This window comes from Hermetia illucens, chromosome 2 (assembly GCF_905115235.1).
Source record: "Hermetia illucens chromosome 2, iHerIll2.2.curated.20191125, whole genome shotgun sequence".
NCBI lineage: Eukaryota > Metazoa > Arthropoda > Insecta > Diptera > Stratiomyidae > Hermetia > Hermetia illucens.
The window spans coordinates 107,471,762-107,760,119 of NC_051850.1; the positions used below are offsets into that span (position 1 = coordinate 107,471,762).

At 40.5% G+C, this 288,358-nt stretch overlaps 3 protein-coding genes across 7 annotated transcripts; 2 read left to right on the forward strand and 1 right to left on the reverse strand.

Annotated features, from left to right (window-relative positions):
- Window positions 1-18,381: 18,381 nt before the first annotated feature.
- Window positions 18,382-233,253, reverse strand: LOC119647505 (spectrin beta chain, non-erythrocytic 1). Of its 5 annotated transcripts, XM_038048460.1 has the most exons (26): window positions 84,579-84,716; window positions 84,413-84,461; window positions 69,791-69,963; window positions 58,828-58,995; window positions 50,975-51,091; window positions 50,653-50,909; window positions 48,241-48,370; window positions 47,990-48,177; window positions 47,663-47,888; window positions 47,052-47,605; window positions 46,403-46,994; window positions 46,101-46,301; window positions 45,544-46,038; window positions 45,104-45,486; window positions 44,900-45,046; window positions 44,328-44,706; window positions 44,128-44,267; window positions 43,965-44,064; window positions 36,708-36,987; window positions 35,383-36,613; window positions 29,168-35,021; window positions 28,585-28,815; window positions 28,216-28,366; window positions 27,979-28,116; window positions 19,850-20,143; window positions 18,382-19,243 (listed from the first exon to the last, which is right to left on the reverse strand). In XM_038048460.1, exons 2-26 carry the CDS (start codon window positions 84,453-84,455, stop codon window positions 19,020-19,022), a joined length of 12,696 nt encoding a protein of 4,231 aa, XP_037904388.1. In that variant the 5' UTR covers window positions 84,456-84,461; window positions 84,579-84,716; the 3' UTR covers window positions 18,382-19,019. The 5 variants fall into 5 exon arrangements, with proteins under 5 accessions (XP_037904388.1, XP_037904390.1, XP_037904389.1 ...); XM_038048462.1 differs by lacking the exons at window positions 84,413-84,461; window positions 84,579-84,716 and adding an exon at window positions 232,716-233,253; XM_038048461.1 differs by having other exon boundaries at window positions 28,216-28,363; window positions 84,413-84,716.
- On the forward strand, window positions 85,711-86,253 carry LOC119647506. Its single transcript, XM_038048466.1, has 2 exons — window positions 85,711-85,843; window positions 85,925-86,253. Exons 1-2 carry the CDS (start codon window positions 85,825-85,827, stop codon window positions 86,242-86,244), a joined length of 339 nt encoding a protein of 112 aa, XP_037904394.1. The 5' UTR covers window positions 85,711-85,824; the 3' UTR covers window positions 86,245-86,253.
- A 23,469-nt stretch (window positions 233,254-256,722) lies between the features above and the next one.
- LOC119649511 (PI-actitoxin-Aeq3a-like) lies at window positions 256,723-257,259 on the forward strand. The gene is made up of 2 exons (XM_038051683.1): window positions 256,723-256,964; window positions 257,027-257,259. The coding sequence occupies exons 1-2, from the start codon at window positions 256,892-256,894 to the stop codon at window positions 257,197-257,199; spliced, it is 246 nt and encodes an 81-aa protein (XP_037907611.1). The 5' UTR covers window positions 256,723-256,891; the 3' UTR covers window positions 257,200-257,259.
- The last annotated feature ends 31,099 nt before the right edge of the window (window positions 257,260-288,358 follow it).

Sequence of the window (288,358 nt, forward strand, 5' to 3'; positions counted from 1 at the left end):
TTGTCCGTATCCGCCGCTGGACGTTTTCCAGGTCGGTCTTCGTCCACGGCAATATTCCGAATGCATAAGCCAGTGAAGGGATGGCGAATACATTTTACGCGCTTATTTTATTCTTCCTCGAGAGATGCGATTTCAGCACCAGCTTTACACGTCGCAGGAATTCGGACAGCAGAGCTTCCTTCAGATCACCAACTCGAGCATGGGTTCCTTGCAGAATTCCTAGGTACTTGTAGAAGTCTGTCTCGGTCATAGCTTCGATGTGGAGGTCACCAATGCTATGTCCGGCATGCGGCTCGTGATGACCTTTGCGGATGGCTTGGATTCGACATTTGTCTAATCCAAACTCCATCCGAATATCACGGCTGAACATGTCTATTATTCGCAACAGACTTCTAAGATGGTTGTCAGTACCAGCATACAGCTTGATGTCATCTAGGTACATCAAGTGTGTCAGTTCGCACTTAGCCCGTAGGCCATATTTTATTGCAAAACCGTGCCCTCTAGCATCATTCAGTAGCCATGAAAGGGGGTTCAGTGCCATACAAAACCAAAGAGGACTCAATGAATCCCCCTGGAAGATGCCCCTCCGTATACGGATGGGCTCTGAGGTATTAGCACCCTCAGATGTACGGACTGATAAGGTGGTATGCCACCCTTCCATGACTGTCGCCAAAAACTTTATTAGTTTCGGATCAATGCGATACAGATGTAGGATGTCGATTAGCCAGGTATGCGGAACGCTATCAAAAGCCTTGGCATAATCGATATAGCAACTGAAGAAGTTTCTTTGGCCTCTAGTTGCTTGTCCTACAACTACCGAGTCGATAATGAGTTGCTCTTTGCAACCCCTTGACCCAACTCGGCAGCCCTTCTGCTCCTCGGACAGAATGTTGTTGGTCTCGAGGTGCGCATTGATCCTTCCACTAATAATGGACGTGATGAATTTGTAGAGGGTTGGTAAGCAAGTGATCGGTCTTGTGTCTGCGGGGTCCTGCACCGTGTCCTTCTTAGGGATAAGGTAGGTAATTCCCGCAGTGAGGAAAGGTGGAAATTCCTCCGGCCGACTCACGACCTCATTTATACTGCGTGCCAACCGACTGTGTACACTGGTAAATTTCTTATACCAGAAATTCTGCACCCGATCCAGACCTGGGCCCCTCCAGTTCTCGAGCTGTTTATGGCTCGTCGAACTTCCTCTTCGGTGACATCCGCAAAATTCATGCCAGGTGTATTGGCATGGCGGGTGCCTTCGGCGGTGATCCACTCAGCATGCTCAGCATGCTGGGCAGGTAACCCCCAAAGTCCACCCCAATACTCTTTCGCTTCCGTCACCGAGAACTGTATTGTCTGGGCGCTCTGTTGGGATTCGTTGAGAGATCTGAAAAAGCTCCGCTGGTTCCTCGCGTATGTTGCATTCTGGACACGTCTGGAATAACTTTCGCCATAACGTCGTAACCGACTGCATATGACAGAAAGTTTCTGTTTTAGTGTGTCCAGAATTTCAACAACGGGTGTCTCACAGGGGATGGCATAGTTCCGGTAAACCCTTTGCACTTTATTTCTCACCCGTCGGCTGGCACTGCCAGTGCTGATCTGAATCAGTCTGGCAATGTCCTGCCTTAGTGAGTCCCGCCGACGTTCCAGACGAATTTTCCATGGTGGATCTCTTTTGTCACTCAAACCAATAACGCGAAAGCGAATCTTCTGACCGTGCAATCTAATAGCCGCAACTGCACCACAATACACAAGTGATTGTAGTTGCAGCAGCGACATATCAGCACACAGTCGAGATGCAATCTCATCATTGATTTGAGGTAGAATTCCCGGAGTTGCTGGAGATGCATAGAGCCTGGGAATACCTGGTCTATGCAAAGGATCCATATCCGAGAATTCTATACACGCTCTTTGGAATTCGTCCCGAACCTCAGCGGAAACCTCAGCTGGACGGTGGAGAAGAGTGCTTCGGCGAGTACTGAACCTGTTGCCTGCAGTGCGGCGTGGTGTTGTTGATGCCGCCGCCTCTACCCCCATCGACTCTCGGTCACCAGTTTCCCCGATGACTTCAAGTCGAACACGCTCCCTGATGGTGGCCGGGATTGTGTCGCTGCGAGTAATAAAGCGGTACTGGTCTGCGACTCGCTGCACAGTCACGTGCGCGAATTGCGGGAAACGCTCGACGAATCTCTGGTGCAATAAGGGGCGGTAAGATGTTGTACCTGCCCCCGCCGTTATTTCGTAGTAGGAGCGGATGATGAAGAGGTTCATTTCTTCAGTCCATTTCATCCGCTTCCTACGCGAACCTGCTGAAGTGGTCGCCACAGATTGTGGCGAAACAGCTGCAGCAGGCGGAGCTGTGCTCCTGGTCGTCGTGGCGCCTAGACGTCGAACCGCCCCACGACTAGCGGTTTCGACGCCGTGCTGTCCATTACGAGAGCCCGACCCAGTCACCAAGTCAGACGACTCCCGCCGGTTATCCGTACCGGACCTCAAATTTCTCCTTCTTCTCATTGTTGGTGGTGCATTTTATCCCTAGATGCCAGGTGTTGAGATAGCTTCCTTAGTGAGTAATCTGCAAGACTGCAAAGTTCCTGCACTTTCCTCACCTACCCCCTGAGACGCTGCGGTGGCGTACAGCCATTCAGACTGAAGCTATCTATCCCTCCTCCTTTCACAACCGGGCTTGGGACCGGCTTCGGTGGAGTTTATTTATTTCCGAGTTATCACAATCTCGGCAGATGCCGGATTTTACCTAATACTAGCACTAAGTGCCAAGCATTTAGGCTCGGACGATCCTGCCTACTTAAAAACTAAAAGGGGCACTGGTGGTGGTGGCCGGTGGTAGGTCAGTGGGAGAATCCGTCGAGTACTCCCCGCAACATCGAGCACGTATGCAGAATGGCTCATAGTTCACCTTCTTCTCCACGTATTTCCGTTCAATGTTGCTATTATGGGGGATAGCAACATCAATAATATACGCGGAGCGACCCGTCTTGTCAACTAACAGTACGTCAGGCTTGTTGTGTGCTGTATGGCGATCAGTCAGAACTTGCCGGTCCCAATACATGCTGTAAGCAGAACTATCAAGTACTGCTTGCGGCTCATATCGGTAAACCGGACATGTCCCCGTGATCAGCCCATGCTTATATGCAAGGTTTTGATGGATAACCTTACATACAGCATTATGCCTGGTGATGTATTGCACCGGTGCCATAACAGTACAGCCAGAAATGAGATGGTCCAACGTCTCTAACGCCGAACCACACATTCTGCACTGGTCGTTCTCCACCCGTTCTTTCATGATGAGCTTTTTATAAGCTCGGGTGGCGACCACGCCATCCTGAATGGCACACATGAACCCCTCCGTCTCAGCAAAGAGCTCCCCAGCACACAGCCACCTGTTCGACAGATGCAAATCGACAAATGGCTGCCAAAGACAATTCACGTGTTTACCGTGCATTGCCTTCGACTTCCATTCCTCGATCCGCTCCTGGTCCGACTTCACCCCACTCAGAGGATTGAAAGATCGATCCTTCAAGTTAAGTGGAGTCAGTCCACAGTCTGCCTTACAGACAGCCGCATGCAAGGGGCTCGCGTGCTCTTTACTGTAAAAATAAGCGCGCAGCGAGTCGACTTGGCGATGATGTTGTGCCGCCACGTCAACCACGCCCCTACCTCCGATGTCACGAGGCAGGTTCATCCGCTCCACGGCAGACTTTGGGTGATGCATTCGGAATTTGGACATAGTTGTCCGTATCCGCCGCTGGACGTTTTCCAGGTCGGTCTTCGTCCACGGCAATATTCCGAATGCATAAGCCAGTGAAGGGATAGCGAATACATTCAACGCGCTTATTTTATTCTTCCTCGAGAGATGCGATTTCAGCACCAGCTTTACACGTCGCAGGAATTCGGACAGCAGAGCTTCCTTCAGATCACCAACTCGAGCGTGGGTTCCTTGCAGAATTCCTAGGTACTTGTAGAAGTCTGTCTCGGTCATAGCTTCGATGTGGAGGTCACCAATGCTATGTCCGGCATGCGGCTCGTGATGACCTTTGCGAATGGCTTGGATTCGACATTTGTCTAATCCAAACTCCATCCGAATATCACGGCTGAACATGTCTATTATTCGCAACAGACTTCTAAGATGGTTGTCAGTACCAGCATACAGCTTGATGTCATCAAGGTACATCAAGTGTGTCAGTTCGCACTTAGCACGTAGGCCATATTTTATTGCAAAACCATGCCCTCTAGCATCATTCAGTAGCCATGAAAGGGGGTTCAGTGCCATACAAAACCAAAGAGGACTCAATGAATCCCCCTGGAAGATGCCCCTCCGAATACGGATGGGCTCTGAGGTATTAGCACCCTCAGATGTACGGACTGACAAGGTGGTATGCCACCCTTCCATGACTGTCGCCAAAAACTTTATTAGTTTCGGATCAATGCGATACAGATGTAGGATGTCGATTAGCCAGGTATGCGGAACGCTATCAAAAGCCTTGGCATAATCGATATAGCAACTGAAGAGGTTTCTTTGGCCTCTAGTTGCTTGTCCTACAACTACCGAGTCGATAATGAGTTGCTCTTTGCAACCCCTTGACCCAACTCGGCAGCCCTTCTGCTCCTCGGACAGAATGTTGTTGGTCTCGAGGTGCGCATTGATCCTTCCACTAATAATGGACGTGATGAATTTGTAGAGGGTTGGTAAGCAAGTGATCGGTCTTGTGTCTGCGGGGTCCTGCACCGTGTCCTTCTTAGGGATAAGGTAGGTAATCCCCGCAGTGAGGAAAGGTGGAAATTCCTCCGGCCGACTCATGACCTCATTTATACTGCGTGCCAACCGACTGTGTACACTGGTAAATTTCTTATACCAGAAATTCTGCACCCGATCCAGACCTGGGCCCCTCCAGTTCTTGGAGCTGTTTATGGCTCGTCGAACTTCCTCTTCGGTAACATCCGCGAAATTCATGCCAGGTGTATTGGCATGGCGGGTGCCTTCGGCGGTGATCCACTCAGCATGCTCAGCATGCTGGGCAGGTAACCCCCAAAGTCCACCCCAATACTCTTTCGCTTCCGTCACCGAGAACTGTATTGTCTGGGCGCTCTGTTGGGATTCGTTGAGAGATCTGAAAAAGCTCCGCTGGTTCCTCGCGTATGTTGCATTCTGGACACGTCTGGAATAACTTTCGCCATACCGTCGTAACCGACTGCATATGACAGAAAGTTTCTGTTTTAGTGTGTCCAGAATTTCAACTACGGGTGTCTCACAGGGGATGGCATAGTTCCGGTAAACCCTCTGCACTTTATTTCTCACCCGTCGGCTGGCATTACCAGTGCTGATCTGAATCAGTCTAGCAATGTCCTGCCTTAGTGAGTCCCGCCGACGTTCCAGACGAATTTTCCATGGTGGATCTCTTTTGTCACTCAAACCAATAACGCGAAAGCGAATCTTCTGACCATGCAATCTAATAGCCGCAACTGCACCACAATACACAAGTGATTGTAGTTGCAGCAGCGTCATATCAGCACACAGTCGAGATGCAATCTCATCATTGATTTGAGATAGAATTCCCGGAGTTGCTGGAGATGCATAGAGCCTGGGAATACCTGGTCTATGCAAAGGATCCATATCCGAGAATTCTATACACGCTCTTTGGAATTCGTCCCGAACTTCAGCGGAAACCTCAGCTGGACGGTGGAGAAGAGTGCTTCGGCGAGTACTGAACCTGTTGCCTGCAGTGCGGCGTGGTGTTGTTGATGCCGCCGCCTCTGCCCCCATCGACTCTCGGTCACCAGTTTCCCCGATGACTTCAAGTCGAACACGTTCCCTGATGGTGGCCGGGATTGTGTCACTGCGAGTGATGAAGCGGTACTGGTCTGCGACTCGCTGCACAGTCACGTGCGCGAATTGCGGGAAACGCTCGACAAATCTCTGGTGCAACAAGGGGCGGTAAGATGTTATACCCGCCCCCGCCGTTATTTCGTAGTAGGAGCGGATGATGAAGAGGTTCATTTCTTCAGTCCATTTCATCCGCTTCCTACGCGAACCTGCTGAAGTGGTCGCCACAGATTGTGGCGAAACAGCTGCAGCAGGCGGAGCTGTGCTCCTGGTCGTCGTGGCGCCTAGACGTCGAACCGCCCCACGACTAGCGGTTTCGACGCCGTGCTGTCCATTACGAGAGCCCGACCCAGTCACCAAGTCAGACGACTCCCGCCGGTTATCCGTACCGGACCTTAAATTTCTCCTTCTTCTCATTGTTGGTGGTGCATTTTATCCCTAGCTGCCAGGTGTGTAGATAGCTTCCTTAGTGAGTAATCTGCAAGACTGCAAAGTTCCTGCACTTTCCTCACCTACCCCCTGAGACGCTGCGGTGGCGTACAGCCATTCAGACTGAAGCTACCCATCCCTCCTCCTTTCACAACCGGGCTTGGGACCGGCTTCGGCGGAGTTTTATTTTTTATTATTTTATTATAATGAATTATTATCTACTGTGAAAACGGTGATTCTAAGGTTTTGTGTAAAACAATGGAACGAATATGTATGCATATGAATGCTTCTGTGCACGGGGTAAAGTTAGATGTGCATATATATGTACGCATCAGTACACGGTAATGGGCAATGATTGTTTAGGATGAGCACAATATTTATGTCTTCGATACATAGTAGTGGAGTTTAGTAATATATGAAGGAATATTTTACATTCTTAGTTATTTACGAATGGCAAAACGTGCATAGGGAGTTCCTCGCATAAGATGAACACAAAACCTCTATACCCGAAGCGTCTAGCTTCCGGTATCCCAACTTGTTTTCATTTAGTTCCGTGTCTCCTAACCTCCTCAATTATTTTTCAAATAAGGAAGATAAGTGTGTATGTATTTAAATATTCACATTTTTTTAATGCAACATTGATTTGGATATCGTTTCGTAATGTTAGTTTTGTAAGGACCTAATTTGTTACTTTTTTCTTTCTAGTTTAAATGTAACTACTAAACACTACCACGGTCTAACATGTCGATTCACATATTAAAAAGGCAACCTCTAATATTCTCTAATGCGGATGTACGGTTCATTTCAGCCCTTTATGTGGACATATCCCGTAGACAACTTTCCGAAGTGTGGCATACATGTAATGTTGGGTCCACATATTTGTCATATTTGTCAGCCCTAAGAAAAAGTCGCAAGTGCAAATGTGTGGGTAGAGCGTCTGGCTTGGTTGCAAGCACTTCTAGGCCATCTTGCGCATTGGAACAAATCAAAGGGTATTTTTTTCGGTTAAGCTAGGATGTGAAATCTTCCAAAGACATCAGCAGAAAACGCTCACGTGCATGATTCATGGATGTAAAACCGCGCTTACGTATTAAACCACACCCACGCATTCTTTAGTCGCTCATCCCGCGGAACTGTCGCGGGGCTGGTCAGCAATTATGCTGTCGTCCCTGTAGGGTTGTCGCTCACTTTTCCCTTTCCGCTATACGAAGTTCCTTTCGCACATTAGTTAGCTTCACCAGAAGATGCGCGCATCACCAATACTGGTGACTGGTCCTTCGCGCCAGGGCAGGTTGGGCATGCTGGCGAGTGGTCATGCATAAACCCTTGCATATATTTGCGGTAGCGACCGTGTGCAGATAGAAACTGCGTAAGCTAGTAACTACAAGTTCCGTGGCGACGATTGACCCATATACGGATAATCGGAATCGGCCTTTCGTTGAGCTATCCCATCGAGTCCCATCTGACCATCGATCATGCCCTTTCCTCATTCTTGATCAATTGCCCAGCGTCTTGGGTTGTCGTTTTCCTGTAGATTCGTGACATCTGTTCGTGGGCGGTAGCTTTCACTGCTTTATTGGGAATACCATCAGATCCCACTGCTTTCTTGTCCTTTTTTTTGCATACCTGGAGCAATTTGATATGCGGTATGATCTCCAGCTACACCGATTGCTTCGATCATTGTGTTCGATCTTTGCGGGAACAGTTTCTTCAAGTTACCTGCTGTGATGTCTTCCCCTTTGTTTTAGTCATCACCATCATCGTCATCGTTGCAAAGGTTTTTAAAGCCTTTTTTTGCTTTGTTTGAACACTTTCTACTTCATCACTGTTTGAATGTGGAATGTGTCCCTGGAAGTCTAATCTTCTCCTCGAGAACATTGGACGATTCTTGCTAGCATTTTGCCCTCGGCGTCTTTATTTCATATCTCCACCAGCAGCATGATGAACTTCTTCTGCTGAGAACTCTTCTCCTCATTGCAACCTCGCAAGGGTTGACAACAGATTGAATTAGCTGTTTGATCAACTTTTCTGTTGATCTCTGGTTTATACTGGTGGAGTTTATCACCAAGGCAAATGCATCTTTATTGAAGAGGCTATCCTTACATTTTAGACCTGTCAGTTTGAAATTCTGCGCCATTCTGTGCTCTTTGATTTCAAACGCTACCGCCTGATAATCACTGTGAGTGAATTCTTCGCTAACTCACCATCAAACTGGCGAAAGGGATGTCAATGATCGAGCCCATACCCGCTTTACGATAGGTGTTTGCCTCACCGTTATTTACAACTTTTAATTCCAGAACGCAAACGCTAATAACTTGTGAACCTCTAGTGTTTGCGTCTTTCGCCACATTCTCTACCATTGTCTGGAATTCTTTTATTGTGAAACTAGGTCTTCTATAGCAATTGTAAAAATTGATACTGTTTATTTTAGCTCGAACGAAACCCTCTAATCGCCCTTCGATTTCTAGGAACGCTTATTCCCGGCATCTCCTTCTACGAGGACCCCTTTGAAATCAGCTGATTTTTCTCCTGTTTCACTAAGTGTAAGCAATACATCCCCGTTTTGGGTCTTCCTAATTTTGGATACCATTTCGCCCATTCCTGCCAATTTGGGGCCGGTTTTGACACTGCGCAGTTTATCCGCATATGACATCTCCCCGTTTTTCTAATGAAAATAGCAAACTTCTTCTCTATTGTCCACCCGTCTCTGATTTGTAACATTTGCATTCTCCATTCGCGACTTCGGTGTCATTTTTTGCTTGCATTTCGGGTTCGAAGAGTCTCCATTCGGGATATTCTTTCTCTTTACCACGGAGGCGTTTAATCCGGGACTTGTATGCGTGGAGTTATTTTTCCGAAACGCTTCTTTAGCCTTCTCGTCACGCCATTCAATCTGCATCAATTTATAGAGAGCTCTCAATTGCGTCCCTCATTGGTTGATGAATTGATGCTAATTTGCTCACCACGCTTATTGAAATTGCTTCCTTCCGTGACTAAATCCAATTCCATGTCCACGTTCAGTGGCGTTTGGGGTTCGCATTCGCTGACGCTCCGTTGTGAGCTTACGCATGGTAATTTTAAAACTCTTTTCGAAATGATTCGAGGGTAGGAGTCGAGTAGGAGTCTTTAAGTGATCCCATGGTTATCTATGCAAGCAGTGAGGCCATGCAACAGTTGGCGCAAGCCGGATCAGTGCCAATCAGGTATACTCCATCTGAACCTACACCCTCAACCTAATGATGACGAAACATCGAGCATTCTCTGAGGCCTGTCAGGGTTTTAAAGGGGCGGAGGCGTTCACAACATTAGCCCGAAAACCATTTCGGTACGATTTCGCTTTACGTACTCAGGTAACAGAATCCTGCAAACGCCAGCCCAAAGTCAACAATCTCAATCTTATTCCAATACCGTGTACGTTGCGCTCCTTAGATTTATTTTCAGGGTGACCTCACCTACACTTTTTATACCAACAGCTAGGTATCGCGTAAGACTTTGTCTTCCGGCGCAAGGAATCCGCCGGCCCCCTCTCTCGTTAGCTGCAGATGCATTGCCCAACGGGTACCACGCGGAGGTGAGAGTAGGATTTGGTAACAGAGCTATAGGTGGTAAATCAGAGTACATTTTCCTGTTTTTGATCGTTGTATACCGCATCATGCGGCCTACCATACTGGGGCACATACTGTCCTTCAGAAGGAATTTCGAAACTCACAGAGTTCACTAAGGTCAATTGTCATTAATCCTAAATTAATCTTTAAGGAAGCTCTGCCTTTGGCTGACAAGCAGCAAACGTGTTAAGCCGGCTTAATACTAACCGCAGACGTCCAACCAAGTTGTCAAACAAGTTGTTGGTTACAGGACCAGCACACGCGGAATCTAGCGCAACCACTTACTTGACAACTTGGTTGCACGTCTGTGGTTAGTGTAACATATTCATACACGATGACGATAGCGCAAAATCAACGTAAATATTTGTTGAAAGTGTGCTGATCAAATCAATTATTTGCTCTTATTTTGTTTCTCTCTATTTACATTCTAGAATGATCATTTTTTCCCTAACTCCTTAGGGGTTAGCATGGAAAGCTAACCTCCCTTTGTACTTTGTCACCCAGAATTAGATCTTCTCTCTCACTGTCATAATTTGAAGGTACCTGTGGATGTTTTCGTTTTTGGTGTACCAAGATGCACCATCCGTAGTATCCTGGACTGGGCTCTCTGTAGCAACTCAATGTTAGATGTGCACGCTGAAACCCACAGCTGAACACCGTAAGTCCATATTGGCATTATGACGGCTTTGTAGAGTAGGCGTTTGTTTTTTTAGAAGTCAACACATATTTTTTGTTCTCAGCTTCATTTCCATTGCCTTCGTCTCAATATGTTTTCTCCACGTTAGTCGTCTATTCAGGTGCAAACCGAGATACTATGCCTCATTCTGTTGAGGGATCATTACACCACTGACTAAGACCTAAAGCAGTTTTGCCGGTTCTGGGTGAAAGTAAAGTGACAGCACTTGGTTTCGTTTACCCGAATTTTCCATTTTCTAAACCACTTTCCAATTCATCTTAGCTGGATTTGTAAGTTTTTGGTGCCACCTGAGGATCGGTGTGGGTACTTAGAATGGCAGTATCATCAGTAATGTTGAAGTTATCAGATTAGGACCAGTTGGCAGATCTGAGGTGTAGATGAGTTAGAATGTCGGTCCAAGGACACTGCCTTAAGAGATTCCAGCTTAGATGTTGTATTCGCGAGACGGGAAACCAAAAATCCATGAAACTGTACTGGAAACACCTTCACATACCACCAAATCCCTGCTCCCGAAGAAATTCCAAAGACTGCAATTTGCACACCCTTCGGACTCTTCAAGTTCATACGGATGACTTTCACCTGTGCAAATTGTCTAGGGTTTCATCCATTCTGTGCTATGGAACTTATACTGCTGTTTCGTTTACTTGGATGATGTTTTCGTCCTCTCTTCTACCGAGCCTGAGCATGTGGTACATCTCGAGTATATTTTTTAACACTTTTTTGACCATGGCTTAGCTCTTAACATTGTAATCTAATGTAAATTCCGCCAACCGCAGGTGATGTTTCTAGGCTATTTCATCAGCCCTGACGGTGGACAACCCGACCCAGATAAGATAAAAGCGATCGCAAACTTATCGGTAAAAGACCTCAAAAGGTTCTTAAACATGGTCAACTACCACCTCCTTTCCTGTCCAAAAGTACCTACCACCAGTCTCTCCTTAACACCTCCTTGTCTGTGCCTAAAGCCAGGTATCGGGGGAGGTTGTGTTGACTCCAGAAACCTTCTAGGCGTTTGAGACCTGCTTGGTGGTCAACATCGCACTATAAAATGAACACCGCTGAACGTAACTTAGCTGCTTATCTGAGCAACACATACTTCCGTTTTTCCTTTGAAAGCAGGCTGTTCACCTTGTTCCGGGGCATAATCCTCTCATGACAGCGCGTCTTCCCGCGAACTTCGGCACTTACTGTTTATTAGTCAGTTTACTTCGGCCATTCAACATGTGTCAGGTGAAAACAACTTAGTAGTTGACGCGTTGTCCTAGATCTCAGAGATCAACATTTCAGCCGCAGTTAATTTTTCGGCAATCACTGCATCCCAGGAGGATGATGTAATTCTTTAAAACCATCGGATTCAAAATAAACATTCAAGGAGTATCTTCGACTCACCTTCCTCTATCTATGAATGCATAAAAGTTGACCTTATGCAAACCGGTACTCGGACAACGAGTCGACAAACAAATATTTCTGACCGTCCATGAACAAGAACATCATTTCTTCGGCTAGAGAGTTCATCACTCCCAGAAATGTAAAATCACTAGGCATGCTAAGAAGAAAGTAGCCAGGGAGTAAGTCAATAAAGCGCTTCCATATATCTCGACATTGTCTACAAGTATTGCCTCACAATTATTGATCGGTTTACGCAGGAGGACGTGTGCTGCGGCTCTCTGTCGAGAGTGCGGTTTGGCGTAATAATCAGGGAATACAGTTCAATTCTTCCCTGTTTTCGCAGCTCGAAAAGCTCCTGGGTTTCAAACGTTATCGGACAAATGCATACCATCCGTAGTACAATGGGATGCTAGAAACGTTGGCATTGAGATAAAAAAACAAGCTAGATTATTAACATAAAAAAAGAATGAACACCTCATCTCTCAAAGCAACAGGAATATTTTTTACGGTAATGTGTTCTTTAATTTAATAAAATAATTTAAATAAAAATATTAAAATAATAAACAAGTCGAGAAACAGGAAGCCAAACCCTTCAAGCATAAAAGAATATGTGTTTCCCTATGTAATGGATTTTTAGTGCGTGGCAGTTGCACTACTATTTACACAAATAATTTTCTCTACAAAGTGTTCTTTCGATTATTGTTAATTACATACGCTTCAAATTAGGAGTTAAAAAGAAGTCAACCTAAAACAAATACAAACAGGTCGGAATACCGGAAGCTCGTGCATCGGGTATCAAGGTTTTGTGTTCATCTTATGTGAGAAACTTTCTTCGTATATTCTTCCATTCGTACATATGACTAAAAATCCAAAATAGTCCTTCATATTTTTTCCAAACTACAAGATATACGTACATAATGCAGACGTACATATTATGCTCAACTTAAACAAGCAAACATTGCCTATTACCGAATACTATTTCTATATATGCATAGTCATCGGTCTATTTCCGATTTACTTCGTGCACAAAAGCATACATATGCAGTACGTATATTGAATACCGCTAGTTTAATATGCAGATATCTGCATTAGGCACTACCTTAAACTTCATTAATATGTATATAAAAACATACATATGTCTGTTTTGAGAAATTGATATTGACGAAATTAAAAGAAATATGCCCCTGCGACCCCCAATTCATATGAGGTCACTTTGTTGTGGTATTGACCAGTTGATGTTATGATGACGTCATACACGTTTTAGAGCGCATAAAATTCACATAAAATGTAAAAATTTCACCTTCTTTAACTATGTTAATAATAGTTGCATTTCCTTCAAACTTTCCAAAGTTATGCCCCGATGACTGTGCCATTTTGTAGTTTTAGCATGAATTTAAATTTATTTGTGCGGTTATCGGAACGGGAGGCCTAGATTTCGTTTAGATGCACCATTTTCAAATTTTTGTGTTGGATAGGTTCTGAAAACGACACCTGTTTCCGGTGGTCATATTTTGAGCTTTGAGCCTTTACTCCCCTAGTATTCACCACACATCAAATATGGGACCAGTTTCGAAAAGTAATAATTGACCCCTTTCATTTGATACCATACATCGCCACATTCCGTGGAATGGTATGTATGCAGACCCCCTGTTAAACTCAACATAAAATGGCGCCACTTACTATATGTAAAGGGATCAACAGACCACACGTTCTCTCGAGCTTTCGTGACAATCGGTCCAGCCTTTCCCGAATAAATCGGGTGTGACAAACAGACGGACACACAAAACCTTAAAAGGGCTCACCTAATAGAGGCAAAGTACAAAAAGGGTGAAGTAGCTGCTTCATATATGGGACTTTAATATTTCACTCGAATGTCAATTATTCTCGTTAATTATGATGTCAGCATGTTATTTGCATGGTTTAAGATGCAGTAAACTCGCACGAAATTTATAAATTTGAACTTCTATAACTTTGAAGCTAATAGCCGGATTTCCACAAAATTTGGCAGTAATGTGGCCATACTATCCTCTATGCAGTGCATTTGGTGGTAGGATGTACTTAAGGGAGGTCTTCCGGTCAACTTCATAAAGTTGGTAATATATTACTATTAAGTTTATTTGAGCAGATATTGGAATGGGATATATTTTCAGGCCTAGATTTCATTAGCGTATCATCCTGATTTTTTCCGGTTTTTGGGATGGATAGTTTCTGAAAATAAGCTCTGTCTCACCTTAAGTGTGTACATTTTGACTCCTTACTCGTGCATATTACAATTCACGTTGAAAATAATATCATATTCGGAGACCTTTCATTTGATACCCCACATGATTATATAAAAAAAAATGTGATTATCATGAAAAAACAATCCTACATCACTCCTTTGCACATTTGAGGAGCCCCCCTTTAAACTCCATGTGAATTTATGTTACTCACTGTATGCGTGGGATTTCATATTTAGATGTTTTTCAGGGTCATGCACTTGTATGAAATCTAGGCCTCAAATAAACTTACCAATAATTTATTATCAACTTTTAGAAATTTACTGAAAAACCCTCTTAAGTTCATCCTAGGAACACTAAAGCATAGAGCACAGTATCGCACATATGAATATCAAGTTTCATGTAAATGTAAAGTTATAGCAGTTCAAACTTATCAATTTTGCGCGAATTTACTGTATCTGAAGCTGTGAAGTGTAAATTGCTTTTTCATAGAATATAGTCATGTGGGGTATCAAATGAAAAGGCTTGATTAGTATTTTTCGAAACTGATCTTATCTCATTTTCCGATATTGCAAGAAATGGAGGGGAGTTACGACTTGAAATGTGTGCCCCGAAAAGCGTAACAGGTATCGTTTTCAGAACCTATCATACCCAGAAATCTGAAAAAAAAAATCATGCTGGTGCACGTAAACAAAATTTAGACTTCAAAATACATCCGAATCCGATACCTGCTCAAATAAAGTAAATAATAGCATATTCCAGAAATTTAAAAAAATAAGTTCATCCTAGAAGTACAAAATTTGGTACCTTTATAAATAATAATACAGTACACAATTTTGGAAAGTTTCAAGGACCAAAATCCAACCCTCTGTGACACTTATAAGAGGGAAATGGATGCCGCAATAACCGCAGTCAACAGAGGTCCTGGAGATGAAGCATCAACATATGATCTTCACAACCACCTGAAGAACGTTATCATTGATACGGCCACACGGCTCAGCCGCAAAAAAAGTCGGAACGGTTGGTTTGACGATGAATGTAAGCTAGCAACGTAACGGAAGAATACTGCATACCGAGTAATGTTGCATTCTCAAAGAACGCGGGCACGTGAGACGCATCACGAACTCCGTCGAGCAGAGAAGCGACTTCACAGACGGAAAAAGGAAGCCTGGGAGAACCAACAAGTCTATCAACTAGAAAAATACAGGGAGCAATCGCACAAGTCAGCAGGATGAAGCCTTATACACCTCGATGCTCATCCTGCCGAGACAAAGAAGGAAATCTGATTTCCGACAGAATAGACATATTGGAGCGATGGGTTGAGTACTTTGATGAGCTACTCAACAAACAGAACATCGGCGAGTTGGAGGTTCCGCCAACTGAAGACGACGGACAAATACTGCCACCAACAAGTATAGGAGAAACAGTCCGTGCAATTCATTAGCTTAAAAATCATAAGTCGCCAGAAGCCGATGGAATTACAACCGAATTAGTCAAATATGGAGGCGAGCAGTTACACCAAGTGGGTCATCAACTTGTGCTCAAGGCATTATATGTCTCATACATAAAAAGGGAGATATCATACAGTGCAGCAATTATAGAGGTATCACGTTGCTGAGTATCATCTATAAGATATTCTCCACTATCTTGCTAGGCCGGATAGCCCCATACGCCCAGAACATCATTGGCCCATACCAAAGAGGCTTCACTGCAGGCAATCAGCAACAGATCAGATTTTCTCTCTGCCGCAAGCGATGGAAAAACTGTTGGAATACCTATCTATTCATCGACTTGAAAGCCGTCTATGATAGCATAGCCAGGGTAAAACTGTACATGGCCATGAGAGAATTCGGTATCCCGACGAAATTGATAAGACTGACCCTGACCCTGACTAATGTGCGAGGCCAGATAAAAGCAGCGGGATCACTCTCAAGATCATTCGACATCAACAACGGTCTACGAAAATCATGCGTCCTCTTTATCCTGGTTCTCAAGAAAGTGATCCGTGATGCTGAGGTAAATGCAAAAGGTACGATCCTCTTTAAGTCCATCTAACTACTGGCCTATGCTGACGATATCGACATCATGGGAAGAACCACCCGAGATGTACAAACTGCCTTCATCCAGATTGAGCAGGCGTCGCGAGATCTTGCGCTGCACATCAATGAAGGCAAGACAAAGTATATGGTGGCAACGTCAGCACCAAAAACCAACCAACCAACAACATCAAATCGCACTGGTCAAACAGGAAGAATAAGGATAGGAGACTACAACTTTGAGACAGTTGATAATTTCTCCTATCTAGGGTCGAAAATCACAACCGATAACAGCTACGATGATGAAATCCGCGCACGGTTGTTGTAAGCCAACAGAGCCTATTTCAGCTTACAAAAATTTTTCCGCTCGAAACGTCTCACCATAGAGTCAAAGCTCTTACTGTACAAGACAATGATCTTGCCAGTCCACATGTATTCTTCGGAGACCTGGTTTTTTAGGAAAAATAATTGCAAAATCTTGGCCACGTTCGAGAGAAGAGTCCTCAGAAGAATTTTTGGCCCCCTACATGAGGATGGACGATTCCGTAGCCTACATAACAACGAAATCTATGAGCGATACCATGACCGTCAGGTTGTGGATAAAATCCGGCTCAATAGGTCACGGTGGGCGGGTCACTTAATCCGTATGGATGCGGATGATCTCACCCGGAAATTCTATAAGGGCAATATCTATGGTAGAAAAAGAAGACGAGGCAGACCCTGCCTAAGATGGAGCGATGGCGTAGGTCAGGACACCAGACAGCTTTTAGGGATATCGAATTGGTGGACCACGTCGCAAAACTGGGATGTCTGGAGTTCCTTATTAAGGCAGGCCTAGACCGGATACCGGTTGTTGCGCCGTTGATAATGATGGAAATCCAACCATTATTAACAAAGTTATAGTAAGTCCAAGTTTAGCATTTCACATAAATTGAATGCAGTTTAAGGCGCGTATGATGTCATGATCATATTAAGTGAACTGATATGAACGGCGGAGTTGAATATATCAGGGAATATTTTGAATTTTTAATTATGTATGAATGGAAAAACGTACGTAGGAAATTGTTCACCCAACATGAACGCTAAAACCTTTATACCTGAAACGTCCAGCTTCCGGTATTCCGAGTCGTTTTTACCTGTTGTAAGTTATCTTATTCACATTTGCTAATAATATTGAAATTCTACTGTTAAGCTACCGTGCTTTCCAGATCAAATCATTTGTATTACTTGGCTTTTTAAAAAGTAGAAAGCAATGGAATTTTTAACTATGCGCACACGGAATTGTCATGCATTCATCATTCATCACATAGGGAAACCGTTTTTATTTAAAGCCTATAACTTCCGGTTTGCCGACTTGTTTAGCCCTAACCAAAAGCTACACAAATAGAGCGCTTGATGTCTTTGTTCCAGGCCTGAATAGGAACCTCTATAAGATGCTAATGATTCAGAAACCTCAAACCTTGCCTGAAGCATACGCCTCATGCCTAGAGTCAAAACTGGAGCTTCACCTCGATCACATAAACAAGTTAGAGTTTTTTTCATTCACTCGTAGCCATCGTTATACTGCTTCTTTCCCATTACAGGTCTAAAATTTAAAGTGAACTGCCTTCCGTATTGCTATCCATTTCTTGGAGAGCCACTTCTCTAGGATCTTTGAAACTCCCAATCTCTGTGACACAAATTTTTAAGAAGAGAGGAATTAACACATCCCCAGCACTTACCTTGCATCTTCCTCCAATATCCCTAAGATATAAAACTATATTTGCCCTCGCCTTTAATCAGCGCATTGTGTCGTCCTTCAATATCTCTGGAGTATCTAAGAAAGTCCCATAGCTTGCATATATGTTAAGAACATGTATGTCTACTGTCGCTTCTATAGAGTTGAACCGCAGTGCAATCTAAGCAGCAACATTCATATTAAAGTAATATTTTTTTAATAACCAGAAATATCGAACAAGTTTGAATGGGTGGGAAGAGATGGGGGAGAAAAGAATGCAGAAAAAAAAGTAAAAAAAGTCGATATTGTAACGCCGATGGGCAAACCGAGAAAATGTGGCAGAATCCGGGTGAACACACATAGAAGAACTGACCAATGCTACTTAGTCGAAAGGATATTGCTATTTGAATAGTAAGGAAAAAATGTAGACATTATTCTGAATAAGACATGATGGGATAGATTTAAGATTTATTTCTGTATAACCGCTCGAAATACAATTGTTATTAAATAATATACACAGAAAACTAATTGAAAAGTGTAGAAATTAAAAAGTACGTCTTTCATATTTCAGTTCTCATCGATGAAGCTTCACGGATGCATTCCGTGCAAAAATAACAATATGAGAAGAGAAAGAACTATTTTTCAATTGACTTTTGTCCTTCAAGATAAGATTATAACAAATCACTTTATTTCATTTGATTTTCATATCATGTGTTATGGAAACTTACCTACAATATAATATTTAAGCAATAAATGTCGAAAGAGAAGTACAAAGAAATTATAATACGAAATAATTATTAAATAAAATAATAAGGGTAAAAATACAATAAAAACAAAGTAAAGTTCACATATAACAAAATAGAAAAAGCTGCTGGCATGACTTCGTATATTATTCATTGGTTTCTAGGCATTCAGGATGTGTTTTTTTATTTTTAAATTATGAAATAAACAAATGCAAGAGTTGTTGACTCTGGTGTTGTCGTTGCTAATTATCAATTTGGAGGGAGGTCGGTGTGATGTTCCGGAAAAGAATGCTGACATGTTCTGGACCACGAAGAATATACTAGTTTCATACCCACGTTACCATCTCACTATTGAGGATGTTGGCCAGACCTCTTTTTCTTTCCAAACAACCGAAACATGCCGCTTCGTCGATCCTTATCCTTACTGGTCGAGCCTTTGACATCCGATATTGACGATATGGATTGTGCCTCACTTTCGCTTGAACTTTCTGCCGACATTCTGCCGACCACAGACGAATCATTGGGGGGCATTGACAACGGTCGGCCGGCTTCGTGACGGGCGATGCCCCAACCTGAGCGTTTCGGAAGAAAAATAACACGTTTTAGAGAATCATTTTTGAAAGTGGCTTATTTCTATAAATAAAAAGCTGGTGACATTTTTTTGTCTGAAGACTGGTTCAGTTTGTTTTTCCTTTTTCAGCCGAAATCGATTTAATTTTTATTAGACAAAAAAATGCCGGATTGCAATACTACTCGTATGTTAGTATACTGAATTGAAAGGTTAGACATTGTAAAAGAATGGTCAGATGTTGGTGCTTGTGCCGGAATGGAACGATATTTCGGGCATGCAAAAACTATCAGTGTCATGCAGTCTATCGATGTTAGATACCAAACTAATATACGTCAGCAAATGCGGTGGGTTAAAACTAGATACAGCGTTGTTCTTGGTAAGATGCATTTTTTGGTCAAAGTAAGAGTTCTGGGAATGCAAAGGAAGCTATAGAATCTAAACGATTTCTTCGGATCACTAATCAGCAATATTCAATGTGCGTGCAATCAAGCTAAAACAATGAAATCTCCTTTTCCCATGCTGAAGCCGATCAACAGCATCGCAATTCTCGTGAATAGAAAATGCACTCTAAACGACATAATTGGTGAATGTGAATGTGCATTCTAACCAGCTGCAGGATCGTTGTTGTTGGTTCCATATCCAGGATTATTAGCGATATTATATTCGGCCGAGTAGTGCTGGTGCCAAATTGTTGTACGATTATTGGGCGAAGCTGGGATTTGCAAGGACTTCCGTACCGCCGGGCCACCTCCTGTAGTGGTGGTGGTCACTTGATAGGTAACTGTACTGTTTCCTTGATAGTCGTTTTGAAGGGCAGCGTTTGGTTGACCGAACGTGTTCATAGTAATTCGCTGTTGATTTCCCATCGGTGGCATTGTTGTTGGCAGAGGTGGTGGATGTTCTATGTTGTTGTACAATATGAATTTTACATTATAGATTAGTCATTCTGATGGTTTTATGGAAAATTAATTGGATCTATGATGTTATGTACAATATTCTGTGAACTAACTGGACATAATCATTTTGTTCTGCGTAATGAAGGGATGAATTTAATTTCTGTAAAATTCCAATGCAACAATTAGGAAAATGCTTACATTTCGATACAATTTTGACAAATTTAACATCCGCTTGCAATTTTCCTTTCTGAATGAAAAACATTTTTAATCCACGGTAACAATAATTAACAACTTTTCTTTCTTTTTCATAAAAATTTCCATGCAATTCATGCGTACAAAAGTGCTATAACTCTGATTAATATGACTTTATACAAAAAAGAAATATGTTTTCATATTCGTAAGCAACCGCCCATTTGATTCAGTAACAAAATATTCTAAATTAGTTTTCAATAATAGAATAGGTACCAACAGGGCCGTAGCGAAGAAATCCAGATTCGAGGGGGAAATTGTGAAACCACTTATATTCCTTTAGATAATTTCGTTGCGCCTCTATTCGGGAGCCACTGAGAATCTTCCCCTTTTCCCGTCCCTCAGCCGTATGCGATTATCTATATATCTTATTTGTTTTTTTTTTGCTGATTTCCAATCAAAAAAGGTCACTCAACATCCATCAAATGAGTCATTACTAAATACGAGACGTGGGTTTATGAGCACGACACGTAATGTAGACATCAGAATAGTGAATGACATGCTACGGAAGAGCCCGTTTTCATTGATTAGAACTGCGTTGTACATTATGAATAAGGTGTATTATGAGATGATTGCCCGAAGTGATTTATAAACAAGTTGGGAAACTGCAAGCTAGACGCTTCAGGTATGAAAGGTTTTGTGTACTCCTTTTATAAAGAGATTTGAGTATGCATGTGTCCCATTAGTATGTAGTACGTAATATATACATATATTATGCGAGAATATCCACTTTCAAGTGATATTGACATTCAAAGTCTTGAATTTGCACAGAAGCGACAGCTTTGACCTAATATAACTTTGGTAATAATAGTGCGATTTTCACCAAATTTGGTAGGATCATGCTCTATGATTTAGCGTACATTGCGCCATTTTGTGATTCTAGGAAGAACTTAAGGGGGGTTTTACTGCCAATTACTAAAAATTATAGTAATGTACTATTATTAATTTTATTTGAACAGGTGTCGGTATGGAGGGTATTTCGGAGCCTAGGCACCATACAGTGGCAGCCTCTTGACTTTTTTCAGATTTTTCGGTTAAGTAGGTTCTGAGATTGGGTCTGTTAAAGAAATGATCACTTTCGACCCCCCGCACTCCTCACCTTGCGTTTAAACAAAACCTTAAGAACGAAAGGGTTTATGGGCATGTGGAATTTAGACCACGGTGATGAACGCATCATGATTATCTGTCTAATAATGGGAAAATCAAGATAGCTCTAATGGACATAACAACCATTCTCTAGGAGTACCTTTAAATCGCCAACCGACGAAACAATGACATTGATTATCGCCATCCGATTTTGTAGATTTCGCATCTGCAATTGACCGGGAGATGCGTGTTATCGGACAATTATGAACGAATTGACCCCTTTGGACATATTTAAACGGATGAGCATTTATTAGCCAATATAGACTGTGACCATACCTAACTAAGGAGATTTAAAGGTTGAAAGATACCCGCCGAGCTGTCGAGAGCGAAAAAATTATTAGGCGATAATGGAATCTGTGGTGATTTTCCCATAGCCAATGAGGGTATACTGACAGCGAGATATTCTGCTCCATTCACGTAGTCGAATCACTATTTTTCCTCTTTTATTTTTACCGCTTGACATCATATTGTTTCGTAACATTGATTAGTAGTTAGATTCTAGAATCTGTTCTGGTAAAAACAACATGCATACATGATTTTTTCCAATTCCCTTGTATGCCTCCCGTTCACTCCCTTGTGAAGTATAGGACATCCCTACGTTTTTCGTATTGCAATTTTTCTCCTAAATGATTTTCAAAGAGGCTCTACTTCAGCACACAGATGAACACAAACATTCATGACCAAGCGGAATTCGAACCTGGGCAGATCAACAAGGGGACGGAAAAAACCAATGTCTCGACCGTCCTTCCCGAACTGGATAGAAAAGGGGCGACCGCGAGTGCAAAATATATATAAAGTAAATCCGCCATACTTCAGTACATATTTGCTAGGGCGCTGAAAGTCTCTTCCCAGAAGCTAGCGCTGAATATGCTACGGTGAATTCCTACGAACTTTTTTCTTGTGGATAAAGAAAGCATACTACACAATGGGCATTTCTGTTTTTGCCATTAGGTGGACTTGCAAAATTACAAACCAGCTATGCGTGAGTTTTTTCATTGGAAGAAATGTATTAAGGTAATAAATATTTTATAATACATTCATACCAACTTAAAGGAAACTAACCAATAATAAAAAAAAATGACGCCACAGAGAAAGGTTACGCTTATTCCCGAGCTAGAATTTTTGTCTAAGGATTGAGGGATCCTACTTCTACATCCAATGGACCAAATGGAGAGCAGGTTGCGCTCACCTTCATGGTTACACTCACATTGTGTTTGTTTTTTCGAATTATAAAAAGGAGCGTTTAACTCCTGCGAACCGCTTCGGCCACGCTGCTCCCAGGGCAGAGGTGCGCCAGTGTGTGATGAGTTGCCTCTGCTCTCGATGAAACCGTCCTCGTCTTTTACTATTTTCATTATTTGGGTGCAAAGCCCAAAATGGAAGGTCTATGGTTCGACCCGATATGACTCGAATTTCTCAATCCTTAGACAAATATTACTAGTCAATTCAAATGCTTTTAGTTTAGTTTAGTTACTTCTAAGCCAATATTTAGTTGATATGATGATGGAATCAAATCTGAAGACAAAAAAGGTGATCAGGCGAAAAAAACTACAATGGTAGAAGATGACATCAAAGCTCAAAGATAATGCGATCACCAGTGGTATATGGTGTATATTACCAAGAACAGTGTGGCAGATGACGCGAACAGTGGCGACCAATGATACAGTGGGGCCTAACAGCCCACATCAAATGCAAGAAGTAAGACATTATCCAAGGCACAAACAGTGTAGATGATGAGATTGTGGGTTGAAGAAGATGAGCTCGATAAATACGAGTCCCTTGTAAAATGAAGACTGCAACAATGAAGCAAAGGAACACCAGCCTCTAGTTCATTGGAATCGGCATTAGCCAGAAGGCGAGGAACAAAGAACACGAAAATGCATGTCTCTTAGAAAGAGGAATCGTTAGGAAACATCCTCCTAAAAAGAAGAAATAGAAAGCGGTGTAGAAGAGCGAATACAGTGTTTGTTCAACCAACTGAAAAATCGTAAGAGTAAAATTCAGCTAGGCGAGACTGTAAGAGCAAACAGTATGAGGAAAACAAAGAATGCAGCATAACTTCCAGATTTTGGGCTATACGAAAATACGGAACGAGCGAAAATGGCAAATACTACAAAGGTAGCCCTAAACTATCACCTAAGTGAAATCAGCACTGAAATTGCAGCTCTAAATGGTAGAGAACAGATGTAAGCGGTGGCGACACTTGTTAGTGACGGAACTAAAGTGCTTCTCAAGCAAAAAGCATAAAAGTCCTAGCTCACTATGACAGAGTTACAATGCGTTTCTGTCCGAAATGAAGAAATGCTATCAATGTCTTAATCTAGCTGATCTTGTAGTGGATTGCAAAGTACCAGATAGCTACCACTGCGACGAAGAAGAACCCAAGAATAATTAGTGTAGCAAAATACCAAAATGCTACTTATCTGAGGATGCTGGATGCAAGCCGGCTGACTGGAGTCTTATAAGGGCCTTGCTTATGATCGTGAACGTAATTAAGATTGCTGTCAAAAAGAAATAAATTTCGTAACAGTCAGCGAATAATAGGGCACCAAGGATAACGAAACTATCCCGGATATCATACTAGCGTCCAAATAGTTATATAGATTGCCCAACATTTGAAAAGTTTTATTAGGCTTTATCGACAATAATCACAAGTGCATCACTTACGCTATTGACTCAAAGAATCGAGGTACAAGAAAATGAAATGCTTCAAAGCTGGAATGCGAACCTTTACTAATGAAAATAGAGAGTTCGTTGCAAATAAATATCAACGCCATGACGCTTCATAGAGCAATCATACAACGAATCATCCATGTGCATAGACCTATCGCAGGGTCTATGCACATGGTTGAAACAAGGCGTAGAAAACCAGCTATTTATTGATGGACATCATCAATCAATCAACTAAAGAAAAGTTGCCTACAATCAAGAAGAAGACCAATCACGCTAGAAGGCTTAGCACGATGATTATAGGAGCAAAAACAGTAACCCAAGGAGAACTAGAAATTCACAATATTGAAAAAAGATGGGTAATTTGGAAAACTCCGCAACAATCTAAACAGAAATTATAACATATAATATATATATAAAAATAGAGAGGTGGTCGTAATGCAGAAGTTAAAAAGACAATCTGCCGACGCGCTGACGAAACTGCGACATACATAGTAAGCTCTGTTTCCTACGCATGAATCTAAAGAAAGAGAACGGCATCTCCCTCTGTTTGCAGTACATATAGAAGCCAAATGTTCACGAATGCTGCTAAAGATGTATAACAGTTGCTTATTTAAAGGACTTTTTTCCAGAGAAATGAAAAACAACAACTCTTCCTGTTCAATAAAGCTATCGATAGTTATTTCCATACGGACCCCTCTGTATTCTGGATATAGCTGGCAAGCGGTTTGGATAAAACTGACATCTGCAACATATTCGATAGGGTCAAGTAGGCTGATATCATAGAGGTGGCAAAGCACATTTTTGAAGCCCGATCCTATCCTAAACTTCTGAATTGAAGTGAAATATGCAGCAACTAATGTTCGGAAAAGTGCTAATGCTAAGCAAGTTGATGGCAAATATCAGAAATCCTGTGCACTACACGCGTAAATTTCTAAAAGCAAATACGAATTTGTTATTTCTCTACGGCAGCGAGGGAGGGAACATTCAACAACGGGAGAGGGACCATTCAACAATGTTAGTACGAAGCTTTAACCAGTATATAATTGGAGAGGTATCGTTGGCATTGGATAATATCCATGCTAAGAATTAGGATAAGGTGATGGACGAATTAGGAAGATGTGATAATAAGGTGATGGACGAATTAGGAAGATGTGATAATAAGGTGATGGACGAAATTATAGGCATATTGGACAGTAGCGGGGTAAACGTGGTGACATATACCGACGATTTGGTGATATTAGTGTCAGGGATGTTTCTTTCCGTTATGAGTGAATGGAGGGAGCGTTGGGAAAGGTGTGCCTGTCGGCTCCATAAATCCAACCAAAAGTATGTGATCCTATTTACCCCCAAAACAATTACAAGTACCCGAATTTCACCTCCCGCGGCTAAATGAACAAAGATTAGTTTTCTTCTCTAATACAAAGTGTCTGGATGTGATCCTGAACTTTAAGTTAAATTGGAGACTGAACAGAGAACTGGGGGTTATAAGAAGATCTGTGTAGGCTTCTACGCCAAGAAGACCGTTGTATACGAATGAAGTCTTCGGTCGAGAATGGTTCTCTGGATACACACAGCTGCTGAAACGAAGACCTACAGCCGTAGAACATCCTAGACGAAGTACCCGTGAACTCTGGGCGTTCTCAAATGGACTACATCGCACAGAATCCGGGTCTCGTAACTGTGTGGACTTTTCAACAAGGACAGATTGAAGGACCAGCGACGTGCTACAAGGTTATGACACAGTATTTTTCAACGACGAAACAAAGATGATCTGTGGAGTCGGTGCTGGAATTTTTTTATATATGCACAGGGTAGCGGAGTCACGTTCTTCCAGGATACGCCAGTGTATTCCAAGCGGAAGTAATAGCGATAATGGAAGCTTGTCAATGGCTGAGGTATCATCTAAGCTGCAATAGTGACATAACCATTCTGACTGACACTCAAACCGCCACTAAGGCTTTGCATTGAGTGGAAACATCCTCTAGGCGGATAGGGCAGTGCAGGATCGCTCTGAAAAGTCGGGGCGGTACGCTCAAAGTCGCTCTTCCCTGGGTGTCCGGTCATAGGAACATAGAGGGGAATGAGCAAGTTGTCGGATTGACCGGGCGGGATACGGTTCTTGGCAGTCCCTTAGTGAGCACAGTCTGTGTCCCGCTGCAACTGTTAAGCATGGAATCTATTCGCGCTTCTAGTACACTACTTTCTATATTGAAACGATCGTGCTTTCTTGCCAGTCAGATAATACTCTACCTACTTCTACCTCAATCATCCGATTGAAGAACTCATTCAAGCGCCAGAGTGTTGGGTCTCAGTTGTGGCTCCTTCCAGAGTATAAATGCGATATCGTGAGGCCCCATTCGTTTGAATACTGCCTTAAGCTTCAGTGGGGCTGAAAGGTGGAATTATTCCAAATGTCGCTTGTGGGAGCGGAAGATGAACAAATTCTTTAGTTGAAATCTGCTTCTCGCCATCTATCTGTCGCAACTCGTCGATCGGTAAGCAGAGTACCGTTCTTGTCATTAATGCAACATAAGTGTTCAATATCTTATGTGCATTGGTGCCGATTTTTGACAAGCTCTAACGCAGACTTCTCCTGCATAAGCGGAATCATTTCTTTACTTTTCGCAAGAAATCATCACTAGTTTATGCGCGGCGATGACTTTCAAGCTGTTTTATGTTAAATACATTTAACTTTTTAAAATCCTCTACTATTAATAGCTGAGGGTATATGTAATGCGACCAACAAAATGCATAGAATGGAAATGGAAATAATAAAAGAGATCAGTGATTCTGATGACAATCATTCCCTAACAGTAGACAACACATTTAAAGCAACTTCAACTTTGACTACAAATGGGATTCGGTCAATGCTAATTTGATTGTAGCTAGCTGAGAGGTAAGCATCGGGCATTTAGTTATCTCATATTGCAGTATTCAAACGCAACAAAATTCACTTAAAAAAGATATTCGGAAATTGAACATCGACACAAAAAAAAATTCAAAGCTGAAACTCTGCATGGATGCTTATTTCATCCTTTTTTGGGAAACACAGGGAATCATCAATTATGTATACTATGCACAACAAATCAGAAGATTTTGGGAAGCCATTAAGTGGAAAAGGCGACACAAAACGTGAGCTCGTCTCTCACCAAGGTAATATACTTTTTCTGAGAGCCAAAATTGCGGTCACTGTCGTTCACGAACAGCTTTCAACTGCTTCCTGCGACGTTTGCATGTTTTTTTCATGTCGAGAACAGAAATTTGGTGACAATGGTGTAACGTTTTTAGATATAGATATTTCGTTTTTGGTCGTCCAGGATTGATCTACAATCGCCCATGCTTTCTTTCATAATAATAATGTTCAAAATCATTAACCACTATATTGGTGTGGGATTCTCTGGTGGAATCTGATGAGCAAATTATTATGTCAAAAAATATAATCCGAAGTTAGTGCTGGAACAAAAGTATTCAGATGACGACGAGTTCGTCGGACACAGGTAATATAATATTACTATCCCAACAATCGATCATTATTTATGAGCCTTCTCTAACTTCCGCTGTTTTGTATTTCGTATTTTTAACAGTAAATTATGAAATGATCGTGTGCTCGGGTGCAAAAAGTTCTGAGAATAATGAGGTAAATATATCAAGGGCAGTCGAAAACTTCATTAAAGCACTGTTCAGTTTTCGGCTACCCAGTATTATTGCTTTCCATACTTTTAAAACTCAACTCCTTCCTCGATAATTCATTTCAATACTCAATTTCTCTTACCTGAAGTACGAACTTCGCTATGTCGTTTCCAATGGTCTTCACTGGATCCGTTTTGTACACCGGCAGGTAAAGTATTTGCGTGTAGCGAATAGGGCCTAGTTTGAACATTACTGTAGTTGCTATTTGCATCGGGGGAATCTGAAAGAAAAAAAAATTGAGTGAATATTAATTTTCTATAAAAAATGGCCAAACCAGAAATTATCGTTATATTTTCAGGAAAATAGTGAGGTTTCTTACCATCTCCACTATGTCTTCGACTGCGTAACACTACAGTAGATTCAACGGTCTGCCTTTGTGGTACTGGTGGTGGCATTCCTCGCGGGGGTATTGGAGGTTTCTCCGCGAAGCCATAATTACTATTTGGGGAGGAGGGTTGCTGTTGACTCTGCTGTAAGAGTGAAATGTTCCAATAATTTCAAGTGAAAAAAATTAGAGCACTAATTTTCGACTGTCGCGCATCTGCCTTTTATCAGTTAAACCAAGAACACAATTCTTTGAAAACGCAATCACTCATTAGTGGTCATGAAATACTAACTATTCATGTCTAAATGATACTATTCAACTGTTAAAAGGCGCAAATGGTTTGAAAAGTATTCAGTCTCATACATTTGACTGTTGATACTGTTGCTGATGTTGCTGTTCAGTCAATTCTCTTCGTCTCTGCAAGAAATTCATTTGTGGTGTATTCGAGCTTCCGCCTGACATGCTACTGCCAACGGAATCATGACGGGAACTACGTCTCTGTGAATCTGGCGACGATGTGCGTGAACTAACTGGTGAAGTCTCAACTTGATCGAGGCTAGCTTGGCTTTTTACTTCAGGAGAACTATTGGATTGCTACATGATGAAAATGGAGAATTCAAATGAGAAAAATGTTGAAATGACACGTAAATTACTTTTAGTGGAGATATCAAGCAAATGTGTAGATGATTTTGCAAATTGTTACAAAAGTGCTTAAACCGTCGAATTTTCGCCCAAAAATAAAGTTTAAAAGTTTATAGTTCAAGAACCGGCGAGAACTGTAAACTTTCTACTGTGCCAACTAAAGTGTGAATGTTCAATGAATAATTCTATTTTAACTTTCCATATTTTGTGACAGATCCTAGTAATTTCATAAACTAAACACGTGACCAATTTACTGCATGATATGGTCACTAAATTGATTCTTTTTCGATAAACGCAATCTTACCTTCACTGATTCGTCGTAACTTAGCAATTGTAGATTTGGTGGCAGGCCTGCATGGAATGAAATTTTGTTTATCCAATCATTCATTTTTTCCCACGAGGGCGCCTCGAACAGGTACATCGACGAATCGGGTAACGTAAGCCTGAAGACGTGTTTCTTTTTTGTGTAATCTTCAGCTCTCTCACACTTCGCATCCAAAATATTTACCGGTGGATTTTGGGTGCGCTGATTTACAAAATCATGTTCATCCTTGAAGAAACACAACAACTGCCCGCAAAGCACGGTGTGGAAAGTTTTCCAAGATCGCATCGGTGCTTTTTTGCCACCAGATTGCAACTCATGCTTCCTTTCTAGTATGCCTTGGATTTCCACAACAGGCAAGGTGTTTTCTTGATTTTTGCGGAAACTCTGAGCTCGCCGGCGAGTTGTGAAAGATGGCGTTCGTTTCGGTTGCTTTGGAGTGATCTTCATACTCTCCGCTCGTTTAACTGTATTATCAGATCCACGTCGAAGACGATCGCCGAATATCGGTCCCGAAGGCGATTTTTGTAGAAGAAGATTGTCATCGAATGGTGTGTATATGGGTGTAGCGGGTTGAGACAAGATTTGGGGCTGCACCATAGGCGAGGAATAGATTGGTGTCTTCTCTGGGGTATTTTCTGCCGCCTTTTCGGATTGCTTGAAGACATTCTCAGCACGTCGTCTTTCTTCCGTCAATCGTTGCATCTCCTTTTGCTTGATTGCCTCCACACGTTCTTTCTCCAACCGCTCTTTTTCCAGTTTCTTAGCAAGTTTTTCTTCTTCTAGTTGCTTCCTGAACATTTGTTCCAGAAGTGTGATTCGTTTGATCGCCTGGAATTTATCGTCTTGCGCAGCTACCGTCTTTTCGAAATCTTGATGGCGACGGATAAGATCCTCCACTTGAGCTATGGAGTCTCCCAGTTTGGGATCTTTAAGTTGAGGCTCTCGACTAGTAATCCAATTATCTAGAATTTCAGCGTCCTTGAGGAACAATCTGGTATCTAAATTCAATTCGTAGATTTCTTTGCGTTTCTCCAGTGTCTTTGATAGCAGTTCTCGCCTCTGGTTGAGGATTTGAATTTTATCTTCAATCTCATGCGCCATGAAGTGTTTCTCTCGTATCATTTTCTGACCATTCGCAGTGAACCTATCAAAGGCTTCATCCCGAGAACTGATTTCGGCTTTATGTTCTTTGACGCTGGCAAGCAAAGCTTCGGCTCCGGCAACAGTCGTTGCAAGATCTGGGGCTGTAATCTTGGCAAGCATTTCGTTGATCCAGGCGATAAGATCCCGATATTCATCAAAGTAAGATTGAAGCTGTTCAGCTTGTTGAAGTTTTTCTTTCCTCGTAGCTGCCTTATCATTCAAGTCCGACCAGGCGTCAATGGTTTCATCGCGTTTCACTTCGATATGTTCCTTAGCGTCAGGATATATGTCAGACAGCTTGCCGGCTTCTTCTAACACAGATTCAACTTGATGTTTCACAGCAGCCAATTCAGCGTCAAAGACTTCATGTTTCCTAATCAATGACTGTATGGTTTCGAGATCCTGTCCATAATCTTCAGACATAAGTAACGCCTCTTTCTCGTTAATCAGGGATATAGTTTCATCAGCAGTTCTGTCATACACATGAACTTGTTTCGCACCAATAAGGGCTTCCTGTCTTGCATTCACAAGCTCTTTCAGTTCAATCCAGTTGCGAGTAGTCTCATCACGTTTAGCTTTGATAGTCGATCTGTACGGGTTGTTTTCACTGATGAGTTTCTCACCTTTGGCCAAACAAGCTTGAACTCGCTTTTCATTTGCTGCCAAATTCGAAACAAATGAATCAAAAGCGAGAATTAGCTGCTCAACGTGCTCAACGTCTTCTCCATAATCTTCAGATGCAGTAACGGCAATCTGTTCTCCAATCCATTCATGGAGTTCCTCGGTTTCGCGGAGATAGTCGAATAGTTTTCGGCTTTCAGCTAACCGAGCTTCTCGCTCTTTACACAACTTCTGCAACTCCTCGTATTTTTGAGCAACAAGTTTATTTTTTTCGCTTATGTTTGCACTATCAAAGTGATTTCTATCGATCAAACCTTTTGCCAATTTATCAACTTTCTCAACAGACGCCCTGAACGAAACCAGCTCCCGGAACAACACCTCCAACTTCCTCTGCAAAGATTGTACAGAAGCTTCATCTTTTCCAAAATCTTGAGACGCTAAGAACGGCCTCTTCTCTGTCATCCAACTTTCCGCCTCATTGGCTTCTGCATAGAACATCTGACTTTCAACTGCATCTAAAAGACGTAGTCTTCGAATACTAGCCAAATCCCTAAGGGCGACAAGCTTGCTTTGCATCGTATCACAGTAAGTTTTCACTTGTTCTGTGGCAAAGTGTTGTTCCTGAATCATATGCTGACCGCGTTGGAGCAGTGCTAAAATCAACGGCTCCTGAGATAGAATCTCAGCCTCGAGAGCTTGATGTTTCTTCTGTAATGACTGAACTGCTATGAGACTAGATCCCAGGTCTTTTGAACGTGCTATCATCTCCTTTTCGGAGAGCCACTGAAGCTCATCCTCTGCATCACGAAGGAATTGTTGAAGTAGTAAAGAGTCTTCAAGATTCTCCCGGCGAATAGTCAGCGGTTCATGGAGAGAATGGTATCGTTTCACAGAGTTCATTGCTCGTTCATGAATTTCATCCTTGAGGAAGTGATCAGCCTGGAAAAATTCTTCATCTTTCTGCTTGATTTGATCGCAAACATCGCTGTGATTAGTAACGTCGATTTCAAGTCGTTCATGTTTCTTCACCAAATTGTTAACAGCGGTTAAGTCCTTGCCATAGTCTTCGGTTGAAAGATGGCCTTCCACTTCATCCATCCAGTGATTGAATTCGTCAATCATTCTGTTAAACACCAAAGCTTCATGGGCTTGCTCCAACTTTTCTTTCTTCTCCTTCGACGCTTCTTGAAGTTTTGCCCAGCTGTTTTCAAGTAACTCTATATTTTGCAGGATTTCTTCCTTTGCAAAATGACCTTCTTTTATAAGATTGTCTCCTTCTAAAATAACACTGTTAACACGTTCTGCGTTCCCTATCAATTCAGTATCAAAGGCCTTATGCTTTTGGATTTTATTTTGAAGATTGCTTGGCTCACGATAGTTTTCATCCAGAGCAATTTGTATTTTCTGATGGATCCACCTTTCAATTTCGTAAAGATTGCGGAGGAACTCCTGTAGTTGTCGAGACTGAAGTAATGTTTGCTTGCGGTCATTGGAAGTTTCAATTAGTTTTGCTTTTCTCCTGAGCACGTACTGGAGTTTTGCACGAATCGAATCTGCTTCTTGGGGATCACTTTCTAAAATCGAACTGGCGAATTTCTCTAGTTGTTCAACGTTGTCGGAATCAAGCAGTTTTTCGAAGGCTTCGTGCTTTTTAATCAGCCTTTCGACGGCGTTATAGGAGTCACCGACATCGTCATTATTAAGGAATGCTTCTTTGTTGGCAAGCCAAGTTTCTACTTGCTCAACTTGTGTCTTGAATAATTGTAGTTGATGAGCCTCCCGCAGATGGCGGGCTCTATCATTCCATGCTTCATGTAGAATGCGATGAAGATCTGTTAGCAGAGTTAAAGACTTGATGACTTCTTCAGATTGGTTTTCTGCTACTAAATTCTCTCCATGAGCCTTCAAATGATTGAATGCTTTGTCTCTGCCATCAATTTCTGCTTTGCGTTCTTGATGAAGTTCGAGTTGGGATTCACATTCTGAAGTGGTATTTGGAGTTGGTGACGACTTCATTTTCTTTAAAATGTCGTTAACCCACAGTTCAAGCTCCTTAACATCGGCCGCAAATTTGTGAATTTTATAAGCATTATCGAGGACATCACGACGTTTCACACTAAGGTCTTGCAGATTGTTCCAGCTCTTCTTCAGCTCATCCATCTTTTTGTCAATATCTTGCAAGCGGTCGGGATATTTCTTCTTCAATTGCATTGCGTGCTGCTCATGTTCTCCTATCTTCTGCTTCACAGCAATCATATCACGCTCCAAAGTGTCTTCTTTTCTGATAAGAGCTTCAACTGCAGTCAAGTCGCGACCTGTGTCGTCTGAGCTCATAGCCAAGGCTTTTTCAGCAATACGATCAGATGTGTCATCAACATCACGGTTGAACACGTGTATCTCGTAGGCACCACTCAAAAGTGCCCTGTAAGCATTCAATGCACCTTGCAAATTCTTCCACTTATTACTGAATACTTTTCTTCTTTCATCAACCCCCTTCATTTCAGCGGTAGCCTGGCGTTGATGGATCAGTTTATCTGCTAAATTGTTAATGTTTTTGATACGTTGGTCATCGACACGCATGTCAGAATCTACATCGTCTAATTTACGCATCAGAGCATTACAATGTTCTAAATCTCGGCCGGTATCACTAGCTTGAATCATCATTTCTTTGTCTCGAATCCAAGCTTCAATCTTGTCTAATTGATTATTGAACTCAAGAATATCTTGCGCTTCTTCTAGTCCTCGACCACGTTGATTGAGTTCATGTTCAAGTAGGTTCCAAGCGTTTACTACTTTCTCCATATTCTCCTTGATTTCAGGGGAAGATTCATGTTTCTTCGCGATAAGGACATAACCGAGGTCTTGAATTTCCTTGATCCTTCCACGATTAGCCGCAACTTCAGCTTGGAATGCTTGGTGTTTCTGGAGTTTCTTTATCTTTTCATCCAAATTGGATACTTCTGAATAGTTGGCAGCGTCTGCTTCCAATTTCTTCTGTTTTTCCACGATCCACAGTTGCGCCTCAGCACAATCTCTGGCGAATTGGGCATACAAAAGTGCATCTTCTAATTTGCGTCTTCGGATTGCACACATATCTTTAACTTTCTGCCGTTTAGCTAAAACTTCATGGAGACGACGTTGAATGTTTGGACTGTCATAATGATGTTGCTCTATCAGCTTTCTTGCGTGGTCCTGAAGAAGAGCAACTTTGTCTTCTTGTGTCTGTACCAATCGTTCAAATTCATCGTGTTTTTTTATGTAGTTCTGCACGTCTTCCACAGTTTGGCCGAAATCAGAATTAGCCAGCGTCGCTTGTTGAGAACTGGACAGAGTATCGATTTGTTTGGCATCTCGAAGGAAACAGAACAAATCGATTTTCTGCTCCAGCATTATCTTCTTTTTATTCCAGGCCATGTGCAGTTTTTGTCGTTCGTCCAACATGGCAGAGCACTTTTCCTCCACTTCGGCAGCTGCATAATGTCCAGTCTGCACCATTGAATCACTCAGTTCGTTCAATTCTCTGAATTTTTCATCCCTAGCTTCTATTTCTCCATAAAGCGCATCATGTAGAATTTTCAGAGCCGTTGCACCAGCTGCATCGCTAACGTGCTCTTCTGCTTGCAGTGTAGCTCTAACTCCTTGCGACCATGACATGATATCTCTCACTTCTGTGAGGAATGATTGCAAATCAATACTGGCTGTTAGTTGATCGCTTCGGAGTGTCGATCGTTCTTTAAGGTCGTTCCAAGCTGTGACAACTATCTCTTGTTGACTTGCTATGGCACTGGCATTGGTTGGGTATTTGGCCTGTAGGCGAACGGAATCATCGACTAGGACTTGGAGTTGTACTTCTAATGCCACAAGGTCGTTTTCGAAGCCCTCATGTTTCCGATATAACGCAAGGGCGGAGTTCAGATCCTTTCCTAATTCGGATGAAAGTTGGGCATTCTTATCTTGAATTCGGAACAATGCTTCAGCCGCATCGCGGTGGAATCGGAGGATTTCGCCGGCCGCGTGAAGTTTCTGTTCACGTTGATTTAGTAAAGTTATTAGATTTTCCCAAGAATCTCTGAAATTAAAGAATGGAAATGAACAGAAATTACAATTATTGGACTTCCTTATTTCTTATTATTTTTTATTAAAAAGAACCTGTGTGGAAAACCACACAGGTTCTTTTTCGTTTGTTATTTTTCCCTATTTAACTTTCGTCACACAAATTACTGTGCAAGTCATAAGTTTGCAGCATAGGAACAACAAAAGCGAATACAAACATGCATGATGAATAGGATTTCGAAACCAGGGCACGAGGTCGAGAGGCTGACGCTCAACCAACTTGCCCATCTCATCATTTTACACTCAGTAAGTATTGTCACAATTCTAATAACAAATGAAGACAAATATGTATAAAATTTACGTGCAGTACAACTCACCGTAATTGTTCCTGGCGCTTCTCAATCTCAGCAGTGTAAGGACTTTCTGTATTTATGATTTTCTTAGCCATAGCTTCACATTGGTTGAAACGGTCGCCTCCAACTTCCACGCGATGTTTCAAATCATCAAATTTGGTTTGGAGAAGTTGCAAATGCTCATAATCTTGACCGTAGTCTTCAGACGATGCTGCTTGCTCTTGTTCTCTGATCCACTGTTCCATCTCATCAGCTTCAAGCAAATATTCATGTCTATGCAGGCTCTCCATCAAAAGCAATTGACGTTGCGATGCTAATTTTTGCAAAGATTTTAACATTTTTTCAATTAAATTCTGTTTAGCCGAGATAATTTTACTGTCGGGATGTTTTGCAGAAACCATTGCTGCACAATTATGTCCCATTTCCGAAACAATTCCCGAGTAAGTGTCCAATTCGAGCTCGATGACTTTGTGTTTTGTGAGCAATTTGGTGGCCGAGTCACGGTCGCGACCGTAATTGGTTGAACGCAGAACGTTATTGCGTTCTCCAAGCCATGTCTCAATTTCTCCAGCTTCTGATAGGTATTGCTGTGCTCGCAGGGACATATCAAGCTTCTTACCTCTCTCGTCCACTTTATTTTCTAATTCTTGCCAGGCGTCTTCAAGTTTGTCACAGAGGGCCCGAACGCTCTTCTTTTCTGGATGGTTCATATCGATCAATGCTTGACCGGAATTTAACGCTTTTTTGATCATTGGTTGATGACCCACAATTTCAGCTTCCAACTTTTTGTGTTTCTTATGAAGGCTTTGAGCTTGATGAAGGTTTGTTCCGATTTCTTGAGAATTGGCGGCAGGCATATGTTCATTGATCCATTGAAACTCGGTGTCCAATTCAAAGACGAATTTGTGATAATTGAGACTTTCTTCCAAGTCTGCACGACGCTTTTTGATGGGATCGCGCAATTGTTTGAATCGATTTTGTATTTCTTTTGTCTCGTCCTTAATATTTTTAGCATTGAAGTGGCCTTCATGGGCCATTTCTTCGCCAGAAGAAACGAGTTCATCTATCTTTTGCTCCCACAGGGTAATTTCAGACTCAAGCAATTGATGTTTGTTTATTAGGTCCTTGCAGCTGCGTAAATCATTTCCTACGTCTTGGCTCTTGAGAGCAATGGCGAGTTCATTGACTTTCTTTTTGGCATCCTCGATTGCCCGGTTGTGTTCTCGTTGTAGTGTGGCTTGTTCTAATTTACGGCCTACATAAAGTGATATAAAGGTCAACTCATGTTATTAGAGAGTAGAAACCGAGAAACAACTAAAGAAAACCAAAATAAATACCACTGAACTTACCCTTATCTTCTGATAACATTAATAACTGCTTAAATTTATCATTCAAGTCGGTGACCATCTTCTGAACTTCTGGCACACGGTTCTTGGCCGCAATTAATGCTTCAGCATCTTTGTTGATATTTCGCAATTGGCCCTCATTTGCCCGCACTTCACGTTCGAATGCCTTATGCTTCTGCAATTTTCGTGGTAGATTTGATAGATCGCGATAGTTTTCATCGCCAGCTATTTTCATTTTGTCATCCAACCAAGTATTAAGATCGTTAGCTTCTGCTGCGAATTTCTACAAATGACATAAAATTAGTGTAGTGAGTCTTTGAGAATTGAATGATATTGAATGTTGGCACAGAGTAGTAATCCCAGTCAGTCAGATCGTAGTATTTTCTTAGTAACACAACAAGTAGAAGAATTGCGATAACACTTGGAAATATTTGAAATAATATCCACAGGTTAGAGTATAGGAAGAGGAAACGAACTCAAATCTTTCCCACGAAAGTATCGGAAATGCTACAGATAATATTTATGTGAGAACAAACAAAAATGAAAGACTTTAAACTTAGAAAATAGTATGTAAAATCGCTCTGAAAACAAAGCTAAAAAATCAATAGATATAAATTGGAGCTGCCGAAACCCGAAGCGACAACGTAGAATAACAAAAGATAAAAACATGAACGTCAACATAAAACGGAAGCTAGATCATGAGAATTTCATGGTGCTAAAAAAAATCGGTGGAAGTAAAATCAACAACTTCCACAGCAATATCAACAATAAGACGGGGTTGGGTCATTTGGAACAAAGGCCTTTCCATACCCATTGGAGCAGACCAAATTAAAACGGTTGTTCGTAGCTAGCCGTAGAGAAAGAGAAAGAATATTATTTGTTGGCAAAAGAGTGACGATGATCATCTTCAGATATTTGTAGGCAATGAAACATGAATTGAATACATCGAAAGTTGAAGAATGGAGTAAAACAATGCCCAAAGTTTAGGTGGATCAACAAGCGAAACCTGGCATATTTCTTAATTTTGAGGTGAAAAAAATGTTAAAATTTTCCATAAATGGCTAAACCTTCAGCGGAATTTGTTCGAAATATAAAATAAATAATAAAAAAGAGTCTTATGCATAGGCAGGTTGCGACAACATTGTATTACTCAAACGTTAGTAAATACCGCCGACAGTGTGAAGAGCTAACAGTGAAAAATTCGATAAACAAGAAAGTTGAGTGGTATTCATCAGTGCAAAAGGATTATGGGCAAAATGACGGCATTAGAATATGTTGCCATTGTAGATGAATGTTTGTTGTTTTTTTTCCGCAAAATAACAACCCCAAACATATTCCCGAAGCTTCTAGGGAATGGTTTGAAGATAAAATGGATGTTCTCGACTGGCCTCCGCAACTTCCAGATTTAAATCCGATAGAGCATCGATGGGGGCACTTCAGGCGATAACTGGCCTAAGTGCTTCCAATCCTCATAAATGTTGACCATAGGTGGCGAATTTGTCAGCATAAATGGGCTGAATTACATGCTTGACAGAATTGATCGATCGATTGATCGATTACATGAAGTTCCTTTCTTGCTGTAGTTAATGTTTTATCTTAATTTGAAAACGGAAAACTTTACCTGTTTTTTATTTTAGTTTATCAGTTGTATAATAAAACATTTTTGAAGAAAATGCATGATCAGTTTTTATACTATTGTGCTTCGAAGTAAATATCCAAAAATCGCGATCAATTGTTTGAGTAACTGTATACACATGAAATTAAGATCGTGTTCTGTTTTTGGACCATTGCAAATGAGGCAGGATAAATTGTTCAGTAAAAGATGTTGTTGTTGGACAAGTCGAAAGTTTTGTCAACTTAGACGCAACTCACAACGAAATAGACGAAATCAGTAAAAATAAAAGTGTGGCCAAGATAACAAAGTTTCCACTACAATAAAAGTTATGACTCAATATTTATTTCCGTATGTATTTTTGTTGCATTAAAATATCTATAGTCGTCGTCGTAATGCCAAGAATATCCTGTATAGTCCTTCGTTCTTTATCCTATTTGATGAGAGTGAAACTATAACAAACTGCGAGGTGAAACTTGGCAGACACCGTGTCTATTTGTTAAAAAAGTGTAATTTGCTGATATGTCAGTTAAGATGAATGGTGCCGCTCCGAGGGGTTGAGGATCCCACTTTAAAGCAAATTTTTGAATTCACTTTAGTTAAAATGTACTCCAAAGGATCAAAAGGAACTACGGGTCGATTCCCGTGTACTAAGAGAAACGGCATGAACTCTTAAGAAGGCTTTGTAGAAATTGTTAAGGTTTTTATTAAATTTCGTTGACACTCACTTTTCGCTGCTTCCATTTTAAATGTGGAACCAAGTATAAACGAAGGAGCTTCAGCTCTTCATCCCCAGGACGATATAGCGGACAAACTCTGATGACTTCACTTCCACCCAGCATTCTAAAGTAGTATTGAATTTGGCTCGGGATTTAAATTTGCATTTCCCAGCCTTCATCCTCATCATGGCTAGTTTAATACAATTTCTAATTTAAAAACGTGACGCGACTTAAAAAGTTATAAAATGTATAAATCTTAGCTTAGCCTAGGATGAAGTTTAAGTGACAACTGAAGATTATAGAAAATTGAAGAGTGGGTGAGATCCTGGTCGGAAATATTTTGGCTAGTTAGGAAAACATCTGCATCCCAGATTTGATTTTACGGTACTCCTAGTTTTGGTGTTTCATGAAAATTGGATTCAACCGTGTTCTGTTTGATATAAGAAAGTAATATTTTGACTAAGGTTATATTGAAATCGTGATGTTCGATTGGATTGAACTTACCAATAGAAATAAATTTGTAGTGATACCTTGTGAAAGAGGATCTGCAGTCTTAAGAATATTTGAAACTCTATTTCTGAGTTTGTGCTCAGAATGGTAACCATTGAAAGGAAGAGAAAGGGAGAGAGTTACTAGGTTGCCCAAAAGCATTAAGCATATCCACGTTGAAAACGAAAACTTACATGCACATGAATTGGCTATCACTTCAATACATTATTTACGTCACTAATGTTGAGATTCTTCGAATCTCTTCAACCAACCAGTCGAAGTCGCGTTGGAGGGTACTTCAGGGAGCGGTGACGTTACACCTGACACTCTCGTGGCTGGCAGCACCTAGTCAACAAGATAAATGCGGACCCACGGAGGACGACTATAAACTGAAAATTGGGAGTGGGTAGAAACCGAGTATATATAGTACCGGGCAAATGGACCGGTGTTATTCTCCAGAAGGGTTGATGGCAATAGCGGGGAATATGCTGATAACTTTTCACAATGAAGCAGCTCGAAGAGACAGTTCTTACTATGAAAAATAAAAAGGCGCGAGGTGCTGATAGTATCCCGCCTGAAGTACATAAACTGGTCGTCAGCCTTGCTGCTCGGCTCGTTAAACGCTGGGGGCAACTGTCCTTGTTGCTGAAAGGTAGTAAAGCTCGCGCCGGTCAGAAAAGGAGACCCTGAGCTGTATGCTTCACACGACTAGGGAAGTGCCCCAAAAGCTCATCAGGAGCAGATTAGCTGAAGCGATCCATGTTGCCGGGGACTTATCCGCAAGGCAGTTCGGGTTTAAAACAGCATGATCCAAGGTGAATGCTGTTATGAAAGTTGTGGATGCCGTTCATCGAGCTAAGACATACAGCCTACAAGCTCGACGAATAGAGATCCTCGTAAAACTGGATGTCAGAAATACCTTCATCAATTCCTTAAGATTGACTGGATGTGTTAGGCACATGAAAAGAATTATCCCACGTACATAGCTATGGCTTGCAGATATTAAGTCTCTGAGTTACTAAGCTCCCTAATCTATGAGACTCTAGAGAGCCAGAGCAAGATGGAAATCACGTCGAAGGTAGCGCAGCCTGGGGCCGAAGCTCTGGAACTCTTCTTATGATAGTCTGCTCAGACTCGACATGCCAGAAAAGTCTCACTTCGTCGGTTATGCAGATAACGTTACGGTACACGTCGCCTGACGCGCTGTTGAACAGGACCCTGATGGGACGCAGGTTAGTTTACTGTAGAGTCAAAATCAATGGTTAAACACCTTGCTTTAACGCTCGACTCGTAGATGTGCTTCTTCGGGCAAATCGAAGCTATAACGGTAAAGTTGAAGTTGGAGCCTTAGCCTTAAATCGGCTAATGGTGAATGTTGACGATAAGGAGAGATTTTATTATGGGAGCAACGCAATCTGTTCTATTCTACCTTGCGGAGGTATGGGCCGATTGTATGTCTATTTTGTTCGCCGTGAAATTTTCTACAATTCTATCTATTTCTTCTCTATTCTCTATATTATGAGAAAGCAAAATGAGTTCAAAAGCAAAAGGAGAATGTATAATTTACTTGCACAATGAAGGTTCTACGGCATCAAACATCTTGAAAATGTTGAAAATACCGCACGGCAGTGTATGTAACATCTTAAAACATTACGACGACGTAAGACGAGTGGAAAATCGAGTCCATAAAGAAAGTAATCACCAATTGACCAACTTCAAAAAACATTAACAGCGTTTTGATCGAAATTCAGAACAGTCAATGCGTGCGATGGTTAAATCAATTGGAATTAGCAAAATCTTTCTGCGAAATGTCGAAAATGGTTAAAGGTGATAAGTGCAGAGGCAGTGTTTTGTCCAGGCAAACATTTCTTTACAATGAAAATAGCAAGAAATTGGTAAAACGATTGTCAGTTGCTGAAAAATCGCAAAAATTGGCGTGCAAATGTTAATACTGAGACTAGAATTTGCAAACATTTAAATTTGCTTTATCTAAGATTGCTTTTCCAGATTGCTGTAGATGTATGGAGCATGGATAAAAAAACTTTTATCACGAAACTTGAAGGTAGAAGAGTATTGCAGAAACTTTCATGTCCTCAGATTCTGTTACAACCGATACTTCTATCAAAAAGTTTCTTTTGAGAAATTTCTGGGCAAAGTCTACACGTTTTAATTGTGGTAGTTTGCATGCTACGTCCGGAACCCGTTTAGCAGCGGTTGTATCTCAGGAAGACCTTTGCATATTCCTTTATGAAGAATGTTAAGAATGTCGAGGTTACGCATTTTCCTGAGGTCTTTGTAAATGCAAAGATTACATGTGCAGGAGTAACCCTCATCAGACTTTCGTGACTTCTGAGTTGGAATTGCTTTCGAAAGTGCCACTTACACGACTTTTCAGGCTCAGATAGAACATATTCCACAAGTATTAGGAAAGCAATGGCATTCAAATAGCTTAGTCTTTTCCCATTCCCAATGAGATTTAATTCGTTTTGCCTCGTAAAAATAAAGCCTACGATCTGCGATTGTTTTCATACTGTTTTCCTAAGGACACTATGAGAAATACGGCTAAGGCAACTTCCTTGTGGCAGCCTGGTATGCATTGATGTACTGCGTGGGATAATATCACTCTGGGGAGTGCACCCCTTCCTCTTGAGGCACCAAGCTTTTATAACTCTGATAAGCCTAGTGGTATTAGACGCATTTCCGGTGTTGAACTAATACTGACAGCCGCCATAACAGACGTTTATGGCGGCCGGTTTCGAATAGGTTCTTGATTACGAGATTTCGTGCAACGCAGTGTTACCTATCAACAGAGATTTTCCTGAGCAACTTCACCAAATTCGGAAGAGGCATCCTTAAGATGACAAGATGGTCACGGCGGGTATTCAAACAAGCGCACTGTTCAAGCAAAATGGCTACCACGATATGGAATATCTAATCAGATTGACCACATCGCTATCAGTAGTAGATTTAGGAGTTTTCTATTGAATTTGCATAACAGAAGTGATGCTGGCATCGGCTTTGAAGGAGAACGGTCATCTGGTATCTGCTTGCAGAGAAACAGTGTGAACGATCGAATCGCTATGAAGCGTCTTTCGGAACCGATTCCCGTCCAGCAATGCAGCACTTTTCTTACTTCGCAGACGGCAGGTGCTTTGAACAACCCGCCCCAGAATATTGATGACGTTGCCGGCCAAGTTCCAAAATACGGAAATGTAAAGACGGGTCGATGAAAGTTGATCGAAACACGAAAGAGCTTGCAATTGTCCGTATGCTTTTCGATAATTCTTTAAGAGACATAATCACTAGTCTCTTCGATGATGATGAATAGTTGAAGAGATGGAAAGAGCACTTCATCACGATTCTCATCCTCAAATCGTCCCATACGGATTGATTTGGGGACCACAATAAGACCCTCAAGCTCAGTTATACTAGTGTATGTGACGCCTTTACCATCAATAATCTACCTTCACATTGAGCCACAAGAATCTATGTGTGTAAACACAAAACGACTGGGCTTGGCGATTTATAAGTGGAACTGTCCAGCTGCAGTACCTTCAGTTTCTGCACATTACAACTACAACTTCCACTTACTTTCCTTCTCCCAATAATTGGAAGGAAGGAATGATCGTTAAGATTCTGAAGGGCACTCGGCGAATACGTGTATTGGAGGGTATTTTGCTAATTTTCTTTTGTCGTCAAGATGATAGAGTATTCTTGGTACATCTCAAAAAACACCTCGAAAGCTTAATCGACAGGAAACTGATCGATTCCCGCTCTGTAACTTCCTGCAAAAATAAACTACATTAATACCCCACGGTCATTGTGGAGTAGTGCGCGTGGTCCAGATCACGCCCCCCCCCCTGGCTATTCATCGATCTCGAGAAAGCTTTCGTAGCAAGAAGAGCATTTTGGAGAAACTAGAAGCTATCACCAGAGTGACATAGGTATAATAGCGCGAAATCTCACGTAATGCATCGAAATTTGAAATCCAAAGCCGAGAATCACATTCGAATAGAGCAGAAATACCAAGATAAAACTTATTAATTGGACAGCACATGGCAATTTTCCTACCAGGACTAGTGGTTTGAATTCCGAAGGCCTTCAAAAACTTGTATCACTCGATAGCGTTGTTTATGCATCGCCAACAAATTGTGAATGTTCCTTACTACTATATAGACACAGGATATAGAGAAACGCAAATATTGCTCGGATGCTTCAAACCTTCGTCAACACTTGTCTACCTTGTGTTATTGTGTTAATACTGGCCTGATACAATTTCTAATGGACAACTTCATCCACGTTCCGCCATGTATTTCAGTACGACGATTTTAAAGGAAGTGTTGATTCCAAATGAGTGGTTACAGGAACAAATTCGATAGATGGACATTCAAAATAAATATGATCTGTTCTATCTAAGAAAATGTTCACATTATTACATACCTGGAAATCTCTCGAAGCTTGTAGCGACTTCCTACGCTCAAGGGCGGCATCCTTTACTGCCTTGCGTTTAGCAATCACTTGATTTTTCCTATCACCAATGCTGGAAGGAGATAATATTTCCAATTAGTCTATTTAAATCGTTTTCAACCCTATATTCACTCACTATTTTGAATCGTAATGATCTTTTGCAATTAATTTATCCGCATTATCGGCAAAGTTTTTCACGATCTTGTCCTGGGCCATTAAGGTGTTTTCAAAGTCACCATGTCGTTTAATAATAGCTTCTACTTCATCCAGTGAATTCTAAAGATTGAAAATAAATACGTTTGAATTCCTTCTTACATTATACGTCAATTTCCTCACTCCAAGGTTCGAATATTCCAAGAATGCTTCGTGACCCTTTGTGGTTGCATCAATCTTATCGGCTTCCCGATTCAAAATCTGCAATTCAACACACTGTTGCAACCATTTATTCTTTTCAGCCCATCCACGACTGATGGCATCCTTTTCGGCCCCAAGGCGATCGATGATTTTCTGTACTTCAACTTGGTCAGAATTGCCTTCGGTCAGTTGCTTTCCTAATGCGATCACCTCATCGAATTCTTTTTCATGAGCTTTGATTTCATCGCCAAGTTCTCCATGTTTTTTATGAAGATTGTTCGCTGTTTCTACATCACGCGCTGTTTCGTCTGCATTGAGTTGATCTTTAACGGAATCAATCCAAGCCAACAGGGTTTTGGCACTAAAACACGAACGAAATGTGAACGATTGGTCTAATTTTTTTCATAAATTCAATAAAAACAATAAAATTATCTTAAGGTAAGTCTAAAAAGGGTACTGATCGAGAAAATTGAATATATGCAGAATATCCAAAATAACAGATATGAGAACGTTTACGATTTAATTTTAATTCTAGCACTTATTTAACATTGTACCTGTTATTGAAAACTTGCTGTCCTACTGCATTCTCAATTCTTTCTCTGAGCTCTTCAGCTTTACTTTGAATCTGTTTCCACATGTCATCAACTTCTTTCTGACGGGCATTTACATTGGCCCTTTCAGAAGGATAGGCGTTTTTAACACTGAGAAATATTTTCGATTAATTTCGTCTTTTTAGAAAATTGAAAACTGAAACTCACGAGTTTCCAAGATATTTCACACGATTAACTTTATCCTCGACTGGAGCTAATTCTCGTTCTAAATTTTGATGTCGTCGCTGCAGAGCCTGCACAGTTCGCAAATCAGGCGTTACAACTGCTGTGTCCAATTGCAACATCTTCTCGTTCATCCATACTTTAGCCTCATCGCAGGTGCGGTTGAACAATTCAACACTTGATGCACCTTCCAGGCTCTTTTCCTTTTGGGCTTTGGCATTGTTAAGCTTGTCCCACATTTGATGAATTTGTCTTTGTCTCGCTTTGATTTTATCTAATTGAGAGTGGCCCTGGCGAGTGAAGCTATCAACAGCGGAGTCGATAGCTTCAATACGCTTCGAAGCTGCTGATAAATCGGTCAGGAATTTCTAAGAATAATAAGAATAAAATACTCTAAAGCCTCAAATAATTAAATATATAATTACTTCAAACTTTCTCTTTGCACTGTCCACTGAATCAACCTCATCAGCTTTGATGAGCTTCTCTTTATCCTTCATCCACTTCTCAAAGTCGTCACATTCACGGTAGAATCCAAACAGGCAAATGGAATCCTCTAATAAGACGTGCCGTTTTTGCGCCATATCTTGGAGCTGATCGTATGTGATATTAATTCGTTTCTGACGCTTTTCAACACTATCTGCGTTGTCATTTATATCTGTTGTTGATGTTTTTCGTTTGACTAACGGGCGAACTTGGCTCGCCTTTGTTGGTTTTATTCGTTTCACTGGCACAACTTGACGGACAAGAATTGTTTTCTTGACTTTTTGCATGGTTTTTACTTTTTCAGTTTTTGGAACAAGACACGTAACAGGCCTTGGTTCGATCTCTCGGACATAGTTAGCTGGAACGAAGCCTTCCACTCCGCTTTCTTTACGGACACACCACCAATCGTCGTTTGTTTTGCCCTTCAATAGCATGATCTAAAAGTTCGAAGAATTGACCAACTTAATTTATCGAGTTCCATTTCCAACATCAAACTCACCTCTCCTTTTTCCATTTTCATGCCTTGGCCTTCGAATGGGTACATAGCCTTCACGTGAGGAAGGTACTTCGTTTCGGTCACCTTTCTGTGCTCTAATCTCTCTACGGGCTCTTCTTCCCAGACTTCTTTCGGAACCAAACGGGTCTCATTCACCCATTCTTCTTGTTCTGTTTCTGGCATCTGTTCTGGTTCGGCGGAAAGCTGAAAAGATCATTTAAGTTAGGTTATAATGTTCCACGTAACGAAAACGAAACGAAAATCTGCCCGAGAGATTGACGATAAATGAATAAATGAGCCCTCACCTCTAGAGTGCAAATGCCGGCCTTTATCAATTTTTCTGCCTGTTGATTCAAATTGAGAATATCACCAGAATACGCATTCAATTCTCCTTGTAAGTCACGGTGGCGCTGCAAAAGAGCTTGAGCAGATGGTTCATCCGCACCATAGTCATTTGATGCAACCAAAGCCATCTTTTCATTGAGCCACGATTCCGCTTCATTTGCATCTGTATAAAATTGATACGCTTCAGCAGCATCCTCAAGTTGTCGTTTTCGTAACTCGACCAAGTCCTCCAGTGCCTTCCAATGATCTTCAAGTGATTCAATGCGAGATTTCACCTCCAATGCACGTGGGTGCTTCTCAGCGATAAGACGACGTCCAGCTTCTGTCATTTGCGCACATTTAGGTTTTCTCACGTTAATTTCATCTTCCAATGCTTTGTGTTTTTGTTGAAGTGATAAGACAGCCCGAAGATCCTTTGCAGAAATGCCTGTTTTACATATTCTCTGCTTATCAATTAGCCAACTCTCTTCATTATCATAGTCTTCCATGAAGTGGTAGAAGTGTCGAGCTTCTTCAAGGCGCGCACGTCTCTTTGCGCAGAGTTCTTGCAGCCTGAAAGAGAGACAGATTAAGATGCTATCACAGATTTATATCTCCTAGAGAAATTACAGTCCATAAGCTTTATCTAGTTCGTCCAGTTTCTCCATAAGTATGGGAGAATCCTTTTGTTCGCTCGCCTTAAACGATTGACCTTGCCTAATGAATCGTTTTTGAGTTTCACCAATTGCATTCACTTGCAGTTCTTGCAGTGAATGCGCTTGAAGTAATTCTTCAACGCCAAGCAAATGTGGTCCGCAATCCTCTGAAGCAAATTGCATTTGTAAGTCTTTGATGGTTTCCAATGTTGTGTCGATTTCTCGTAGTAAGTTCATCATAGCGCTCATTAGGGATAAGTTATTCTTGTGATTCTCCAAAAGTTCAAGTAATTTTCGCCATTTTTCCAATACTTCTTCTTCGCGTCGTTTGACGCGTTCTTTCCCGTGGTAATTTTCCCTTTCTAATTCATTAGCCATAGCCGTTAAGTCGTTGAATCTTTCCACTCGAGCCAAAATATCGGCTGAAATGGCTTCGTGCTTCTTAACTGTTGCGTCCACTTGGCGCAAATATCGTGGATCTGACAGAACTTGGATCATTTCTTTTAAGTAACCTTCACGAAGTACGGACTATAACAAAGAAGGGTTATGCATTAGCAATTCTTCTTAACTATTTGGAAGACTTACTTTCTTTTCAAATTTGTAGTTGAGTTGTTCAAGCTTTTCTTGACGAAGCAACTCTTCACGGAGAGCTACTTCTCGGTTGTGTTCTGCGTTTTCTAAACCTTGCCAAGCCTTTTCGATATCGTTTACCAATTTACCTTCTTGTGGTGTGAATTGGGGCTGATTTAAGGATTTAAGTAACGTGTTGATTGTGAAATAAAGTGCTTCAATTTCGCTTCTTTCTTTATACCTATAGTTTGAAGAATAATCATCAGAACGAGTATACAAAATTGATAGGGTCTTCAGTGTTCTTGACAACATTCAAATAATGTACAAATCTATAAAACTTACTTTGGTGGTTTCTCGATTGTTCGATATTCTTTAAACGCAAGCAGTTCCTTTTGTATTCCTTCTAAAGAGTTAGGGAAATTCCTCTTTTCCAATTCAATTGTCTTTTCCCGGATCCAACTGAGAAGATCTGTGGTTAATCTTTCGTAATGAGCTTTTTTCTTGTCCGCATCCATAAGTTGGCCGACAATCTGGAATAGACATTTTCAAAATATGGCGAAGATATACAAATAATAATAAGAAAAATAACCCACATTTGCAATACGTTTCCCGCTTTTCTGTTCATTTTTCATCCGGGCGAATGTGTGGTAGTAAGACGCAACGTATGTAAGAATAGATTTTTCATCTGGCCGAGCTGTATCCACATCTTCAGCGTCCAATAGTCTGAAAGACAAAAAAAAAGATGTAGAGATGAGTATAGTATATCACTATGATGCTAGTTATTTGGAGATTGATGTTAAATGGATGATTGATGAAAAGTGTAAGCTAGGGGAAATGTTTATGATTTTCTTATACGTGAGTCCCATGGAGGTCTGGGGTCGCTTGCCAAATGCCCAAATCATATTCGAAGCTCCAAGAGGAGTAATATGTACAAAATGCTGCTGAATTGTAAAAATCTTGTTCACTTTCGTCATGAACCCTGGAGTAATCCTTGGAAATTTGTCCTCAGCTCATTTCTTGATATCACCTTCTAGTAAAGTTTTATTTTTAGATACTTCATTCCAAAGTATTAAAACAGCTCCAGATATCAAATTACGTCTGAAATATACCACTGTTATGAAATGGGTTCAATAGGTTACTACTTCCATTGGTAGATCAAACAGAAAGGAGAATCAAATTACTCCCATGGAGGATAGTGCCATATCATAATGGACACAAAAATACATAATGCGTTCCAACGAAGAAGAAGAAAGAAAGATAGAACACATAATTTATTGGGATACTTTGTCATTGGCTCAGTGATTTTCGCGGTTCCTGTTTTAAATTGATTGCGACTTGCGATAATTGTCTGAAAGCATTACCATTGCTTGTCCAACGTTAGTTTTAAGACAGGAACGCGTGCAAAGTGAATTTGGGAGTCGTCAAAGCAGCGAAACTAGCATTAGCTGCACTGTGAAAGAAGGAGTTATGCAAACAAGCAAAGCGATTTGAAGACAAGGACTTTATGCAACAGAAGGAGCAAGTTGGCGCAAGTTGGCGCAAGTTGGCGCAAGTTGGGCTTTAAAATTTACCAAGAAGGTTTAACAGGGCAATCACCACCTCGTATGAAAATTGCTGTAGACTGACAAGGAAACGCCAGCACACAAAGTGTACTTAGTGAAATCAAAACTTTGGCAGACCTAAGGCAAAAGGCACATGGACATAAATGGCAAGAGAAGTCTATAAATGAATTTTTATGCAATATAACAAAAAGGTCCGGAAAGCCAAAACGGAATTCCACAACGAATGGAATAGGGAACTCTACTAAAGATTCCGCTAATCCCGTTGGGAGACTGAACACACCCAATGAAGTATAAATAAAAACTGAAAAGGAACCCCTAGAAATGTTTCTAGATACAATAGGGTGATTAAAGGCGCCTGGAAATTTGCGAACTCAATCATGACATTGAATAAGGATAAATAAACGATAAACTCTTATATAAACGTTCACTAATCTAGATTGAATCTAACCATACTCTAGAAGTGGGAGTTTCCATTTCTGGTAGTAAATACTGGGACATCGAATCCATATAAAGGAAGATTATCCAGGACAGAAAGCCTAAAGAGTCAATTTCTATACTAGAAATAGAGAGCATTTCATACCCTGCCTCAGAAGGAGCAATGTGTGGGTCAGGATGTCAGGCAGCTGCTAGAGATATCGAAGTGGTTGACCTTGACGCAAAACCAAGATGTTTGGAGTTCCTTATCAAGGCAATTTAGATGGGACACCTATTATTGGAAGTGAGTGGATGATGAGCTGTTTAAGCTAGTGCCAGTGATTGGTCGTATTTCAGAGACATGATACGCGGTTTTCCTCATATTCATAAATGGATTACAACACATCGCTAAATCTTCTTTTTCTTCAGCCTTTGTCCCAAATGCCTGATCTGGATGCAATCTCGAGGCTTTTAAATCCCCAACCAGCGTATCAAGCCACCGTTATATCGGCCGCTTACCATCGACTTCGATGTTCAGACCAATCTTGGCTAGTGAATTCTCGTTAGCGCGAATTACGTGACTATACCACAATTCGTGCAACCACATAACGATGCCGGGTATCCTCATCTCGGATGTGATCAAAACTTTTCACGCCATTAGTTCAACGCAACATCTTCGTCTCCATTACTGCAAGACCCCGTTCGTTGTCTTTTATAGTCGACCAACACTCAGAACCATAGAGAGCGACAGGACGGACGACATTGCGGTAAATAGTAATCCTTTTGATGATCTATTATATTTCAATTATACTTCCTTTACGGTGCATAGCAATGAGAATAACGACATTGAATTCTGTAACCTCATGATTCAAAGAATTAATTTTCCTGCTCTATTTTGGATTTATCAATAGACGCGAAATTGAAAGACAATGACTGATTTGAAATTGGTACATATAAAAGTGAATTGCGACTATCTCATATTTTTTAAACTAAATAATTTATATATACTTTGTCTTTTTGTCAACTTACCTTGGTATACCAAGATCATTATTTGCCACATCGAATGCATGATTTAAATTATCAATATTCTTTCCATGCGGTAACGATGAATAGTCAAACAGATCGGGTCGATGTGAATGAATGAGCGCGTTGAATCCAAGACCAGATCGCCATGATGTTGTAAAATCTTGAATGTTAACTCCTTGGTACCCTTGTGTTTTCCTTTGACACCACAACAGTAAAGCATCTTTGGCAGAACGTTTTTCGGACGATTCGTTTTCTTCGTCCTATAAAAGTGACACCGAATATTAGTACAGATTAACGTCCATTTATAATTCGATTTACTACTTACCACGTCGATTTCGATTTCTTGAATTTGAAATCGAAGAATTATAGTCCAAATAAGACCTAATATTAGTCGAGGATTACCATCAACAATATCTTCAGCTCCTATAGATTCTAAACGAACCTGAAAGTAAAAAGAATAAAACAGGTGAATAAACTGAAGATGAACATATGATGTTATTATTTCTAAACTTCTTTTGTACTGTATTTCTATTAATAAGTTGGTTTCATTCTATTATTAACTAAACCAAGTAAAAAAGAAATGTTTACTCTATTTTCAGGAGAGCAAGCAGACAGGCAACACCTAGAAATAATATGCACCTGTTTACCCATTGTATCAAGCTTAGCATGTGATAGGATGACGAAATTCAGTGCAATAAAGAAATGTCAGTCGATGTTATCACAAATTGAAAATATTCTGAATGTAGGGAACATTTTTCTTATTATCCATTTTGATTAAGTGGTGACTGGTTATGTTTTTATTGCTCTTTATATAGGATGTATTTAATTGCTGTGTATTTATTTCGAAGCGTTCTATCAGAAGTAGATTAACGTATGTAGGAATAAAAAAAAAATTGTACAGGGCAAGTCGTCCCCTATTTCCCAGGTTTTTGTTTTTATCTACGAGTGTAGTGATATACATTTACATTTAGCGTTTTATATTCGCTTCTTACCACTCTCTTGGAGTAACAATTTTTTCCCATTAAGAAATATGATATGAACTCTATGATAATATTTGAAATAGTCTTTTTTTTACAAACCAATGCAAATTAGTAGACGAAGTTTCATTGAATCACCGCATATACAGTATTTCAGGAAGATCTCGCACTAAAGAAGGGCACAAATGATTCCCAAAATACAGTACATACTATAAAGCAATAAACACTTTTAGCCAAAGAGTAAACTTCTATCGTTTTACCTTTAAAGGATCGCTTCTAAACACACCCCATACCTAATAATCAAAACACATAATTCAGAAGTCTCTTTAAATAGAATCTTAGATTAGGTGTTGATTTTCTCGTGAAAACTCCTCACAAAGACCGTAGACAATCTTATCTACAAAGCACAATAGCTTAATTAACTTCTTCCTCAGAATATTTGAAATTCTACTCGACAAAACAAAGCAATAAATTCTGCATAGATTTTTACTTTGGTCAAGTTCCAATCAAATGTAAATTAGATATAAAACAACACGATAATAATTCAGCGAAAAATAGTAGCCTTTGGAAACGTACTTCATTGAATTTTTATCAAAGCTCGTTTTTACTTTATTTTGACCATCTTCTTTGTAACAAAAAAATCACCTAAAATTAGACTCATTCTTCCAGCAGTCTAATGACCATATTTCGGTATCGCGGCGTTCCCGTTCATTTTTCTATGGTTCGATGAATCTGTTCATATACTCGACAAGTACTAGAAAAAATGCACTAAAGATACAGTGAATAAAGATAAATTTTGGATGGTTGAGCTTTTTTTCGTGTGAGCGATATGCCCGTCTGTCTACTGTATACCTTTTTATGGCGATTTCAGTAAGATACTAAATAATAAATTCTGTGAACAAAAGATTCTTCGTGTATAAAATAAGTTCGAAATTCTCCCGAGGTGGGTTCTTGCGAACGGACCCTTTAAAATGACAGTATGTTATATTCTGGCTGCCATACGCGAAATAGGCACCCCGGTTTCTTCCGAATAACACATGACCCTTAATTCAATAGGCCCTACGACTCGATTTGTTGCGGAAAAATATTAGAATGTTTTTTTTTGTTAATATTCTGTTTGAGAGATTTTGGCCATTTGAAGTTTTCTCTCCGTCCAGTAGTTAAAACAAGCCGGAAGCTGGTGCTTCGGGTAAAGTTTTGTGTTCTTCTTATATGAGAAACTTTCTACCCACATTTTTCCATTCGTATATAGCTAGCTGAGTTATTAGATCACAAGGCTGTCGTACGGAAGGTCACGGTTCAAATCTCACTGGTGGTGGTGGAATTTGTATGGTGATTTAACGTCGGATACCAGTCGACTCAGGTGTGAATGAGTACCTGAGTCAAATCAGGGTAATAATCTCGGGCGAGCGCAATGCTGACCACATTGCCTCCTACAGAGTACTGTAATCCTGTAGTGTACCGTTACGGTTGTGGCGCAGCAGGATTGGCAACATTCGAAATTTATTTCGAATGTTTAGAATGAGAGCGGATAGATGAGAGCCAGCGGGGAGAAGGTGCCGATGGTCTCTACTGCTCCAGCCTTCGTAGCCGTTACACACATAATTGAGTGGTTAGTAAAAAAAGTACCGGTTTCCTTCCATCACACTTTTATTTTCTAACAAAAAGAGTAGTATAAGATAAATAAAATTTATTCTGTAAAGATTATGAAATATACCAGCTAGTAATAAAAGAGTTCATTGTTGTTTCCCATCAGTGACAGGCATTCGTCGGTGCTTGCGACTCTTGGATAAAGTGTGCAGAATTAGAGGATCATTAGTGACCCTGAAGGATCGAGGAGAAGTTTTGGCTTGTTCACTCTTCTTCACAACATTATTACGCTACCTGTGACTGAATCCTTCGGTAAAATGTGCATTCAGAGCTTTTAGGAATGTCATCGCCGTTCGTATGTGTCAACCCATCAAAGCAGGAACGAAGAGTGACGGAACAACATCGATGCAAATGCTACTTTAATTTGATTCTGGAAGTTGGCAAAACGTGTCGCTAGTACCAGATAAATTACTTTAAGTAAACTTTATTCGCACGGTGGCTGAATTGGATAGAAATCTATCATTACGTGCTTCAAAATACTAAACGGTCTCTAACACACTTCAAGGCCCTGATTCAAAATGGATTGTTGCGCCAACGATTATTATTATTATTATTTATATGGCTAAAAACCGAAAATATTACTTCATATTTTTTTGAAGAAATACATACATATTGCAGCCGTAGATATTATGCTCACGCTAAACAAATAAACACTGCCTATTCCTGAATACTATATTCTATTTGCATGTATACTTCGTGCATAAAAGTATACATATCTACATATAAAGTACAAACATATCCATCTAAATTAGGCACTGCCCCAAAGCTTCATTTACCTATGCAGATGAATACATACATATGTGTCTGGAATAATTGATATTGATATATAAATGATTAAGGGGACGTGTCGGGTTCAATTTTTGTAAAAAAACAAAAAAAATTTGTATTATTGATTTTAAATTGTTGTTGTTTAAGTGTTGTTAAATACGTTTGAAAATATGTGGTCAGAATATAAAAGTCATATTCGGTTTTAAAAATGAGTAGCCAGTGTTTATATGGGTATATTCCACATTCTCGTTTTGTTAGCATAGTGCATAAATAGAAGAAACACTTTACCGGTTTTACCGGTTATGATTTGGATTGTGTACTGAAAAGACCCGTTTTTTCTCAAAAGAACGTTTTTTGGGTTGGCGTGGGTGATTAAAAAAACACTTGACCATTCGCTTTGAAATTTTAATATGTTATTGTACACATTCAAAGCAATAGAATGAACCTCGGAGACGTAGATAGGTGCTAAATATTTTGATTTACATCAGGTTTTTTTGCGCCAAAAACCGAAAAACTTGAAAAATCGCCGCCATTATGTTATTTTTTGGAGGAATTTTTTGATTGTGCTTCATTCTGTAGGGAATTTCATGCCGATTAAAACCCCATTTTTTGTTTTTTTTTTGTTCGACGTCTCAGTGACCCGCAGTCACCCTCGCCGTAATTTTTTACCATTTTATTAAAAAATTGTAGTAAACAAAAACAGCCTCGAAAACTTCATGTTTTTTTAAACTTTAATGTTATGATAATATATAATATATGTAATTTTTCTCAAAAAATAAGGTTTGAACAAAATAAAAATTTGAACCCGTCACGTCCCCTTAAAAAACTAGAACGAAATGTTTCCCTGCGACCCCTATTCACGTGAGCTCACTTTGTTGTGGTATTGAATGCACGAAATTCACAGAAAAAATGCAAAAGTTCCACTTTCTATAATTTTGTTAATAATATTTCGATTTCCATCAAATGTTATGCCTTATCTTACCCCTTATGCAAGTGCCAAATTTTATAGTTCTAGCATGAGCTTAAGGAGGGTTTCCGGCTGAATTTCCAAAATATGCTGATATACTATTATTCACTTTAATTGTGCAGACATCGGAGCGAGATGTATTTTAATGACTGGATTTTGTTTAAATACATCACTGTGATTTTTTTCAGATTTTCCGGTTGGATAGGTTCTGAGAGCGAGACCTATTACATTTTTTGGGGGTATGAGCCCTCACTCCCTTACATTTCTCCCGATATCAAATATGGGACCAGTTTCGAAGAGTACTAATTGAGTCCCTTCATTTAATACCCACAGGTGCCGACAAAATGATTGGCGAGCACCAGGGAGGGTTTCAATCTGGACGATTTTTCACGGTTAAACGAGAGCTGGGAATTTAATACTGACGTCCACCAAATATCCGTGGTTTTTTAGGAAGCATATGATGGACTTCCAGCGAAACTTGTCCGACTCACCGGAATGACTATGAGTAACTCGAAACCGCAAATCAGTATTGAACCAGATAGTGGCCTATGTGGAAGACATTAACATCATCATTCACGTTTATGGAAGACATTTTTATAAACCTTGATAAGGCAGCAAACTGCCTGCGAATTCACGAAAACAAAATAAAAATAATGACACAAAACCGAAAAATTACGCATATCGAACAAAAGATCACAGTCGGCGAATATTAGATATTTAGATTATTTATTTATGTACACAACTAATGAGAAGTTTTAGCGAGTATGAGGAGATTACGAAATGAATTCAGCGCGCAAATAAAGAGTTGCATTCCATCCTGGCAATGAAGCCCAGTTGCATATGCAGAATTATGAAGCTCTGCATCCACAATTCAATTATAAGACCTGTGTTTTGGATGCGAGCCTGAACCCTGGGCCAAAGATGTTATCTCAGATGAGTCGTTTATTGGGCTATCCTGCAATGAAACATGTGTGGTACGAGGAAGTTGAGAAATTTCTTTCATACATTGTAAAATATCCATGTTTAGGAATGTCCATTTGACTTGACAGACCAACATCTTAAACGCCGAATTGGTGGTGCAACTAGTTTGAAAAGTCTACTGAAAAAATGTATGACAAAAATAGATTAACTTGGTTTTTCAAGAGGGCAATCATCTCAATTATTAAAGCTCATTCTTCATATAATGGAAAGAAGAAAATATGATCAGTAAAATAGACCTTGACAACGGATGGCAATCCAATATATCCTTAAAATTCGGATATATTGGGCTCTCAAAAGCTGTGAATATTTCAAAAACGTAGCTTGTCATTATTTATTATTTATACGGTTGAAAAGGATATGGCGAGTAAGTAGCCGCAGAAAATGTGGAAAAATGCAATGTAAACAAGGAATTAACTTGGATTGCATAATGGCACATTGCATTTTGAAAAACTTAGTACTATCAGAAAAAAATACTTTGAAAACGAATACTTTATTTAAGCCTGTGTATTTTTAAGGTTTTGTGTGAAACAAAACCTTATTAGAATCGACTCTGTGTCTGTCTGTTTGTCTGTCATACCCAACTTGCTTGGAAGCGGCTGAACCGATTGTCACGAAAATTGGTGAGAGCATGTGATCTGATGTTCCTTTTAAATACAGCAAGTGGCGCCACTTTGTGCTACGTTTAAAGGGGGCTCCCCCCATGTGGCCATGTGGGGTATCAAAAGAACGAATGAAAATTTTTTTCATAGAATGTGGCCTTGTGGGGTATCAAACGAAAGGGCTCAATTAGTACTGGTTCTATATTTGATATCGGGTGAAACATAGGGGAGCGAGGGCTCAAAGTATGACCATCAAAAAGTGTAACAGGTCTCGTTCTCAGAACCTATCCAACCGAAAAATCTAAAAAAAATTACAGTGGTCCATCTCTACGAAATCTAGGCCTCAAAATATATCCGGTTCCGATATCTGCAGAAATAAAGTTAATAATAGTATATTTCCACATTTTAGAAATTTACCCGGCACCCTCCTTATGTTCATCTCAGAAGTACAAAATTGCATGGATGTAAGGAAGAACGTAATGCACAATTTGGTCAAGTTTGAAGAAAATCCAACTATTGTTAACAAAGTTATAGGGGATGAAACTTTACCATTTTTTGTGAATTTCGTCGTCGTCGTCATTTTCGTCATCACATATCAATTCATCAATTCCACAGAGAAATGAGTTCTTATGAATGGGGTCCCAGAATTATTTTGTTTCAGTTTTTTAGTCATTTGGATATGAATATCAATTACCCCAACCAGACATGTGTGTATGTAGGTATATAGTGTAAGCGTGCTAATGAACTTTGCGAATAGTGCCTAATTCAGATAGATATATTTGTACATTAAACCAGTGATATTCAATATACGTTCTTCATATGTACATATGTATGCTTTTGCGCACGAAGTAAAGCGACAATATGGGTACGATCAATTTATATACGTGCATATATGTGTGCAGTATTCGGAAATAGGCCGTTCGTTTGTTTAGGGTGAGGATAATATCTACGACTGTAATATGTATGTATGTCTCGTAGTTTGGAAAAATATGAAGGAATATGTTGGATTTGTAGCTATATACGGATAGAAAAATGTGTGTTGAAGTTTCTTACATAAGATGAACACAAAACCTTTATACCCGAAGCATGAGCTGCCAGTATTCCGACTTGTTTTAAATTTAGTTGGAATATGATTTTGATTTTAAGACTACCCTACCGACTCCTCCCGTTCCCGTTAAGCCACCCAATAAAGGAGCACTCAACATCTGCGAGGCGCTACGATCACGCTGCTCCCAGGGCAGAGGCGAGGCAGCCTCTGACGATTTGCCTTTGCCCTGGTAAGAAACCGTAAAGCCGTCATCGCTTGACATTTTTGTAAAGTTTGCGTGCAGACCCTAAGCGAGGGGTTCGTGGACCAGGAAAGAGGGAGTAAGTTCTCGTCATTTGGTCCGGTCCAGCATTAAGTTGATGCGGACTCAGGACCCCATCATTCTCAAAAAAAAATACATCCAAAAGAACTAAAAATCTGTCCTCCATGAGGATATGAACAAAAGGATCTCAACAGAGCTCAATTTAACATCTATAGTATTTAGGACGATTTTACACCTTGTTCTGGCTCAATTTTTTCTATCCCACTGTGCTCATGAGCGATATTATTTACTAAATCTGACCAGTCACTAGTTACTATTTTAGCTTTTATATTTCTGAAAACCTCTGCATTCCCCGTTAGCTGCTTTTCTGCTCGTCACAAACAATATCATTGCTTTCAGAAATTATGAAAAAGTGAAAAAAATCTGCTTTTTTGGTACATAGCGCAATAGTCATTGACATCCTCTTACACCGGATAGTCGCTACAGCATGGGTTTCTCGCCAGTAGAAAAACCAGAAATAACTCACTCTGGATTCGAATTCATGAAATTATAAGATCGAAATGTCGATGCGATGAGAATTCGTGTACGTAACAATAATAATTCGAAATCTCCACGATCACACTGCGTGAAGTGGAGGCTCATGAATTCATTGGCGTGCAGGTGCAAACATTATCCGATCGAGACGGTCTAGAATTAGATACTTTATTACATCCATCCATAGAAAGTGTTAGGTATGCGCGCAGTTCGTGTCAAGGTAGCTTCAGACTGGAAACTGAAGTCACTGATACTGAATTATGGATGGATGAACACGTTCCATTTATATTAGGTCAGTGTTCCGTCAACTTTCATGATGTGACTTGATGCTGCCTAGATAATACTTGCAACCTCTAAAACTCCTCATTTTCACACTAGATATGTCAGCTTACCTTAGTATGCAAGAATGCTAAACTTTTGTTAACATTTTCTATTTTATGCACTCGCATGAGCCCTTTATTTGGTTTTCCAAGCTTCTCGCCCGATATAATTTCCAGGAGTTTTAATAACTTTTTGCCGTCTGCCAAATCCACGAAGAGGTCATCGACTTCCATTTTAGCCTGAAATATAAAAAAGATAGATAAATATGTGAAATCATTTGTAGGAATGCATTTTGGCAAACATGGGGCTTGAGGTTGTGTGGGACGGACAAAGGTAAAGTGCTAAACTGATGTGAATGAATGCAAAGTGAATGAGTTTTGTCATTAGAATCAATTCAAATGGAGTGAGTGGTCGTCAATGGGATAGATAAACATTTTGCTGTTCGTGCGGACGTAATTCATATGCCAGTTTTTTATCTTAATAGACAAGTGGATGGAATAGCTGTCGGAATGTAGCTATCAGTAAAGTATAGTCTGGAGCATAGCTTTAATCTGCATATGCACACTATTACCTTTTTACCATGAGAATGAAAAGCTGTTTACTGCATATGGAATATGCTGATGACATACTGATAAAGGAATATTCACTTTTGTGGAAAAATCTGTTTTAATTATATATCGTCGTGTTTTAGATTCCTAACACTACTAATAAAGGAGAACTAATGAGACAATTAAAGGTCTAAAAAAGGTAATCATCGAATATTAGTACCTAAATGTGAAACCTAAAAATCGAAAGAATGGTATATAATTGTTGTCCAAATTTAGCCCGCTCGACTCACGAATTCCCGACAAATTCGGTATATAGCGATGGTTCTCCAAAAAATGAAAAATTCTTTCGTGACAACGTTAAACGTCGACGGACTAACAACACGCCATTTTTACCTAGTTGGAATAGATTTTGGTGGTAAGAGAACCGAAAGGAAGATCCTCTAGGGAATCAGAAGTGACACCTGAAGCGAAACTGTAATCAAAGCGCCAAGCCGAAGTGTGACTACCGTGATGAGGCCCACCGAGATCGACTTACTTTCCCCGGAAAAACTAAGGCGCTGGCAGCCAAATATGAAAAATTTCAAAACATAAAAACTAAAACAGAACAGACACCGAAACTAAATTTCGATCGTGACAATCCAACCCTAAGTGAATGAACAACCTTGAGATTATTGATGAAGAAACTGAGTATATACTCATATATTGGGTTGGGGAAAAAGAAACATCGTATTTTGTCAATAGATGGCGACACTTAAACATATCTTGTGTTGTACTTATCGCATCGGGTCATACTATACGGCGATTAGAAGACGACAACCTGTGCTACAAGTGCCTCTTTGACAGTGTTGGGATCGTACGTATCAGTCTCAAGTTATAGGGCGTCAAATATAGAGTCCACCAAGCAAGAAATTCGTCATATTTTACGTTTACGTTTACGAAGGCGACCGAAAAAATTTGGGATATTGTAACGATTCGCACAACACGGCGTTGGTTCGATCGATTTCGTTCTGGTGTAGTGGATGTCGGAGATACACCCCGTACTGGTAGGCCAATCGTCGTAGAAATGATCCAAGTACACCGGCATGTGAGCACTTGTTCGATTGGCCAGGAACTGGGTATCGATCATAAAACCGTTTGCAACCATTTGCAGAAGATTGGATTCCAAAAAAAGCTGGATGTTTTGGTGCCACATGAGTTGGCGCAAAAAAATCTCTTGGACCGAATCAACGCCTGCTATGCACTGCTGAAACGGAACGAATTCGATCCATTTTTAAAGTGGGTGGTGACTGATGATGAAAAGTGGATCACATACGAAAACCTCAAGCGAAAAAGATCGTGGTTGAACAACGGCGAGCCGGCTCGAATACATGGCCAGGAAGGTTTTGATGAGTGTTTGGCGGAATTGGAAGAGAATCATCCCCTATGAGCTGCTCAACTATGGCCAGACCCCATTCGGTTCTCTACTGTAAGCAACTCAATCGTTTGAAACAGGCGATTGACCAGAAGCGGCCAGAATTGGTCAATAGGAATGGTGTTGTGCTCCATCAGGACAACTCTCGGCCTCACATATCTCTACGGGAGCTCGGATGGGATATCCTATCACACCCACCGTATAGTCCAGACCTAGCACCAAGTGATTACCATCTCTTCCGGTCCATGCTAAACGCTATTGGTGCTACGAAGTTGGCCTCAAAAGAGGCTTGCGAAAACTCGCTGATTGAGTTTTTTGAAAATAAGGAGGGGATAATGAAGTTGCCTTCTAAATGGCAACAAGTTTGCGAAGAAAACGGTGGCTATTTGGCTTAAATCGGATAGTTCTAAGTATGTTAAATAAAGCGTCAAATTTCGATCATAAATACAACATTTCTTTTTCCCCAACCCAATAATACCTCTTATTTAAGTGGGGACCAATTGAAATGGACTGGGGAGAGGAAAAAGGAGCGTCCAGGGCATCGGCGTCTAAGGATTAACCGGTCCTTTGTCGATCCTAATTCTTCGGGTCAAAGGGGAGCAAATAAGACTCGGCCAACAACCGCTGGGATGGGTCTTGTAGCATTAGGGATAGTTTACAAATAAACTCCTTCTAAATTAAGGAACTGCATACTCGCAAAGCATTAAGCTTCGATTTAAGTCAGTAGATGCATACCGTACAATGTAACGGCTTAACTTTGCCGACGATAGCACTAACGAGTGGCCCAGGCAGAACAACCATGATAAGTAGGAGGGTGAACGACTAACCCTGAAGAGGATTTCTAAGCTCTATCGATCAGAAAGTGCTTCTTTTGGCTTCCAAAAGAGGAGCGTTATTGTGCTGAGGTGAAAATTTTCCTTACTGAAAATTTTGATTACGATAAACCGAAAACTTTCCTTACTATCGGTGTTTTTGGACTAGGTGCGGGAACAAACGGCCTGCCGGCTCTAGTACTTACTAGGAACCATCACGTTACAAAAGTCGACTCCTAAAGCCTTTGAAGGAGACGCGCAGTTCGCGGCATCTTTATTTAAAGCGTAGATGCGGTACCATATTTTTCAAATAAAGAGCTATCCAAAATATTAAAAGTAAATGCACCGGGATAATAGCAGAATATAATGCGAAGTATAAAACACTAAAAAAGATCTCGGATTTTGCAAACAGGGGAAAACGACAGCGGTGTTCCCTCAACCGAGCTCTAAAGTCTAATTCTGCCGCTGGCTAGAATCGATACAAAGAGATTCAAAAAGCTCTAAAGAAGAGTGTGAAGACGACTAAACGATTATCATATAGACACAGGTTGCACGAAGAGTGCAACCTCAAAGCTGAAATGGATTCCTATCAAAGAACGCAGCCATCAGCCCGGATTATCTATGTTTACAGAGCGGGAGGTACACAGAAAGCGATAAAAAAAGGCAAACCATTTGCTTGAATTGAAAGGACCGACAGATGCATGCAGCTTTCAACTGAGAGAACGCCTTAGGCTCGATCATATACATCGAAGGTACCTTCAATTATGCCTCACTTTGTGACAACATGGAATCGATCCGCTTTTAGATCCTGCAGATTGCTCTGGTCCAGTAAGACTGCGACAGGAAAGAAGAAGGGGACTTTCACCAGAATGGATTTATTGAACGTATACATCGTGTCCGGATAGCTGAATGCTTAGAGCGCAAGGCTGTCGTACGGAAGATCGCGGTTCAAATCTCACTGGTGGCAGTGGAATTTGTATCGTGATTTGACGTCGGATACCAGTCGACTCAGCTGTGAATGAGATCCTGAGTGAAATCAGGGTAATAATCTCGGGCGAGCGCAATGCTGACCACATTGCCATCTATTATCTACTGTAGTGTACCGTTACGGTCTCGAATGAAGTGCTCTAACACACTTCAAGGCCCTGATCCAACATGGATTGTTGCGCCAACGATTATTATTATACATAGATAATAAACCCCCTTTTTATGTTTCCATGCATCGTCTGGTGGCCGAGACTAAACTTTGCTAATTTGCTGGCGCAGATGTAAAGGTTCGATTATCTAAGTATTACTGGAGCAGTGAGTACTACGGCCGTCGCGGCACTTGAAGCTATCTTAAATCTACCTCCATTCATTTAGAGGTGAAAAGGGAAAGTAGCTAAGGATGCATATAAGCTTGATATCATTAGTGCGTGGAAAGGCGGCAATCATACCATCATGCGTCCATATAGAAATTTTTTAGAAAATATTAGGTGGCTCTGATGCCGGCCGATCGTCTTTGAGGAAGATATACTCCATCGTAATTAACAAAAGAGAAGAATGAAGAAGCTTCTTGGGAATACACACCTAATAATCTTCGCCGACGGATCAGATGTAGGGATGTTCTCCCGAGAAATCCGAATGATGACGACCATATTCCAGGCAGAGATAATTCAATTTCATTGACAGCAGATGAATGTTTGCGGCAATAATGGCGGGGTCGCACCATTCGAATCTTTTCCGACAGTCAGGCAGCGTTATCAGCACTAAGCAACAACGACATATCGACTGAGCGAAACATTCTTGATGTTGTTGCTAGCCAAGGGTCTGTATCCACAATGGTGGGAGTTGGAGGCCCCGCCAACTGAAGACGACGGACAAATACTGCCACCACCAAGTATAGAAGAAACATTCCGTGCAATTCATCGGCTTCAGAATCATAAGTCGCCAAGAGCCGACGAAATTACAGCCGAATTGGTTAAATATTGAGGTGACCAATTACAGAAAGTGGTTCATCAACTTGTGCTTGAGGTGTGGGACAGCGAATTAATGCCTGACGATTGACAACGAGGCATTATCTGTCTCATACGTAAAAAGGGAAATATCACACAGTACAGCAATTATAGAGGTATCACGTTGCTGAGTACCATCTATAAGATATTCCCCGCTATCTTGCTATGCCGGATAGACCCATACGCCCAGAAAATCATGGGCCATTTAGAGGTCAAAGTGGCTTCACTCCAGGCAAATCAGCAATAGATCAGATTTTCTTTCTGCGGCAAGTGAAAAACATCAGTTGCACCATCTTTTCATCGACTATAAAGCCGCCTATGATAGCATAACCAGGGTAAAAACTGTACACGGCCATGAGAGAATTCCGTATCTCGACGAAATTGATAAGACTGACTAGGCTGACCCTGACCAATGTACGAGGCCAAATAAAAGCTGCAGGATCACTCTCAAGACCATTCGACATCCACAACGGTCTAAGACAAGGGGATGCCCAAAAACCAACAAACCAACAACATCAAATCGCACTGATCAAACGGGAAGAATAAAGATAGGAGACTACAACTTTGAGACAGTTGAAATCACAACTGATAACAGCTATGATGATGAAATCCGCGCACGGTTGTTGGCAGCCAACAGAGCCTATTTCAGCTTACAAAAAACCAAAACCATAGGGTCAAAGCTCTTACAGTACAAGACAGTGATCTTGCCAGTCCTCATGTATTCCTCGTAGACTTGGGTTCTTAGCAAGAAATATTGCGAACTCTTGGGCGCGTTCGAGAGAAGAATCCTCAGTAGAACTTTTGGCCCCTTACATGAGGATGGACGATTCCGCAGCCTATATAACGACGAAATCTATGAGCGATACCATGACCGTCAGGTTTTGGATAAAATCCGGCTCAATAGGTTGCGATGGGCGGGTCACTTAATCCGTATGGATGAGGACGATCCAGCCCGGAAAGTCTATAAGGGCAATATCTATGGTAGAAAAAAAAGACGAGGCAGACCCTGCCTGAGATGGAGCGATGGCGTAGGTCAGGACGCCAGACAGCTTTTAGGGATATCGAAGGCAGGCCTAGACCGGATACCAGTTGTTACGCCGTTGATGATGATGATGCTTTATCAAACATTTTTTTTATCTGGCTCTAGAAACAGTAATCCGCGATGCTGAGGTGAGTTTCTGAGGCACTATTATATCTAACAATATCGACATACTGCGAAGAATATTTGGATATGTACAAACTGTCTTTATTCAGATCGAATAGAAAGCACAAGATCCTCGGCTGTATATTTATGAAGGTAAGACGAAGATTAATACACAATGGCCACCCCAGAATCAAAAACAAGAACAAAAGTAACAATATCCCATAGAATTGGTTAATTGAAACTAATAAAGATAGGAGACTACCATTTTGATCGAAAATCACAACCGATAACAGTTGCGATGACTACATCCGCGCACAATTTGTGGCAGTCAAAAGAGCCTATTACAGTTTACATAAACTATTCTATTCGAACCATAGGGTGAAGGCTCTTCTATACAAGCAAACAATCATGCTGGTCCTCACGTATTTGAGACTTGAGTTCCTAGCAACGAACATTGCTAGCTCTTAGCCCCCTTCGAAAGGGTAATCGTCCGGAGAATTTTTTGTCCCCTGCAAGAGCGTAGACGTTTCCCTAGATTAGACAAACAGAAGTCTCTGAGTATTATACCGTTTAGTTGTGAAGAAAATCTGGCTGAATAGGCTGCTGCGGTAAAATTGATGCACCCCGGAAAGTATACAGGGGCAATATTTATGATAGAAAAGAAAACGTAACAAACGTTACTTTAAATGGAAAAATGAGTTAGGGCAGGACACCGAGGATATTGAATTGGTGGAGCTTTGGATAAAGTCGGGAATTTCGGAGTTCCTTAGCAAGGAAAATTAGACCGGACAGCCACTGTTGCGTGTCTGATGATATATGATACTCAGAATGTCTACAATCGGAGCATTATATTCGAACTTAGTGACGAACAGAGTTTGAAGGAAGAATAACACCCTAAGATTTGGAAGGCATTAGTTGTGACTAATATTCCACCTGATAAACACTGGTTAGATAACGCAACCGAAACTGAAGCAAACTTTAACCCGGAATCGATAAGATATGATCGTTATATACAAACTACAAACAAAATGATTCAACAAAACCGTGGATTGCTAATAAAATATTAAGAAAAAAAAAAAATATTGACGGGGAATTTAACAAAATTGAAAACGTTGCGAGCAACGACACAAGACAAGCTTACAAAGTAATGAAGAGTCAACCTTTATAAAACGAAAAACCGAACAGCCATTGGTGTCGAAACACGTGGGAAATGGACGCCTTATTTGAAAGAACTCCTCAACCGTCCGTTTACAACTCAATCACAAGAACCTACAAAAAATATGGTGCAGCATAATAGAAACGTTGAACCGCGAACACTGAAAGAAATAGAATCAATCAGCACATGTCAAAAACCGAACAACCGACACCGCGCATAGATGACATACCCGCTGAACTCATCATATCATACGATCCATGGACCATGATAGCCAAAAACAAATTCCGCAAGAGTGGGCAAAAAGCGTTATATGCCCCATTGGTTTTCGGACTGGTAGATCGACCATCGACCAGCTACTTACGATCAAACAAATGCTAGAAATAATCTGGGAATTCAAAATCGACGCCCATGAAATATTCGTTGCCGTCAAGAAGGCATATGGCAGCATCGATGAAAACTGCTAAGCCTCACCGGAATGACAACATCCCACTGAACTGCTCAGCTCAGAATCAGCCTGATAGATTCGTATGAGACAAACGTCGGGTTAAAGGAAGGAGTAGGTTATATGAAAGTGGCCTGTGTACACAAAAGGCTCTTTCTCCTTTCCTGTATATTAGCAAAGGAGACTTTTATAAACCGCTATAAAGGAAAAACCCAAAATATAACAATTGACGATTACAACTTAGAAAATGTAGACAACTTTATATACTTAGGTGTACAACTGACGAAAGAGGGAAATGAAGTTGACGAAATAAAATATCAAATGCAGCTTGCAAAAAGAATTTTCTACTTTCTACTCAGCCCTGTGGATTTTAAAAGCGAGCTGCATAGATACGAAATCAAAGCTCCATGCATACAAAACGATACAATACATACAATACAAGTCCAGGGCTACGCGGACGACATTGTTTTAATCTGTAGGGACCAATATGAAGATGCCTTATGTGATAGAATCCAAACTGGATTAAGGGTTACTAGTGCCTGGTGCAGGAAGGTGGGACTGCGGATCAACCCAACCAAAACCGCCATAGTACCATTCACTAGGAGGCGTAAGCTGGATCACCTGAAAGCCATAACATTACATGATATGGAGGTGAAACGAGAAACAGAGGTCAAATATTTGGGAATCACGCTAGACCAAAAATTACTCTGGAAGACACATGTCGGAAACACTTGTCGAAAGCCACGAGGGCTCTGGTGACTTGCAAATCCATAGCAGGGGTTGCAGCCCGAAGATACTACTTTGGATATATACTGCAATAGTAAGGCCAATGATTACCTATGGAGCGGTAATCTCTAATCTGAGGACATGCCCAACGACATCCCTGGAGGTCCTTCTGGGATTAACCCCTCTCCATCTGCACATACAGATGCAGACAAGGAGATCAATATCCAGGATGGCCGATAGTATGAGTGAGGCGACGTGCTGCGTAAATCGAAGGAAGATTGATGTCCTTTCTAGGCGGTATCCCGAATTACTGATACCGAGGGACAACATGACAACGAGGTTTCACTTCGATAAGAAGTTTGAAACACGTTGGAGTAACAAGGCAAACTGGGAGAGCGTGGCTGCGACTTACGGCTTAAACCAGCAACTGATTACTTGGTACACTGACGGATCCCTCACAGCAGAGGGAGCGGGTGCCGGTGTCATTGGTCCAAGGAAAATGTACTTTGAGCTAATGGGCAGGTACACTACATATTCCAGGCGGAAATATACGCCATAGACAAATGTGCCTCCTTTAATCTGCAAAGGAACTACAGGGGGCAGAACATAGCTATTCTCACCGATAGCCAAGCAGCGATCAAGGCACTTAGGTCCAACCAGGTGAACTCTAAACTGGCATGGGAATGCCTTGAGAGACTGAATACACTCAGCTCGTCCAACAAGGTCTGGATACTTTGAGTTCCAGGCCATGCTGGGTTGGAAGGCAACGAGGCAGCGGATGAGCTAGCCCAGAAGGGAGCAGGGATGCCTTTACACGGGCCAGAACACTTCTGTGGAATCGGAAACAGTTTCATGGCTATGAATCTAAGAAATGAAGAGAAACGGTTGAGGGAACTATATTGGGCGGGCCTACCAGGGATGGAGCAGTCCAGAGTGCTTATTGGGGGATACGAACACATGCGTACAAAGGATTGCTTAAACCTGACGAAAAAGAACCTCCGAATCATAGTGGGAATTCTCACTGGTCATTGTCGACTGAACTATCACCTAGGGAAGCTAGGGATATCTACGGACACTGCCTGCAGGTTTTGTGAGGAGGCGGACGAAACCTGTATACACGTCCTGGGACAGTGTCCGGCACTTGTGCAAAGTAGGTCGAGACATCTGGGAGAACACTTAATACCAGATGCAAAACTGAAAGATCTGGAAGTGGGGAATATACTAAAGTTCCTGACGGTTATAGGCCTGCTTGAGATACTATGATCAATAGGTACACTATAACCAGTAAAAGGGGCACAATAGTTCTTCAAGGACGCGGTGCGACTTTCCCTTAACAGAATAATAATAAAAATACAAAACGATAATAGGATCTGCGCAATGCTAAGGATATGAAATAATCCTAATACAAACTTGCGAAAAATAGGTCAGTACCTTGTGGAAATGGGTTTTAAGGAGAATAACGGAAGCTAAACGAGGGGACGTCCAATCATGAATTAGATACAAACATCAAATATTTAACAACTTTGAAGTCTCTAAAATAATGAAATTTCAGAAGTTGCAGTAGACTGGTGACGTTCAACGTATAGACGACACTCAGACATCTAAAGCTAAAAGGATATTCGAATGAACAGAAGGACAAAGACAGATGGAAAAACCTCAAAGTGCTGGGCCGATTCTGTTGACGAAGGCAGCCGCATTTCGAAATTGGAGGTCGCGATCGATGGATCGAGATGGTTGTAGGAAGGACATCTTGAAGGTCATAGAGTCTCGACGAAGAGAAGAAAGGGCACTTCGAGACAGGTGTACTTATGTAAAAACTGTATTGCGCCTGCGAGTGAAATTTTGTGGCAAATGGGGCAGAACTACCAAAAATACCACTCTCCTAAGATGGGCGCCCCAAAAAGCACCTGGCGCAAAACAATAGAAGAGAAGGTCAGGGTTTCGGGAAGTCCTGCAAGGAGTTAAATTGCATTTCAGCAAACCGCCAACGATAGCTTATAGGTGTGGCTGGCGTGCTATACTCAACTAAGGGCTGATTTCCAGAATATCCGTTGCAATTTTAGTGACTCCTTAGATATCATAATTAGACAAGCAAGCGGCCATATTCTTGAGGTTATGAATGAAGGTTAATGTCGATTAGACCTTTACATAGCTTATTTATGCTCGAATATTCATGGAATGAGAAATACAGTGTTTTTATAACAAATCAATATAAAAACAACCTCGACTTATTGCAAATCTATCAAAAATGATACGAATTACACCAAAAATCAATGCCGTAGTGCATATTATATCTTTCATGCTTGCAAAAGTTCGTACTTCTACAATGAACTTAGAGGAAGTTTCCGAGTAATGCTCTCCGAACAGCAACATCTATTTTCAGCGTTCGATTTCAACAGTAAATGAAAATTAGTGAAAATTGCATATTTTGCATTTGTTTATCGCCTCGCCCGATTTGGAGGGCAAATTATTTGACTCAGGATTCAGTAATAATTTGAACCACATCATCGACGTTTGAGAAGTGCTGTATAACAGTTTTCGATGAATTAACTAATTGAGGAGGCCCAAAAATGATCACGAATTTTTACTCTAAAGATTTCAAAGGGTTCAATACGAACAAGTGATTTGTTGACTCAAAAATCCAAAATGGGCCCAATTTAGTGATTCATCGATCATATGTAAGCGGCGGATAAACTATGATTATAGCTGACTATATCATATTTTAAGTAGAAAGAAACCTAAGGATTAATGAAATGACGAACATAAATATAAAAAAATAATAATTGGATAATGAGACTTACCTTCACTAGGAATGAATTCATCCATTTTGTGAAGGTCTTCTTTTGTATATGAAGTCGTTCCTCCTGTAGTGTTTTAATTCGTTCATTTTCGAACTTTATTATACCATCACGTTGGGTCATGTTGGAGCGATGTTGTATCTGACTAGAATAACCACCAGGTTCATACTGTGATCCTGAAAAAAAAAGAAATAAATATTGATCATATATTGCTTTTTTCATAATTGAACATCAATGAAAAATGACATATTAAACCTTGGCAAAAGATGAAAATAGAACTATTAATTCTCAGGCACTAATATCAAATATTATTACCCAGGACTTTTATAAACCAACAACCCTCTTTGGCTGAGTCAAAATTGAAACAATAACCAAATGAACTGCTTGAAATACAAACAATATTCTTTCAAAAGTCAAGAGACCAATGGCTCAATCGCCGGATATATAAAGCAATTGAGCAGACTCAGCTAACCGGAAAATGCAAAGCATAAACATAAATAAAAACAATTAAAAAATATTATTCAATATCAGCTTCATTTCCAAATCTTACTTTGCTCTGCATTTCAAAATATTTACGGCCACAGTTTGTGTTCACATAAACAAAAAGGCTCTCACGGGGCAAATTTTAAGATAATTTCATAACTCCGGAGAATCTTCACTTGAACGGGACGATATCTATCTTTTGATAGACATTAGCAATTGTATCGAATCATTTAATGATTTCTCTTGGCTTCCTTCGTTTTTCTGCTGGTCGCTATCAACATCTCCGAGGTCTTCGAGAAAAACAATGAAAAGCCATAATATAGATACAGTGTAGCTACATTGCGCGATAAGATTGATGTGTTCCATTCAAGCGGCTTTCACTCTTCAGGCACAGGTAGGTGCACCGGCTGCAAAAGCTTTTTGTGAAGGTAAGAAAATAAATAAATTAGGTCATCACTGCTTCAGACAGACAGATAGACAGATAGCGGTAACATCTTGCTTGAATGACGGCGCTCCGTACTTCAAAGCGATGTAGTACGTAATGTGGACAAGATGCCATCGTGCCACGCCAGCCGCGGTGTAAAGTTCATTGCCTCCTTTCCCCAACTCTGTGTTGTATCGGTTTCGAAATCACTGTCACCTACCTCACGGAATCATTCCGGCTAAATGTTATTGGAAACATGTAAATTTGCGTGAGAGAAAATGCATATTTGTGAATGAAAATTATGGAAAAAATGACTTGAAAAAGACGGTGATGATTAACATAGTCAGTGAGTGGGAAAGAATGTTGCAAAAAAACGCATTTCTTGATGAAAGGAAAGTGCAGTCGGGTTGGATCCTATGGAATCTATACTTTCAGTGAAAATGTAGGGCTGTGAATTGATAAATGTTTTCTATAAAACGGTAGAAAAAAATTTCTTTCAAATAATTATGCAACTACTAAAGAAACATGTAATTGGAGTATAAGCACTGGGAAGCCATCATAACAAGCAGAAGAACTTATTTAGGTGCCGATGATTAATTAGTTCGATACTAAACGAAAAGTACGATAAGGTAAAGATGTTTGTATTTCAAGAGCAATTGAATGACGTATATGACGTATGGATTGAATTGTAATTAAGGCTATGCTAGCATTAGCATTTCGAGGAAATATAGCACTCAATTTCATCCTAATTTTTAGTTTTTGGTTGGTTAGTTCTCTCTGCCTCTCTGTGGAAGTTACACTTTTGGGATTTTCGTGGGAAAATCGAATTCCCCGTTTTTAACAGACTTATATTTTTTCTGCAGTAAGATGGTGAAAGGATATGTTGGACTGTCAACTCACAGGCATCAAGATATAGTAAATAAATACGTGGGAAGTCGATTTGACTGGAACTGCTAACTTTATTATTAGAACACTTTCTTTGCGAAATCCAAGACTCACCTTTATCCTGAGGGCAGCGTAACCGTAGCGGCTCGCAGGTGTTATAATTCGTAAAACACAACAAAGATGCGAATTATATCCAACGTAAATCCGACCACCGTTCAGACCAAAGCTTGGCTGATGCTAGACAATTTGTTGGACAGGTTGTTGCACATAAAACGGCCGATTTAGCAATCAAGTGAAGTTAGTTGCGATTTTGCTGTACCAAACCACCACCAGTTGGCGCTACTGGTGTCAGATAATGAAGTATAAATACTCCTACATTTAATCAAGGAGTCATTTCAGTTTTGACCATCGTTGTGATAAAAGTGAATAGAAAGGAAACAAGTCGGGAAACCGGAAGCTGGACGCTTCAGGTACGAAAGGTTTTGTGCATTTCTTAGTACGTAGCGCGTAATATATCCATATACAATATTATGTGAGAATATCCACTTTCGGATGATATTGAATTTATAGCCTTTAATTTGCAAAGAAGCGACAACTTTGACGTATTATAACTTTGTTAACAATAGTGCGATTTCCACCAAACTTGGTAACATCATGATCTATGTTACACCCTATATTGTTGCGAAATTTGGTGGTCCTAGCATGAACTTGAGGGGGGTTTTGCAGCGAATTACTAAAAATTATAGTATATACTATTATTAACTTTATTTGTGCAGGTATCAGTGTGGAAGGTATTTCGGAGCCCAGGCACCATATAATGGCAGCCTCTTGATTTTTTTCAGATTTTTCGGTTGGGTAGTTTCTGAGAATGGCCCCCGTAAAGGAATGGTCACTTTCAACCTCCCGCACTCCCCACATTTCCAACAAATGTCAAAACTAAGACCGTTTTTGAAAAGTACTGACCGAGACCTTTAATTTGATACCCCACATGACTATATTTGATGAAAAAAAAAATTACACCCCCCTTTTGCATGTATGGGGACCCCCCCTTAAATTCGACGTAGAGGATGTAACTCACTGTATGCGTGAGCGTTCACAGTTCCCACCTTTCTACCAAATTTGGTGTTAATCGCTATAACCGTTTCCGAGAAAAATGCGTGTGACGGACAGACAGACGGACAGACAGATAGACAGACAGACAGACGGTAAACCGATTTTAATAAGGTTTTGTGTTTACACAAAATAAAAAGGATGGAAAAGAGCCAAGAATGTATACTTTTTCTGTATGACTTTAAATTCGGTCATAAAGCATCGGAGACGACCAGGAACATTAACAGCGCATTCGGAGCTGATACGGTAAGCGAACGAACTACACGGCGATGGTTCGAAAAATGCCGGTCAGGCGACGTAAACCTTCAAAGTGGACCACGTGGATATCCAGGACCATCGTTTGACGACGACGTCCTGCGTCTGCTAGTCGAATCCGACACACGTCAGTCTGTGGGAGACATTGCAGAAAAATTGGGCGTACACTATTCGACAGTTTCCCGGCACTTGCAACAACTTGGAAAGGTGAAAAAGCACAACAAATGGGTTCTGCATGCCCTTACAGAGCAAAACATGGCGCTTCGAATGGAAAGTTGCAGTTCTTTACCCATTCGCAACAAAAGCGATCCCTTTTTGCACTGAATAGTGACATGTGATGAAAGTCCTGGCGGTTTAACGTACCTGCCGTGTAGGCATAATTCCACGGTCCTCTTCGGACACGGATTGATTTTGTGACCACAATCAGAGCCCCGCCATGACTAGCATTGCGGTACTGGTTTATACTGAGTGCAGGCTCAGTATTCATACCAGTGGATGCGAGGCCTGTCTAACACCTCTGCCGCAACTAAGGGGTGCAGCGACCGAGTTGTACAGCGCAACTCCACGCTTGAGCTCCGAGGAGCTCTGCCCGTGTTGTAGGCATAACCACTACCACCATGAAACTCCCACTAGGGGGTCAACCGCAAATAACCGGGCCGAAAACACATCCTCCAGGAATTATCCTGGAGCATATGTTCTCAGAGGGCCATCCCGGTTCCCATGGTACCAGATAACCTCCGGTAGAGCCACTTCAGATGAGTCCCTTGCAGACTCGGGTCTGATCGCCCTCCTCGAGTACGTGGAGACGAGTGACATGTGATGAAAAGTGGATATTATACGTCGTCGATCAGGACAATGCTGATGAGCCACCGAAGCGTATGCCGAAACCGAGTCTCCATCCGAAGAACAGCTGGAGTTATCCACTATTGTTTTTTGGCGCCTGAAGAAGCGATAAATGCACAGAAGTACTATGCCCAACTCGAGGAAATCCACCAAAAGTTGAGTATTCAATGGCCGAGATTGATCAACACAGATGGTGTGATATTCCTTCACGACAATGCACGACCTCATGTATCCAGAACCACGGTTCAAAACTTGAACGAATTGCAGTATGACACTCTGCCTCATCTACCATAGTCACCGAACCTTTCGCCAACCGACTAACACTTTTTTAAGTATTTGGATAATTTTTTGGCGGAAAAACAATTTACTGGCTTACATGCTCTTGAATCTCGAGGGGAGAAGTGTTTTGAATCGACTGGCACCTATTTTGATTAAATAAATAAATTGTTGTAACCTTTACAGTCGTTTCAAATTTTAGTACCAAAACGGCCATTTCATTTGTAACAACCTAGTACTTTCACGGTTGTGATCCACGGACCTTTCATTATATGACTTGCGGTTTCTTCCAAGGCACAGTCCACTCATCAGACGCTGCCTCACCCCTACTCTGGGAGCAGCATGTCCAAAGTGGCTACAAGTTGGTATTTGCTTCCTTATATGTATCCAAAAACACGACATGTATATGAATTATAATGAGGACAAAAACCAACTAGCAAAATTCAGGCGTAAGCCAACAAGCTGAACTGGATGTTTCTTTAAGGAATTAACGAAATCGCTGCTGCCAGGGCACTGGTGCACCCAACCAGGGAAAAACCAACCATCGAGGAACTTCAAAAACTATTCAATAGAAAGCCTAGTATTTATCGGATAAACAACTTTATCTTAATGAAATAAACAGCCATTAACTCGTTATAGCATTTTGTCCTTTTTTTAGTTTTGGTTACTAGTAAGTGAACATTGAGCATATAAATTAAAGAAACATAATTTATTGGTAAAATAAAATGATACTTGTATTCAAAATATAACAATAAGCACAAAAAATGTGTTCTTTTTTTATCTTTCTCAAACCATCAGCAGTGTAAGTTCTCTAAATATTATGCAAAGTGCAATGAAAAGTAGAAGTTCCCAAATCACTCCATCCTAACCTTGAAAACTATTAACAAATACGAAGTTTGCAGCTCAGCTATTGTTTTTCATTCTTCAGTGAACTAGGTTTATAAAAGAGAGAAGTACTTCTCTAGCAAAAGAAATAGAATCAATTAAATCAAGAATATAAATTTGCTAAAATGATTTGCACGCGGCTCAATTAGAAAATGGAAAAACCGAATTATCATTACCAAAGCTGGAAAATTTTTGAGCAAATACAATTTCACTTCAAATATACACAACTTCGTCATCTTACAAAAATTTCCTTTGCAACAGCTCAATTATATCAAATTATGATGTTAAATTATTAATCTCTTAAGATCGCGAAAAAGATGCCGCAAATGGGATTGATATCAGCTTCTTATGTCGCACCACAAACACTTGCAGACGACCATGAGTCTTCTAATCCGATTTAGTTTAGATCAGGCCATTATTAGGCCCATTGTACTATCCCCGTAAGTTGCCTATTCAATGGCTTCCCGCCTACGGTGTTCGCAGGCTTTAACGAATCTTAGAACATTCTCCAGAGGCAGAGAGTGTGCAGATTCTTCATTGAAGAAAACCTTGCTAAGGTGTCTTCGTCTGAGATCTGAGGATGCCGGGCAGCTGCATAAAAAGTGCAGGGTCGTCTCCTTCTCCTCCTCCTCCTCCTCACATTGGCTGCACACAGCCGAAACCACTACCCCAATCTCCGTATGGTAGTTTAAGGGGTAGTGTCCCGTCAAAAGCCCTACTAGGATTTTCATGTCCCACTTCTTAAGAGACAACAAAAATGCCGCTCTAGTGACCCTAGGCTCTTTCACAAGGATTTTCGCCTGCCGACAAGAGTCCAAATTTTTCCACTCGGGTGCGTGAATCCTTGCAATTTCACCCTTCAGAGTATACTTGACAGTAGATGGTCGAATTCCAAGACCTGGTTCTGGCTCCACCCTTGTGGATCCAGACCCTCGGCGAGCCAGTCTGTCAGGCTCCTCTTTACCGCCGATGTTAGAGTGCCCCGGCACCCACATTAGGAATATTTCGTTCAGTCGGCCAAGTTTCAGCAGCACCTGATGACAACTCTACACCAACTGGCTTGATATGTTGTTGCCATTTAGTGCTGATAATGCCGCCCGACTGTCGGAACAGATTCGAATGGTGCGACCCCTCCATTTTTGTCGCAGACATTCTTCTGCTGCCAATGAAATGGCATATATCTCCGTCTGGAATATGGCCGTCATTTTTCCGAGGGGTCGGGCCAGTTCTATAATCGGATTCTCCGAGAACACCGGTCGGCATCAGGGCTACCGGATGTTTTTCAAGAAATTTCCAGATAGACGCATGCCCGTTGGATTGGCCGCCTTTCCACGCCCCAATGGTATCGAGCCTATATGCGTCGTTGGCTGCTTTCCGTTTCACCTCCAAGTGAATGGGGGGGTAAATTTAGGATAGCTTCAAGTGCCGCAGTCGGCGTAGTACTCATTGCTCCAGTAATACTTAGGCAACCAAGTCTGCGTTAGCAGCTTCCTGCTGCTAGTAAAGTTCAGTCTTGACCACCAGACGATGCATCCAGTATATCCGTTTAGGTGGAAGTCCCCTATCCTTCTAATCCGATAATATAAGAAATAATTATTGCATTTAAAGGCTTTGGACAGGGTTGACAGGATATTTACGTGAAGCGTTGTATAAATGAAGGAGGAAGGACGATTTGACGTAAAAGTTTTAGTCGGCATTCTTTCACTGTTGGTACTTGTTTTCGAAATTGATGGCGTAGTTAATCCTGTCTCACATAAGAAGCATGGAGGAGTGTCTCGACTGAACCAATCATCAAACTTCCCATGAACAGATAATAAGTCTGCAAAATGTGTGCTAACTTGCGAAGAACCAGCTCATCTCTAAAGTTTGGAAATAATTGTGTTAATTCACTTAGCATTACATTGCGCTAATTCATATTGTATGACACATGTGAAATGATTGATGATATGAACTCAAAAGTCCAGAAGACTCATTGGATTGAGGGACTCGGAAGTTACCATATGACTTTAAAATCGAGCAATAGTGATAGGTGCCAAATAAGGAACGCAGCTATATTTTGGAGACAACTTTGTAATGGGAAATTAATGAGCCCCATTTCGATAAGGTTTCCGAACTACGGAAGTAGGACTCTAAAGCCTCTTTGAGACCTTGGAGCTTAATCATTCTGAATCATAGTTTCTTATGTATGTGTGCTCATATGAATTGGTAGATGTTTGGCTAAAAATTATCCCGGTAATCTTAGGGATTTACTTTATTATTTTTTAATATATCCTGTTTTCATTTTATTTTAGTATACCGCATTACCTTCTATAGGCATTCCGCCGGCCCGCTTGGAACGGTTTCCCTGCAATTAATAAAAGAAACAGAGACGATATGACGGGTGGTAGCCTCTTTAGACGACCGAATACGCATGCAGAATTACTGTTTCTGCATTCTACGGCTAGGTGACAATATTGTGAGAATTACAACCACCTTCCGGAAACATCAAATTTCTTTGATTTTCCAAACCAGTGATTCATGGTTCACCTTTTTCTCAAGCTAATTTCGTTTATTGAAGCTATTATGGTAAGTAATAACATCTACAATCAACTTGTCTTCTAGTTTAATCGAACATGAAACTTTTTGTGCCGATCCCAATACATTCTGTAAGTAGAACTATCGAGTACCATCTGCGGTTCATATTGGCATACCGGGCATCTTTCCATCATCAGTCTATGCTTGCATGGAAAGTGCTACTGAATCACTTTGCTTATAATATTATACCTGCTCGTATATTACACCAGTGCTAAAATCGTTCAGCGTTTTTAGCACATACTGCATTGATCATTCTCCACCCGTTTTTTCATGAAAAGTTATCTAACAGTGGTGATGGGCAAATAGTCTCGGATGACGCGTAGAATTCCCCCTTCCCAGTGAAGAATACCACCAGCACGGTGTGGTCTTTTTTTTAATTACCTTCGATTTCTACTTATCGATCCGCTTCTGGTCCGACTTCATCGCATTCGGAAGACTGCCCGATTGACACTTCAAATTATGATAAGTAGAACCAGTTCGGTTTGCTTGTATGTACTTTCCTGAGAAAACAAACGTGGTGATATTGTGCCGCAACGGTCTACGATGCTACGAGGCAAACTCGTCCGCTACATTGCAGAATATTGATAATGCATTCAGAATTTGAATCTGGCATTAAACATTTTCTAGATCAATCAGGCTATATTATAAATTCGGATGTTAGTAAAAGGGTGCGATCATATTCTATGTTAAGTTGGTTCGGTAACGCAACACGCCATAATCACGTCCAAAATGAGGACATCCGCAATGGATAGGGGTTTACTGGGGAGGACTAAGTAGCTAAAATTGGCGTGCATTTCCAAGCCTATGTTAAACGGCCAAAAGGAACAGCGATGGCTTGATGCGATAGACGGTTATTTGACCAATAAAAATGGCCAATTGGACCTAGACGAGCCGACCGAATTAAGGCTAAGGAAGAAGTCGTTTTTGTCTCTTTATATCCCTTCCTTGGTTTTAGTATTTCATTGATTTTTTGATTTTATTTTTTTTTTCATTTCTATTTCGTGAAAATATTAGGTTGGGGAACAAGTAATGTCGTATTTTGTCAATAGATGGCGACACTTAAACATATCTGGTGTTGTACTTATCGCATCGGGTCATACTATCCGGCGATTTGAAGACGACAATCTGGGCTACAGGTGTTTTTTGACAGTCTTATGATCGTACGTTTCAGTCTCAAGTTATAGTGCGTCAAAGATGGAGTCCACCAAGGAAGAAATTCGTCATATTTTACATTTTTACTACTTGAGAGGTAAAATTTAATATATAAATATATTATTAATAATTATAATAATTAATATTATAATAATTAATCTTAATTAATAATAATTAATATTATTAATTAATAATATTTTTAGCTCTCAGGAAGTAAAAATACAACGAAGGCGGCCGAAAAAATTTGTGAAGTTTATGGGTCCGATACTGTAACGATTCGCACAGCACAGCGTTGGTTCGATCGATTCCGTTCTGGTGTAGTGGATGTCGAAGATACACCCCGTACTGGTAGACCAATCGTCGTAGAAACCGATAAAATCGTCAAAATCATCCAAGGTTTTGCTGTGCGTTTGGTGGGATTGGAAGAGAGTCATCCACTATGAGCTGCTCAACTATGGCCAGACCCTCAATTCGGTCCTCGACTGTGAGCGACTCGACCGTTTGAAGCAGGCGATTGACCAGAAGCGGCCAAGAGGAATGGTGTTCTGTTCCACCAGGACAACGCTCAGCCTCACACATCTTTGATGCCAGATGCCAGAAGCTACGGGAGCTCGGATGGGATGTCCTATCGCGCCCACCGTATAGTCCGGACCTGCCACCATGTGATTACCATCTCTTCCGATCCATGCAAGATGTTCTTGGTACTACTAAGTTCGCCTCAAAAGAGGCTTGCTGTTTGAGTTTTTTGCAAATAAGGAGGGGGTTTTATAAGAGGGGGATTATGAAGTTGCCTTCTAAATGGCAACAAGCTTGCGAACAAAACGCTTATTTGACTTAAATAGGATAATTCTAAGTATGCTAAATAAAGCGTTAAAATTCAAACACGGAATCCAGGTTAGCTAGCGAGATGCTCAGTTCCACTCGTACGATCATGCTGTCTATTTTTTTGTTTCATTTCCAATTTCAGCGGTCGCCCATTCCATATTAATTTGAGCTAACATCGGGTCGTAAGGCAGCAACTTCACATGCTTTCTCGTACCGTCGTCCTTCTGTGACGTTCTGAACGAAAGTGGTTTACCAATGCTACTTTTCATAGCCTGGCGGTCGTTTTCAAAGGTTCGTCCCTTTTATCTGAGAGATCAAGCCGAACTTTATACATGACCTGGTAATTAGGATATCTAAAAAATCATCTCGGGACGGTGATTCCAAGTTTTTTCTATATTCCAGACAGGCAGGTGTAATATAATATAATTCACTCGTTGACTGGTATGTCGCTGACTCCAGACGGCGCCAATTTTACCCGTCCTACAACAAAACACGGACCCGAGAACTTATGACCCAGACAATTGCCAATGCTTACAGGAACACAACGACTTGTACGGAGTCCTAACAGCGGTCATGCCGCAAGACTCGGCATACGCTACAATGTGAACTGTCGAAGTTACCGTGAGAAAGACCAGACTCTCTTGCACTTCATTTCCGATTACGTGGCGACCTTCAAGAAATTGCTAACTGTAAGGAAAAAGGATTGTTATCTATCGTAAGCTCCACGAATTGCTAAGTCTAGCAGTAACAGACAGTGATCGGGGAACGAGATAGCTATGCTTAGATATTAAATATATCTGCACAACATGTTGTTATCGAGATTAACAAATATTTACTTCGATATTGAGATTCCAATATTATTTACGTTATTGTTTCAATGTGACAAGTTAATACTGTTGATTGATTGCTCACTACTGATTGAAGCCGTCGATATGGTTTTTGCCTACAATTTGAAGTTGAAGTTTTTCTTCTTCGGATTTCGATAAAAACTGCTAGAAAATAAACGATAGCTAGTACCTTATCTCTAAGGCTGGAAATGCGGAGCTCAGATTCTCCCCGAAAAGGCAATGAGAATTGTTGCCTTAGCGGTAGGTAGCATTATATGTTGCAAATGAAGGAAATTCTTTGGACCTTTTCGAATCTATTTCAGCACTGAAATGAATGCTAGAAAGCTTCCAATATATTCAGTTTATCAGAAGGAGATAAGATTGAAGATGAAAAAGCAATAGTTTGGTTGATACTTCTAAAACCGGGCTACCTACAGGGATATCGGTCCAGTTCTTTTCAGACCTTTTTCCAAATGGTTGAATTTGAACATGTCGAGAAAATGGTGTAAGTCCTTGAATGTATAAAGAGGCAATATTTCATTATAATTTCCACAAATATACCTTTTCTGATCTGCAAACAACAGACATTTGATTTTAATTGTATTTATTTTCTATGTATTACAGAAATTCTAAGAAAATGTCTTGATTTAATGAAATGACTGGCATTGGTACCAGCCGGGTGCATACTTAGAAGCATCTTCAAGCAGCAATCTTTTAAGAATTGCTAATGACACACCAGATGTGAACATTTCATTGATTTCGAAAGATCGGGTTCGGTAGATTTTCCACAAAAGTTTTTGTTGCTAGTCTCAGATATTCTGTAGAGCGGCATATTTTATAAATCGCAACGAAGAATCATATACTAAATGTAAACGCCCTTGATACTTTTTAGAATTCGTAAATCAAATGCGTCATAAACTATTCTGAAGGTTTTGTCTGAAACAAAACCTTATTAGAATCGATTCACTGCCTGTCTGTCACATTTGAGTTAGTCGAAATTGCCTGTACCGATTGGCACGAAATTTAGTGAGAACATGTGATCTGCAAATCCCTTTACATACAGCAAGTGGCGCCATTTTGTGTTGAGTCTAAGGGGGGGCTACATACATGTAAATGGTAAATGTACTTTTTTTACAGAATATGGTCATATGGAATATCAAATGAAAGGGCTCTACTTTTCGAAACCCAGTATCACAAATAACTAGGTGAAACATAGGAAAGTGAAGACTTAAAATGTGTGCATCGAAAAGTGGAACAGGTTTCGTTCTCAGAGCCTATCCAACTAAAAAATCAGAAAAAATTCTTGATACAACTGTACAAAATCTAGGCCTCAAAATACATTCCAATATCTGCTCAAATAAAGTTAATGATAGTATATTACCATATTTTAGAAATTTACCTGAAAGCTCCCCTTAGGTTCCTTCTAAAAGTACAAAGTTTGGTACCATCATAAGCAATAATTAATACATAATTTTGGAAAGTAAGAAAATCCAACTAATGTTAACAAAGTTATAGAAGATAAAAAATATGTATTTCAAATGAATTTATCGCAAACTGGCACGTGTATGACGTCATGATCATGTAAAGTGAACGTATATGAACGACGGAGTTGGATATATCAAGGCATTGAATTTTTAGGTATGTACAAATGGAAAGCATGCATAGGAAATTTCTCACACCAGATGAACACAAAGCCTATTTACCTATATACGGTATTCTGACTTGTTTATATTTGAAGCGAAAATTGAATGGAGTAAATGGGTTCAAAGGAGTGCGTGAGTTCAAATAAACAAGGTAATGTTAAAGTTTTTGATCGCTTTGAACTCGACGAAAGCTGATAATGATTCCTGCCTGAATTAAGTCAATTTACACCTTCCAATGCTAACTTTGAATAATTACTAGACAATCGTCGTGGGATGTGGAATGAGGAAAAGTGAGAAACTGCGAGAAAAACCTTAAAGTAACTTACGTTAAAGCTTAGCTCCCAAATAAAAGAACTACAACAGGAAAATGAAATCGTCACTCTCAGCGAAGTAAGGCAGCGCCAATGTAAATAAGCCAAATGGACGCCACACAGATAATGAAGAACTGATTAGACGGAATCTACTACAGAGCAGAGCCCCTTCAAAAATACTGAACATGGGAGAAAATAAGCGGTATATGCACGATAAAAATACAAAGGGCCGCTTGGAAAGGCATTTCAGCTCATTACGAACTAAATCAGAAATATATTGACAATCCTGCAGAGGTCAATGAATTAATTGCAGAGAAATGTAGACAAGTGGGGAAACCGGAAGCTAAACGCTTCAGGTATGAAAGGTTTTGTGTATTTCTTTTATCAAGAGATTTGAGTGTGCATTTGTCCCATTAGCATGTAGCACGTAAAATATGCATATATTATGTGAAAATATCCACTTTCAAGTGATATTGCCATTCATAGTCTTGAATTTGAAGAGAAGCGACAGTTTTGACCTAGTATAATTTTGTTGGTAATAGTGCGCTTTTCGCCAAATTTGGCAGGATCATGCTCTATGCTGTAGACTACATTTGTGATTCTAGGGTGAACTCAAGGGGGGTTTTCCTGTCAATTACTAAAAATTATAGTAATGTACTATTATTAACTTTATTTGAACAAGTATCGGCATGGAGGGTATTTCGGAGCCTAGCCACTATTTAGTGGCAGCCTCCTGATTTTTTTTTCAGATTTTTCGGTTGGGCAGTTTTTGAGAATGGGTTCGTTAAAAAAATGACCACTTCCATTAAGCGGTTAGATATTTGTAGTCAAGCCTAAAATTTATAGACCAGTAGCCTACTCCAAACTACAATTTGTATTTTACAGTCCAGATATATATTTCGGGAGCAACTTATCCCCTTCATCAGTACAAAGCTAGCTTTGTACAAAATTGTAAGTTATTAATTTATAAACAAATTCTAGAGCCCATATGGACCTATGGCACACAACTCTGGGGCTGCACCAAGGAAACTGATTGAAAATTATGCCAACTTTCTAAAACAATGTGCTAAGAAGCATAGAGGGCTGGTACATTAAAAATGAGGGTCTGCATAGGGACCTTCGAATACCGATGGTTAGTGTGGTCATCAAAATGCATGCATTAAGCATGATCAATGATTACTTTCAGACGAGAATACCGAAGTCCAAAAATTGACAGATATCACAAGTATGACGAGACAGTTGAAAACAGTGGAACCCAATGACTTATTATCATAAAGAATAAACTGCCTAACGATTTTTGCTTTTGACAGTTAACTAGTTGACCAACAAAGCAAACCAAAGTGCAGCAGTTCACCATTGGGTCTTCGCTCTATAAATGCGAAGCCGAAATATGCAAAAGAAGCTGTAGCTAGATGAGAGGTGGTTTTAGTGGGTAAAAATCCCACACTCTCAGGGCGCGTGAACGCTGGGGTTAGTCTTCGGAAAATTTTAATTTTTTCTTTTAAATTTGCGGCGGAAATTGTTCATGATGACGAACATTCGGATATAATTCCTCGGTATTAGAAAGTGATAAGGTCGTTTATCGCACTGAAAAATATTTTTCGATTTGTAATCAATCCTATTTCAAACTCCGTTCGCTATTATCTGTTGGAGGTACAAGAAACCTATCATTTCGGGCTACGATAACCGACACCAGTAGAAACATCAAAAACGCTTTAAATCAATACACTATAGTAAAACTTCACGAATAATAAAGTGATATTCATCTTCAAAATGTCAACACAGTCTCTAGAGTAGGAACAGAATATGATTACCACCCAAACTTCCGATAAAACGATGTGGTGTTACTCATATATTCGGCAAATTACGTCACATTCAATTTTATTTCGCACTTGCCATCTATATCGCATATGCCAAGTCACCGGCTTTTTAAAGACAGTTTACGTAAGACATCTTATCTTTCAATTTCATTGTCCGACGGAATGGGCAGCCTAGTATTGCTGTGCAACCAATTAACAATTCAAGGTTGAATCCAATATCTAATGCGTTCATAATTAGCGAAATTCCTGCCAAGGCTCACAGCTGCTAATACCTATTTTGGTGCTTCAAAGTAAATTTCGTCATGTTCTTACCGGGTCGCTCCAAGCCATATCTCCGATTAAAACGTCTCTCCATTTTGAACTACACAAGAATTAACTTTTTGATATATTTCATTGAATATATATTATTTTATTGATTAATTAATAGCAATTCGTTTGAAGAGCACACATCTCACATCTAACACAAAACACTATTTACCGGAATAGTAATACTGGATTAACTGGTACAATTATGAAGATAGAAACATGTATGAATTCGAACAATTATCGCGTTAAAACGACATAGTTTTGCCTATGTTCGAAGCTCGCAACTTACTAAATTTTCAAGTATGAAGTTATTGCAAAAAAGTGCGAAGTTGCGGCCGAGCGAAAACTGTTATCATTATTTTCTTGTTATTCATTTGCACAGCTTGAATCTTACCTACAAAGAATTTTATCTGTGAGAACGAGTTAATGATAAGATTAGACAATATTTTCACGGTGTCTGTGTGTAACTGTGTGATAACATTGTTGAATTGTGATACAATCGAGTATGGATTGAGGTACAGGGTGGTAATACATTTTCCGAGAGCAATCACTCTGACACCTGAAAAATCGAATTACTACATATGTTCAAATAGTTTCCTATCCAAGGTTTCTGCTACATTTCTTTCTATGCGTATAAACGAGATTTTATATTCAAACGCTTTTTAAAAAAATCTTAAGTCAATAACTCTTATAAATTTGAAACCGTACAATAGATACATATAGCATTCGAATCTATAGATTCGCTAATACAAGCTAAATGCAGTTTTACAATGTATCTCTACTGTTGAGAGAAAAAGCGTGTACAACCCTGCCAAGAATGACGACAGAAACAGCTTAAACCGGAATCCGGATATTTAGCAAAGGTTAGTTTTCAATCATCAGTTATGAAGCATGTTTTCCAAGAAACTGTAGTTACTGAATCAATATCGAAATTCCACCTTGTTTTCCTAGGTTGATTTTGTCTTTAGTTTGAGTTCTTCCTCAGATACTGATAAGCAGGTGACTTGGTGCTTGCAGCGCAAAATCTTGTCTAAATAAGCATTAGACGCGCTTTCTATAAAAACCGTCCACAAGCTCTACCATTGCAATCCCGTTTCACCCATACAACACCTCTTATCATCAAATGCGATGATATCATAATATTATATTCAGGCGGGTGATAACAAAGTGCACTTTGTAATATTTGAACAGTCTCATGAGATATAGCGTTGTCAAGTAGAAAATGCAATCACGAGAGAAAAATTCGATGATACAGGTAACTCCATTTTCATGTTTATAAATATCTTGTAGTAGAAATTAATTAAGATAGATGCTCGTAACGACTTTATCATCGTCGAGTCTGGAATTATTTTATATAAACAAACAATAAAAACGGAACGAAATGTGAATGTTATTATCTTTCTCCACAAAGATCCATCATGAATCGGAATTATGGAGGTAAAAATATTTTCGAAATTGATAAATTATTATCATGTATCATAATCATTGACTTCTTATCATTTCTATGAATGTGGGAAGGTCAAATGTCTGATGGCCTTGGAAAGGACGACGTGGTACAGGCAATAGAAATATCCCATTTGTTATTTTCATCAAGGATACTGTCCTTCTACCAGAGCAGCAAAATGTTAATGTCAGGGGATGTGGATATAACTCGGGAGCTTTTATGGAATATGGAATGGAACGTCCAGGAGAGTGCTTGGTCTTCACCTTGTGGGAAGGCAACGATTTGCTTTGCAAAGAACATGTCAGTTGTAGCCGAGAAACACCTCGACCACATGGAAAATGTGCAAGTGAAGACATTCAAATTATTAAATAATTATCAGGATTCGTCAAAGTAGATCCGGTGACAGTAAAGGCAATACTGTCAGTGTTTTAATATGCGTCATCGCTCTGATTTCTATAAACCGTCTACCGATTGAGGCACACAATTTGACCCATCGTATGTCGCTGGTAATGTTTATGCGTTTGGTATGTCAGACTATTTACTTTAGTGTGATAATGATATTCAAAATCTTAGATTACAGTAAATTCACGCAAAAGATGCGACTTTGACCTACTATAACTTTGTCAAACAGGATTCACCAAACATTATGCTTTATCTTAAATCCTATATTACTGCAAAAATTCATGATTCTAGCATAAACTTAAGGGAGTTTCCAGTCAGTTTCTTAAAAGCAATAATAGATAATTATTATTTCTGAATGGATGGAATTGAAGACTCTATTGACCGCTCCCGGTGGGTTTAGTGTAGTGAGTGCCATGATAAAAGGGAATTTTTTTTTTGCACTGATCAGGAAAGCGGAAAATGCGGTAGAACACAATGATTTCAGCACTTGCATGTGGTTGCAAATTTGTTGGTGGTCCTGTGAATGGCGTTGACTATATACAATATAAAAAATTGTACAGCTCTCAATGTAGGGCGACATTTGGGGGAGGGGAAGGGGAGGTCACAGTTTCAACCTTCCCACCATTTCGTGTCAAATGGCTTGCCTGTTTCTGAGAAAAATGGTTGTGACGGACAGAAAATGAACCGATTTTAATCGGTTTTGTTTTACACAAAACCTCAAAGAAGTGCATAAGAAGAGGAATTTCTATATTTGTAAATAGATCACCAAACAACCTATATTAATAACTGACTGTGAAATGTGGCCCTTGAGAAAAGTGTTATCAGCTTAGTATGGTGCCATGGTCCAATACTGGGAGACCTAACACGAGAATCAGACGAACTGTAATCATTCTAGAAAAACTTGGGTAGATTGTGTTGAACGTATGGATGACCCAAAAATCGCCAACGTGAACCTGAAAATACATAACCCCACACAAAACAACTAAAAAGATATGTGGCACGATATAGAACTACAGCAGCTCGCTGTTACGATTTGGCAATTGGGGACGGAGATTTTTTAGGCAATGATAATGATGATGATTAGAGCCGAAGGTACATTATTTTTTTTTATTTTACCCTATTCCGCGATTTTCCTGATATGATACCCCTTAAGGGGAAGGTAACGCTTTTAACTTCTTTTTACATTTTTTGTGCCTTTGATTTTCTGACTGCAAGAACATTGCGTGAAAATTAAGGAAGATACAGCGGTTTAAATAACCATGTTTTATCCCAAATTGTTCCTAATCTTCCAAACTTCAACGCATTTTTCCCACAACTCACGTTTTTTTTTAAATTTGATAATATTTTTTATTTTTAAATAACAAATTATGATTCACACCCATTCTTGTTTATGAATACATAAAGGGAAACGACTATTGCCTAGAAACGATTTTCGATGACGATACTCTTAAGGCAGAGATCTAATAAGTTGGCTTGGTGAAATCGTCGTCACTACTTAATGTTTTTAACAATCTTTTACTTACACATCGATTTCGGATTAATCAAATCACACGTACCTGAAAATAAAAAAATAAGTAACTAATAATATGAAGCATGATCAAAAGGGTGAAGAATTGAAGATTCCATAATTTTCCAGTTCCAGATCGAGCAGGCAGCGCGAGATCTTGGGCTGCACATCAATGAAGGCAAGACGAAATATATGGTGGCAACGTTAGCAACAAAAACAAACCAACCAACAACATCAATCGCCACTAGTCAAACGGGTAGAATAAAGATAGGAGAATACAACTTTGAGATCGTTGATAATTTCTTCTTTCTTCTTCTTCTCAGCTACGGCGACGAAAACCACGCACGGCCGTTGGCAGCCAACAAACCAGCCTATTTCAACTTACAAAACTCAAAAAACCAAAAATGACTAACGGTTTCGTCCAGGGCAGCCTCTGCCCTGGTAGCAGCGTGACCGAAATTGGCAACAGGTGGAAACACACTCCCTTATATCATCGCAAAAACACGAAAAGGTCACGAATTATATGCACCAGTTGTTTTAGTCTCAGCTAGACTAAAGCTGGGTATTTGTTCAGGATATGCGGGATCCTAAGTCCATATCCACATGATGGTGGACCGGACCAAATTGGAAGATCCCTAGTTTGGGGCATAGCATCCAAGCACTTAAAAATAAAAAAAACAAAAGTGACTAACGGTTTCGTCCAAGGCAAAGGCAACTCTTCAGACGCTGCCTCACCCACATATCCTAAACAACTACCCAGCTTTAGTCTAGCTGAGACCAAAACAACTGGCGGTTTAGTTTATATAATTCGCAACCTTGTCGTGTTTTTATGATATAAGGGAGCGTTCTTAGCAAGAAAAATTGCGAACTCTTGGCCGCGTTCGAGAGAAGAATCCTCAGAAGAATTTTTGGCCCCCTACATGAGTAGGCTTCATAACGACGAAATCTATGAGCGATATCATGACCGTCAGGTTGTGGATAAAATTCGGTTGAATAGTTTACGGTGGGCGGATCACTTAATCTGTATGGATGAGGATGGTCCAGCCCGGAAAGTCTATAAGGGCAATATCTGTGCTAGAAAAAGAAGACGAGGCAGACCCTGTCTGAGATGGAGCGGTGGCGTAGGTTCAGCACGCCAGACAGCTTTCAGGGATATCGAATTTGTGAACCTCGGCACAAAACCGGGATCTCTGGAGTTCCTTACTAAGGCAGGCCTAGACCGGATACCGGTTGTTGCGCTGTTGATGATGATGATCATTTTCCAGTGTTGTGTATAACTGCATTATAAAAATACTTTATATTTAAAATTTTCAAAATTATTCTATTAGCATACATCACAAATCAATTTTCTAACAATGATATCAACAACTTTCTAACACACTGCATCACTCACAACAATAATCTTATTATGGAATGGAAATATTTTTCCTAGCGTACAATTAAATGCAACACTTTGACCTTTTTGAAATGAATTGAAGAGATATTTGCGGTTAAAGGCTAAGCTTTAATCTTACTCCGCTCATTATTATAAACACCGAGTTAGTGGGTTTCGACACACTTTTGCCAGTTGAGAATTTCGGGAAACTTATATTACATTAACAACGTTCTACGCAACAAAGGAAGACAGGAAAACGACGATATATTGACGGTAATTAAGTACTGAAGGTTATTAGCTTCTATGACATCAAGATTGAAATCCTTTCTAGAAAAGATGCCTGGAAAGTTGATGTTGATGATAAGATTGCTATTTTTATTCATAGTATGCTACTCTGTGGATGGAAAGATAATGAAAATCGAAAAGAAATTATATTTTTTTAAGTCAATCTAAAATTTAAAAGTACCAAAATGCAAAATAAGCCACGTTATGAAAAGTTATTTCGATTTTAAAAATCCGTGCAAAGTTCCATTGCTTAGATTTATATTTACATGAACCATTGTTGTATCTCCATCCATTTAAATATCCGAAAATATTGAAGGTATATTCAGTTGGTCTGCGAAACTAGAATTGAACCTCCTACTAATTGACATTAAGCACAACATGCTGTCCCATAGATAGCATTCCACAATAGAACAAGATCAATAAATCAAAGCCACGGTCAAATTCAGGAATTTTTTTGTGTCCCAAAAATTCCATTGTACGTCAACTGAGTTGAGATACACCCAGGTATGCAAGTACCACTGAACCTTCGTACATACCTGCAATATTATTTGTTATTAGTACTCGCCTTAATTTTGAATACACAGGTGAGTCTCTAGAGCGCGGGGCTCGAAAACAAGGAGACACATTCATGCCAAACCTGTTCAAAGAAAATATGGCAATAACTGCAAATTGAAAACCTCAACCAGATATGTTGTATGTGTTATTACTGTTCTTTAACGCCGTCGGTAATTTTTATTCGGCTCTGGTCATATTCGATTTGCTTTTGAATTCATGTTGCGATTAAGCATTAAGCGCTCTTGAATGATTTCGGTGATGTTTTGAAGAGGAAAATTTTTCCTCTTCAGATACTTCACATACCGCTTTGTGGTTTTATTTGTGAGAAGAAAAGCCGTGAATTATATTCAACTTTTTATTGTATCAAGGGCTGCATCGTTTGGAAAAAGACGTTTTCTGACACGCATTCTGCTCCTTCGGGGAAAACGCGTTTTGTCGATCTTGGAGCAAAAGAAAGATGAATTTGAGAGACATTTTAGGAAAGCTTCAGCAATAGTCCAACAGACTTAGTAATTATCACCAATTATTACTCAATAATTACATTATAGTTACGTATTGATGTGCTCATGCTCTGGCGGATTTCATTGAATTTTCGATAACACGAGTGCATACGAGTACATTGAAGATGTGAATGAAACGTCCATACCACAAGTTTTAATGAAATCTTTTTCTGTTGTCAATGCACATACGCTCTTCAGTTATTTGACTTCAAGTCTTCTTCAATTATCATCACAACACACTGTGGGAATGCTGTACTCTCTGGTGAAAGTTTGTTCTTTTCGTTCATTTCCGTGAAGCAAGTTCAAAAAGATGTTTTTCGTGCCCAGCTCCACTCATTATTCGCACTTCAGATCAGACTCATACAATGACCCCAACAGGGCGGTACTCGACAATGACCTCATGTTATTCATATCTAACTATTCCGAATATACCACAACAAAAAGTAGTGATAAAAAACTACATTAAAAGCTGGAGAACCATAAAGGTAGATGAAATAACAGAAGAACAAGCAGTTGATTTTCTGAAAATTTTACGGGAATTTTGCGGTTTTTGCCTAGCAATTCATATCTCAACATATTTCCGCTTCCATGACTAGAATTTTTACGCTGTTAATAAAAAGAAACTGGAAGTCGATAATTGGAGGAGAAAGATAGGAGTTTGGAGCTACAACAAAAATTCTAACATTCCCGATAATCGTTGAATTACATGTGTGTGGATTGCCCATGATACTTTGGTGTAATTTTAGTAGTAATTTTAGTATGAGGCCTTTGGTTTTTTACTGTAAATTTCCCAGGCTAAATATCAGAGATTTGGAAGCCACATATGCTTATGACGTATCTTACTCAGTTTTCACCAGCCAGACTAGTGTTATCAGAATGACGCCGAGCTGAACCTATAACATAACGACTAATAGGCTGATAAATTATACCGGCAAATATTTATATTTGTTAATAATATCTGTTAGTCAAGTTAGACTGAAAGCAGAATGATAGTGTAGCACTGCTTCTAAGGTTTAGTGTAAAATAGGATGTAAATTTTTTTTTTAAGTATGAGGACACAGGGGTGAACTTTAACGTGTTTCCTTAATGCAAATTAATTGAATTTAATTGTTCAGACTTTATTCATTGAATTAGTTTGGAAAAGTAGTAAACATCGTAGGAGGCATATTTCGGGTAAACTACCTATTAACAAAATATCTGTTACCACTACTACTGAACTGAACATTCAGCCTGCCGTTCATATACATATATACAGCGGTGTCCTGGGTCCGCATTCGCTTGATGACGGACCGGACCACTTGGGAGGCAACTTACTTCCACTCTTGTGATCCACGGACCTTTTGGGTTAAACACCCAAGTTTATCAAAAAATGTTGACCGATAGTTTCGCCCAATGCAGAGGCAGCATCATCAACAAAAAAAAATTCAAAAAGCGTTCTTGTACAGGGTGCGGCAGCATAACTTCCTTTTTTAAAATGCGCGCCACTCAGTTAGTTCAGTCGCCATCATGCGTTGGAATAGTGAGGAGCGTGCCTTTGCCGTTGAGGTTTACTTTTCAAGCGGATGTTCGGTTATTGCAACACAGCGTGCATTTCGGAATCGCTTTAATTTAGCCCCGTTGGCTCCCGTCCCAGACTGCAAATCAATTGTTACATGGGTCACTACATTCAGACAAACTGCAAGTGCGACAGAAGGAAGAACTGAAGTCCCTCGGCCCGTTAGATCACCTGAGAACATTGAAGCAGTGAGAGCGTCAATGTTGCGATCGCCACGGCGTTCTGCGCGCAAACACGCGTCTGCCCTTGGACTATCCGATCGTTCTGTGAGAAGAATTTTTCGGGGTGATCTTCATTTTCATCCCTATAAGATGGCGATAGTGCAGGAACTTTCAGAACGTGACTTCAATTCTCCGATGAACGCATGTGAGCTTGGTTCCAACAAGACGGTGCAACAGCACACACTTCAAAAGCATCGATGGCTGTTTTGAGGGAACACTTTCCAGAGCGCCTTATCTCAATTAGAGGCGATTTGGAATGGCCGGCACGCTCTCCCGATCTGTCCCCTTGTGATTTTTTTCTATGGGGTTTTTTGAAATCCTGTGTTTATGTGAACCGTCCAAGAACCCTATAAGATTTGAAGACCAACATCCAAGAGGAAATTGCCAACATAACACCTGCTATGCTAACAAGAGTCATGACAAACACCAGAAATCGGTTTACGCAATGTATGGAGAATGGGAGACGTCACCTAACAGATTTGATCTTCAAAACAATGTAAATGAAAACTTTAGACATGTACCTACATTATAAAAAATAAATAAATATTTTCCGATGCATACAATAGTTTTTATTGAGTTTTGAAAAAAAGGAAGTTATGCTGCCGCATCCTGTATTTCACAATGCTTAAATATTGGTCAAAAAGTAGTGCGCCAGTACTCAAACCTTGATCAGCTTCATATTCAAACTGAGGCACACCCCCTCTAAATTCCACGTAGAATATTGTAACTCACTGCATGCATGGGCGTTCCCAGTTCCCATCCAACCACCTTCTAACCAAATTCCGAGTCATTCAGTACCACCATTTCTGGGGAAAATGCGTGTGACAGACAGACGCCTATAGCATTATGAGAAAAATTTCGTATCGAAAACCTAACTAGTCGGGAAACCGGAGGCTTGACGCTTCAGGTATAAAAGATTTTGTGTTTCCCTATGTGAGGAGCATAACGTAGTTCTCCGTTGGCTTATAGCATTGACCCGAGATATTGAAATTGGTCAGTTCTAGGCAGGTTACTGCCATTGCCAGAACCCAGCGATTTAAATATCTCGAGTCAATGCTATCAGCCAATGGAGAACTGCATAATGAAATTGTTTCACGCATTAATGCAACTTGGATGAAGTGGCATTCCCCAACTGGTGTTTTTTGTGATCGACGTATCAGCGCACGTCTCAAATCCAAAATTTACTGCAATGTCGTCCGTCTGCCGCTCTCTATAGTTCTGAGTGTTGGCCGACTATAAACGACAATGAACGGCGTCTTGCGGTAATGGGGACGAAGATGTTGCATAGCACTGGTGGCGTGACACGTTTTGATTTCGTCAGAAATAAAGAATATCCGCGATCTATATGGGTTTGCATCTATCGTGGAAAAACTGCAAGAGAGGCGTTTTCGATGGTGTGGTCACGTAATTCACACTAACGAGAATTCATCAACCAGTATTGGTCAGAACATCGAAAGCAATGGGAGGCAACCAAAAAGCCGGCCAAAACAATGGTGGCTTGATACGCTGAATGGGGATTTAAAGGTCTCGCGAATACATCCTGATTAGGCATTTGATAAAATAAAATGACGAAACCGATCACCGCGAACCGACCCCGTCTGTCAACTGAAAGCTGAAGAAAAAGATGTGAGGAGCGACGAGTGCACGACAGCTCCGTGTAATATAGCTAAAAATTCCATTGCCCTCCATTTTCTAGAAAGCGATTAAAATAAATCATTTGATGGAAACCCCTGTATTGATGATAGTCAACCTCACACGCATCATATCAATTTAGTACACCTAGGATGAACTTAAGGGGAGTTTTTTAGTCAATTTCTAAAAGGTGATAATATACTATTAGTAAATTTATTTGAGCAGATGCCGGAATGGGACATCTCTCGAAGATTAGATTTCACATAAGTGTTTTACACAAAACCTTAAAAAGGGCTGCAGATAAATAGATTCTTCATAAATGCGACTTTAATATTTCACGCGAATGTCAATTATTCCGGGTAATTATGACGTCAGCATCTGATTTGCATGGCTTTGGAAGCATTGAATTCGCGCGAAATTGCTAAGTTTGAACTGCTATAACTTTGGCACTAATTGCCAGATTTCCACGAAATTTAGCACGTATATACGAAATATTGTCCTTTATGCTGATACAAAATTCGATCCTAGGATGAATTTAAGGGGTTTTTTTCAGTAAATTTCTAAAAAGTAGTAATTTACTATTAGTAAGTTTATTTGAGCAGATATCGGAATGGGACATATTTTGAGGACTAGATTTCATCTAGGCGCACCACCCCGATTCTTTTCGGATTTTTAGGTTGGGTAGTTTCCGAAAATGATCCCTGTCTCACGCACTTGGCAATTTATGCCAAAACTAATGTCAGTTTCGGAAAGTACAAATCGAGGCCTTTCATTTGATACCCTACACAACTATATTCGGTAAAAAAAATTTTTGAATCCCCCCTTTGCATGTATGGGAAGCCCCCCTTTAAACTCGACCTAAATTTATGCCACTCGCTATATGAGTGGGATTTCATAGCTCCCATCTATCCACCAAATTTCGTTCGGATCGGTTTGTTTTACACAAAACCTTAAAAATCAGCTTAAAACAATCAAACACATCTGAATTAATTTCAGAATAAACATTTTACATTTTCTCATTAAATAAAAAAAAAAATTAGAAAGGAAGCAATTCTTAATATGTTACATAGATGCCCATATCCAAGAATTTATGAAAATACATTATTGGATGCCAAAGGGTGATTTAGGCTAATGACAACGTTTTTAATAAAAAAAAACCCAAACAATGATTTTCAATCCGATAGCTAGTTCTCCTTTCATAAGAAATAACTACTTAGATACCTATTTATATGAAAAACACAATAATTCAAATATCAAATAGAGGAAATTAATGGAAATTATTCATTATTTATGTTTATTGGTTATTTATGTTCGTTAAATTAAATTACAAATTACAATGAAGGAACAAAATCTTAGACACCATCAGAGATGATAGCCGCGATCGCATTCAATAAGTATGTTTCCACTTATTGATCCGGGGACTTTATTCTGTGCGTTTTCTTATTGGAAGAAGGTTCAGTATTGTATTGCATGAGCTTGCTGAACACTTTTTCCGACAGTAAACACTGATATGGCTTAATTTGAAATTAAATTATATGGGCTTTTAAATGTATCCTCATTTGTAAAGCTTGCTCTTTTAAGACGAGGGTCCAAATATACAAATGCAGATATAAAGAATTAGATTCAAAATTTTGCAAACGTTTTTTCAATTCGGTTCGCATAATTGTTAAGAAATTTTGGATCTGGGAAAGGTAAATATTATTTGCCAAATCGGCTATCTAATTTTTAAATGCGGGTAGAACCTTTGCTTCATGTTCTCTTTGGTTAAAATTAAAAGTACACATGCATTGCAGCTAACCTTATTCCTTGAGGAATGTTTGCCGAGTCCCATTTTCGATAATTCTATTTAAAGTGTGATTTGGAATTATTTTCATCCCATAATAGATGCTAATTTTATTCTCAAAAAAATAGTTACAAAACGTCCTTCTACGAATATTTTACTTATTTTACTAAGGATTTCCCCCTATTATTTTTTCAGCGCAAAATGTGTTTAATTATATTATAGCTCTCCGGTCAATTATTAATAATTGTTACAGTAAATAGAATGTCGAAAAAAGTGCCATTAGTGAAGAATCTTTTACAATGGTTACTAAACCATAATAGCTTGATATTTTTTGCTCACTGGAATGCTAGTATGAGTTTGTTCCTAATGAATATTGTGAATTTCGAGAAAAGGAGCGAAATTCGTGATCGCTGGGTCTAGAGGAGCGTTAGAACTGCAAAATAGATAGAAGGAGGTCTGGGTGCCGGGAAAATTGCGGAAAAATGGAGGAACTTCCAGAAAAACTTTAAACGCTTGTATCTCCATTAATATTGAGAATTTCGAGAAAAGCAGCAGAAGTTTTAGTATATATCCATCTATGTTTATAGTAGAATGGGCAGATCCCATCACAATTTCTGCTGCACACTACCCTTTGAGATTTTCCACCTCTGCGGAACAGTTTCTAAGCTATTTCAATACCCTAATAGATTTTTTGTGGCTGCTATGAACGGCTATGAACGTATTATATAACGGTCATTCAATATACTGATTACCGTAAAATAACTGGAATAATTGGAATATAAAAAAAATCAACTATCTTCACAACCTTGCCTTGCCTTGACTTTTGATCGGTCCTTCCACCATTTTCAAATCACTGTGGTGCGGCAGGATTCGCGGCATTCGAAATTTATTTCGAATGATGCGAATACCAGCGGACAGATGACCGCCTTTTTGTGTCCACCGATCTCGAGCTGGAAGAAATGTTCTCCCCGCTCGAGAACGCGATACGAGCCTTCATAAGAAGGCTGCAGCGGCATCCGGACGGCATCCGTCCTGACCAGGACGTGCGTACACGTGTCCAGTTCCTTGGGTGCACAGACAGGTGCGGACGAGTGTTGGGTGGGAGGAGTGGACTTGATGCATCGGAGATTGTCCCTCAGCAGACGCACCAACCCCGACTCTGTCAGACCCGATCTCTTGTCGCAGACCGGATCACTGGGGAGTCTTGGATTCTTCTTCTTTCAGAGGTATTGCCTCAGGCCACCGCGTAAAATTGTCGATGATTGTGAAACAATACTTATAACCGTGCGAGTCTCGCAAAGGCCCTACTATGTCGAGGTGTATTGTGTGGAACCGCTTGGTAGTGCGGGGGAATGAGCCCACTTCTTTCCTTACATGCCTGGTGACTTTACACTTTTGGCATGCGATGCACTCTCTGGCCCAGGAATTGACATCCTTATTCATGGAGGGCCAGAAGTATTTATCGGTGACTAATCGATTTGTTGACCTGATGCCTGGATGCGCTAAGTCGTGAACCGCGTAAAACACTTCCTTGCGAAAGGTGGTCAGAATGTAGGGCCGAGGTCCCTTTTCCGAGTCTTTGCAGCAGAGAGAGAGGTTCTAGCCGAAGATGGGCAACTCCCGAAATTTGTATTTGGGGTTGGATTTGAGGCGTACTGCGTCATCCTCCTGCGCCTTGCCAATAGCCGAAAAGTCGAGTGAGGTGGGGATGTTAACCTCGGAGACACGAGACAAAGCGTCAGCAACTATGTTGCCTTGCCGGACACGTGCTGGATGTCTGACGTAAACTGGCTTATAAAGCTTAGATGTCGAAGCTGACGAGGGGACGCTTTGTCGAGCTTTTGTTTCAAAGCATATGTGAGAGGCTTATGGTCCGTGAACACTGTGAACGGCCTGCGTTCAAGGGAGAAGCGGAAGCATTTGATGCTCAAGTACCTGGCGAGCAGTTCACGATCGTAGGTACTGTAGTTCCGTTGAGCGGGGTTCAACTGCCTAGAAAATAAGCTCAACGGTTGCCAGACGTGATTAACCTTTTGGTGAAGAGCTGTTTACATTTCTCAACGTTTCTTCTTTCTTCAGGCAATAATCTTTCCGTTCGTTTAGAAGACATTACCGACTCTCGTGTTCGGGCACTTCTCTAAAAGTTCAGCCAGAATTCTGCCACACCACATCACCAACTGCGAACAAGAACAAGGAACTGATGACAAGCAGACTGGTTGGCATAAGGGGTTAGTCTACTATTAAACATGAAAAATTGCCTTTTTTTTGTCTAGCTAGTTCATCATGACAACAAGCCGAAAACCGGAAACTCAGCGCTTCAACTATGAGAGGTTTTCAATATTTCTTGTATTTAACTATTCTTTTAGCATGTCAGACTACTCACTTTAGTGTGATATTGATATTTAGTGTTTTGCTTTGCAATAGTTACAATGAAGAGACAGCTTTGAGTTACTGTACTTTGTCAGCAATGGTACGATTTTTATTATGCATCATACTACAGTCTGGTTCAAACTTTGCAGAGGTACACTATTCTGCATATCTGTCCGACGTTCCGTGGAGTTCTCGACGGATTCTCTCACTAACCTACCACCGGCAACCATCAGTGCCCCTTTACCTTTTAGATAGATAGGATCGTCCGAGCCTAAACGCTTGGCACTTAGTGCTAGTATTAGGTAAAATCCGGCATCTGCCGAGATTGTTACAGTTCGGACAATAAATATTATACATATATGTCTTTTTCTAAGGTCCACTGCTATAACATTATATGTATGTAAACTTTTAGGGAATATATCCGCTTTCATATTTAAAAATATATTTAAATAAACACTTTATCAAATTTTCCAAACGTTTCGAGTATTCTTCATTTATTAAATAAATAGAAACCTTTGTTGTAAATAAAATTTCTCCTGCGTAGGAATTCCAAAACAAGCAGGTTTCAGATATTAAAGGTCGTAAATAATGTACGTATCGATTTTTCGTTAGCAATAATTTCATTCTCTCATTTCATTATTAATAATTTTATAGAATTCAATTAATCGGAATGGTGACATACAAACGTTTTTACTGAATCTAATTCAAAGTGTTTTTGCAATTAGTCACGATGAAGTTTGGTATTTGATATCTTTATTTTTATTGTTTTCTATCAAGTGCGTTCCTAACATTTTTGTAATGATAGAAAGGGAAAAAAATATCTGATATGAGGAAGTTTGCAGTTTTCATGGAGTATGTATGAACTTTGGTGATGGGTCTTCAAGTTTGAATTAACTGAATTTTTATAACGGAACAGTGAAATTCTCCATGATACGTAATAACGAACGATTTTTTCCATCATTAAGACATTGTATAATCAACTGATCAAGCTGATTTGTTTATTGTCACTACAAGGGCAGAGTTCATATTAGAACAGTTGGCGACTTATTTTTGCATGTAAAATCAATAATCAACTCGAGAAGGTGGGTAAGGTCATATCATTTTAGAAAAAATCAGAGTCTTATGGCTTTTCGATATTCGCCGCGGAATAGGCCTCAGCTGAAAGTACAATACAAACAAATCAATCTGAAAATAACATTCTCTAATCTTCAGTCTTGGTAAGTGTTTATCAGCGGAACAATTAATTTCTTCCAGTATTGTCCTGGTCCCTTAGTGAAGTTTTCAGGTGGGTTAGTTAGCTTGGTGCTAATTGGACATTTGAAGATCGATTTTTTTAAATACCGCCCTCATCACTTTTAGCCCGATTTCCAGCAGTTCTTCGCGGAGACTCTCTGAACGTTGGCCTATTTTAGTTGCTTTGTACAACGATTAGTCATTGGCTTCAGAAACGGATAAACCTATGCAGTTGCCATTCACGTGCTCGTCTTTTATCACGCAAAAACTTTAAAATTGCTGGCGAAGTAGCATTGGGTGATGCTGCTATCAAAAACTGGAAACAGGCTACAGCTGGCGAAGCCTTAATGCTGCCAGACACACGAAACATATATAAACATACTGCAAAGTTTACCCTGTCGAAAAGCAGGAAGACTTGCAGAAGTATTGTGGGCATTTTGACTGCCATAATTCAATAGCTGGGCATATGTTCGGAATAGGAATTATCCAAGATGATACGTGCCCATCTTGTAATGAGAAAGTGGAATCCGCGGAACATTTCCTATGTGAGTGCCCGCCTATGGACGCATCAGATTTTTGGTGCTGATATGCTCCAACTATAGCGAATTGCATCACATCCACTAACGGAAATCCTGCGATACATAAACGAGTCCGAGATATTCCGTTAGATGGGGGAATCGAGTATAATGGACCACTAAGGTCTGAGTGCTCAGAGGCTTTGCCTCTCTCGCACCTCAAACACACACGCAGACACACAAATTGTTTGCGCCATTGTATATTGGCGCGGGAGTCCTTTTAATACCCCAAAGCCGATTGAATCTGGAATTTTGTTGATATCAGTCGGCCAGTAAGTAGGCTGACCTGCCGACATGTGGTCAAACTTGCTGCGTAAAACTGCCTCATACAGTTGTTCACCTTTAGGAGAGACTAACCTTGCACTGAAATCTCCAGCCCCAATAAAGTCTTTAAGATCTGAGTAAACTGCTCCCGAGTTATTTTATGTTCCGGGGAGGGTAATAAACCGATGATAGGCAAGTTCACCTGACTACGTCTGCAGCCATAGCGAGGTTGCTTGAATGAAATCCTTATTGGTTACTTCTAGTAGATAGTGTTGCTGTCCCGTCTCTGGCTTTCGTTCAAGGGTGTATAGCATCATAAAAAAAATAGCTTGAACTTGTTATTTTTTTGTGTGAAGTGAGTTTCCGATATTAGAAACATATCAATGTCACGGGTTTTTAAGAAGAGGATAACTTCAGCTTTATGTTGGCTTAAGCCGTTTGTATTCCAATGAGCAATTTTGATATTTAGTTTTATTTTAAAAGAATCTGCAACATCATATTTTGGTTCTTTATTAGTTCCTGGATCATGATGCTGATAATTAATGGACTAATTCAGATTATTCGACAATGCAGCATTTGTATCGGCCAACTAGATGTGGCGATAAACAAAGAAAAACGTAATTGCATCGTCGGTTGATACCACTTTTAGTCTCAGTTGACAATGTGGCGACGCTCATCCATCCTTGGCGCTTCACGGACACGTCACAAATTAAATAGAATTTATGATGGCTCCTCAAAAATAAGGGTGGTCCTATCAATTCAGGCCTCTAATTTATGTCCTTGATTTCATATGTCTCGAGGATATTACATATTTCTAGTGGTTTGAAATGGTTTGAAGATTAGAATGTGGTGAATGCTGGGAGCGGAGATTACAAACTTCAAGCAACCACCAAAGGATATGTGATTAAATAATTTTCGTAACACAGTTTAATATGATTTATGTATTGTTTTGATAAACAAGTCATGAGGCACTACGACTAAACATAAGTATAATCTTAATTGAAATTTCAAGTTTTATTTAAACTATACAGAAAAATAATATTTAATTTTATAAAAACTCAAACAAAGCTTTGGAAACTACTTAAATTTCGCCACAAGGCATCGTGTTGCAATATTAACAACTCCAATTACAAAATGCACAATATAATTTTACCATCGGCTACTCAATTATTCGTTGCTTACCTCGATGAAATATTAATATTTATAAGAAACAAATCACCGCCTCCAACTATTACCAATGTCTGCAAGAGCTGAGTATCATTCTGCAACTTTCGCTTATTTCTCCACATCTTTGCATGGCATTTTCCGTGTATATTCCTAAGCGGTATGCAAAGCAAACTATTGTTTTCCTGAGTTTAATCTTGCATACGAGATAAAACAATGGAATTGCATTAGTTCTACTCCGTATCTTTTACGCTAGCCCACATTTGAGAGAGAGAAAAATTGCTTGCCTCATTAATTCTGTCGCGTGAATGTTGTTGGATTGATGTGATGGATTTTGCTTCTGGATTCGATAATGTATTAACATGACAAGAATGGGTTACCATAGCAATAATGGTTGGATTTTTTTCAATTTTGCCAATATAATTAATTTGTAACTAAAAATGGTCTATCAAAATAAAGCTGAATTCATACTTACCAGCGCGTAACGTACACGGCACGTAATCGAGCAAACATATAAGAGTCGCACAAAAAGAAATAACTCTGGGATAAGGCCACCAATTTTTCATTTTCTATTTTAAATATGAAATTAAGCCTTATTCTGCAAATTTAATGCGGGAACAATTTGCACTGTTGCCACAAAAATGCACAGACGCAGGGAAAAGTATTCATATAAACATCCAGAAATACAGTAACGTTCCCTGTGGGAAATGGATGCATCCAAAATTAATGATTGTCTGCTGCCGTGAGAGGTGTGAATGCATTCCCTTTCCATGACACTTGATTTCATTCACTTCATTAGATTCCAAAAAAATAATCCTGCATGCATCTAATTATTTGCACCTGGATTGATCAGCATTACGCTCCCCGAACTTGTTATCCTGATTTGACTCAGGTTGCAGCTGAGTCGACTGATATTCAATGACATCCAGTCACGATAACAAATCCCTCTGTTACCAGTTAGATTTGAGCCGCGACCCTTCGCTATAACAGCCCAGCGTGCTAACCACTTGAACCATCCAGACACACTCTCACTGCCCAAGAATAAATAACTCAGATCAAACAAAAATTTTGCAAACAGCTGATGCCCAAAAAAACAGAAACGTGTGTTTGCTTCCACCAAGTTTCCTACCAAGCTCGAAACGTCTCACCATAGGGTCAAAGCTCTTACTGTATAAGACTATGATCTTGCCAGTCCTCATGTATTCCTCGGAGACCTGGGTTCTTAGCAAGAAAAATTGCGAACTTTTGACCGCGTTCGAGAGAAGAATCCTCCGAAGCATTTTTGGCCCCCTACTTGAGGATGGACGATTCCGTAGCCTACACAATGACGAAATCTATGAGGGATACCATGACCGTCCGGTTGTGGATAAAATCCGGCTCAATAGGTTACGGTGGGCGGGTTTCTTAATCCGTATGGATGAGGATGATCCCACCCGGAAAGTCTATAAGGGCAATATCTATGGTAGAAAAAGAAGACGAGGCAGACCCTGCCTAAGACAGCTTTTAGGGATATCTAATTGGTGGACCTCGGCGTACAATGGGGATGCCTGGAGTTCCTTATTAAGGCAGGCCTAGGCCGGATACCGGTTGTTGCGCCGTTGATGATGATGAAGCTTCTTACACAAGAAGTTAAAAGCATAATTCACCCACTGCCATTCATTCTAGATGCATCTTTAAGGAAAAGTTGCATTTGGTTCTCGCTGGGGCAGAGTTATTCAAGAATATGATAGACAGACACCGTTTAGAGCATATAGCGTAGCCAGCAAAGCAAAATATTTTTCCGGCAATTCTGACGTGAGCTGTGCAGTGTCTGCGGGGATACGGTATGTAGCATATCTGTAAATATGAATATTAATCAATATCACAGCACATCGAATAGGTCGTCCCTAGGTGAGCTTTCGGATAAACTTCCAAAATATGGTATTATGCTATTATTAACTTTATTTGAACAAGTTTCGAAATGGGATGTACTTTAGGACCTAGATTTTGTATAGATACATAATTGCGATTTTCTCAGGTTTTCCGGTCGGATAGGTTCTGAGAACGAGACCTGTCTGGAAATTCTAGGAAATAATTTCTGCCTGAAAAAAGGACTGAGAGGGCGAAACCGTTCGAAAATTCGCGAAGCGAAGGAAGAGTATTATATAAATTATAGTAGTATAGTATTATAGTAACGAGCAATAACCAAGAACTAAGTAGGAAATCGCTATCCCATTTTCATCACTGCCTATGAAGAACATTAGCCTTGGAAAGTTACAATTAAAAAAATAAATCTGAAGAATGTTTTGACAGGAAGCTTAAGATTTTAAGTTTCACATTTGACCACCTTAAAGTGAAAAATTTCAACGCATAGCAACTCAAAGAGTATTTAAATGTTGATAATTAGAATTATATGTATTTGAAATGGGTGGGTTTGTGTCATAATTTTTTTACTTTGTTGGTTTGTAGACCTACCTGATTTGGCTTCTGGTCTAGGTATATTTCGAGCTTTTTAGCAACAAGTATTTTCCCTATTATTATTAAATATCCGAAAGCTAGGTCAAACGACAGTACCGTACAGTACAGTACCTTTGTATCAATTCGACTTTTGTACTGAAGACATGACATGAATATTTGTTCTGACCTTTGATATTATTGACGTTATTGCCATTTACCATGGAACTCATATCGCAATACTTATTCTATGTATGACGCCCTCCGGGCACACGAATTTGAAAACTTTGACCAATTATAACCTTATTAATAATCATACGATTTCATTGAAATTTTCCATAATTATTCCCTGTATTCAAAGTTTTTTTTTTACAAATTTTTGAAATGTAGCAATATACTATTATTAACTTTGCTTGGCCAGGTAGAGGAATGGGTTGTATTTTGAGCCCTGGATTTTATATAGACGCACGTTTACCCAGATTTTCGGTTGGTTCGGTCGAATGAGACCTGTTACACTTTATGTTACCTACATTTTGGGTCCTAGCTCCCTTGTCATCCATCTGATATAAAAAGTTCGGCTAGTTCTAAAAAGTATTAATTGAGCCATTTGCTGACCATATTCTGACAAAGGAAAATTAATTTAACGTAGCATTGATATTTCACAGGTTTTAATTTAAAATTGGGAAGTCCTGGAGGGAGAACGTCGCGCGTGGACCTGATTGGCCCATTCGGGCGTTAATGGCAATATATATTTGAAATATGTTGGTTATGCGCGTGGCCAAACTCCTGATTGTTTTCTCAATCTGTCAATACAAAATCTGCTTGCTTCAAAGTCCTCTTCCATCAAATTGAAAAGATTTGCTTTAGCTTTTGTTTTAACAAGTAAAGTAGCCTTCCTTCTTTCTTCAACAAGTTTAGCAATTTCCCTGTAAAGTTAGATACTACCCACGGAAGGACGACGTTGAGTATGGACCATAAAAATCCTAGTTCTGTATGAATGTCTCCTTCGTACTTAGGATTCATCTAGCTCCAATTCTTTTCGTAGCTCTGCGATTGCTTAGTCTTGAGAATGAAACTTTTCTTAAACTTCGCTTAATATTGGCACCTTTGTATGTTGATCGTGATGGAATGCAAAAGACCTAGTATTTGAATGCGCTAATAAGAAATCAAACAGGGACATTCGATAACACATTTGTGAATAATGTCTCGAATTTCTGTATACAGTACAAAAACTTTGTTAGAAACACCTTTGATATCAGAACTTTTTATCGGCATTCTATCAATGGCCCCATATTCTAATTGAATATTCGCCCTATTCTTACACAATTTTTGTGTCCCTGCTAGTAGCCATTACTGCGAATTTTAGTCGACGTTATCATTTGCCAAAGTACGTTGCAATGAATACTATCGTATACCTGCTTGTAGTCTAAGGAAATTTAGTAGACATCAATGTTAAAAAAAATGTTAAATTTTTAACCGTAAACAATTGACCCTTAGTCAAAGGGACAGCTCTAAAACTTTCTTGATAATCCTTAATTAACTTCATAGCACGCCTTTCAATTTTAGCTACTAAGATGTTTGTTTGTCCGGATGGCTCGAGTGGTTAGAGCGCTGGGCTGTCATAGTGGAAGGTCGCTGGTGGCAGCGGAATTTGCTATCGTGACTGAATATCGAATACCAGTCGACTCAGTTGTGAGTGAGTATCTGAGTCAAATCGGGGTAATAATCTCGGGCGAGTGCAATGCTGACCGCATTGCCTCCTACAGGGAACTGTAATCCTGTAGTGTACCGTTATGGTCTTGAATGAAGTACTCTAACACACTTCAAGGCCCTCATCCAATATGGATTGTTGCGCCAATGATTATTATTGTAAGATCTTTGTTTGCATGTTGCAGTTTTATGTCATTGCAATATTGGCACTTTATTTGTCCCTTTTTTCCTCCCTTCTCCCCTTTCTCGTAGGTACCTGAGATGTTAATTAGCTTCTATATTACCGAACTATGTACTGGATTAAGTTCTTTAAACTAGGAAGCCTAACAAAAGAAACAGATTTCAAAAGAATTTCCCTTACTAGCTAATACTTTTTATTGAAAAAACCCAAATACTGGATTTGAAAAATTCCCTACAAATTGGTTTTTTTGTTAAAACATTGGCTAATAAATATTCTGCAAACTTTAGCTACGAGGAAGGCTATATTTCTTGAATGTTGTTGTGGTCAGCTATGATGATACTGATTTTGTCGTAACAGAATATATTCAGTTTTTTTTGAGGATTGTGAGGTCCTAAGTCTGCATCAATTTAATGCTGGACCGGACCAAATGGGGAGCAACTTACTTCCTCTTTTTTTGGTCTACGGACCCTTCGTTTAGGGTTTAGCACCCAAACTTTACAAAAATGTCAGGCGATGACGGCTTTACGGTTTCTTACCAGGGCAGAGGCAAATCGTCAGACTCTGCCTCACCTTAGGGACCCCACCAATCCTCAAAAAAAAAAAGAAATATTTTCAGCTCTGGCCAAGCTCTGGTCAATAAGGCGGATTTGCGCTCAATATAACTCGTAGCCATGTCGTGTTCTGCGAATTATATGCTCCTTTATACACATCAACATCTGCGAGCCGCTTCGGTCACGCTGCTCCCAGGGCAGAGATGAGACAGCGTCTGACGATTTGCCTCTGTCCTGGTAAGAAACCGTAATGCCGGCATCGCCTGACATTTTTATATTCAGTTTATTTAGATTTAAACATCATAGACCAGTTAATTTGCAAGGTCTATATTTTCAAAATATAATAATATCATAATAATAAAAACGTGTATTGCCTCTAATCGAAACAAAACCTGAGTATTCATTTATACCATTAACCGTCTCTTGAGATGCTCAGTCATGACAACTCTAATCATTGCTAAGAAATACACTTACTCGTTTCGCTATCTGCATCACGTAGTGCAAATTCTACTCACGCTCTATTTAATTAAGTGAAAAGTTTCGTTATCGTCAGCGAAATATTTATTGGATTGTTTGTTATTATCTGTAATTGAAGCGAGTAACCATACATCGAAGGAAATTTACTGTAACTGATGTAGCCTATGGCATAAATGTGGTTTCAGTGCATTGGGAGTGTGTAGCCACATGATAATAATTTGTCGAGGACTGTTGATTATTCCAATTATTGCCAAAGCTATGTAGACCACCTGCTAAGCAAATGCTAATATGCTTCGTAGGAGATATGGTTGATTTTGAGTGATTGTTTAAGACATATTTTTGGTTATAACTGATATGCGGCTATTGTCCTTTGCATAACATATATTATCTCGATTCAAATGTAAAACAAACGAAAGTAGTTTCCTTTTTTTCATTAAATTGTGTTACTTATTTGCGAAGTAGTAGTAAATAGTATATCGGGAACCATTCGTTTTCTTCTTCTGTGTGCGTTTTTCTTGGAAATGCTTACAGAAACAATTTTAAATTAAAAAGCAGTCGAAATATGTGTGAAGAATCTGTACTGAATCATCGAAATATGTATTTTATTTAATTCTTTGAAGACGGAATAAGCCTTAAAAGTGAAAAGCTAATTTTCAAAATGTCTTCATTCAATTCAATTCAATTCACTTGATAGATGGAAACTAACAACTGCCCCAGATCCTCGGAAAAATACGCATCCACAAAGAGGAGCTTAGTCACGTAGCTCTCTCTCACTTCACCATAAGTTTATTCTGTAATTTTACATTGCTAACATTTTAAAACTTCTTAAGGTTTGAACCCAATCAGCCGATTAAGAAGCATTTAAGAATTGTTGTGCGCCTGAATGATCATTGTTTCGTTTTTTACAGGATAGACAGAAAGCAAAACCCAATCTAAACCATGGATTTATGTCGAATTATTTTCTGTTCAACCCCATAGATTATTATCTCGGAATTAATAATGCACTTTTAACCTCCAACAGATACCAAATCATGTAAAAATGGGCAATATCGTTTTCATTTTGATTCGGTTTTCCTCTGACTTAAGATTTTTTATAACATTTCATTAATGGGTGTCTTCAATTCGCTTATCAAAGTAAAATGTTGTATAAAACTTTGTGATAACTTTATATTATATTTGTGTTGAAATGAGGTTTTATGACTTGATTTTTTAATTATTCATTTTTTTACTATTTGGTATTGACTTTTTGAGATTTAACTTTTTAAGATTTACGATTTCTTAAATGAATGATAAGAGACAAGTTTGACTAATGTGAAAGCGTTATATGTCATGCCTTTACGAATGCAAGCAATACAAAATTACCGATATTATGTTACTGTTTTTCTCTATTTTTAAACATAAAGATTTTATTTGGGATCTGCCTCCCAACAATCATTCAGTTAGTGTCAGATATTTAAGTTAAAGAACCAGATCAGTCACTCGGTTGATATGGAAAATGATTTGACACTAGAAATATAACCGTAAAACTATACTGTTATTACTGCTGCACATTTTAAAATCTTTATATACTTTACAACAATTGGGTTGGAATCCATACCTTTCTCATAAATATTTTTCCAGAACCGAGGTAGTCGACTAAACCGGGAAAATTATGGTTCCCAATATATGTTCTATGCGAATAAGTATTGGGTTGGGGAAAAAGTAATGTTGTGTTTGTGATCGAATTTTAACGCTTTATTCAACATACATAGAATTATCCGATTTAAGTCAAATATGCGCCGTTTTGTTCGCAAACTTGTTGCCATTTAGAAGGCAACTCCATTATCCCCCTCTTATACTCTTATAAACCCCCCCCCCCCCCCCCCCCCTTTTTACATGCAAAAAATTCAGACAGCCAGTTTTCGCAAGCCTCTTTTGAGGCCAACTTAGTAGCACCAAGAGTGTTTTGCATGGACCGGAAGAGATGGTAATCACTTCGTGCCAAGTCCGGACTATACGGTGGGTGCGATAGGACATCCTATCCGAGCTCCCGTAGCTTCTGGCTTCTGAATAGAGGGTCTGGCCATAGTTGAGCAGCTCATAGTGGATGATTCCCTGCCAATCCCACCAAACACACAGCAAAACCTTCCTGGCCGTAAATCCGGGCTTAGCGATGGTTTGGGCCGACTCGCCACGCTTCGACCACGATCTTTCTCGCTTGAGATTTTCGTACGTGATCCACTTTTCATCACCAGACACCATCCGCTTCAAAAATGGATCGAATTCGATCCGCTTCAGCAGTGCATGGCAGGCGTTGATTCGATGCAAGAGCTTTTTTTCCGTCAACTCGTGTGGCACCCAAACATCCAGCTTTTTTTGGAATCCAATTTTCTGCAAATGGTTCCAAACGGTTTTATGGTCCTTAACCAGTTCCTGGCCAATCAAGCGAATACTCACATGCCGGTCTACTTGGATGGTTTCGACATCCACTACACCAGAACGAAATCGATTGAACCAACGCTGTCCTGTGCGAATCGTTACAGCATCGGACCCATAAGCTTCACAAATTTTTTTGGCCGCCTTCGTTGTACTACCTCTCAGGTAGTAAAAATGTAAAGTAGATAAATTTCTTCCTTGGTGGACTCCATCTTTGACGCGCTATAACCGATCATAAAACTGTCAAAGAGACACCAGTAGCCCAGATTGTCTTCAAATCGCCGTATAGTATGACCCGATGCGATAAGTACAACACAAGATTGTAGCGACATGGTAATGACATGATAGCACCAACATGGCAACGCCTTTCAACAGCTGATATGCTCAACAAAGTAACGTCACTATATGGATCGGCAAGGATATAAATTTGACGCCATCCGGCTCTTTGAGGCACTCTTTCTCTCGACCTTCTCGGTGCTTGTTGAATAAATGGGTAGAACCTTAAAAACATACTTTTTCATGTTTCTACATTGGTGACCCCGACGACTAGAGTTAAAATAAAAAGTGCAGTGATCTTAAATTTCTATACGTTTAATCGACACCAAGCGCGAGTTTCAAAATGGCCACCGAATCCAAATCGCCAGAGACGCCGAAAACATCCCTTCAGAGTGATTCTCGGCCGCCGATAGCTAATCGACCAGCAGGCGTATTCGTGGAAGCGGCACGCATACAAAAATTTCCGTCATTTTATCGACCCGACCCGGCATTTTGGTTTGAGCAGGTAGAGGCTGCGTTCCACACTAATCACATCACGTCGGACGAAACAAGATTTAAGTACGTGATACAATTTGCCGAGCCGGAAATCCTTCCGCATGTGATCTCGATAGCACGCAATCCTCCGGCAACAAATAAGTACGAAGCCGTGAAGGAGAGGATATTGGCAGCATTTGCAGAGTCCGCCGAATCCAAGCTGCGACGACTTTTCCAAGGGAAGAATTTGGAAGGAAAGAGACCATCGCATTACCTGCAGGACTTGCGAAACACTGGCGGAGAGCAGGTAACTGACGCCATGCTAAGATCGTTGCTACTTGAGCAATTGCCCGAAAATATTCGAATGGTGTTAGCGATTTCTAACGAAGCAGACGTCGATAAATTGGCGAAAATGGCGGATTTAATGATCGAGATGCAACAACTGCCTTGCATTTCCACCGTTCATCCACGGAAATGATGTCTTGGAGCAAATATTGAGCCGAATTGACCGACTGGAAATCACGACACGCAACCGGTCCCGATCCAAACAACGGAGCACCAGAAGGCAAAGATCAGGTTCACGGAATCGAGGGTTTTGCTTCTTTCATCAACGGTTTGGGAAACAAGCTCGTAATTGCCGACCGCCATGTAAGTGGCAAAATAATTCCGCGACTTCGGAAAACTAAATTCGTCGTCCCGAATTTCGGCGGTCGAGGACGACCCCTCTCACAGTAAACCCAGCCGATTATTAGTACTCGATCGGAAAAGCGGCATGCATTTACTGGTGGATACCGGTGCTGATATTTCAGTTTTGCCTAAAGACAAAAATCAGCACACGCCAATGCAATTTCAGCTTTATGCCGCCAACAACATGCCGATCAAAACATATGGACATCGCATCATAACGCTCGACCTCGGCTTACGACGACCGTTTACCTGGAGGTTCGTTTCAGCGGATGTTCGACAACCAATAATCGGTGTCGATTTGCTGCACCATTATGGCTTATTAGTGGACCTACGCAGGAGGAAGATAATCGACGAAAAGACCAACTTATCTTGCATCGCAAAGCTCACCGGCACCATAACTTGTGGTATGACAACACTGAAGTCTAGCGAAAGTTATCATGACATTCTGAGAGATTTTGTCGACATCACAATTCCATCTGACGGAGCGAAAGTGATGGCTCATGATATCTACCACCATATTCTGACTAAAGGACCGCCTGTTTTTGACCGACCCAGACGATTAACGCCCGAAAAACTGCGCGAAGCAAAGGCCGAATTTGACTACATGCTACAACATGGAGTTTGTCAACCATCGAGTAGCCCATGGGCGAGCCCGTTACACTTGGTACGGAAGAAAAACGGACAATGGAGACCATGTGGAGATTATCGGCGTTTGAACGCTATCACCGTCCCAGATAAGTACCCCATCGCTCACATTAGTGACTTTGCGCACAAACTGAGTGGATGCAAGGTATTTTCCACGATTGATCTGACAAGAGCATACCACCAGATTCCTGTAGCACCCGAGGACATTCCCAAAACAGCTGTCATTACTCCTTTTGGGCTTTTTGAGTTCCGAGTAATGACGTTCGGTCTACGTAATGCCGCACAAACTTTCCAGCGGTACATTGATCATGCACTCCGCGGATTGGACTTTTGCTATGCATACATCGATGACATTCTTATCGCTTCTAAATCGAACGAGGAGCATAGGAAACACTTATTGACGATATTTAATCGACTCCGTGAATACGGATTATCCATCAATGTCGATAAATGCAGCTTCGGAACATCTTCTGCCGAATATTTAGGATATTTGGTGAGCGAAAATGGCATCAAGCCCCTTCCAGGATGAGTGGAAACCATTTTGAATTTCGGAAAACCGTCAACAATTGCCGATTTGCGACGATTTCTAGGAGCTGTTAATTTCTATAGAAAATCGTTGCAGAATGCAGCCGAAATTCAAGCACCTCTCCACGAGTATCTCATTGGTGCAAGGAAACGGGATAAACGCAAAATCGAATGGAATCCACGAGCAGATGTCTCATTTGAAAAGTGCAAACAGCAAATTGCCAACGCTGCGTTACTACGACATCCCATTGAAAATGCACCATTGGCCATCAAATCAGACGCATCGGACACGGCTATGGGAGCAGTTCTCGAACAGTGGAACATCGATGTTTGGGAACCGCTCGGTTTCTTTTCGAAGAAGTTCTCCGATACACAACGTAGGTACAGCACTTACGATCGAGAACTCCAAGCAATCTACAGTGCAGTCAAGTTTTTTTGCTACATGGTCGAAGGTCGTCCGTTATTAATCAAAACCGATCATAAGCCGATAACGTTTGCCTTCCAACAGAAAGCTGATAAAGCTAGTCCACGGCAATTAAGGCAACTGGACTATATCGGCCAATTCTCGACCAATATCATATACGTCACTGGCGAGGAAAACGTTACAGCAGACGCCTTGTCCCGAATTAGTGCTGTTACATTGCCGGTTGTCATAACGCCCGAAGAATTAGCTACAGCGCAACGAAACGATGAGGAACTCCAACATCTGCTGCGTTCTGAAACGACCTTGGATTTGAAAAAGTTGCGAGTTGACGACAAGGATACAATGTTGTACTGCGACGTGTCAACTTCCCAAATACGGCCGTATATCCCAATACTTCTCAGGAGGAGAATATTTGAGATTACTCACCGACTATCTCATCCAAGCGGACGCGTCACGAAGAAGCTGATTTGCCGAAAATATGTCTGGCCTAGTATGTCCAAGGACATTCTCGAGTGGGCACGAACATGTCTAGCGTGTCAACGAAGTAAGAATGGACGACATGCAAAACCATCGCATGACCAAATCGATATGCCGGACGCGAGATTCAGTCACGTACATATCGATATTGTAGGACCGCTATGATCGATAGATTTACGAGATGGCCTGAAGCGGTTCCGATACGATCAATTACGGCAGATGTTATCGCAGACGCATTCTACACCAACTGGATTACACGATTTGGAGCACCCACTATATTAACATCGGACCAAGGATCCCAGTTCGAGTCCTTGATCTTCCAGTCGCTGATGCACCTAGTGGGTTGCAAAAAGATTCGAACCACTGCATACCATCCTGCTTCTAACGGATTGATTGAGCGATGGCACCGATCGATGAAAGCAGCTATTATGTGCCACAACAACCGTGAATGGGTCGAAGTATTGCCAACGGTTTTGCTCGGTCTTCGTACAAGCGTTAAGGAGGATATTGGCGCAACAGCTGCTGAGCTAGTCTATGGGACAACGATTCGCATTTTTGGAGAGTTATTTCTTGACGAGGAAATGCCTCCCGATCCGAAATTTTTCGTTGAGAAATTTCGTCACCATATGACGCAAGTTCGTGCAACGCCAATCTCTCAACATGATAGAAGGAAGGTGTTCGTCCACAAAGATCTTTCTACATGCTCACACGTGTTCGTGCGGATTGATCGAGTGAAGAAGCCGCTAGAGCATCCGTACGAAGGACCATATAAGGTGTTAGAAAGAGTTTCCGACAACGTTTTTAAAATGGAAATTCAGGGCAAAGCAACAAATATCAGCGTCGAGCGACTAAAACCTGCCTATTTCGAAGTAACATTTGATCCAACGGAAGCAGCCCAACGACCAATAAGTTTGGCTCCCAAAACGTATGTAGGACCAAGAGCGAAACCAGCGAGTTAGAGGCGAGTAATATTCGATACGTAGTTTTCCAGCCGTTAACCGTCAAAACTACTCAGGAGGGAGCAGTGTAGCGACATGGTAATGACATGACAGCACCAACATGGCAACGCCTTTCAACAGCTGATATGCTCAACAAAGTAACGTCACTATATGGATCGGCAAGGATATAAATTCGACGACATCCGACTCTTTGAGGCACTCTTTCTCTCGACCTTCTCGGTGCTTGTTGAATAAATGGGTAGAACCTTAAAAACATACTTTTTCATGTTTCTACAAGATATGTTTAAGTGTCGCCATCTATTGACAAAATACGACATTACTTCTTCCCCAACCTAATATTATCAAACAACCCAATCAAAGTGCATAAGTGACCAACATTCAATAATGAACACCCTTGATTGCAAATCACAACTACTACTGTTACTATTCTTTGTCTGCGGAACGTACTATTTTAATGATTATTTTATTATTATTTACAATCATGTCGTTTTCTGTAAATTTGTTGAATGCAAGCCACTCATGAGCGGGCTGTGATAACTGCAGCACAATGAAATGATACCACCCGATGAGATACCGCGACATGAGTCGAAATAGTAAATTCAAAGCATCTTTTCAATTAAAAAGTCTAAAAGACACTGATAGTGATGAAATCATTTCGAAAATTTAATTAACACAGAACATTCTAGATTGAACTAATCATACCCACCAGCGTACATTGATAAAAGTTCAATAACTGTCTCGCTCTTGGGTCGATTGCAGCCTAATGTTATTACACTTGCTCTATTAGGCGGAAAGCTTGGAAAATCTATCAGATTGTCTTATCTTTGAGCTTTTATTCCGTTGCAGAATTTTAGAAGTAAATATAAATAATATATATAATATAGAATATTGGTAAGCTCCTTTCCTACATTTTTAGGGAATTCTCTATTTAATAGTTTAATCAAAGTAACATAAACTTTGCTACCACCTATTAAAAAGATTTCATTTATATAACTGAAGCGTTAAGTTATGTTGGAAGTTAATTGAAGTAATCTTTTCAGACAAGCACGATAAAATTCATATTGAGGTGGGGAAAGGCCCAGATGCTCGGGTTCAAGTCCACGACATTTTCTATTATTTAACTTTTTTCGTTGATCTTCCTGAAGTAGGATTGGTTTTTACGGAAACTTTATGCCCTGTTCAGATAATTTCCTCTCTTGGACATGCGGTATAAGGCATTTTTTTAGAAAGAATAGTCACTACCGAGCTTATTCTGGATGTACGTTAATTGCAATTCTCATTTCGGTTTTGATTTAAAATAAGTTAAGTTTTCGAACGAAACTGTCGCATTCTGGTTCTCCTGAAGTCTTTGTTTCCATTTCCTCAAACTTGGGAAGCCGAGCAGCGAGTAATTTGTGTTGTCCCATTTCTTTCGGGATCATCCTATTGGTTATTTACCGTCCCCCTTGCTCTACATGAACTGAGGGTCCTGAAGGTCATAATCTTACGATCTTTTTCGGACACAAATTGATTTCAAGACCACAATCAAAGCTCCCTAGCACAGCGATATCAGTGGATGCCCGGCCTATCAACACCTCTGTCGCAACTAAGAAATACTTCGCCCGAGTTGTACAAGACAACTCCACAAGGATCTCTGCCTGCGATATTGGCGCAACCACAATCACTATGAAACTCCTCCGATGGGGTCAACCGAAAATAACCAGCCTACAGCATATCCCATGAGTAAAATCAGTCCGGTACAGAGAACCTCTACATGGACAACCCATTGGAGCCTCCAAATTTTAATGCGGATGGTAGCTTTTGTTTCATCGTATAATAGATATGTATAACTCACTGTTGTATCTCATTCTCGATTCTCCTGAGGACATTGATTTTTCCTATCCGGAATGGCTCATCGTCCACGTCTCGCTGTCGCATAACAGGACAGGCCCAACCAAAATTTTATATACATATTATGAACTCTGTTTTCTTGTGCACGTTTTTCTGTCAGTTTAATGGCAACATAAGGTAAAATATTTGTTGAAAAACATGATCCGCTTACTGATTTCATCTATGTCTTTGTTGACGACATGTTCGAAATTGTAATCGTTTAGTGCCGCATTTTGTCTGATTGGCACATTTCTACTGGTTTGTGTCAAGATTTTGATCTCCTCTTCGTTTATTTTTAGACCAACTTCCTTCGCTACTTCGTTAAGCTTCACCAGAGTTTCCTCCGCATTCTCATTCGATCGTACCAAATAATGTTGGCGTCAGCCCATCGCCTCTTTTTAACCCTATCTGGTCACACCTCAGAAAAATCGCGTAAAAGTCACACTGGGTAAATTTTACCCAGCGTCGAAAAAGTAATATTTTGCTACGGTAATCTATTAATATAAAAATATTCTGTATGTGTTTTTGAAGAATTGCTTAAGGAGTCTTATGACTATTAGTAATCAAAATTGTTTAATTAAACGTCCCACCATAGGGTCAAAGCTCTTATTGTACAAGACCATAATCTTGCCAATCCATAAGTATTCTTCGGAAACTTGGGTTCTTAGCAAAAAAAAAAAAAATTGCGAACTCTTGGCCGCGTTCGAAAGAAGAATCCTCCGACGAATTTTTGGCCCCCTACATGCGGATGGACGATTCCGTAGCCTATATAACGAGGAAATCTATGAGCGATACCATAGCCGTCTGGATGTGGGTAAAATCCGGCTCAACAGGTTGCGGTGGGCGGGTCACTTAATTCATATGGACGAGGATGATCTAGTCCGGAAAGTCTATAAGGGCAATATCAATGACAGAAAAAGAAGACGAGGCAGACCCTGACTGAGATGGAGCGATGGTGTAGGTCAGAACGCTAGACAGCTCGGCGATGGTCGGTGCAAAACCAGGGTGCCTGGAGTTCCTTATTAAGGCAGGCCTAGACCGGATTCCGGTTGTTGCGCCGTTATTGATGATGATGATAGGAAGCAAAGACAGTAATTGAGAATATGTTATTAACACAAAAGATTTTTTATTAAAATATGACTTTTAAGCCACGCTAACTGCCTAAAAGTACAGAAAGCTTCTCATACTAATGGTAGATGGCAAGCATTAAAAATCAAAGTCCTCTCGGAGGGGCTCAACAATTTTTTATTCAAGAAATTCAGCCAGTGTGAACTTAATACAGCTAATCAAAGTAACTTGTGCCGAAATATCTTTCTATTTTTTATTGAGGGTTGTTGAAGTCCTGAGTCCGCATTGACTTGATGACGGGCGGGACCACTTGGAAAGCAACTTACTCCCTTTCTCCAAGAATTACTTGTAATATTATCTTTTATCCTGAAGCCGAAATGTGTACTTCTAGAATGAAGGGGATCTGCAGGGTAAATTTCTAAAATATACCATCGCTAACTTTATTTCAGCAGATATCGTAATGATATGTATTTTGAGGCTTAGATTTTGTGTAAATGCATCAATATGATTTTTTTCAGATTTTTCGATTAGAATAAGTTCTGAGACCCGTTTAACTTTTTGGGGCTCATATTTTAAGTTCTCATTCTAAATGCGTTTCACCTAATATAAGAAATAAGATCATCTTCGGAAATAAAAGGATACCTCACATAACTTATGTGACTTTCGCATGTATGGGCAGCCTCCTTAAACCCAACACAAAATGATGCCACTCCTTGTGTGTAGCGGCCCACACACCACATATTCTCATCAGATTTTGTAACGATAACTCCACCCGTTTCGGAGCATATCTCGTGTGAGAGACGAATGGATAGACATTGAATCGATTTCGCCAACAAAGTGCGTGTTCATATGGGGTTTCCGTAACGAGTAATAGTGAGCAGTACAAACATTATTTTGATTGCAAATTATCGTGGAAACACCACCACCGGAAAAATAACACACCTTTTGCAGATTTCCCCGACCTGCAGAAATGCAATACGCAACATCTGGGCTGGACTTTCATCGTATCCAGTTCACTGGCTTTATGCGCTCGTAATAAAGACTATTTTACGTAGATACACATCTTGTGGTAACTGAGGCTAAACTTTGGTACTGCAGGAAATTGCTAACATAAAAAAAAGTTCGGTTTTGTTCTTGTATTCCTGAAATGATAAGAACTACTCCGATAGCTCAGGACATATGAAGCTAGGCACCTAGGACCAATCGTATGGCACGGTATCTACTTGAAATGCTCTGGAAATCATCTGGAAACAATACGCCTGCGAACTACATTATTTCCAGATTTGTCCTTGCTGACATACGATTTATTGCTACAACCAGGAAACAACAACAATGGTTAATAATTGATGGAGGGTCCTCCTTTGAGGCTACGGAATTAATAATTTTCATCGATGGTCAATCATAGATAAAGCATCAGAATGAGGGAAGTTTTAAGCGAGAGAAAGGAGCAAACAAAGAAAAAGAAGACCGTATTTCACGCGAAGATGTGTATGTGTGTATACGACATTGTATTAAGGGTTAATATCTGTTTGGAGCCCCCAAAAACGATTTTTTTTTCAAGATTTTTCAGTGAGTACATGTTTGATTTATAGTCCACAAGTAATATATCAATAAGTTAAGCAGCTTTTCAGTAGTTAGAAAAAAAATAATTATTAACAATTTTTTAATTATTAACTAAATTTTTTGGAACTCATCTCGACAAGCAATAGAGCTCCCGTGGTCCACCATCTAGAAGCATAATCAAATTTTTTCCATGAACTACATACGTATAGCTAGTGCAGTACACACGATTATAATTTTAGATTTCCTTTCCGCAAAATGACGGGGCTTAGAAAATAATTCGCTTTTTCGACGAAAAAAAAAAAACTTAAATAAATTATTAAAGAAAATTCTCTTCATCAATTGCTAAAATCATGTGCACTTCACTAGATAGTCAAATGAAGAAGTTACAATTAGATTTTCATGTCGATCGGATGAAAACTCTTCGAGTTGAAGTTTAACTTTTCGAAATCATAATAATATAATTCATAAAAAATTTGTTTGTCCTTTTGCTAGCTCAGCATCATACAATTGCTCTTCTGCAACCAGAGTTTGCTTACAGTTCTTTTCCGGGTGCTGTAATCTTGCGCCCAGACTCTTCGCCATATTGAAAAGTGAGTGTTTTGCGGCTTAAATGAGACTTTCTTCTTAGGAATTGTTTTTATTTAAAATTGCTATTGATTATGAATCAAGGGATGTGTTAGCTACTGTAAATCAATAAAAAAAAAAAAACGAGAAAAAAAAGCAACTGGACGGCTCTTTGAAACTTAAGACGAAAATATTTCGCAAGTATGCTCTTCAGTGAAATGTGCCCTTTTTGCCGTTAGTACACTTTTTTCACAAAATTTGAGCGGCGAATTAGAGGAAATTCCAGTTCGTACTTATTACGTTAAGAAATAAAAAGAGAACGAAGACGGCTTACGGTTTCGTAGAAGACCAACTCATCAGACACTGTCTCACCTCTGCCCTAGGAGCAGCTTAAACCAAGCGGTTTGCAAGTGTTATAGGCGCCTTTTTATAACTCGCCAAACACAACATAGGTGCGAAATATATGGAATATGATTCCACCCACACTTCAGACCAAATTTTGACCGGAGTTGACGAATTTTTTTAGGAATTGAGGAGTTCCGAGTCCGGATGCACTTGATGTCCGGTCGGGCCGAATGGAGAGCAACTTACTCCCACTGTTTTTGATCCACGGACTCTTCTTTTTGAGCTTACCACCCAAGGTCCAAAAATTGAAAGAAGATGAACGTAAGCCGTCTTCGTCCTCCTTTAATTTTTGAATCTTGGCATTCCTATCGGATTTCGGTTTCGGACTGAACAATTGCGAAAGTGCGGAGGGAATCACTTGAAGAACAGCTTATGAGTTGTGTTAACGGATGACAGAACCTTTGACTTACTGCAAGGTGTGCGCGGGATGGGTCCGCAAATGTTCACTGAAGATCATAAACTCGAATTTCTTAATCTCTACGCTGAACAAGGCCTTGGGTTTTTGGATTCAATTGCTGACAACCGCAACTAAGAAAGTCTGATCAGAGATGAGCACCTTGTTCTGTGAAAGATTATGCCTATCGGCGCAACAACATACGTTGATCGCGATTGAGAGACTTGGAAAAACGTCACCGTGTTATTTAAAACAAAAACAGGGAGCACTGATGGAAGGAATGTGGTTTCATGACGACAAGGTTCATTGTTCCACCACTCATAATACCCATGCAACAGTTGCATTCTTCATTTGTTTCCACATTGGCGACGAGCTAAAAATTGACTTGAGCGCTACTTGCACGGCGCGCAAAATCCGAGTGCGAAAAATAGGGTTCCAAATGTACTTATGCTAGGTAACTTTTAACGTATCTGTCAGTTCAAAGCTTGATGTTGGAATTACGAAATTTGGTGCACATTATCTTATTATTAAAGCTTCCAGCAGCTTGCAACAAAAAATTGCTATCTGCCAAAACATCACAATAAGGCAGTACTCCTGAAGTAGACTGGATAATGTCCCAGATCATATTGTCGCTGCAGTGTCAAACTATCGAATATGAGAAATGTATATTTTAGATTTATCACTTTCAAAAAGTTCTAGGTGAAGTACAATTATTCGCACTATTTGTAATTCAAAAAACATTCGAAACGGTTCTCCTAAATACAGATAAATTTGAACACAGAGCGGATTTAAAAGTCGTAATTAAACCAATTTTTACTCTGGTGAAAAGCAGTCACTTTTACCTTCAACATATTGATTTTCTAACAATACCATGCTGGATTTTATACAGAAACCCATATCCCTAAAAATTACTTCAATATTTCTGATGTGTAAAGGGAAGATAATGGAGCTCTCCATTATTTGTATTTTATAAAATCTTGAGAACAAAGTTCCTCTTTTATTTTTGCGCATTTTGAAATTTCTTTCCTCTCCATAATTGGTTGATTGCAAAAAATCAGGTACACTGTGTTGTCTCTACTGATATTAACCTCCTTATGCATAACAGTGCATTGTTTCGTTTATTTTTAGACGGTTGCAATTTTCTTTCCAAAAATAAAATGGGACCCATTTATTTGCGTGACAAAATTTAGGTTACACCATTAACGGCATTTTTCGTAAGTTGGAAGATAGATAAATTCAATTATTTCCTTCTTTTTAAAAGTTTAGCCTAATCCAGAGACGTTATTTCCATATTATTCGTGACATTGACAAATTGCAGCATATTATGAAAATGTTAGTTCCATTCGAGATCAAAAGATATTGTCTTTAACACTTGGGCGGAATTTTAATTTGGATTGTCGCTAAATTTTTATCTAATTCAATTTAAAATTTTGGATGATACTTATCCAATGGTTTACATTTTTTTTTCTTTTATCTGATGTTCATGAAAAAATCAGGACATTGTTGCAGACCTGACATACCAAATATTAATACGCACTCTAGGAGTTAACGCAAATGCTAGTGTTTTTAATTTTTTTTCTAAAGCCGATTAATCAAGCTCTACAAATTTAGCATGTCCGTATTTAATTATACTTTGGCCGTGCAGAAAATGACAAAATAATGACTAAGCCATGGATAAACCTAAATTCCATTCATTACTTTTCGTTGCTTTAATCGCCATCAAATATTGGCGTGAATGTCGCATCAGCGTCACGATTCTATGGTTTCGTTGTTATGTTAACTGTGACACTGATGATTTTTGTTCTTTGTAACAAGTTTTTTTGGAAAGTTGAAGAATGTATGCCCAAGGCAGTTTCATGCATGACACGTTTGTTTTTTGCTGGTCTTTTATTTGTACTCGTTAGAGTGCGGAAATGTGGCCAATATTTTTTTAATTAACCTGAATTATTCTGAGATTTGTTGCCTGCAAATGTAACTAATTTTAGGAATTTGGACTTAAAAGCTGCACAGAAAGTTTGAAATTCAATGCATCTTCCCTGTCTGCGCGGGTTTCACTCACTTAGTTCCAATCCATAAAATCTTGGCGAGAAGATAAATACTCTTGTTAACGCAGGCATCTTTTTCATATAGAGCAGACAGAGAAACCTATTGACATATTGGTAAAAAAAACTAAAATTGACGGAGCATCCGGAAGTTAGTTAGACGCGTATATTAACAGGGAGAAAAAGAAAGTGTGAAACTGATTTCCAAGATACTGTACAGCTCATTATGATTCTGAAAGTATTTAGAACAGATTCCCGCAATGATGGAAAATATACATAGAACCGAATGTTGTGTGTGGAAATGAATTCATGTTAGGGGAAAAAACATTCTGTTCCTATGAAGTAGCATTTTAAAGATTTGAACGAGAAACACTTAAGTCGCTTGTAAACAAATGATAATGTATGCAATCACAAGTATACATAATTTTTATCGAACTGATCACAACTTCCTCCATTCTTAGCATTGAATATTTGCTATGTATTAAAATTTTGCGAATATATTTCAAAACTGAAATATTTTATAATGATTATAATATGTTACGTTCAAAACGTAGAACAATATTCAGTATTTAATTAACCGAAGTAGCATTTATTCGACGAAACCACACGTAATGTGGATGAGTTAGGGAATGATGGTTGGAACTATACAAGTGAATGCCCATTTTTTTTTTTGAGAATTTTTTTGTGAAGAATTAGATAAAGATACAAATACGAATTATATATTTATTAATATCTTGAGCATGCGTAATAATTTTTTCAGCCCGATAGTGTAGTCCATTCTTGAAATACGGAGCCACTTATACACCCATCTCCACAAAAGGGTTTTTTTTACTGCCACTCTAGAGGGCGCTGTGATAATCTTAAAGGGAAAAAGTAGACGGCATTTTAACGTGCGAACTTAACCACTGTCCACAAATTAGGATTATTAAAAAATATTAAAAGCTAAATTTTTGGTGCCCTCTTCAACTTTTTTTTTTGTAAATTTTGGTGTTTTTTTTAAGATTTTTTAATGAATAAAAAAACTACCAAATGAAGCGTAATTATCGTGGACCGTAGAAATATGATCTGAATAATTCGTGAAAATTTTAAGAATTTCGTTGGATAGATTTTGGGCTATGGTGGCAGCCGATTTTCAGCATGCAGTTTCGAGAAAAACGCATTTAAAAAGTAAAATGTGATTTTTAGCTATAACATCTTAACTGACCATTAATCTGCTATACCTAGTCCATAAACCTTAGGTTTCTTCAAGAAACGCATTTATAGCCTTGGTTTCAATTCTTGTCCTTTTAGTGAAGTCATTCCAACGTCATTTGGATCGATAAATACGCGCTTTATTACGGCGATCGACATAAACCTGGCATGTGACATATTACCTGTTTAACACTGTAATTTCTGAACGACTCTGAGTATCAAAAAATCACTTTGCCAATATATTCTACATTATATCTAGATACAATTGATGCAAAAAATCGATTTCTTGGATCCGACACACGGGATGACCCCATTAACTTCTTCCACTGCTTGGCACAGATCTCGATTTCATATAATTCTCCTTTTATAAGTGTTGTATTAGATACAGAGCCGTGTGAAATCATAAAATAAGTAGCTCATATTAGCGTAACTGATACATACCACAGATTTAGAGAGCAACAGACAGGTGCTCCTTTTGTGTGAGTTTTACGAGGGAGCCAGGGGGAGAAGGGATCAATGATTCTCAAGTGAAAGAAGTTAAGCGAATTCATGGTCTGTGCTTTAATAAAATTCAATAATTTGGGAAAGGTAAAAATGAAAACCAGGCAAAAAAAGCGAACAGTGACGACAAGAAAATAAAATATAAATACGAGCAATAAAAAAATGTGCATGAACAACAAAATAAAGGAAATTTAAGTAAATAATAAATTAAAAAAAAAAATATATAAAAAAAGAACTAGATTAAATAATAAACAAAATAATAAAGATTGTAGGAAGAAACAAAGTAACTAAAAAAGGGAAAATAAAATAAAAAACAAGTCAGGAAACCGGAAGTTGGACACTTCAGGTATGAAAGGTTTTGTTATTTCTTTTATAAAAACATTTGGGTGGACATTTGTCACATTAGAACTTAGCACGTAATATATGCATATATTATGTGAGAACATCCACTTTCGGGTAATACTGACAAGCAAAATCTTGAATTTGCAAAGAAGCGACATATTTGCCCTATATAACTTTGTTAGTAATATTGTGATGTCCCCCAATCTTGGTAGGATCAAGCAATTTCGTGATTCTAGGATGAGCTTAAGGGGGTTTTGTCGATAACTAAAAATTATAGTAATATTATTATTTTATTATTTTCAGATTTTTCGGTTGGGTAGTTTCTGGCAATGGATCCGTCAAAGAAATGATCACTTTCCATCCCTCGCATTCAACAAATGTCAAAACTAAGACCGGCTTCGGAAAGTACTAATCGATTCCTTTCATTTGATGCCCCACATGACTAAATTTGGTAAAAAAAGATTTACACTCCCTTTTTGCATGTTGTATTTGTATTACGGTGGAGTTGCGAAAGGACAAGAAAATTGGAAATGGGATGCTTTAAATCAAAAATAAATGCTATATAAGCGCGTAATTGTGTTTCACTGGTTATAACCCACAAGAATTATACTATATAGGACTAATTCAACGAGGTAAGGCCAATGATATAAAATGTGTATGTAACCAAAATTATAATGTAGAAAAACGACAAAAACGATAATTAGGGAGGCCTCTTAGTAGCGTGATCACTAAAAATTCCTGCTAATATCTCTAGAGCTTCAGCTTTCTGGGCCAATTTAAAATCTTCCAAATCTTCTACTTAAAATCATCAACCCATCGCACATACGAGTATATTCCTGTTTCAGGTTTCGACAGAAAAAAGAACAGATGTAAAATAATGAAATGAATAATAGAGTATAGTTAGTATCTTACCAAGCTGGAATGCACAAAATTTTGACATTAGGCCAGTTTGGTTAACTGAAGAAACCCATCCCTCTTTCTTTCAAGATACATATTTATTTAGTATTCTTGCTCAAGGAACCCGACCGCACCTGCCATGAAAAACGCAAAATATGAAATGGGAGACGTCACCAGTGCTAGTTTGTTTTAACACGAAAGTGCTGGTATGCATGTAGCAAACTTTTCGACCCGGCACTTGCTGAGGAGCCAAACCTCACAACAAGCTGAAAGAATTCTCCTGCAAAAAGTTGGGTTGGGATTCCGTAGCCTACACAATGACGAAATCTATGAGCGATACCATGACCGTCCGGTTGTGGATAAAATCCGGTTGAATAGGTTACGGTGGGCGGGTCACTTAATCCGTATGGATGAGGATGATCCAGTTCGAAAAGTCATTAAAGGCAATATCTATGGTAGGAAAAGAAGACGAGGCAGACCCTGCCTAAGATGGAGCGATGGCGTGGGCCAGGACGCCAGACAGCTTTTAGGGATATCGAATTGGTGGACCTCGGCGCAAAACCGGGATGTCTGGAGTTCCTTATTAAGGCAGGCCTAGACCGGATACCGGTTGTTGCGCCGTTGATGATGATGATGAAAAACCCATGACAATACGTAGGAATATCAAGGAAATAAAGTACAAAAAGCTAGTTTAGGAGGAAAATTATGAAAAAGCCTGTTCTCAGGATTGAGTATAAAATACGTTTTAGCGACTCATCACATATTTTATGTATGGGGCAGGCACTCTGTAAGGTATTGGTCACAGCCATTGAATTACGAAGGATTATCAAAATGTGTCACAATTGATACTACTGTAGTTAGGTATGCTTCGACTGCTTCAATTTCATTTTGTCATTGACAGTGCGATCATGTCCCTTTCGTTAGTATGAATAATTTGTTGTAGTCAGACTCATAGAGGCGCTCGGAGCTTTCTCGGGGCCCGGAGAATAGTCTCTCACAAATTTACATTAATTGGGCAATTTCAAGGACGCCTGTATGATTTTGCTCCCGGGTCTGGGTTATCTCATTACAACCCTCGTTATAATTCATCATAGACTTTCAAGTGAACAAGGGGACGGTGCTGTATCAGATAAAAGTTCTTCGGATCGAAAAATTTAAAAGTGGCTGGAGAGTACGACACATAAACAGGCATCCTCAAAAATCAGCAAGTTTAAGAGATAGTTTTTGGGGCGGGAGAGTTGCTATTGATGAGTTAACGTCCACCATGTGCATAATTCATAGTTCTTCTGTCTATTATATCGATAAACCCAGCTAACATATACTTGATGGATACCGAAAGAGCTTCTTGAAAAACTCAAATTCAAACGGGCTGATATCATTTAACGCCTTCTCGACCATTTCAACACAAAAGCAATTCATTTCCACCAGGATGAAGTGTCAGCTCACCACAACGTGCCACAATCAAAGCATCAAAGCGTGAAGTGCGTCGGATCACCAATGGAACGAAAATAGGACTATGGCATAAGGTTACATAATAATACAACCATTAACAAAACGTCTTGCATGACAACAAAATCCGCAGAAACGACGAGACCAGTTGTTAAAGAAAGGGTTACTGCTGCATGATAAGACGCGTCTGCGCATGGTTCACCACACAGTTCTAGCAATCAACAAATTGGGTTTTAAAATAAAAATACCCTTCCTATATCCCAGATGCTCCATTCGACTTTCATTTGCTTGAACCAAATAACAAGTCAGAAAATCGGATGTCGGACGCTTCAGATTTTGTGTATTTCTGTTATCTGCTGCCCCATTAATACGTATCACATAATATATGCATATATTATGTCATAATATCCACCTTCGGGTGATATTGACATTCAAAGTTTTAAATTTGCAAAGAAGTGACAAATTTGACCTATTATAACTTTGTTAGCAATAGTGCGATTTCCATCAAACATCATGCTCCATGTTATGGCCTACATTGCTGCAAAATTTCACGTTCTAGGACGAACTTAAGGGAGGGTTCTGCAGCCAATTACTGAAAATTATAGTAATATACTATTATTAACTTTATTTGAACAGATACCGATATGAAGGGTATTTCGGGGCCCAGGCACTACATAGCAGCCTCTTGATTTTTTTCCGATTTTTCGGTTGGGTAGTTTCTGAGAATGGGTCCGTTAAAGAAATTATCACTTTCAACCCCCCGCACTCCCCACCTTTACAATAAATGTCAAAACTAACATCGGCTTCGGAAAGCACTAATCAAGACCTTTTATTTGATACCCCACATGACTATATTTGATAGAACGAGATCTGTTACACTTTTCCAGGGATACACTTTGAGTCTTTGGTATCCTATTTCATTCCATATCAGAAATAACCCCAGTTTCGAAAAATACTACTCAAGCCTTTCAATTTGATATTCTATGAAAAAAACTTTACACTCTCTTTCACATGTATGGGGAGCCTCGCCTTAAACTTGATTGACAAACCACATGTTCCCACCAAATTTCGTAAGAAAAACTTCGAATAAATCGGGTGTGACAGACAAACGGGCAATCAGACATTGATTCGATTCTAATAAGGTTTTATTTCACATAAAACTTTAAAAATGGCTCCCTTTAAATGCTGTCTCACCTCTAACCGAAAGCAGCTACAGGCCGTTCCATCTAATTTAAGTGAAGAGAGGTAAAATAGTTATCGTTCCGATGCTTGTAGTTCTTCTAAATAAAAATAAAACTAGGTAGCTTGCTCCCACTACAATATATTTTAATAGTTAGTAAATACGTATTTCGAAAGCTACTTACTCTCTTCCTCAGTACTTAAGCTACCTCGCATATATATGTACAGTATTCGGAAATTGGCAGTTTGTTTGTTTTGGGTAAGCATATATGTGGCTTTAATATGTACGTACGGATAGAAAAATGTGCGTTGAAGTTTCTTACATAAGATGAACGCAAAGCCTTTGTCCCTGTGTTTTCGAATCAAAAGAAGCCCATGTAGTCGGTTTCGGCTACGTAGGGATAGAGGTGGAGCAGCATTTGAAGAATTCCTTACTAGAACTTTGTTAGCAATAATAAAATTTCCATCAAAATAACACCTGCTTGGAAAAGGAATAATCAAGATCTTTCCTTTGATACCGAACATGCTACATTCTGCGAAAAAAGTATACCCGCGCTATTCCTTAAACCCAACGTCAAAACAGGGATTCATAATTGCAACAATGCCACCAAATCTTATAGCAACATGTGGATCAGCTTCTGAAGGAAGCTGAATGAAATGCGTGTAGCAGACAGACTATATTGATATAATTCAACCGAACATTCATGTTTACTTCCATAATAATTATCCGACCATCTAGTGAGTTGATTGATGCATTGATATGAAGTCCGCAATACCCACAATGCCAAAATTCTATGAATTATTCAGGGAATTGGACTTCAGCACATATTCTCGTAGAATTCATAATTATAAATGACATAATTAAACTTCACGGAAGCAACTATTTATGCAGAGTAATATTTCAAAAATTGGACAAAATAGATTTTGAGATGTGCCAAATATTTTGTAATGGAAATTCGGGGCACTACCTTTCTTATAAAATTAAAATGTCTCGTAATTCTTTGGGTTATAATACCATACATGCAGAAAAATTAGCATTTTCTCTTTTGAGAATATTAGGATTGTCCCGATTATTTGATTATTCATATGTTACAAAAATATTAAGAAAAAGCGGTTAAGAACTTGAAAACCGTAGAACAAGTTTTCTTTTTTCAATCCATTACAATTTGGAATGATGGAAGTGGGCCAAGGTGCATAAGAGGCAATCAAAACCGGTGTTATAATTAAAACTATATGCGAAAGAACGTTTCCTCGTTGCCAATATACTTGAATAAATGGGTTAATAGTATCTCAAAATAAAGAAAGATACTTCAATAGAGTCAAAAAGTTAAAGTATATTTTGTTAGCGTCTTTCCTTTGTGTGAAGAATCTTCTATTAAATTGATGTGAAAGGCCTGGGACTTGACAGACATTGTTTCCGGTTCGACTCCTCAGCGAAACGATCTGATTAATTGGTCGAGGAGATAATTAAGACACCTAATTCACTAATTGAATGGTTACCGTCTTAAGTTGACAAATTTTTAAATTTTTGGATGTAACATTTATTGTTTTGGCTAATAAGAGCAACAGTTGAACTCTTTTAACGAAAGTGACCTTTTCGTTTACGTTCAGACTTTTAAACCCGACCTACAACGCTTTCATTTGAATGTTTTGTGAATTTGACTTCATGAGAACTCAACTCCATTCATTTCTCTTAGTTCCAATAGATCATTTTCAAAATATACGTTAATGTGCTATCTAAATAAAAAAAATGATCAATCAATAGATTAAAGTCATCGCACTCGTTTCAGTTGCCTATTATGATCGCTCAAGCGGGCGCACACTATCTTAAGTCATGCCAAATCAAGTGCACACGATGCGTGATCAATTGAACTCAAATGTTTTTATTTATCTTCAGTTCAATGTTATGATAAATTTTCAAGTGGCCATTGACATAAAGATGATGTACCGTATGATCTCAATTACAAGGAAAATATATTTCTGGAGATGTGAAAAGAGGCTTAGTTGTGAAAGACGATCAGATTATGTTGTAATTTGGAGTGGGTAAAGCATCCATGGCATATCTTCAAAATGAGGACATGGCATGCATCACATGCTCAGGCAACTTCGAGCTGGGAATCAAACTGATTTTTTGTCGATCCGCAATAAAGCCTACAGTTTTCTCTGCTATGAAAACCATCTAAGTTTATCATATTTCTTCTTTCCTGGAAAAATGCAACCTGTGCGCTTAGTGCATATGAAGCGGTTTAATCGACAATTATTTGCAATTTACGCAGTCGATATTATACTCCATTAGTGATAAATTTGTTTGTAAACAATTCCGATGTGGAGTATTTAAATTTGTTTTCATAACTGATTTCGCCACATCTGCTCCTACCGATTGTTTACGGAAATTAAATTGAAACATTTGTGTTGTTGTCGGTTTAAAACGGACATTTTATTTGTTTAGGTAATTCAATAAGTAATCGCTTCTCCATGAATATTACATTTGAGCTCATTTTTGCAGAAGAATTTATGCAACGGATTGTTAGTGAAGTGCAGTGTGCATAGTGCAACAATTTTATGATTATGCAACGCATGTAAGGAATAATTATTGTTGCATTATATGACCATAAAATTGTTGTGTGCAACTGCCGACTTCTAGCATAACCAATTTCACTCGCCATTTAGGTGAATGAAAAATTTCGCTTTCTCTGATTATCCGATCAAGATTGAATTTATCAGAAAATTGACCCCTTTCCCTTCGATAAACAAGGCTTTGTTTAACACCAAGCCCTAAATATTCTTACTGATAATTATTCTAATGGGCATTGGAAATTAATTCCTAGCGCAATGTTTCTGATCAGTATTTATGAACACCCATATTTTTAGCATACAGAACTCTGGATAGGAATCACTTCATTAATAATCCATGATTATATCACGTTCACCTATTTTTCCGTCAAGACTGGTTTAATTTCTTCAGAAGACATTTTACAGTTGATTATTTTTCCTCAAGGTGAACTGCTGACATTCTAAATTCTGAACCTGGTGAATATAAACAAACACAAATGAGTGTCACGGAATAATATTGTTGAGCTGCTAAATATGGAAATAAAACATTTAGAATGACCATTTTTACTAGCATTCTGCAGAGAAGTCATTTAGATGTTTTGTTGTTCAGATTTCAGATTTTTATTGGAATCGGCTTTTTATGGGGAAACGAGAAGGCGCAGTAAGTTGGTGATGCATTAATGACAAGCCATATGTGGGGAAGGTCTGTTTTGTATATGGTAATAGCTTAATAAACTAATGCTGGTCACAGAATACTGATTCCGAGAAGAACAGTCTACTCGTATAATCTCCTTTGAAATTGTATGGAACGTAATATAAAATAAGCCAATTGCTTTTTCATTTAAGTCGACGTACATATGTATATAATAAAGGGACAGAACCCACTGATAACCTTTCTTTATTTTCTATTTAAAAGGTATTTTCTAGTGTTTTATCTCCTATTCCAATATTCTCGTTTTTTTTAGGTAGAATAATAATAACAACCGTTGGTGCAACATTCCAATTACATCAGTGCCTTGAATGGTTTAGAGCACTTCATTCAAGCCCGTAACGGTACACTACGGGATTACAGTACCCTACAGGATGCAATGTGATTAGCATTGCGTTCGCCCGAGATTATTATCCTGATTTGGTTCAGGTACTCATTCACAGCTGAGTCGACTGATATTCGACGTCAAATTACGATACAAATTCAACTGTCATCAGTGAGATTTGAACCGCAACCTTTCATATAACAGCCTTGTGCCCTAACCACTCACCTATTTGGTAGAATAGGTGAATGTATTGGGATTTGGTAACGGTAAGCCGTCTGATTGTCAATTGAATACTTCCGTTTCATACACTACTTTGGGCTAGTCTGGCTTTAGAACAGCTAACGTTTCCATCAGCCGATTTAAGGCCGAAGCTCCTGGTGTAACTTTGTCCCCTGCTGTTTTGATTTACACCTTATTCTCTTTTTACACGAACTTCAATTAACACTAGTTAAAAAGTTAACATTTTTCTCTCATTGCCACGAAGAACTGATGGAGGTGGATTCGATAATCTATCATCGGCGGATCTAGAGGGATTATTAGTTGATAAGAGCTTGAGTGAAAATGAAATTTTAAACCTCAGCCTTGTTTATAATGAAAGAGAACATAGTGATAATGACAGAGGGTCTTCCTGCTTTAAGGGGTTATATCTAGCCAGGGGCCCAAAAAAAAAACAATTTTTCAAGATTTTTTCTTAAAAGACCGTTTCATTTACTAATGAGAAAATATGTGCATATATTTGGTATAGTTTTAACAGTATTTTAAAATTTTTCATTTGTAAAAAAAAATATTTTGAAAGCCGCTGCAGCCGATCTCCGGGAACACCTCTAAACAAGTCGGGAAATCGGAAACTAGACGCTTCAGCCATGAAAGGTTTTGTGTACTTCTTTTATAAAGAGATTTAAGTGTGCATTTGTCCCATTTGTATGAAGCACGTAATATATGCATATATCATGTGAGAATATCCACTTTCAAGTGATATTGACATTCAAAGTCTTGAATTTGCACAGAAGCGACAGCTTTGGCCTATTATAACTTGGTTAGTAATAGTACGATTTTCATCAAATTTTATAGGATCATGCTAGTTACGTATCCGTTTGCATCTGACCCAATAGAATAGGAAACCGCAATGTGCAACATTAGACAATTTCTGGAAAACGTGTGAAATGCAAAATGCACATCAGCAAGTAATTCATTCCAAAGTCCAGACGCAAGATTAGCAAATTATTTATGATAAATATAGGTGCAATGTAACCTCCCGGGAACAGTCTCTTAAATACATTTGAATAAGTTACGTGTAATTAAATTTTTCATTTCAAATAAAGTTTATAGAGTATTTTAAATCTTATGTTTTTTAAAAACCTTCTCGCTCAGTCCGAACACGTAATTTGATCTATGCTCTACGTAGCCTACATTGCTGCAAAGTTTTGTGATTCTAGAAGAAACTTAAGGGGGTTTTCTGCCAATTACTAAACATTATAGTAATGTACTATCTTATTAGCTTTATTTGAACAGGTATCTGTTCGGTTGTTTTCGAGAAACCGTGCACACCGACTTCGAAAACACAGTTTCGAGAAAAACGAATGTAAAGTTTTAAAAGCACTTTACACACAGTAAAATTTTTTTTTTCAGATTGCATCGAATCATCTATTGCAGGGCCACATAGAAACCTTCAGCATCCTCGGCAGTTTCTAATAATTCGAGTTGGTGACCGCAGATCACAGCAGGGTGCTGCAGGGAGCCCGCGCCCCTACGAACCCGGCCGAGGGTGGTGGACCCGGTTTTTTTGTAATTACTTAGCGATATACACGATTTGCAAGAATGGCCACTAGTGAAGCTTGTGCCATGGAATAATCTTGAACTCTCGAATCTAATTGCAGGAAAGCATTTACATCCTATCTATCTATATCATCTAAAATACTAAAACGAACTACAATATAACACTTGAGAATTCAAAGAAATCTTGCCTATTTTTATTATTTTTATGCACATTTGAATCTTAAGAGTTACTTAAGGTTTATGTTGGCATAAGTACGACTTATGAAAAAAAGAGATGTATCCTTGTGAGCCAATCTGAGGCAGGAGAAACGTCTATTGAAGATGCGATCTATCGTGGATCCTCACTCTTAATCGTTTGGAGTTTTACAGCTCTATGCGCTGGTCAAGCCGTTTTTTTTGTTTTAATTTCCAGCTTTAGTTCGCATATAATATTCTGTTCCTTGTTTGTTTGTTTTTCAGGTTCTGGAGCCCAACCACACATCGCGGTATTTATAGTATTTCCTATTTTAAAAGGGATAGAGGTTTGCGCAATCACGAATTTCCGTCAATTTTAAAAACCTCTAGTATACCTTGGAATCAGACTAATCTTGCAACTACGATCTTCTGCTTTCGCTTACGGTTTACGATTGGATTCTGGAATTTACGAATGACGACGGTATTGGAGCTCCTCAAAATCACCACTTGCTCCAACTTCAGCTATACAGAGTTGACATTCTGGGACTAAGCGAGGTAAGATGCTGAGACTTAGGAGAGCACTTCTCTTCCGTTTGTGGCACATGTTCTATTATACTTTGAAAGTGTGCCGGAAGTTAGCGTGGATCCGGTTTCAAGTTAATGCTTACCGAATTCGATAGTTACGGGTATGGAAGCAGTACCAAACAGAAATTAACTAAGCGATTTCAGCCCAAAATGACCAACATCTCAATAGTACAGTGTGACTCATTAACGGGCAGTAGAGAAGACTTTCTATGAACGACTGAATGCAGTCGAGAAAATACTTCCAAACGGTGACATTGCGATCATGATGGATGATCTGAATGCCAAGGTCCTGGGAAATGAATCAACAATAGTGAGAGGGTTGTGGCTTTCTGCAGTTTTCAACATTTTGTTATTGGCGGGACATTGTTCAAGTATAAAGCCGGCTATAACGTTAGTTAGGTTTCAATTGACCGGCAGCGTACGAGCAATCAATCAGATAGATCCGTGCATGTGACATAGGCTTGCTCATTCGCTAAGCTCTAATTCATTGCAGAATGACTGAAAATTTGGAAAATGCCCAAGGAGACCTTACTGGACATTAGCAACCAAATCTAGGCAATTTATTTGAGTGATCATTGCGTGTTAAATGCATTTTCTAACTATTCATTGGTGGGGATATCAGACCAGCTCTCAGTTTCGGGAGAAATTTATGCTTATTCTTTATGACACGTTCTTCAATTCCTACACTAATGAGCAAAATTTCAGTGAATCAGTTACTACCTTCAAGTGGAAATTTTTTTTCTCTCATGCCATCGTTATATGAAAATGACTGAAAAAATCATTGGATAATATGACACCTATCCGAGAGCTTTTCGAAGCATTTTTTGAGAACTCCAAATCAAGATTTATTTGCCCCGAACATATAATTTTAGAGTGTGAAAATTGGATAAACTGAAAAAACATAGTGGTTTTGACGATAATTTCCATAAGATCTTACCCTCCCTCAGTTCATTCGTTTTATATGATTTCTACAAAACAGAAGGAGAGTGGAGATGAAAAATTGCAACTATAAACAGAAACCCATTCTTAACAAGTCGGGAAACTGGAAGCTTAAGGTACGAAAGGTTTTATGTATTTCTTATATAAAGACAAGTGTGCGTTTCCCCCATTAGTACGTACGTACGTAGCACGCCATATATGCATATATTGTATTATGTGAGAGTATTCACTTTCGGGTGATATTGACATTCATAGTCTTGAATTTGCAAAGAAGCGACAACTTTGACGTATTATAGCTTTGTTAGTAATAGTGCAATTTTCACCAAAACTTGGTAAAATTAGGCTGTATGTTAGGGCGTATATCGCTGCAAAATTTGGTGCTAAGATGAACTTAAGGGGGTTTTGCAGCCAATTACTAAAAATTATAGTAATACTATTATTAACTTTATTTGAACAAATATCGGTATGGAAGGTTCGGAGCCGAGGCACCATATAGTGGCCGCCTTCTGATTTTTTTTTCAGTTTTTTTCGAGTGGGAAGTTTATGAGAATGGGTTCATTAAAGAAATATTCACTTCCAACCCCCCGCACACCACACCTTTCCAATAAATGGCAAAAGTAAGACCGGCTTCAGGAAGTACTAATCGAGACCCTTTACAAAAAACCTTAAGAAAATTTTCCCGACAGAAAAATCTGAAAAAAATTACGCAGTAACCTTTATATGGCATTTAGTTGTCAAAATAACTTCAATATAACTGGATACCCCCCTTAAGCTTATCTTTGAGCCATAAAATTTTGAAGTAACAGAGATGATCGAATTAACCGCAATGTTGCAAATTCGAGCTAAAATCCTAATAGTGTTTTGTTTAAATTTGCTGTAACCCAAGAGATGCAATATTAATATTACACAACATGTCTTACACAAGGAATAAACAAAGCCCTTCCAAAGCGCCGAGGCGAAACATGAATTGCAAATAACTTAGTGTCGAAATGATCATCGAAAATTTTAGGAGGATAATATTATTTCTACCTATTTAAGTAAACTTAGATTTTGAAAGTTCGTTATATAATATGGGATCCGCTACTCCTGATTACTAAGTTCATGGAGCGTATCACAGGTTAAATAAGAAAACTACCTAATTTGGATCATCGTTCTCAAGCTAGGATGATACTTCCCTCAGCAATTATGGTCATTTGGAAGGGCATCTGGTGTTCATTGATTAAACGGCAATGGCAATATCGTGAACTTCCTATGTGTCATTTACCGTAGCTGTTGTTTTATTATGAATACCAACTGATAACATCATTTAATTTATCCTTGTAGTCATCTGTTCGTTCTATTCTAATTTCATCTTAATAACTTCTTTGCATTATAACTCCCAAATTATTATCTAATCAAAGCCTACCTCATTTCTGATTGAATCTCAAAGGTAATTTTTCGAATATGTAATGAAATGTTTATTATGGGCAGGAATATTAGTGGGAAACAACAGAAAGAAATATTTAACATCACTTCATGTACAGATTTAGTTTTTCATTTTTCTGAATATGCATATGCATATACGGCATCTACCAGTTAAATGATTATTCGCGTTGAATGCACATTAATCTCATGAATGGCTTATACATCTCCTAAGTTGAGTTGAACTGGAGAATCAAAAGTAATGATTTATGAGGGAAAGAAAAGTTAAGTCTTTGGATGGAGAATAAAAAGAAACCAGCTCCATTACGAATGACCTGAAAAAGGAGTTTCCGAGTTTTGGTTGGCATAGTGCCAGTTTAATTGTTGGGGCTTGAGGGCTTTTTACGCAACCTGGATGCTTTTAAAGCAACGCATATGCCCCGGTAACATAGATATATATATACAAATCTTCAGGATAGTGTCATTCCTAATTACTATTAAATTAAAATGTCAATCCCACTATTCCTTTGAATATTGTAGGTATACAATACACTTTAAAGATCATTATACCAACATTTCTTTTATTAGCACTAAAACTAGAAATTGTACAAATTCGATATATTTTCAAATGTAATATGCAGATACATACAATGCACGGACTCTGTGGAGGAAGAGTTGGCACCACCTCTATCTAATCTCTACAGTGAATTTCACCAACTAACGATACTCTATTAGAGCATTAATTTTTACGACCGCACGAAGAGCATTAATATCAAACTTTATGAACATCTTTCAGATTACAATATTTATTCTTACAGGATAGTCATCAAAAAACATTACATACCATATTTTCATAATTGTGAAAAAAATTAAAACCACATCTTTTCTACATTAACATGGAATCGTGATGGATGAAGACAACTAATTGTGGTGCATACCTGGAAAGGAAAACCAAAATGTTATTAACACAAGTTTAGTATTCATGGCGTTTATTGTGGTGCTTTCTTCATGACAGGTATAGGCATTTATTACTCTCAGTAATGAAGGAAAATATGAGGTTTTTTTCACTATTATGGTTTCTCATCTAATGAGTTTTTAATAAACGAACCTATCTATTTTATTATTTGCTTAACTGAATAGGACAATATTGACTGTAAACATTGTTGAAGAGGTTTGCTCATACTTAATGCTGTGGTTGTGTGCTGAGAATTTGTTGTTTACTGTTCGATTTCACACCCAAAGTTGGGTAAACATTCTACTCAAATTTAAGTTCAATTCAATTTTGTGAGGGATGGGAAACTACAAAAGTGAATCTAACAATTCAAGGAAAAAATAGGCAGAATGCATTTTCAAAATTCAATCATGGATTCAATCGCATGTAGTTAATTGCGATTTAAGGGGGTCATCCCGTGTGTCGGATCAGGGGAATCGATTTTTTTTTTGCATCAATTGTATCTAGATATAGTGTAGAATATATGGGTGTGATTTTTTGATATTCGGAGTCGTTCGGAAATTATAGTGTTAAACATGTGATAAGTCGCATGCTAGATTTATGCCGATTGCCGTAATAAAGCCGATATTTCTCAGTCCGAACGATGTTCGAACGACTTCGCTAAACGGAAAGAATTGAAGCCAAGGCTGTACATGTGTTTTTTCAAGAAACCTAAGGTTTATGAACTAGGTATAGCAGATTAATGGTCAGTTAAGGTTTTATGGTTAAAAATCGCATTCTACTTTTTAAATGCATTTTTCTCGAAACTGCATGTTGAAAATCGGCTGCCACCATAGCCCAAAATCTATCAAACTAAATTCTTTGAAATTTTCAAGGCTTATTCAGCGCATATTTCTAGTGTCCGCAAACTAGGATAATTGCGATCTATTTAGTAGTTTTTTTTTATTCATTAAAGAAGCCTTAAGAAAACACAAAAATTTACAAAAAAAGTTTAACACGGCGCCAAAAATTTAGCTTCTAATATTTTTTAATAATCCTACTTTGCGGACTGTAGTTAAGTCTGTACATTAAAATCCCGTTTACTTTTTTTCCTTAAGATGGTCGCAGCGCCCTCCAGCGTGGCAGCAGAAAAACACCCTTTTTGGAAATGGGTGTATAAACTGCCCTATATTTCAATCACTGACTATGCGATTGGGCTAGAAAAATTACTATACACGCTCAAGATATTAGTAAATCTATGGTGAAAAATTCGAATTTGTATCTCTATCCAGTTCTTCACAAAAAAATTCTAAAAAAAGCCAAAAAAACGGCCTTTACACGGAATGACCCCCTTAATTTAAATACCTACATAGATGTAAATATACATTGGCAGAGAGTGTTTTATTCGTGTTTCATTTATTGTAGTTGACCAAAGACAAAATATTAACAAATAGGCTATGAAACCGTTCGAAGGTGATCCACTGAAGTTGTAGGACTATTGCCACATCGATTATCAATTTAATTCAATTCTTTGCGCTAAATGGCGAAACTTTTCAAAATCATTGCAGCAAACTGAAAAAATAATTTAGGCCACTACTGCATTGAAAAGAAGGAAATTTAGCAGCCTAGCATGAAATTACTTATCAATCAGCTGCATTTTTAGATGAAAAAGCAGGTTTTCGTTGCCATTAACTTTCATCTGATTCTGAAATGTCATTTGTTTCTGAAGTTTTAAGCGAACGATAGCAGGGTGGATATAATCTCATCTCTGAAGGAGATTATATTTCTCCCGTTCTACTCACGAACGTTATCTGTTCCCCTTGGATACCACCATGATGTAATGGGGTAGTCCGCAGTAGTTCATTACTTTACTAAGAGTGTCCAAAACATAAATATGGAATCTATGGATAGGTCCTCTTCAAGTGGTAAGAAGTCAACCTCTTTACCCAATCGTGAGTTTCACCAGGGAATTTGCGGCCGAGGCAAAAAGATATGCTCTCCATTCATTGCAATTTTGCAATTTATTTTATTGCAGTCTCTTGACAGCATATACAGTGCGTTCATTAAGGTCGTACATACCATGATTGGCCTACTTTTATAACAATAAAGAGGAGGTATAAAACCAAGATCGCAACTGCCTTTTAATTGAGTTTGTGTCAAATTCAGGAGTAGTTAGCATTTTAAAGAAAATAAGGGGTACATTTTTCGTCAGTCCTAAATAGGGCCCAAAAATGAGCCAAGTCATGACCTTCGTAGCGAAATGGGTCAGAGGGTTCCAAACTGATAGCAATGTCGATGATCTAGTTAGAAAGGAGTCAAGTGGGAGTATCATTAAAGCCCAGAGCAAGGTCATCATCGCTTTGCTTACGAAGTTTCCAACATTATCTTTGCGTACATCAAGGGAAAAATTGTGGAAAAATATTAAGGTGTCATTACACCAGGCAAAGACTTCTAGAATCCGTTATTTCTTAAGAGTATGACGAGAAGACCTACACTGTCAGCGAAATATAAAAAAACCTGTAAATTATATAAGTATAGTATTCGGTAATAGACACTGTTTATTTGTTTAGGGTGAGCATAATATCTACGTCTGTAATATGTACGTATATCTTATAGTTTGAAAAAATATGAAAGAATATTTTGGGTTTTTAGCCATATACGAATGGTAGAAAAGTTCTCACATAAGGTGAATATAAATCTTGTGGTCAAAGGGTAGTATGGGTCTTAGAACGAAACGTGGATAGGTACCCACGATGGAGCATAAAACCTGAGAAACACCTGCTGAACCAACACCAACAGCTCTACTACCAAACCCTATCTCCACCTCCACGTGGTGACCGCTGGGAGTTCTTTCTTAACGAAACACTGCAGACGGACAAGAATGAAGACAAGTCCCTCGTGTCTAACAACGGGACAAATTGTACCAACTGGTCCTCCAGGAGGGGTTTGGGCAATAAAGACTCGAATCATTATTTCGTTGGCATGGAGCTCCGGGCTCGAATAACCACACTACCCAGAATCCCTTTCTGATAATCAGTTGAGAGTTAACACTGTAACACTGAAGCCATCCACAGCACAGCCGTTATCATAAATACGGCCAAAAACATACTTGGCCCAGCCGTAAAAATTCGGAACGGCTGGGCCGACGATCAATGTAGGCTAGCAACGAAACAGAAGAATGCTGTATATCGAGTAATGTTCTCAAAGGACACGGGGATGCGCGGAGATTTATCACGAACTCCAGCGAGCGGAGAAGCAACTTCACAGACGGAAAAAGAAAGCCTGGGAGAACCAACAGGTCTGTGAATTCGAAAAGTGCAGGGAGCAACCGCACCAGACGCGCAAGTTTTACCAACAAGTCAGCAGGAAAAAGCCTTACACGCCTCGATGCTCATCCTGCCGACACAAAGAAGGAAATGTGATGGGTTGAGTAATTTGATGAACTGCTCAAACACCAGAATATCGGCGAATTGGAGGTCCAGCCAACTGAAGACGATGGACAAATACTGCCACCGCCAAGTATGGAAGAAACAGCCCGTGCAATTCATCGGCTTAAAAATCAGAAGTCGCCAGGTGCCGATGGAGTTACGGCGAATCGGTTAAATATGGAGGCAACCAATTACACCAAGTGGTTCATCAATTTGTGCTCAAGGTGTGGGACAGCGAATCAATGCCTGACGACTGGCAACGAGATATTATTTGTCCCATACATAAAAAGGGAGATATCACAGTGCAGCAATTGTAGAGGTATCACGTTGCTGAGTACCATTTATAAGATATCCTCCGCTATCTTGCTAGGCTCATACGCCCAGAACATCATTGGTCTATACCAAAGAGGCTTCACTCCAGGCAAATCAGATCTCTCTGCGGCAAGCGATGGAAAAACTTTTGGAATATGGACATCAGTTGAACCATCTTTTCATCGACTTTAAAGCAGCTTTAAAGCTATCATATAGCGTAGCCAGGGTAAAAAATTACACGGCGATGACAGTATTCGGTATCCCCACGAAATTGATAAGTTATGTTAGTCTGACCCTGGCCAATGTGCGAGGCCAGATAAAAGCAGCAGGATCACTCTCGAGACCATTCGACATCAACAACGGTCTAAGACAAGGGGATGCCCTATCATGTGTCCTCTTTAATCTGGCCCTCGAGAAAGTGATCCGTGTTGCTGCGATATATGCGAGGGGCCCGATCCTCTATAAGTCCATCCAACTATTGGCCTATGCTGACGATATCGACATCATGGGAAGAACGACCCGAGACGTACAAAATGCCTTCGTTCAGATCGAGCAGGCGGCGATTGGCGCGAGATCTTGGGCTGCACATCAATGAAGGCACGACAAAATATATGGTGGCAACGTCAACACTAAAAACCTACCAATCAACAACATCAAGCTGCACTGGTCAAACGAGAAGAAAAAAGATAGGAGACTACAACTTTCAAACCGTTGATAATTTCTCCTATCTAGGGTCGAAAATCACAACCGATAACAGCTACAATGATGAAATCCGTGCACGGTTGTTGTCAGCCAACAGAGCCCATTTCAGCTAGGGTGAAAGCTCTTACTGTAAAAGACAATGATCTTGCCAGTCCTCATGTATTCCTCGGAGACTTGGGTTCTTAGCAAGAAGAATTGCGAACTCTTGGCCACGTTCGAGAGAAGAATCCTCCAAAGAATTTTTGGCCCCCTACATGAGGACGGTCGATTCCGTAGCATACACATTGACGAAATCTATGAGCGATACCATGATCGTCCGGTTGTGGTTAAAATCCGGTTCAATAGTTTACGGTGGGCGGGTCACTTAATCCGTATGGATGAGGATGATTCCACCCGGAATGTCTATGGTAGAAAAAGAAGACGAGGCAGACCCTGTCTAAGATGGAGCGATGGCGTAGGCCAGGACGCCAGACAGCTTTTAGGGATATCGAATTGATGAACCTCGGCGCAAAACAGGGATCTCTGGAGTTCCTTATTAAGGCAGGCCTAGACTGGACACCGGTTGTTGCGCCGAAAAACCTTTACACTTGAAGCACCAGATATTCTAATTTGTTTTAATTTAATTTTTCAGAACACTTTCTTACTGAACACATTGTAAAAGGGGTACATACAAGTCTTTCTAATATTTTTTAATATATTGTCTTTCTTTTTTAATTTATATCAGCATATTCCCTCCTGTAGTACTCTGTCAATATAAAGAACTGTATAACAATATAATAGCAACATAAAAGTTTATAAGGATGACTTAATTGAAAAGCAAACAGCTTCACTACCATCAAAACGATATGAAATTTGATGATGTCTTATAAAGTTATACAACAGCAATGGTTATTTTGATACCTAAGAAACACTTTTACGGCCTCTAATGATAATCGCCGATTCGACGATAAAGCTTAAAATAGCAATAAATTGGAAACACTTTGTAATAGAAAGTGAAGTTTACTCCTGAAAAGTAAAAATCCAATAAAATCTACATCGGCGTTTCTAAAGATATCATCGGCCAGGTAAAATAGGAACAATGATAGTATCAACGCTATGCACAAAAAGTTCTCGCTTACCTCACTTTGGTAATTCCGCATTCGGGCAGAGTAAAACGTTTGTAGTGAAAGTTTCTGCCACTTTACGTGCAAAGTTTTGAAAACTGCTGCACAAGTGGAGTTTCGCTATACAATGACCAGAAAGTAGATACTAATAAAATTCTCTCTTCTGAACAAGTTTTATGGTTGCAGATATATGTATCTGGCGGCAGCTGATTTAAAGAAATGGCCCTATTAACATGAGAAGGAAACTTTTTCTGCGAAATGTAAATTTTGTGCGCATAGATGAAAAGTTGATAGTGAGAAGGTTTAAGCCACACTTTTGACTATCACCTTGAACTCTTGGATATTCGCTGGAACTTTTATGATAACCTGTTTTATGCTAAACGAGGTGCCTATTGAAATATTCACTTTCCTTGTGAATATAATTATATTTTTTATTCAATAAGACTGTATTATGGCTCTAAGCACTTTTATTCAATTTTTGTGGAACCTATTCAAAGGAGCATTCACATGATTTTATGATGCTTTTCTTCACCAAATAGTAAATATGACTAAAACGAAATTTGCGCGAATAACTCAACAACAAGAAAAGCTGCTGACATGTAGAAAGCATTTATGTTCAAATATTCTCTGAAATTATGCTTGTCCCGCTAGTGTTTGATTTGATTTGAATGCTACTTAATTGATGTTAGTTGCAGTGATTATCTGGTTTTATTTTTTAGCTTATTCAAATAGCTGCATGTATAACTCCTTAAAATATCACCGAAGAATATTGACGAGGAGGGAGGAGCATTTTCGAAAACGTCGTTTTTAACCACTGTGGCTTCAGGCTTTGCCGTTATAGGTCATATTGGTGACCATGTTTCCCCACAAACAGCAAGTGAAAATTCTGTCAAATACGGCTGGTAACGTATGCTAGCGATGACACAAAATTAAATTTTAGGGGATCCATGTACGAAACGTCTGAAATAAATTTGCACAAGTAGTTCCTTCTGATGGTTTCGTGTAAGTGGAAAGAGCGATACTGCCATCCGATGTCGGTCTTTGTTTTCCTGAAGTTTTCACCTCGACTTTTCTCAAACGAGCGGCCGCGTCCTGTAATTTCGGTAACCAAGCAGTAACGCGGGTTAACGTTGTTAATCTAGTTATCCGCCATCTACCTTGCTTTCGAGTAGGTTCGTTATCGGTCATCCTCCCTTGCTAAAGAATTATCACTCGAAAACATTGATTCCCTGCACTCTAGCCTCGTTCACCCACCTCATAGTCGTAGTATAGAATTGACCAAAACAATGACTTCTAGATGATTGGTTGTGTTCTTCTCTACAGATATTTATTTTTTTTTAAAGTTGGCAGCACGAAATAATGTCTTGTCAGCAAGCATGATCGGTCTCCAACTTCTTCCATTTCATTATTTTCGCACCTAGTACATGAAGCTGTGCACTTGCACCGGTGCTGAGATGTGGCGAGGGAGCGGGCGGAGCAGCAACCCCTATACACATTGACTTACAGGTCGCGATGAATGCTTCAAGCCTTTGAACGACCCGACCTTAATCTGCACGGGACTCATCTGAAGTGGCCGCGCCACGAAACCTCACCATAGGTCATTTGGTACCATGGGATCCGAGATATCTCTCCGAGTTCATATGCCTCAGGAGAATTCCTAGAGAATGTGGCAGGTCCATGGGTGTTCTGATTGTGTCCACATCGTGGGTAGAGCCCCTTGTAGGATCAAGCGTGGAGATGCCCTGTATAACTCGGGGGCCGTACTTCTTAGTTGTGGTAGAGGCTTTAGGTGAGTCAGTCTGAATGCTCAGTATAAACTGGTACCGTTGTGCCAGTCAAAGGGTTGTGGTCTCCAAATCCACCCATGTCTTAAGAGGGTTGTTGTGAAGTTCGATATTTCAAATTTTCTTTTAGAATTTTTTTTTTCATTAAAAATAAATGTAATCATAATAAAAGAATTTGATAATTGTTTGTATTTGTTTTTTAATCTCAAAGTGGGCTCGTCAATAAAAAGGTGAGCGACGATGGGAAGCACATCTCAATTTGCAGCAATTTGAAATCAAAAATTTAAACGCTTCCTTATTCTGTATATTTACCTCTATCGTACGAACCACCATTATAATTTTGGCGGAGTTGAAAAGTAAAATCTCCAAAAATCGTGTTTAAATTTCTAAAATATGTTAATATACTATTATTAACTTTATTTAAAGAAGTGGTAATGTTTTCAGCGTGGAAAAATGTACTTTTTTAAATTTAGTTTTTTTGGAAAAATGGTTTGAGTAAATTTCTTGATATCTTTTGTACATTATTAACTATGCTTTTAAGTATTATATATTTCATAGATTTGTTAGGATATTCACAAAAAAGCCGGTGGCAGAGCTTTTCCCAGTTCATTGTATCTCAGCTGAAAATTATTTTAAAGAAAAAACTATTTGAATTTGGTCAACGTATAAATGAATCTGACCTGACAGTTGGGGTCCCACATTTATTTTCTCCCTTTTAAAAAGTTTTGACAGCCACTCAATGTGAAAAGTTTCCGAAATTTTGTAGGTAAAAATCTCCCAAAATAAAACAAATGTAAAACTCACCGTAGGAGGGACGCATTTTATATGCAAAATGTATGCATTCAATTTGAAACGAATCGGTCAAGTACTTTTAAAATGGAAGTGAACACAACTTGGAGAATTCCGTTCGCATCGAGTTGGAAAAAAAAACAAAATTAATTTTCTGTTTGTGCAAAACCTTAACCCCTCCCCTCCCTTAAGCAGGCTTCCAAATGTCAAAATAGGATGTGTTTTGAGGCCTAGATTTCGTATGGATACACCATTGCCACTTTTTTCAAATTTTTCGGCTGGATAGGTTCTGAAAACGAGACCTGTTACACTTTTTGAGGTACACATTTTAAGTCCTCACTTTCCTATGTTCCACTCGGTGGCAAAAATCTGACCAGTTTCGAAAAGTACTAATTGAGTCCTTTCATTTGACACTCCACACGACCATATTCTGTGGAAAAAATGTTCACCCCCCTTTCACATGTATGGGGAGCTCCCATTTAAACAAAATGTAAAAGATGCCACCTGTTGTATGTACGGGGATTCACAGACCACACTTTCTCACCAAATTTCGTGACAGTTGATTAAGCCGTTTGCGAGCAAATTGTGTCTCACAGACAGACAGGCCGACATCGAATCGATTCTAATAAGGTTTTGTTTTACATAAAGCCTTAAAAACAATTTCTGGAAACTGTCATATGGGGAAACGTCCTTAAGAAGATCGTGGGGTTAGGCCCACACGGCGGATACTCCCGTAAAATCACGAGGACTTAACTGTGCACTTGCATCACCCTCAACCGTTTTGCCTAATTTGGGCTTTTTTCTGGTGTCATAGCTTTAGCTTGACCCTTGTTTATTTTTTAGTCCTGCTGCTTTCGCTGTATCGTCAAATTTTGTCAGAGCTTCTTCGGTGTTTACTTTCGACTTTAATTTATATAACAATGTTCCATTCAAATTTACTGATATCTTCAAAAAAGGGAATATTGACATCAACCCATTGTCTTTTTAGTTCAGAGTTTGTTCAGAAACACCTTGTTAGCTCATTACCCAGCTTCACTTGAGCGGTCGCTTGGTTCATTACCATGATAAGCTTAATGGGTTTGGCCGGTACTTCCAATTCAGATAGCATTTTAAGCAGGACAATTTACACTATTGAACGGCCGTTTGAAATTTACTATTATTTGTCATCACTGTGGTACCAACAACACTTTCCGAGTATTCACTTCAGAAAACCTGCTCAATCGTTAATTTTCCCCACTGAAATTCTTCTTGATATATGTAAAGCACTCCAAATCCGTACACAAGCAAATCTCTCTATAGTTTCCACAGCAGAATTTATAGCCTGTTATTAGAGTATAACCGATTTCTGTATCAAACTTCGGCATTGATTCATCGATACAGACAAGATTTTTTGAAGAATTCATGTTACTTAGATACTTCCTTCCTGTACTTCCTGCCTTCAGTAATGCTTCAAGAAATCCTATGCACTCTTGGCGCTTGGTGATTTCAAAGCGTTTTCACAGCAACCTTGATTTCTTTGCGGGAGGATAGTGCAAGAAGCAACCCTAAAATTTTCGCTACTTTCAAATGGTCGAATTGCCTCTTATCAAAAACCCCTGCTGTATCTTTAGACAGATTTGTTCCTGCTTGGATTTTGGTACGTCATGTTGTAAGCGATTTTTTCTGTGATCGGTAAAAATTCACTAAGTGAAATCCTACGGCCAGGTTATGCTTACGGTTTTTTTTAATTGGGAGCGCATTGTCCACCATGAATTCCAAATATAGGGGAGACCCTTGTTTTCGTTACATTGAAATTTTGAGACATTTGCATGTTGGTGTGAGAAAGATGCCAGAGATGTGATCCCAGCAGACTTCTGGTTATTGCTAAAAATGAAAACACCCATGAAAGGAAGAAAGTTTGACGATGTTGGGATCACTAAAAGGTGCTGGAAAAACTAAAGACTATTCCGGAATAAGAGCTTCAGAAAGTCGTCCTGCAGTGGAAGCAACGATTGGAAAGTTGGAAAGCAGAGTACTTTGTAGGGCATAGAGATACTTTTGTAATTTTTGAATTGTATCAAAACAGCGGCAAGCGATGGAAAAACTGTTGGAATATGGACAACAGTTACACAATCTTTTCATCGACTTTAAAGCCGCCTATGATAGCATAGCCAGGGTAAAACTGTACACGGCCATGGGAGAATTCGGTATCCCGACGAAATTAATAAGACTGACTAGGCTGACCCTGACCAATGTGCGAAGCCAGATAAAAGCAGCAGGATCACTCTCAAGACCATTCGACATCAACAACGGTCTACGACAAGAGGATGCGCTATCATGCGTCCTCTTTAACCTGGCCCTCGAGAAAGTGATCCGTGATGCCGAGGTAAATGCAAGAGGTACGATCCTCTTCAAGTCCACCCAACTACTGGCCTATGCTGACGATATCGACATCCACCCGAGATGTACAAACTGCCTTCATCCAGATCGAGCAGGCGGCGCGAGATCTTGGGCTGCACATCAATGAAGACAAGACAAAATATATGGTGGCAACGTCAGCACCGAAGACGAATCAACCAACAACATCAAACCGCACTGGTCAAACACAAACACGAACGAGAATAAGGATAGGAGAATACAACTTTGAGACCGTTGACAATTTCTCCTATCTAGGGTCGAAAATCACAACTGATAACAACTACGATGATGAAATCCGCGCACGGTTGTTGTCAGCCAACAGAGCCTATTTCAGCTTACAAAGACTGTTCCGCTCGAAACGTCTCACCATAGGATCAAAGCTCTTACTGTACAAGACTATGATCTTGCCAGTCCTCATGTATTCCTCGGAAACTTGGGTTCTTAGCAAGAAAAATTGCGAACTCTTGGCCACGTTCGAGAGAAGAATCCTCCGAAGAATTTTTGGCCCCCTACATGAGGATGGACGATTCCGTAGCCTACACAATGACGAAATCTATGAGCGATACCATGACCGTCCGGTTGTGGATAAAATCCGGCTCAATAGGTTACGGTGGGCGGGTCACTTAATCCGTATGGATGGGGAGGATCCCACCCGGAAAGTCTATAAGGGCAATATCTATGGTAGAAAAAGAAGACGAGGCAGACCCTGCCTAAGATGGAGCGATGGCGTGGGTCAGGACACCAGACAGCTTTTAGGGATATCGAATTGGTGGACCTCGGCGCAAAACCGGGATGTCTGGAGTTCCTAATTAAGGCAGGCCTAGACCGGATACCGGTTGTTGCGCCGTTGATGATGATGATGATGATCAAAACAGTCCTAGAACTTTTGGATAAGCACACAGCGCTTTTCTCTTTTAATACACTATATAACGACGAAACCTTTGATACCATTACCGTTTGATTATGGAAAACATCCGGCTCAATAGGATGCACTTAATCCGTATCGAAAAGGATGATTAAGCAATATTTATGGTAGAAAAAGAGACGCGTGAGATGAAGCGATTCCACCACGACAGACAGCTTTTAGGGATATCGAATTGGTGGATCGCGGCGCAAAACCGGGATGTCTGGAGTTTCTTATTAAGGCAGGCCTAGGCCGGATACCGGTTGTTACACCGTTGATGATGATGATGATTGTGATTTTGTGATGCTAATTTATTGTGTCTGTAAGACATTCTAACGACTCCACATATTTGATTGAGGAGGATATCAAACCTGATAGCGGAGGTCGGCCTGATGTTTCCATAATTTACTATCCATCACCGGTATCCCAATCTATCGATGTAGTAGTCTCAGTGACAAGTCGCCCTACGATATGGTAGAATGTCAGGGACGCTAGAGGCAAATCGTGTTTCAACGAGAAGGAAATAATAAATAAAATATTATTGAATGCCCTTCCATATGCAGAGGTGCTAAACGAGATTTTTTAAAAGGTGTAATCATTTCTGAGAAAAAGTGCGTGTAACAGACAGACAGTGGCCCAATTATAATAGTTTCCAACAAGATTTCATAAAAAGAAAAGCTATTGTCAAGTTTTTTAACAGTATAAACTTTTCTGAACAATATATACTTGACAAACTTAATGGGTCTTCCTTAAATTTATGTCTAGTGAAGGGATATAAAAGTCTAAACATCCGCGAAGTGAAGCTCTGGGAGATTGGCTTCCTAAATATTTATCTACTTCTTTTGAATATGCATAGTTTACAATGATAATAAATACCATAACCGCAAAGGAAAAACCTCTTAATAACAATTCAAAACATTGAAAGACATCAACCTAAATATTTATCCAAGTTATTTAAACATTGATGACAGTTGTTTTGAACGAAAAACTGCTATTCAGTTGGCGAGATATTTAGTAAGCAAATTGGGAGGGTGTTTTCGTAACGGGTAAACAAGATACAAAAGAACATACGCTGTATCTGTAAAAACGCGCCAGAAAAGGCAATTACCTCATCAATTGAAAACGTTATCGAAAAAAAAAAAATAAAGTTACACGTACGTACCCTATCCAAAATTGACTTGGGTTTCCCAATTGGTAACCTTCTTGTTATCGATAGATGATATCAATTTACAGGAACCAATTAAGAGTGCAATAGGGATGTAGCTCGATACTGGCTTGAAGATTTGCTGCGCTGAAAACACGTTGACGAAACCTACGAAATTCTTAGAATCGTTTTCATTGATAACTTCCGCGCTGGTAAACAACTCAAATGCCATGGGCCGCTTGCTGGTAATAAATATACGCGTTGGCGTTGCTATTTGCTTTACCCATTTTAAATTTGAAATCAAGCCGGCCGGTACAGACGCTTCAGATAACTTGGTGCTGGAAGCCGGCTATCAAAATTCAGCTTAGCTTAGTGACTCCCAGACTTTTTAGTAGGCGTTCCTCTTTTGATTTCAGTTAACAATAATTTTATAAGGAACCAATTCTTTCAGGTGAACTGATGGTATTCTGGATCGAAAGTTAATCATATGCGTAAAATACGGACAGGCCCCTTTTCTTGTTTACCATTCCTTAACATGAAATTGATCGCATGATTTCACCCGAAAGCAATGCATGAAACTTTTCAACCTCTGACTTAGCAAACTTTTCATCAATCTAGCTGATCTAGTGATGATAAAACAGCAATTTTCATCGCAGACGGCTCAACAGTTTAATGGTATCTAATTGAGTTGTTGGTCCAATTGAAAGATTGTAAGCAAAAACTTGAGATCGTGTTGGTCGAGGCAGCCCAAAGGCCATTCTTTGCGCGTTCTGGGTCGATCTGAGGCTTATAAATGTAGTTTTAATGCAAATTTAATAGAACGGTTAAAATGTGATGCGCGGGTGATGTAATGCTTCGTCTCTATACGCAAATATGATGTCATCTTTTCAAAAAAATTTGGTTCCTAAAATAGAAACCTTCCGTGGATTGTTTTCAGTTATTCATGGCTGTAAGTGAAACATGAGCCGGGCTCATGTCCGTTTAGAATGTTAGCTGAGTAAACATAAAATTTTGAGAATTCACAATATAAATTTTATGTCGTATAAGTATGTTGAAGAATTAAGCCCTTGGGGCGAATTAGTCAGACATGATAGATTTTAGATTTGTAGATTTTTTCAAACAGTGAGCAAGATGTTTCGCTTTCCCATAATGAAAATGAATCATATCCTGAACAACAATTTTCTACTTATTGAAATAATATACCTTCAATTCGTATTTTCGTTGCAGGAGGCGGAAATACTCCATTTGCTTGATCTCTCCTCCTCTTCCATCATTTTTATTTAATATTCGCTGGATTTTAACAAACAACTGCCATGAATTTTTCGTTTAAAACATCAGGAACATTGCTTTTATGAACAATTGGTTTGTAGTTGAATAGTAATTTATCATTCATCAATTATTCGTGAAACAGTCGATCAAAAAAATTTAAAATAAATATCCATAAAATTTGAGCACACCTGATAATTTCGATCTACTATCTATAAAATCCTTGATGCCTTACTTAGATGGATAGTGTTCTGTCATATTCCACGCTAAAACGTATTTCGTTGTGTAAACCTACTCCGAGGTCCTTGACATTTTTATGGTAGTAAGGATTAATTATTGTCGTTTATTATTGGAAGAATTTATCGCCTGGCACTTATTCAAATCAAAATGTAGATTGCCCCACCACTCTAGAGATTTAGAAGATGCGTTGTGCGGCACCAATCAATTCATCAATATTGAAAAAATGTGGGATGTCCGCTAATAACCGCGATAGATTAGAAAAGAATATATTAAATAGAAGAGGAGCTAAATGATTACTCTGTGGAACTCCAGGCAAATATAATTTTAGATAAAAAAAGTCAAGCGACGACGGCTTTACGGTTTCTTACCAGGGCAGAGGCAAATCGTCAGACGCTGCCTCACTTCTGCCCTGGGAGCAGCGTGACCGTAGCGGCTCGCAGATGTTGAATGCTCCTTTAGCGAGCCCTAAGCGAGGGGTCCGTGGACCAGAAAAGAGGGAGTAAGTTGCTCCCAATTGGTCCGGTCCTGCATCAAGTTGATGCGGACTTAGGACCCCCTTCATTCTCAAAACGAATACTTTTAGATACCCGATCTTAGCGCTTAACGAGTGAACATCATAAGAAAAGCTCTGCTCCTTTTTTAGCCTCTTTAGTAAAATGCACAATTATTCTCGGTCATAGGTTTGAATAGCTTTAATGATTTTCTGCTGAATGGCAACAGTTTCGAAATATAGGATGTCTGAGTAGAATCCGCTAGAAGAAATGAGCAGTTCTGAGATTTTGTTGAATAGAAGCTGTCCTAAAATAACCCGCAAATAAGGTACAAATTTCCTGTGGGTAAGCAAAGATGGCGTTTCTTTTGTGCGTGAAATTAGAAAACTTTTTTCAGTTCATATTAAAGAAATGTTGATTTTCTCCTCTGATCAGAGCAACACCAAAATATAGAGGTAATAAAATGGCTCGATTAGTACTTTTTGAAAAGGATCTCATTTCAGATATTGAGTGATGGAGGGGCCGCGATCTGAAAAAAATCAGTGATGCATGCATACAAAATCTAGGACTCAAAAAACAGCCCGTTTCGATATGCGCTCAAACAAAACTAATAATAGTATATTACCATCATTTGGAAATTTACTTGAAAATCACCCTTAAGCTTATCCTAGAAGTACAAAATTTGATGCTAATAGAGGCGATAATATAGGAACTCTGGTAAGTTTGAAGGGAATCCAACTGTCATTAACGAAGTAATTGAAAGTCAAAATTTTGTATTTCACGTAAATTTATTGCACTCTAAGACGTGTATGACATCATCATCATATATTATAAAATGAACTTTTCTGAAAGGGGGAACATAGGGACATTTTTGTTTTATATTTTTTATTATAGGCGGGAAGAGGGGTTCGTGTGGACCAAAAAAGCTCTCCATCTGATCCGGTCCAACATCAAGTAGATGTAGACTTAGGATCCCTCATATCCCAAACAAAGCCTTAGGCTTAAATTACTGACGGTTTCAAGTTGAATATAATTCACACCCTTGTTGTGTTTGCGATTATATAAAAAACAATGATTTCCATCTGTTGCTACTTTCGGTTACGCTGCTCCCAGGCAGAGATGAGGAAATGAATACAGGCAATGCTTATCTAAGCAAACTGAAAAATTTGTGTTTAACCACCTTATTAGAATAGGTAGAAACAAACTCGCTTGGAAGGGAGTTGTGAATGATAAAATGATGCCCTTCCATAGAAATGATCGACAGTGTGAAAATTGTCACGATCATTTCTATAAATATAAATGGTTCAGTTATAGAAAGATTATTCGTTTTGAATGAGTCGCTTAGCTTCAGTAATAGCAAGGATATTAAAAAGGTAAACATTTAGCATCAAGAAAGAGTCAAATCATTTGGAGCTGCTTTCTTGTTAGGAATAATTTTTTTTCTATTCCAGAAGAGGCGAAAAGAGTTACGTGATATCCCTCCGGCTAAGGTAATACTTCCAGGTTAGTTTTTGTTTTTCCATCGATGCAGGTACTCTCATCATATATGCCAGAAATAGGTGGAAACTGTCGTAAATTTTATCTAGCCTGAATCAAAAAAATAGATAGCTACATTCTATATCGTCAATGGAGTTCTTAGTAAGCTTTACAAAAGGTCATACCAGCGAATTTAGAAATTGCGTCCCGTGTAGTTAGTTGACAGAATCGCTCGGTATATGTTAAAATCAGTAAAAAACAGTAATAAACGCTTTTTCTCAAAATAGGTTTTTTATTGTGCAGAGTAATACAAAGGAAAATTTAATGCAAATTTCTTTTAGGAACTTATGGCATAGACAAATATATTAAATTTTGAAAATTTGGGAGCATTTTTACAAGATAAAAATCGAGTACGCATGTTCAAAACCTTGCTAAATTGTCAAAATTTGTAGCCGAATTTAGGTGTGTGCAGTAGATTTAACTAAAGAAACTTTTTTATTGAATTGATTGTAGATCATTTGGAAATTCTTTGTACTGTCTCGAGCAATTCGTTCTCTTCGCCTTCTTACCCTGCATTATCTGAATACTGGCACCTCCATTTTGTTCTTTTATTTGTTGAAATTTTAATTTTAAGGGTTTAATAAAGAAACATGTAATTTACGTGGATAGCTTTTATAGTTTTTTTTATAACAATCTTAAAACAATTAAAACAATTTAACAATTTTTTTTTATAACAATTTAAATTTAAATTTGTGTCCGGGTAGCTGAGTGGTTAGAGCACTAGGCGGGTACGGAAGGTCGCGGTTCAAATCTCACTGGTGACAGTGGAATTTGTATCGTGATTTGACGTCGGATACCAGTCGATTCAGCTGTGAATGAGTACCTGAGTCAAATCAGGGTAATAATCTCGGGCGAGTGCAATGCTGACCACATTGCCTCCTACAGTCTACTGTAGTGTATCGTTACGGTCTTGAATGAGGCCTAGATCCAATATGGATTGTTGCGCCAACGATTATTATTATTATTAATTTTAAAACGATATTCTATTCTATACCTGTAGCAATACAATAATGCCTTAAGATAAGGGAATTGCCTAAATAAGTATGAATGTCATTCTTTTCGACTTCTTTGGATTTAAATGTATTCAATATTTTAGAAGAATCAAAAATAAACCTTATTTTTCATACAAATATGTAAGTCAGTTTGTTTTGCAACGCTTCTTTAAATGGTTGAATGAAATTCGGAAGGAGATGGTAACCTAAGAAATGTAGCAAAAGTTAATATAAGATCTGCCACAAAATAGATATAAGTGAATGGCCCATCAGAAGAAGTGAAGCAATTACATTAGCAATACTTGTTCTACTTTACTACTTTACTATTTTCCGTGGGTTCACCAGTTTAGAGTTTTCTATCTAAGGATTTTCTTTTTCTTCTTGTCAATTAGTGGTTTATTGCTTAGCGTGTTTCCTGGAACCGCGACCGTGCCTGCGCGACTTTACTTGTATATTCTTATATTCATATAAACTAATACGTAACCAGGAATTTCTTTTTATAATAACAGCCTTTGTAGCCTTTATTTTGATTCGTACTACCATGAAATTTTTTCGGAATGGAAGTGTTATCTATTTATTGAATTAATTTATTGTAAAGACTCTTATTTGGGTGGTTAAATTAATTTTTGTTTGCTTGAGATGAAATTTCTCCCAATTTCTTTAAGAGCAGTTTAATTTTATCGGTCTATTTTAGGGGTCCCTACCAACTTCCCCATAAACGTGAAAGAAGAATGCAAAAATTTTCTTTATTGAATATAGCCATGTGGCATATCAATTGAAAATGAAATAAATAGGAAAGTACTTCTTAGTTTTGACAGTGGTTGCGAAGGAGAAAACCGCGGGGTGTGTTCCACGCACATAGTACGTAGGCTTCAAATACTCCCTATTACGACATCTGCCCAAATGAAATTAATAATAGTATATTATTATATTTTGAAAATTTATTGCGAAATTTTGCACAAAGGCTTTAATAGGTAGCGTCATACTGGAAAGTTTGGTGGAAATCGTGCTATTATTAACAAAGTCATATTGGATCAAAGTTACCCTTTTGCCGTCAAATTACTACTCCGTACGAAATAAAATGTCAGTACCACATCGAATTGAATAGTGAGTATATCCTACGTATATACATCCGTAAATGGAACCATCGTGTACCTAAATATTTTTACATGAAAAATCAATTCCGGTTTTCGCCCCAATTCGTGTTTAAAGTGAAGAGGATAACGGATAAGATGAGGAGTTGCATGGCGGCAATTGAAATGGAGAAGCGCACGGCAAGGGAAATTGGCACGTGACCACTCAAAACAGCAGAAATATATATATATTTATGGTTGCCGTTTATCTCTTGGTGAGATATATCGTGTCAATCATACCTACGCACCATTATTCGTAATTACCCTGAAATGCCCTTCAGCTCCCCCCACGAAACGCCCGTCGGCCATTATGGGAGAGTGAGAGGGAGTCCCCCCCCCTTGTGTGCCATCTGATCACAGTGTGTACGAGTGCCAGGCATGTGAGCCGGCCAATTTCTTTATTTGTGACAGTGATGCAGTTTTCCATTAAGAAAGAACTAGCGATGACCAGGTGGAGGTGGGTATATGATTTTATATCGCCGCTGGTGATGTTGATTCAGCAAGTTTTCCTCAATCTGCCCTTTCACCCTGCGACCTATACCACTCTTTAACCACATTCTCTCATTTCCATTCATATTTTTTCCAGGCTAGTAAAATTCCTAGTTTGAGGACCGTTCATCTCTTTCTCTCGGTCTCATTAGGCAATTCATATTGAAATAAAGGGCGTCTCAATTTGAATATGCCACGCACAGTAGATCTACTATAGCCAGTACCCTTACAAAAATGACCCCACTTGCAAATGTGCTTGCAGAAGCTCATCTGTACACATCAGAGACGCTAAACAAGGAAAAGGCATAATCTTCGTCAAATCGTATTGGTAAGAGAGAGATCGGTGAGCTTTTGTTATTCTGGTACTACGGCGTGCTCACCCATATAGCAAAAAGTTGTTTCACGTATTCACTTATACATAAGCAAAAACTTGCCAATCTCACCAATACATTGGCAAGTCCGGGCGGTATGTCAAACACAGCTGATCGGGTTTTCGGTACATCTCGCTCATGCTCAAGGGCAAAACAGTTTGAAATCGTGTGTACTCGCACTGATTTCCCCCCTTGAGGGGCAAGGGGGAGTGAGGTAGCTGTCTAGTATCTAACTGTGATGAAACGCTTCAACAACATCTGAGGCAGAAAAGAGATTAGAAGAGGATACAATCTGTTTTGGATTTTTACTCGCTCGATTGCAAAATACAAACTTTTCTGTTTCATATTACTGGGCGCGATGACGGTGAATGATCTTTGTTGCACAAGCTATTCTGGGATAAGCTCAAATACGCCGAATTTAAGACCCATTAGCCTTGTTAATGACGTATAGCGCGAGGGAGACCGAACTGCAAAAAACTGTAAGTGATGGAGGAGTTACTTCAAAAAATGTAAACTAAATACTTTCCACTGATGTTTTTTATTAAAGTCGATTCACTGTTATACATGATATACATGAATTTTAGTGGGAAGTTTAGAACTGTTAATCTCCACGCATGCAGTGTACATCGTTCCATATTGAGTGGGATGAGTTTGTGCCATATGAGGTATCAAATGAAGCAGGCCTTAGTTTTAACATCAGTTATAAAGATGGAAGTGGTGGTTCAGAAACTGGTCAGCTAATCCAAGAACCCATTCTCTGAAATACTTTACACACCGACATCTATTCAAATTAAGTTAATAATGATATATTACCATATTTCGTAAATGTGCTGCAACCTCCCACCCCTCAAGTTCCACCTAGAACCTAAGTTTATGTAATAATATGATCATAATATGGAAAGTTTCGACGAAATCTTACTAAGTTAGAACAGGTAAAAGTTGCCTCTTGAGCATAAAGGAGTCGCTGAGCTTCTTTGTCTTACGAGTATAGGAATTTCATACGAATTAGGCAATTTCGACCTGTTATAACCCCCTTAATAATGGTTGTATTTCCATCAAACTAGCCAGTGTTGTGTTCTATACTATGATCTACATTACCAGAGAATTTTGCGATTTTGGGACGAACGTAAGAAGGACTATATAGTAAATTGACAAAATATCGTAATATATATACTATTAACTTTAATTGAGCTGATATCAGTATGCAGGGTATTTTGAGATTTAGATGGCGTATGTATTTCAGACTACCCTCACTACCAGTTTCTGAAAACGGCTCCTTGAAAAAGATAACTATTTTCTAACCCCGGTCTAGCCAGCTTTAAAACTACAAGGTGATCTAGAAATTTCAAAAGATCGTTTCTTTGGTTTTATATTTTGAAAGAATATTCACAATATTCTTGTTTCTGTAGTCATTTTAGCAGGTAGAAAGCGATCCGCTCGCTCCGTCACTGGATGCCTTATTCGTAGCGGGGCAGCTGGTTCGATCCTTCTCCGAAATATGTAAACCTGTATAGTGCCCATAAGTAAAAGTAACGTTCATTTGTTTTTGACCTGAGTTAATGAGTACAATTTTTCATGTTCAATAAGCAACATCGAACCATACTTTCAATTATTATAATTAAATATTATATATAAATATAAAAATCACAGCTGAAGCCATTGCAAAAATTTTCTTCAAAAAAGTATTAGAAGAAGCTGAGTTGAATGTAGAAGCAGGACATCCCGCGGGTGAACTTTCTGTGTCTGGTGATGGATCTTGGGCGAAACGAAGATCGTCATCGGTTCTTGGTATTGCCTTATTAATAGGGAAATACAATAACACAATTTGAGATATTGTTGTCAAAAATAGTATATGTCAAGGCTGCGAAAGTTGGAAAGGCAAAGAGATTTTTTTTCGGATTTTTCAGTGGGTAGTTTCTGAAAATCACCCCTAAAAAAATTATCACTTTCAACCCCCGTACTCCCCACCTTTCCAATAAATGTCAAAACTAAGACTGGCCTCCAAATGCACTTGTCGTCACCTTTCGTTTGATACCCAACATGGCCAGATAGATGCATATATAGAGAAAAAAATGTAACTTACTGCACGAGTGGGAGTTCACCATTCCCACCTTCTCACTAAATCTCGTGTCAATCGGTATAGCGGTTTCTGGGAAAGTGTGGCAGACAGACTGCAGACATTGAATCGATTTTACAAACAAAACTTTAAAAATTAGGAGCTGCCCTAAACTCATTTATAAAACGAAGTCATTTCCTGCATGCGTAAATTTCGTTACAATAGGAATAACCGTTGTGAGAAAATTGCGTGTGACAGATAGACAACGAAAAGATTTTGATAAGATTTGATATCTTTACATGACGACATTTTTGGCATATTTCAAGTAGGTTCAAACCTTTTATCCTCCATTGTGTCATTATTGCTATAATAAGGAATCGAAATTTCTATAATGCCATATACATATAGACCTTTTCAGTCCCATGACACTCAGTTGTGTCAACCTTGATCGAGAAGATACTGTTTGCGACTCACATTAGTAAAGAGATCAAGTTTTTGTGATTGAAGTCATGACAGAGACAGTGGCACGTTTTCCATTTGCATTGGTTGTTATGACTACATCATATGCCTTTCTCAGAATCAGTTTTACATAAATTCTAGTGGTGTAAGCGGTGACACTATGCTCAATAATGCTTACGAATCACTGTGGGCTTGTTTGCTCCTTGCTATAAAAACAAGTGTGAAATGAGTTGAATTGGTGGTGATGCTTCCAATGAGAAAGTAACAAACAAATCTCTTCTTTACTCTGTTGAACTTCCATTTCAAAGCCAACCTCATTTGTTACAAGAGTTTAAAGAGCAAAGTATCCTTTCGGTTCCTTTCAGAATTTAGAGAATAACATCAAACACGTTCCTTGTGTTTTCTTGCCGCTAGTGCTTAGAGTCCACAATTGTCCATTTGAATATTATAATTAAAAATCTGTATAACACGCCGTAGATTTTAAGATAGTTATCAAAAGTTTCATTTAATCTATTCTAGCCAGATCCTATTCAGCGCGTACGCAATATTGAATTGCCAAGCTGTTTTCTGTTGCATCCATCATTCAGTCGTCATGAATTTGTGTTCCATGGATTTTCTTGGGAAATATCTCTTTGTATACAGATAAGGTCGGATGTATCGCATCAAATATAAGTGCTTAAAAGATGGAACTTTTAGTTGATTGTTACCAAAGAATTTGATAAGATTATGTAGAACGAAACAATACATATAGGGTTATGGAATGGTTACAAATTCGATTGTGAAGCCACTCATAATCTGCTGACTTGGTATCTTCTCTGTTTTTAGGGAAAACTCCAGTTACCTTCGAGGTGTATCCAGATTTTATTAGTCCAGTCATTAAAGTTTTCAACCTCCGAATTCTTTCAGTGAAGACCGATTGATATGAAATTTGGGGTGGGGGTAGAGGGTGGTATAAAAAGGAAAAGTTATATAGTGCTGATGTTCGCCTCCCCCCGGAAGGGTGTGGCACCCCCCCTCAGGGTGGATTTTTTTCAAAATAATCACATAAATGGATTAAATGGTCAATTATAAGCAAAAAATGTTTAGAAAAATTTTTTTGTAGTTTACAAGTTGTTAATATTAAAACATGTTGTTTGATTGATTGTTGATTTTCAACTGTGTTTCGCAAATAAATGAGAATAAAACCAGTAGCTTTTAATGGAAATTGATCTAAAGTTTTTTTAAAGTGCGTGAGAAGACCTTTAAAATTAGGATGGATAGAAGTCGATGGGATAAATAATCAGGGAGCGCAAAATAATGTAATTATCCGAATTTTTGATAAAAAAGTCAATAAAAACAAAACCAGATTTTCTTATATAAATTGAAAGTAAGCCGAATCCCCCAACTCCTCCCAGTGCTTAGTTTTAGAACAAGTCGGGAAACCGGAAGCTAGACGCTTCAGGTATGAAAGATTTCGTGTATTTCTTTTATAAAGAGATTTGAGTGTGCATTTCTCCAATTAGTATATAACACGTAATGCATACTGAGCACCGACCAGATGGACCGCATTGTGCGGGCATTGTTCCCTAGACACCCTGTACGGGTTGATGTAAACAGCGCGGAAAGCCTCGTGGATTGCCCCCTTTTCACAATGGGAGAACTCGAAGAAGCGGTTCTCACTATGAAAAACAGGAAGGCGCCAGGCCCTGATGGCATCCCGGCGGAAGTTTACAAACTGGTGTTCCGCCAACGGCCAGAATTGCTGCTCGAAGCGTTCAACGCGTGCTTGAAGGAGGGCATTTTTCCTTCTCGCTGGAAAGTGGCCAGACTCGTGTTGATCCGTAAGGGTAAAGGAGATCCGGAGCTCCCGTCTGCATACCGACCGCTGTGTATGCTTGACACGGCCGGAAAAGTGCTCGAGAAGCTCATCAGGGGTAGACTCGCTGAAGCGATCCGTGCTGCCGGGGACTTATCCGCAAGGCAGTTCGGGTTTAGAACAGGGAAATCTACAGTGGATGCTGTTATGGAGGTCGTAGATGCGTTTAATCGAGCCGGGGCGCACAGCCGCCGATCTCGACGGATAGTGCTCCTCATAACGCTCGACGTCAGAAATGCCTTCAATTCCGTAAGATGGACAGATATGCTGGGCACACTAGAGAACTCCTTTCACGTGCCAAGCTATCTCTTGCGGATATTGAGGGATTATCTGAAAGACCGCTCCCTGTTCTATGAGACGCTAGAGGGCCAGAGGAGGATGGAAATCACGTCGGGAGTAGCGCAGGGATCCATCCTAGGGCCGGACCTCTGGAACGCTTCCTACGATAGTCTGCTGAGACTCGATATGCCTGAAGAGTCGCGCCTGGTCGGTTATGCAGACGACGTTGCGGCACTTGTTGCCGGACGCACTGTTGAACAGGCGCAGAGCAGACTTGGCATATTGATGCGACGGGTAAGCGGATGGATGACTGCTCACGGTTTCAACCTTGCGCTGGAGAAAACCGAAGTAGTCATCCTGACCAGAAGGAGAATCCCGACCTTGCGTCCCATATCGATCGGCGAGTTGACTATAGAGTCAAAACCAGCGGTTAAATACCTTGGTTTAATGCTCGACTCGAAGATGAGCTTCTTCGAGCAAATCAAAGCAGCCGCGGACAGGGCTGCAGCAGGAGTCGCGGCCTTGAGTCGGCTAATGGCGAATGTCGGCGGCCCTATATCAACTAGGAGACGTCTCCTCATGGGAGCAACGCAGTCCGTCCTTCTCTATGGTGCGGAGGTATGGGCTGATGCCCTTGACAAGGAGGTGCATCGTAAACGCCTAGCTCAAGTGCAGAGGCGGGGAGCTTTGCGAGTGGCGTCTGCTTATCGCACTGTCTCCGAACCGGCTGTGATGGTGATTGCGGGAGTGATCCCCGTTGCCTTCCTTGCCAAGGAGCGCAAAGCTATCTATCGCCGTAAGGGCGAAAACTTAAGAGAAGTGGTTGCCCGTGAAGAACGTCAACGCACCCTTAACGAGTGGCAAGTTTCTTGGCAAAATGAGCCAAGGGGCAAGTGGACTGCGCGGCTCATCGACAAATTAGATCCGTGGTTGAACAGAAAGCACGGTGAGATTGATTACTTCCTTACCCAACTTCTAAGTGGGCATGGAGGTTTTCAGTCTTACCTGCACAGGGTTGGGAAGGCGCGATCTCCTGATTGTGTGTTCTGCAATAGAGTGCCGGATGACGCTGAACACACCTTTTTCTCTTGCGAGAGGTGGGATGGCCTCCGCCAGCAGCTTTATGCAAACACAGGGGAGCTCTCTCCAGACAACATTGTCAGAGAGATGCTGAAGAGCGCTGGCAGCTGGAATCGTATTGCGCATTATGTTCGGGCTCTTCTTACTACAAAGAAGATTGAACTCGACCGGCAGAGGGATCGGACGGTAAGGGGTTCCCTGAACTAACAACTCCCTTCCTCCCCTCCCCTCCCGTTGGTGAAAGGAATTCCCTGACTTGAAGGCTCCCAAAGCCGGGAGAGCGGGAGGGCTAGCCCGAAGTAATGTGTCAAACGGTTCCAGGCTAGTTCTCTGATGACAGGGAGCTGTTTAGTTGGTAGTCCGCCAGCGTGCTATTGCGGGAGTCCAACACTCTGTGCGTAAACGCATTCACCTACCCTACTCCAAAAAAAAAAAAAAAAAAAAAATATAACACGTAATATATGCAAATATTATGTGAAAATATCCACTTTCAAGTGTTATTGACATTCAAAGTCTTGAATTTGCACAGAAGGGACAGATTTAATCTATTATAACTTAGTAACAGTGCGATTTTAACCAAATTTGGTAGGATCATGCTCTATGCTGTAGCCTACATTTCGTGATTCTAGGGTGAACTTTAGGGGGGGGGGGGGTTTCCCTGCCAATAACTAAAAATTATAGTAAGGTGCTATTAACTTTATTTGAACATATATCGGTATGGAGGGTATTTCGTAGCCTATGCATCATAGAGTGGCAGCCTCCTGATTTTTTTCATGTTTGAAGATGATTGTGTTTACACAAAACCTTAAAAAAGGGTGCTTTACCCCCTAAAAAAAATTTTATTTTTAAACGAAACACAAAACTAAAAAAGGATGCTTTCCCCAAAAAAAAAACTTTTATTTTTAAAAGAGAAAATAATTTTTTTAAATATCTCAAAAATTAAAAAGATGGTAAAAAAATACTAAAGTACAAAAATGTGGCCTTTTGCTCACTAAAATACTAAGCAGTTTTTCACTATCATCTTTATTGTTGGAGATATCCTAAATCAATGATTTTCTTGGGAAAATAAAAAAAAAAGTTTTGGGGTAAATCAAACTATTTTCCGAAACTACTCATCAAATTTTTAGAATTTATTGCGAAGGTAGTAGATTCTCAAGCGATTCGGCTTACTTCCAATCTATATCAGAAAACCAGGTTTTGTTTTTATTGATTTTTATATCAATCATCCATCATCATTTAAAAGGTCTTTTGAAGCACTTCAAAAGAACTTCAAATCAATTTGATATTACGCATTTTATTTGAGGAGCTCTAAAAAAAGCTTTATTTTTTTGTTATTTAAGGGGGTTATCCCGTGTGTCGGATCCGCGGAATCGAATTTTTTTTTGGCATCAATTGTACCTAGATTTAGTGTAGAATATAAGGGCAAAGTGATTTGATGTTCTGAGTCGTTCGGAAATTATGGTGTTAAACACGTGATAAGTCACATGCCAGATTTATTCCGATCGTCGTAATAAAGCGAATATTTAGCGTCCCAGTGAAGTTCGAATGAGTTCGCTAAAAGGACAAGAATTGAAGCCAAGGCTATATATCTGTTTCTTGAAGACAGCTAAGGTTTATGGACTACGTATAGCAGATTAATGGTCAGTTAAGGTTTTATGGCTAAAAATCCCATTCTACATTTTAAATGCGTTTTTCTCGAAACTGTTTGTTGAAAATCGGCTGCCACCATAGCCCAAAATCTATCCAACGAAATTCTTTGGAATTCTCATGACTTATTCAGAACATATTTCTACGGTCCGCAAACTAGGGTAACCGTTGAAAACCATGAATTTTTATGAAAAAATCACATGTTTGAAGATGAGTAACTGGAAAACTACTAATTTCACGAAACATTTTTATTAAACATTTTTTACTTAAAATTGAACATTTAATCGATTTCTGTAATAATTTCGTAAAAAGAAGTTTCCACTCCGAGAAAGAATTCGGAGATCGCACCCGATTTTCAGCTTTAGTGACTGGACTACATGCATATCGAGTATCTTCAAAAGTAATGTAGTCAGAATAATAACTGGTTTCTCCCAGATTTCACACCAATGCTCTTGCATCCCTACCGAAAAGGAAAATGCGTCTATTTCAGATTCTGGCCCATACGCCAATAAATGAATCTTCTATGCAGCCTGACTGCTTCATTAAAAACAATAATATTGATTATATTATTATGCAGTTTCATGAACTCTACAATTACGGTTGGTGTTCATATTTCTGACTAAATTAGATTTGGAATTTAGATCGTTCCTGCGTTTTATCCACACGAATACCGCACGATTTGAGCGTCTATTGAAGTAAACATTTGAAAAGATTGATTGGTCGTTTTTGGTACCATCTTAAAAAGATAAATTAAACATTTATCTTTAGATTTATTTTTCAATTTATATAAATTGTATTTGGATTATTGTTAGAAAGTTTCATACAATAATGTCATTATAATTTTGCATGATTTATCATATTCAATGTTGCTTCAAAATTCAAATATCGTTCAAGACATTGACCTAGTTTTACATGGGCGAAATGCCGCTAATGAACCAACATCCATTTTAAATTAGTTAAAAATCTTAATAGGCGGTCATTGTCTTCCAGCCATTTACTTCCTCTCTAAATGAGCATATTTTTTTCCAACTTTCCAAATACTCTTGTCAACTTTCTTAAATTTTTACTGCTGTTTCTCTTCGATAATTTATTCGCGAAATGCTAAAAGGTAAGTATGTAGTTTGAATGTTCATGGGTTAAATATTCAATAGACGTCTCAAAATAAAAAAAATATCACTGAATTAATATCTCTTGTCTGTGCGACGTTACATGAATTTATATTATTGTATATAACATAAATTATCATTTGGTACCCAATAGTTTTTTTTTGCTTGGACTAGGACAAACTATTAGTAATACCGTACTAAAGATAAATTTTATGACTTTAATTTACCTAAAAGGGGTAAAAGTGTTATTTTTATTGAATTAAATTCAACCTAGAACCTTAAGTCGATGTTAAGGCTTGGCTCAAGACGAACAACTAATTTTATTCCAAGATACTCTTTAGTGTTCCTGAATAGAATATTCTAAATTAGCTTTTTATACCCCATGATTTAGGTCATGACGTTAGCCGACGTTATTTCAGTTTAAAGGAGCTTTTTTCTATTTAAAGTAGTCTAGTTGAAACAAAGGAGAGTTCGAGAATATAAGAAGCACAAAACTAATAATGGAAATGTATTCATAGCTGGTAATCGAATGAAAATTCCGAAAGCGCAACATGGGAGTATGATTTGCGTGAAGTTATTTTGACATGAAATATCTACTCAAGTTTTAAATTTTTTTGTAAACTGAAAAAAAAATTTCAATAATTCTTAATTTACTCTTAATAGTCACATTTAGGGAGTTTGTAAAATTCGCTTGATTAGCACTAAATATTAAAATCTTCTATAATAAACGTAATCTTAATAATACAAATCGCGGAAAAATACTCAAAGCTGGAAAATTTTCATGCCAATTCTATAATTTTTTCTTTTTGTATATTGTTTGTTTGTATAATTTGTAATTGTAATTGTTTTTGTATAATATTTGGTAATTCTCAACAAATGAGTGCAGACATTTTCAATTATGTCGATGACCGCATTAAATAGGATTATATTCAATTACAATTGAAAAGTTGAAATAATTGATCACTAATAACTGAAACGCTCAGAGATGACAACAGCAAGTCATCGCTAGTTTTCTAAGATGAATGGCAAATGGCTTTTCCTTGTTATTGGCCAACGGCTAATTTTTCAATGTTTTACTTTACATGCCAATCTGATGACCAATGTCCATGTCATTTCATTCCATTCCATCAATTTCGAGGTGTGGAACGAACACATTTTTCATCTAGTGACGGGATTGCTGAGCGAACGCAACATACATGCATAACGTCTTATATTGGAAGTATTGTGTGAATATGCCGTCTTCTCAATTCGATTAGATAATCGAGTTATTGAATCTGACGACTCATTGATATTCTTGACAAGTGTTATTTTCAGCAGACTCATGCAGATAGTCGTAAATGGAATATTTGAATCGATGATGTGCGAAAAGGAATCTCAAGTAGACAAGGATAGACCGGCAATGACTATATTTGATATATATAACTGTTACGAATATTCTTTATTAGTAGTATTTGAACAAAAGGATTTCCTTCTAAATCATTAGAGTCTTCTAATCTTCTTTCAAATCTAGTAAAAGCTCAATAAAGTGGCCCAACATTTTGACCCAAGCATGCGTTTCCTAACACAAAAGCCCCTCTCCTACAAGATAACCCCCAAGGACGATCCCCTACTCGCATGGGAAGTATTAAGCACATCCAATTTGTGCTTTGCGCTTTAGTGTCCAATTTCGTAAAATATCCGTTTTTAACAGAATTTGGTGTGTTGTGGTTGGGTATCCATCTGTTTTTAGCGACTCGTGATTTTGTGTTGCATTAATAGAAAAAGTTGGCTGTATCGCAGTGGTCTGCAAGAGGTTGCCATGCCATGGTTTCACCATATCATTATAGATTTCTGGTACCTCCGCAATCTATATAGCATTTTGTGCGAATAAAACTTCAAATCTAAGGGCCCCTAAGAATACCCATAATTCTTATACAAAAAGCCATTGGAGTTCAGTACTCCTGGTCTGGTTTTGACTTTCACCCCAGATGCTCCTTGGCTACCTAACAAAATGCTAACCGTATAAGACGTGCGCAGAAATGTAACTCTCGATTGGAACTTAAAATGGGTTAAGATGGGTCTAAGAACTTGTCATACAAATCAAAGTGTCACAAGGATTTGCAACGATAGTCAAAATGAACAGGCCTGCGACGTCATGTGTTCATGCGTGGAACAAAAAACAAGTCGGAATACCGAAGCGGACACGTCCAGTATATAGGTTTTGTGTTCATTTCATGCGAGAAATAAATGCATATTCTTTCATATGTATACATACATATATCCATCTGAATTGTACATTATCCACTAACCTCATTAGCATATACATGTAGTATATGAACGTATGTCTGTCGCAAACTTTAAAAGCGAAAAATTAGATGGGTACCACTTGCACACCTTATTCTGTAGCAGATCCTCGAAAGTCAGAAAATAGACCCATCAATTAACGCAACTTGGAGCAAAGAGGCGACAATTGAGTCGCCTCAGTTTAATAAAGCACAACATGTACCAAGCTATAAAAATATGATGGCGACCATTAAAGTCTATTATAACAGGTTTCAAGAGGAAGAAAGAGGATGCAAGGAAAAGCTGATAGTTGCCGCCTCGTCACAACTGACCGAAGTGACACGTAACTGTGCTGTCATCTACTTACGGACAAACAAGAGTATGGAAGGGGTGAGGGTTCTTTCAGGAAATCTCCGGGCGTTTAACAGAGAGAAAGCAAATTCGGCATTCTTAGAAACGAAACTAATTGGTAACAAAGGTAAAAGCAGACGTTCCAACGATAATGGCAAACGAACTAAAATCACGAAGAAAAAGAGGCAACTCAAGTGTGAATTTATCCAGATGCGAATGTTATCTTGAACAAGGGCAGTCTCTTGTGCAAGAAGGTACTAAACAAGTCGGGAAACCGGAAGCTTGACGCTTCAGGTATAAAAGGTTTTATGTTCCCCTATGTGAGGACCATAACGTAGTTCTCCATTGGCTTATAGCATTGACCCGAGATATTGAAATCGTTCAGTTCTGGGCAGGTTACTGCCATTGCCAGAACTCAGCGATTTAAATATCTCGAGTCAACGCTATCAGCGCGTAATGAAATTGTTTCACGCATTAATGCAACCTGGATGAAGTGGCATTCCCCAACTGGTGTTCTTTATGATCGACGTATCAGCGCACGTCCCAAATCTAAAATTTACTGCAATGTCGTCCGTCTGCCACTCTCTATAGTTCTGAGTGTTGGCCGACTATAAAGGACAATGAACGGCGTCTTGCGGTAATGGGGACGAAGATGTTGCATTGCACTGGTGGCGTGACACGTTTTGATTACGTCTGAAATGAGAATATCCGCAATCGATATGGGTTTGCATTGATCGTGGGAAAACTGCAAGAGAGGCATTTTCGATGGTGTGGTCACGTAATTCACGCTAACGAGAATTCAACAACCAGTATTGATCAGAACATCGAAAGCAATGGTAAGCAACCAAAAAACCGGCCAAAACAACGGTGGCTTGATACGCTGGATGGGGATTTAAAGATCTCGCGATTACATCCTGATCAGGCATTTGATAAAATAAAATGACATCACGAGCCGACCCCGCTTGTGAACTGAAGGCTGAAGAAAAAGATGTGAGGAGCGACGAGTGCACGACAGCTCCGTGTAATATAGCTAAAAATTCCATTGCCCTCTATTTTCTAGAAAGCGATTTAAATAAAGCATTTGATGGAAAGCCCTGTGTTGATAATGGTCAACCTCATACGCTTCACGCTCTGAGTTTAATATTATTAGCGAATGAAAACAATTTAACCAACATCAAATATAAAAAAATATAAAAAAAGGACTAGGGAGAATTAGATTCTTCTTGAATGGAATTTTAATATTTCACTGGAATTTCAATTATTCTCGTTAATTATGACGTCAGCATTTTATTTGTATGGCTTAGGATGCTATTAATTAGCACGAAATTGATAAGTTTGAACTGCTATAACTTTCCCACTAATAGTTGGATTTTCATGAAACCTGTGTATGCACGAGGCTGTCCTCTATGACGGTGCAAAATTTAGTGCACTTAGGATAAACTTAAGGGGAATTTTTTAGTCTATTTCTAAAAGTTGATAATATACTATTAGTAAATTTTTTGAGCAGATACCGGAATGGGACATCTCTCGAAGATTAGATTTCACATAAGTGTTTTACACAAAACCTTAAAAAGGGCTGCAGATAAATAGATTCTTCATAAATGTGACTTTAATATTCCACGCGAATGTCAATTATTCCGGGTAATTATGACGTCAGCATCCGATTTGCATGGCTTTGGAAGCAGTAAATTCGCGCGAAATTGCTAAGTTTGAACTGCTATAACTTTGGCGTTAATTGCCTGATTTCTATGAAATTTAGCGCATATACACGAAATATTGTCCTCTATGCTGGTACGGAATCCGGAAGTCCTAGGATGAATTTAAGGGGGGTTTTTCAGTAAATTTCTAAAAAGTAGTAATATACTATTAGTAAGTTTATTTGAGCAGATATCGGAATGGGACATATTTTGAGGCATCTAGCCGCACCACCCTGATTTTTTTCGGATTTTTAGGTTGGGTAGTTTCCGAAAATGAGTCCTGTCTCACTTCAAATGCGTACATTTTGACTCCTTACTCACGCACTTTGCAATTTATGCCAAAACTAATGTCAGTTTCGGAAAGTACAAATCGAGACCTTTCATTTGATACCCTACGCAACTATATCCGGTGAAAAAAATTTGAATTGAATCCCCCCTTTGTATGTAGGGGGAGCCCCCTTTAAACCCCACCTAAATTTATGCCACTCGCTGTATGCGTGGGATTTCATAGTTCCCATCTGTCCACCAAATTTCGTTTGGATCGGTTTAGCCGTTTTGGAGAAAAATGCGTGTGACAGACAGACAGACAGACATTGAGTCGTTTTAAACAAAACCTTAAAAAGATCATACCTGAACTCGATCTAAAGACCTAGACGGTAATGTATGGAACCCCACGTTCACACTGAAAATATTCACCGCGAGCCAAGCGAACGTGAACTCGTGTAGGAGCGTCAATGCAATTGTAGTGGGAGGACTCAGAGACCGTTCATCATAACAACGAATAATACTTACTTGCTGATTATCCAAGGACTATTCATCCAGCAAGAAAGGAGCAGTGCCGGCTTACGGAGACCTCTGAATGTGACGACAATTTTCGCAGTGACAAGAGACGAACAAAGTTCCAAGCCTGAACGGCACAATGAATAAAGGCCCTAAGCTTGCAGTAAAATCCACTTCGAACATTTTCGCCAATTTCCCTAAAACGTGTCTTAGGGGATATTTCCTAAATCACGGAAGCCGCAAACAAAGCTAGTTAGAAAGCCAAAAAAGGCCAAATTTTCCGATAATGCCGAAACGTTTTGATTTCTATGTAGTTTTTAGCGTTGAATTTTTCGGTTGTCTCGTGTTTCAATGAAACGAAAAGATTGTTTTTTGATTAGGGATAACTATATTGTACTTATTTGCAGATGTCGATATTTCGGGAGCCAGTTGCTCCCTTCTTTATTGCTTACAATCTTTTTGATTTCTCATATATCGATATTTCGAGGACTAGTCCTCTTCCTCAAGGAGTTTTAGTCACATCTACAGCATGCTGAGATCTGCTCCTGTACAGCAATCAGTCCTGATATAGTTTGGGTACAAAGAATTGGACAGATACTTGTAAAGAGAAAAATCGAATGTGGAGAAATTAGGCTCGGATGAAAATTTGTCCGGATAGCTCAGTGGTTGGAGCACAAAGCTGTCGTACGGATGGTCGTCGTTCAAATCTCACTGGTGATTTGACGTCGGGTACAAGTCGACTCAGGGGTGTTTGAGTACCTTAGTCAGATTAGGTCGAGCGCAATGCTGACCACATTGCCTTTCATAGGGCACTGTAATGTTGGAGTGCACCGTTACGGTCTTGAATGAAGTGCTCTAACACACTTCAATGCATTAATCCAATTGGATTGTAGCGCCAACGATTATTTCTGAGTTGTCACAATCTCGGCAGAATGCCGGATTTCACCTAATACTAGCACAAAGTGCCAAGCATTTAGGCTCAACGATCCTACCTACTTAAAAACTAAAGGGGCGCTGGTAGTGGTGGCCGGTGGTAGGTCAGTGGTAGAATCCGTCGAGAACTCCCCGAAACATCGAGCACATATGCAGAATGGTGTACTTCTGCATCGTTTGAACCAGAAGCCGCGGGGATTTACGTACAATACCTATAGTTGACAATATTATGAGAACTGCAACCATCCGCTCGAGGTGCCAAATTTCTTTTATTTCTCGAGCCAGCGGCTCATACTTCACCTTCTTCTCCACGTACTTCCGTACATGCTGCGAGTAGAACTATCAAGTACTGCTTGTGGGTCATATCGGTAAATCGGACATGTTCCCGTGGCCAACCCATGCTTGTATGCAAGGTTTTGATGTATCACCTTACATGCAGCATTATGCCTGGTGATGTATTGCATCGGTGCCCTAATATTGTAGCCAGAAATGAGATGGTCCAACGTCTCTAACGCCAAACCACACATTCTGCACTGGTCGTTCTCCCACCCGTTCTTTCATGATGAGCTTTGTATAAGCTCGGGTGGTGACCACGCCGTCCTGTATGGCACACATGAACCCCTCCGTCTCAGCAAAGAGCTCCGCAGCACACAGCCATCTGTTCGAAAAATGCATTCGGAATTTGAGCATAGTTGTCCATATCCGCCTCTGAACATTTTCCAGATCAGTCTTCATCCACGGCAATATTCCGAATGCATAAGCCAGTGAAGGGATAGCGAATACATTCAATGCGCTAATTTTATTCTTCCCCGAGAGATGCGATTTCAGTACCAGCTTTGCACGTCGCAGGCATTCGGACAGCAGAGCACCATTCAGATCACCAACTCGAGCATGGGTTCCTTGCAGAATTCCTAGGTACTTCTAGAAGTCTGTATCGGTCATAGCTTCGATGTGGAGGTCACAAATGCCATGTCCGGCAAGCGGCTCGTAATGGCTTTTGCGGATGGCTTGGATTCGACACTTGTCTAATCCAAACTCCATCCGTATATCACGGCTGTATATGTCTACTATTCGCAACAGACTTACTTCTGAAGTGGTCGTCGGCACCAGCATACAACTTCATCAAGTGTGTCAGTTCGCTCTTAGCACGTAGGCCATACTTTATTGCAAAACCATGCCCTTTAGCATCATTCAGTAGCCATGAAAAGGGGTTCATTGCCAAGCAAAACCAAAGGGGGCCCCACTGGAAGATGCCCCTCCGTATATGAATGGGCTCTGAAGTATAACTACCCTCAGATATACGCACTGATAAGGTGGTATGCCTCCCTTCCATGACTGGAAGATGCCCCTCCGTATATGAATGGGCTCTGAAGTATAACTACCCTCAGATATACGCACTGATAAGGTGGTATGCCTCCCTTCCATGACTGTCGTCAAAAACTTTATTAGTTTTGGGATCAATGCAATACAGATGTAGGACATGGGTTCGAGCCGACGCGGACGCTATCGAAGGCTTTGGCATAATCGATATAGCAATTAAAGAGGTTTTTTTGGCCTCTAGTTGCTGAATGGCGTCTGAGATGATAAAACACTCGTCATTTCCGAATTATGTCAACTGATATCTTCACAGACGAGATGATGAATATATATGACGTAAATTTCACGACATATTTATCACAGACGAAAAACGCCGAAAGGAAGGGAACTATAAATATATAGCAGCAATAATGAGAACGGCTTCTCCTTGCCATCAATGAGTCGGGAGGAGAAGCTAGAGAGCAAACTCTAGATGATTTGCTGCCATCACGAAACTGGTGCAGATAATGTTAGCATGTCAAGATGATTGGGACGTAAACTGACAAAAGTGGAGTAGATTACGAAACTGCGACTAACACCGCCCAGTAGTGTAATACCTTAGGACGGTGCCAAAAGGGTGGTTTTAGTGGGTCTAAAGAAATGATTTGATGAATGAACTTAAGGAGTCACGGAATCACCACGAAACGGAGATCTGTGAAGCCTTGCAGTTTCAATTAGAGCGTTATAATCAGTGAAAGAATCTAACGTGTTGTAACTAAGAAAAGCAAATGATGATGCGCAGATAGCGATGATAAGATTTTCAATCGCAGTAACAAAAGATATGGTAGGTATGTTTCGCGCTGGATGAATAGTTTGCCGATTATGAAAATATAACTCACTTCAGAAATATTTTAGACGAAAAGCCAATGGCTATATTGGGAAAGCTCGCACTAACTTACATTTTTGTGAGCCCACGCATCCAGCAATAATCGGCAGCCATTTTTCTAGATAAGAATCGCACTTCATCACAGGATGCAGTAGTTACTAGTGTTCAGACAGTCCTTAACCACTAGGCGTAATAGAAATTCATACAACCAAATCAAAATCACTGACAAGTGGCCTAAGATCTGCTCTCATAGTGCGGAAGGAAACAATATGAATATCGCTATCGAATGCATCAAAATTAGTGCAAGCTTTCTTTACAACTTTATTCACGATATCGTTCAAATAATAGTAACCCAAGCGAGGTATATCAAGAACTGCGGAACTATTGACTCAATACATTGCCCTCTCTACATTGTGTTTCTGGATCTAGAGAAGACGTTTGACCGTATGTCATAGAAGCTCATTTGGTATGCCTTGCGGCACCACCTAGTGCCATAGGAACTGATGCGCTGGGTTAAATTGCTTTGCCGCGCCACGAGGAATTTGGTATATCAAAACCGCTTTCTGTCTCCGTTCTAAGACTGAACCTGAATAAATCAGATTTTTTTACGACCAACCCTAATGAAACTGGCATTATTACTGCCAGTGGCGAGGGATTTAAATATTTCGGATCAATGCTATCAGGTAATAGTGTACTGCGTGCATGAAGTGGCATTCCACAACTGGCGTTCTTTGTGACCGACATTTCAGTAACCGTTTCAAATTCAAAATTTACCGCAATGTTGCCCTCAATGGTTCTTGATTATATATATGGTTGCCATTTATCTCTTGGTGGGTATAGTACGCCATCGTTCGCGGTTGCCTGAAATGCGCTTCAGCTCCTCCCACGACTCCTTCTCTACCAGTCAGAGTGGTGGGTTTTGTTGGTGTTTATCTTCAGTCCAACTTTACTTGCTTTTTTTCCAGAGCCATTTGGTCAAGGTCCATGACCCAGTGAGAGTGGTGAGAGAACAAACAGATGTCATCAGCGCAGTCGACTGTTGGACTAAAGATGTCATAGTCCGTGAATTCCATCAAGTCCTTCGGACAAGGTAGCCTGAAAAAGCTCAGCGAGAATAATAATCGTTGGCAAGACAATCCAGTTAGGAGGCGATGTGGTCAGCATTGCACTCGCCCGTGACTATTAACCTGATTTCACTCAGGTAGTAATTCACAGTCGAGTCGACTGATATCTGCTGTCAAGTTACGATATAAGATTTGAAACACCACCTCCCGTACAACAGCCAGTAATAATATCGGGGACAGGATGCAATCCTGGCGGACTCCGTTTTGGTCCTCAAAATCCCCCCAAATTTTACATCGGAATAGCACGTGATATTTTGCGCAATCATATGTCGCTCTGATAATGGCTACTAGTTTCTCCGGAATGCCTCTCCTATGTAGAGCTCTCCAGATACACTCCCATTTTCGCTATCGAAAACTCTCTCGAAAATGATGAAGAGCAGGTGCAGCAAAGATCTCCGTGCACTGTTCCAAAATGATCCGTAGGGTGTTGATGTAGTCAATGCAGGAGGATCTGGAGCGGAAACCAGTCTGCTCTCTGTCGATCAAGCTTTGGAGATGTTCTTTGATGCGTTCGAGGATTATTTTAGTTATTATCGTTGCGAGGGCAGGGAGTACGTAAATATCCCTCCAGTTTACACACTCGCAACGGATTATCTCCTTCTCCCTCTCTGAAAAAGGTGAAGCGGGAAGACCGTCAAGCCCAGCGGCTTTACTCCATTTGGAAGTCTTGCGGTATGACATTTTCCTATTCTTTCAATGGAAAATCGACTCTTGATCATATTCTCCTTCTGCAAGATCCATTTTTAAGGTTTTGTGTAAACACAAAACCTTATTAAAATCGGTTTACTGTGTGTCTGTCTGTCCGTTTGTCTATCTGTCTGTCCGTCACACGCATTTTTCTCGGAGACGGTTATAGCGATTGACACCAAATTTGGTAGAAAGGTGGGAACTGTGAACGCTCACGCATATAGTGAATTACATCCTTTTATCATACGTCGAATTTAAGGGCGGGTCCCCATACATGCAAAAGGGGGGTGTAAAATTTTTTTTTCATCAAATATAGTCATGTGGGGTATCAAATTAAAGCTCTCGATTAGTACTTTTCAAAGCCGATCTTAGTTTTGACATTCTTTCGAAAGGGTGGGGAGCGCGATCATTTCTTTAAGGGCGCCATTCTCAAAAACTACCAAACCGAAAAATCTGAAAAAAATCAGGAGGCTGCCACTATATGGTGCCTCGGCTCCGAAATACCTTCCATGCCGATATCTGTTTAAATAAAGTTAATAATAGTACATTACTACAATTTTTTGTAATTGGTTTGAAACCCCCCTTAAGTTCATCCTAGTACCATGAAGTTTTGCAGTGATATAGGCTATAATATAGAGCATGATTCTACCAAGTTTGGTGGAAATCGCACTATTACTAACAAAGTTATAATACCTCAAATTTGTTGCTTCTTTGAAAATTGAAGATTATGAATGTCAATATCACCCGAAAGTGGATACTCTCACATGATATATGGATATATTACGTGCTACGTACTAAGAAATACACAAAACCTTTCGTACCTGAAGCGTCCAGCTTCCGGTTTCCCGACCTGTTTCTCATTTGTGATGAATAACAAAATTTTAACCATCTTGCAGCATATAATAATACAGGAGATTCGTCGGAAAATAATACCCTTTACATAGGCGAAATTTGTTAAGATAGTACACTCATTAAGGGGGTTATCCCGTGTGTCGGATCCGCAGAATCGATTTTTTTTTCTGGCATCAATTATATCTAGATATAGTGTGGAATATATGGGTACATATGTTTCTTGAGGAAACCTAAGGTTTTTGGACAAGGTATAGCAGATTAATGACCAGTTAAGATTTTATGGCTAAAAATCACATTGTACTTTTTAATTGGATAATTGCGATTCATTCAGTAGTTTTTTTTATTCAGTAAAAAAGCCTTAAAAAACGCCAAAATTAAAAAAAATGTTTAACACGGCGCTAAAATTTTAGTTTTTAATATTTTTTTTAATAATCCTAGTTTGCGGACTGTAGTTGAGTCTGCACGTTAAAATGCCGTTTACTTTTTTTCTTTAAGGTAAGCACAGCGCCATCTAGCGTGGCAGTAGAAAAACACATTTTTTTGGAGATGGGTGTATAAATTGCTCTGTATTTCAATAATGAACTATGCTATCGGGCTGGAAAAATTATTACGCTTGCTCAAGATATTAATAAATATATGGTGAAAAATTCGTATTTGTATCTTTATCCAGTTCTTCACAAAAAATTTCTAAAAGAAGCGAAAAAAACGGCCTTCACACGAGATGACCCCTTTAAAGCCGAAAATTGGGTTTGTCAAATATGTAAAAAAATAAAAAAGATAATGAAAAAATACTAAAGTATGAAAATGTATCATTTTTCTCGCTTAAATATTAAGTCAACAGTTTTTTCACTGTCATTTTTATTTTTTGAGATATTTTTGAAAAAATGATTTCTTTTTTGGAAAAATAGCGTATATCGGCGCTATGTAACTTTTGTTTCTTATGCCAACCTTTACACCCACCGCAAATTTCATGTCAATCGGTCTTGACTGAAAGAATTCGGAGGTTGAAAGTTTTAATGGGAGATATGCTGCATATGCTCTTGATCTTTAGTGGGGAAAGACAAAGCCATTTTCCTTTAAGGGTAGCTAGTTCTCTTCCACTGTAGCCAGCCTAGTATAGAAACAAATTGTATTCTATTGCTTCAGGTTTACTGTATACCGAATAAGACCGAAGGCTATCGCAGAAAGGCAATTAACATCGGATATGTTGAGAAGTATATACTGGAGACGAGAGAGGTGTAAGGCTTCCTCTTCTTCAGAAGAAAAGCAGAAAGAAAGAGAATTACTGCAAGCCGATCGAGCCCCTTTTATGTAATCCTGCAGGGAGAGTGGAAGGATATTATTTTCGTGGATAACAGCTGCACATTCGCTAGGGTGGGTCCTAAAGTAGCTTTTGAATCTTTCCCCTTTATTGAAAAAACCAACAAAACTTTAAAAGGAAAGCTTTTTAATGGGGCTTGAAGTAACGGTGTTTATTGGTCACCAAAATTGTATAGATGAAATGAATTGGGGAGCGGTCTCTTAGAGGTTTCAATGATGTAAATTTTAAACGAAATGGAATATATTTCAATAAGGTAGTTTTCTCAACCCCTGACAAAAATTTATTTTTTTTCGGGGAAAACTGTAAATTATTTTAGTGTGATTGGCTGGAATGGATTGAAAATTTCAGCTAGACATTTCCAATGAGAAGAATGATGCATCGATCATTTATCACTTCTATACAGCAGTTTTACGGTATAAGACCCCATATGTTGAATTAAATCAAATTCTCCAATTTAAGGTATCTTTTCATCAAGTCCATTTATCTCATAGATTCACAAAACTTGTTAACTTATTCTAGCTGGTCAAGCAGATCGCGAAATTTGATGGGAGTTACCAAATTGCTGGCACGACTAAATGTTCCGCATAAAGTATTGAAAATAACAGACGCGGACTGAGCAAAGATAAGTCAACACCTGAAAATATTTACTTCAATAGACGATAGAATTACGTAAGTGGCAATAAGACAAGAGAAGCGAAGTATGGTCGCTAACGATGTGATGGTCGCTATAAATGTACATATTATAGCAATAACGACTTTTTTCTCTTTACTGTTTACATAGAATTGTTTTGATGCCAGTTGGGGTTACGTAATCCACATACCAAGCGGAATGAAGGTTGTGAAAAACTATAAATGCGAAAATCGCTCAGTTGTGAAGAATTTTGCTGGATGGTGTTTTCAATGATTGAAAAACGCTTTCGCTTGCGATTGGGATAGGTTTTATTGTTCTAGCTGGAGCGGTTCAAGGAAAATGGCACGAAGGTTATAACATTCGAAGACTAAACGCGCATCAATACGAGCTTCATTGAGAAAGAAAGCATAAAATTAACTCCATGCATGTAACTCATTCAGTAGAACTCAACTTCCCAAGGCGAAACCACAGGAATTAGAACATTATAATCCACCCTTCTTCGCATAGAAATAATGCTTTCGTGTTAATAGTTTTCAACTCTTTCTGATAACTAATCGGTGTTTGAAACATGCCATATATCTTCCCCTTGTTTTATAACTTTCAAACACTTCCGCTTTCCAACGCGTCTCCAGCAAAGAATCTTATGCTTAATGGAACTGTTTATCCGTGTCAAATTACCTTGCTATGTTGTTCAACAACAGATGCTAGACATTAGGGCATCTAAAAGAAACAGAAATCTGTATATGTTTTCGGATGCAACTGAGGGGAACGCAACGCTTTCTAATTTTAGATGCGGAAAATGATCTGTTCTTATTGCATTTCTGTTCCAACATTACAGTTGGTGAGGGATTTTTTTCCGTAGATGTACGTAACCGTGTTTGTCGGTCTAGATCTCAACATGGTGCAGATGGTAGACACACGTCTGTGAGTTTTTTAATATACTTTTTATGCTGTTTTGTTTTCATGGCAATAGAAACGTAATGAAAAAAGAAAAGTTGAGAGTTCGGATCAAAGGCCAGAAGAAGTTATTCACAGATGGAAATAGAATTTGTAGGCTGACGATGAACTTGCTATGCAAGTTTGAAACATCAATCATTAATGGAAGTAGTGGAAACTCGGAAGATGTGTTGCTGTTTTCCCTTTTACGTGCATGAAATATAGCTTAATTACATCAATTAGGCAAAAATTTGCCACGTTTACAGGGATATTATCGATTGTATAAAATTTCTCACCATTGTCTGATTTTGAAAGCGATCCATCCTGTCTGATAGCACGGCCAATCATTGATGAGTTGCCCACCCCAAGTATAAAAAGTTACGGCTTTTCACGATAGATGGTGACAGGGAACACTACTGCTATCCTAAAACTTTAACCCTTGGTCAATACATCTCTTTGTTGTATGGTGGGGGTACGCTGGTCTGACGCAATCACAAACGAAGAAATTCGTTGGCATACATATCAGCTTCTTGCGGATGTATTTATCAGAAAGCGTAAGTGGCAGTGGATAGGTCACATATTACTAAAGGGCGACAATTCCATGGCGAACTGGTCAGGCAATAGAATTCCACTCTCCCGTGATGATCCACGAGTGGATCGGCCTAGATCGCGCAATAAAGAAAGAGTGCCAGTTTCCCGGGGGGAACTGAAGCACAGCACCGGAAACCGACAACGATGGTATGTATTAGGTTGTTGCAAATGAAATGTCGGATTTTTCAATGAAGTGAAGTTAGTTATGATTTTAATGTTTAAAACTGCCGCAAGGTGACTCTGGTGGTATGGGATAATTGAGTATAAATAGTCGTTCGTTCGATCAAGGAGTCATTTCAGTTTCAATCGTCATTGAAGTTCCAAGTAAAACTCAAAGAAAAAAGCATGGAAGGGAGTCAAAAACGTCTACTTTTTCTATATGAATTTAAACTTGGTCACAACGCAGCGGAGGCAACCAGAAATATTTGCAGAGCATTTGGAGCTGACGCAGCAAACGAACGAACGACACAGCGGTGGTTCGAAAAATTCCGATCAGGCGACATGATCCTCCAAAGTGAACCTCGTGGACACCCAAGACCATCGATCGACAACGACGAGTTGCGTTTGATAGTGGAATCTGATCCCCGATCATCGATTCGTGACATTGCAGAGAAAATAGACGTACACTATTCGACAGTATCTCAGCACTTACAACAGCTTGGAAAGGTGAAGAAGCTTGATAAGTGGGTTCCGCATGAACTCAACGAAATATCCAGTTCTCTACTCAACCGCAACAGGAACAATCCCTTTTTGCGCAGAATAGTGACATGCGATGAAAAGTGGATATTGTACGACAACCGTCGCAGATCAGCACAATGGCTAGATGCCGATCAGCCTCCACAACACATGCCAAAACCAAGCCTTCACCCGAAGAAGGTAATGGTAACTGTTTGGTGGTCTGCATCTGGAATTATTCATTATTCGTTTTTGGAGCGTGGTGAAACAATTAATGCAGAGAAATATTGTGCCCAACTTGATGAAATGCACGAGAAATTACGTGTTCAGCGGCCTAGATTGGTCAACAGAGATGCAGTGATACTGCTCCATGATAACGCCCGACCTCATGTTTCCAGAATGACGGTCCAAAAATTAAATGAATTACGATATGAGACTCTTCCTCATCCACCATATTCACCCGACCTCTCGCCAACCGACTACCACTTTTTTAAGCATTTGGATCACTTTTTGGCGAGGAAACAATTCAGCAATGAAGTAGCTGTCAAAAGTGCCTTTGAAGAATTTCTTAGCTCTAGAAACCCAGACTTCTACGAAACTGGAATAAATGCCCTTGTATCTCGTTGGGAGAAGTGCATTGAAGCTGCTGGTTCTTATTTTGACTAATAAAATTAATTTTCATAAAAGTTATAGTTTTTTGAAATTTTACTCAAATATCCGACATTTCATTTGCAACAACCTAATAGATATAGTTGAAGTGCTATGCCCCCGTGGGTGTTTATTGGAATCATATATTATACATTTGGCGTAGAACCTTTAGCCTTCACTGTATATTGCAATTAGTACCACAATTCGATAGTTACTTTCCTTTCAAGATGCAGCACAACAACACATTTGTTTACATTTTACGAAGATTTATTACGATTTATTCGGAAATGGCTGGACCGTTTGTCACGAAAACTGGTGAAAGCGTGTGGTCTGGTGTTCCCTTTATATACAGTAAGTGGGGCCATTTTATGTTGAGTTTAGGGGGCCCCTCATACATACGAATGGAGGATGACATTTAATTTTACAGAATGTGGCGATGTGGGGTATCGAATGAAAGGACTAGCACCATATTTAATATCGGGTGGAATATAGGGGAGTGAGGGCTTGAAATATGACCACCAAAAAGTGTAACAAGTCTCGTTCTCAGAACTTATCCAACCAAAAAGTCTGAAAAAAAATCACAGTGGTGTATCTAAAGGAAATCTAGACCCCAAAATACACCCCGTTTCGATATCTGTACAAACGAAGTTAATAATAGTATATTAGCATATTTTCGAAATTTAACCGGAAACCTCCCTTAAGCTCATGCTAGACTTATAGGGGTAATAACTTTGGGAAGTTTGAAGGAAATCCAACTATGATTCACAAAGTTATAGAAGATTGAACTTTCATATTTTGTGTGAATTTCGTGCATTCTAAAACGTGTATGAAGTCAATATCACAACAGAGTGAACTCACGTGAATGGGAGGTCGTTTTAGTTTTTAATCATTTGTATATCAATATCAATTACTCCAGACATATGTCTGTATTGTATGTATGGGTAGTGCCTAATTCAGATAAATATTATATATTTGTACATTGAACAAGCCGATGTAGGCACTTTATATGTACATCTGTATACTTTTATGCACGAAGTAAATCGGAAAATGTGTACGATCAATTTATATACATCCATATAGAATACAATATCGGTAATAGACAATGTTTGTTTGTGTAGGATGTTCATAATATCTACATCTGTTATATGTACGTATTTCTAGTAGTTTGAAAAATATATGAAGAAATATTTGGGGTTTTTCATATACGAATGGAAAAATGTCCGTAGAAAGGTTCTCACATAAGATGAACACAAAACTTTTATACCCGAAGGGCCAGCTTCCGGTATTCCGACTTGTTTAACCAGTAGCTATAGAAGCTCGTTTTAGTATAACCCTGCCCGAAATACATTTCTACATATCTACTAAACTTTCTAGTATCGTGCTATATATTATGTCCTACATTGCTAACAAATTTTGTAGGGGGACTTGAAGGAGGGCTTTCAATAAGTTGAAAAATTCGCCAATATACTATTATAACCTATAAAGGTTAGGTGTCGAGATGGAGGGTATTTTGAGGCCTGGATGGAATATAGGGGCATAAAGACGTTTTTTTAATTGAGTAGTTTCTGAAAATACGTCCTTGATTTGAGAAGCACTCCAACAAGATTTCGCCCTCACATTCATCCCTTTACAAATAGTTGAATGTTGAAGTTGGCAAATAGAAGAATGATGCCACTCACTTTTCGTGCTTTATGGGTTCCGTCTAGAATATAGTGCATCGGAGGATACCGAAAATTTACACCCATTTTCAAAGTGACAAAAGTCGCTTCTTAATGAAAAGGAAATTTTTTTTAAACTTTTACCCTCAAATGCATTAAATATTGTTGTGCATTATTTTGCAGTTTATTAAACTGCGTAGAAAGAATGGGATTAGCTAAACTACAATTACGTCAAGAAGTGGAGTCATATTTCACCAAAACATGAATATTTAGCTTTTTCCTCTGATCTTGCGTAATCTGAGTTTCTCCTTATCTCGATCACTACATCGTTACAATTTTTCTTAAACATAAGAACTTGTAATAGTGATGTAGGCTTAAGTGAATTACAACATTTTTCACCATCCCCTTGGACTACGCTGACATCTGCTTGTTCTGTCGACAAATGAATATTAGCAAAACCAAGGTCCGCAGTTTCACAATTCATCGTCCTTTTTGGAATAGGGGGAGTCTTGAGTGATGACCAACTGAAGAGAAATTTTGTCCCACTTTTCGTGGTCCATGGACCCCCTCTTTTTGGGCTAACACCCAACGCTCGCAACAAAGTGTGAGAAAATTTCAAATTTATATTAGCCGACACGCCATCAACTTGATAACGACCTCGGGACTCTCTCATTTCCAAAACACCTTCACCACTTGTCTACGCTGTTTTATCGTCGTACTCTTGCCTGAAATATACTGAAACGAGAAATTGGTCAGCATAGGGGCCACATATCCATATATTTTATGAAAAAAAAGTGATAGTGTATAGGACATACAATAAGGAGTGAAACTCGCTTTTTGACTTGGGCGGTTACCGAGTGGAATTAATGAAAACACTGACACAGAACAGCAGAGGAGTGAAAGCTTCTCGATAAGCCCTGGAGATAGCTGAAACGCATTTCTTCAACGATTGCGGGAGTTTTGGCTCTTCATCGAATTGGAGGCGTATTAGACCACTCAGAGAGAAATTTTCCCCCAAATTCTATTTCAGGAACCCCTCTTTTTGAGCTTTGCACCAAAATCTGTATTGTTCCGTATTATTGTTCTCAATAGGGGCAAATAACCACATACATTTTAACAGTATTCAAGTCGGTTAAGGTGAACGTATTTTGTTCGGTACCAAGGTCTACAAACCTTAGCTATGTGGACACTTAAATTGTCCTGTTAAAAGCCAAAAAGAGTGGTTCCTCACCATTTCAAACAATTTCAATTCTAGTAACTGCATATTTTCCTAAATATATTCGAACGTCTCAGTTGAAATAGACCCCACGTGATCCTAGGAGCTTAACAATTTTTCTGAAAGAGAGAATTGAATATAATTTAACTTGTAAAAGGATGAAGTCCCAGTATACCTCTTAATAATCTTTATAAGGCTATATTTCTTTGAAGAAATGGTTGAAAAACGCGTTGGTTATATTCATGTCTCGGGAAGTGTACATACGAAAGTGAGGTACACATCTTTGACTCAGAATATGGTAGTGTGTATTAATTGACTGCTTAGTAACATAGCTGGTCGAACCACCGTGCTGGAGGAAATTTGAGGGGATTCAGCTAAAACTATCGTAAATTTAGTTATGAATCTGGTAACGATAGCTGGCTGGACTACTATGTACCGCAGGGCACCCAGCCGTGATAAGGCTATCTGTTAGCCAATGACAGAAATTACTGACTTGCGAAAGGAGTGTCATATGCATGGGCATGGCGTTGTATGGATATGTATGACATTGTATTAGTGTCATTCGGCGCACATCCCATTCGGGTTGACATCAACAGCGTTGAAAGTCGCGAGAATTGCCCATTTTTTCTTTGTGAAAGAACTGGAATGAAAAACAAGAATTCGCCAGGGTCGATGGTATCTCGGTAGTGAATACTTAAACTGTTGTTCCATCATCAACCGAAGCTACTACTTAAAGCTCTCAACGCTTCCTCGAAGGAGGTCATTTTCCCTTGCGACGGGAAGGGTTGATATAAAATTTTCAGTGATTCCTTCTTCTAAGCATCTCTAACGAGTCAAGAGGCTGGTGGATTCTGCAGCTCATCGGAAACTTGGGTCCGTAGCTGACCAGATAACATGACGAAATTTATTTCCCCAGCTTCAAAGTGGGCATGTCAGTTTTCAGCTTTACTACCATAACATTGATAAAGTAAGATTCCAATAAATATTGTTGCAAATGAAATGGCCGTTTTGGTACTAAAATGTTAAACGACTGTAGCGAAGAAGTAGAAGTAGAAGTGTTGATAAATTCGTCGAAGGCAATTTTGACAGCCTCTTCGTTCCTAAATGGTTTTTCCGCCAAAAAATTATCCAAATGCCTAAAAAAGTGGTAGTCGGTTGGCGATGAGGCAGAGTCTCATACTGCAATTTGTTCAACTTTTGAACCGTTGTTCTGGATATATGAGGTCGTGCATTGTCGTGAAGGAGTATCACACCATCTCTGTTGACTAATCTCGGCCGTTGAATACTCAATTTTTGGAGCATTTCCTCGAGTTGGGCGTACTATTTCTGTGTATTTATCGTTTCTCCAGGTACCAAAAAAGAATAGTGGATAACTCCAGCTGTAGACCCCAAACAGTCACCATTACTTTCTTCGAATGGAAACTCGATTTTGGCATATGCTTCGGTGGCTCATCAACATCTAGCCATTGTGCTGATCGGCGACGAGTATCGTATAATAGCCACTTTTCATCAAATGTCACTATTCTGTGCAAAAAGGGATCGCTTCTGTTGCGGGTGAGTAAAGAATTGCAAATTTCCATTCGAAGTGTCATGTTCTGCTTCGTAAAGGCATGCCGAACCCATTTGTCGAGCTTTTTTACCTTTCCAAGTTGTTGCAAGTGCCGGGAAATTGTCGAATAGTGTACGCCCAGTTTCTCTGCAATGTCTCCCACAGACTGACGTGTGTCGGATTCGACTAGCAAACGCAGCTCGTCGTTGTTAATCGATGGTCCTGGATGTTCATGTGGCTCAGTTTGAAGGTTGACGTCGCCTGACCGGAATTTTTCGAACTACCGCCGTGTGGCTCGTTTGCTTACCGTATCAGCTCCAAATGTGCTGTTAATATTCTTGGTCGCCTCCGCTGCTTTATGACCGAGTTTGAACTCATACAGAAAAAGTATACGTTCTTGGCTCTTTTCCATCCTTTTTTCCTTTCTATTCACTGATATCACAACGATGGTCAAAACTGAAATGACTCCTTGAACAGCGCCAACGGGTGGTGGTTTCATACAGCAAAATCGCAGATAACTTCAATCGGTCATTTCATGTGCAACAACCTAATATATGCCACCTTTTCTTTTTGTGGAAGGTGGAATGGGATTCGCCAGGAACTTTGCACAAACAGAGAGCTCTCTCAGAAAGATGCTGAGGAGTGCTGGTTAACCAAGCCGTGCAAGAACATGCGTTTAAGCTCTTCTATTCGGGAAGATTGAGCTCCATCGGCGAAGAGACTGGCTGGTATACGGTTCTTTGAACAAACAAGTTCCCTTGAATGGAATTCGCTTACTTGAAGGCTGCCTATATATATCAGGCGAGTTCGTCTGTCAATGGGACAAAAGGCTTCAGAAATGCAGTGTATAGAGACCAGTGTTTTTGCCTTGATCGCTAGAAACATTGCCATTTGTACCCTTGAAAACTTAAAATAAAATGGATATGAATGACCACGCTTCCAAAGACTGTTAAGAGTTCATTAAGGGAAAATGCAGACGACCACTAGACAAATAACAAATTCCTGACAGAAAATTAGCTATATGGCTTTTGAATTAGGAAAAGGGATCGATAAATCAAACAATGAAAAATACTGCGTTTAAAAAAAAAATGTAGACTTAAAATGTAAATTAAAATTTTTTGTCTAGTTCTTCCACATGAGCAAATATTCAAGGGGGATCTTGGATCTCACATTTAAAACCAATATTTCCAACAAACTAGATGCCTACTAATATTGAAGCGCCGAGCTTCCGGTTTCCAACTTATTAAATTTGTTTTAAAGGTTTATTAAGATTATCCACTGCATGCATTAAATTTCAATAATTACAAAAATGCTTACGTTCAGTTTACTAAAACAAAACAAAATCAGTCGTTTCAATTTTCGTATTTTTAAAATTTTGTGCATTCTACATTTATAACTACATAAAATTTCGAAGGGGTCGCCTTGATGATTTTATTATTAGGAACCGACCTTAAGTTCTGTTATTCTACCTCTTAATGATTTATTTACTAAATATCCGATTATAGGGAGCGTTTAATCCAAATCACATAAACTCCAATACAGAAACCCTATATACTTTCCAGGATCGTAGGGAGAAAATTTGGGTAAGGGATAAAAATTGTGCGGACCCTTTTTTGAAAATGCACTTTTCAGGTTTTGTATTAAATAAAATTCTATTTTTGTTGCTCATTGTTTAATCGAAAGGCAGGTTCAGTAATTAAATTAACGATTTCACAATGCTACGTATTAGAGATAAAATTCACGCATTGAAATAGTCATCAGAGTGACATTCGAATAATTTATTAAGCAAACCGTGCAGCAAATGGTCAAATGATGAGCAATCGTTACGATTTACTTGCAGTTGTAACACTGTCAAATACCTATGGATACGTCAGGGCAGGTGGAAAACTTAACTACTTTACGTAATACTGTTCTGGTAATTGGATTCAGGAGATTTAAAATCACGTTGAACGGAAACTATAATTAAAAACTGCGTATCTGCCCGCTAATTATCGTTCTATCTACAAGAATATGGTGCGAAACCTGAAAGGCTACATAGGTTAATCAAGGCAACTGAAAACCTAGCATTTATCAATGAAATTAAAATTGTAATATCCCCACGGGCATCTTTTGTAACAAAACTCAATCAAATCTCGAATTCTCTCTGAAAATTATTAATATTCACAATTCTATGAATGAGTAAGCATCCACGGAGCTAAGGCCTGTATTGACAGAGCCGGGGCTCCATATTTGGAATGTTGATCGTTAATAGTAAGTTTGGTGGTGATTCACAATTCAAATGGCTTCAATTTTTGACAAAACATTGTAACGACGGTGACTTCTGAATTCTTTCAAGGCCTGGCTAATTGATCTTTCGCTGTCCACATGTATGGGTTAATCGAATGGTTTCGGTTGGGATTTTAATGCTTTTAAATGAGGAAATCATGAATGCGTTAGGCGAAAAATGATTAATAAAAACAACACAATGATCAAGTAATTGCCATGAATTCAATGAAATCTGAAGGAATTTTAGAGTATAGAAGTTGATTCTGTTAGTAATGCGTTTTAGCTTGTGCGATCCGTTCTCTCCCATTGAAACTCCATCAATAGGAACGGCACAGGGGCATCCCAATAATGGAAAACTACATCTTTGCTTCCAAATACAATTCCGTTGACTTCTCCTTGAGCAAAACATTCGTTTTTTTTTCTCCGCATTTAGCAGACATTCTTCTAATTTGCATTAATTGAATTAGTTGCACTTCTTTGACCCCATTTCACTCACAAGGCAATAGCACGAACTTATTGTTTCCAGAGCTATAGCGTAATGATGACGACGATATGCGTCTTTTCAGTGAAAATAATCGCCTAACTGTTGCATTTCTCAACGTCTTGATGCATTGCGAATACGCTAACCAGGTGAAAATATCTTTCCCACAATCCCAGAGTCCATCGACCGCCCAAGCATTCCTCAATATTGGAAATGCCCAAAATTTAATAGTTTTAATGGTAATTACAAAATGAACATTTGTTTCACCTTTAAGGAGCGGTAATCGTGTTGCGAGTGGGTAATTAGAATTCTTTTGAAAGAACGGAACCTAATCGAATGTTTTTGAGAAAATGTGTTCGCTGGGAAGAATTTTAACAGTGAATACTTTTAATGGAGTTTATGTCTTTCATCGATGACTTGACCCGTATTGATGGAGAGCATGTTGAAATGTTCACTTCAAATAGCCTGAACGGCAGTAGAACCTCTAACTTCTGACTATTCCGCAAATCCAGACCTTTCGCAATCATGGGCGACTCACCTGAAAAATTGAAGGAGAAAAAACAAATTAGTGGCAGTGAAAGTGCAACTACAAAACTTAGGAAATTTTAAAATGCTAAATAACGAAAGCGGTGATAGATGTTCCCCAGGAAATTTATAGACACGATTATACCCTTGATTATGAGCGATGAGCAGACAACCAGTGCAACTTAAAACAGTGGATATGAAGTTAGTTCAGTAGTATCACTAGAAGAATAAGAGCCACTCTCGTGAAGAGAATGAGTTACCGGTATTTACGTGAAATCAAAATGTTTTGCTAGTGAAAGAAATTTATTTTTTCATTTATCTTCATCACTAAAAACACCGTAATGTGTAATTTGTATTGGATGTCGGGACCCAATGACTACGTTTTCCGTTGAATATTAGCTCATAGGTGAAATTTCCTGGGAATTCGGAGTTCAAATTAGATTCCCTCAAGACTGCTGCCGATTTTTCCGCATCGAGTATATAACATAGATTAGAGCCATATAAGAGTTTTGGAAAAAACTTAGATTAGGATTTTAAAATGTGTTCAATCAAGAGTATCCACAGGGACGTGGGGTTCTAGTTGCAACTATGAATGTGGAAATATATACAAGTGGGCAAATTTATTTCAACCTAGGATGTTTTCCATAAGTTTTAATTTCGCATCTGACCTTTACACATTCCCGTTATAGTTTTGAAAGTAGCTTCTCTTGATATTAGTATGAAAGATGCTGCAAACGATTCTTGATTAACAGTGAAAATAATAAGTTCCCTATTTGGATACTCTGGTAGTTTTATTGAGTGACAAAAGTGTTTCAACCTCGGCCATAATTATCTCAACAAAAGTGTTTTAGTACACATTGATGTAAAATATAAACAAGTCAGAAAACCGGAAGCTAGACGCTTTAGGTATGAAAGGTTTTGTGTATTTCTTTTATAAGGAGATTTGAGTGTGCATTTGTCCCATTAGTATGTAGCACGTAATATATGCATATATTATATGAGAATATCCACTTTTAAGTGATATTGACATTCAAAGTCTTGAATTTGCACAGAAGCGGCAGCTTTGACCTATTATAACTTTGTTAGTAATAGTGGTAGGATCATTCCCTATGCTGTAGCCTACATTGCTTGCCTGCCCCGCATCGCCTACCATTCCCCTTCTTACCCCTATCCTTGTCGACTGGCTAAGATGGTCTTCCAAACCTCTTTTTGCTCAAAACTGGTAAGTCCATCTCCCTTCCCCTTTCCCTTATTTTCAACAAAAGCCTCGAAGAGAATCATTTTCCCGGCTTGTGGAAAGAGGCTCTCATCATCCCCATTCACAAAAGTGACGATCGTTCGCTTGACGAGAATTACCGTCCCATTTTCCTCCCCTCCTACGGTTCCAAAATCCTGGAAAGATATGTGAGCGACTGGTTGTCCACCCACTTTGGCCAAAACATAGTGAAAGAGCAACACGACTTTGTTAAACGTAGGTCCACTGCCTCCAACCTGCTTGACTTTACCAACTTTGTCGCCAAATGTCTAAATTCACGGCAAGAAGTGCATACCATTTACACTGACTTCGCTAAAGCCTTCGACACTGTAAATCACCAGATACTTTTACCCAAACTCTCGTCTCTAAACGTTCCCATACCACTTGTTTTATGGCTTGCCTCTTACCTTTCCAACCGATCCTGCCGCGTCTCTTTTGACGGCTGTACTTCCCGCTCCTTCTCCCCCTCTTCTGACGTCCCACAGAAATCTATTCTGGGTCGTTTGTTATATTTATTTTTTATAATCGACCTTCCTCCTCGCCTTACTTATCCCTGTTTGCTCTATGCAGACGACCTTAAGCTGTTCTCCGCTATATCGTCGCCTGTGGACTGTATTTCCCTTCAATCTAACCTGGACACTCTGGTTCGTTGGTGTTCGACTAATGGTTTAGCGCTAAATGTCAGAATAATAATAATAATAATCGTTGGCGCAACAATCCATATTGGATCTAGGCCTTGAAGTGTGTTAGAGCACTTCATTCAAGACCGTAACGGTACACCACAGTACACTGTGGGAGGCAATGTGGTCAGCATTGCGCTCGCCCGAGATTATTACCCTGATTTGACTCAGGTACTCATTCACAGCTGAGTCGACTGGTGTCCGACATCCAATCACGATAACAAATTCCTCTGCCCCCAGCGAGATTTGAACCGCGACCTTCCGCTACGATAGCCCAGCGCTCTAACCACTTGAGCCATCCGGACACAAATGTCAGAAAGTGTCACTTTATGTGCTACTCCCTAAAATCCTCACCCACCTCTTTCTCCTACTCTCTTAATGGACATTCCTTATCATGCTTAAATTCCACTCAAGACCTCAGGGTCACTTTCGACAATTAGCTTCGCTTTGACACCCATTGCCTCGATGTCATCAATCGAACAGCAAAATTGTCAGGCTTTATACTTGACTCCTCCTCTGATTTTGACTCCATCCAACCCTCATTAGTTCTCTTCAATTCCCTAGTGAAGAATACCCTCGAGTATTGCTCTGTGAACTGATCACCCTCCCGTAACTGTGATTGTCTTGCCCTTGAATATGTACAACGTAAATTCACCCGTTCCCTCTTCTTCAAGAAAAGCTGCTCTCGTGTGGACTACCCCTCCCGCCTCCGCTTTCTGAACCTTCCCTTCCTACAACAGCGTAGATCCTATATGTATCTATGAACATTCTTTAAACTTTCCTCGGGTCTGATGGACTGTTCCGCCGCTGACGAGATCACCTACCGTTCTGCGTCTTATAACACACGTAGCGCGGACATTTTCAACGTGCCGTTCGCAGAGCTCGAAGTCTACTTTCATTCCCCGATTCCTAGGCTTTGCCGAAATTATAATGCAGAACAGGTTTGCCCTTTTAACTTCTCTACTTTAAGTAGTTTTAAACGTAGGATAAATTTTTTGCTTTCTCCTCCTCTTGAGGACAATAATGAATTGAAATTTACTCTATTTGTTGTTCGTTAAATTAAATAAATTACTGCAAAATTTCGTGATTCTAGGATGAACTTAAGGGGGTTTTCCTGCCAATTACTACAAATTATAGTAATGTACTATTATTAACTTTATTTGAATAGATTTCGGTATGGAGGGTATTTTGGAGCCAAGACAGCATACAGTGACAGCCTCTTGACTTTTTCAGATTTTTCGGTTAAGTAGTTTCTGATAATGGGTCCGTTAAATAAATGATGACCTTCGCACTCCCCACCTTTCCAATAAATGTCGAAACTAAGACCGGCTTCGAAAAGTACTAACCGAAACCTTTAATCTAATACCCCACATTACTATATTTCATGGAAAAAATTTTACACCTCCCTTAAATTCGACGTAAAGGATGTAACTCACTATATGGGCGTTCACAATTGCCACCATTCTACTAAATTTGGGATATACGCCCCATAGTACGAAATAAACCCCGAAAACATTATCGAGCCGCTATCATGTTCTTGAAAGCAGAAAAATCAGACCAGGAGCAAATGTAAGAAGTCCGAAAAGTAGTGAAGGAGAAATTTGAAGCCGTAACGACGGCGAGTCCAATAGTTTAAGTAATAGCTAAGACGAAGATAACTCAACGTTTCGGGTGCTAATAGTGCGTTTGGAGACAGTATTAGCGTTGGAAAGAGAGTTTTTTCGGATGAAATATGTAGGTTCACCAGAACTTCAAAATCGGAAATGTTATATATATAAGATGCTAGTCCCAATCCCAGATAAAGGAGGATGATTTAAGGCAGTGTACTGTAACGCATACAATATCATTACAAGAAATGATTATGCCATTGACTAAATAGGTAGGGTATTCACCTCAATAGACTCCGCAGGACGCTCCGGTAAAGTTGAGAACAAGTGTGTATTGGCACATGAATTTCGTTAGGACTTAACTAAATTAGTTCAAGCTAAATAAGTCTATGTCTGCACCCTAAATACTGTTATCATTACACCCCCGCGCTACAAGAAACTCGATGGTGTAGTGCCAAAAGCTGTGACATAGAACGATACGCTCTTCTTCAGTGAGTTTTTTTAGATAAAAAAAAACTTTTTTAGATAAAAAAAAATTCACTGAAGAAAAGGGCATCTGGTCCTGGAAATACCGGTATATGAGCAATAAAAACTCTTTATTCGGGACTTAGAAAAATTGAAGAAATAGCAATAGTAATATACCATTTTTAACTCAATTTGAGCAGATATAGTTGTGGAGAATATTTTGAGGCCTAGGAGTGACCCCTTAAAATAAATGACGTCTTTTTGATCTTAGGATGGGGTGAAGGCAACAACCGAAGTCGTTTTAATACAAAGTGTGTGCGTCCATGCCGAAAATTATTGCTACATTCTCAATTGTTCTAAAATACAGGAACATATTGATCGTAAATCGGAAATAGAGCGAATATAGAGTAGAGCTCACTAGGCAGGATTGGTACTGGGCAGGACTCTTTCGACTATAGCACAGATTGCAACTCTTCCATCTCCATGTATAGTCCAATCCTTAGATCGAGGATTTTCAGCGCTTTTTGTAAATTCTGCAGGACTAATTCCGTCGCTGAAATTATAATTGGGACTACTTCGATCTTTTGTAGTCTCCATGTCTGCTTCATTTCCTCCTCCAGGGGGCCGTAATTCCGGATTTTTCTTTTTGTTGTTGTTAATCAACAGTATTTCGGTGCAATGATAGTGACTACATCGATTATGAAGCAAACTAGTTCTTCCTTGAGAAGTAGGACTGGTGGCAATACTGTAAACTCCCCTAAAGTCTGACCCGGTCATTTTCCAAGATTCTCTGTGCAGTATACTTATAATAAGGATGGTAGCTTGCCACTAAATTATACTTCAACGCAAGGTTTTGATGGAGATCCTGCAGACAACAGCATCCTGAAAGGAACTGAGGAATGTTTCGGTCTCATAGAATAGTACATCGTTAGTCAACTATTTGTTTAAGGCTTTGATTTCAGTGCCCAGCATTTATGATCTCCGTGAATGGGTTTCTCTTTCAACATGTACTCGTAGATCTTCTGTTGGAATGAAGTAACATTCGACATGGGATCCCATTCTTTGCTTTTCACGGTCAAGGGAGGCAATTTATTATCTGCTATTCCGGTAACCTGACGTATATGGCAAGAGGATTGTTTCTCAAAGGAAAACTAACGAAGAGAATGCACTTGGTTGTAGTGCGATGTATTTAAATCAAGTGACCCCTGCCTCCCGAATGACGTGGGATAGTGATCCTCAATTTTTCATTCCATTGTTTTCATGCGACATTTCTCTAAACTCAACTGCATGCCTATATCCCTACTGAACTGGATGGTGATGTCCTGCAAGGAGTTAGTTTTTGTCCTTGGCATATAATCTAATGTCGTCAATATATGTTAAATTAATTGACTTAATGTAGATTTTCATAATATGCCTATAATTTGGAACCCGTTTTTGCTTTCATGCGAAAGATGGGATAACGGATTCAAAGCCAAACAAAGCGACAGCGGAATGAAATACGGAATCAAAGGCCGATTTATAATTGCGGTATGCTATTGAGATATTTTGTTCTTGGTGGACAACCTACTTTACAGCTACCGTATTGAGTACAAACTGTTCTTTGCAGCCTCTCATATGTTTTGCACAACCCTTTTGCTCCTCTATCAGCTATCAATTTCTGAAAATTAAAATGTTTTGAGATGTTCGCGCAGAGAACTAAAATTAGTGGTGGGAAGGCCAGTAATTGATCGACATTTTGGAGAGCAAAAGGCACCCTGTTCCTTGGGGATGAGATAAGTTATCACTTTGGAAAAAAAATTGAGCAACTAATTTCGGATCGACAACCATCTGAATGAAATTATTTGTCAATACCCTGTGAGTGCTGTTAAACCCCTTTAGCTAAGAGTTGCGATTTTTTTCAACTTCTGGCTCCTTTTAATTACTTCCCTTTTCAAGGGCTACTTCAACATCAATTTCAGCTATATCAGATATAGTCATTTCTGGGAGGGTCTCGGATGAACGCATAAAGTCTGGGAGCCCATTGCTTCGGTTGTGATTATCAACCCTAGATAGGGGAAATTATCAACAGTCTCAAATTTGTAGTCTCCTATATTTATTCTTCCCATTTGACCAGTGCGATTTGATGTTGGTTGGTTGGTTTTCGATGCTGACGTGTACCACCATATATTTTGTCTTGCCTTCATTGATGTGCAGCCCAAGATCTCGCGCCGCCTGCTCGATCTGGGTGAAGGCAGTTTGTACGTCTCGGGTGGTTCTTCCCATGTCAATCTTATCAATAATTTCGTTAGGATACCGAATGTACCGTCAGGCATTGATTCGCTGTCCCACACCTTGAGCACAAGTTGATGAACTATTTGTTGTAATTGGTCGCTTCCATATTTAACAAATTCGGCTGTAATTCCATCGGCTCCTGGCGACTTATGATTTTTAAGCCGATGAATTGCACAGAGTGTTTCTTCTATATTTGGTGGTGGAAGTATTTGTCCGTTGTCTTCAGTTGACGGGACATCCAACTCGCTGATGTTCTGGTTGTTCAGTAGTTCATCAAAGTACTCAACCCATCGCTCCAATATGCCCATTCTGTCGGAAACCAGATTTCGATCTTTGTCTCAGCAAGATGAACATCGAGGTGTGTAAGGCTTCATCCTGCTGGTAAAACTTCCGCGCCTGGTGTGGTTGCTCCCTGTACTTTTCGAGTTTACAAACCTGTTGATTCTCCCAGGCGTCCTTTTTCCGTCTGTGAAGTCGCTTCTCCGCTCGCCGGAGCTCGTGATAAATATTCGCACGTGCCAGCGTCCTTTGAAAATACAACATTACTCGGTATGTAGCATTCTTCCGTTCCGTTGCTAGCTTACATTCATTGTCAAACCAGCCGTTCCGACTCCTTCTGCGGCTGGGGCCAAGTATGTTTGTGGCCGTATTTATAATAACGTTCCTCAGGTGGTTGTGAAGATCATTTGTTAATACTTCATCTCCAGGATATCTGTTGACTGCGGTTATTGCGGCATCCATTTCCAGTGTTAACTCTTGCCTGATTGTCAGAGTGTTGTTATTCGAGCTCGGAACACCATGCCAACGAGAGTGATGCAAGTCTATATTGGCCCCCTATATGTTCTGACATTCATCAAGGTTGAGAGGTGGCGGCGTTCGATCAACACGTGGTCAACTTGGTTGAAAGTGGTCCCGTCTGGAGAGGCCCACGTATGTTTGTGGACTGTTTTCCGCGCAAACCAGGTACTTCCAACAACCATTTCATGTGACACTGCTGATTGGATAATCCGCAATCCGTTATCATTTGTATTTTGATGTAAGCTATGGGAGCCAACATATCGCCTGAATACAGGCTCCGCCCCTACTTGGCTGTTAAAATCCCCAAGTAAGATTTTGATATCATATCTGGGACAGGCTTCGAGGGTTCGTTCTACTGCCTCGTAGAGGGTATCCTTTTCCGGCTCTGCAGTCACCCCTGTAGGGGCATGAACGTTAATGAAGCATATATTTCTAAACTTGCCTCGCAAGCGCAGAGTGCATAGCCGTTCGCTTATGTTTTCAAAGCCGATAACAGCAGGTTTAATTTTTTGGCTAACTAAGAATCCTACTCCGAGGACATGGTTTACTGGATGGCCACTATAATGTATAGTGTAGCGACTCTTCTCCAGGAAACCGGTCCCTGTCCAACGCATCTCCTGTAACGCTGTTACATCAGATCTATATTGAGATAGACGTTTCGCCCTGGGACCGACACTATCCTTTGAAACCCATCTCCTTAAAAAAATAGATTTTACGGTAAGCGCAGTTAATTCGACCGCTAATTACAGCCAGTTTCATTTTTTGAACCGGCAGCTTTTCTCGATAGATGCAAATCTTTCATTACTGTTCCGCCTCTTTCAAAATTGCTAATGTAAAATTTACATATCCAGGCAAACTAAAACTAACAAATCGGGAAACCGGAAGCTTCAGGTAAGAAAGGTTTTGTGTATTTTTTTATATAAATATGTAGCGCATAATGTATATGCATATATTGTGTCAGAATACCCACTTTTGGATGCTACTGACATTCAAATTCTTAGAATTTACGGTAAACCGACCATTTTGACCTATTATAACTTTGTTAGTAATAGTTCGATTTCACAAAAAGTCGATATCACTGATTATTTTGATTGTATTGGGAGCCCCATTAAATTCCGCTATATGCATGAGCGTTTATAGTCCCTACCTTCCCACCAAATTTGGTTTTCGTGAAAAATGCGTGTGACAGGCAGACCGACAGTGAGCAGATTTCAATAAGGTTTTGTTTTCTACAAAACCTTAAAAATTGCAATCACTTGTCCCTTTGCTAGACATCCCGGTTCCATTTTAGAGAAAACAATTGAAAATTGAAACTTTCTTCTTCCCGTCAGAAGACGTCGACCAGGTCTAGCTTACTTGTTTCTGTCTTCCTATATGTGTTTGTATTTCTGTCTAACGGTCTCTCAGATTTGGTATTCCCCTTTTGGGACTGAGTATGCATTGGTGATTGTTGCGAGAAAAATTGATGAATTAACTTGATTAGATGAACCTTCATGAAATCTATCAACGTGTGTAGTTTAAGGACAATTGACAATAATAACTCGCGGGGTGCGTCCCAAAACTAATTCACTTGATTGTGCACATACTGCATACTCATATGATAATACTCACATTGGTAATTAGCGTATTGTGCAATGAAAATGCATTCTGTTTTGCCCACGGCAATTTGCAAACAAATGTCTATTAATACATGCGCGTTCCTTATTCATCAAAGTCCACGCTTTTTGTCAATATCCCCCAACTATTTTCACATTGATAATAATGTGGACAATAATGATAAGTCATTGTGTGCTTTGAACATTCTGGGATTGTTTGCAAATAATGTGGTCGAAGTGACTCTTTCCCATTGGCCAAGTGATTCAAAGCATATAATGCTTCTTAATAATTCAGCTTCGGGTGCTTTAACCAGTTGATTAGCCAACGGATTGATTATGCGGGATTGTTCAGCAATTGAGTGTCACTTTGATGCATGACTCTGTTGATATCAATCAATAGACGCTGCTGTTGTTCGGGTGAGGTTATCAGGGCCACACGTCCCAGATGTCAAGAGCCCTCAGTCGATTGATGTTTGATTGTTCAGTGATGAGAAAAACTATCAAATTTCTACATTTTATAATTGATTCGGAATTGTGGACTGAAATAGACGCTAAAACGCGGAAGTTAAATCTCAAATTACACTCCATCATCGTCAAAACCCAAACGGGAAATTAAGAAATTCAGCTCTGATCTAAAGCCTCAGTCCCTGCATGTATGGCTTCTTCGGCAGAACAATAGCCGATGTATGTTTTGATGAAGTCGCGAAATCCGCTCCCTAACTATAGCATGACAAGTTTCACAGAACATAAGATACCATGGATCCGCTAACAACTTTCCTGGATTAACTTCATCCAACAGACTTGCCTTGTTGACGTCGTCCCGTGTCGTCGTGTGAGCTCGTATTAGACTCAGCTTGCGATAATAATAATAAACGGAGAGGAAATAAGAGGAGCGCTTAGGCAAACAAACATCCAACACCCCGATCCACGTCCGATTTAATTAACTAGCAAAACTGGATTTGCATCTGGCACTCGGACTCGCCAAGATGGAATGTTGGCAAATATGTGACTGCAAAAAACTGAGAAGAGAAAAAGGAAGACAACAACCCGCAAAGTAGCAACCAGAACCAAGAAACGGTTGTGGATAGTAAATCGCGATTTGCAATTGTATGTTCGGTACCGGGTGTTTCGTGGGGTTCTAAACCTTTGATATGGTCTTGAGATGTAATTTAGTTTCCTTAATTAGTTCAAGCAAGTTCTCAAAAGGAATTGTTACTTTTTCAATGCATAATGATTTTTTAAAAAGTACTGACTTTGTTGTGTATGCATCAACAGCATTGCTCCTCAAAGAAGTGAATACGGGACTTACTTAAAAAAACACATCTTGAACACGAAATCCAATTGCCAAAGTTGAAAAAGGACGTTTGAAGAAGCAGAATGTAAAGTAATTCAAAGGGAATACTTTGCATGGAGTTTTTTCCGGACATTCGCTGCATTCAACCAGCTAGTCCTGCAAAGTGAAGTTAACTTTTGATCTCGTTGATCGACCATTGTCGCTTTAAGACCCAGAACGAGATTCCGAGGCTGTAGCAGTTTTCAAAGATGTTCCCAATCAAATGATTGACAATTTAGTGGGACAAGTTTGGACAAAGGTATCTCATGATTGGCTGACTCCTTGACCTTATTAAATATTTAAATAAAATTAGTGTAAATGAAGTGGACTTCGCACCGTAAGTTGAAAAGCGACGATGTCCGTAGTGAATGGTTAGCTAGGCGACTAAGAGAAGAGTAGTGAAATAAGGAGTCCAGTATAGAGCCCTGGGAAACGTCAGAGAAAAGGATCGGAATGCGCAACATTCGAAAAAGGCTTTACAGGATCGATTTGGAAGTTAGGAGGCGAGCCACGTGATGATCATAGCAGATAAGTTAAGTTCGACATGTATATCATGTGATTGAATCTCATGCCTTAAAAATTATATAAATGTTGACGAAGTCGAGCAGTTTGGATGGAGAGAGTAGGGAATAGCGGGAAGATAAGAGAAGCTCACAATAAAGCCAACGAATTTGATACAAAAGGGATGAACTGACCAGAGTTGCAAATTCATCAGAACAGTTTATCAATTGAACGTTCATTATCATCAACAAGGCGTCCTTAACTCTCATCTAATCCAGCTTGTAGAACTTTTTTCATTTCATTTCACTTGAAATGAGCAAAGTCAGGTAAACTTCCGAAAGGAGGAAACTTCGACCATGTCAATTTTTCAGACAAATGTTCTTATGGAGATTAGAGAACAGTCACCTGACCGAGGAAGGAATGCAAGCGGGACGGGAGTTTGATATTAACACAATCATGTATGTAAGTATGTTGCTTCCCAACCGCCCGGTCGGTCATCAAGTAAATGGCGGACTTAGGGCACCCTCAATTTCCAAACCAAAATCTAGCTAAGACCTGAATTTTACTAGGCGGCTTTTGTCCCCGTTATAATTCATACACATGTCGGGAACAGAGGTGAGGCAATGTCTGATGTGTTGTCTCTGCCCTGAAGTATATAATATTTGATCGTAAGTTAAGGGGGCCATTCTGTGCCGCCGCTTTTTTAGATATTTTTTTGTGAAGAATTGGATAAAGGTTTTCACCATATTTTATTAATATCTCACGCATGCGTAGTATTTTTCCCAGCCTGATAGCATAGTTGATTATTGAAATGCGGAACAATTTATACTCCTATCTCCAAAAAAAGGTGTTTTTTGGCTGCCACGCTAGATGGCGCTGTGATCATCTTAAAGAAAAATGTACACGGCATTTTAACGTGCGGACTTAACACAGTCCGCAAACTAGGATTATTAAAAAATATTGAAAGCTAAATTTTTGGTGTCTTGTTAATCTTTTTTTTTGTAAATTTTGGTGTTTTCCAAGGCTTTTTTAATGAATAAAAATAAAATATCATATATTCTACACTATGTCCAGATAGAACTCCTTTTTCAGCCTTTGTCCCGTTCACAAGCGGGGTCGGCTCGTCGTGATCGGTTTGGCCATATAGCTCTATCAAACGCCTGATCTGGGTGTAATCTCGAGGCTTTTAAATCCCCATCCAGCGTGTTTCGGCCTGCCTTTTGGTCGTTTACGATCGACTTCGATGTTCAGACCAATCTTGGCAAGTGAATTCTCGTTAGCACGAAATGCGTGACCACACCATCGAAGACATCTCTCTCGCAATTTTTCCACAACCGGTGCAACCCCATAACGATCGCAGGCATCCTCATTTCGGATGTGATCAAACCGTGTCACGCCACTAGTCCAAGACGCCGTTCATTGTCGTTTATAGTTGGCCAACACTCAGAACTATAGAAGGCGATAGGACGGACGACATTGCGGTATATTTTAGATTGGAGACGTTCGTTGATACATCGATCACAAAGAATACCAGTTGTGGAACGCCACTTCATCCAGGTTGCGTTAATGTGTGAAGCAATTTCATAACAGTTTTCTATTGGCTGATAGCGTTGACCCGAGATATTTAAACCGCTCAGTTCTGGGCAGATCATTGCCGCTGACAGTGATTGTGCCTGTTTCATGGGGATCGGTCGTCAAAAATTCAGTTTTGTTTAAATTCAATCTGAGACCGTGTTGCATGAGGCGATCATTCCATTTTTGGACAAGTTGCTCGAGATCATTTTTGCTATCAGATGCTAGGAAAACATCATCTGCATAAAGCAGTGTGTAGTGCTCTGGACGTTTGATATCCCGTGTGACGGTGTCCATAACAAGAACAAAGAGGAGTGGTGAGAGGGCGCTTCCTTCATGAACACCAACAGAGACACGAAGCGGTTTTGATACACCCGCCATACTTCGAACTTTACTTTTCGGATCGTGGTAGAGCAATTGAACCCAGCGCACGAGTTCTTCTGGCACGAAGTGTTGTCGTAAAGCATACCAGATGAGTTCGTGTGGTACACGGTCAAACGCTTTCTCTAGATCCAGAAATGCAATGTAAAGAGGGCGCAGCGTGTATTGCATCAGTAGTTCGCCAGTTTTTGACAAATCCGGCTTGATCCACGGTTATTTCAACGATTTCGCGAATACGGTTGTCAAGAATGCGTTCAAAAGTCTTCATGGTATGGAAAAATAACCGGATCAGACAGTAATTTGAACATTCTGCTGGACTACCTTTCTTTTCCCATATTGGAACAGTGGTACTTTCTTGCCAGTCAGATGGTGTTCTTCCTTCCGATTAAAGAATTCACTGAGTCACAGATAGAATTGATTCCGACAAAAAAAAATCAATTCCTGGGATCCGACATCCACTTTAGGAGCAATGACATTGCAAAATTTCCAAAAAAGTTGTAGTACGTAGAGGTGAGTTAATAAGAGGGAAAAGTTCGATATCTGTAAAAACTTGTTTTTTGGAATTTTCTCCTCTTCCCCAAACGCAACTAAATGATTGGATATGGCGCGTAGATGTCTCCTCGAAGGATATAACTTAACATAATTAAATTTTAATTTTTTAATATACTCAGCTTCGATTATATACCAATAGGTGTTAGTAAGTATTCGAATGGGGTCAAGCAGTGTACTGCAGGATAGATTGATGCGGAACATAGCTCCCTGAGGCCAACCTATCTTTGTCTAAGGATGAGTTGTCTCTCCTCTGGGACGGTGTGTGCCTTTTCAGGGGCCAAGCCTCTCGTCTACCAAGACCGTTAGTGAGTGGTGATAGCCACACCCTGTACGAGGTGACCCTACTATTAACAAAACGCTACGGATCTAGACTGGGGAGTCGAAAAACACCTCCCCCAATCCAGGGTGTCATGCGAACCGTGCCCATTGGATAGTTTGCAGTCGGGGGTAACTGACTGTATTCGAACGGAGCCTCACTGATACCTGGTCGCCTCAGTGAGTAAGTTAGATCTTACCGTGCTACGGGGGGCTATGGCACGGCGGACCTCTTAACCCCCATACTCGTGGGAATCAAATGAGTACTAAATTGAAAAAAAAAACAAAAACCAAAAAAGCGGGGCCCCGTACCGCACCAAAACTGGTTAATCAGGTGGAGGCACGTCTCCGAATTACTGAAAGCCAGGTGACTACACCCAAGAAGGGAGAAGTTGGGACGTCAAGCAGTGGATCCAAGGTGAGCATTGGTATACTGCATGGACTACAGCCAACGAACACCACTGCTCAAAGAGCAGGAACCAACAAAAGCACGTCTGAGATAAACATAACAGACGTCAGGAAGGAGACAGGTCTCAGTGGCGCCGGGGTTAAATGGTACCTGCGCTATCTGAAGGAAGGCCTGAAACCAGAAGAGGCCCTTAAGAAGGCTCAGGACAGACCTAAGCCATCTCTACCGGAGCCGAGAAAGCGGGGAGCAGCAGAGATCAGCCCGCATGAAGGGAATGCCCCCAAAAAACCCAGACCTGAACCCACGGGAGGAGGAAACCCGGGCAGGTCAGGAGTGAAGGCAGGACCCAGGAAGCCCGGCATTAGCTATGCTAGTGCGGTCAAGGGCATTCGGCTGGCCATACTGCCAAAAAGGTTTCCCGAGCAAATACTCACTCGGGAGGAACAGGAAACCATTGAAGAACTGGTCGTCAAGCAGATGATCAAGGGATGGACGTCGAAACTGGGGTTCACCGGGATACGCTTTCGACCAGGCCTTATACTGGTGGACTGCGCGACGGAAGGTACCGCAGAATGGGTCAGAACCATAATTCCTAGATTGCCAGGCTGGGAAGGGGTGGAACTGTCAACATGTGCTGGAGATGATATACCAGGAGCCCACATGGTGACAGTTTTTCTCCCAAAGGCCGCGGCAATAGTAACAGAAGACCTCATGAGACTCCTAATTGCTCAGAACGAAGATCTCCATACTCGACTATGGAGAGTCTTCAGAAGCAAGGTGGAGGGAAAGGGTAAACTCCTCACGATCGGGGTAGATGACCGATCACTAGAGGCAATTAAACGTCGGAGTTGTCATATCAACTACCGATTTGGCAACATACCCGTGCATGTGCACAAGGAAAAGCCAAGGAAAGAAACCTCGGAGGAGGCATCGGGTGGAAAACTTACCGAGGTCCCTGAAGAAGTCGCGGAAGCCATAGAGGCGGAAAGAACGGGATCAACCAGGGAAATAGACCTGCTGCCCAGTGAAGAGCAGAAGCTGGACGACCTAGACCTAGGACTGCTAGGGCTCGGGGTGGACAGCGACGCGCAGGAAAGCGCCATGTCGGAGGAGGAGGGTGACACTCCGACAGTGGAGAAGAGCTCCAAACAATAACGGAGCCAATGGCCAGCACTAGGATAGCCCAGATAAACCTCCACCATGCGAGAGCTGCATCTGCAGTGATTGCAAGGGCAAATTCCAAGGAGAACATTGGAATAGTGCTGGCTCAGGAGCCCTGGGTGTACCGGGGGCAGATTCGCGGTCTGCAAGGAGGAGACATGCAGGTAATTTGGGACTCGTCTTGTGAAAAACCAAGAGCTTGCATAATTCTCAAACGTAATCTAAAATACATATGTCTTTCTTGTGGCTATCCAAGTCTCATTGGAAGCCGGGAGGAGCACTCGAAAGGTAGTGGTAGCATCGGGATACTTCCCAGGAGACGAGAGCCGGGCTCCACCGGAACAAGTCGCAAAGCTGACGGAGTATTGCGAGGAGAGGGCGTTACCACTTCTTCTCGGCTGCGATGCCAACGCCCACCACGTAGTGTGGGGAAGCAGTGACACTAATCGTAGAGGTGAGTACCTTCTCGAATTTATTCTTAGTAATAAGTTAGAAATATACAACGTAGGGAACACTCCAACATTTGTGACCAGCACCAGACAAGAGGTACTAGATATAACTCTAGGAAATACCCAAATGAACGGGATGGTCAGGAATTGGAGGGTGTCGGATGAACCCTCAATGTCTGATCACAGGATAATCAGATTCGACATTGAGGGTGACTCCGAAATAAAAAGAATAATAAGGAATCCCAAGAGAACGGATTGGGAATCCTACACAATGCACCTGAGCAACAACATTGCCCACCTTCAAGGGAGCGGTGACATCAGGAGCGAATTAGAATTAGAAACGGTGGTGGAAGACCTCAACACAATCGTCATTGACGCATATGAGGCCAGCTGTCCGGCCAAGACAGTCAAGTCATCAAGGGATGTACCATGGTGGAACAGAAACTTAGCCAGAATGAGAACGGAGGTACGAAAACTCTTTAACCGGGCAAAACGAACCGGGGACTGGCGGAGGTATAAAAATGCACTGACTGCGTATAGCAACGCCATCAGGGAAGCGAAACGGAACAGCTTTAGGGAATTCTGTGAAGGGATTGAACAGATCACAGAAGCAACTAGGCTGTACAAGGCTGTAGCCAAAGACGGGAGAATATCCTCTGTCTGCTTGAAGAAGGAAGATGGGACATTCACCGAGAATGAGGAGGACAGGGTACACCTGCTTCTCAGAACTCATTTCCCGGGGTCCTACCCCTCGGCGGCAGGCGACAATAATCTGCCTGACACCCCAACAACGAATAAAAGGGGAAGGAAAGAGAGCTGGAAACTAGCAAAAGAGGTATGCTCAGAAGCTAGGCTAAGATGGGCAGTGGGAACCTTTCAACCAATGAAATCTCCCGGAGCAGATGGCATTTTCCCTGCACTTATCCAGAGGGGCCTAGGAATTATCCTAGAGTCTCTTCTGAGGGTGGTAAGGGGGAGCATAGCACTGGGTTACATACCAAGGGCATGGAGACGGGCAAAAGTGGTCTTTATTCCGAAGGCGGGTAAAAAGGATCCTTTTCACCCTAAATCTTTCAGACCAATCTGCCTAACATCGTTCGTACTCAAAACGGTGGAGAAGGTCATAGACAACTATATTAGAACTAACGTTCTAAAGCGTAATCCCTTACATCACTGTCAACACGCTTACCGGGCAGGAAGATCAACTGAAACTGCTCTGTATCAGCTGACAGAGGTACTACGGGACGCCATTGAAACAAAAGAAATTGCACTGTGCGCGTTTTTGGATATCGAAGGAGCATTCGACAACACATCGCACACAGAGATACAGGATGCCCTGAGCCGCAAAGGAGTGGGAAACACCCTGGCACTCTGGATGGGCAAAATGCTAGAAAGCAGACAAATAGAGGTACAAACAGGTACAAATTCTATTATCATGAACACCACTCAAGGCTGTCCACAGGGCGGAGTACTATCGCCGCTGATGTGGAGTATGGTAGTGGATGAACTCCTGGACGTGTTAACTAATACTGGAATACAAGTCCAGGGCTACGCGGACGACATTGTTCTAATCTGTAGGGGCAAATATGAAGATACCCTATGTGATAGAATCCAAACTGGATTAAGGGTTACTAGTGCCTGGTGCAGGAAGGTGGGACTGCGGATCAACCCAACCAAAACCACCATAGTACCATTCACTAGGAGGCGTAAGCTGGATCACCTGAAAGCCATAACATTACATGATATGGAGGTGAAACGAGAAACAGAGGTCAAATACTTGGGAATCACGCTAGACCAAAAATTACTCTGGAAGACACATGTCGGAAACACTTGTCGGAAAGCCACGAGGGCTCTGATGACTTGCAGATCCATAGCAGGAAAAAAATGGGGTTGTAGCCCGAAGATACTACTTTGGATATATACTGCAATAGTAAGACCAATGATTACCTATGGAGCGCTAATCTGGGCAGAAAGAACCCAACTCAGCACACAAGCCAGGGAATTACATAAGCTCCAAAGGCTGGCTTGCGTGTGTATCAGTGGGGCAATGAGGACATGCCCAACGGCATCCCTGGAGGTCCTTCTGGGATTAACCCCTCTCCATCTGCACATACAGATGCAGGCAAGGAGATCAATATTCAGGATGGCCGGTAGCATGAGTGAGGCGGGGAGCTGCCTAAATCGAAGGAAGATTGATATCCTTTCTAGGCGGTATCCCGAATTTCTGATACCGAGGGACAACATGACAACGAGGTTTCACTTCGATAAGAAGTTTGAAACACGTTGGAGTAACAAGACAAACTGGGAAAGCGTGGCTGTGACATACGGCTTAAACCAGCAACTGATTACTTGGTACACTGACGGATCCCTCACAGCAGAGGGAGCGGGTGCCGGTGTCATTGGTCCAAGGAAAATGTACTTTGAGCCAATGGGCAGGTACACTAGCATATTCCAGGCGGAAATTTACGCCATAGACAAATGTGCTTCCTTTAATCTGCAAAGGAACTACAGGGGGCAGAACATAGCTATTCTCACCGATAGCCAAGCAGCGATCAAGGCACTTAGGTCCAACCAGGTGAACTCTAAACTGGTATGGGAATGCCTTGAGAGACTGAATACACTCGGCTCGTCCAACAAGGTCTGGATACTTTGGGTTCCAGGCCATGCTGGGCTGGAAGGCAATGAGGCAGCGGATGAACTAGCCAAGAAGGGAGCAGGGATGCCTCTATACGGGCCAGAACCCTTCTGTGGAATCGGAAACGGTTTCATGGCTATGAATCTAAGAAACGAAGAAAAACGGTTGAGGGAACTATATTGGGCTCCATCCCTGGTAGGCCCAGGGATGGAGCAGTCCAGGGTGCTTATTGGGGGATACGAACCCATGCGCACAAAGGATTGCTTAAACCTCACCAAAAAGAACCTCCGAATCATAGTGGGAATTCTCACTGGTCATTGTCGGCTGAACTACCACCTAGGGAAGCTAGGGATATCTACGGACACTGCCTGCAGGTTCTGTGAGGAGGAGGACGAAACCTCTATGCACGTCCTGGGACAGTGTCCAGCACTTGTGCAAAGTAGGTCGATACATCTGGGAGAACACTTAATACCAGATGCAAAGCTGAAACTTCTGGAAGTGGGGAACATACTAAAGTTCCTAACGGTTACTGGCCTGGATACTATGATCAACAGGTACACTATAACCAGTAAAAGGGGCACAATAGTTCTTCAAGGACGCGGTGCGACTTTCCCTTAACAAAATAATAAATAATAAGTATGTGGCGCGGCAGGATTCGCAGCATTCGAAATTCGAATTCCCAGAACCTGCAAAATTCAAAAAACTCAAGCACATCATCATCCCCATCAACAAATCGCAGTCTGCGCAAGCACAATCGCCCAGCAGGCAGCCGCAACAACCGATTGGAGATAAGTAAGAGTTCCGCAGCCGCAGCCGCCATCGCTGCCGCAGCCACTTTCGCCGCCGCACTCAACTCCACCATCGCCGCAGAGGTCGAAGCCGCCAAGGAACTGGACACATGCACACATGTGCTGATCAGAACGGATGCCGTCCGGAAGCCGCTGCAGCCTCCATATGAGGGCCCGTACCGCGTTCTCGAGCGGGGAGAACATTTCTTCCAGCTCGAGATCGGTGGTCACAAAAAGGCGGTCTCTTTGTCCAGGCTGAAACCCGCGTGCGCCCCGAAGCAACGTCGTGTCCGCTTTGCGGATTAACGGCGAACGAAGTTCGGGGATCAGTCGCTGAAACCCCTAGGTTTCATCTGGGGGCGGAGTGATGTGGCGCGGCAGGATTCGCAGCATTCGAAATTTATTTCGAATGTTGCGAGCGAATAGATGGCGCGGATCTATCCACTTTGCGTGGCACACCAAGGGAGTGGAAGATCGCAGTAACTATGTTTTTCAGACCTGTCACTGAATTTAATTATTAAGTTGAAAATTGCTAAAGAATACGGAAGTCCTTTTTGAATTAAAAAATAGAATTTGAGTTAAGTTTGCTGTATAGAATTCGCGTTGAGTTTGCTGTATAGAATTCGCATTGAGTTCGCTTAAATATTATAATAAAATTATAAGTAATCATAATTACTTAATTGGATTACTTAAAGTATTCGAATGTATCCACAAACCTGCAGATTTATCTTAAAGAGAAAGAGAAAGGAATTTTCAATTAGCACGGAGTGGATTATTCTGTAAAGTTATCACACTGTTTTTCATCAACGGATCAAAAATGCCGAGTTAGAGCGAGAGTTCTCTGATGCAACATATGCCAGCGTTTCCCAGGCGGAAATACTGGCGATATGGTAGGCATGTCGGCGAATGAAGCGTCAACAGAGTCCTACGCGAAATTACCGAAGTGAGCAACTCTAGTTTTCTGGACCTACAAATATAGAGAAGAACGAGCGAACTCATGAACTGCTCAGGTGGCGCCCTAATCTCGACGGCTTCCAAGCGGGTGCAGTCCGCGATTTGACAAAATCCGGAGGATAAGGGAACTGTAATCCAAATACGCGTGAATACGTACATGATTTTGGCAATCTGGATGGAGCGCTGGTCAACGGCAAACTTAGTCGTCATATTTGGCATACCTTATAATGCACACTGCCAAAGCTGCGGCAAGGAATCTTCACTTTAGCGAATTTCCGAATTGGCCGGATTTTTACTTATCTTTCTGGTCCTGGTAATTGTAGCATTAAAACTACATACGGCAGCGGTGATTATGCTGTGTTTCCCGGGGCAATTTGTTTTACTATCGGTTTACCAACTTAACTACCTATAACCATGTTCAAAGAAAAATACGTCACACTATGTACAGGCTATTTGGATATTATCTGACTTTCTTTCTTTAGAATTTCTTCAACTTACAATGAACTTGATAAAATTGTATATAATAGAAGAAACATAAAAACGTCATGTGAAATACGGCGCTAGAGCTGTATTATAATGAATAATCGAGGATTGGGAATGGAGAAAATTTTCATTAATACTGACTATTGTGAATGAGGGCAGAGCCGCTCAACAGCCTCAGCCGTTGGTGATGTCATTTTTCCTGCTTTAGCTATTAATGGAGCTTATGGGGTCCCCTTTCTTTCTTGGTAAATTTTGACCAACCTAAAGTGAGGTACCCATTCCCAAAATGTGGAATCCTTGGAAAAATTAAAAAGTCCAGTCCTAACTGTGTTGCCAGAGATTGATAGTTTGACCTTACTAAAATTCTGCGTTTTGGGCACCCCCACGCAACTTGGAAATCTTGAGAATTATCAGGATGTAAAATAATCTACTTCCGCTTGCAGAGTTTACAAGTTCCTTCCCTCACACAATCGACGTAGATAGTAGAATGGATGGCAACCCTGCACCTATGAGCAATCTTCGACTGTGTTTTACTCTAGTAATATTCGGCGATAGCTTTGTAGGTACGCGGCGGTGGCGGTTCCCTTCTGGCAGGCATGGTCCAGACCCCCCAAAGGCCTAGCTCAATTTCATTCACAGTTATTTGTCAGTGTTTTCTTTCCTATAATTCATTATTAATATCGATTCTATTTTCATCTCAGCCAAGGTCAGCCCTTTCTGGTGCTTTTCTCTTAACCACAGCTAAGTTGTTCGCAAAACACAAGCATGCCATTATATATCATATTCCACGTCTGAAGGCTCAGACCCGAGTCTTGTACTACTACCACTGTGATGATGTACTCTCGCCCTCATCCGTCCCACACCAGAGAGTCCCCTCCGAGGGGTAATTCTGAACCAAACCCGCCAAGTATCCAGGAACATCCCAGCCAATATATCTTTAATTCATACATCCCATTCGAATGCAGTTGAATGCATTTTTGATATCCAATGCCAACAAGGCAGAGCACTTGTCATCGCGTCTCTTGCCAGGTTCACCAAGCAGGTCATTGCTATTTTCAACAGCAGTCCGTTATCGATGATTCTCTGCATTATCGTCGCCACTGCCTTCAACAGCAGATCGAGCAATATGACACTGGAGCTGCAGATGATTTATAATAAATTTTGCTTCTTCCTCGGGGCAGAGAATTTCCTTTTCTTGGGATGCTTTGAGACTGTTGGCGAATATGTTTTGTTGGTAATTATCGATTCTACTACATACTTTCGGGGATACTTTCTTGGTAACTGGAGTAATAGCTATTTTTGTGGTAAGGAAATGGTGTGATCTTTGCCTTCGAAGCACTTCCATTACCATCCTGTAAGGTACATCTCAAGGGTTAATGACGGCATCATCTCATAGTTCCTCAACATCGAATGCTTCCGGAACTCATTGAGTAATTTGGAAGGCCAAACCATTCAGGAATACTTCTCTTTGGAGAACCGCGAACAGTCCCCCAGGCACACTGAGAATTCTGTTTTGTGCTCGAATTTCCATGGAAATTAGCTAGTGGTCATTGAGAGTATAATTCTCATTAACATGCCAAGCGACTTTTTTGGTTAATGCGGCGCTCACATATGTTACACTCACTATTTCCCTGGAGGAAATATGAGGACGCCACATTCGTGAGTCTCACACGGCCTATGTCCTTAAGCCTCCCATATTACAGTGTTCAGTATCTGCTCATATTTGGCAAGCATAGCGCTGGGTGGACCATAACAGTTTTATAATGACATCACCTTCGCGCTTATGAATCTTTGCAGCGATTTTAACCTTGGTCTTCTCTCGTGATAACTTAGTGTTCTAACCAACTGACAGCTGAAGGGGAAGAGATTTGGATCTATGAAGCTGCGCATTTAATACAGACATCGATGTGAACGTATGGGACCATGTTTATACAAGTTGGAAAGGATAATAGAGAGTGTGATCCAAATATTTCTATAGAAGTCCAACTGAAGGGTAGAACAAGTTTTCATGAAAGAGGAAGGAAGTGGAGTAGAAAGGAGCAAGTTAACTAGAATTAAGTGATTAGCTACAATAAATAGACCAGACAATCAAGGAAAGGAGAAAAAACGTTAAAATTACGACTTTACAGTACTGTACTGTGTCAACCTGCCCTGTCAGTGTGTCCAAGTCGTGGAGCTACTTCACTTTAAAGGAGGGTATCTGTTGATTGGTGGTTGAGCTATATTTTTTTGTTAACTTCCTACATAGGAAATCCTAGTTATTATGTATTTGAGAGCCTCATCCCAGGGAGTAGTCTGGAGACAAAGAGGCAATCTGTCAACAGAACTTTCCGGGGATATTTTATTTGGTTGTATTGATTTTCGATTGTAACTCATACTCACTTGATATCAAATCAAGTTTTGCATAATAAAGACATTGAAATAATACATAATAAGTCCCAACTTAAGATCGCCAGCGGCAACTGTGGAATCTCTGCTTCGCAGACCAGTTAGCCCAGACTTGCCCACCCAATGCGATGTAGAAAGTCTAAAACCTGCGTAAGATTCACACATATGCAAAGACCAATCCGTCGTTGCATTGACTGAAAAAAGCGAGCAAGAGAAAAATTGAACTCGCGGAATCCCACCAAGTGCAAATATAGGTCGCATGTTAGAATTACGCGAATCGTGTTCTTGCCCGATGCAACGCTGACGTTGGCAGAGAAGCAGAAAGTTACTGACTTTCATATGGAGGACATCGTAAAATGTTGTCCGACATTTCATGCGGTTCCAAAAGAAGGAAAACAACTCAAGGTTACTTTTGAGCTGCAAGAGGCGTTGCTTTACATTTCCATTAATATTTGCACGTTTCCAATTCAATCGGGGTTCTTTGCATTTTACCGCAGCCTCTTATTGCCGATGTTGGCTGATGACTGCGGCCTTTGTCGAAGAGATGACTATATGGCCATGGCAGGTGTATACGACCGTTGGTCGATCGTTTTTTCATTCTCACCATAATTCAACATTTATCCGGTGGGGGATTATATGCCTACGGGTTCAATTTATCTGATTTTGGTCATAATTTGTATTGAGAAAAATGCAAAATTGCTTGGGAACATGGTTTTTGAGGACTTGTCAATCTGTGTTTTTGTGATATTTGAACGAATATTCAATTGAATTCTTAGAAGTGGTTCAACTCCGCACACGCATACAAACTTCCATTTTGCCTCTTGATTGTTTTTGATTTTTCAGCCCACAACACCACTCGCTTCCTATTCCTTCCCATCACAAACTGTACAGTAATTTTCAGAACCAGTTTTGTGTAGAATTTGCCTGAACAGCTTTCTTAGGCTGCCTTGGGCATCGCAAAACATTGGGGCAATTCTCTTGATTTTTTTTTCGGTTACCAGTCGTCGAAGTCTTTTCAATAAGCAATGGGTGACTACTTAACCGATGGGAAAATACATTGCCAAGTTTGTTAACAGCGTATTAATGGCTGATGTACGTATATAAGTAGCTACGTGCAAAACAAGACAATAATATGTAGTGTCGGACAAACTGGATTCCTTCACGTATTTTTTGGGCGCAGTTGCATGGAACTGCTTTAATTTTTCTAGTTTTTTTGTTAGATATACATGGAAAGTATAGGTTCGTGTTCAAAACCGGAGGATCGAATAAGAATAGAGGAAAGTTATGTTATTGGAACCTAAAAAATGCCCTCTATTTTTAATGAACCCCCAAAAAACGTGATTGTCATAACCTTCAATCATCGTCAAGCAACAAACCAAGAGTCCATTCCTTAATTGAACTCAAAATACCGGATTTAACCTGATGGATTGCCGAACAGCTCTTCCTTTCTGCTTCCTCCGCATAAGCTACCCATTCAAAACACACAACCTTACGAAGCAAAAACTTAAGTGCGCTTGTACGTATCCATTCCAGAAGGTATCAAATTTCAATGACTTGACCGGATTGGAACAAAGCTGAAATCTAATTATAAATTGACAATCCAAGGGGGGCATCAAAGGGTTTTATTGCGTTTCATTTCTCCTTTCTGCTTCACAATTGTGCAGTTTTCTTTTCCCTATTCAACGTGGAGATGAAGAGTCTACCGTTTCCAATATACTTCGCATAAGTATCCACTGCCTTCGCTGCATTTTCCACAACAAAACCACGGTGGTTTCCGAAGCCATAGCAAAGCTCCATAGACACTCTCTCGATGCAAGGGGGCATGCTCGAAGGCAGTGGATTATTTACATCGGGGCTGGATTACTTCGATATTATCTTATGAAATTCATAATGCATCCACAAGACGTCTGTTGACTACTTTGTGGATGGACTGGAGTAACATGCGTGTTGTCTAGATCTTTTTGCCATTTGTGGAAATTGATCGAAGACAGAAATGGAATAATTGCAAGAATTGGAAAATGGTAATTGAGTGAGCCGAGCCCTTCTGCTTCAGCAGATGAATTTAAATATGAATTCGCTATTGGATTGGAATGGGTTTGGTATTGTTTTGGTTGGTTGAAGCAGAACGAAGAATGTATGATTTTCTCGAGTTCATCTACCGGAAACAAAGATCTTCGATGGAATAATGGGGATTACAGCAGATTAGATGAGCAACTGTTGCATGACTTCGATTCTACTGCGCGTTAGATACCGCTTTAGATTGTTTATGTAAAGGTATTCCATGCGTTTTTAAATACTTTTTCGAATATATGCATAAGCAGCAGATTGGCAAGTGTGGTGTTGTGAATTAAGGTGGCTTTTATAAGTGCCTTCCGAAAATTGCGATTCAAATGGTGGCCGTCAATCGCATAACACCGTCAAAGTGCCTCCGACCGCGAGCTTGGTAGTTAAAGCCTTCGCAACCTGCAGCTAATCCTGAGTGTATGGGCTTTACACACCTTAAGCACCTTCAGTTTAATTTTAGGCCTTTATCATAGTTAACCAGAATAACATAAACTTTTTTGACGGCAAACTTGAAGGTCCAAGTATGGAACCTATTTTCAAACCAAAGACGACATTAGTAGGAGCGAAGGTGATCAGTACCAGAAAACAAAACTTCAAAAAATTAGGTCGATGCAGCAGCAGCTTATCACTTGCACTGAATCACAGTCTAATTCAACCTAAAATATAGGGGCAAATAATAACGTCAAAGAGGAATGAACAGAAGACACATATGCACCGAGCGGAACGAAGGAGATTAATTGTTAAGAACACAGCAGAAGTCACAATTTGACGCAAGTTCGATCACGAAAACAAAAATATTGAAATGGCACAATCTCTGCAAAAGATAAAATATCAAACACCACTCAGCAGTACACCCTCTCGCCAAATGCTTGTGGGTACTTCTACGGGCGCAAACTGTTACCGGGTGTGTGAGATAGTGAGGAAGCCAAGTGGTCGCAAACGGCCATCGAATAGCTTCTTGACAGTATGCGGCAGAGGAGATCTACCTCATATTCTGATTCCTCCCAGGTGGCCCATCAGTACCACTGGATAGTAATTCACCCAGATTATTTTCAGCTCAAAAGCACTGAAATCAGTGACGCTTAGGAGAATATAAGATCCAAACTAATTCGGATCAATAAAATCCCTAAGTACCTCTTGCTCGAATTTGGCTGACAGAGATCTGTATTGACAGAAGTCATAAAAATTAACGTCCGATTGGGACGTCTGCCTTTTCGGGGCAGGCAATATTGAGGCTAGTGTAAATTAACCTACAGCAGATATTATTTTATCTATATGTATGTATATGGTTGTCATTTACCCCTTGGTGGGGTATAGTGCGTCAGCCACATCTATGCAATATCATTCGCAATTACCTGAAATGCTTTTCAGCTCCCGCTATCACTTCGCGAGACGCCTGTACTCTCCTTCTACTGTTTTACACTAAGTGCCCTTGGAGCGGCTCACTCGTCAGCCATCTTGAGAGAGTGGATTCCATTGCATGGCGAAGTCTCGCAATACAATTGCTGCCATGGTTAAGGCTGCACGTTAAAATGTCGTTTACTTTTTTCTTTAAGATGATCGCAGCGCCAGCTAGCGTGTCAGTAGAAAAACATCTTTTTTGGAGATGGGTATATAAATTGCTCTGTATTTCAATTATGAACTATGCTATCGGGGAAAAATTACCACGCATACTCAAGATATTAATAAATATATGGTGAAAAATTCGTATTTGTATCTTTATCCAGTTCTTCACAAAAAATTTCTAAAAACAAGCGGAAAAAAACGGCCTTCACACGGGATGACCCCCTTGATATTTTACCTATCTACTGGCACTTCTGCCTTCCGATTACAACGCATACGGATGCCAGGTCTGTGTGCAGACCAAGGTCTTCGTTGTAATAGGGTTATTATAGCGTACTTCGATGATACGACGCAGGCAGGTGTTCACGAAGGCTTGGGATGTTTGAGTAACAGTGGGGTTCAATTTCAACGCAGAAAAAACACTAGCACAGAGCAGTCTCAACTTGATCTTACTGTTGAGATAACTGTATATCCTGAATTTAGACAGGGCAGCGACAGATCTAGCGCCGTTATTGCGTCGGGTAACATCCAGTTCGATACCACCGTCGGCAGAAACAACACTTTCTAGATATACAAGTTGATCGACGCCTTCAATATTTTGTTCATTAATGCAGATAGAGAGAGTGCAATGATCCGTCAGACTGAGAACTTTGGTTTTGTTGATCTTATCTTCAGTCCAACTCTACTTGCCTCCCTTCCCAAATTCACAGCCATTTGACTAAGGTCCATGACCCGGTAAGAGAACGAACAGATGTCATCAGCGTAATCAAGTTGTTTGAGGAAAGATGTCATAGTTCATTGAATTCCGCCACGTCCTTCCAACAGTGCAGCATGAAGAACGCCACCAATAGAAGAAATAATATCGGAGACAGAATATATATACCGCTTTGATAATGACTATTAGTTTCTCTGGAATGCCACTTCTGCGATCTAAACTCCGCGCATTGTTCCAAAATGATCCGTCGGGTGTTGATGTAGGTAATGCACGAGGATCCGGAGGTGAGGAAACGAGCCTGCTCGCTAGTGGTCAAACTTTCGAGATGTTCTTTGATTTGTATTATTTTATCCATTATCTTTGCGAAGGTAAGGAGCACGTAGATACCCCTTATTACACTTAAAACGGGTGCCCGTCTTTGGAGTCTACTACATCCCTAGAGAGTGGGAATCTGGGAAAAGTCTCGGATAAATAACTATGCGGGAGACCGTTAAGCCCAGCGGCTTTACTCCGTTTGAGTGCATTGATGGCCGAAATGATTTCTCTTCTGCTTGGAAGCATAGTCCGTATGCGCATGTTACGGTTACGGATGTGTTACGGTTAGGAACTTTGGTGATGTGTTCTTTCCACCTCTTCAGTTACTCGACATCGTGAATAAGAAATTGACCATTTACTTCCTTCATAGGACCTTTCGTGATGTGGTATTTCGGAAATCATTGCAATTTGCGACATCTTCCGCTTTCCTGACCAGAGGTTTCGGCGTACACTACGCTGAACTTCTCGGGATTTTGCTCGGTATCAGAGTTCTAGCACGTCACGCCCGCCATCATTCGCAGCTTTCAATCGAGCCTCCAACTCCTTCTGTTCATCGATCCACTTCCAGGATTCCACAGTTAGCCAAATCTTATGATGCCCCTTCGGGACGTGGCCGACGCCCTGTGTAGAACCGAGAAAAGGGCATTTTTGATGGCGCCTAGTGTTATCGATAATTTCAGGCGAGCTACTTAAATTCACGACGTTGTGCCACTACAAGAGCTCTAGATTGAAGGTTTGACGATAAAAGGGCTCCAATATTAACGGTACAACTTATTCTGCAACCCACAAGATGTCGATCGAGATCCATCTCAGGCAGGGTCTGCCTCCTCTTCTTTTTCTACCATAGATATTGCCCTTATAGACTTTTCGGGCTGAATCATCCTCATCCATACGGATTAAGTGACACACATAACCTGACGGTCATAGCATTGCTCATAGAATTCGTTGTTATATAGGCTACGGAATTTTTTTCTGTCGAACAAACCCAAGAGTTCGCAATTTTTTTTTGCTTCTTGGTTGAAAGTGGTCCCGTCTACAGAAGACTACGTCTGTTTGTGGACGGCCTTCCGTGCAAACTAACGACCATTTCGTGTGACATTGCTAACTGAATAATCAGTAGTCCGTTATTATTCGTATTTTGATGTAAGCTATTGGAGCCGACGTATCGCCTGAAAACGGGCTCCGTCCCTACTTGGTTGTTAAAATCCCCAAGTATGATTCTGATATCATACCTGGGACAGGTTTCGAGGGTTTGCTCTACTGCATAGTAGAAGGTATCCTTCTCCGACTCTGCAGTCTCCTCTGTAGGGGCGTGAACGTTAATGAGCCTTATATTTACAAATTTGCCCTGCAAGCGCAGAGTGCATAACCGTTCGCTTATGTTTTCAAAGCCGATAACAGCAGGTTTCATTTTTTGACTGACTAAGAATCCTACTCCCACGTGGTTTACTGGATGGCCACTATATTATATGGTGTAGTGACTCTTCTCCAGGAAACCACCCCTGTCCAACGCATCTCCTGCAATGCTGCTACATCAGCCTTATATCGGGGCAGGGTATCGGCTACTTGCTTCGTAGCTCCATCTTGCACGTTCCTTGGGAGAATGCACAAACCGTTATTCCTTCTTCGTTGCCGGGTTCACTCCGAGGCTCCTTTTGTATCTTCGTAACAGATTATTTTCCGTGTAGGATTATCAGCCCTACCCAACCCCCAACCTGGAGGACCAGTTGGTACCACATGTCCCATTTTTAGGCGCGCATATACTCATAATAAATATAATAACATATTCTTATTAACTTCATTTAAACAGATATCGGCATGGAGGGTATTTTGGAGGCCTAGACACCAATGGCAGCTTCGTGATTTTTTTCGTATCTTTTGACTGAGTAGTTTCTGAGAACAAGCGCGTGGTCTGACAAGTGATAATTTAGACTTGTCAGATCCCGCTTTCCCCCCTGTTAAATCAAATGTCAAAAATTGGCGTTGGAAAGTAATGTTCGAGACCTTTCATTTGATACCCCACATGAAAAAATATTTTACACTCACATTTTGTATGTATGGGGACCCTCTTAAACTTTACGTAGAATTATTATATCACCTGCAAGAAAATTCACAATTCCCACCTTTCCACCAAATTTCACAAATTCGTGTATTTGTTTCACACGAAACCTTAAGAAACAAGCTTGCGATAAATGAAATTAACGGAAAGGCATGCCAGTAAAACCGGAAAAAAGGACGCTGACGGTTATATTAGGCAGAGGGAAGGAAGCGCGGCCTTTGGACTGGCTTTAGTCATATGAAGGAAAAGAATGTTAATGCGGATTAACCAAGCTCGTAGATTGATTGGTCATGGCAAATCCAGTTTTGTTTAATCCTTCTTGCACTGATAGAGAACGCATGGGATCCATTGTCGAGAAATTTGCTTCCGAACCGTTTGGTTTTTCAGAGTGCAAGGATCTTAATACCATTACGAGACACTGCAAGAGTTCCCTGTGCGATAATGGAATCGTACTATCGATGATTCAAAGGATTAGCTCAGTTTCTGTTGCTGAAGTCGTTACCACTTGACGTGTCCGATCTGAGGTTGTAGCCCGAGTTCCCAGACAACATTATCTTCCCGCATGGCAGCAGCTCGTTCCAACCCCCAAAAGTAAGAGTAGGTCTGGTTGGTTCTCCGTTTTTAGATGGAAAAGAATCTGTGTCAACATGTTACTGTTGCAAAAAGTGGAATTCAATAGCGAAATTGTTGTTATATCCATTGGTCGTTTCATAAGGTCTTTATTCCATCGAGTTCCAAATCATGATGTTATCCCGCAGCCTTTATTATCATTTGCCTTTATAGTAAAATAATATTATAATAAATCTGTGACTACAATAGTTTGTATGGCACGATCCTTCCTTCGAAGTAAAACTTATGAATTTTACGAGAGAGCAATACAGCTGTGATGATTATTCTAGTAACGTGAAACAATCAAATACTGAAAAACGAGTGGGTATACTTAAGGAACCCGGATTACCCTAGTAGGTGAAACTTCCATTCGAAACTTTAGATGCTGTAACTACTGTCATTATACTGCTAGTAGGAGTAGTGCCGCCCATCATTAAGTTGAGCACGATAAACATGAATGTCTCTTTTGACACGAATCGAGTTTAAATCCATTCGAGATATGGTGATCTAAATTAAAATGAAGGGATCTTTCCACAGCAACCAATCTAGAGTCCGCAATCCAAATTACCATCACGAAATCCCAATATGACCAGCAATAAAATTCAAACGATTGTCAGTTATTATCATCCGCGGTCTAGGTCTATAGCCTGACACACATCCACTCTCCTATAGATGCTTTTTAATGTCTCCCTCACGAACTCCATATGAAAATTGGCAGCAGCATCTAAATTAAATAACGACAAGATGACCATCCCTCCATCTTCATCTAGACAACCGCATTATGTTCCATTATCTCGACGCTCGGAAGCGAAATAGAAATTGGTTGATGATGTTGGTTTTGAGCTGTTCGAATCCCCTCGAGCGTAACCGGAGAGGCAAAATACGAACGTGTCCACGGGATCGCATTTCTATTGCGTGCCCACTATGATTACAAGGCACGGTATCAAGTTCAAGGTTCTCCGGAGGCCCCGCCAGGCCATCAAGTGATTAATTAGGTACGCCAAAAAATTCGGCGTGTAAGTAAAAATAGTTTTTATTATCTGGCACCATCACGATCAGGTTGATTCTGCTGACGGACTGGGACCTCTTTTCAGGTGAAGAAAGGCGATGGGTATCGAACACAGACTGAAACCTCGCTTGGGCACGGTGGGCTGGTAGAGCAGTAAACGGTGTTACAATCGGACAGTTTTTGCAGCCTGGGTAGGCTAAATCACCAGATTGCTCGACAGTAAACTCTTCAGCCATCGTGACCTGATCTAACACTTTTGGAGCGATCAACATTTATAATGGCTTGTTTGCGGACCACGGGAGTCAAAATGTTGAATAATTTCAGATTAAATATGAAGCATGTGCTCTACCGGGTCGCCATTGTTTTTGTAGCTTAGTCTAGATAATTTGTTCAATTTAAAGCATTTCTGGTGTAATGGGTTACCTGACAGTAACGCTTCAGAGAATTGCGAGGCTTGTTTTGGCTTAGAAATTAACAGTCAGCAGAATACATTAGTCAAACATCATACATCAATGTAAGATTGGATTGTATTTGGTAGAGTTTGTCTATAACGTCCCCGATTGCCAATTTATGCACGCTACGGTGGCTTCATCGAAAATATAACTTTCTCCTGGGTTCGATTACCATATTTGATGGTTTACATTATGGAAAATTCCTAGAATGCCTTGCCCTTTCCAAACCGCAGAATTTCATCGCTACAGCGATCGACTAACGCATTTAGATAACCGGCAACATCGCACACCTTCGTCGCTATGATGTAAGTTGAGTTCGAATACAAGATCAACTTCTCTACCAGAACAACCTATCTCTATTCTAAGTGTAGAGGTCATCCGTTCTACTTGTTGCCGACGATGACGATGATGCCGTGGCTGGACCAGCATTGGCTCAATCTACTCAAGCATTAGTCCCTATTTTGTCATCGTCGTTGTCGTTCAATGGAACCTAGTCACATTCTCCGCACTAATAGAAATGACTTGATCTGCCTTGCAAAAAAGATACTCAGAGAATGCCACACCGGCAACTATCTAGAGTTCGAATCTTTGCCGGCATTCGTTCGGATGCTGTTCTCTAGCCGCAGAATACCCTAACCTAAACATTTTTATCCACAACTGCGTAGAGTAGGCTGGCTGGACTCGATAATACGGCGAGAGGGAGTGGAGTGGATGAACGCAGACTGAAGAAGTTGGAAAGTCAAGTTGGAGCTGAGAATGTGGTCATATACGACGCTTAATGGCCGGCATGGCCAACTGACCACTGTGGTCGTAGCTGACCGGTCTTGTACTGGCCTGAAATCGGGCCACGGTGCTTTTAATCGTATTTTTAAATCGAAGAACAACTTGTCTGTGAATGGAATTCAGCATTCTTGACCGATCAGCAACGTCGGCAGCAAATTGCTGGGCTTTGATTCCGGACGCTTCAGGCTTACCTAGTTGAGATTAACTCGGGTTGCACTTTCCCATAGAAACGGATTTCCCACTTTAATGGTCTGTTAGTGTTTTGCGATTAACGTGGCCGCGCTGGCCACACGCAGTTTTGATTAAGGCTGTCTAGCGTGATGAAATCCATTGATTACTTTTATTGAATTGGCTTATATCAAGCAACTTGTTTACGGTGGTAGGTGTTAACTTGACGAATACTGATGATGGCGTTATGATCAGATGCTGTTTTTCCATCTCGATCATCAGCTAATGTTTCGCAGAAACCACTCTCGCAAGCTTCTAAGGTTGAAGATACTTTAGCTTATTAGCTTGGGGCCATAGAGCGCTTTATTTGCGGAACAAGAAAAATACGGAAGGAATCTTACAATGTACCAACCACCCGCGGACTAATTGTTGTAAAAACACGTAAACTGTTTACGTTATAAACAGCTGCAATGGAAGCCAGTACATCAACTCCTCTATCAACAATCAATCTGAACTGTTATTCCAGGATCAAGCTGAGCGCTTCCATAAGAGTTAACCTGCATATTTTATGACTAGCGGAATTTGATGCCCACGTGGAGGAGAAGCCGTGTGAAATATTTACTCAAATGCAATACACTTTGGGCATATGTATGAATTTAAAAATTAGCGTAAATTGGCCGAGGTTCCGATAAAGAAAAAATCGAACTATTGTCCACGGAAGATACTGCTGGAACTATAATGAAAGCTTCGTCGGAGGCATCCAATCCACACCATATTTCGAAACAAAGGTAAGGTTCATTGTTAGAAGTAACGAGTTCGATTCAGTGAACAATCCGTTTCAAGCATCGCTCTCTCTTTCCTATAGGTAAGTGAAAAATTATAGAGGAAAAATATCAGGTAGATACATTTTATGTCAACTCTTCAGTGAGAGAAAACTCAATCTAAAATAATATTATGGTGACAGTCAATGAAGCAGACATTGTAAAGTGAAGATCCACTCGATAAGTACCTTCACTTGTTACCAGGACTTTCAAACTTTGTTCAACTCAACTTGTAATGGTAAATGGTACACAATACTGATTTCCCAAACATGAATATGGAAGCTAAGGATTAGTACTCTTAAGTCACAAACTTGGAATCCACCCTCAAGGCACGAAACTTTAGTAGCAAATCAGGGAGGACCACAGGTTAAAAGTTCTCTTCGGCCTCTATTAGGTAAAATAGAAGAAAAGAAAGCTGGTTATGTTTATGCGGATCAGATAGCGGAAACTTAGGAAGTCCCCAGCCAACTACGGAGAAGAGGAACTTTCTTGGGAATTACCGTTGCTACATCACCAAGTGTGGCAATATGCAGAGAAATCGGAACCCTCTTTAGAGGATGAGAACAAGCTGGTAACCACGGCGAAATCTACACTGGACGCAACGGACTCTTCGTTAAGTGGCGATTTATCATCACAAAAACTCAGGTACTAAGGCTGACAAGAGCCGTAGGTTCGGTTCGGTTCAACACAATCTGTGACATTGGACCAGTAAATAGAATGGGACCTTCCATAAAGAAAGATTCATAAGACTAAAATCCTGTGCTCAGGTACCAAATTTGTTCGGAACAACTGTTTCGATAATTCTGTGTCAATACAATACCAGAAAATTACTAAGAGGAAAAACGTCATGTATACCCCGACGACGCAAGAATTAAGGGATCTGGTAACGTATACAAAATTAATCTATCTTCAAATCTTAACAGTTTTCGCTAAAAACGTCTCGACATATTTGCTGGGAAAGGAACAATCTTGGCATCGTAGGGTGACTCTGCGTTTGTTGGGCCAAGGAGAAGTGAAGTAATTGACTTAACAATTGGTACCAGCCAAGATGATGGCGTTGACCACAAGGTTTTCTCATTATAAATTCGAAAATGAAAATTGCACAGAAAGTTGCTGGATGGCGAAATCTCAGTTATAGCTTGGCGAGAGGTGGTTTTAGTGGGTAAAAATCCTACACTCTCAGGGAAGCTGAGGTTTTTTTTAAGATTTCCACCTCTTAAAAAAATTGACTAGAGATGTCAGATCACCGTTATTTAAAATTCAATCGAACCGAACGAAATTTGTTGGACATATGGGACCTATGAAATCCCAGGCATACAGTGAGTGACATAAATTCACGTGTAATTTAAAGGGGGACTCCCCATACATGTAAAGGCAGATGTAAAATTTTTTTCATCGAATATAGTCATGTGGCGTAGCAAACGAAAGGTCTCAATTAGTACTTTGTGAATCTGATAGTTTTAGTTTTGACGTGAGCTGCAAAGTGCGCGAGTACAAAATGTATTCACTTAAGATGAGACAGGACTCATTTTCGGAAACTACCCAATCCAAAAATCTGAACAAAAATCAGGAGAGTGTGCTTAGATGAGATCTAGGCCTCAAAATATGTCCCGTTCAATATCTGCTCAAATAAACTTAGTAATAGTATAATACCAACCTTACAACAACACCAGTATAGAGGACATGCCAAATTTCATGGAAATCTGGCAATTAACGCCAAAATTATAGCACATCAAACTTAGCAATTTCATGGGATTTACTGCTGCCATGCAAATAAGATGCTAACGTCATAATTATCGAGAATAATTAACATTCGAGTGAAATATTAAAATTCAATTCATGAAGAATCTACTTCTCCCCAGCCCTTTTTAAGGTTTTGTATAAAAAAGAAAACGGGTGTAGCGAATGACACCAAATTTGATAGAAAAGTGGAAACTGTAGACACTCACGCTTACAGTGAGTTACATAATTCTATGTCGAATTTACATACAAAAGGGGGATGTAATTTTCTTTCATCAAACATAGTCATTTGGGGTGTCAAATGAAAAGTTAGTACTTTTCGAAGCCGGTCTTAGTTTTGATATTTGTTGGATAGGTGGCTGTGCATGGAGTTGGAGGTGATCATTTCTTGAACGGACCCATTCTCAGAAACTACACAACCGAAAAATCTGAAAAAAAACAGGAGGCTGCCACTATATACCGATATCTGTTCAAATAAAGTTAATGATAGTATACTATTATAATTTTTAGTAATTGGCTGCAAAACCCCCCATAAGTTCATCCTAGTACCACGAATGTAGGCTATAATATAGAGCATGATCCTACCAAGTTTGGTCGAAATTGCATCATTACTAACAAAGTTATAGGTCAAAATTGTCGCTTCTTTGCAAATTCAAGACTCAATATCGTCCAATAAACGATACTTACAGTTTTCATCGCTATCATTAATTTTTGATCAGATTACCTCTTTGCAACAAATGATGGAAAAACTTTTAGAATATGGCTATCTCTTGCACCATCTTCTATTCGATGATTTCAAGCCTGCCTAGGATATTATAGCCAAAGCCGTCCACGCTCTGAGGGAATTCAATATCACGACAAAATGAATAACATTGCTCAGTCTGACCCTGATCAATGTGCGAGGCCAGATGAAAGCAGGAACCTTTCACCATTAACAATGATCTGGGACAAGACGATTTTCTATTATGTATCCATTTTAACCTGGCCTTAGGAAGGTGATTCGCGATGCTGAGTTGAATGCTAGGGGCCGTATTCACTTCATGTCTACCCAAACTGTTAGCCTATGCTAACGATATTGTCATTATTGGAAGAACAATCTGAGATGCACAAACTGCCTTCATACAAATTTATTGATTGACTGATAGGAGACTATCATTACTATACTACATGCATTCTCATCTATCAGCAAATATCCACACATGAGGATGGACGATTCCGTAGCCTATATAACGACGAAATCTATAAGTGATACCATGACTGCCAGTTGTGGATAAAATCCGGCTCAATAACTTGCAGTGGGCGGGTCACCTAATCCGCATGGATGAGGATAATCCAACCCAGAAAGTCTGTAAGGGCAATATCCATGGTAGAAAAGGAAGACGAAGCAGACCCTGCCTGAGATGGAGCGATGGCGTAGGCCAGGACGACAGACAGCTTTTAGGGATATCAAATTAGTAGACCTCGGCGCAAAACCGGGATTCCTAGATTTCCTTATTGAGGCAGTCCTAGACCGGATACCAGTTATTTCGCCCTTGATTATAATCAGCGACTGTCACTGGTGGCAGGGGGGCTTGTATGGTGACTGGATGCATGATATCGGGCGACTCAGCTGTGAATGAGTACCTAAGTCAAATCAGAGTGATAATTTCGGTTGTGCTCTAACGCACTTCAAGACCCAAATCCAATTAGATTCTCGTGCTGACGCCAACCACACTTATCGTATGATTTAACACCCCGAAGCTTTCTTGCAGCTCCGGGGGATTGATAAACATGATTTTTTTGGGACGTTTTTTTAGGAGTCATAATTTTTGTTGTTTTCAAAAGAATCTTTTTGAAACCTTGAAACCTTGTTAAAATTGATTCATTGTCAGTCTGTCTGTAACACGCACTTTTCTCAGAGAAGATCACAGAAGGGGTATGGTGAATTACATTGTTCTGCGTTCAACTTAAGGTCGGCTCCATACAAGTTTTCAGTGATTATAGTCTTGTGTGGTATCAAGGACCCGTTCCCAGTAATTACCCAAACGAAAAATCTGAAAAAAATTATGGTGGTTCATGCATATAGTATTTAGGCCCCACAATACTCCCCGCTGCGATATCTTTTCAAATGAATTTAATAATAGTATATAATTATATTATGAAAATGTACTGTGAATCCCCTTAAAATTCACCCCAGATTCGTGAAATGCAGGAATATCGGTTTTAAAATGAATTGCCATTCTGGAAAGTTTGGTACAAATCCTGCTATTATTAACAAAGTCATAGTAGGTCAAAGTTCATCTCTTTCACGTCAAATTACTACTCCTTAAAACAAAAAGTCAGTACTATATCGAATTGAATATCGGGTATATTCAATGTACATACACTACGAGTTATATATAAATGAAACCATCGTGTACCCAAATATTCTTAAGTAAAAAATCAACAAAACCCTTTTATACTAGAAGCGCTGAGCTAAATAAAACTATTAATCGTGGAGAAATTTAACTTTATTAACTCCCAACAATTTAAGAAAACTACTATTTTTTACATTAGAACCAGACTAAGGACCGTGCATATTTGTTGCAAATATCGATATTTCGGGAGCCAGTTGCTCATTTCCTCAGTGCTTGTTACACTCTAAATTGGAAATCTTAGCCTCTATTTTTATTAGACAATCTTCCAGATATGTAAGTTACCGAATAATTAGCTCCCCATTCCAGTATCCGAAATTCTTGATTGATAGTTAATTATTTTTTAATTATGACGAAGCGCTCCTAAGGTGGTTACTTATCTTTTTCCTGCAGGTAGTCTTTAGATTACTAGATTATTGAGGAGGTTCAGTATCCATGTTTTTCATACTGTGTGTACCATTTCGAAGTTCTCCATTTTGATGTTGTAGTTGTTGTTTACCATGTGCTTGGCAACTGATTATTTTATTTTATTCGCTGCTCATTTTCTGCTTACCCTATAATAATAATAATCGTTGGCGCAACAATTCAACTGAATTAGGACCTTGAAGTGTGTTAGAGCACTTAGTTCAAGACCGTAACAGTACACTACAGGAGGCAATGTGGTCAGCATTGCGTTCGTCCGAGATTATTACCCTGATTTGACTCAGGCACTCATTCACAGCTGAGTCGACCGGTATCCGGCATCCAGACACGATAACAAACCTCTTTGCCATCAGTGAGATTTGAACTGCGACCTTCCGCCACGACAGCTCAGCGCTCTAACTACTGGAGCCATCTTTACACTTGCTTTCCCGATATCTTCTTTAATCCTAGTTACCACTAAATGTCTTGTTTGACTGTCGTAAACCCAATCCCATAGGACAATCAATTTTGTAGGCCCCACTTTTTCCTTTTATTGCGGATAGTTTTTTGCGAACATCAACCTTTTTTTAGTTGCGCTTTCCTGTTTGTGGATGTCGAAAGTTTTACTTACTTAGCACGACATTTAAGTCCGATGAATCATTGAGTTGAAAGGGACCATTGGGTTATTCTAATGGTTCATCGTATTTGGGTGATTTTTCTGTGGATGACAAATTCCATCTTCTCATCATTGTGACGTCCAAGAAGGGGAGGTTGTGGTTTATTTATTAAAAGAAGATGTGAAACGGCTCTAAAGTCTGTCCATTTTTCGATATGTTTGCTGGACCTTTTAAAAATTAGATTCCAGTCAGTATCCGAAGAGGCCAACATCCCTTTATAATCAAATTTAAGGCCAGAAACGATCCATTTAAATAAGTAATGTTTACAGAAGGAATGATAAATAAGTCGGAATACCGGAAGCTGGACAACAACAAGCCGAAGTTTGGGTAAGAAATTTCCTATGCACGTTTTTCCATTCATACATAGCTAAAAATTCAAAATAATCCTTGACATATCCATCCTCACCGTTCATATGAATTCACCTTATATGATCATGACGTCATACATGTCTTAGACTGCGATAAATTGACGTGAAATATACAATTTTGACCTTCTCTAACTTTCTTAATAATAGTTGGATCTTTTCAAACTTTCCAAAATTGTTTATTACACTATTACCTATGGAGGTACCAAATTTTGTACTTCTAAGAACTTAATGGGGGTTTTCTAGTAAATTTTTATTTAATATACTATTATTGACTTTATTTGAGCAGATATTGGAATGGGATGTATTTTGAGGCTTAGATTTTGTACAGTTGCACCAGATTTTCCGGCTGAATAGGTTCGAGAACGTCTCCGAAGTCCAATTACATAGTAATAATAATAATCGTTGGCACAACAATCCATATTGGATCAGGGCCTTGAAGTGTGTTAGAGCACTTCATTCAAGACCGTAACGGTTCACTACAGTAGACTGTAGGAGACAAGGTGGTCAGCATTGCGCTCGCCCGAGATTATTACCCTGATTTGACTCAGGTACTCATTCACAGCTGAGTCGACTGGTATCCGACGTCAAATCACGATACAAATCCCTTTCCCACCAGCGAGATTTGAACCGCGACCTTCCGTACGACAGCCTTGTGCTCTGACCACTCAGCTATCCGGACTTACATGATTTCGCGCATTTCATGGCTTCGAAATTGAATCTCTAGTGGTACCAACATACACCCTTGGGGCGAAGATTTTTGGAGCTGTGCTGTGTACACGATCTAATTGAGAACGTTGAGAAGCCCGTCTGCGTTAAGCAAGTTTCTGTTAAAGGCGAGGATATTTGTACGTCTTACGTTGCTTTCGCAATGTTTGGTGTCAAAGGAAGCGGAGCGTAGACCTATGCATATGTCGGCTGCACTTTGCAGTGCCTGGCCATCAATCGTTGCCATAATCGGTAGAGGTAATTAAAAGTTATAATTTCAGGCAAGTGTCTGTAAGTAATAAGCCATACCATCTTATTCTAACAGTTTCCACTATCAAATAAAATTTATGTATTTGAATAAGTTTTTTATGTAACTGACTTGATTGTTTATTAAAAAATCAGATTTGATTTAAATCTTGATTTTCATAAAAAACCACTTGTTATAAATCTTGACTTAAGTCAATTAACCCTGCGTCGTTTTAGGGCGATCCACTTGCCGGGCATACTGGAAAAGTAGATTTCATTGCATACAATAACCCGAGTTGTCACCCTTCCTCAACGTATGGCATATCCACTGCCAATTTTGCTTTCCGATTATCACGTCCACGGGAATCTGGTTCGTGCCCCGACCAAACTATTCACTCATTATCGTCTCAGACCAGAATACGCCAATGACACGACCCAGTCATGAATTATCAAAAGTTCGATGGCTGCTAAGTAACATTGGCGATCATTTTCCTTGTAATACTCCATCAAGTTCGGCGCCGCTATCGGCAGGAAAACCGGTAAATACATATACAAATTGATCAACGCCTTCGATGCTGTCCTTATTTATGCAAGTAGACAGACTGAGAACCTTTCGTTGGTGTTTATTTTCAGTCCGACTCTGTAACCTTTTCCAAATTCAGAGCCATTTGGCAAGATTCGTGAAAGAGCAATGTCACCAATATGGTCGAAGAGTTTGAGGAAAGATGATATGGTCCATTGAACCCCTCTACATCCTCAAGCTAGAGCAACATAGAGAACTTCACTGGCAACGAACATCATAGATGACCTTTCCTTCATATATATTGATAACATGGTAGTTATTGGTTTATCAGGAATGTTCCTCCTTAGTAGACCATTTCAAACATACCCTCTTTTTCCATATCGATGAGGAGCAAGTGGAGTGTAGATCTAGAACTCCGAACACTACTTCACAATGAGTTGTGGGATGTTAATAGAGTTGGTACGGGAGAATCTAGAATAGAAATCAGCCCGCTCTCTGTCGATCAAGTTTTCGAGATATCCCTTGATGCCTTACAGGATGATTTTAGCTAATATCTTTGCTATATGGGAGCTCTAAATTTTCTTCAATGCCTGCCATTAAGGAGGTCATCCCCTGTGTCGGGTTGGAGAAATCGATTTTTTTTTGCATGAATTGTATCTAGATATAGTGGAGAATATGTGGGCAAAGGGATTTTCCGATATTCGGAGTTGTTCAGAAATTACAGTGTTAAACAGGTAAGGAGTTTGCAGCCGCGGCTAGAGTACTCGATGAGAAAGAGCATCGGATCTTTTTTACCTGAGCCTTATAAATTCGAACACAGGCATAAATATAAGAAGATGGAAAACCAATCAATTGTCTAAACTTATTTGCTGTTTGGAATAAAAAGGATAATCCAGTCTAGAGTGAGCACTGAAAGGCTTTCAAGCTATACTCAGTTATATTTTGTTGTAAGTATTGTGCTGTTTGTGTGTTCAGTGATTGTTTTTAAATGGATCTTATGAAGGGAGATCGCTGTAACGTTCAACGTAATGCTCGGACTAAAAAACGAGCATTTCATGGGAATCGACACTTATCAGAGAAGAAAAAGGACTTCGCATCAACATCAACAAAGAAACTTTTAGCAAGCATGAACATGGATGTTCCAATTGCGACAAACTTTGTATATTGGATTTTGCTGGAGTTTTCTCCGGTATTTTTGCAAATTTCTGCAAATAATAAAATATACGTAGTAGTAAAAAAGGAATGCGTAGGACATGTCGAGAAAAGAATGGGAACGCGGCTTAGAAATGCAAAGAAGAATCACAAAGGCATTGGTGGAAAAGGGGCTGGAAAACTTACTGATAAGGTTATTAACGACCTCATTACATTTTTTGGGCTAGCTATTCGTCGACACGCAAATTCGATAGAAGGAATGAAGCAAGAAATTTGGGCAACTTTCTTCCATAAATGTTCTATAGACGAAAATCCTCAGCATCAAAATTGTCCAGCAGGCGAGGACGGTTGGTGCCAAGCGGAAGCTAAAAGAGAACTGGATAGTTTCCACCACGAGAAGGCACCTTTGACTGAAGAAGTTCAAACAGTCATCAAACCAATCTACGGAGATTTGTCACGAGATGATCTCATGAACAAAGGTTTAGGAGCAGAGACCCAGAATAACAATGAGTCGTTAAATGCATTGATCTGGACTTTCGCTCCTAAACACCTTCATTCTGGGGCCAAGGTCGTAGAAATAGCCACTTTTCTGGCTGTAATTATTTTCAATGAAGGATTCTCACAATCCTAGTGAGAATGGGATGTCAAGTTGGTCACATATGTCAGGTTTATGCCGACCACCGTAATGAAGCGCGAATTTGGCGGTCCGAACGACGATCGACTGACCTCGCTAAAAGAGCTAGAATTGAAACCAGAGAACAACAATCGGCCTTACAAGACTTTTTTTAAGAAACGGACGGTGCTCTCTATGGACCAGGTATAGCAGATTAATGGTGAGTTAAAATTTTACTGTTGATAATCACATTTAAATTTCCAAATGCGTTTTTCTCGAAACTGCATCTTGAAAATCGGCTGCCACCATAGCTCAAAATCTATCCAACCAAATTCCTTGAAATTTTCACGACTTCTTTAATACATATTTCTACGGTCCGCAAACTAGGATAATTGCAATCGTATGGGTCGTTTTTTTTATTCATAAAAAAACCGTAAAAAAACACCAAAATCCAAAAAATTAAGTTTAAAAGCCCACCAAAAATTTACCCTTTAATATTTTCTAATTATCCTAGTTTGCGAACCGTGGAATATTGTCCACATTAAAATGCCGTTTAGTTTTTTTTTCCTCAGATGAACACAGCGCCCTCCAGCGTGATAGAAGAAAAACACCTCTTTTTTGGAGATGGGTGCATAAATTGACACGTATTCCAAAAACTAGCTACAATAGCAAGCTGAAAAATTTATCACATATACTAGAGATATCAATAAACATCATCATCATCAACGGGGCAACAACCGGTATCCGGTCTAGGCCTGCCTTAATAAGCAACTCCAGACATCCCGGTTTTGCGCCGACGTCCACCAATTCGATATCCCTAAAAGCTGTCTGGCGTCCTGCCCTATGCCATCGCTCCATCTTAGGCAGGGTCTGCCTCGTCTTCTTTTCCTACCATAGATATTGCCCTTAATGACTTTTCGAACTGGATCATCCTCATCCATATGGATTAAGTGACCCGCCCACCGTAACCTATTCAACCGGATTTTATCCACAACCGGACGGTCATGATATCGCTCATAGATTTCGTCGTTATGTAGGCTACGGAATCGTCCATCCTCATGTAGGGGGCCAAAAATTCTTCGGAGGATTCTTCTCTCGAACGCGGTCAAGAGTTCGCAATTCTCCTTGCTAAGAACCCAAGTCTCCGAAGAATACATGAGGACTGGCACGATCATTGTCTTTTACACTAAGAGCTTTGACACTATAGTGAGATGTTTCGAGCGGAACAGTTTTTGTAAAAAATAAGCTCTGTTGGCTGACAACCGTGCGCGGATTTCATCATCGTAGCTGTTATCGGTTGTGATTTTCGATCCTAAATAGGAGAAATTGTCAACGGTCTCAAAGTTGTATTCTCCTATCTTTATTCTTCCTTTTTGACCAGTGCGGTTTGATGTTGTTGGTTGATTCGTCTTCGGTGCTGACGTTGCCACCATATATTTTGTCTTGCCTTCATTGATGTGCAGCCCAAGCTTCGCACCGCCTACTCGATCTGGATGAAGGCAGTTTGTAAGTCTCGGGTGGTTCTTCCCATGATGTCGATATCGTCAGCATAGGCCAGTAGTTGGGTGGACTTAAAGAGGATCGTACCTCTTGCATTTACCTCAGCATCACGGATTACTTTCTCGAGGGCCAGGTTAAAGAGGACGTATGATAGGGCATTCCCTTGTCGTAGACCGTTGTTGATGTCGAATGGTCTTGAGAGTGATCCTGCTGCTTTTATCTGGCCTCGCACATTGGTCAGGGCCAGCCTAGTCAGTCTTATTAATTTCGTCGGGGTACCGAATTCTCTCATGGCCGTGTACAGTTTTACCCTGGCTATGCTATTAAAGGCGGCTTTGATATCAATAAAAACACGGTGAAAAAATCACATTTCTATCTTTATCCAGTCCTTCAAAATAATTTTTCAAAAAAAGGCAAAAAAAAAAACGGCCTTCACACAGGATGATCCCCTTAAGGAGGGGCGACAAATGCATTGCAGATTATGCCATGCAGTAAAAGCCGATGAATGAGCCGCCTCAAGGGCACTTGACGCAGGACAGTAGAGAAGGAGCGCGAGGATTTCGGCAAGTCGTGGAAAGAGATGAAGGACATTTCAGTTAGCTGCGAACGATGGTGCGTAGGTGCAGTTGACGCGTTATACCCTGTCAAGTGGTGAATGACAACCATATATTTGCGACAGCAGCAAGCACCCAAGTACTTCTCCAGCTGCCATCCTCAAGGCTCGTGCTCTTCTTCGGCATATTAACGATTATCAACTTCGTCCACTTAGTGAACAAAACCTCAAATTGCTAGGATTTAGCAATGAGTGGATGTAAGCCTGTATGGACTGCGCTGAAAATGCCCGCTGGTTTCCATATAGCTTCCACAAGAGCTCGAAGTTCAACGGAAGTCGCGATGAAGTGCTCCTTTCACTTCTTTAATTGCTAATCATTGTGGATTAGAGGCCTCCCGTTAAGGTCTCTTCCAAGGCCATCGAGAAGCTAGTGACGTCCTGCAAGCTCTTTCGTGATGCATTATACTTTGGCGAAATCGTTACTACTTGCGGCAGCCTCCCCTCTCGTTACGCAATGGTAGGCAGACATCTTGTGTTATATTCCCGACGCAAAACATGGATTTTGAAGGGAAGATGTTAAGAAAATCCTTGAAGCAATTCGAGAGGATGGGGTATAGCAGATCAGGTACAACAGAAAAATGTACGAAGCAAAAGCTCAAAGGGGCTTGACATGTTTAAGGAAATGGGGGACGCGGTCATTGAGTCGGAAGGAGGCAACGCATTTGGGAAGCCTAGACTTGAAACGGGCTGTTGCGATGCAAGGACGAACCGGCAAAGTTCGCATCAGATTTTAGTTCAAACATTGCGATAGTCTCATATTTGAGTGGAAAAATTCGTTCCCATCGCAAATGAATACTTTTTTGGATTTTGTCGAAAGTCGGAGTCACATCTATTTCCTTCGGTTTCGTCTTCACCCCCATGAACTCTGAGTGGGAATAAATTTGCGCTGTTCATTCATGCTGTGAAGCGAGTAAAGCAGTTTCGCATTTCTCAATAAAGAGACCCAAAGACAATGGACCTTTGCGGCTCAGTCTAAGGTTTCGCGCCACTGATGGAAAACATGCCACCGCATCGATTGATCAAAACTGGTGCTGGTGCGCTCGCTGCGCCAAGAACTGGTCGGCGACGGCATTCCAGCGCAAATGCAAAGGTGCGCTCGGCACCGTCCAAAATACGAGCGTGTGCGATCTGCCCCTGATTGGGCTTGGGTCGCCGCGGCATAACGGACCTGGGCCACTACTTTTACTGTAAATTACTCCACGCACCAGCGCCGCTCGGCACCGCAATTTGCCTCCTAATGTTTGCGGTCCACGGGCACGTAAATGGGTCGCTCATCGCGACTAATTACCAAGGGAGGGACGGGACCCTAGGCACCCCCGCGCTGATCTAGTTTAGGCTGCTCACCTCTGACCGCTTCGTAGTACCCCAAATCCAGAATGCCGAATTTCTCGCCGCCCGCGAGCGCAGGTAAAGGCGTAATCCAATTGTTGCGGCTGCTGCCCCGGATCGGCTGCCACTCGGCTCACAGATGTTGCTCGGACCCGCGGCGCACAAACAACATAAAACTCTTGCACTTTTCCGCCTGCACGGGGACCACAAATTCTTGCAAAAATTCCAGGAATCTCCCAGCGACTAACCCGCGCGCAACGGACACCACAATCAGCCGCACAACTTCAGATTTTTTCAGGCAACTTCTTCGGTTTCGTCTCGTTTCCTTTGCAACAATTTTTTCACTGACGATCTTTGCAACAAATTCACCAGAACTGTGTCGTGTGTTTACCCTCGTAACTCTCGTAGTAAACAAAGTGCGCAAGCCGCGATTTTCTCTGGTGGGGCGGGCAACGAGGAAAATAAGAAACGCAGAGAAAAGTGAAAAACTAAATTCCCGACGGAACGCACAGAACACGAACTAAACACGCAAGCAACAACTCAACGACTGCGACGGCGGCTCGAGCCGAGCACCATGGATCGTGTCTGCGGCCCGATTCAGCCGCGCATTCAGCGTAAACCGGGCCTCAAGCAGCCTCGGCACAGAACATATGTCGGAAACCGGATTCGAAAAAGTCACGTAGGAATGGCAACGCCGACGGTTTGTTTAACGGAATGCAATTAGTTCTGCAGCTTCGCGACCAACACTACGGCACGGAATAGTTTCCTAAGCTCGGACTACAAGGCTAAGCCGGGATTTTAACCAGCAAGTTCCCGAAAAGCTTACTCCGATTCCTTTCGTTCCGAAGTTCAGCCTGAAAGCTAGACTTGGTTCAGATATTCGATGGTCATTTTCCACAGCGCATCCCAAACAGCGAATGGTGTCAACACATGATGACAAAACGTAACGGACCATTTACCATTTCATTTTATGCACTTCAGTCACAGATTTCTTGGAATTGCGTCGAATCGGAAATACTTGGCGTATCTGGCAATTATGTGGAACTTGTAAGAAGTGGAAGCAAAGTTTAATTGACTGTTGGGGGAATTCCCCAATAGAATAGTTCCAGTCGAGCAGAGCTTTGGAATAGAGGAAGAAGTGGATGCACATGGTATCAGCCTGAACGAGCATCGCGAATCAAACTAAAAACTAGGATTAAGGCAATTTGAATATTTCCAGATCGTCGTGTATCAGGAGATCGCATTGATTTAGCTATTAATTGAATCACATAGAGATACCCATGTACAGTGTGTTAAAAAACTATTCGTCTGTTTACCTTTTCCGGGATTAACTTAAGATTTTCATAACTAAACAAGTCATAGTACGGAAGCTCGCGCTTCGGGTAGAAAGGTTTTGTGTTCATCTTATGTAAGAAACTTCAATGCGCATTTTTCTATCCGTCAATGGTTACAAATCCAACATAATCTTTCATATTTTTACAAACTACAAGTATACGTACATATTACAGCTATAGATATTATCCTCACCCTAAACAAACAAACTGCCTGTTTCCGAATACTGTACATATATATGCACGTGTATAAATTGATCGTACCCATATTTTCGGTTTACTTCGTTCAGAAAATCATACATATGTACAAATATAGCACGAATATTAAATACCACTGGTTTAATTTACAAATATATCTATCTTAATTAGTCGCTACCCGCAAACTTCATTAGCACGCATATAAAGAGTATACCTACATACACACATGTCTGGTTGGAGTAAAAACGACTAAAAAACTAAAACAAAATATTTCTGTGAGACCTCATGCATACGAATTCCCTTGGGTGTGGTATTGAAGAATTGATATGTAATGATGACGTCATGCATGTTTTAAAAAGCACGGAATTCACCAAAAATGGCAAAGTTTCACCCCCATAACATTGTTAATAATAGTTGGAGTTTCTTTAAACTGGAGCAGGTTGTGCGTTATATTATCCCTTACTCCCATACCGAATTTTGTACTTCTGGGATGAACATAAGGGGGGTTGGCGGGTTCTGTGGAAATATGATATTATTAACTTTATTTGTGCAGATATCGGAACCGGATGTATTTTGAGGCCTGGATTTCGTAGAGATGCACCACTGTGATTTTTTTCAGATTTTTCGGTTGGACACGTTCTGAGAATGAGACCTGTTACACTTTTTGGAGGTCATATTTTGAGCCTCCCCTTCCCTATGTTTCACCAGATATCAAATATGTTATATGTTTTGAAAAGTACTAATTGATTTTATGAAAAGAAATGTTACACCCTCCATTCACATGTATGGGGAGGTCCCCCCTTAAATTTAGCGCAAAATGGCGGCACTTGCTGTATGTAAAGGGAACAACAGATCACATGCTCCCACCAAGTTTTGTGACAATCAGTCCAGCCGTTTCCGAATAAATCGGCTGTGACAGACAGACAGACGTGTGCGGAGTTGCCAAATCTCCCATCAGGCGCATCCCTTCGTGCGGATAAGGGAATGCTCGGCGGATGCGTAGGAATATGCATATATACGCATTTGGAGGTGTGCGTGTATGGGCATGCTTATGCGCAGGCCGGGTAGGTGGGAAGTAAACGCCCGCCCGTGGATAAAAATTGGCTATGGGAAGAATACCCAGAAATAAAACCAAACATGGCGGAACAGAAGGAGAATAAAGTTACGGTGCAGGGCTTCGGAAACCCAGTACCGGCGGCTTTTGGGAGTGGGCAAGCAGGCTCCCGGCCGTCGATATCCCTCGACTGCAGTGCCTCGGTGGTGGATTACTTGGCCACCGTTGCATCAAATACTACAAGTAGCCTAGAGAAAGAGGCATCTAAAAGGAGTACATCACTCCCGAGAACGCCTGTTCAAAATCCAAGAAAAGGTGGGGCACAAACTGGTCAGTTATTAGCCCATAGCGGGGTAACTACACCTGGTCGAAACATGCAGCAGGACTTAGTGTTTGATCCATTTCAGAGAAGCTCGACGATCGTCCGATCTCTTCCGAAATCAACCTTGATGAAGGAAGGAAATCAGGGAAACTCCCGGATGGCTAATAAATACGTAAGCGGCCAATGGGAAAACCAAGCGGAGGAGCTATGTCAGAGTCCGGAAGAATTATCGTTTGGCCTACTCGGAGGCAAAATAGTAGAGTTGTCTGAACTTATTAAGGACAAACACAACGTGCACCAGGCCATGAAAAACATGGTTCGTACTATTCGGGTACTATACAATGGTGCAAAGGAAGAAAAAAATGCCTCGAAGAAATCAAGCGTCACCCAGGCAACACAACACACCCTCAAAATCCAAAAAAGGGGATATGACTTACGCCGATATCCTTAGGAAGGTCAAATCCGATCCTGAGCTGATGGACCTTGGAGAAAACGTCAGCCGAATCAGACGCTCCCAAAAAGGAGATTTGATGCTGGAGCTGAAGAAGTCTCCGGGCAAAACGGTGGAAAATTTCCTCGGCAAGGTGGAGGAGTGCTTAAGAGAAGAAGCTCAAGTACGGGCCAGAAAGCAGGAAATTGTCATACAATATAAGGACATTGACGAAATCACGACCAAGGAGGATATCCGCGACGCCTTAGAAAAGCAGTTCGGACCACTTGGCTTGCAAGATTCCGCAATCAGGGGACTGAGGAAGGCATACGGAGGCACGCAAACGGCAACCATAAGCTTACCAGCTGAAGCAGCGTTCAAATTGCTGGCGGCTGGGAAAGTAAAAATAGGTTGGGTCGTTTGCCGACTCAGGGAGCAGGTGTCCCTTAAGCGCTGCTTTAGATACCTGGAATTCGGCGACATAGCAGCGAAATGCACCGGTGACTGTGACAGGTCAAAATGTTGCAGAAAATGTGGGGGAGAAGGCCATATGTTCAGGGAGTGCAAGGCTGAGCTTGAATGCATGCTCTGCAAGGAAAAAAAGGGTGTCGACTGTCGACACGTTGCAGGCAGCAGCAGATGCCCAGTGTTTAGGAGAGCCTTGAATGCAGTAAAATTCAGTGTCAGGGCAAAAATTGCTGGTATCTATATATACAGTTGCTATGCTTCACCAAGCGCAACGATAACAGAATTCGAAGGAATGCTAGGTATGCAAGAAGTCGAAACCCCAAGATCATAGCTGGTGATTTCAACGCGTGGGCCATGGATTGGGGCAGTCGCACTACGAACACCAGGACCGTATCCTGCTCGAGGCTTTCGCGGAGCTAGATTTGGTGCTTGCCAATACGGGAACCGTTTCCACTTTTCGTGGGACAGGGGAATGACATGGCTTGTCAGTGAGCATTATACTCATAGCGACCACCAGGCGATTATACTCCAGATCGAATATAGGCCATGCGTCGATATGTGTTCCCGTGAGGCTGGGAACCGGGGCTGATCCGTGAAAGGGCTTGAGGAGGATGCATTCATAGAAATGCTATTGGGAAGCCAAAATCCCGGTGGTGCAGCTACGGAAAAGCAAATGATGGGACGCATAATGAGAGCATGCGACGCTGCTATGCCGAGGCGACGAGTTCTCGCAAAAAGGCGCTCAAACTATTGGTGGAATGAAGAGATCGCGGTGCTACGGGATGCATGTATTTTTTCGTGCTACAAGGATCTGCCAACTATCTACAGCAAGACCAGACTTCGACGAGAAACGGCTAGCATATGTGAACCTTCGAGGTAGGCTTAAGCAGGCTATACGGACCAGCAAGTGAGAATGCTTCAAGGAACTTTGCACAGAGGCAGACCAAAGCCCTGGGGAACAGCGTAAGGATAGTTATGAAGAAGATGAGAGGGCGAACACCACAATTGACCTGCCCGCATTTTCTGCTCGATATCGTGACGGCGCTCTTCCCCCCAGATAAAGGGGAGCGCAAACAACACAAACAAGGATTGGACGTCTACACCATACCTACGGTAACTGATGAGGAACTTACGCAAATTTGCTGGAGAATTGGTGATAACAAAGCACCCGGTCTGGATGCTGTTCCCAATAGAGCCGTTAAACTGGCTGTTAAGACCTGACCCGGTTGGTTTATCAGCGTGTTTGAAACATGCATGATAGAAGGAGTTTTCCCCGACCGGTGGAAGAGGCAAAAACTAGTTTTGCTCCCGAAGCCGAATAAGCACCCAGGAAACCCATCATCATTCAGACCGATTTGCCTTATCGACACGGCAGGAAAGATGCTCGAAAGGGTCATCTACAACAGACTGCTTCCTATCATCGAATATAAGGATGGACTATCGGAGCGACAATTTGGATTTCGTCAAGCCCCCCCCCGTAGACGTTATTTTGAAGCTGGCTCGAGACGCGATTTCGTCTAAAAAATGCTGTTCCGTGGTGTCCCTAGTTATTTGATTAAGCTCCCCAACAGTTACCTTTCGGAGAGGACACTTTGGTACGGCACGGATGAGGGATCCAAGCAGTACACCGTCACCACAGGGCTCAGTGTTGGGTCCTCTCCTGTGGAACGTCATGTACAATGGCCTCCTTGTTCTTTCTGTGCCAAAGGAGGCCACGATAATCGGTTTCGCAGATGATCTAGCTGTGGTTGTCGTCACGAAAGAACCTGAAGACGTTGAAATGTACGCTAACGAAACCATTAGCGCCATAAAAGCGTGGCTGGAGATGGTTCAGCTTGACCTTGCGGAACAAAAGACGGAGGCGGTCTTGATGACCAATCGTAGGAAACGGAATACGGTTAATATTCGTGTTGGTGGTCACGTCATCACTTCGAAACCGGTTATCAAATACCTAGGGATGATGATTGACGCTAAAATTTCAAGGGACATCTGGACTATGCCTGCGATAAAGCGACAAATACCAGCGTATCATTAGCGCGAATGATGCCTAACATTGGAGGTCCAAGATACAGTCGCAGATTACTTGTGGCCGGAGTGGTTCGCTCCACACTATTATACACGGCACCAGTTTGGGAGGAAGCACTAGCGTGTGAGAGTAATCGTAGGAGGGTGAATATGACTTACCGCTTAGTGGCGCTAAGGGTGTGCGGCGCCTTCAGAACAATATCAGGCGAGGCAGCTTGTTTTATTGCGGGAATGATCCCGATAGTGCTAGTGAGACACGCTGCCTGTACGAGACAAGGAAAATGAATCCTCTGGAAAAGGATGCAGAATGCCAAAAGGCGGCAAGGCGAGAGTCGCTGGAGAAGTGGGAGAAACGGTGGGACTCACAGAGGGGTCGCTGGACCCACACTTTGATTCCCCGTATTGAGGAGTGGATCCAGCGACGACACGGTGAGATCCTTGTCAGGACATGGTGGTTACAGGAAGTACCTGCACCAATTTAGACTGGATGATTCTCCCTTGTGTCCTGAATGTGGTTGCACACCTGAGGACCCAGAGCGTGTTATGTTCAACTGTCCACGATTTCTCTCGGAAAGGAGTCTGGAAGACTCCCTGAAAACGAACCTAAGCCCGCAGAACATCGTCGGGGAAATGTTGAAATCGGAGGGAAACTGGTGTGCGGTGAACTCCGCAATCAAAGGGTCAATGCGCTCTTCGCCCACATCATTGAGTCTGACGAAAATAAGGGGTTGTAGAGACCAATTGATTATCGACTTGGTCGTTGCAGGACAGGCAACTAGAGAATAAAAAAATCGCTTCGGTTGCTATATCGATTATATCAAGTTTTTTGACAGCGCCCAGTACACCTGGCTAATCGATGTCCGACGTCTGTACCGCATTGATCTGAAGCTAATAAGGAATTGGAGACAATTATGTAAGGTTGGCATACCATCTTGTCAGTGCGTTCATTTGAATGTACCAACACCTCAGAGCCCATCCGTATACGGAGGGGCCTCTTCCAAGAGGATTCGTTGAGTCACCTTTGGTTTCGCATGGCACTAAACGCTCTTTCATGGCTACTGAATGATGCTAGAGGGTATGCTTCGCACTCAAATGTGGCCTACTTGCTAAGTGCGAAGTTTATGTAACTCCTTGGCTGTTGTGCTAAGTTCCGTTCTGTCTGTCCGGATTACCGCCCCATAGGTAATCATAGGCCTTACTATTGCAGTGTATATCAAAAGCAGTATATTCGGGGTGTATATCCAAAGTAGTATCTTTGGCCTTCCTGCACCAGGCACTAGTAACCGTTAGTGCAGTTTCGATTCTTTCACATGAGGTATCCTCATATTTGCCTCTGCGGATTAAAACAATGTCGCCAGCGTAACCCTTCTATTCTGTTCATCCAGAAACCCAGGGTGTTCTCCACTCCCTTACGGATCAGTGCATGATGTATCTTGTGTGCGTGCGATGTGTTATCGAATGCTGCTTCTTCTTTCGGTATCCGAAAATGCACACAGTGTTATTTCGTTTCTTTCTATGGTATCCCGTAATACATCAGTCAGCTGATAGAGAGCAGTTTCAGATGACCGTCCTGCCCGGTAAGCGTGTTGAGACTGATGTAGGAATTACGCATTAGAACATTAGTTCTAGTCTATGATCTTCTGCACCGTTTTGAGTACGAACGATATTACGCAAATTGATTTGGAAGATTTAGCGTGAAAAGGATATTTTTTTACCTGCTTTTGAAATGAAGACCACTTTTACCGCTTCCATGTCCTTAGTATGTATCCCAGGGGTATGCGTCCCCTTATCAACCTTAGAAGAGACTCTAAGATGATTTCTAGGCCTCCCTGGAATACTGCTGGGAAGATGCCATCTACTCCGGGTGATTTCAGCTTACCTCTTTTGCTAGTTTCCAGCTCTCCTTTCTTCCCCTTTTGCTTGTGAAGTAGGACCCCGAGGACTGAGTTTTGAGAAGCAGATGTACTTTGTCTAATTCTCGTTAAATGTCCCATCTTCTTTCTTCAAACAGACAGAATATATCGCCCTTTGATAGCTTGGTTGCTTCTGTGGTTTGTTCGATCCCTTCACAGAATTCCTTGGAGCCATTTCATTTTGCTTCCCTGATGGCGCTGCTATATGCAGCGAGTGCATTTTTGTATCCCTGTCAGTCTACGGTTTGTTTTGCCCGGTTTAAGAGTTTTCGCCCCTCTGTTCTCATTCTGGCTAGATTCTTGTTCCACCAGGCTATATCCTTTGATGACTTAACTGTATTAGCCCAACAGCTGGCCTCATAGGCGTTAATGATGACTTGAGGCTTTCTACCCCTGTTTCCCGTTGGCTCCCGATATTAGCGCCCATTTGTAGGAGACTACACCTCTCCTCTTGGTAATCTTCTACAAAGGGACCATGTTGTTGATTAGGCCCGTTCCTTATTATTCTTTGTATAATATTTCGGATTTGGAACAGTGCATAGAATTTAAATCTTCGCTGCTCCTGCTCTTCATTGATTTCGAGAAAGCTTTCGATGGCGTGAACAGGGAGTGTATGTGGAGTGCTCTATATAGGAGAGACATTCCGGGAAAACTAGTAACCATTATACCTGCTGTACCGATCTCGGAGGACTTTTAGGTCCAAAACGGAGTCTGCTAGGGTTGCATCCTTCCACCGATATTGATTCTTCTTGTGTCCGGATAGGCCAGTGGCACTAGGCTGTGGTGGCTCACTATTGGCAGTGGAATTTGTATCGTTACTTGACGTCGGATACCAGTCGACTCAGCTGTGAATGAGTACTTGAGTCAAATTAGGTCCAGAGCAATGCTGACCACATTTCCTCTTATAGGGTACTGTAATCCTGTAGTGTACCAATACCGCCTTTAATAAAGTGCTCTAACACACTTCAACGTTCAGGTCCATATGGATTTTTAAGCTAACTAGTATTATTAATATCTCGCAGTTGCCCTCAATGTCGAGCTTAATTATACGTGGGTCATTGTCTTGTCTTGAATGTTTGACAAATACCATGCCGTTCGCTCGGCTACAGCCCCACACCATAGGACTTCAAACGTTACTGTGTTATTTAGATTTTGCGCCTCCAGCTTTATAACAAGTCGAAAACCGGAAGTTCGACGCTTCAAGTATGAAAGGTTTTGTTTGTTTCTTGTGAAGGTATATTTGAGTACAGAAGTACCTGTAACTCCTGTAACTTTATCAGTAATAGTGTGTACCATTTTGATCAAACTTGGGGATATCATGCTTCATACTATAGTCTATATTACTGCATGTTGTATGACTCTAAGCTAAATATATGAGGGTGTTCGGTCAATTTCCCAAAATATAATATTATTAACTTAGTTTGAGTGGATATCGATATGGAGTGGATATCGATATGGAGCGGAAGAATGCCACAAACCGAGTAATGTTGCATTCTCAAAGAATGCGGGCACGCGCAGAGACTTATCACGAATTCCGTCAAGCGGAGAAGCGACTTCATAGACGGAAAAAGGAAGCCAGGGAGAACCAACAAGTCTGTGAACTAGAAAAGTACAGGGAGCAACCGCACCAGGCGCGCAAGTTTTACCAACAAATCAACAAGATGAAGCCTTATACTACTCAATGTTCATCATGCCGAGACAAAGAGGGAAATCTGATTTCCGACCGAATGGGCATATTAGAGCGATGGGTTGAGTACTTTGATGAGTTACTGAACAACCACAACATCGGCGAGTTGGAGGTCCCGCCAACTGAAGACGACGGACAAATACTGCCACCTCCAAGTATAGGAGAAACAGTCCGTGCAATTCATCGGCTTAAAAATCATAAGTCGCCAGGAGCCGATGGAATTACAGCCGAATTAGTTAAATATGGAGGCGACCAATTACACCAAGTGGTTCATCAACTTGTGCTCAAGATATGGGACAGCGAATCAATGCCTGACGATTGGCAACGAGGCATTATCTGTCTCATACATAAAAAGGGAGATATCACACAGTGCAGCAATTATAGAGGTATCACGTTGCTGAATACCATCTATAAGATATTCTCCGCTATCCTACTAGGCCGGATAGCCCCATATGCCAAGAGCATCATTGGCCCATACCAAAGAGGCTTTACTCCAGGCAAATCAGCAACATATCAGATTTTCTCTCTGCGGCAAGCGATGGAAGAACTGTTGAAATATGGACATTATTCATCGACTTTAAAGACGCCTATGATAGCATAGCCAGGGTAAAACTCTACACGGCCATGGAGAATTCGGTATCCCGACGAAATTGATAAGACTGACTAGGTTGACCCTGACCAATGTGCGAGACCAGATAAAAGCAGCAGGATCACTCTCAAGACTATTCGACATCAACAACGGTCTACGACAAAGGGATCCCCTGTCATGTGTCCTGGCACTGGAGAAAGTGATCCGTGATGCTGAGGTAAATGCAAGAGCAACGATCCTCTTTAAGTCCACCCAACTACTGGCCTATGCTGACAATATCAACATTATCGGAAGGACGACCCAATGGGAACAAACTGCCTTCATCCAGATCGAGCAGGCGGCAATCAGCGCGCGATCTTGGGCGGCACATCAATAAAGGCAAGACAAAATATCATATATGGTGGGAACGTCAGTACCAAAAACCAACCAACCAACAACATCAAACCGCACTGGTCAAACCGGAAGGATAAAGTATGAAGATAATCCGCGCACGGTTGTTGTCAGCCAACAGAGCCTATTTCAGCTTACAAAAACTGTTCCGCTTGAAACGTCTCTCCATAGGGTCAAAACTCTTACTGTACAAGACAATGATCTTGCCAGTCCTCATATATTCCTTGGAGACTTTGGTTCTTAGCAAGAAGAATTGCGAACTCTTGACCGCGTCCGAGAGAAGATCCTCCGAAGAATTTTTGGCCCCCTACATGAGGATGGACGATTCCATAGCCTACATAACGACGAAATCTATGAGCGATACCCCGACCGTCTGGTTGTGGATAAAATCCGGCTCAATAGGTTACGGTGGGCGGGTCACTTAATCCGTATGGAGGAGGATGATCCAGCCCGGAAAGTCTATAAGGGCGATATCTATGGTAGAAAAAGAAGACGAGGCAGACCCTGCCTAAGATGGAGCGATGGCGTAGATCAGGACGCCAGACAGCTTTTAGGGATATCGAATTGGTGAACCTCGGCGCAAAACCGGGATGTCTGGAGTTCCTTATTAAGGCAGGCCTAGACCGGATACCGGTTGTTGCGCCGTTGATGATGATGATGAATTGCGATAGTCGGCAATATGGCAGTGATACAAGCTAGCTCAATTAATTGCTTAATAATTTTCCTGAACAAAATCAATGCATATCAAGTTACATTTGTGTGTGGGTAATGAAAAAGAACTTTTACTGATTAATTTGATACATATCAAAATTTCCCTCGTATGAACCTTCGAAACAATTAAGTCAAAACAATGTTCTGTCCTGAATTACAAAATTATATACCGTTTGAAATTCTAACTTAAATTAAAACTTAATATGCTGTGGGGAGCTAGCTTGTCTCTCAGCGCTCGGAGTGCTGATCAAGCTCTGCGATTGATGATACAATGGAACGTCTTCTCTCGTTTCGTCTATATACCCCTGAGTCGTCCTTGACGGTTGACTTGAATGGTTTTTACATTAGGTGAGGACGTGCCATCGGCATGCAATTACCAGTAAGATGAATATCGCATTTAGGCCCAAACTGATTACCAGGCTCGATTGATAATGATGATGCTGAGCAAGTAGGATCGTTGACTCCAATTCCATGGGAGGATGACTAAATATCTGGTGGTCCATTTTTGATATTGATGTTGAATGTAGAAGAGAAGCATTTAGTTGGTTTATTGTCCATTCGTCAGGATTACCCCGGCAAATGTTCATTCCGCCTTTCTGGTGACCAAGATAGTTGAGCGGAGGTACATACCCTTCCCCTGATCGAAATAATCGTTGGTCTGCTGGTAACATACAACATCCAGGATATGCCGTTCCTCGCAATTTCATGCAGGTGACATCTTGGTTTAAAACACAGTTCGGCATGTTTTTAATTTCAGGTGCACATAAGTAATTTTTTTCCTGTTCAAAACACGTCGCTAGCAATGATTCGTCAAGTTCAAAGTAGTTCCTTTGGTTGAGGTCGAGGGTATTGACCTATTTGCATTGCTCGAGTAATGGCCGTCACTTGTAAATCGTACTCATGCTTGCAAGCCATGTCCGCAAAGACATTATTTCTTGCGGGACTTTCTGAATTTCATATAATAGTCCTGCTTTGCTGAGGATATCTTTAGTCGCATTCGGTAAGATTTCTTCGTTTATGAGACTCAACAGACAGATCTCCGTATCCATGTAATGCAGCAGTGATACTACTATATTTAGTATCTAACTCGTCAAAGTGATCCATATCCGCCAAGCAAGTAGACACAACTTATATGCTCAAGATACCCGAGTCTACTTTGCTAAACGACTTATTCATTTGGTTAATTGATCTTATGACCATATTCAGCTTTTTGATGAATTCCCCTAATCGATTAGAGACCGCTTCATTATAAGCTTCTGTCCAAACGTTTAATAGTCCGCAACGCGGTAAGTTGTGCCTGTCGTAGGGCCTCGATGTCATTGTATACCCCCTCGTTTACTCCAAAAACTGTTGTCAATATTTTCCCTAGCAGCCCTCTCCTTCACTTCTTTAAAACCGAGAGTTCAAAAAAGTAATATTACTGCCCTTGAAATTAAGATGCCACAATGGATTATTGCTACTAATGCTGGCGCTTTATCGCACATTGCTTTCGACTGCTCTAAGACGTTTCCTTGAATGATTCGAGGTCGTCCTAATTTTTCGACGTGATAGATATCCCACTGGTTTCCAGATTTGGTATCATCAGTCGAAACATTCTTTGCGAACAAAGTTCCGAACGATGAGAACAATATGGTTAGATTGAGTGAAGGCCGTGCTCAAGTGCATGGCGTAACTCGTCGATTCTTAGGACATACTGCAGAAATAGTAGCGTTCCTAATGTTTCTCAACTTCACAGGGTTCGGGGCCGGCGGCGGTGCTGGAGACTTCTTTTCGCGTCTTCTTTGTCGATTGTTGCCTCCTTGATGAGCGTTTGTCGTTGTTTTTATTTGCCACAGTGGACGATTCATTCTCCAGCAAGCTTGATAATTCAATCGGCAACGGACACAGGTTTACTACCCCAACCTGCGTCTGTGATCCGTGAAATCGTATCGTGGCTGCTCGTACTCTTCCATCGCTTCTAGGTTGAACGGTTTTAATGCGGGCCAGCGACCATTTTGCCGGTGATGCATCTTTCTCCATAATGGGAACCAATTGGCCGTGATTGATATTCGGAGCCTCCTGATCCCACTTGGCTCGAGTTTGCAAGTGGTGTAGGCACTTCCGTGCTCCCCATTTCCAGAATAATTGATGCAAAGCTTTTATCTGTTGTGTGGTTAGAGCGCTGGGCGGTCGTAGCGAAACGTCGCGGTTCAAATCTCACTGGTTATTATTATTATTATTTTATCTGTTACCAATGCTCATACAAGCCGCACTGTGTCCTGTCCATTTCTGGTACCACTTTTAGCAGACGCTGAACCTAAAAATGACCTAGTATCGAGGGATTGAGATTAATGGTGAGGGTTGCAAGGGGTCTTGAATTCAAGCAGGCTTCCATCTGGCATAATACTGAATTTTTCGAATGTCGGTACTATTGGTGCTTCGTCGAAGTACCCCACAGGGTACCAAAATGCGGTGTAGCGACAGGTATGAAATGCCAGGTTACATCCACCTTTTGCCAATATCGCTGTGACTTTCTTCGTTGCGGATATGATTGCTTGTTGTATCTCCTGGTTCATCAGATTGTTTGCTTCAACAAAGTTGGTCCCATGATCGTTGTAGACTTCTGTACATAAACTTCTCTTTCCAGTGAACTTCTTGAACCCGGCTGAAAACGCTTCTGTTGTTAGGTCGCCCACTAGCTGTAAATGCACAGCTTTGGTCATCAGACATATGAAGAGGCAGACATATGTCTTTAAAGTCGTTTGATGATCTTTGGCTGACGCGCTTGCATGAAGGATGTTTTTATGTGTCTCTTAAAAAATGAATTGAGTATTGTAATGATCCCGAGGCAGTAGAACCGGATATTTATGATCCTCTGCGACGTTTACGTTTCGTAGTCTACCTTCAACCCGCGATCAATAAGTGGGTGTAATTTCCATAATTTCTTCTCTAGCTGGCTGTTTTGTTTTACCGCCACGAATTCTTCTGTGAATTCTGATTGCTCATACATGCAGGCCGCAATCACGTCATTCAAACGTGAGGAGAATCACATGAGATATGCTACTACTTTCGCCAATTTCGAGAAACTTGACTAGTGATTCACCAGGTTGAATCGATTCGAAGCACCCGAGAAACAATCAACCCCTTTTTGTGGACTCTTTTCTGATAGTCACTGTGGTCCATTCCACCACAAAGGATGTCTCCGTAATTCACTCCACCTGGTGCCTGTGGAAGCGCAGTCTACTAGATTTTCACTTGACTTGATGTTGGGGGCACATCCAGGCTTCCTTACTGATATCTTGAATTTTAGCAGCAAGCAGCGTAATTTTCTTTTTTTGCCGGTTCTTTCTTTATCCATGCCAGCACAATTGTCGAATCACTCCAGCAATATCGATTTGCTTTCTCCAGCTGCAAAGTGAAAATTATCTTTATTACTTCGGCTAACAATAATGCACCGTTGGTTTCCAATCTTGGTAAAGTTCGTTTCGTCTTCAATGGTCTCACCCCACCCAACTTGTAGAGGTAAAGATGAAAAGAGGTTTCAAAACTTATAGGTTGTGTAGGTTGTGTTTCGACATAGGGATCTAGACTTCAGGTAGTAATATAAATATATGTTGGTATCATTAGGCCGATGTTCCATTATGCATCCGTAGTGTGGAAACAAAAAGAGTTTGACTAGCCTCATTATAAAGAACTGTAGGTCTGGGTATTACTGCTACCACGAACATGGCAGCTCTAAATAAATTGCTCCATTTGCAGCCCTTGGACTTATTTATACAGAGCACTACAATGAGAGCAGCTCAAAGATCAATCCGGGGAAACAATGGACAATTTATTTGGAGAGCCGAATCCAGTTTTCGCAATGCCTTCTGATTCCCGGATCCCCATACATCTGTTTGGTAGAATATATGAAGCTAGCTTGAAACATGAAGAAAATTGGGATAAGCCAGAAGAATGCGTAGCAGGATATACTAAGGTTTTCTAAATCGATGGTTCAAAAACAGAAGAGGGTTCCGAAGCAGGAGTCTACCTGTAGAATAATAAAGCTTAGTTAACTTTTTCTTTGGGGAAGTATGCAACAGTCTTTCAGGCTGAAGGGCATGCGATCCTAAGGGTAGCACCATTTTAGGTTAATTGGTTATATCAATAGACAGAATCGCTACATTTGGAGCGATGATAATCCACAAGCTATTGTCGATACACCATCAGATCGAGGAAATGCCCCCGTTTATGAACCGGGGGAAGCGTTGGCCCATATGTTTCCAAAAATGATGATGACAACGTTACAGTCAACGGTGAGCTTTACAGGGACACGCTTAATAAATTTTTTTAGTTCCAGTTAGAAGGCATCAAAGTTGCTAACATATGTTTCCATCAGGATGGTGCCACATACTACACCACTCACAATAAAGTTAATTTATTGAATTAAATATTTAACGAACGATTTATGCCAAAAATGGGCCTGTAAAGCGACCAGTTCTTTCTTGTGATTTGATTCCTTAAGATTATATTCTCTGAAGATATGTAATCACAATCGTATTCAAACATTAATTCCATAAAATATCCTGTCGAATAAGCGCAATTTTGAGCGCGATTTGATGGCCTCGATTTTGTATCCCTACTTTCAAAAATATGGACTTCTTCTATCCATTTAATTACATAAAATAAATCAGGAAACTGGAAGCTGGACGCTTTAGGTATGATAGGTTTCGTGTGTTTCTTTTATAAAGAAATTTGAGAGTGAAGTTTTCCCATTAGTACGTAACACGTAATATACGCATATATTATTTGAGAATGTTCACTTTCGGGTGATATGGAGATTCAAAACCTTTAATTTCCAAAGGAGTGGCAACTTTGACCTATAATAACTTTGTAAGTAATAGTGCGATTTTTACCAAATTTGGTAGAATGAAGCTCTATAGTATAGCCTACATTTCGTGGGGGATTTTGCAGAAAATTACTGAAAATTATAGTAATATACTATTATTAACTTGTCTAAAAACGGAATGATCGACTCATGCAACACGGTCTCAGATTGAATCTAAACAAGACCGAATTTTTGACGACCGATTCCCATGAAACATAATCACTCTTAGCGGCAGTGATCTGCCTGAACTGGGCGATTTAAATATCTCGGATCAATGCTGTAAGCAAATGAAGAACTGCGTTATGAAATTGCTTCACACATTAACGCAACCTGGATGAAGTGGCGTTCCACAACTGGTGTTCTTTGTGATCGACGTATCAACGAACGTCTCAAATTATAATGGCCCCTACTTAATATCAGGGTCCACTCAACCCATGTTAAATAAATTAAATTAATTAATGCACCACAATTAGACCAGAAATGAAGAAAAAAATTGGCATGCAAAAAGCACCGGGAAAAGAGTCGATTTTTGAAATTTTTAGAAAGTTATCAATTTTTTATAAAAGGTGCCACGTGTGGGACCTTAAATATTAAAACCCACTTTGAATTTTCTGTTTTAGACTTGTCAATTTTGAGATTAACTGTCCGGCATGCGATGAGGTACTTTTCGAAGTGTCAACTTTGCCGCCCTCTATGAATGCAATAAGACAATAATGAGAATTTAAAAAATTTGCATGGTCTTATTTAATAAGGGAGCTAGGAAAAAATCATAAAACTTTTTTGGCTCTCTAATGTTAGCTAGTACCTTAAATCAAGAGAAGGAAGAAGGAAGGCCAGCAAATAAATGAGCTACTTTGTTTATAATCGGCAACTATTTCCTAAGATTTTAACAAAATATGCTTTAATTCGTTTTTCTTGATTTGTTCGATAGATTCTTCTCAATCATTTGAAATATGTAATTAGATGGTTTTTGCTTCTTCGCTTGTATTATTTAATTTATTCGCATGTACTGAGTAACCATTTGCTCAAGTGGTTCCCGAAATATCGGCATATGCGAATAAATTAAATAATCCTATAAACTAGTGAAAAAGCAATAATTGCCTAATTATTTTAAATAATTGAATCGCTAGAAACACCGCAAGTTTTGAGTTTTATAGTTATGGAATCCCATTTGATCTTGGTGGAAAATTTTTTGTGAACCAAAGGTCACCAGCATATTACGAGTAATTACGTGGACTTGAATGCTCGTTAAGTGTATGCATTACGAACTTTAGTGTTGATTTATTTTTAGGGTAATTATGTATAATACATCGAAATGTCTTTCAGTAATTATACCTTCTTAAAATTTCCACAATTTCCATAAATTGTCCTCATTTTCATAGCTTTCCTTTCTTACTTTTAATGTTGACTCTTTTCCTGCTGAATCTATTATGAGATTGGATTTTATCAGTAGTTGCAAAGTTTTCGCTAATCGTTAGTGTTCTTTCTGATTGTTGCCAGTAATGTTCGTTTATTGTGTTCTGCAAACACCGGTAGTTCCATTGTCTGGATTAAATTTTCATCAATTTCTAAAACATTGTCTTTCCATCTAACTTTCCTTTTTTACGAATGTATTGTATAATTTTCTTTTTTTTGTTTTTAATTTTGATAAAGTGTACAGATTAAAGTTGGAATTTATTGCGCCCGAATATGTTAAATTCATTCTGTTATTAGCATTTAATTTGGGATGGTATTTTATGTTCTGTTTATGTTTATGTTATGTCTAAGGGAGCCTGTTTTTATATTATGAATTCACGATTTGAGTTTGGACTGCATTCTTATGTGGCCTTTTGGAGTTTATGAAAGGAAGCGTGAGCAAACCTTTCCCGAGATTTGCATATGATACAAACGTGTGGAGAATATCATCATCCCGCCGTTGGGAATTGCAGTTCCAAACAAGTAAATCTGGAAGCAATTTTACAAAAAAGAAAAAAGAGTATCACGATGAGAGTAAACGGTTGCATCACCTTGGCACCAAGATGATGACTAGAGCTGACCACCAACCAAATTCGCCAGTTGCGAACAGCGATTGCGCGAGATAACATTTTGAATTGGACGCCATGTGCTACAGCTAACCCGAATACTAGCAGTCCGGAGAGTTTAGGGCGGGGTTTTTGATTCAAAAACTTTATCTCCTTGTTGGGACACAGAGATTTTCTCACGTGCCTTAACTCAATCTACAATAATCAAACACTGAATCTACAATACTCACGCACCTAAATTCACCTGGTGTAATCCACTCTGATAGCGGTATGAAGCCTCGAGGTGGGATGATACCACCGAAGATTTCTTTCCCAAGGGAGATAAACCGCCTAACAGCCTAAGAAGTAAGAGGAGAAAATCACAAATAAAAACTAACACGCAGAGGAATCGACGAGGAAGGATTAGTCTCGAGTTGATTGACCTACTCAACGAGTGGCCCCGTCTTTCCTTTTTCTTCATGGGTGGCCCGGTGACATGGTGGTCCTGGAACGGCCTATCCCAACGTAGCTGCTCATTCCCTGCCGATTCAAGTGTAATGGGGGAACTCTAAACATATGGGAGGACAAACGCTTCCTGGGAGAGGGTTAGAGAGAAAAAGACCTCACTTGAAAGCATTACAACAATTGTGGAATTATTATTAGTATTATTTGAAGTGTCCGGTGCTCTAACGCACTTCAAGGCCCTGATCCAATATGTTGATTGTTGCGCCAACGATTATTATTATCCGAGTTATCCCAATCTCGGCAGATGCCGGATTTTATCTAATACTAGCACTAAGTGCCAAGCATTTAAGCTCGGAGGATCCTACCTACTCAAAAACTAAAGGGGCGCTGGTGGTGGAGAATCCGTCAAGTACTCCCCGCAACATCGAGCACGTATGCAAAATGGTGTACTTCTGCATGGTTTGAACCAGACTGTGCGAAAGTCCCAGGACACCAAGGCAAGCCGTGAGGGATTTAGGTACAATACCTGTGGCTGACAATATTATGGGAACTACAACCACCCGCTCGAGAAGCCAAATTTTTTTGATTTCCCAAGCCAAATGCTCATAGTCACCTTCTTCTCCACGTATTTCCGTTCAATGTTGCTATTATGGGGGATACCAACATCAATAATATACGCGGAGCGACCTGTCTTGTCAACTAACAGTACGTCAGGCTTGTTGTGTGGCCACATTTGTGGGCGTTCACAGCTCCAACTTTTTCACCAAATAGGTGTAACCGTTTCTGAGAAATGCGCGTCTGACAGACCAACAGACAAACAGATAGTGAATCGATTTTAATAAGGTTTTGGTTTCAACAAAACCTTGTTGGCTTGTAAAACTTCGGACTCAAATACTGCATCGTGAGAGAAAATCCACGACAGATTACATCCTTAATTGAAGCTTTTCTCTCCTACAGTTATTCCTTTGAGGTTCCCGCTCTGGTTTGACATCCTCAGGCCTTAAAAATGGAGGATGCCTTTTAGTTAGTATGAGCTTCCCCGGTTAGAGACGAGGAGAAGAAGAGGTAGTCCTCAAATGGTAAAACTTAACTCATTTGCATGATACTGTAGCTAAGAATCCAGGCAAATTCTCAAGATACAGGAAAAAGGAGAAAAATAATAACATTTCAGGAAAATTGATAAATGAAACAAATTAAAAATAAAAGATAGCGAAAATCAAAAGTAGCGAAAGAATAAATTGAGTCGAATTAAATAAAAAGAAAAAAAAATACCGCTGTAGCCGGTCCCAAGCCCAGTTGTGAAAGGGAGGGATTGATAGCTTCAGTCTGAATGGCTATACGCTGCCACAGCGTCTCAAGCGGTAGGTGACGAAAGCGCAGGAATTTTGCTCTCTTGCGGAATTCTTAACGAGGAAGCTATCACCACACCTGGCAGTTAGATAATAAAAATAAACCCAAAAATGAGGAAAAGGAGGATAACCGGTGGGAGTCGTCTGACTTGGTGACTGGGTTGGGTTACCGCAATGGATAGCACCGCGTAGAAACCGCTAATCGAGGGGCGGTTCGCCGTTTAGGCTACAATCTGTGGGGACCCTTCAGCAGGTTCGCGTAGGAAACTAATGAAATGGACTGAGAATATGAACCCCTTTCTCATTCGCTCTTACTACGAAACAACAACGGTGAAGCAGGCACAACATCTTACCGCCCCCTGTTACACCAGTGATTGGTCAAGTATTTTCCGCAATACGCGCACATTATTGTGCTGTTTTCTTATTCGCAGCAACACAATCCCGGACGAGGGTATTCACCTTGTGGTTATCGCAGAAACTGGCGACCAACAGTCGATTGGGCAGAGGTGGCGGCATCATCATGCCGTGCTGCAGGAAACAGTTTCAGTACTCGCACTCTTTTTCAACGCGTGGCTATATTCTTCGCTGAGTTTACGGGGGATTTCTATAAAGCGTGTAAAGAATTCTCAAAAATTAATCCTTTGCATAGACCAGGTGTTCCCATGCCCTACGGGTCTCCAGCGACGACGAGAATTTTATCCCAAATCAATGATGAGAATACATCTCTGCTGTGTCTGATTGGTCGTTATAGCAACTACAATCGCTGTGTATTGTGGTGCAGTTGCGGTTGTCGGATTGCACTTTCATTAGATTGGTTTCTCGTTATCGGTTTGAGTGACCGAAGAGAAATTGGTCTAGAACCCCAGCGTGACTCATTATGCTAGCATTGCTAGGCTGACTCAAGTCAGCACCGGTAATACCAACAAACGGGTGAAAAATAAAGTGCAGAGGGTTTGCCGAAACTATGCCATCCGCAGTGACACACTAAAATAGAAACTGTCGTCTGTCGTATGCAGTCGATGGTATGGCGAAGTTCACTCCCGACGTATTCAGAATGCCACTTGCGCGAGGAACCACCGGAGCTTTTTCACATCTCTCAACCAATCCCAATAGAGCATCGATACAGTGCCGTTTTCATTAACGACAACAAAAGAAGATTCTGGGAGAATCTGTGGGTTACCCGCCCAGCATACTGGGTGGGTTACAGCCGAAGGTAACCGCAATGCCGGGCATGCATTTTTTGAATGTTATCGAATAAGAGGTTCGATAAGCCATAAACAGCTCGAAGAACTTGAGTCCCTGGTCTGTATCGAGTGCAGAATTTCCGGAATAAAAAGTTTACCAGTATACATGGTCGTTTGCACATGGCATAAACTAGGTCATTAATTGGCCTAAAGAATTTCTATTTTTTCTCCTAAAAAGAACACGCTGCGGGACCCCGTGGACACATGACTGACTACCAACACTCTACAAATTCAAAGCGTCCATTGTTAGTAAAAGGGTCAATGTGCAACTTGAAAACAATAATATTCTGTCCGAGGAACAGAAGGGTTGCCGAGTCGGATCAGGTAGTTGTGGGACAGGTAACTAGAGGCCAAAGAAATTTCCTTAGTTGCCATATAGATTACGCCAAGGCTTTTAACAGCGTGCAGCAGACTTGGCTAATCGCTGTCCTACATCTGTATCACATTGATCCCAAACTAATAAAGTTTTTGGCTACAGTCATGGAAGGGCATTTTGTTAGTGCATTTGTCTGATGGTACTAACATCTCAGATCCTTTCCGCATATAGAGAGGCTTCTTCTAGAGAGATTCATTGAGTCATCTTTGGTACTATATGACACTGAACCCTCTTTCATGGCCACTGAATGCTTTGCAATATGCTGGCACTGACGATCCCATTAGGGTTCTGCTGCGAATAGTAGACATGTTTACCCGTGATGGAATTTAGATTGGACAAGCCGCATGCCGAACATAGCACTGGCGACCTCCACATCCAAGCTATGTCCGGAACAGACTTCTAGAAATACTGCAAGCAACCTATGCTCGAGTTGGTGATTTGAAGGATGCTCTGTTGTCCAAATTCCCGCGATGTATGAAGTTGGACCTGAAATCCCATCTCTCGGGGTAAAATAAAATAAGTGCACTGAACGTGGCTGCTATTTTTTCACTGAGATATGCATTCGGACTATTGCCGTCATCGAAGACCGATCTGGAAAATATCCAACGGCGAATACGGACTACTATGTCCAAATTTCGAATTCATCATCCAAATGCTGCCGTGGGGCAGATGAATCTACCTTGTGGCATCGAAGGCAGGGCACTGGTTGACTTTGCGGCACAACATCACCGCCAAGTCGACTCACTACGCGCCTATTTTTACGGTAAAGAGCAGCCATGTCCCTTCCATACGGCTATTTCTAAGGAAGATTGTTGATTGCCTCCACCTAATTTGAAGGATCGATCTTTCAATTCTCTGAGTGGAGTGAGTGTATCAATGAATGGAAGTGAAAGAGGAACAGGTGGCTATGTGCTGGGGAGCTCATTGCTAAGATAGAGGTACTTATGTGCGTCATTCAGGACGACACATTCGCCACTCGGGCTTATAAAATGCTGATAATGAAAGAGCGGATGAGGAACGACTAGTGCAGGATGTGTGGTTTGGCGTTAGAGATGTTGGTCATCACATTTTTGGCTGCACTATTATGGATCGGGTGCAATGCACTGACAGGCATGCATGTAATCATCAAAACCCTGCATACAAGCATTGGCTGATTACGGAAAAATGTCCGGTTTACCGGTATGAACGGCAGCCAACACCCGATAGTTCTTCTTACAGTATGTATTGTATTTGGACCGGAACTGATCACCATATGCCACATAACAAGCCTGAAATGCTGTTAGTTGATAAGACAGGCCGCTTTGCGTATATTATCATATTTACGTTGCTATATTGAAGGGAAATACTGAATACTGGCTCGGCACATCTTAAGAAATTTGGCATCTCGGGACGGTTGTAGTTCTCACAATATTGTTACCTGTATGCATTGTACCTAAATCTGCCATGGTTTCACTAGATGTCCTCTAACTCTCACATGGTCTGATTTAAACCATGGAGAAATACACCATTCTGGGAAGGTGCTTAATGTTGCGGAGAGTTTTCGACGAAAGCGCTTGCATACTTTAAATTGGTAGGCTTGTCTGAGCCTAATTACTTGGCACTTAGTGTTTGTGTTAGGTGCGTAAAAGCCGGCATCTGCCGAGGGAGAGACAACTTCGAAATAAAAAGTAGCCCACAATACCGACATCGAACAGAAATACGCGAAGACGGCAAACTGTTACGCGAAATCACAAATATTTGGCGCACTGAAGACTTGGTTGCAGTCTAGTGGTATTGCCATCTACAGGTGCTGTGGGAACATCCCTTAGTTGAAGTATAGTTATAATTCGAACAACGCATGCTGCGGTGGATTCTTGAGGGATATTGTTGTAGAATTTGCTACGGCTTCACGGAAGCGTAAACATTCTGTCCCACAATGTATTCATGTGGGGAATCAAATGAAATTTGAATGGCTACAAATTGGTGCGGGTAAATTTTCGGAGACATTCCATGGGATACACCACTTTATTTGAGTACTTTGCCGAATAGGGGCTCATCGCTTTAATGGGTGCGTTAGCGGTTCAGGTATCCATGGAATTCTAACTTATTGTGCATTATAAAGATATTACTCATAAATGTAATAAAATTCTTCGGGGAATCCGGAAAAAACACCTGAAGCCTGTCTAATTTTAAACTAATTTTTAGAAACGGAATCACGCGCGTTAATAAAATAAAAAGCACCCCATATTTAGCAGGGAGAGATGAATAGAGCAAGAGGGATTGCACCGAGGAACGTAGAAGGTGTTGCGTAATCTGACATTGGAAATTCGCAGAATCGGTTGTAGCTGCAGATTTCATAAGCGCAACTGCTCAGAGATTAAGCGGTTTAGGAGGGATGAGACTTCCTCAACTATTTGGCTTATCGCACATTGATTCATGTCTGCGCTGTGATTCAATCATAGAAAAAGGTAATGTTCAGAATGCCATGTAAAATATGGTCACCATAAGTTGCTGTAAAGATAACTCGAAGCGGCGTGCATTGTATTGAATCCACTAAAAATGTTAATCATTCACGTTCATGTTTATAATTAAAAACCTGGCGCTTATGTCGTTCAGTAATAAAAGCCGACGAAAACTGCAAACAATTCCGATTGAGAACGCGATAAGACGGGGAAAAAACACTTGCACTTATTTTACGACATTCATTGTGTTTAAATTTGCAACTTTGGAGTTTTCATCAATTAATCTTTGCGCAAAACTTCATTTAAACGGTCGAAATCGCATTGTTAAGAACGACTGAGCTGCCTAGTTAAGATGTTAGCGAAATTCCTTATCCTCTTCGGAATATGTGCGGTACTTATGGTGAATTTGAATATTGTGCAAGCAAGTGAGTTCGATAATTATTTGATTTACTACGTAGAATTTTATTTCGGAATTTCAAATCCTCAGGAGACTCCGTTTGCCAGTTGCCAGCTGTAACTGGAAGATGTCGCGCCTTTTTCAGGAGATACTACTATGACACCAAAACGAAGAAGTGCCAATTGTTCGTCTATGGGGGATGCGATAGTAATGGGAACAACTTTCTCACGAGAGCCGATTGTGAGAAACGGTGTAAAACTTAAATATTAGAAAAACGGTTTGGCATGCGGTGATGAAAATTAAACGCGTTTAAATGTTTGGAAGCTTGTTTGATCAATAAAAGTGGAAAGTATGGGGTCTAGGCGCTGATAATGGATGATTTGTTCGAAGAATATTCGAAAACATTTCTTAACGCGTATTTAAAATTTGTGCTTATTGGAAGTTGGAAGTAGAAGGTAGGATTCTATTCCAATGATTGTAATCTCACACACGGCGGTGGAGATAAAATCCGGGCGTGGGGTGGAAATTATACGGATCTGGAGTGAAAATTATACGCGCCCTTATATCCCTTTTTCATTGGAAAACCGAACGGAATACCCACCCCCGCCCATCTCTCTCCCGGCAGGCCTGATTTTACATTAGCATAATCATACAATTCCTTCTCCGTTTACAGAACTTCAAGAAAACTGTGCTCTCCAAGACTTGCAAGTTAACAAACAAGAAATGGGAGGTTCATTATAACTTAAATGTCCTAGAAAGATATTATCGAGTAGTTTCTCTTTTGGAGCTTCTTCTTTCGCTTTTATCCGGTTCCGTATTAGGGTCACCGTTTCCATCTATTGTGCTATTTTTTTGGGACATACCTGTGTGATGACAAGAGGCTCTCAAAGTACCAACTAGCTTAACAAGCCATCGTTGCTTCGCTTAGTTTTTTGGTCATCTCATCTCAATCATAGCAGGTGAATTAAATACCCAAATCATCGAAGGCGCCTCTTGCAATTTTATCACGATGGAACCCCATATCGATCCGAAATGTCTTCATTTGATATGATAATGGGATGTTACGCGGCGCAACATCTCTTGCCTCCGTTACCACGAGGTAGTCTTTATTGACTTGACTTGAAAGTCGGCCAACAGTCCGAACCAGAAAGGAGACAGGAAAGACGATACTGCGGTCAACTTTGTAGTTGAGAGGTTCGATATGCGTCGATCACAAAAACGCGGTTGTAGGACACCACTATTTAGATATTTGTTTTAATAGGCCCACAAGACAATTAGGATTACCTTCAATAACGATGTGATCGCCGACAGGTCAGATGGCGTCTTTCTCGGCATCGTGCGGTCTGTTGAGATTCGGACACCTTGTTGTGGTGAGGACCTTGTGGTAGTTGACTACTACACTAAGGGTGACCAAAAACGCATGAAGATGGAAACAAAGGATTGTAACTCTCCAAGCGATAAGAAGTCAGAGACTTCGAATCCACCCACGACTTTGAGATATCAGTCTACGGCGCGGTCAGCCAAAAAGGATAGTACAGCAACTCCCTTAATGAGAGAAACTTGAAATTTGACTACGACCGACCTGTCGGTGACACTGTTGCTTCACTCTTCTAAAGTATGGGAGAGGAATGCCCGGCAGAAAGAAACTCTAGTCGCAAAGGAGAAGAGACTACAGGCTTGCCTGTCAAAACATTCTCCTCCGCCTGCACCCGGAAAAAGTGAAGACAGAGAAGCTATCAGTCTAACGCTGGTATGCAAAAACAGAAACATGCAGCCCAGGCACCGTTAACCTGGGAAGGTTTCTAGCCGGCGACAATGGCAGGCACTGCGAAAGAACTCAGTTCAAAATCTGCCAATACACGTTCAAGCGTATGCGGATGATGTGGCTGCGCTGACTCTTGGTCGAGATCTCAGAATGGTGTGTAGAAATACATTGATTGGATTGACAGTTGGTGCCTCAGGCATGGACTATCAGTAAATCCAAATAAAACCACAATGGTATTATTTACAAAAAGGTGGAAACTGAATGGCCTTTGCCTTCCAACTATCCGAAGAAGTGAATTATCTGGGAGTTATTTTAGACAAGAAGCTTTGAAACAAATATGTAGAGATAAAGATGAAACGAGCTCTCACAGCTAATGGGCAGTTTAGGGGGACCTTTGCCTCGACATTGGGACTTAGGCTTTAGGTAGTAATGTGGACATATGTTGCTATCATTAGGCCGATCTTTGCTTATGCATCCATAGTGTGGTGGGTTAAGGTGAAACCAAAGAATTTTCTCTGTAAACTAGCCACACTGTAAAGAACTGTGCGTCTGGGTATCACCGCTGCCATGAGCATCCCATCCGGTGCAGTTCTGAATGCATTACTCAATTTGCAGCTCTTGAATTTGTTTATTCAGAGCACTGTAATGAGAGCAGCTCATAGACTAATTTAATTAGATCTATGGAAAAACAATGGACTTGGGGCACTGCGCGTTGGAAGAGCCATTGGGAGAACTGGATCTAATTTTCGCAATGCCTTCCGATTCTCAGATCCCAATACATCTGTTTGGTAGAAAATATGATGTTATCTTGAAATGAAGCGAAAACTGGGACGAACCAGAAGAATGCGTGTCAGGATATACGTCTGCTACACCGATGGTTCAAAGACAGAAAATTGACTTTTCCTTTGGGGTAATGCACAAGGATCTTTCAGGCTGAAGTGTATGCGATCCTAAGGATAGCAACCTGGATAATTGACGAGCGGTTGAAGGGAAGGCGCATCGCAATCTGCAGTGATAGTCAAGCAGCATTGAGGGCGTTGAGTAGCACTTTGATCACTTCAAAATCGTTCAGGAATGTAGAAACCGATTGAACTCTGTTTCTAGATTCAATACGGTGGGATTATTCTGGGTACCTGGTCATAGTGGTGTAGAGGGAAATGAAATCTCGGATGCCTTAGTAAAAGAGGCTTTAACTTTCCCCATAGCCAGACCGGAACCAGCAATTGGAGTGTCACTAGTATTGGCTGATGCTGCTATCTGGGAACAAGCTTCCCATAATGACAGGTCGCGAAGCCTTAATTCTGCTAGATACACCAAACTTTTCTTGTCAGAACCAAACAAACATACTGCAAAGTTTATTCTGTCGAAAAGCAGGAAGACTTGCAGAAGTATTCTGGGCATTCTGACTTTCAATAATTCACCAGCTGGGCATATCTTCAGAATAGGAATTATTCAAGATGATATATGCCTATCCTGTAATGAGGAAGCGAAATCCACGGCACATTTTCTATATGAATGCCTCGCCTATGGACGCATTAGACATTAGATTTTTGCTGCTGATGTGCTCCAACTGCATCGGGTAGCATCACATCTAATAACGGGAATCCTGTGATACATAAACGAATCCGGGATATGCCGTTAGACGGGGGAACCGAGTACAATGAACCACTAAGGTCTGAGTGCTCAGAGGCTTTGCCTCTCGCCCATTTTAATGGCGTCATGAAAGGTTGACAATACTCACATAATATTGAGTACGTGCGCTACCAAAGCAGGGCAGTTTGTAGTCATTTTCACAGTGTTCGCGTCCTATATCGCAGCTTTTGGTACCGTAACATTTAGTTTCTTGTAGAGTGCAGATATCGATGCACCTCTTCCAAATGGCTGTTGCCACCTTCTTACTAGTGAAGTTACCAATATGCAGAGTGTAGACACGAATTTGCGTCGGTTGCACTAGGTTCCTTATCCTTCCTTCAAGACCCGTTGTTCATTGTACCCTTCGCCTGAGGAGGGCGAGTATATTTCTGATGCTTTCTAATCATGGCCATGATCATTTTTGTAACGACGTTGAATGCGTATTTTTGGTCGGCCTGTTGCGGGACCTATCACCAAGAGAGACTAAGTATGATTTAGCATAGTAAAGTACCTCTAACTATATTAATCCCTTTCCCTGTTCTCAGCATTTGGGGAAAGCATTACGTACATTGCCCTAAACCCTGTTACTTTATCGGGGCATGGGATCAGTATGTTGTCTAAATAACATTCGGGAATTGTTTCCTCCTTCGACCTGAGAATAAATAATTTATTTATACTATATCCCTTATGTTTCCCTTAAATATTCATTGGAGGAGATAGCAATAGTTGGGTTAGTAGACCTTTGAATTTGAATTGGGGCTGTTAATAGAACATTATTTGTGTTTTCGATAAGGACGAAACCGTTGAGCATGAAATTTGGCTATATGCTCAAATAAAACTCCGAACTGACTACTAGCAACTATAAGGGCGGAGCTATGCAAAATATTTGAAGATTGGTGAAATTTAACTATCCAGGCCAGCTCACGTCTGAGAGCAGCACCAAAGTGCCAGCTGATATAAGTCTGCTTGGTCAAGGTGGTTCTTTCATGTCATGAATAAATTTTGCGCATTTGGAATGGATTTTACATCTTAAAAAGCAAATTTGGCGCCTAAAAAGTAAAATAAAGAATGAGTAATAATGAAAGGCACGACCGTGTGATTATGGGGATGCCGTGATCAAGAAAGAGAAAAATCAACGAGAAATATTCTGATATTCCTTTCAAGCGTCAGCTGTTATTGTGGAATAGTACTGTGGAGGAGGAGTGAAAGCGTCTATACAAGGTCTGGAGGAACCTGAAGTGCATTTTGACAAAACTGGGAACTATAAGGCGTAGGCGTGGTTGATGAGCGATGTTCTATTAAGTGGTGAATGGCAATTAAATTGTTTTGATCCATCCTGAGATTTTGAGGCTATCGGTTGAAAATGCAAGCTGCCGAAATTTGCTCTCATTCCATCGCTCCATTTGGGTTAACTTGTTTTCAGCTTAAACACTAATTTTGTTTAAGAAGTGAAGAAGCCCTAAGTCCGCATCTTCTTTCACTACTTTTGGACCCCTTGTTTTAAGGTTTGCACCCCGTTATTTTCTTTTCTTTTAAAATTTTATATTCGTTCGCATCGTATTTATTGGAATCGATGTCAGTGAATATTCTGTGTTTTAAAACGACCCTGAAAAATGCACTGCAAAACTCACTAGCAACCTTCCGAATAGATGGAGACGGCGACAATTCCAGCAACATTAAAAACAGCTGGCACGGTACCTTAGCTGTTTTCTTAACTCCAACCTGGGCGATACAATCATTAGAAGCAGCACCCCGGAGTTATTTGTGGACTAATTGGCTTTCACGATGCTTTTTGGTAGGTGGAAAGTTTTAAAAGCTACCGCTTACTTCTTCCAGACGGTTATGTGGGAGTTTAACCCACTAAAATCACCTTCTTCTCCATCCACTCTCCCTGCGGCACTGCCATATGTTATTCGCGCGGCTATTTTTTCGAGATGGCGATTTTCTCCCTTTCTTTCTTCTTTCTAAGCTCTCTCTGCCGTAGTACCTCTTTCCGCAACTCAATCGAACTCAGCATATTCTTCACTATGCTTTTCGCTGATAAGTGTTGACTACCGCTTCCATTTCGGTTCTGTGTGATGGAGTGGGAGAGTACATACTCCGCATCCTCCGTTACATACTTGCATCTCGGGTAGTTCGGAGAATCATCATGACCAAATCGGTGAAGGTATCCATAACCATCATGTCCGCCTAAAAAAAGAGCCCACTCGAAGCTCACGTTACCATACCTTGGTTTGGTTCAGCTCTCGGTGTTCACTCTCTTGCGCTCGTCCAATCGTTTCTGCCATTCTACCCGTGATAGATGCCTTGCCGACTGTCGTCGAGCGGCACTAGCCTCACCAGTTTCATAGGTTGATTCGTGAATCCGTATGGCTTCAGTCGCCAAGGCATCGATAGGCATGATTCCACCTATTATATATGCTGCGTTGTCGGGTGTTGTTCGGTAGGTGCACTGTGTTTGGAACTCTGTCTGTCACCCGCACTTTTCTCATAAAGGACTGTATCGATTAACACGACATTTGGTGGAAAAGTGGTGAAATAGATTGTTACACGTTGAATTTAAGGTAGGTGGGGTCCCTAGGTATATTGGGGGGAGTATATATTAGGTCAAAGTTGCCTCTCTATACTCCCTAAGAGGAAAATAAAATAGAGCGCTAAGCTGTCGTAGGTCCGTTTAACTCAGGCCAATAATCGAGGCGAAGTGCAATGCTGACCACATTGCCTCCTGCAGGGTACTGCAATCCTAATACACTTCCAGGCCCTGATTCAATGCCAATGATTATTAATATATCCGAGTTATCACAATCTCGGGGAATGCTAGATTTTACCTAATACTAGCACAAAGTGCAAAGCATTTAAGCTGGGACTATCCTACTTACTTAAAAGATAAAGGGGCGCTGTTAGTGGTGGCCGATGGTAGGATAGTGAGAGAATCCGTCAAGAGCTCCAAGCACCATTCAGCACATACGCAGGATGGTATATTTCTGCATGATTTTTGCCAGACTTTGTGAGAGTCTCAGGACACAATGGAAGCCATGAGGAATCTAGGTACAATACCTGTAGCTGACAATATTATGAAACTACAACCATTTTCTCGAGACGCCAAATTTCATTGATTTCCCGAGCCAGAGGTTAATAGTTCACCTTTTTCTCCACGTATTTCAGTTCAAAGTTGCTATTATGGGGGATAGCAACATCAATCGCGGAGCGACCCATCTTGTCAACTAACAGTACGTCCGCCTTCTTGTGTAGTGTAAGGCGATAAGTTAGGATTTGCCGGTCCCAATACATGCTGTAAGCAGAACTATCAAGTACTGCTTGCGGTCATACCGGCAAACCGGATATGTTCCCGTGTTTGGCTCATGCTTGTAAGCAAGGGTTTGGTGAATCACTTTAAATACGTGTACCGCACCGGTGTCATCACAGTGAAGCCAGAAATGGTATGGTCCTACGTCTGTAACGCCGAACCAAACATTCTGTACTAGTCGTTCTCCACTCGCTCTTTAATTATGAGCATTTTATAAGCTCGGGTGTCGACTACTCCGTCCTAAATAACACAAACAAATCCCTCCGTTTCAGCAAAGAGTTCCCGGGCACACGGCCATCTGTTAGGCAGATGCAAATCGAAAAGTGGCTGCCGAAAACAATTATGTTGTGTTCACCGTGCATTGCCTTCGACTTTCATTCATCGATCCGCTCTTGGCGTTACTTCTTCCCACTCAGAGGATTGAAAGATCGATCCTTCAAGTTAGGTGGAGTTAGCCCACAGTCCGCCTTACAAACAGCCGCATGCAAGGGACTCGCCTACTCCTTCGTGTAAAATATAAGCGAGTCGACTTGGCTACGTCAACCAGGCTCTCACCTCCAATGTCACGAGTCAGGTTCATTCGTGCAACGGCGGAGTTTGGTTGGTGTATTCGCAATTTGAACATAGTAATCTGTATCTGCGCTGGACGTTTTTCAGATGGATTTTCGTCCACCGCAGTATATATACATTCAATGCGGTTATTTTATTCTTCTCCTAGAGATGCGATTTCAGTATCAGCTTTGTATGTGGCAGAAATTCGAGCAGCAGCAGAGATCTCGGTTGTAGACTTCCCAGGTATTTGTAGAAGTCTGTCTCGGTCATAGCCTGGATGTATAGGTTCTCAATGCTATGTCCGGCATGCGGCTCGTGATGACCTGCGCCGATGGCTTGGCTTCGACACTTGTCCATCCGAATTCCACTATTCACTATTCGCAACAAACTTCTAAAGTGGTCGTCAATACCAGCATACAATTTGATGTCAGTACATCAAGTGCATGCAAAGCCATGCCCCCAGTAGCTATGAAAGGGAATTCAGTGCATGTAAAACCAAAAGGGGCTCACCGAAACCCCTTGGAAGATGCCTCTCCATATATGGATAGGGTCTGAGATATTAGCATCCCCAGATGAAAGCACTCATCAGGTGGTGTGCCACCCTCCATGGCTGTCGCTAAAAACTTCATTAGTTTCGGATCAATGCGATACAAATGTGGGAGATTGATTAATCAGGTACGCGGGACCCTGCCGAAAGCCTTGGCATAATCGATATAGCAACTAAAGATGTTTCTTTGGTCTCTAGGTGATTGTCCTTCAACTCCCGAGTCGAAAATGAGTTGCTCTTGACCCGACTCGGCAGCGCTTCTGTTCCTCGGACCGCACCTCTGACCCTTACATTAACAATTGACTTTATGAATTTGTAGAGGGTTGGTGGACAAGTAATCGGTTTTCGGTCCGCGAAATTCTGCACCGTGTCCTTTTTGGGGACAAGGTAGATAATTCCCGCAGTCAGGAAGGGTGGAAATTCCTCCGGCCGACTAATGTCCTGATTTATGCTATGTGCCAACCGACTGTGTATACTGGTAAATTTTATATACCAGAAATTCTGCACCTGATCCCTAGTATGCTCAGCATGCTGGGTGGGTAACCCCCAAAGTCTACCCAAATATTGTTTCGCTTTCGGCACAGAAAACTGTACGGTCTGGATGCTCTGTTCGGATTTGTTGAGAGATCTGAAAAAGCTCTGCCGGTTTCTCGCGTACTTTGCATTCTGAACGCATCTGGAGTGATTTTCGCTGTACCGTCGTAACCGACTGCACACAACAGAAAATTTCTGCTTTAGTGTGTCCAGAATTTCTGCTACTGGTGTTTCACTGGGGATAGCATAGTTCCAGTAAACCCTCTGCAGTTTATTTCTCACCCATCTACTGTCATTGCCAGTGCTAATTTGAATCAGTCTAGCAAGGTCCTGCCTGAGTGCATCCTGCCGACGTTCCTGACGAATTTTGCATGGTGGATCTCCTCAGCTACTCAAACCAATAATGCAAAATTGAATCTTCTGACCGTGCAATCTGACAGTCGCAATTACACCACAATACACAAGTGATTGTAGTTGCATCAGCGACATATCAGAACACAATCGAAATGCAATCTCATCATTGATTTGGGATGGAATTCTCGGAGTTGCTGGAGATACATAGAGTCTGGAAATACCTGGTCTATGCAAAGGATCCATTTCCAAGAGTTCTATACACGCTCTTTGGAATTTGTCCCGATTCTCAGCGGAGGTTTCAGCTGGACGGTGGAGAAGAGTGCTTTGGCGAGTACTGAAACTGTTGGCTGCAGTAGTGTTGTTGATGCCGTCGCTTCTGCCCCATGGGCACTTCGTGAGCATTTCCGCGATGACCTCAAGCCGAGCACGCTCCCTAATGATGGTCGGGATTGATCCGCTGCTTACGCGAACCTTCTGATGTGGCGAGACAGCTGCAGCAGACGGAGCAATGCTCCTGGTCATCGTGACGCCAAGACGTCGAACTGCCCCACAATTATTGTTTTCGACGCCGTGCTGTCCATTACGGAAGCCCAACTCAGTCTCCAAGTCAGATGACTCCTGCCGGTTATCCGTACCGGATCTAAGATTTCTTTTCCTCCTGATTTAATGGATTTGCATTTTATCTCTAACTGCCAGGTGTGGGGATAGCTTCCTCAGTGTGTAATCTGAAAGGCTGCAAAGTTCCTGTACTTTTCTCATCCCCAACCTGAAACGCCGAGGTGGCGTACAGTCATTCAGACTGAGGCTATCCATCCTTATCCTTTCATAACCCTACGGTTATTTTTATTATATAAGAGATAAAGAGAGAGATTATTATTATTATATAAGAGATCAACATCAACATCAATTCTACATCGAATTGAACATCGGGTATATTCACCTTACAATGGGTGGCTAATTATTAAAGACACCTTTGAAAAAATATATAATTTCAGTTGATACCCAAGGAAAGGTAACCAATATTCACAAATTATTTATGTTGTCGAATAGTATTGAGTAAACATCTGCAATATACTTGAAATAATCCCATAATGTAAAAAATAAAATACAAATTTAATATTTAGTCAAACCGCCTTTTGCTGGAATAATAACTCCTACTCTTCCAACTGTATCTTATTCGTTATATTTTTCTTGGGAATTTTATATTTTTCATTGATTCCCAGATGCTTTTAGTGGGGTTAAGTTGCGGCGAATTACCAGGCCGTCAAAAGCTCTTGTTTGCCTTTTTTCTTTTTTGGCCTTTTGGCATGGGGCAGAGTCTTATACAAATATGAAGTTGCCTTTTGATAACCATTCGAGTACTTTAGTCATCATTCTGGTTTCCAAGACCTTTATATATTGGTCCTGGACAATTTATAGGCGCCCAGTACTATTGACTAGGCTATAACTTGACTCTTTTTACGATATCATCTTCTTTACATTTTTCAATAGCTCTTCTTCTCATAAATCTTGATTTGTCAGTCGATGCATATACCGATGATTCGTCGGAAAAACAAACTCGGAAAGATTGTTGAGTTCGAATTTCGCAAAATAGAAACTATATGCAAGCTTAATGGTAAATTGTTTTTATTAAAAGGAAGTTAAGTCACCTTTTCTCAAAATCAACAATAGAATGCAAATGAGTCATCATCATCAACGGCGCAACAACCGGTATCCGGCCTAGACCTGCCTTAATAAGGAACTCCAGACATCCCGGTTTTGCGCTGAGGTGCACCAATTCGATATCCCTAAAAGCTACCTGGCATCCTGACCTACGCCATCGCTCCATCTTAGGCAGGGTCTGCCTCGTCTTCTTTTTCCACCATAGACATTGCCCTTATAGACTTTCCGGGCTGGATCATCCTCATTCATATGGGTTAAGTGACCCGCCCACCGTAACTTATTGAGCCGGATTTTATCCACAACTTGACGGTCATGGTATCACTCATAGATTTCGTCGTTATGTAGGCTACGGAATCGTCCATCCTCATGTAGGGGGTCCAAAAATTCTTCGGAGGATTCTTCTCTCGAACGCGGCCAAGAGTTCGCAATTCTTCTTGCTAAGAACCCAAGTCACCGAGAAATACATGAGGACTGGCAAGGTTATTGTCTTGTACAGTAAGAGCTTTGACCCTATGGTCAGACGTTTCGAGCGGAACAGTTTTTGCCAGCTGAAGTACGCTCTGCTGGCTGACAACAACAACAAATGAGTGGCCCTAATAGTTTGGCCACCTTCTGTATATACACTACGAGCTACATGTATATGCGGAACCATCGTGTACCCAAATATTCTCAAATAAAAAATCAACAAAACCTTTCATACCTGAAGCGCTGACCTTCCGGTTCCTGACTTTAGACCAAAGTGTTCAGGCTCCAGTGGTAATAAAAGCTGAGTCTTGTTTAGAATTGGAACCTGCATAGAAAAGCTGATTCGCTATGCATTCAACTAAAAGGTTTTGAAATTTTTGCTTAGAAAAGTCAGACTTGCAAAATTTGGAACGGTTAATTCGTAGCAATTTTCATTTAAAAGATTTTAGGGTAGAACCATTGAGCAATTATGAGGTGAAAATTTTAATCAAAACCTTGAGCATCCTTACATGTATTGAAATAGGGTTAACAACTGTATCTGCTCCACTGAAAAGTTTATCTTCGCCTGGAACCCTAAGGCGTCAAGTCCCATTAAAAGCTCACTGAAAAGGTGAAATTTACGCACAGGCACGTATTTCGCAAGATCTCGACGTACTTGAAGACATATCGGGACTAAGGAAAGCATCAGAATATTAATTGCGAAACCCATTTCTTCTCTCTGAAATACCCATGATTACCATTAGTATTCACCCAGTGCCGCTGGTACATTACATGCATATCGTGTTTTATTTATGTCTCAGTCTTGGACTTTTTTCGAACCGAAATCTTCGCCAACTGGCATTTTCGATGTGTCGAACTTAGCTCTGATTTGCTGGAACCGAGAAAATTTGGGAATCTCGTGAGGCGAATTTATTTCGCATGCAATGTAATAAAACTTTTATTTTGATCAGTAATTTAACACATTATTTCTTCTTCGAACAATAATGGCTTCTATAAATTAAATCCGGTGACATCTTTGGTCTAGATAAAAAAGATCGTAACGGACCTTGGGCAGATTTCAGCGGTTTTATAACTGGGTAAACGGAGGAATTTGTCGAAATTAGCGTTTTTGACTGCTGAAGACGTCTGGGAAAACAAATGAGTAGAATTTATGTTGTGTTTAAAATGTTAGGAATAGGATGTGATCATAGCAGCATCCATTTGCTGATTCTTGTTCTCTTAGTCATCAGGATGTGTCTTTGTTTAGGAGCAGCTTGTAAAAATTATTTATTAGTTTAGAGTTGATTTCCGAAAGGTTGGTGCAAAAATAATAATGGAGAGAAGCACTCCAACTATCCTATTTGGAGAATGGAGTACCAGTGATTGCCAAAGTCTCGCTTAACAACCAGACCAATGAATACGAAGCCTACCTTTCATCTTGCTGTAAGCTAATTGATTGGATTGGGGGAGCATGGAAAAGTGTCACCCCCACCTTCGTTGTTTGACATCAATCAAGGCAGTTTTCCAAAAGCGTATTTCATACCCCATACCTTTGATCAAATCAGTTTACTTCTGTTTAGCGGTCTCATAGTTTTTATTTTTTTCGAAACCCGTGGTCTACATATGCGAGTGTGCTGGTTTTCTACCCATCGAACCAATCCCTACCTATGCTGCTCTGGATTCTCCTTGACACTATCATACCGGGAAGAGTCATATGAAGGATGCAAATTATATATATGGCTGCCATCCACTTCTTGGTAGGACACAGCGTGTGAACCGCACCTCCGCGCCATCGAACACCGTCCGCTGAAACGCGCGTTAATTTCTTCCAGGATATCCCGAGATGTCCACACTTCTCCTCTACTGTCCGTGAATGAGTCCTTCTTAATGAGTGACTTATCTCCCACTTTCACCTTCTGATCACATCGTTAACGGGTAACTGGCCTGTGCGCCGACCAAGTTTTTCATTTGAATGGTAACAGAGCCGCGTATCCCGATGACTCCGCACTGACCAGTGTTCACGAAGACGAGGTTTTTTCCACTCTCTCGTGGATTAGGGTATCTCGTACCTCTGCGTGCCATGGGTTATCGAACGCTCCTTCGATATCCAAAGAAGCTCAATCTGCTATTTCCTTCGTTTGTATGGCATCCCACAATACATTCATCAACTGATACAGAGCAGTTTCGGTTGACCGTCCTGACCGGTAAGCGTGTTGACATAGAACGTTAGTTCTAATAGTTGTCCATGACCTTCTCCATTGTTTTGAGTACGAACGGTTGGAGTCAAAAGGAACCTTTTTAGCTGCTTTCGGAATGAAGATCACTCTTGCCCGTCTTCATGCTTTTGGTATATATCCCAGGGTTGTTTTGCCCCTTACGGCTCTTAGGAGAGATCCAAGGATGATTTCTAGGCCTCTATGAAGTAGTGCTCATTTCACTTGTAGAAAAACCATGTTGTCACTCAGGTGTCTTGTGGGAAGGAGTCTAGGGTTACTAGAGCAGCATTTTTGTTGTCCCTTAAGAAGTGGGACATGAAAACCCTAGTAGGGCTTTTGACGGGACACTCCTACGATTCCCATATGGAAAAGATTGGGGTAGTGGGCTGTGTGCAGCCAATGTGAGGAGGAGGAGGAGACAGCCCTGCACTTTTTATGTAGCTGCCCGGCATCCTCAGATCTCAGACGTAGACACCTTGGCAAGGTTTTTTTCAATGAAGAATCTGCACACTCTCTGCCTCTTGAGAATGTTCTCAGATTCGCTAAAGCCTGCGAACACCGTAGGCGGGAAGCCATTGAATAGGCAGCTTACAGGGATAGTACAATGGGCCTAATAATGGCCTGAGTGCTCGAAGCTGCGGCTCCCGCCAATTAACTAAACTAACTAACAGTTGTCTTGTGGAGCAGCGCCAATCTGTTCTCCTGGGATTCCTTATTATTCTATTACTTCTGAGTTTTCCTCAATGTTGAATCTGATTATACTGTGATCCGACATAGAAGACTCATCCGAAACAAACCAATTCTTGACCAAGCCGCTCATCAGAGTGGTCCCTAGAATTACGTCTAGTGCTTCTTCTCTGGTGCTGTTCACGAATGCTGCTGTGTTCCTGATATTATGTATTTCTCGGGGGATGAATTCTATAAGGTATTCACCTCTCAGCGCAATGCTGACCACATTGCCTCCTAGTGTACCGTTACGGTCTTTAATGAAGTGCTCTAACACACTTCAAGGCCCTGATCCAATATGGATTGTTGCGCCAACGATTATTATTATTATTATTCACCTCTTTGATTAATGTCGCTGCTTCCTCAGATTTGATGGTGGCCGTTCGTATCGCAGTCGAGAAGAAGTGGTAGCGTTTTCCTCTCACAGAACTTCGCCAGTCTAACAACTAATACGGGTTGGATACGCATGCCGTTTCCTGGGAAGTATCCTGATACCACGATTACCTCTCGAGTCCTTCCCCCGGCTCCCGATGCGACTTGGACAGCGACGAGGTCTCCAGTTAGAAACTCTGACATATTATCTTAAGTTCCTTTCGACAAGAATGTAAGCTCTTGGTTTTATTGGTTTTATTTATTATTTGCATACTCCGACCTTGGTAGGCTTACTATCCGATATGTCCTCCGAAGTATCCTTGCTTGGTTTTTCCCTGTGCACGTGCACAGATATGTTACCAAATCTGTAATTGATGAGGCAGTTGACATGTTTAATTCTCTCCAGCGATCCTTCATTTAACCCGGTCCTTTGCCCTCCTTCTTGTATCTAAAAAAATGTTTTAAATAATGAAGAGTTGTAGAAGTTTCAATCTCAATCGTCCATCAGACCTGGTCGAAAGCATATGCCGGTGAACACGAGCCTTCACCCCTGATTTACTTGAGAGTTCCCCTCTCCTGGACTCGTGTTTAGGTCTCCAGGGAGCATTTTACAATTGCAGCCTGATTTCTGCTGCTCCCCGCTTTCTTGGCTCTGATGCCGAAGACACAGGTTCGTCCTGAGTCTTGTTAAGGGCCTCGTCTGGTTTTAGGCGATTCCTCCGAGAGCGCAGGTACAGTTTAACACCTGAGCTACTCAAACGTCTGGCGTACCTTTGCTTGTCTCTGTTTTTGGAGCAGTGGCCTTCTTGACTTCTTGGCCGTGGCGTAGCCCCCTCTAGCACGGTAAGGTCAGGCTTAGTGACTGAGCGATCAGATACTGGAGAGACTCCATTCGAAAGTAGTCAGTTACTCCCCACCGCAAGCCATACAATGGGAACGATTCGCATAACGCTGTGGATTGGGGAGGTGCCCTTCAACTCCTCGGTATAGATCCGTAACGCTTTGTCGTTGCTAGGATCACCTGATACAGCCTGTGGCTATCACAACTCACTAACAGTCTTGGTTGACGATAAGCTTGACTTCTGGGGAACCACACATCAACCCCAGAGAAAGACAGGATGCCTCCCAGAAGGCTATATTCCGCAACAGTCTACCCTGTAGTCTAATGCTTGACTCTTTCCCACTTGCACCCAGCTAAAAATACAAAATATTCCATGATATGTCTCCAAACTCTAATTCTGCCGTTCACATGAGTTTTTAATGATGACATATACGTCTAGGAGTGCAATAAATTCATATGAAATACAAAGTTTGACCTTCTATAACTTCGTTAATAATAAATGGATTACCTAAACACTTTTCAGAATTATCTCTAATGTTATCACCTGTACTGACGCCAAATTGTCTAGTTACGGAATAAACTTAAGTGGCTTTTGGATAAATTTCTAAGATGTGGTAATAGGCTATTATTAACTTCATTTGAGCAAGTATCGCAAGCAAGTATTTTGAGGCCTAGATTTTTTGTAGATCCATCATTGTGATTTTTTCAGATTTTTCGGTTGAATTGATTCTGAGAACGAAACCTGTTTTTTAGGGCACACATTTTGAGTGCTCATGCGCAGCCTTCCCCTTAAACTCAACCCAAAATGATGCAATTAATTGACTGTGTAGCAGTTCACAGGCCATATGTTTTCACCATGCTATTAACATAGTATGCTGGTCCCAAGCCCAGGTAAAGGAGGAGGGTTTGAGGCAACGTACTCTGTACTATCCTCAGTAAAACAAAAATAAAATGCTGAGATCAGGGAAAGAGATAAATAGAGTATAGTTGGAGTTATTCTACTATGCTAAATCCTACCTGATCTCTCTTGGTGACAGGCCCCGCGACAGGTCGACCAAGAAAATGCATAGAATGTCGTTACAAACATGATGATCGGATTAAGTCACAGGCCTCGGAGAAATGCTAGGGCGTCCACCTCAGTCGACGCGGCAGGACGGGCCCCGGTCCTGTCGAGAAATGGGCAAGGGTTTTTGACGCATGGACGGCGTCAGGACGTAAGCAAGTTAGTCCGCACACAACGAACAAAACAAATACGTGTCTGCACGCTAAATGTTGGTACCCTAACTGGAAAGACGGAGGAACTCGCAAGAGCCCTTCGGAAAAGGTGCATTGACATCTGCGCTCTGCAAGAAACCCGATGGTCTGGTTCCAAAAGCTGCGACATTGAACGCGAACGCGGTAAAAATGGCTACAAACTTCTTTATTTTGGTAACCCACACACTCAATATGGTGTTGGCATTGCCATCTCAGAGGGTTTCCGTGATGCCATTAAAGAAGTCGAACGATTTGATGATCGGCTGATGAAGCTCACCATTATATCAGCTGATCGCACTATTCACTTCTTCACCGTGTATGCACCACAGACAGGCCGACCAGATACCGAGAAAGATGCCTTCTGGCAACTTCTCGATGAAAAGACTTGTCACGTGCCTGCTGACGATTACATAATCATTGCCGGCGACTTTAATGGTCATGTGGGTGAAAAGGCAGACGGTAACAGGTGCCATGGGGGAAAGGGGTTCGGAGCGCGCAATGAAGGTGGCGAGCGTGTAATCGATTTTGCGGACACTCATGACCTTGTACTTATGAATACATGGTTCATCAAACGATTGTCTCATCTTCCCACATTTTATAGTGGGAACAACAAAACGCAAATCGACTATATTCTCATAAGACGTCAACGTTTTACCACTGTCACTGATTGCAAAGTCGTTCCCTATGAGACCATCGCACCTCAGCATCGGCCGTTGATTGCTGTCCTGCGAATTAGGCCACCGATAAAACGGCGTGAGGAACGCACTGGCCCGCCGCGTATTAAATGGTGGCGAATTGGTGAGAAGAATGAAGAAACGGTCTCACTCATACGATTGCCAACCATCACGAATGTGGAAGAATCATGGAACCAAATGAAAGACACGATCCACAAAGCGGCTTCTGCAACCCTCGGGGTCACCAAGCCGGGTAAGCGGTACATCAACCGAGATACTTGGCTTTGGAATGATGATGTTGAAATGAAGGTCCGTGAAAAGAAACGCCTCTACCACAAATTTCTCGACGATAAAACACCTGCTAATTGGCAAATTTATAAGAATGCCAACCGGGAAGCAAAGAAAGCGGTCGCTGTCACCCGAGCGAACCATTTCAAAAATCTTTACGATAAACTGGACACTCGGGATGGCGAGAGAGATCTGTATCGACTTGCTAAAAGCCGTGATGAACGCACGCAGGATAACACTTCTGTTGTGTTAATGACAAGAACGGTACTTTGCTTACCAACCGTCGAGCCGCAACGGATAGATGGCGAGAATACTTCGAGCAGATTTGCTCATCCTCCACTTCCACAATCATTGCCGACATTTGGAGCAGTTCCACCAGTCAGCGCAACTGAAGTCGAGGAGGCAATAAAACAAATGAAATCGGGGAAAGCAACAGGACCTGACGACATCGCATCTGAGCTCTGGAAAGCGAAGAGCTGGGACCCAACACTGTGGCTCAGTGAATTCTTTAACCGGGTTATTCAGGAAGGAAGAATACCATCTGACTGGCAAGAAAGTACCACTGTTCCAATATGGAAAAAGAAAGGTAGCCCAGCGGAATGTTCAAATTACCGTCCGATCCGGATATTTTCCCATACCATGAAGATTTTTGAACGCATTCTTGACAACCGTATTCGCGAAATCGTTGAAATAACCGTGAATCAAGCCGGATTTGTCAAGAACTGCGGAACTACTGACGCAATACACGCTGCGCGGTTACTCATGGAGAAACACCGTGAGAAGCATCGCCCTCTTTACATTGCCTTTCTGGATCTAGAGAAAGCGTTTGACCGTGTACCACACGAACTCATCTGGTATGCTTTACGACAACACTTCGTGCCAGAAGAACTCGTACGCTGGGTTCAATTGCTCTACCACAATCCGAAAAGTAAAGTTCGAAGTATGGCGGGTGTATCAAAACCGCTTCGTGTCTCTGTTGGAGTTCATCAAGGAAGTGCCCTCTCACCACTCCTCTTTGTCCTTGTTATGGACACCGTCACACGGGATATCCAACGTCCAGCGCCCTACACACTGCTTTATGCAGATGATGTTTTCCTAACATCTGATAGCAAAAATGATCTCGAGCAACTTGTTCAAAAATGGAATGATCGCCTCATGCAACACGGTCTCAGATTGAATTTAAACAAAACTGAATTTTTGACGACCGATCCCCATGAAACAGGCACAGTCACTGTCAGCGGCAGTGATCTGCCCAGAACTGAGCGATTTAAATACCTCGGGTCAACGCTATCAGCCAATGGAGAGCTGCGTTATGAAATTGCTTCACGCATTAACGCAACCTGGAAGTGGCGTTCCACAACTGGTGTCCTTTGTGATCGACGTATCAACGAACGTCTCAAATCTAAAATTTACCGCAATTTCGTCCGTCCAGTCGCTCTCTATGGTTCTGAGTGTTGGCCGACCATAAAAGACAATGAACGGCGTCTCGCGGTAATGGAGACGAAGATGCTACGCTGGACTAGTGGCGTCACACGTTTAGATCACATCCGAAATGAGGATATCCGCGACCGTTATGGGGTTGCACCGATCGTGGCAAAGTTGCGAGAGAGGCGTCTTCGATGGTATGGTCACGCAATTCGTGCAAACGAGAATTTACTTGCAAAGATTGGTCTGAACATCGAAGTCGATGGTAAACGACCAAAAGGCAGACCTAAGCAACGGTGGCTTGATACGCTGGATGGGGATTTGAAAGCCTCGGGATTGCACCCAGATCAGGCATTCGATAGAGCCAAATGGCGAAGCCGATCACGACGAGCCGACCCCGCTTGTGAACGGGACAAAGGCTGAAGAAAAAGAAGAAGATGTTTTCACCTAATTTCGTGACGATATCTCCAGCGGTTTTGGAATAAATCTTGTGGGACAGGCAGACAGACGGACAGACATTCAATAGATTTTAATAAGTTTTGTTTCACACAAAACCTTAAAAACAACGGCGGCAAAAGGTTAGCATAGATTCCATGGCGAAGTGTAGAATGAAGACGAGTTTTCCGCGTCTAAAAACGGGAGGCATTGTACCAAACGATATTTCAGCTTGGGGGTTGGGTAGGACTAACAACCATACCCGAAAAACCAAAGTAAAGGAGCCATGAGCCTCGTAGTGGTCGGATTTTGCAACAACTGACCCGGTAACAAAAACGGAGGAACATAAAAAAAATGAGCTGCTAAGCAGCTAGCAATAAATGAGCAGGACAGGGAACGGTTTCCTGAAGAAGAGCCACTACATTAAATATTATGTTGGTTTTGAAAACATTACCGAACGCCTATTCATTCCGCTTTTGCTAGGCTAATTTCTAAATATAAGCCTCATTAACGTTCATGCCTCTACAGAGGAGACAACAAAATCGGAGAAGGAGGCGGTAGAATGATCAATCGCAGCCTGTCCCAGGTATGATTTCAAAATCATATTTTCATATTTTAACAGCCAAGTATTGGCGATACGTCAATTCTGATAGCTCGCATTTGGTAGTTTACCAATGACAACTAACTGCAAATTATCTAGCTAGCAGTGCCGCACGAAATGGTTGTTGGAAGTACCTGGTTTACGCGGAAAGCGGTACCAAACATGGTCTCGCACCTTCCAGCCGTTATGAATGCCAGAACACATAGGGGCGGTAATATACTGCGATCACTATCTCGTAGGCATGGTGCTCCGAGTTCGAACAACAACACCACCTCAAAATTCCTCTGACAATTAGGCGGGAGTGAACACTAAAGCCATTCACAATAGAGCCTTCCGCAAACCTATAAGGGGTGAAATGATTACCACAATAGCTGCGGCTAGCAGAGGCTCTGGAAATGAAGCATCGATAAATGATATTCACAATCACCTGTAAAATGATATCTTTGGTACGATCATATTTGGTCCAAGTCGCAAACACAATTCGGAACAACTACTTCGACGATGTGTACATAATAACCGAACAGGAAAATGCTGAATACCGTGCAATGCTGCACTCTCAAAGAAGAAGGGTACGTGCAGAGATCAATCAGGAACTTCCTCGAATGGAAAAGCGATTTTACAGATGGGAAAAGGAGGCTTGGGAGAACTGACAAGTCTGTGAACTCGAAAAGTACAGGGAGCAACCGCACCAGGTGCGGAAGTTTTACCAACAAGTCTGCAGGATATATCTTGATGCTCATCCTGCCGACACAAAGAGGGAAATCTGATTTTCGTCAGAATGGGCATATTGGGGCAATGGGTTGAGTACTTTGATGAACTGCTCAACAACTACAATATCGGCGAGTTGGAGGTCCTACGAACTGCAGACGAGGGACAAATGCTGCTACCACTAAGCATGGAAGAAACAGTCCGTGTAATTTATTGGCTTCAAAATAAAAAAATCAGCATCAGTTTATGTGCAAAATTTGCGGCAGCAAATCAATGTTTGACGAGTGGGAAGCAGATGTTACCTGTCTCATACATAGAAAGCGGTATGTTACACACTGCAACAATTATAGTGGAAGTTGATTAGTACCATTTACAAGATATATTTCTCCATTTCGTTAGGCTGGATAGACCCATATGCCCAATAAATACCAGAGAGGCTTCACTCCAGGCAAATCAGTAACAGATTAAATTTTCTTTCTGCGGCAAACGAAGGAAAAACTGTTGGAATACAGTTACATCATATTTTCATCGACTTGAAAGCCGCCTATGATTGCATAGCCAGGGTATAGCTGTACACGACCATGAGAGAATATGGTGTCTCGACCAAATTGATAAGTCTGGTTTGGCTGTCTAAGGTCCAACGGTCTAAGTTCCTATCATGCATCTCTTTTGACCTGGCCTTGGAGAAAAAGATCTGTGATGCTGAGGTAAGTGCGAGAGGAACCATTCTATTCGTCTATCCAACTGTTAGCTTATCCTCACATTAATATCGTGGATAGATCGAGCACCATTAATGAAGGAAGGACGGAGCATATGGTGACTAGTGAAACAACAACATCAAATGGCACTGGTTAAATCAGGACGTTCGTAATTTCTCTTATCTGTAGTCGAAAAGTACTACTGCTAATAGCTACGATGACGAAATTCGCGCACGGTTGTTGGCAACCAACAGAATCTATTTCAGGTTAAGAAAACTTTCGTTTGAAACGTCACCATAGGGTTAAAGCTCTTACGGGACAGGAGGATAGTCTATATGTAACATATATATTCCTTGACGACCTGACCTCTTAGCAAGAACAATTGCCACGTTTCAGAGAAGAATCCTTCGAAGTGTTTTTGGACTGTTACATGAAGATAGACGATTCCGTAGCCTATGCAACGATGGAATCTTCTAGCGATACCATGACCGTCTGATTATAGACAAAATGCGGCTCAATAGGTTGCGGTGGGTAGGTCATTTAATCCGTATGGATGAGGAAGATCCACCCCAGAGAGTCTGTAAGATGGTGTGGCAGACCCTGCCTGAGGTGGAGCCGTGGCGTAGGCGCAAAGCCGGGACGTCTGGAGTTGTGATGATGGTGAAGAAAAAACTGCTTATATTTGTTTAAAGTAGATAATTATAGTAGAGAAAACTAAACTCAAAAAAGTTATCTAATAAGGACAGACCCAGAACAAACAACATTGCCAAATGTCTCATTCAGTGTTAAAATATTTCGAACCCTGAAAGATCTATTTGGACTACTTGACAGGGGGTAAGAACGGAATGAAGAAGAATTTTTCATCAAGTATCTACTCGTATGCTTGAAAAAGCTTTTTATTATTAAATATACACTGACTTGGTAGAAACATTACCAAATTCGGATCCTCCTTAAACACAGTGATACGTTAGAGCGAGAAGTATAGGTTAGGTGGAGCATCAACACAAGGAGGTCTTCTGCACTGATGGCTCAAAAACAGTACAGGATTCTGTCGCAGTAGCCTACATCTCGAATGAAAATGAGAAGTGGAGTGGTCCCTTGGGCCATTGTGCAAAGTCTTTTCGACTGAAGTGTATGCGATCCTACGAGAAAGAGCAGGCGCATCGCAATCCGCAGCGATAGTCAAACTGCACCGAGGCGCTGAGTAGGCCCTTTGATTACCTTAAAATCGTCCAGACATTCAGGAACCAATTTAAATTTATTTCTAGATTCAATACGGTGAAACTACTTTTGGTACCTGTTGTATGCATTTTGGATGCCTCGCCAAAAGAGAGTTCAATTTGCCTATGGCCGGGCTAGAACCAACAATAGAAGTGCCCGTAATATTGGCTTATCCTGCTATTGAACGCTGGGAGCAAGCTTCCAATAAGGACAAATGACGGAGCCTCAAAGTTGTTAGACACACCAAACTGTTCATGTTCATGTCAGAACCAAAAAGTTTATCCTGTCCAAAAGCAGAAAGTCTTGCATATGTGTTGTGGGCATTCTAGTTGGCCATAATTCACTGGCAGGGCACATGTACAGAACAGGAATTTAACATACATACATGTCCATTTTGTAATGAGGCAGGCAATATGTACACGTGCTTGGGATGGGGGTTGCGGATAATGCGTGACTACGATCTGAGTGCTCCGAGGTTATCTTCCCTGCTTCAAATATACACACAAATCGTCATAAGGTGAACATCACTTATGTATATTGTTATTTCCACCCGAAACATTTTTAAAAGGATATAGCACTTGCAAACAAAGTTGAAATTTTGATAGTCGCTATCTGTGAATGGAGGCAATGCTTGATTACTCGCTTGGATATAATAGCGCAGGCTGCCGTACAGAGAAGTGTTTGTGGGAGAAAACAATAATGTTTTATTAGTATTAAGATTTTAGAAACATCCAAGAGACCAAATATTATATTATATATTCACCTGTTAGGAGATTATTTATATTTTTTCGAACTTTTAAATTTACCTTTGGTTCATCCCTCATAAGAAAAGCTTTCCCGAATTTCATTCTTTCTACAAGTTTTGGTGAAAAAAAGAAGGGTATTGGCACCTCAACAAGTCAGATCTCTTTACCGGTTGAGGCGTATCATTGCAGCTGGTTGCAAGTAACCTTTAAATGAAGGCGGAGTTAGGAAGTTGTTTTGCTGGTCAAAGACCTTTCATGGGAGAGTATCCCGGTACTACTTTGTCATTATTAGAATAACATTTTCACCACATCAAAATGAGGAACCACATCCGTGTGTACAAGTCACCCAAAATATGTCAAGCTGCTTAGGCCAATACTTGGAGAGGAGGTTACATATCCATATTCACATGCTTATGAATTGAATTCATTTCTTTATTGCTGACCGACGACACCGTCTTTCAAATGTTTGTATACAATTCAAGTACGTCTTCATTTTGAGATACATCTTTAAAAAGAAGTGAGTGCCTCGTGTAGATTGAATTCATGACACTCAGCTTAGATGTAGGTACAAGTAATATTGACACCCATAATTTTGCATAATTTCCGCTATTTGAAGTGCAGAGAGGCTCGAAGTAGTAGATAAAGCGAGGAGAAAGTTTCTACAGTAGTTAAATACTGAAGCATTTCAATTTTGTGCGAAATAAAACTAAATGGTAATTTGTAAAATTGAAATTGCATTGGTGTTTCGCGAACACGCTGTTAACCGCGTTGCAATGTCGTGGTGCGAGCTTGTAATCTAAGAGCAACTGGATGATCAATTTGGATTTCAAATGCTTACTAATGCTGCTGGCGTGACTGTTAATTTACATAATAATGTCATTTATGAGAACTTGAATGTATACTTAATGCATTTTTTCGAACATTTATGTGGAAAATTTAGATTTTTCTCTCCGAGGTCCTTTTTTTTCTGCTTCAGTGGCTAGACATACCACAACTTTTGAGCGCCTATGAAAGGGAGTGAATCCAAAAGTGAGTATCCGGAGAGAGAGATAACTCACAAGAAAAAGAGAGATCAGGGGATAAGGGGTAAATACTACTGGAGGTACAGAATGTTGACAAATTCTCCAAAAAATTTAAGCCAATTTGTGGTTGTCAATCTAGGAGAAAACGTATTCGAACTTAAGGGGGGAAACGACATTAGGAAATTTTCAGAATTGATTTTTTTATTGCATAGATCCCAGAATACGCTGCCTGAATTTCAAAGCGAAATTCGTGGTCCTTTAGATTTTATATGGGTAGAAGGGGTTCAGGGTCAGGGTACATCACCCAGGAAGTAGTCGCTTTATGTCCTTAACACATCTGGCAGTGTTATGTAGTGTATTTATAAATATTTGGCGTCAGGCTCTTGTTCGAGTGCATTTGCACTTGTTGTAACTGCATTTTATTCGTAATTAAACGAATGGTGATTTTTCATAATTGAAGAATATGAACCGGAATTTGGGATGACATCATATTTTCAAGGGTGCTTTCTGTTTCATTATTTGTAAAAAAGGTGGTGAAAATTGAACATTTTTTTTCAATGGCTGCAAAATTTTTGATATTGATTCTTTTCACGCGTATTGAGGTTCATATTTTTAGAAAATAAGTTAGTGATGTAGCTCAAAGGGTAGTATAGGTGCTAGGATGAAACATGGATTGATAACCACGGTTGAGTAGAAAACCTGAACCAACACCAACAGACGGGACCACTTTCAACCAAATTGAACACGTGTTGATTGAACGCCATCAACTCTCAGCCTTGTTGAATGTCAGAATCCTCTCTGACAGTCAGGAGAAAGTGAACACTGAAGCCATTCACAACAAAACCCTCAGTAACACCTAAAAGGGGAAAATGGATGCCACAATATCTGCAGCTAGCAGATGTTCTGGACATGAAGCATCAGCAAATGATCTTCACAACCACCTGAAGAACGTTATCATTGATACGATCACAAACATACTTGGGCTCAGCAGCAAGAAAAGTTGGAATTGCTGGTTCGACAATGAATGTAAGCCAGCAACGGAACAGAAGAATGCTACATCGCGGGTACAGCTGCACTCTCAAATAACACGGGATGCGCCGAGGCCTATCATGAACTTCGTCAAGTGGAGAAGCAACTTCACAGGAGAATCAACAACTTCTCGAGAAGTTCAGGGGGCAACCGCACCAAGTGTGGAAGTTTTACCAACAAGAAGGTAGGATGAAGCCTCACAGACTGCAATGCTCATCTGTCCGAGACAAAGAGGGAAATCTGATTTCCGACAAAATGGGTATATTGGAGTGATGGGGTGAGTATTTTGATGAGTTGGAGGTCCCACGAACTGAAGGCGAGGGACAAATGCAGCCACCATTAAGCATATAAGAAACAGCCTGTGCAGTCTGTCGCAGGAGCCGATGGAATTTCAGCCGAATTGGTTAAATATGGAGGCGACAACTACACCATGCGATCCATCAATTAATGCTCAAAGTGTGGGAGAGCGAATCAATGTCTGACGACTGGCAACGGGGCATTATTTGTCCCATACATAAAAAGAGAGATATCACGTAGTGCAGCAATTATAGAGGTATCATGTTGCTGAACATCATCTACAAGATATTCTCCGCTATCTTGCTAGGCCGGATAGCCTCATATGCCCAGAACATCATTGGGCCCATATCAAAAAGGCTTCATTCCAGGCAAATCAACAACAGATCAGATTTCCTCACTGCGGTAAGCGATGGAAAAACTGTTGGAATATGGACATCAGTCGCACCACCTTTTCATAGACTTTAAAGCCGCCTACGATATCATAGCCAGGGTAAAACTGAACATGGCCATGAGAGAATTCGGTACCCTGACCCCGGGATACCCTATCATGCGTCCTCTTTAATCTGGCCTTAGAGAAAGTGATTTGCGATGCAGATGCCAATAAAAGTCAGTTCAAGTCCAACCAAATACTGACCTGCACTGGTAGTATTGACATTATTGGCAGAGCAATCCGAGATTTATAGCTTACCTTCAGCCAGATCGAGTAGGCGGCGCGAGATCTTGGGCTGCACATTAATGAAGGCAAGACATACAATGTCAGCCCCAAAGAACCAACAACATCGAATCGCACTGGTCAAACGAAAACAATAAAGATATGAGACTACAACTACTACTACAGCTATGACGATGAAAAGCGCGCATGGTTGTTGGCAGCCAACAGAGCATATTTCAGCTTATAGAAACTGTTTAGTTCGAAACGTCTCCTCATTGAGTCAAAACTCTTACTGTACAAGGCTATGATCTTGCCAGAACTTATGTATTCCTCGGAGACCTGGGTTCTTAGCAAGAAAAATTGCGAACTCTTGGTTGCGTTCGAAAGAAGAATCCTCCCGGCTGAACAGGGCAATATCTATGGTAGAAGAAGAAGACGGGGCCGACCCTGTCTGAGATAGATCGATGGCGTAGGCAGGACGTCAGACAGCTTTCAGGTATATCGATTTGCTGGACCTTGCCACAAAACCAGCGTGTCTGGAGCTTCTCACTAAGGCAGGCCTAGCCTGGATACCGGGTGTTGCGCCGCTGATGATGATCATGGACGAGCTTGTTTCGTTTTGTTTGTTTTCCTTGTGTCGGTTTTTCCTTTTGCTTTTTTATCAGAGCGGCATATGTCGTGTGCATAGAGGTAAAATGTCAAAGAAATTCAATAGCTGAGTCCGCCAGGTTTGCATTCTCTCTTGCCTCAATGGACCACGATAGCGTTCCTCAATTATTTCGATTGTGCTGGTAAAATCTTACCCTTTCAGTGATCCATGTACTTTGAACAAACGGCTCTGGATTTGGCGGAGAAGGCAAACCAAGTTGAATAGCAATAAAACTAAGATTTTCAGTCTCACGACACTGTGCACTCTTCCTATCTGCATTATCGGGTAGAGTTTTGAAGGTATCGATTAGTTTTTATAGGGAAGCGTTGGTTTTATTCAGGGTGGCGCTGAATGTGATATTGCTCGGCGCATGTTGTGCTACTGCTGTAGGCTTATAACCGCCATAGCATTGAATGTGGCGGCAACGAAATTGAATCATAACTTCATCAAAAATCAAAGTAGGAGAAAACTGGTAATGCGAAAATAGAGAAACAAAAGCTTATACACGGAAATCGAGAGCTACCGCTACTCCGTCGATAACTTTTGTGAGCTTTGTGCAATCGGGGTAGTCACTTGGCATAGAACAGTAGAGGGGGAGTGCGGGCATCTCAGGAAGTCCTTGGGGGAGTTTAAGGGCATTTCGGAGAACTGTGGACGAGGGTACGCGGGTGTAGTTGACGCGTAATACCTTGACAAGGTGTAAATGGCAACCATAAATATATTTTCAAGAAGCCTGGTTGAGGGGAAGGAGGGGAAACCTCACCTCTGACTTGCAAATTTATTGTATGTCAACGCAAGTGCCTATTCCTCGTTCCTGCATAGTGGTTCCCTTGAAGATTTTATGGAATTTTATTTGCCTTGTAATTAAAGAAAATATATCTCCATGGAACGCGCTTGAAATTGAGGATGAAATTAAGTTGCTCCCTCGCTGTCAGTCAATGACTCTGCGGATCTACTTTTGCCATAATCTGTTCACCATGTCGATAATTTATTTGTTGTGACATATGTTAAACCTTCTTTTGAAGTACATACATAAGAAATATTATTGACTTCCATTTTTGCAAATTTTTTTTTTACAATTAGTTTCATTTCACTAAATTAGTTGTCTAGATATTCTCGAGATTTCAGATGCATTGCGCATGCCTACAGTTTGTTGAAGATGTGATGATAATCTTCGAGTTTTTTCGGCACTTACACATAATTGAAATGGAGCCTTCCACTCATTACTACACAAAACGAGGCTCACACGGTTTGAGTATCTTCTCTGCACCATAAAGTGACAACTATTTCAACTAAATTGCCGATGGAAAAAACGTCCAACATGATGCTAATAGATAGTGTCTTTCATATGTGCCGAGTGCTCAATTAAAAGGTAGAAAGTGTGTTTACCTGCACGAAAAAATTAATGAAATGTTCAAGAGACGCCGGTTTCAATTTTACATAATAGAGAGCTCTTGCTCCAGCTCTCCTCACCTGCGTGATGACATTAATAACTCCCAGAAGATGTACTTGGATTTTTTCTACATGCCTTCGTATTATAACACTCTAATTTGTTTTATGAACATTACGTAGCCGTAACCGCTGATTGATGGCCTTTTCTCGAAATAAGATCGAGAAACTTTTACTGTTTACTGTAAGACACAATAAATTATTGACCGAAATCTTACAAGTGGAAGATAGTAAAAACATATCTGGCGGCTACTGGGTTTACCTAAAATCAACTCATGAAGTCGATGTTTGCGTTGCGACCTGTGATGTACATTCCGAGGAAATTTTCAAAGTGGTTCCTTTGGAAAAAACAATGAATGAATCCGAAACGAAAGTCAGACCTTGTTAGTGGAGTACGATTTCGGTAATTGAATTAGTAGAGTCGATTAAAAAGCAATCATGGCACATCTAAACTCTGGCCCTTGTGAAAATTTTCCAAACCATGGAAAAGGAGTGCACATTTCGGATCGCGTGATGTGACTTGCGATTTTTCACTTTTCAATCTGGAAATTGATTACGTGACTTACTATTTCATTAATATAGATCTAATCGTGTCTATGGGATCCATTCTCGGAAAGAAACGAGCGCCTAAAAAACGGCAGGAAGTTGAGCGTTTTTGCATTGCTTGAAGCGCCTATGATATAATTAATTGTTTGATTTGGAATTTTCACAACTTTGACTTATGTGGAATGTACAAAACAAAATGGAATGGGAAAATCCGGTTATGACATTTAGCCTTATTATTATAGTTGCTAGCCTATGATAATAATCCTGGTGTTACGTAAAATATATAATTTATATAACACGCTTGATGGTGACAAGCTTCGGTTATCGTGGAATTGTTTTCGTTCCATAACCTTTAAGTTAGGATGCCAAGATAAGGGAGACGTAGTTACAGGCACACAAGTTTATTGTACTATTTTCAGAGGTTCCGCCCTTCCTCGTTCAGTTCGGGCTCGCAGATTCTTCATTCAATGTTCTATTTCGTGTTAAGTTTGAGGAAGCCGAAGAATGTTCCTCCCTGTTCCCCATTTTGTCTGTAGATTACCGGCTCCAGCAATTCAATTTTCTGCATGATACAGTTTAGGGAGTTGAGCTCCGTTAAAAGCACTACTGGGGTTTTCTTAAGGAAAAATGAAACTGCTGCTTTACGGTCTGGGGGTGTATGGCTTGACAATTCTGATCCCATCATTCTCGAGCCGAAACCATGCTTGCGAATCCATCGACCTGGATGTTATTAACGATGTTCGAGGAATCTGTGAACTACATTAAGAACGTTAAATTCTTCTAATCGAGTTTTAGGAACATCTGGTGGCAACTCTATACTAACTGACATCATAAACATTGTCATTTACTTGCGATAACATTCATTGATTATCGAAATCGATTGGAATGGCGAGACCCCGCCAGTTGTGCCGCACACATTTGCCTAGCAACGTTTTTAAAGTTTTGTGAAGAAGTTTGATTTCAAAAGATGTGAATTTGGCGTAGAAAGCTCGTAATTTAATTTGGAAAATTGTTAGTTTCTTCTTCTAAAAAAATTAGAGAAATTTCTTGTGTTGAAACCATAGTTCTTGACTCTGTTATCTGAGGCAGGCGCCAAGTTGCTCTTTCAATTATCGACGATATATAACTTTTGCGGCCAAACTAATTCAATATTTTTTCTTTACCATATACTCTTAGTTTTGTTGATTTTTGTTTCCGGTTCATTGCTCCTTACCTCAATTTTTCCACACCCATATAAACACATACTCATATTCTTACATATGAATGTTTTTATTCCCTTCAGAATACGGTGATGCTGATGCAAAAATAGGCAGAATAATTGAAACAGGTAAAAGTGGTTGAAAGTTCAATTAGTAACATTCTTGGTGCAGAATTGCCTTGCCAAAACAGGACGAAGTGAGATGACAGATCTAAAGCTTAACAATTTGAAATAATTGTGACCAAAAAATTTTTATTCGGTGTTGGAACGTGCTTCCGCCGAAACGTACCGAGTCGAAAGTTGTCGTGCAGAGCCAATCGCGGCCGAGACGTTCATGTTGGAACAACGTGGACCGAGATTGTGTTTATATCCAGTAGAGCCGTTTTGATGAAATTCACTATGATCTTGCTTATCGCAATCCTGCGAAGTTATATGCAAATTTGATGCGCTCGAATCACCTTATTTTGATTCTGATTACTTTCAATGTAACTATTAATCTGCACATGTAAGTTGTATTTTTTTATAAGCTCTGCATGATGCTCATCCTGCCGAAATAATGCTGCTTCCTGAGCTTCATCGCAAGCATGCCGAAGGTGACTAATGAAAATAGCCACCTTATTCATAAGTTACGAACCTTCAGTGGAAAGTCCCAAGCCAATAGAAAAGGAGTTTGTTTAGTCATCTCTCAACATCGATTGAAGAGGAAGAGTGGAAGCTTCTCAGAAAATCATAGGATTAGCTGAAGAACACTGCAGGAATCGACACCAATGCTACTCAGGAATGGTTGTTTTCTTCTCTAAGTCTATAGCCATTTGGTCTATGTTCATAGATCTATGTTCTATGTGTCTATGTTCATATATCTGTGATTTGGGATTTAAGAATACACTTAAAGCTGCTTGTCGTAAAAGGGATAGACATTTGTGAGCTAGCTGTCTGAAAATTTTTAAACTTTATTGCTACTGAAATGTCAACAACGCCTCGCATAGGGACTGACCTCACGGTAGCGACCTTTGGCTATCGAAAATGGATAGTGATTCATTCCTGGCATTTGCCCACGTTCCTTGACGTCGGTAGCGAGGGTCCTCAGAATTCTTGCCTTCTCCAATTTGAGCGGGAATTCTAAAGATGTTCACTGGACATTTTGGATATAAGTGAAGTAAAATGGTGGGGCTCTGGGGAGTACTCCTCTCCTCCTTCCTACCCTTATGGCGATGTACTTTTGTACTCTGGAAAGCCAAGTGGTAGCAAAAGTGAATCCGGTGTCGTGTTGCTTTTAATGGCTACCGAAAAGCGCGTTCTCTTCACCTGGGAACCGGTTTCTGACAGTCTTCAAACTTCAAGGTTCCGGTCCAAGTTAAGGAGCATCACTATTGTATAATGCTACGCACCAACGGAGACTTCTAATATATTGGAGAAGATGCGTTGTAAGAGCAACAAAACGCAGATCAGGGAAAGCTTCCTAAAGGGGTCATTGTGATCGTGATGGGTGATGGTCTCTGACAACACTTTGCTCGGACATCTGGTCGGGAAACACTTTCTTTGCGACCGTAATGGTAATTGTGGGATGCTCGTGGATTA

Excerpts from the sequence above, each read along its gene's own strand:
- LOC119647505 (XM_038048460.1), bottom strand. The coding sequence starts at position 84,455 with ATGGAGAGACGTTTTAATCGGAGATATGGCTTGGAGCGACCCG. Across the intron at positions 46,039-46,100 it reads TGAAAATGGAAAAAGGAGAG|ATCATGCTATTGAAGGGCAA; the intron begins GTGAGTTTGATG and ends TCGAACTTTTAG. Across the intron at positions 44,065-44,127 it reads GATCATTACGATTCAAAATA|CATTGGTGATAGGAAAAATC; the intron begins GTGAGTGAATAT and ends ATCTCCTTCCAG.
- LOC119649511 (XM_038051683.1), top strand. The coding sequence starts at position 256,892 with ATGTTAGCGAAATTCCTTATCCTCTTCGGAATATGTGCGGTACTTATG. Across the intron at positions 256,965-257,026 it reads TTTGAATATTGTGCAAGCAA|GAGACTCCGTTTGCCAGTTG; the intron begins GTGAGTTCGATA and ends TCAAATCCTCAG.